At 40.8% G+C, this 270,478-nt stretch overlaps 17 protein-coding genes and 1 long non-coding RNA gene across 33 annotated transcripts; 8 read left to right on the top strand and 10 right to left on the bottom strand.

Annotated features, from left to right (window-relative positions):
* Positions 1-630: 630 nt before the first annotated feature.
* Positions 631-11,606, bottom strand: rinl (Ras and Rab interactor-like). Its single transcript, XM_042414768.1, has 11 exons — positions 11,280-11,606; positions 10,836-11,001; positions 7,217-7,328; positions 6,524-6,596; positions 6,060-6,148; positions 5,779-5,861; positions 4,914-5,145; positions 3,433-4,119; positions 2,939-3,256; positions 2,694-2,825; positions 631-1,930 (listed from the first exon to the last, which is right to left on the bottom strand). Coding segments are annotated over exons 1-11 (2,289 nt in total). The 5' UTR covers positions 11,282-11,606; the 3' UTR covers positions 631-1,535.
* A 1,167-nt stretch (positions 11,607-12,773) lies between these two features.
* On the bottom strand, positions 12,774-19,078 carry sirt2 (sirtuin 2 (silent mating type information regulation 2, homolog) 2 (S. cerevisiae)). Its single transcript, XM_042414769.1, has 16 exons — positions 18,764-19,078; positions 18,575-18,621; positions 18,354-18,396; positions 18,093-18,203; positions 17,908-17,949; positions 17,672-17,778; positions 17,237-17,293; positions 17,004-17,072; positions 16,787-16,916; positions 16,620-16,679; positions 16,431-16,486; positions 16,249-16,325; positions 16,088-16,139; positions 15,900-15,967; positions 14,943-15,009; positions 12,774-14,028 (listed from the first exon to the last, which is right to left on the bottom strand). The coding sequence occupies exons 1-16, from the start codon at positions 18,777-18,779 to the stop codon at positions 13,888-13,890; spliced, it is 1,143 nt and encodes a 380-aa protein (XP_042270703.1). The 5' UTR covers positions 18,780-19,078; the 3' UTR covers positions 12,774-13,887.
* A 613-nt stretch (positions 19,079-19,691) lies between these two features.
* dmac2 (distal membrane arm assembly component 2) lies at positions 19,692-23,659 on the bottom strand. 2 transcript variants are annotated; one of them, XM_042413157.1, is made up of 6 exons: positions 23,553-23,659; positions 22,777-22,967; positions 22,236-22,316; positions 21,023-21,162; positions 20,676-20,838; positions 19,692-20,572 (listed from the first exon to the last, which is right to left on the bottom strand). In XM_042413157.1, the coding sequence occupies exons 1-6, from the start codon at positions 23,568-23,570 to the stop codon at positions 20,398-20,400; spliced, it is 768 nt and encodes a 255-aa protein (XP_042269091.1). In that variant the 5' UTR covers positions 23,571-23,659; the 3' UTR covers positions 19,692-20,397. The 2 variants fall into 2 exon arrangements, with proteins under 2 accessions (XP_042269091.1, XP_042269092.1); XM_042413158.1 differs by lacking the exon at positions 23,553-23,659 and adding an exon at positions 23,373-23,504.
* A 17,220-nt stretch (positions 23,660-40,879) lies between these two features.
* On the top strand, positions 40,880-46,294 carry LOC121899039. Its single transcript, XR_006096589.1, has 3 exons — positions 40,880-40,947; positions 41,434-41,592; positions 46,161-46,294. It is a non-coding gene; the product is annotated as an uncharacterized LOC121899039 (long non-coding RNA).
* A 7,219-nt stretch (positions 46,295-53,513) lies between these two features.
* On the bottom strand, positions 53,514-76,289 carry LOC121899038 (gap junction delta-2 protein). Its single transcript, XM_042414593.1, has 2 exons — positions 76,219-76,289; positions 53,514-54,373 (listed from the first exon to the last, which is right to left on the bottom strand). The coding sequence occupies exons 1-2, from the start codon at positions 76,287-76,289 to the stop codon at positions 53,524-53,526; spliced, it is 921 nt and encodes a 306-aa protein (XP_042270527.1). The 3' UTR covers positions 53,514-53,523.
* Positions 76,290-81,484: 5,195 nt separating this feature from the next.
* Positions 81,485-89,363, bottom strand: nop53 (NOP53 ribosome biogenesis factor). 2 transcript variants are annotated; one of them, XM_042414989.1, is made up of 12 exons: positions 89,081-89,363; positions 87,930-88,006; positions 86,841-86,943; positions 85,800-86,002; positions 84,771-84,826; positions 84,482-84,577; positions 84,082-84,183; positions 83,805-83,975; positions 83,056-83,231; positions 82,566-82,632; positions 81,926-82,002; positions 81,485-81,797 (listed from the first exon to the last, which is right to left on the bottom strand). In XM_042414989.1, the coding sequence occupies exons 1-12, from the start codon at positions 89,284-89,286 to the stop codon at positions 81,737-81,739; spliced, it is 1,395 nt and encodes a 464-aa protein (XP_042270923.1). In that variant the 5' UTR covers positions 89,287-89,363; the 3' UTR covers positions 81,485-81,736. The 2 variants fall into 2 exon arrangements, with proteins under 2 accessions (XP_042270923.1, XP_042270922.1); XM_042414988.1 differs by having other exon boundaries at positions 86,841-86,949; positions 89,081-89,361.
* Positions 89,364-89,878: 515 nt separating this feature from the next.
* Positions 89,879-92,709, top strand: LOC121899276 (histone H3.3A). 2 transcript variants are annotated; one of them, XM_042414991.1, is made up of 4 exons: positions 89,879-89,992; positions 90,904-91,047; positions 91,539-91,692; positions 91,790-92,709. In XM_042414991.1, the coding sequence occupies exons 2-4, from the start codon at positions 90,920-90,922 to the stop codon at positions 91,916-91,918; spliced, it is 411 nt and encodes a 136-aa protein (XP_042270925.1). In that variant the 5' UTR covers positions 89,879-89,992; positions 90,904-90,919; the 3' UTR covers positions 91,919-92,709. The 2 variants fall into 2 exon arrangements, with proteins under 2 accessions (XP_042270925.1, XP_042270926.1); XM_042414992.1 differs by lacking the exon at positions 89,879-89,992 and adding an exon at positions 90,808-90,831.
* A 638-nt stretch (positions 92,710-93,347) lies between these two features.
* On the top strand, positions 93,348-97,347 carry LOC121899275 (histone H3.3A). The gene is made up of 4 exons (XM_042414990.1): positions 93,348-93,685; positions 94,583-94,726; positions 95,016-95,169; positions 95,830-97,347. The coding sequence occupies exons 2-4, from the start codon at positions 94,599-94,601 to the stop codon at positions 95,956-95,958; spliced, it is 411 nt and encodes a 136-aa protein (XP_042270924.1). The 5' UTR covers positions 93,348-93,685; positions 94,583-94,598; the 3' UTR covers positions 95,959-97,347.
* Positions 97,348-112,318: 14,971 nt separating this feature from the next.
* On the bottom strand, positions 112,319-116,848 carry LOC121898844 (homeobox protein otx5-like). The gene is made up of 3 exons (XM_042414304.1): positions 116,675-116,848; positions 115,182-115,333; positions 112,319-114,892 (listed from the first exon to the last, which is right to left on the bottom strand). Exons 1-3 carry the CDS (start codon positions 116,772-116,774, stop codon positions 114,254-114,256), a joined length of 891 nt encoding a protein of 296 aa, XP_042270238.1. The 5' UTR covers positions 116,775-116,848; the 3' UTR covers positions 112,319-114,253.
* Positions 116,849-130,135: 13,287 nt separating this feature from the next.
* LOC121899173 (proteasome subunit alpha type-6-like) lies at positions 130,136-137,500 on the bottom strand. 2 transcript variants are annotated; one of them, XM_042414821.1, is made up of 7 exons: positions 137,404-137,500; positions 134,695-134,789; positions 134,069-134,150; positions 133,535-133,690; positions 132,986-133,164; positions 131,227-131,321; positions 130,136-130,735 (listed from the first exon to the last, which is right to left on the bottom strand). In XM_042414821.1, exons 1-7 carry the CDS (start codon positions 137,498-137,500, stop codon positions 130,678-130,680), a joined length of 762 nt encoding a protein of 253 aa, XP_042270755.1. In that variant the 3' UTR covers positions 130,136-130,677. The 2 variants fall into 2 exon arrangements, with proteins under 2 accessions (XP_042270755.1, XP_042270756.1); XM_042414822.1 differs by lacking the exon at positions 137,404-137,500 and adding an exon at positions 137,066-137,397.
* On the top strand, positions 137,483-143,098 carry LOC121899172 (inositol-tetrakisphosphate 1-kinase-like). Its single transcript, XM_042414820.1, has 10 exons — positions 137,483-137,697; positions 138,076-138,100; positions 139,631-139,753; positions 140,029-140,146; positions 140,237-140,338; positions 140,590-140,630; positions 140,763-140,928; positions 141,156-141,223; positions 141,912-142,074; positions 142,155-143,098. Exons 1-10 carry the CDS (start codon positions 137,483-137,485, stop codon positions 142,304-142,306), a joined length of 1,173 nt encoding a protein of 390 aa, XP_042270754.1. The 3' UTR covers positions 142,307-143,098.
* Positions 143,099-143,185: 87 nt separating this feature from the next.
* LOC121899171 (cilia- and flagella-associated protein 251) lies at positions 143,186-149,927 on the bottom strand. The gene is made up of 6 exons (XM_042414819.1): positions 149,822-149,927; positions 147,664-147,704; positions 147,489-147,558; positions 146,865-146,930; positions 145,649-146,676; positions 143,186-144,446 (listed from the first exon to the last, which is right to left on the bottom strand). The coding sequence occupies exons 1-6, from the start codon at positions 149,865-149,867 to the stop codon at positions 144,378-144,380; spliced, it is 1,320 nt and encodes a 439-aa protein (XP_042270753.1). The 5' UTR covers positions 149,868-149,927; the 3' UTR covers positions 143,186-144,377.
* Positions 149,928-150,854: 927 nt separating this feature from the next.
* On the bottom strand, positions 150,855-159,960 carry sars2 (seryl-tRNA synthetase 2, mitochondrial). Its single transcript, XM_042414105.1, has 16 exons — positions 159,567-159,960; positions 157,282-157,377; positions 156,985-157,014; positions 156,722-156,862; positions 156,576-156,630; positions 156,392-156,455; positions 155,998-156,103; positions 155,857-155,904; positions 155,017-155,125; positions 154,155-154,200; positions 153,975-154,062; positions 153,607-153,719; positions 153,390-153,483; positions 152,641-152,733; positions 152,477-152,542; positions 150,855-151,360 (listed from the first exon to the last, which is right to left on the bottom strand). The coding sequence occupies exons 1-16, from the start codon at positions 159,840-159,842 to the stop codon at positions 151,220-151,222; spliced, it is 1,566 nt and encodes a 521-aa protein (XP_042270039.1). The 5' UTR covers positions 159,843-159,960; the 3' UTR covers positions 150,855-151,219.
* Positions 159,961-160,012: 52 nt separating this feature from the next.
* Positions 160,013-168,526, top strand: si:dkey-260j18.2 (uncharacterized protein LOC325231 homolog). 2 transcript variants are annotated; one of them, XM_042414104.1, is made up of 6 exons: positions 160,013-160,265; positions 160,373-160,775; positions 161,221-161,374; positions 161,559-161,637; positions 162,230-162,457; positions 162,651-168,526. In XM_042414104.1, exons 3-6 carry the CDS (start codon positions 161,221-161,223, stop codon positions 164,158-164,160), a joined length of 1,971 nt encoding a protein of 656 aa, XP_042270038.1. In that variant the 5' UTR covers positions 160,013-160,265; positions 160,373-160,775; the 3' UTR covers positions 164,161-168,526. The 2 variants fall into 2 exon arrangements, with proteins under 2 accessions (XP_042270038.1, XP_042270037.1); XM_042414103.1 differs by having other exon boundaries at positions 160,013-160,775.
* Positions 168,527-168,783: 257 nt separating this feature from the next.
* On the top strand, positions 168,784-175,765 carry slc5a2 (solute carrier family 5 member 2). Its single transcript, XM_042414028.1, has 15 exons — positions 168,784-169,036; positions 169,220-169,291; positions 169,979-170,083; positions 170,296-170,355; positions 170,434-170,538; positions 170,630-170,735; positions 171,306-171,386; positions 172,167-172,396; positions 172,604-172,739; positions 172,973-173,080; positions 173,243-173,393; positions 174,262-174,430; positions 174,525-174,740; positions 174,917-175,052; positions 175,123-175,765. The coding sequence occupies exons 1-15, from the start codon at positions 168,938-168,940 to the stop codon at positions 175,326-175,328; spliced, it is 1,980 nt and encodes a 659-aa protein (XP_042269962.1). The 5' UTR covers positions 168,784-168,937; the 3' UTR covers positions 175,329-175,765.
* Positions 175,766-176,167: 402 nt separating this feature from the next.
* On the bottom strand, positions 176,168-189,712 carry fbxo46 (F-box protein 46). The gene is made up of 3 exons (XM_042413564.1): positions 189,290-189,712; positions 179,983-180,609; positions 176,168-179,879 (listed from the first exon to the last, which is right to left on the bottom strand). Exons 2-3 carry the CDS (start codon positions 180,460-180,462, stop codon positions 178,038-178,040), a joined length of 2,322 nt encoding a protein of 773 aa, XP_042269498.1. The 5' UTR covers positions 180,463-180,609; positions 189,290-189,712; the 3' UTR covers positions 176,168-178,037.
* Positions 189,713-193,514: 3,802 nt separating this feature from the next.
* On the top strand, positions 193,515-203,225 carry coq8b (coenzyme Q8B). 2 transcript variants are annotated; one of them, XM_042413566.1, is made up of 16 exons: positions 193,515-193,692; positions 194,247-194,428; positions 194,721-194,862; positions 195,743-195,951; positions 196,654-196,720; positions 197,579-197,653; positions 198,085-198,204; positions 198,316-198,401; positions 198,539-198,679; positions 198,773-198,854; positions 199,736-199,829; positions 200,249-200,390; positions 200,973-201,080; positions 201,202-201,267; positions 201,591-201,677; positions 202,486-203,225. In XM_042413566.1, the coding sequence occupies exons 2-16, from the start codon at positions 194,249-194,251 to the stop codon at positions 202,789-202,791; spliced, it is 1,905 nt and encodes a 634-aa protein (XP_042269500.1). In that variant the 5' UTR covers positions 193,515-193,692; positions 194,247-194,248; the 3' UTR covers positions 202,792-203,225. The 2 variants fall into 2 exon arrangements, with proteins under 2 accessions (XP_042269500.1, XP_042269499.1); XM_042413565.1 differs by having other exon boundaries at positions 193,515-193,647.
* Positions 203,226-205,907: 2,682 nt separating this feature from the next.
* On the top strand, positions 205,908-265,036 carry numbl (NUMB like endocytic adaptor protein). 10 transcript variants are annotated; one of them, XM_042414728.1, is made up of 10 exons: positions 205,908-205,922; positions 206,102-206,272; positions 247,567-247,717; positions 250,960-251,034; positions 252,462-252,536; positions 255,719-255,859; positions 257,484-257,691; positions 257,840-258,109; positions 260,892-261,077; positions 261,166-265,036. In XM_042414728.1, exons 3-10 carry the CDS (start codon positions 247,592-247,594, stop codon positions 262,335-262,337), a joined length of 2,253 nt encoding a protein of 750 aa, XP_042270662.1. In that variant the 5' UTR covers positions 205,908-205,922; positions 206,102-206,272; positions 247,567-247,591; the 3' UTR covers positions 262,338-265,036. The 10 variants fall into 10 exon arrangements, with proteins under 10 accessions (XP_042270662.1, XP_042270661.1, XP_042270669.1 ...); XM_042414730.1 differs by lacking the exons at positions 205,908-205,922; positions 206,102-206,272; positions 247,567-247,717 and adding exons at positions 250,688-250,716; positions 250,849-250,858; XM_042414727.1 differs by lacking the exons at positions 205,908-205,922; positions 206,102-206,272 and having other exon boundaries at positions 260,898-261,077.
* The last annotated feature ends 5,442 nt before the right edge of the window (positions 265,037-270,478 follow it).

A 270,478-nucleotide genomic window follows, 5' to 3' on the forward strand; every position in this document is an offset into this window, starting at 1 on the left:
ACCGTATATATCAACCAGATTTTATTCTTGGCTCTGTGTCACATATTTCCCAGTACAAATATGGTGCTTCAATGAAAACATAACTTGTGTCTTTTATCCTACAGACTGTGAATGAAAACATTTTAAGAGGTTACAGGCTGTACTACTCACAAGAGGGTTTATACTGCTCTCTAGTGGTCAAAAGGGAAAACACATATTTGTGGATTACTTCTAGGTGAGCTTGTCTTGGTAAAACCTTTGATATGCACTTTTGTTTTTTAAATAAATTTACAAGGATGGAGCAGTACATATATATACATTTAGAAAAGGCCAAAGCTCAGGTGGTATTTCAACAGTATTAAATTTAATCTTGATTAATAAGAAAGACTTCACTAAGTGAGGGAGGAACGGAGTCGACACAAAGGGCATGCTCTTGCAATAAAAGGTTGTACAACATTTATACAAGCATACCTAATATCAAGTCGTTGTGGTGAAGATTATTTAAATTTTTTAATTTAGATACTAGATTTTCTAGGCGTCCTTGAGGCAGAAGAAAGAAAACAGAAAAAACATACCTTTCACATGAGGTATAATGGCTAACACAAACAGTTGCCTAATTATACATCCAGCAGACACGCAGACACTTTCACATTCATTTTGAAATTGTGTTTATTAGCTGTTGTTACTTTCATATTAATATATTAACAAGTCAAAAATTGCATTAGATTAAATTAATAAGCATATTAAAAAATCCCAAATGATTTTGCACCTTACAAAATGTAACCTAAATATGAGCGTTATCAGTATTCTGAATAAGGTTTGCCAAATCTCCTGCATCAAATAACATTTAAGCTTGCTTGCATATCTATGCATATCTGGGAAAAAGTGGATTGATGGCTGATGACTGGGAATATACTATTAATGGATCAATGTGATCAATTATTTGATGTACAAAAGTCACCAAATTATCAGCTAAAAAGGAACAATACATTTTTTTTATGTGGTTTCAACAACACACGAACACTTCTCTTCTTTACAGTTCAACTCACACACACCGCCCAACTTCTTTGGCTTGTGACCTCTCAAACTGATGCAGTATCTACTTGTGACCCCCCATTTCAGGTTATGGTCCTAAGTGTGGACATGAATTGGGTGATTTTTCCTACTCAGATTGTTGAATTTGAAAGGTTTTTAGAACCCTGAAGAGATGTAAATATCCAGTACCTGACAAGAAAAAGGTTTGAGAAAAATTAAGCAGATTTTTTTTCCTCTTTCTTTGTCCCTTTTAGATTTTGTGACCTCCCGACTGCCAGGTTGGGATCCTCAAACTAATACCACAGTATAATAAGTAACACACATTTTGATAATTCACTGACACCAGTGTGATAATGACACTGATCTTTAGCTTTCTTTGGCCTCTTTAGAAGAGGAATGATGGGCATGATGGGATATGCTGGGAGTTTATGTGGAAGCTTCAGGGAGGGTTCAACCCAGTGAGAAAATGCTGAGGTAATTTCACCATCTTCAAATGTGTGGTCCAAAGGTAATAATGTTTTTTATCTCAGGCCCTCCTTTGTCCTCATCTCCTGCTCCAGCAGAGTCTGCTGCTGCTGTCCTTTCGCTGTCTCCTCCCTCAGCGTCTGCAGAGCATTTGTGCTGCTTTCTGTCTGCTGCTGAGACTCAACATCAACACAATCTTTTTCTTTCTTACTCTCCTCTTTACTCCCAGTCTCTGTTTCAGAGTCCTGTGAGCCCCTGTCACGGCACACCTGCCTGCGAATGGTCCGTCGGTTCTTGCTGCGACGAGATTGGTTGCAGTGCAGGGTGCGCCTGCGATGCCATTGATTGAGAGAGTGTTGGGCTTCAACGCTGAGCTGACGGGCAGCCAAGCGTGGCCGGAAGCTGCTGATGTAGTAGAGAGAGGCGTATAGAGTTGTAAGGTAGTAGCCTCCTGTTGACATGGGGAATACAGAAAGAGGGATGGTCTGTGAGTTCTAATTGTAACTTAGCAGTAGCTAAATCTCTATAATCAGTGGGAAACCATCTACTAAATGAGCAATTTAGAAAGGATTGATTTGCACTGGCTATTCGTAAACACTTCACCAAGTTTGTATGTAAAGTCCTTTCTAATTTCTAAATGATTACTAGCTAGTTTTAATCTAGTGATTTACTTAAACTGGTTGGACCATTACATTTTAAGCAATGTATTAGCTTGGAGATGTTTTTATGTACACATTAAGTAGTATGTGAGTTAAGAAGTTAGTGATATTCAAGCGGTTTGAGTGAGAAATATCTGATTAGGCAAATCTAGCTGACATTATTTGGTTATTAGCAAACCATCATTGCCATATTTTGTCATTTGAGATATGTTGAGTTATTTTTGTTTTAAATGTCATTTAAAATCTTCCCACTTTACATCATTATTAAACTGCATTGCAAATGTCAGGTCAGATAAACTGGTCGTAGTTATGTTAGTTTTGTCAGCTGGTTCAGTCAGCTATGCAAAAGTTACAACTATGTAGCAGTTACTGGGTGTAAACATTTATTACCAGCTAATCTTTAGAACTAGTTTTGATTTGGTGATGCGTAAATCTCCACAACACTAGCACTTACAGTTAAGTTCAAGCCAGCTTATGAATCAACCAACCTATCCACTACAGTGTATTTTGGTGGTCATTTGTGTATAAGCAGCAGGATGAGTGCATCTGCCGTACCCTCTCCCTGTAGCTGTGTGGGGTCCAGCAGCTCCATCATGTAGTCTGTGTCTTGCTGTAAAGTGACCACTTCACTACGCAGCAGCACCCATGTCAGGCAGGGCAGGAAGTCATCTGCTCCAAACACCACACCTGTGTGAGAGGAGAGGACAGGATAGTTTAGGATAGAAAGAGAAGAGGAGACTTTGACTTTACTGTGATTTCCACATTTAGCATATAAAGAGAGGTTCTCTCTTCTGGGCTACCTGAGGTTACATTAGCATTCATGCTGTGGTAGATGCTCTTGCAGACTTTGAGCAGGATCTGGACCTTCTTGTTCGGGGAGTAGGCTTCATGCATACTAGCCCACCTCTGCTGGATCCGCTCCAGGGTCACAGAGTCAGGAACTCCGACTCCTGCTGACCCCCCTAGCTCCTTCACCCCGTTCTCCTCCAGCACACGCAGGTTGTTCTGGAGTCCCTCAAGACTGCCGTCATTGGTACGGGAGATGTAAATGCAGGAGTAGAGGTGTGTGGACACGGGCTTCAGAGCCACCTTGTGCAGGGAGAGCTCCACCAAGGAGTCTAAAGAAAAGGTACGTAAGTAAGTTAGAGGCCTCTTGATGAGAGCCAACAGTACTAACCAATGATCCACTGAGTTGCAAGATAACAACATATGTTCTGTCATTATATTAATGAACACTGTATTGAAACGTACATTTATATTAATGTATTGTCAAGGTGATTGTCAGCTCACTCACCAATCTCTGAGTCATTTAAGTCAGTTATGCCATCCAATATTGCCTGGATTTCTGGATAGTCCAACAGTGTCTCCCTCAATGATGTGAGCGATGACCTCACTTCCTGTAAGAACTCTGACCCCGTGACCCCCCCAGGATCAGCCCCTTTTTTCAGTGTCATCTCCGCAAATCCTTTTACAGCCTCTGCAAACGCCCCACCTCTCCGCTCGCTCAGCTCCTGCACACGATTGATTAGTCTTTTCTTCTGACATACCAGCCCACCAAGAGCCTGACCCACCGCTGAGAGGCGATGTATGACTTTGTCAGCCAACCGGTGCGCCGACGGGTGGTGGGGTGTGGGGCTTGGCGTCTGAATCTCCTGTTCCTCCTCTATGCTGCTGATTGACAATGAATCGAGCTCCAGCGATGGGGGCTGAAGAAAGGAGGAAGGCCTGGGTGGAGGCAGCCAGACTCCATCCTCGATCCAGGACACCCTGTGAGGAGACTGAGGAACTGGGCTGCCATGGTACTGCAGCTCAGATGCTGGGCTGTCAAAACTGACAGGCATGGAGGGCAAGCTCTCAGTGCTCTCTCTGTCGGAGAAGCTGGAGACAGAATCTCGGCTGGGTCTCCTGAGGACCACCCCTGCTGAGGCAGCTGATGTTGAGGAGAATGGTGGTGAATCTGCTGATTGGGCTCTGATTAGACCTGGACATAGCAAACAGAGATTATGAACACCACATGGGCAGTGACTTAACTGAACCCACATAAAAACCTGGACAGAGTAACTGATATATACATATATGACAGAATCAATAATGTTTTGGAGCACAGAAACACACTGTGGGACCAACTCTTACCCATTTTTTTCAAAATTTTCCACATAAAGTGAAACTGCACATGTGATTTACCATTGTATTTAAAGGTCAGTTCACCTAAATTATATAAAGACTGTTTCCGTTTTATCTGTTTTGAAATAGTGAAGAAATGATCCCCATTTCAGAGATTTTTGCTTATTTGTTTTCTTGCAGAATGCAACAACTCCTGTGTCTGTTTGCTAAAAATGAAGCTACAGCCACAAGACGATTAGCTTAGCACAAACACTGAAAGCAATCCACTACCAGCACTTCTATATTTTGTTAATGAATACATTATATCTAGTTTGTCTGATCCTTACACAAACAAAAATTGAAAATTTTACAGAATATACAGAAATTAGGTGCTGGTGGATTTTTAAAAATTTCAGACAGAACCAGGCAAGCTGTTGCTTCCAGTCTTTATGCTAAGCTAAGTTAATTGCTTTGTTTTGTTTAGCTTCATATTTAGTGTAAAGATTTATAAGTGGTATCATTCTCTCTATCAAAGGGTGCTGTTGCTGTTGAGTTTTTTCAAATTATTATTACTACGTGCATAGTCAAACATCACTACATGTAGGTGAGCAGCAGTAACAGCAGAGTTCTAAATAAATTCTACATTTATGCACAAAAGTAACACATCCTGACCTGAGCTCTCAATAATGGCAGCAGAAGGTTCCTGGTCCAATGAGATGGCTCGTTTACTCTGTATCCCTGCCCCTGCCCATGTACGGGTGGTGCTGAGGCGTCGCTCTCGCCTGTAATTTAATGGCTGTGTGGGGGACTGAATACCAGCTGTCCGGTTTGTCAGCCACTCATCTCCATGTTCACGAAGATAGAGAGGATTGATGACACACAGGGCTCCGTTGGTGGACGTCAACTACAGAAACACACAAACAGTAATGAATTAAGATGGTGTGACAACACTGTACTCCATCAATTTAAAGCTGTATTAATTTATTTTTTGGGCCACTTGGGGGCAGCTGGACAAGCTTTAAGCACAGCATTGACATATTATCCACCTTATAAAGCTGATATGGCAAAGTTGTTAGCAAATAGAAGCCTATTTACACATCCAGCAGACAGAGACCAACATTAGCTTTCATTTTGAGTCTTGTTTCTGGAGACCTGAATGTAGATGAATGTAGTTCTGTGTGGCTCTTTAACTGCTAAATGCTCCACTACATTTTCCAGCTAGCCATTAACTTTGTCTGGCTGCTGTTTATCGACTAGAAATTAGTTGATGAGAGTGGAATATGTGGGCCCAACAAAACTAAACAATGAACTTTAGAAATGCTTAAATGCTTCACAGAACTGAGTAAAACTGCAGAGACGAGTGATAATTCTCTGTGAGTTCAGCACTACAAATGACCCCTTCCACATTAAACATAGTCATTTGATCCATGATTAATACAAAAATATTGATAGATGCAGCTTTAAGGTATTGAGAAACAAGCTGCCTCACTTGCAAGCACAAAGAAATAAGGAAGTTGTTGCACCACTATACACAAACCTGTATGGAGCACATTACAGTGCTTGGCTCCCTTTGGGTCATTTCATCAGTCTGCAGGTCAGGTGGTGTACAAAGCCAGGTTTCTGCATTAAATAAGACAGCTTTCTATCAAACAACATGATTCCCAATGCACTTTAGCTATGTCGGTTGGTCAATGGCAACAAATCAAACGGTAAAAAAGGATCACTGATTCATAGAAAACTCAAATATACTTTTCAGATTTTTGAAATACTTCTCCTGGGAGAGGATCAAGAGTAAGACACAGATATGGAAGGACTCACGAGGTTCAAGCTGAGAGAGACGATCTTTGTTCCTCCCGGTTACACTGGAGATCCACTGAGGAAAGGATAGACAAAGAGCCAACACGTCCCTGACACAGAGGAAGAGATGAGGGAGATTAGATATATTAAATGGCTAATCTTACAAGTTTGCATAGACGTTGAAATGGTCACAGTTCTGTTGCAGTCCAAGCATTTGCTGATTAGCTTTTCAACTAACTTTAAAATATGAAAAAAATAATAATAAAAATTGGAGTTAGGATATTTTAGGGAGCTTTTATAATGTGGTTAGTCATAGTAAAAAAACAAACATATAATCATAGCAATATATCAGCAATTCAATATCACATGTTTACTAAAGGCTTGTTTGCTTGTTAGCTCTATGATATACTGTATCTAGGGTCAATGTGGACGTTTTAATTACACTCAACAAATAAAAAGGTATCAGTGATACAGCAGGTCCTTACCTGGTCAGAGAGTAGAAGATCACCAGCTGAGCCAAGTCCGAGAAAGACAGACGAGACTCAGACAACTGGAAGACTAAGAGAGAAACAGAGAGAGAGTGGGTAGCATTACTGTGCTCTCAGTCTAAAATGTTTAGTCGAAAAATTACATTCCTGGAAACATACTGACACTTGAACCAGGAAACCTAAAAGGGGACTTCTAAAAAATTAGCCAGTGTGACCAACCGTTGCATCAGTTTTATTTTCACACCAACAATTACATCTGTTATTTTCTGATACCTTGTGGTTTCTAAAGCTGAGCAGGTTGCTTCTGCAGAGAAGTAGGAGTAAATCTGGCTGTAGATCAGATAAGTAACAAAGATGGGAATAAACACTTTAAGAACCAGAATTTGCAGTTTGAAAGTTCCCTGGAGGCGTGTTTGGTTTAATTCATATCTGATTACCTGTAGAAACTTTGCCTGTTTCTGTGATCTGTGCTGTATTTACACTCACATTCAACAGCAGAAAGGAAAACTATGACATTGCTGGGTTACTGCAATTGTTTATCTGTCTTATCAGTCTGTCCGTTTTGGCAGAAGTAATGATTCATTAAATAACCACTAAATGTAAAATATAAGGAAGTTGGTAACTGAACCATGCCCACATGCACGCACGCACATACAGAAAGAAATATATTTGCATGTAGTCAGTCCATACCTGTTTCTGTGCATTTGATATCATAATCAAGAACTGCTTCATGCTCTCCTCCAGCAGACACGCACAGAAGGCTGGGCTGAGATGTCGCAGAGTCCCGCACAACCAGGAAACTCTGAAGGGAGACACAGTGACTCATTTCAGTATCAGAAGTGTTACGGAAGCTTGTTGAGCAGGAAGCCGTTTTCTCCTAAATGTTCATACTGGCAACTACACAGCAGGGTAGAGAGGTCTGATTTTGAAAGTTAGTCATAGCAGGTTGTTGATATGACCAACCTCAACGTCACATACACCACAAATTTCCAAGGGTTCATAAGTGCTGAGAAATAATAAGGGGCTTGAGAAATATGACTCTATAGTGGCTGGTTAATACTATCTGAGTTTGGACCCACAGTGGCTTTTGTTGTGTTATAGGTGTTTCTTTTGCAAATATATTAAAATAACTAAACTATTAATTATACAATTAAAACCTTTGTGAGTGGCAGTAATGACAGTTTCGAGTCCACTTGAGGATGCCCCTACCAACTTTTCACAGCAGGGTTTGATTGATTTGATCCATCTGTATGACAACTGCATCTATATTTATATCTCATGTGATATAATTGAAAACTAAGGTAAAAGCTAGCTAGTAAGTGGACCTTGAGTGGAAATTGTTATGTCAAACTGCTTTTTACAAGGTCAAGAATATACTTGATGTTTAGGATGTGATCAATTTCTTTAAGTCTTCATAGAGATGCCCTCAAACTATTTTTAACATCTCTTGTGTGGAGTTAAAGTGGAGTTAAAGTCTGAGTCTTTTTAGGGTTCCTCTGTTCAGCGTTACCAAATCTGTAACCGGTTGGCTGATACCTGCTGCTGAGAAGCATCCCCATTGCCACGTTGCCGGCATGCTTGCTAGGAATGGTTATAACTATGAAATCAGCAGTACCTGCTTTTAGCCATGCTAGCTCCAGGGGTGGCAATATCAGTCTGTCAGCCGGTCGCTCTGTCCGCTACTTTGGTCCAGGCTGAAATATCTCAGCAACTACTTAAATGGATTGTCATGAAATTTGGTTCAAACATTCATGGTCTCCAGTCAAAGAAGCCTACTGACTTTGGTGATTCCCCTGTCTTTCCTCTCATACCACCATGAGTTTGAAATTTGGGGTTCTGAGTGAAATGTCTCAACAATTATTGGATGGATTGCCATGAAATTTGCTACAGAAATGAACATTCCCCTCAGAATTAATAGTAATGATACCTTAAGTTTTCATCTAGTGCCATCATCAGGTCAACATTTTAATTTGTCCAATACTATGGTTTATGAACAAATACCATAAGCCTCTGTTAAGTGCTTGTTAGCAAATGTTAGCATGCTAACAAGCACTAAGATGGTGAAAATGCTAAACATCAAATTGTTTGTCACTGCGAGCATGTTAGCATGCTGACTTTAGTATTGAGCTCAAAGCACCACTGTATCTAAATACAGCCTCACAAAGCCACTGGCATGGTTGCATCTGTACTTCAATTTGTAATACATTTGCAAAGATTCTTGCAATAATGTTTTCACTGAATAATTAAGGGCTACTCCAAATAGATATTTTTAGATATCTGGATATAGATATAGGAAGAAACTTAATCTATTTTAAATAAAAGGCCCCTAAAATCTATTTTCTCAATCAGCATCTTACTATGAGTGATGGGGTTCTACAAGAAAACACAATAACACAATTTTCTGTCAAAGTTACAACACTTGGTTATTTCACATGAAAGATCTCTTTGGTTTTGTTTTCCTCTGTGCTCTTCACACAGGTTTGAGGTGGGCGGAGCTCACTTGGAAAAAAGTGAAAAAAAAAAGTCACATGTTTCCATGCACCAATCTCAATTTTGCAACATTTGAATTACAATCTAATGACAGTTGCGGGGTCGTTTGGGTGTGTTGCCCGACATCAATCAAATCTTATCTGAGTTTTTGAAGTCAAATGGTCTGAATATCTTCACACGATCATGATCTTATCAGATTGCCTTTTTGGAAACGGCGACTAAAACAGAATAAACTGTAAATTTAGACATAATTAACTTGGGTAAAACAAAGCACATGCAATCCAAAGTACAGCAAACCAACGGCTCACTCATAGAGTTACATCACCACAACTGAATTCAGAGTGTTCTCAAACACCAGCACGCATTTATACACAAACAGAGGAAGTGGCTTTTATGCTCAGCTTGCACAGAAATAGAGACAAGTTCACTGCAAGTCACCAAACTTTGAACACACACAGAAACACATCATGGCATCTGAACATGTTTATACGAACAAATATTTCTCCGTTGACTCATAGAGGCAACTTTTAGTCACTCATAGACTCGATTAATAGGAAGACGTGTCGGAAACCATTCAAGCAGAAATGAACAAATGAACTTTTTTGTTTAGCTTAGTATTTGAACTCAGAAAACTCAGCTGTACTAAAACAACTGTGATGTACATAAGGACATTGTTAAAACTCTTAGCTTCCCTTTGAGAGTATTTGCACTAAAAAACAGACTCTTTCCCATTCGCTGTGATCACATACTCACAAGTCAATGCGTTAACTCTGCCAGTTAGAGTTTTGCATTTCTGGCTAATTATTTGCGTGTCACGCTTTCAAATCAACAAAAAAAAAGCATCATCAATACAGTATATACACAATCTACCTTTGTCTTTCCTACTCACGTTCTCTCTTTGCGGGAGTTTTTCACACTTTGCAGTTCATTTTGTAATGTCATTTCCCTGATATGCACACGCTTTTATTCTAAACTACTTCTGCATTTAGCCCCAAAAGTAGTGTTTTTTTTTCATTGTCAGATGTCAAATAGAAAAAGGAACTAGTTTTGTTTCGCAGATATGTGCATGTCAGCACTCAGTCAGACTAAGGGCACATCTGCTGTTACAGAAAATTGAAGTGAAGCACACAGACATCCATACAATATGTTTGCTGATTGAAAAATAAGGATTGCAAATGTAACTGAGACTCTTAGTTTCATATAACAGCTGGATGGATGGATAAGTAGCAAACTGACCAAGCAATGACAGGATGATATAAGTTTAATGAATGAAGGGAACAGGGAGAGAAAGTAAAAGGGAGGAAAAAGAGGACACACAGAGAGATGGGAAAGTAGAAAGATTGGATGTGGACAGTGAGCCCTTAGCCCAAAGGCCAGTTCATTAGATTTTCATGATGATCTGAATTTGGAATTTTGGTCATAATACTTCGTGGTTCAGGCAAAACCCAAAATCTGCAACTTCACTGGATTGCGATAGAAAAACACCCAGCGTGTAGGCTGCACCTTTTTCTAAAAAACTGAGAATTATTCAGTGTTGGAGGAGGTTTGAACTCTACCAAATGCCCTCAAGTGTGTGAAAACTCAGACACTGAAGATCAATTTTTATATTCCACTCACCAGCTAATTTATCTTAAAAATTCTAAATTTAAAGGCAAAAGTTTGGAAAAGCCAAGAATTCACTTGAATATGTGGATCAAGTGATCTCACTCATTTCAATGAATTCCCTAAAGTAGTGAAACGGCATTAGACATAATTTATCATGTCAAGGGTAACACTCCTTGATTGATTGATCTTTGTATTGAGGAGGAGGACAGCTCACCCCAGCAGGTGTTCCACAGATAGCAGCGTGGGCCGCCTCTCTGTCCCAGGGTGGCCCAGGACACCAGGCCTCCTGACAGCCCTTCAGCTGCTCCAGGAGGGTCAGCCTCCTCCTGCTGCTCCTCCATGGGATGGCTGTTGTCCCATTAACTGCACTGTGAACCGCCCTGGACACAGACATATAGACACATTTACATTCATGTACAACCACATGTACTTAAAACAGTAGCCAATTAGCAACAAAACAGAATAAAACTGCTGATGCCCTCATGATTTGAGACAAAAAATCATGGGGTTAAAATGTTGATTTATCAGGTAGGTAGAAGTTTATAGATTCATTTAAGATTAGGCTTTTTTGGACATTCATTTTTAATAATAACAAAAAATAAATTAAAAAAACACTCAACACAAGCTAATGGATGGCATGACAATGGTTGATACTTACATGTGTTGGGCTGGTTCAGTTCATGTGAATCTCCTTCTCTCCTCTACACTATGTGAAAACTTCTCCACATGTTGCAATCTTGTCTGTCTTGAACTCCTGCTTTCTGCGCGGCACAAAAAGTTGCTTAAGAGCTCAAATGGGGCTTAAATAGGAAGCTCACATGTTCCTCAAAAACATCCCCAAGGCGTTCACTGTTATATGTTCTGTATTCTTTAAAATATTCAGTATTTCACATTTCAGGTCACTGCTGTACGGATGCCACGTTTGTCTCCTTCTATCTATCTCCCGCACATGCTGGCTTTTAATGCACTTTCAATTTTCATGTGAAACTGCTCAGCTGATCTTTGATCACTGCAGTCCTCGCCCTCCCCTCAAGTGTGCATGTGGTTAACCCAGCTCTGTGCACATTATGAACAATGGAAAGACAGAGCAGTGCCTATTTTTTCTCTCTGCAGCGCCGTCTGTCTTCTACTCTGAAATGATGAATGGTAAAGACTTCAAAGTTGAGATCAGACAGCGGTCCTGAAAATGCAACTCTGAGATTATCTGTGTTTCTCATGTGTTGCAGATTTTATCTTGCAGCTGTAGAAAAACACAAAGATGCAAATTTGAGTCCATCAGTTAGAGGTGTAAATACACAGAAAAATGAGTTGAGAGACAGAGAGACAGTTGGATGTCTTGTATTCACGAAGGGGGTTTCATGTCTTAATTTTATCGCATGCACTTGCAGGTTGGTTTGCTGACTGTCCAACAGTCCTGCCTATCACGGAAACCACAGTTAGAGGTGTTGATGATTGGTCAACATTTCCGTGGCAACAAGTGTCATGGTCTTCCTTTTACATGCAGCACTGTTCCACTTTCTGTTTGAACCACATTCTGCCAACAATGTTATCAACAGAGGGCAATAACCAATACAGCTGGTTCCAAGAAGCCAAACCAGAACCAACTATTAACCTTTGAAGTGTTGGACAGGAATGATCACTTTAAAATTAATAAAACCAGTGGAAAAACATGATATTAGTTGGAATCACAGGCCTTAATCCGTGAGCTGAAGAGGTGAACAACTTTGTTGCCATTTTTTTCTTTATGACATTTGTTGCAACCAGTTCGTTATTTTAAAAAAATGAGATTGAGATGTAAAATACACATTGACTTGAAAATACATTTTAAAACATGTAATAAAGACGTGTCACCAGGCAAACACTCTGTTAGCACATTTCAATGTGCAAAAAGTAGGTTATACAGCTGCAAAGTAGCACCAAAGTGGCCATTAACACTCAACTTCTCAATTGTGCAACCACTCTAAGAGGGAAAATATGGGGGATTAATTATGACAGCAATCACTTCAGATGGTGGTACTGTAGCTACCAGTCACAAGAAAAAAATTCAAAGGAATCAACTCATTAAATGTTGGTCTTACACGAAGATAAATGAACTCTCTGACACAGTTTCAACAAAAGTAAACATTATGAGCTTTACAAAGGTATAATTTATTGCAGGACTTTTGCATTAGTGTCCATTAGTATTATACAGATGTTAGTAATATTGTGTCCACCCCCAGTATTTTTTATTTGATGATGCCACAATTCATGCTCATTAAGTCTGCACAGTTTCCAGTGAAACTGTAGCGACTTTTACTAAGTTACCCCAAATTTCAGCATTCCGTGTTTGTTAGCTTTTTATGTATCTCCAAAGATTTAAACGGCAAAATTAACTAATGACCAATGTTTTCACCTGGTTATTTTTCGCATCATGTACAATTTGTTGTTCCATAAGATTAAGAAAACATCATTTGTTTCATAAACATCTGGGAACATTGTATTAAAGGAAATTACACAAATGAACTCAAACAGGAGTAGAAGGTCACATGAAAAGCAATTAATTAAAAATCAAGACATTTTAAAAGTTCTACATAACCCCTCGCATATTAACTTACTGTTATATTTACAACTACCTCTAGTTTACCAACCAGAAAGTTCATTTTTAGTACATATGTTAATGTAATTTGGTCACTGGCCAATCAGGCAAATCGATTTTTAAATGTAATACAGCCTGGTTATCTTTTAAAGAAGCTTGTTCATGAGTTAATCTGTACTCAACTGGTCTGGAGGTAATATGCCAGCTTGCCCACAACGCAGCAGATTCATGATCACGCTGCTGAGGTTTTAGACATTATAACCACCACCTCCGCTCAGCGAGATCTGCAAACTTTTGTTGATGACATTTTTTCTCTAAGGCTGAAATGTAGATATACTTAAAAAATGCCACAGTCTACTGCAGCAAAGTTTGCCCATGCACAGAGTTAACTGCCTCAGACAAAGATTGATGTGTGCTTGTGAAAAGAAACATCTAAGTATATTAAAGTCTGTAAAGTGCAAATAACTGATATAAACAAAATCATGGGATGTCAGATGTCATGTGCTTATTCAGAAGAATTAAATGTCCGCTGATGAATAATGAGCGTCTTTCTCTGTTTCGCAGACACCCAGCACCCGAAGCTTCAGCTGCAAACACAAACTCTGGTATCATATTCTCCCTTTCAGGGCCGTCTCCAAGCTGTGACATCACAATAGTGGCTTTTAATAAAAAGGGGAGCTTTCTAAATTAGTTACTCTTCCTTTTTGGGCTCTGGTGCCACCGATGAGGAGCTCGCCTTGGCTGCAGCTCCTTTGCTGTCGCCGGCCTTTTCCTCCTTGTCCTGACTGTCAATCCTGGCATGCTCCTGCTTCACCAGGTTTTCCAGCTCCGCCTGGAGAGACGAGACAGAGAGGAAAGAAGGCAAAACAAAGAACGTGACTAATGTGTGACAGATGGAGGACAGACTGGTGATAGCATGGCTATGGTTAAAAAAAAAAAAAAAAAAAAATTTAAAAAATTCAAGTAAAAAAGATCATGCTGTGCATTTAGAAGAAGCCCTTTCACGACCTCACATGCAATGACAATATCACACAGGAAAATCAAAAATAGGCTTCCTTCACATTTCATATCTCTCACCTTTTTGTTTCTGCTGCAGTTGTACAAACAAAACTTTCTGCATGCAGCAAAGGACACGTGTTAAACTGTCTCCTTCATATAAAGGTTTATGAGTGTGGTTTTGCACTGACGCCTTAGTGGAGTTCTATAGACAAAGCCAATAACCAATACTTAATACTGATATTCAATAAGTTAAAAATATTTTCAATTTTCATGCCAAATATAGTGTCCAATAAATCTACCAGCAGTAAAATACTAGTACAATACTACATTTTGGTTTACAGAAAAAATAATCCAACTTTTCATGGAAGAAATTCTTAAGATGTCCTGTTTGTATGTTAATTTGTACAACATATTTCATTTCAATCATACATACTTTATAAAGTATGTGCAGGATCAAATAAGAAAATATTAAATGATGTTTTAATGATGTGGTATCTGTAAGGAAATTCAAATTTAAGTGACTCCCATGAGGAAAACTGTGATATTCTATTGTGACTGAATTACTGCAATGGTTAACTTGGCCTCATTAACTCTTGACTGAGAAGTGACGACAGTATTAACTGCTCTACTGAACCGTGCGATGCGCCTGTAGTCGATATGGTCGATGTAGACTGTGCCCAAGCAACAAAGAGAGAAGTGTCAACCTAAATGTGCACAGGATTCACATAAGATGATTCTGTAACTTACCTTCCATCCCAGCAGGTCAGCAAGAGCAAAACAACCATCATCACATGCACTGATGTGAGCTACATCTCTGGAGACAGAAGTAAAGGCCACTGTGTTAGAATCTGGACAGGCTCCATACTGTACTACTACTTCATTTCTGATACCGATGCACATACCAATATCTCAACACTGACTGACCGCCAAAACTGATACAAATCCCATTTTTATTTTTTCCTCTTTAAAACCATTTAATGCACCAGTCATATGCACTTTGCTAAAGATAGCCTTATAAAAATATGATTCATATTTTTTTTGGACTGTAGTGACATGTTTACAGTTCAAAGCTACAGTTTATTTAGTGTGCTGTTATGTTTATCACATTAGACACATATTTGAGCACCAAAACTGCAGTGCTGCTGCATATTAACAGTTTCAACTTCCTGGTGGTTTTAAAGAATTTTACTGACATATATTTTCAGAAATGGCTGGACAGTTTGTCATTGCTACCATGAATTGGCAACAACTATTTTTGAATATCATGATGACTCTTGAGTGATTGGGTAATTATTGAGTAAGTTGAAGTAAGTTACTGAGCAACTACTTTAAGTATGAGTTAAGTTCAATGGTAAGTGTCGCAAGAATGCAGGATAGAATAAAAGTATTTTGCTCGATCAGCGTCATGGATAATGATTAGACGCCCTCTGGTGGTGCATATAAGCATGCACGTTTAATATCAAAATATCAAACAATATTGATCATTTTGATCCAATTTATCCATTTTAAAAACTTCTCATCATCACAGACCTAACCTTTTCTCCCCAATATGTGATCCAGTGTATTTGGCAAACATTATATTGTGTATATTGCACTGGCACATCTCTCATCATCTGAATACAGACCTGTTTTCACATAAGATATAAGCTGCAACGGGAGGATAAATATAACTGGAAATTAGAAGTAGCAGCATCACTGTATCACCTGTAAGCCTTGTCTGAGTCGAAGTCCATCCCTCCTCCAAAACCAAGCAACCCGAGCATAGGGTCAGCCTGCACAGACAAACACAGACACAATCCTGCACAGAGAATCCAAGAAACACACCTACACCAGAAAAAAAGGAGTGAACATAAATGAGAGATAAATTAGTTGATGGAGGCTTGGAAGCTTACCTGCCCGGCCTTCTCCATGTTGATGAGCAGCCTGGGGCAACTTTTTGAAACCCTGAATGCCACAAAAACAGAAACACACAATCATTTACACGATATTTTAGTAACTCAGTTGTCTGTGCTCAGCGGTAGATTTCAGGAACATGAAATTTAATCTGCAGTACCTGCTGACCAGACTTGCAAACGGTTGCACTTGCAGAGACGTCCCCATGATGATGAGAAGATCACAACGAGGAAAGTCCTGAAAGTTAAAAGCAGAGTGAACGGAGTTTATTACTGCAGAGACATTACATCACATCCCCTCCAAACACACATGTATACTTGCAAACTACCACAATCTGCTCACCATTTTCATTGAAGTGAAGAACCGGACGGGTAGATTCTCTCCAAAGAAGACGATATCTGGGTGAACGGAAGTGAGGGACACAGATGATGTTGATATGATGATGATTGTATAACACTGAGGTATATGGTAATACTGATATTATGCAGTTGGGTTTGTTAAGGAAGAAAGAGAATAAATGGTGTGACTGACCTGGCTTGACAAGACTGTTGCATTTGTCACATCTGGGAATGTCATCAGAAAAGATTTTTTCTAGAAGGCAGAAGGAGGATGTTAAAGTCCCAAATGGCAAGAAAAAACAGCTCAATAATCCCAGGCTGTTGTTGTTACATGTAAATGTTAACAAACGCAAAAGACACCTTTCATCCAGTCCAGGTTGTACTCCTTGCGGCAACAGAAGCTGACACAGTGGGATGTGTAAAATGTTCCGTGAGCTTCAATTAGATCCTCTCCTTCAAGCCCGGCCACACGCTCCAAGGTGTCAATATTCTGAATGATCACACACACAAACGTTAATGTCAAGTGACTCTATGTACAGTATGTGAAGCAGAGAGTCTGGCTGTGTGTTTTTCATACCTGTGTGTAGCAGCGTCTCAGGAGCCCCTTGTCCTTCAACAGCTTCATGAAGTAGTGACAGATTGTCGGCTAAACACCAATAAAAGTCAACCACATGAGAACAAACACATGTGAAGCAGTTCACTGTTTCATGAAGTTACATTTTACACAAAAATGTTGCGATATGCTTTTAATGCGAATACATTTTCAACATTTAATATGTGGCCTACTTGGCAGCAGGAAGTGTGTCATACCTTAAACTGTCCTGGGTAAAGCTCCTTGGCCAAGGCAAAGAACGGCTCTGGATGTTTCTGAGACAGAAGATGGAGAAAAACATTTTAGAGGTTGCAGTGAGGACTGGAAAAGTAATGCTGACAGGTCATAAAACCTTAGTTTCTTATGGCAGTAAGAGGTAGACTTGTACAAAATATTACAGTTGTCTGACTGAAATATGGGCTTTGATTTAATGTGGAGCTGACACTAACTGTTCATTTGTGACAATAAGCTGGTGAAAAGTATGAATCCAAAAGACCTTACTTCTTTATTAAACTTTTGATTGATTGGGATACAATTAATGTTCAAATATTAGCAATATAATTTAACTTCAAATAATTAAAAAACTGTCAAGGTTTTTTGAGGCCCCTGAAAGAACCTTTATATACCGTATCATCCTTTAATCTTTAACAAACCTTGAAGTAATCTATCTGGAAGATGGCCTCTGGGTAGGGCAGGTTATATTTCTGCAGGTTTGCATACAGGCCAGTTCCAGGTGAGCGGAAGTCAGGGATCCCAGCCGCTGTGGAGAGAGATGATGTTCAGAGTTACAGGTTTGAAAACAAATTTAGAAACATAAAAAGACAGTACAAGTTGTTTGATACTTTGAAACACTTTTTTTGTCCTGTGATATTAAGGCTGAGATACTCACATGTGGATATACCTGCTCCAACCATGCAGAGGATGTTTTTACCTGTGTGGAAGCAGAGCAACTTTTGACTCAATCAATATAACTGCACTATGACAGCAGGCTTGTAAGCAGTAAATCAATCCACCATAGTCAGCCCTGATAGATGAGCCGAATGGATGCAGCATGAGAAGCGGCCAAAGACTCACATTTGCCACTCTTGATGTATTGTGCCACTCCATCCAGAGTTAGTTCATCCAGAACTTTTTCTGCTGAGCCGAGGCCCAGGGTGCTGGAAAAGAGGTTGCGCAGGAAGTCCACTGGCAGGAACACAGAGGAGAATCAGATGAGGGTAGTGGAAGTGAATAATTCACTCATATGTGGACAGAAAATAATTCCAAACTCCATTCAGAATCATTATTATCATATATATATGATGTTACAGATGTGTTAGTACTGTTTTCACATACTCTCTCCCGCAGCCTCGTCCTCACTGCTGTCGTCGGATTGTTCCTACAAAAGGAAACAATACCGACATGTAATCAGTGTCTATATATTGAGCAGCAGTGCAAAGTCATTGTGCTGTGTCAAAGGGTGACAGATGTTGAGTTTGTTGTGTAATAACCAGGCTGACAGCCAGCATCTACCTGCTAAAATTAACTCGCTGCTCTATGTAAACACTTTTCCTTACCTCCGGTTCAGGAGTAACCTCGTCCTCTTCTTCTCTTTTAGGGAGTTCTATAAATGCAGAATTCAAACACATGTCTGCTTAAACAAATGTTTCTCCGTGTAAATGTCACATAGCTAGAGTGGTGAAGCATAGTCAGACCGTCAAATTGTGACACAGTTGTGACTCAGTGACATCAGACAGTCATCCTACCTGATGCATCAGACATTTATCCGTCTACTGACACCCTTCAACCACACGGGTCCAATTAGCACCGTATTTAATTTCGCTATTTTACTAAGTTGTGACAGGTATTCGCTACACAGCTAACACTCAACTGGCCCGTTTTGTTGTTGTCCGTCAAAAACACGGTCCGTGTTTGTTGTGACCCAGTTCCCGTAACATGATTGGTTCTTTTTCTTCTTCTCCTCTTCTTTGGTTTTACTCGAGCCCTCAGGAAGTGCGCCGGGCATTGAAGCCAATTTGACATAGTGGCCAAACCGGTTTTTTGAATGTCACAACCCCGCAAAATGACTCGTTTCACTATCAGAATTTGACCCATTGGGTCCGACAACATTTGGAAAGTCTATAGCCGCAAGATTGAACTGTTTTATCCCCATTCAAGTTAGCCGGAGGGCTAAACCGGAAGTTAGTCATCTCGGCCGGCGGAAGTCTCTAGTGAGCATGCTCCAGCGTCCATAGAGCATTGTAAATAAATACACATTGAAAATAAGTATGCGTAACATAAGAAATGTATGAATAACATTTATCCTACTACTAAAAGTTAGGCAATAATAATACTATCCAACGTGGGGTGTGGAAATAGCTCATAGATCTGTAAGTCCTGTTCTCATTAAAACAAACACCGAAGTCAATGTAGATGGTGTCATTACATACAAAAGCAGTGATTCCTTCATCCCCATTCACTTTCTTCTCTGAGTCCAACTGGTGTCTTCATCTACCCTCTGTGAAGTCTGACACTGCAGCAGTACAAGGCTCACACTGGATTATGGGCTTACGTTTCCCCATATAAGCTTCTACACTGAAGATTAGAAATATATACAGACACTATGATGTGTTTTCATTGTGTTAAACATGGCTTGAAGATTCACAGGTAAATGTCATAAATTTACAAGAACTGTGATTCTGAACAATAAAATCTTTATTCACAACATTTACAATTATATTTACATTTCGGCAACAAATAAAATTACTGCCACATAGGCAGACAATGTGCATTTTGCTTGAGACAGAGACATGATATTGCATTGTAAATATTTCAGAATGTGCATTTGATATTATAAATGTACGCACTCTTGACAGCAAGTTGATGGGAAAACAACACACTATACCAAGCAGACTGTGATAACAAACTGTATACTTTGAAGGATTATGCCAAATAATCCCACAAATTTAAGGTAGTACATTTGTTCTTCCACATTGCTGTATTTTTTCTTTTTCCCATGTTCATATCTGGTTAGATGTTTCCAGTGTCCAATTTGGGTATATAAAAGGCTCATTCTGGAGGAGTGTGCCAAGACTTGCAGATGCAGATGTAAAATTCTAAATGCTAGCTTGACTTTCTGTATGATAACCCTAAACTTGGCTTGGTACAGTACTGAAAAAAGATCCTTGATGGCTGAATTGCTGCAATAATCAGACTTGCAGAGGAGAATCGCCTCTCTTCTTTTCATGTCAGTTGTGTCCTCTGCACCTATCTTTGCTCCATCATCACCCTCTCTCTCTCAGACTAGTATATGATCAGGCAGCAGAGCTCTCTTAGAGGACTTTTACCTCTTTCTGCATTGTATCCCTTGATTCTTCTGATTCCTGTCTTGGTCCATGCCCTACCTCTGTGCTTGCATCTGCTCCTCCTTCTCCTCTCCCTCCTCCTGCCTCAGGCTGTGGTCGTAGCCAGTGGCAGTGATCTGGCATTGTGGTAACATCTCCTCCAGCAGGATGATGACCAATCCAGGACTGGAAATCCCTGGGAGGGACGATATGTCCAGACGCTGCAGTCCCCTACAGCACACACACATTACACAAAAAGGAAGAACTTAATACAACAGAGGCAATTGGTGACATCAACTAGACTACGCTGTGAAGGTTTGGATAATTGAATTACTTGAGATTTCTCAGGGCAGCCAGACCGCCTGTGGTGATGCGTGGACAATGTGATATGTCCAGTTCCTCCAGAGAGTCCTGGAACATGTGGAGCCTGGCCAGGAACCAGTCGTCCACTTCAGAACATCCTCGCAGGGACAGACTCCGTAAAGATCTCTGGTTCTCTGAGGGAGGACAAAGCAGATGAAAAACACTGGACTCCTGTGCTGAATATGATTGAAATGAATTAACAGTACATGTGTCTGACAGAGTAAGAAAATTAAGTTACAGCAGGAGAAAGTGATTTTGAGAGGAAAGAAAAAAAGAAACTGAAATAAAGACAAACAAGTCTGAGTTGGAGCTCAGTACCCAGGTTCCCCAGTCCAGTGTAGTTGATGACTGTGTAGCTCATGTCTATTTCCTCTAGAGGGGTATCTTTGTGATTCAAGAAGTCCCAATTGAACCTGCCCCTCTCGTCTGCGCGGAACCAGGCTGGCTGGCCAACAAACCTGAGGACATGACGCAGCATAGACAATCACAGGAAAACTGAATCACAGCAGCACATCTGGAACATGACCCTGAAAATGTCATCTTTACATCTAAAGTGCATCACAGCAGATTATATGAAAACATGTTACAAGACACTGATGCTGCATATGAAAAATATATGTATGTATGTATGTGTAATATGTTAATAACTGCCACAAAAAGTGAGGGGCAATAGAAACTTTTTCAATGTGTTCAATGCATTTGAACTCATTTAAAAACATCAAATACAAATGTGCTAAGAGTCTGACAACCAGATGAAAGTATACTGGAAGTCAGTCGGTTGGGGCTTTGGTTCTGAAAAGTTACAAAGAAAAAAGTAACGTATTATGTAGGAACTATTGCACAACTCTGCCACCTTGACCCTCGGAGCTCAGCTGCTGCTCTAAATCTTAGTTTGGTTGGTTTGTCACAACACATATGTCATCAAGTCCTGTGTAAGTTTATATATATGACACCAATCTGGTTTTCACATATCATGAATGTATACAGTTTTCCAATTAGTTGATCAACAGAAAATGTTCAAACTGATTAATCATTCAAGTCATTTTTTTAGGGAAAAACTCCAAAAATTAGTTTATTCAATCCGCAGCTTTGCTGTTATGTAAATTATAATTTGGGGGATTTTGGACGGTTCTTCAAAAAAAAAAAAAAAATTTCGAGATGCCACCATGTGCTCTGGGACCTATTTATGGATATTTTTCACATTTTTTGGACATTTTATAAACCACACAGCTATGTAATTAATGAATCAAAATTATCATCCGAAGATACTGAAAATAATCAGAATTTATACAGAAAAACAATACCAGACCCATAAACAACAGGTTCAGACAGCAGTACCTTTGTACTTGTCATGATATCTTTAAGACTTTAAGACTCGTAAAATAAGTTGGGTGAAACAAGTCACCCCATATTTCCAAGTGCAGCCTGACAGCTGACATGAACAATAATTTTAAGAAGAAGAAAAAATCATCTTAAATCTGCCGTGCTCCATTTGACAAAATATGTAGAGGCCAGTGAAGAGGGCACTTACCTAAATCCTCCCTTCAGACTCAAGATATAATATGCTGCTGCTATGTCTGCTCCATAAAACTTCTGAGTGTAGCCAAAGTAACTGTGAAAGACAGAAGGGAAGTCAGTGATGGTCCCTGACGGTTTCAGATATTGACAGTAACTTTGGGGATCAGCATTACAAGCATTAAATATTATATGATAACCCACACTAATCCATTTTGATTTACAATAGACCAGAAGTGAAGGACCCCTGAATGACAGAAATATATACAATTGTTTCCATTAGAGACTATACGTCTGCTAAATCAGAAAAATAGAATAATTTCAGTCTACTTTGCAAGCTTCTTCTATTATTAACATTATATTTTAAGAATCATAGATTTTTTGTAGTGCGATAGATGATGCTTATGGGAACCTTTTGTTTTAGTGCATTGGGGACCTGAGGACTGCAGCTATCCATTTCATTAATGCTGTTTCAACTAGAGTCTACCCTGCAACAGACACCAGCAGCAGTGATATGAGTTCATATCTTGAATCGAATCAGCCATAATGTTTCTTACATGTTCTTCTTCTGAAGCCCTCTACTCCTCAGCTTGGACCTCCAGCTCAGGAGCATCTCTACGTCATAGAAACGCTGGGTGAGGAACAGCAGGAGTCTGGTGTGTAGAGGAGGTGGGCTCACCGAGCTGGAGCTCCATGGTCGCCTAGCAACAAGGAGGAGAGCTGACCGCTCGCAGCACCTGCGTAGAGACTGGACAGAGACACAGAGGAGAGGACAGAGAAGAAAGGACAGAGACAAAGAGGAGAGGACAGAAACAGAGGGGACAGAGAAAGAAACAGAAACAGATAAAGGTGAATACTGTCTCCCAGCGCTTGTCAGGTAAAGTCCAGGTGGAAAATATAAGATACAGGAGTCACCAGCTATCTGTAAAAACATTCAAGCCCTCATGTCAACGGTGCTCCTGTCTGACCCTTTTATTCTCACAAATCCTGTCAGAGAAACAGATACTAGTCATTGCTAAAGCCTTGAGAGACTGATTTATACCAACGAATTCCTGAAAATAGAAGTTAATGATTTTCCACTTAAAAAATACACACTAAAACATTCAATAAAAATATGTCGTTAAACTTTAACTATTAACGAATAGCATGATACCTTCAGCATGCTGGATCTATACAGTCTTCAACCTAACACTAGTTAAGTTTTAGTAAACGCTGGAGCCTGTAAACACTGCCATGTAACAGACTATACACTGACATTTAATAAAGACACGTTAACTGTTATTAACTCCTCTGGTTACTCAAGTAATTTGTCAAAATTTGAAGGGTAACTTACCACCAAGGGTGCCGACATGATAGCGCCGTTCAACAGTAACCCGTAAGGGACAAACGTCCTCCTTGCGCATTTAGTACGTCAGTTGTTGTTCATCATTTTCACCACAAGGTGTCTCTCCACGCACGTCTCTGATCCTGACCAGGTGAACCTGATCTATCCTGATCTGGTTTGGTTATTATGATGAAGTGGAGTAGTGTTTGTGTACTGTAGTTTAAATAAGTCAGCATCAATATTCTCTTTTCATTTGCTCTCCTCCACAGGGAAAGGTCAGCAGTCATGAATACTGTACAAGCAGCTGGTAGGGATTAAGTGTCTTGCTCAAAGGCATTTCAGCAGGGTCAAGACTATAACCTGTATCATAAAGATGATCATCTGGCACCTATAGATTCAGAGTAAACACAACAACTAACATGCCACTACTGAAATCATTTTATTTCAGCTTTATTTGGGGTAGCACAACAAATATCATGCACTAACTGAATCAGTCAACTCTTATAAGGTTGTAGCCCTCGCCTGCTGCCTTTTTTTAAAATCTTATATTACATCTCTAGGCCCATATTGCTTGTTTGTTCAATTTTCCTTCAAGCATGATCTGGACCTTCTCTTCAATACCTTTGGGAGACAAGACAGGTTGAAACACCACTTATCTGACAGATGTGTCACTGAAAAACAAGCACACCAACACCACACCCATCCTGCTTCTATCTCTCTCTCTCTCACACACACACACACATGCATAGACCTCCCCAAGCTCCCACACTCACACCGAGTGTGATGTGACAGACGGCTCACACTTGCTAGTACAAACAATTAGCAAATGAGATCACGGCTCACACCTCTCATGTTTGTTTGCAGAGGAGTGGCAGAGAAAAGAAGCAGCAATTGGATGGTGAGCAAAACAGAGGCGTTTGGTATAGTGATCACGTATATGCACAATGTTAAACTCTGAATGTGTTCCCAGTGAGTAGGCCATATAATGCAACAGTAACCAACATAAAGTAAACACAGTCAGAAAAATGTTGATATTTTATTGAAAAACCATAAAGATTTGTATGACATTTAAAAGTAACATGGCAAATATAAAGTCAAGAAAACTTAACAATTCACTACTTCCCTGGTATTAGCTGGAGTTATTGACAATGTGATGGAAAGATTGAGGGAGAGGCAGTGAAAGAACCAAGGTCTGCGCGGTCTGTGTAGTCTGAGCAAATCACATTACTGAAGGGTTGGTTGAATGAACATATGGACCAATGAAGTAAAGAATAAGTGGCAGAGGGGATGAATGAATTGATTAGGGGATGGGTTGTGGTATAGATGGATTGCTTACTGGACTAGAATTTTAATGGTTTAACAGCAGCAGCAGATAGTACCTATAGTGTGTTTGTGTACGTGTGTGTGTGCCTGTGTGTGTGAGCACAGGTATGTTTCTGGGTGTTTTTGTGTGTCTTGACTGCTCTATACATTGAGATTGATGATCATCGATTCTGATCTGTTTGAGCTTGAAAAATTAAATTTTCCGTATGCAGTTCTGGTTGGGAACACCTCTAAACCGATCAGTCTTTGTCGGCACGAGATGACAATTTATTTTATTTTATCAACACTCAAGAATATTACTGCTGTTAGATCAAAAGTATTTCTCTTTGAAATTCAACTTCCTGTATTATTGATGGCATTTTTGTTCCTATCGTTTATATGTGGTTTGATGTGCTGTATTCATAGCCACATGTGTTTGTTTATGCTCATGAATTTTTGATTGCGCCTTAATGGACTTTTGAAAAGCAAGCCATGACCATGCAGTAGCATGAAGTTTGAAGTCAACAAAGCGGAGAGTCTACAAACATAGATTGCTATTCTGCAGAATAAAGAAAGTAGTCTGTCAAATGTTAAGCAAAAAGTTCTACTGCTGTAACTTTACTGTAACATCTTAAACATCACTAACAGTATTGTTAAAAAGCAAAGAATTGGGGAATAACATCAGATATGGCTTTCCTATCCTTTCCTAAGTAAACAACTAACACTGAGCCCAAAGCATTGAGAGGGTTAAATTCTTTCTTTAAAGGATTACCCACTTACATCCACATCCCATGCAAAAGCAGTGATCCAGTTCCTCAAAACCACCCAATTAGGGGTTTGTTAACACAGCAAAACCAGAGGATCGTGACTTGTTTCTAAAAATGGCTGTACATTTTGTGCTCTGCTGATCTTTCTCATTCTTCCCTCCACAGTGAGGTCAGGGGTGGCGGGGAACTATTCAGATTATTTATTTGGATAAAAGTACCAATTGCACACCGTAAAAATAGTCCATTACAAGTAAAAGTCCTGCATTTAAAATTGCTCTTAAGTGAAAATAGTTAGCAACAAACGTATGCCAGGTATAAAAAGTAAAAGTACTCATGTTAGCAGCACTTTCATGTTGAGGTGGAGTTTTAATAATATTTTCTATACTATTTTACAAACAGATCATAGGATTTTTTTAATGTAGAATCTTAATCTGAAAAGTAAAGTATTAACTATAGTTAAATATATAAATGTAGTGAAGTAAAAACTACAATATTTCATTGTAAAATGAGGTTAAGTGGAAATATAAAGTAGCATAGCATGGAAATATTCAAATAAAGCACAAATACCTAAAAATTGTACTTAAGTGTAGTACTGGAGTAAATGTATCTTGTTACTTGGTTAAATAGGAGCAGACCGAGAGCAGGTAGTTTTGCTTGGACATGAGGCTTTCAGGTGGTGATATTACAGCTGAAACGATTAGTTTAGGATCAGTTAATTGACCAGAAATTCATCAGTCAACATCAAACATCAATTTTTATGAGGATTTGCTGTTCTATTTGATAGTTTTTGGTTTAAACCACGTTCAAATGCTTGCTGAGCGTCAGTGGAGGCACATTGGCAGCATCACACCACGCTGAGCTTAACGCTTAAACAATTATGAACAGATGATTTTAGCCCGCTCTTGTTATATGCTCATCACTAAGACTATTTTATTTCTCTTAAGCAGAAAAAGCAGAGCTACTTCCACAGTCTTGTTAGCAGATGAAGTCTGATGTTTCCTAATAGCTGCTCCCCTGTGGCTCCCCACTTTTTACTGTGAGTTGCAGTAAGTGATGGCCCTGTGGGAAAGCCATTAGCCACTGGTTGTCTCTCTCATTCTTTCTCTCTGCTCCCACCTCTTCCCCCTGTTTCTGCAGAGACCTACTAAAGACACACACACACACGTATTCACATACACACATGCACAACTACTGCAGTATTCCCAAGACGGTTAGCGGCTGTCAGGGTTGTTTTGTTTTGACCAGTTCCCATAAGGCCAGTGGAGTCTGTAAATCTCTACAGTCTTGGCAGGAAAGCCATTAGTAGGCGGTCATACTGGGCCAGTTGCTTAATGCTCACATTGAGGGACAGGGACAGTCACTGGGAGGGCAACTGGAGGGCACTGAAGGGCATAACAAGCAAACTAAAAATGATTTTCTTGATTTGATTTGTGCAAACACTTTGTTGACCTGCTTGAAATTGAATTTCATGGAAAATGTGATGTCAAATTGATATGATTTAATAGGATTAATAGGTGCAGTGCTGTCATGAAGGAACTAATTTTCCTATGCTGAGGCTTAAGTTACTCACAGCATAGCCTAATTGCTTTATGCACACACACACACACACACACACACACACACACACACACACACACATGTCTTCTGTAGTTAAGTGTGTGTAGCCAGTCTGGCCTGACACTTCATTTTGCTACCAACTCTGCGTTGTGTTTGTGGATGATAAGGAATGAGACGGGGACAACTGCTGTCTTTCCAGCCGGAGGAGATTTATTCTCTAAGGGGCTCTATAAGACACAATAATATCAGTACAGCAACTTCACATGACATCTCCTCAGCAGGGCCTGTAGCCGGAAGACTGTATGACTTGTGTGCCACTACATTTACTGCATTCAGTTTTCCTTTAAATCAGTAAAACAATATCATCTCATTCTGATTGTATACTTAAAATGTCTCTTTAAAAGCTATTTTCCAACCCACCAGTGGCAATTTCTGTATTTTACACAGCACCTGAGAGAATAAACAGCAGTAGTCCTCATCTCATTCTTCATCATCTACAAACACAATGCAGTGTTTGTAGCATAACGAATTGTCAGGCCAGACCGGCTAAATGTGCATACCAATGCTGGACTATTAATGTGATGTGTGTCCTCTTATCTTTTGTACATTCACTCATTATTCAAACACCTTTGTATACCGGATGTGCTCGTGCAAGCATGTGCCTGCATGTGAGCTCATGATCATCATCTTGTTATCTCTCTTTTCCACACATCTGAGCTAATTTCCATTGACAGAATTAATTACCATGGTGACGAACAGCACGCTCACCCGGCCCATCCTTATACATGCCGCTCAATTATACAGCACCATTATCTTGTAGGGAGACGTCACTCAGAATAGCACTTCAGCCAAAAATAGCATAAGCTGGCAACGCATGTCAGAGCATAGAAACTGCATTTGACTGGAAAATGCTGATACACCTGAAATCACAGCTGTTCACTCAGATCATCAGGTGGTGTTGAGGACATACATACTGGACAGGCACAAAATTGATCTTGTGCACATGCGGACATTGGTGTAAACACCATTAAAGGTTGCTGTTTTGGAGATCAGCACTCTCCCATATGTGTGACCATTAAAAAAAAACCAGAGCAAGGTTAGGGTTGGATTTTCCTCTGAGACCTCATTCCAGAAATAAAAGTTATTGCCTGCTGCTCCAAATCCTTTGAAGATACTGATGTGTACACACACGCGCGCACACACACACACACACACACACACACACTGTAAATTGCACAGTCTGTGTTAAATTTATTGAAATAATTACAAAATAATGACTGTATATAAACCCTCACATAAAAAGAGGTCTCTGAATCTTTTTCCTTCCTCTCTTGTCTCTCTCTCTGTAAGACAGAGACTGTACACATGTACACACTGTATGAGTATTCCCATTAGGTTGGAGAGAGTTTTCAAAGTGTCAGCTACATAGCAGCAGATGAATAATGCAAAGGAAATAAAGGGCCTTTTTCTGCACAGCAGCTACATGAGCTATGATACATCATATGCAAGTTGTAAACTGACGCTAACCTCAAATCTTCTGCTTGACTTGCCATCTCTGTTCGACTTTTGAATGACACTTTGAATTCACATATAGGCATCTGTTGTGTGTGTGTTATGGGTCGTTTTGATGAGTAATTTCATTTAATTGGAAGTAAATATAAGTGTATTTATGAGAGATTACCAAGATGGTATAGGCCAATTTGAAAATCTATGAACCATTATATTACACATAATGTAGCAGTTTGTATGATACATTCATTCACTGTTGTAAGAAAATAATGAACGTCTAATACATCAAGGCTATAAATAGATGTAGCTAAAAAAGGGTTAATCTATTATACATTTCAGTAATTTTATATCCTGTCAGGATTTTCTTTTCCAGCTCATTCTTCTCCCATTTTCCCTCGCTTCCCACATCCTTTAAAACAAAAAAAACTTCCTCTCTTCCTTTGTTGTTCTTCACCTTCATACCCAGAGCGATCTGTTTCCTCCTTCATCTGTATTTTACAGCCTCCCTCTTTAACAGCACTTGCGAGTCAGGTTTTTTATGTATAAATTCAGCTCATTTGTTATCATTTCCGCTCACATTCTTCCCTAATCTTTCGCTCTCTCTGTCTTTGTCAGCAGAATATTCAGATGAGTCTGTGGTGCGTATAAGCACACATTCAGCTCAAAAGCACACACACACACACACACACACACACACACATACATACAAACACACATAGATATACATACATGAGTGCTTGAATGTCAAAAAGACAAGAGCAGGAAAGAGAAGAGACCGTTTAAAAACGACTCCAAGATTGAGCTGCAAATCATGAATAACTAATAACATGTTCATATTCTGGCTGTCGGTTCTTGCTGTCATCAATCACGGCCCTGTCTTCATTCTGCTAGCTATAGCTTCATTAAGCTGATAATGGACTCTGGGCTGCATGTCAACCAGGCAATATCTGCTTCCATTCAACCTATGATTAAATAACCTCTCTGAGCAGCCCAACTAACTCTGGCCTGTGTTTTCCTTCATATAATCTAGCTGATAAATGCCTTTTCATTGCTACAAGCAGGGGTGATATACTTCACACTGCTGCAGTTTCTCAAGCCTGACTTTAGAGGTATCCCAAATACTGACCAAGATCAGTGATTGTGAAGTAAAATCTTATAACTTTAACATCTTTTAAAAGATATGTGTAATACTGAATTGTGATGTGTAGTTTTTTTGGCTTTGAAAACTTTGTACTATATGTACTATATTGTTGTTATTGTATATGCACACTAAATGATACCACAAGCATTTAGGCCCAATATGTGCAGGTGGATTTAGACATGGCATAGCTGAAAATGCACATGTGTAATTAATAGTATTAATGAAGGCATTAGCTTTTCCTATTACAGGACCACACGTGCATTACGGCTCAGTGGCACTTTAATAGAACTGTGCCATCGTTAATTTTATTAATGCCACCTGTGCTTTTTCTGCTCTGACAAGTTAAAATGTAAATTGTGAATCTACAGTACTCAAGATTTCAAAATGAGAAAAGGATTGGTGAACACCAAAACTCAGCTCTAGACCCACAAGTCTCATGAAAAGGGGATAAGAGCCTACCACTGAATTTTATATTTTTTTTAATCTAATTTTACAATAAAACCTTTGAAGCGTAACTTTGGTGATAGTCAAGTCAAGATTTCTTTAAAGTTCCTTATCACACAAAACACACACAACAGAACACGAAAAGAAAAAAGTGATTTAAATCACAAATTGAAATAGATATAAAACAGACATAAGACATTGAAAACAATAAGAATAAAACCAACTGCCTGCCAAGAGATGGTTAAAATAAACCCATTTTTTGAACCAACCGGAAGGTTACAACACATTGTAGGACAGAGAAAACAGTTTTACGTCTGGCCTTCCAGAGAAGGATCTATATGAATGTTCAATAGGAAGAGACCACAATGTGAAAATGCCCTGAGACCAGCTGATTATTTGTGAGTACTGGGAACTGATAAGTAAGAGGAACCAGAAACAAGTAGGAGCTGTGCTGGTGTTTATGGTAAAATGTGATCAGAGTCATGAACATTGAAACTGTCATTGATAAATGCATTAAATCTCTTCTGGGGAGACTGTGAGCTGTTACATAATCTACCAATCTTTCTGTCTCCTCCCATAACCCCCCACCCCTCACCTAAATCGGGACCCTTTGCTCTCTCAGGTGATAAGCTGATTACAACTGAGTTGACAACCTCTTGTCACAGCGGGAGGTCTGTTGAAGCTGAGCCGAACCCCTGTCTGAAACACTGATTGATTCTGCTGTCTACTCCACACAAGTCTGAGAAAATCTGGTGGAGATTATCCAGCTGTAGTTTTCCAAAAAATCATTTTAATGATGACATCAAATAAATTCTTGGAGATGACTAGAATAAAGCAATTCTTTTTGCATCTGTTTTTATAGATTAAACTGGCATTTGTTGCCTGTGATAACATAAAATATTCATTATAATACTGTTGGTCTCATTAAGATATACGGCTTAAAGGTGACTTCACAAATATATTTACTGGTCACACAAAACTGTCTAGTTGTTGAACAAGTTGTATGCTGGGTAAATATCCAGACATAATGTAGCTGACTGCAACAGCTTAGCAGTGTTACTGGGTGTATCTCTAACCACAGTTCATATATACACACGACCAGCAGCAAAGCCATAGCTTAATAAATATTCATTCAGTTACAAAGGTTAATCTGGCATTCGCCATCTGGAGCAATCCAATGGCAAAAATGTTTGAGCTATAACTGTTTGAATGTTTCCCATCACTACCTTCCATCACTCATAATGTAAAAGCAACAAGATCTTTGCTCACTGACTGGAAGTGACGTCAGTAAACCCTCTGAGACAACCTTGTGATTTTGGGCTTTATAAATAACACTGACTCGACTTGTCAGTACACTTCTGCTTTTCCACACTAACAGACCCTTTTCACAGTGTCACAGAAGGGTAAACACAGCTGCAGCTGATGAGTAAGTTTGACTTGTACTACTTATGTACACTAACGATAAGAAAGACTTATCAGAATGTTTAGGTAATTAGATTAATTTATTGCAGTTGAATTTTCTACGCTATGACAATTCTGTGAAGAGTCCCCTGAGATATAAATGTAACTATTTTCACAGCAACAAAAAAACAGTTTGACAGTTAATTCTTTATTATTGTTATGTTTGTACTGTAGCCTGCCTAAATTTGGAATTAAATGTTGCTGATGTGATGACAGTATCATGGGCCATTAACTCATCACTGTCTCACTCCATTTTATTATGCCAGGTTCATGACATATCATGCGGACCAAGATTGCAAGCATCTGGTTCAGCTGTAATTCTGAGTAAGAGAGGTCAAGAATTTCTCAAAGCTAAGACATAAAAAAAACCTACTAAAAGTGTCAAATAACCTGAAGCAACATGGATGCAAAGCCACCTTTGCTGGCAGTTTCAGCTAAATAAAATCCCACTGATACAATTGATTCAGCTACTTAAAAATCAGCTATGTACTGTTTAAATTATAGACTGTGTATAAAGATAGACGTAGCGAGGTGTGACATCACCATCTGGTTTGCATTGGAGTTGATTTGAAGCCCAAAGTTGCTGCTTATGGTCGGTGTGGCCATCAGGGGCATTACACTTTCAGGTAATTCCACATTGACTTCAGCCTCATGCAGTAATAGTTGCTGCTTGGGTTTGAACCTGGCTTTACTTGTTAAACCTGCATGATTTTTTTTTTTTTTTTGGCTGCCATGGGGCCAGTGGAGCAAGCTATAAAAAGTACTGACATATAATCATCTTATAAAGTTTATATGGCGAACACGTTAGCAAACAGAGCATCAGAGCATCATTAGCATTCATTTTGGAGTCGTGCTTCTGGCCATTTAGGGAATGTAAGTCCAACATTCACTCTCCTTTTAGCTCAGTTTTGCTCTCCACCAACTCCTGAGGGAAAGCTCTGGCTCCTTAGATGCTAAATACTTCACTGCTAACTTTGCTAACTTTGTCTGTCATTTGGTGCTGGGCAGGTAGTTTTCTGTGGGTTTATCAGAACTGTTTTACTGATGAGAGTTGGGGTGAGACCATAGACTGCAAAAAATATGGACATAGTCACTGTGATGTCACCTATTGGTTTGTGGACTCCCATTTTGAGACCTCAAGTTTAGCGATTTGACTGTCGCCATCTTTGATTTTTGGAGCCAGAAGTGACCATATTTGGACAAGCAGGAAGAGCTGACTCTAGCGCTAGCTGCTAGCATGGTTAGCACAGTGCATTTAACATCTATGTTAAACTGTGATAATGCTAATGTGAATTTTCGCTAGCGAAAAACAGGCCTAAAACCATCAAAACATATAGCCTACTTACCAGAAAAACTGAATATCCGACTCCTTAGAGGGTCTTTTAGTACAACCAAACACTGAACAAGACTTTTTTAGGTGACCAAAATGTTACAATTAACTTTCATGAACTGAAAACTCACGGTGAAATAGTGGCAGCTATATGCTCTGGGAATCTGTGTGTTTGTCAGTACGTGTGAAGTGAACCCTTTCACATCACACATAATCATTTCATCCATTGTATATATATTGATTAGAGCAGCTTTAACAAATCACTACAACTTATAAAGATAATTTAGGCTAGAGCTCCATTTATCTGGTGTGACTGCATGGCTGATAATGTCTGCTGATATGAGCGGCTGATTTTTTATTTTCCAAAATCCACTTCACTCTGATGTGATTTTCTACTGAAATTGGATGTAATTTGAGACACAACCACTGACAGAGATGGAAACAGTTGATAGTCCTACACTGTGGGTAGAAAAGCTCCTTGTTTAAAAATAGTCTCTTTTGATGCAACTCACTTTCAAGAAGTCTAAACTAAGACTAGCCTAACTCTTTAGATCTGGCCTCAAGTGAATCCATTCACAGCCTGATGATATCTTGTCTATTTTCATTCAGAGCTTGATCTTCAGTTCATGGGATAAGAAATCAGTAGGGGATTTACAGTTCATATACTGCTGGGATACTGCTGTGTGTGTTTATTTTTTAATGCAGAAAGACAAACAGTGGGAAGGAGAGAAAATATTAGCCAGGAGGAGAGCAATTTGTTATTTTTACTCTTCAAGAAGTCATTTTGTGATTCACTGATTCTTGTGTGACTTCTGGGTGAACTCTCTCTGAAACATAATACATCAAATTAATGTTTCTAGATTATATAGACTATCTCATACTTATTCTTATTCTGACACTAAAAACAACTCTGCATCGCAACATTGCTCATTATGATGGTTGCAGGATACGACTGGACTTGTGCAAACAGATTGCAATGCAAACAAAGTCAATCCTTATCTATGGCGCAGACCCACTTCTCAATATCACTCTCTATCTGCCTCTCTTTGTCCTTCGTACCCCTACCTCACAGTTTTATCATCGTCCTTTTCTCCTCTTCCTCTCCTCATTTATTTCCTCTGACATATCCATAATGTCTCTTCAATTTACTCTTTCACCCTTCACCCACCCATGCACCCATCCATCCATGCAGTTCAACCTTACTAATCTGCTTCACCCTCTTCTTCATTACTCTCCCTGCTTCACTTCTTCATATTGAAATCAGATAGTAGTGCAAGCATGTCTAAAAAATCAGTTCAAGAGTTCAATTAAAGTCATAACACAGAAGTGAAGAAACAGCTTTGTGCTTGCAAATTCAGCATCACTGCACAGCATCTCTGTCTCTCTTTCCCCCTCACCACTGCTCTGCTTCTCTTATTCCCGTCTCTCCCATGCTCCGTCCATGCGTGCCATCAGAGCCTACTTCATCATGTTGAAGCACAGAGGTTGAAAGCTAATTAATGAGGCTCATACGTAATACATGCTCAGCGAGGATCATCATGTCATGCGAGCACCAGCTAGGAGTTGGACAGCAGAACGGAGGAAGCACATATTGCAGCCATCGGCCTTCCTACTCATCTTTGTCGTCCTTCGCTTTATCCCGATCTCCCGTCACCTCCATCTGTCCTTCCTGTCCTGCCTGTCTCTAGAAGTTACATTAGTTCTGTGCTCTGTACTTCTTTCCTCCACTCTTCCTGCTTTCCATAAACCTGAAAAGACATGAGCTGACTTTAACCACCTGTTTTATGTTGAGGGGTTTCTGCTGATTTTGTAGACAAATCTCTTTATAACAATGATTCATACGCACAATAGAAAATAGAATAGGTTTTATGATGATATGTTTTACAACGGAGAAATGCTTTTCCCAAAATATAATTAATTCCAACTGGTTTTCATTGGCCTTGGGATGATTTCTGATGGTCTGAGTTGATCCGCTTTTTGATTTTTGTGATTTTATCGTCCCTTTTTCTGCTTATCATCTATTTCTTCCCAGCTCCCTCATCTCATATCCCTCTCTCCTGCAGGGACGAGCACATGATGCTATCAGCTTGTCAAACACATATAGCAAACTGACTGATTCTCTATCCCTGTGCACTCTTTTAAACAAAGACCATACAATGACCTGCTTGGTTCTCATTAGGTGTGACTGGCCTTGTAAAAAAAAGTAAAAGGTCAATTGAATTATATACCACCTGGAGTCAAGGGGGAAAAACATCAAAAACAGCCGATCAGTGTTGGCTGTCTTTTACAGTTTGAACTCTCTCTGTGCACTTGGCTATTGATTTGGTTATTAATGTCAATCTGGGAGCTAAAATCTATTCAACCTTTTTTCACGGTAGCCATCAGAGTGTTCATACAGTAGAGAGAAATAAAATAAAAGGAGGAGCACACTCCCCTGCTGATTTAAATGGATGCTTGTCTCCTCTAAACATATGTGGCTTGATGTAAATTTACATAGAAGAGGAAATTGCTTTTCTCAGAGGCAGCCTATTTTCTCTGACCATGCAATAGGTGAAATTGTTTTGTAAGAATCACCGTTATCGGCTTTAACCGTTAAAACTGCATTATACAAGGGGTGGTATAGTGTAAGTCCCATCCTCTTCTCCTGTTTTTCACTGGTGTTTTCAAACAGGTTTTTACTGATTAATTCTTAGTGTTGTTGTTCTTTGATTTCTTATTGTTTTCCATAAGATGCTATTGTGACTTCCCTTCGGTTTCATCGTAGCCACCCTCATCTTGATAGCTGTAGCCCACCTCACCACTGGCCACAGCTGCAGCAAATAGTATATTTACCTTACAATTTCAAATATCACTGAAAAACAAATTTCATCCAGCACATATATGTATGTATGTACAGCAATAGAAACAGCCTGATATTGTACCACATATCATACATATGTATTGTCACAGTTTAAAATTGAAGTTTGCCAGAGCCTTGCATTTCCCTTATACTTGTCCCTGCAACTTTCACACAGTCTAAACAATTAGACGAACATAAGCCATGAGGGTATGGCTGCCCACTCACTCCACAGATGATGTAGTCTATCTAATATGTCAGTATATCTTTTCGTGTCAAACAAGAGTGCACTCAGTATATACAGTGACTTCAAAATGAACCGAGCTGAATCCTAAGAACATCACTTCTGTTAATAATACATGACGAGGGGAAATTCGAAGTCGAAATGTGATGTAAATGTATAAAATATTCATGAAAAAACAATATTATAAATGGTGAATGCAAAACCAAACCTTACTGAGTAAGAATAATCATGAGGCAACACACACACACACACACACACACAGATGACAGCACATGCTTGTGCGTGCATCCATGCATATACTCCCACATCTCCAGCTCTTTAACCTCACATACACACACAAACACAATCACACACACACACACACACACACACACACAAACACACACACACACACCATCTGCTGGACGAGCAGACACATGCTGAAGATGTGTACCACAGACCGACAGTAGAGTCAGACTGTGGTGCTGCATTGTCCTTGCTGGTGGCCTATAGTGTGCCCTGTGATTCAGAAGAGGATGGAAGGCCAGCATATGCTGGAGCAGACTGCAGTAGGAAGGTCAATCATTTCTTGCCGCTTCAAATTACCGTATCTGTTAAATACTGAATATATTTATATACCTTGCACACTGATATAATGTAATGCAACGTGTCCAGTGCGTTTACAGTGTCATTTTTGTTCAGTTGAAGTGACTCTTGAATCATCCTCAGGTCTGACAAGCATTTGGAGATGAATATGTATAAATGTATAACGTGTGTGGAATGTATGCTGACAGATTGAGTGTTGCATGAGTGATTTACATGGACTTGTTTCACCTTCATCATCTCAGAGTTCAGGTCAACCCCAGACATATATCATTAATAGCTCTCCCAGTTCTTCCTGATATTCAGCTTTTTCCTGTTGAAGAGGCAGCTGACTCATCTGACCATGTCTTCATATCCAGTCTTACTTATATCGCTCTAAAAGGGAAGAATTATTGATAGTGGTTTGGCTTATAGCTACATCCAAAGTCAGATGACTAACTGTGAAATTACAGAGAAAGAAAGACACCACTGGTGTCCTTACTTGAATTTTTCAGGAGAAAACATTGAGTTTCAGAGACAAATCATTATCAACAATCACAACCAACCACTTTAGGAACAAAATTATTTAAATAAATCAGGACAAGTCAATAGTTTCTTTGTGATTATACATAACTGCTAGGTATTTGCTGTGAAAGTTTGATCCATTTTGTTATGAATGTGGGGCTAATTCAAAAACTTGTGTTCATCACTCAAATGTAATACTTCAGGTGACACCACAGACAGCTATACTCTCATATTGATGACAGCATTAGATCTATATGTTGGCTCTGTGCTTTGATGTTAACAAGAATAAAGTTGAAATGATGCTTCTCTGAAGATGCACATAAACATCTCTGTGAACCTATGAAGAGAAGGGTGTTATGGGTAGCTGTGGGATGACGAAAACAAATGAAAACATATTAAATACAAGCATTAAATAAACAACCACGCGAACATCTCAGAACGATCCCTGTGCACATTCACCTACATAAGCATAATACCAGCATAAGAGTATGCTAACATGCTAACAATGCAATGTTAACATGCTGATGTTCAGCAGGTATAATGTTTACCATGTTCACCATCTTATATTGATCATGCTAACATTTGATAATTAGCATTCATCCTCATTCAGTTGAGGCTGATGGGAATGTCAGTATTTTTGCAAACATACCAACACCATATAACACCAAAGTTATTACAGTTCATCCTGAGAGGAACATGAAAGCCTAAACCAAATTCAAAGGCAACCCTTCAAACAGATGAGAAGTCAGGAGATCACCAAAGTCAGTGGGATTGATCCCCAGGGGAACATTAATGTTTCTACAAAATTTCATGGCAATCCATTAAATAATTATTGAGATATTTTAGTCTGGATCAAAATCCAACAGTCCAACTGACTAACTTCGCCAGCTAGCGCTGCTAAAAAACTTACCCTGATTGGTCTGATGGGATGCTGTAATTAAAATATGCAGTGATGAGAGATTACCCTTCAGGTATTCATCTCTTTGTTCTCACTCAGGGTTGTAATGCATTAAACTTCACTGTGTGCGTAATGTCATGAAAGCAACTTTTCCTGGCACAGTCAGTAGCACCAGCTTCCAAGATTTTTTGCCTGTGCCAGATCCCTCAGCTTACCCTAAACAAAGTGGCAGGGGCTCGAGATGCTGTTAAAGTGACGGATTGGAGGTTTAAAATCTCTGTAATGATCTCTAGTGGTGAGGATTATATAAGGAGAGTGTGTCGTGTAGATGGATGGTGGATCTCTCTGGTTTGTGTATGTGTGGAGAGGGAGGAGGGTACATTCAATGGGGACAGGGATGGGTGCATGCACGTGTACTTGTACATAGATATATATATATATATATGTACTGTATGTCTGTGTGTACGCTTGTATATGTGTGCTTGTCAGTGTAAATCACCCTGCTGCTGTCTCTCTGAAAGCACTTATAGACACAGTCCAGCAGCCCTGTAAAGAGCTCCTGTCTAATGTCCACTGTCCCTCTGTTCCTGGGCATTATGTAAGGAAACACTGGGGCCTCATTTATAAAACATGCTCTTTGACTTTATCCTGGATTTCATTGTGCAATCATTTCAACAACTGTGATGACAAAAAAGATATCAATTGTAAACATAATGTACTGCGAGCTTTTGGAAGTGCAAAGGCTCCCGGAAACAGTGTGGGAAGTAAAAAGATCAAAGGCGCTGCAAAAGTCTATTAAAAAGCCTTTTCTTAATTTGCCATTCATAGCTGTAAATTACATTAGCTCTCTCCTTTAAATCACCATCACATGATAAGTTTTTTTAAATTATTCTTATCCTGGGACTGATTGAGATTATAAGCATGAATTATAACATTTTATCAGTGAGGCCCATTGTGTAAAGTCCACAAAAGGAGAGAAATGGTAAATCTTAAGTCTGAGGAGTGGTGACATTACAGCCAATATGATAGACGCACTCCCTCGGACACGGTCAATAATTCACTGAAACACTTTTTTATAATGAATTGATTTGAAGACAGAGAGCAGGGCATCAGTTGAACAATCATAATTATGGCTATTGTCAAATATCTATTGTTTTTAAAAGCAGTGTAGAGTCAGTTCTCTAAATAAGACCAGAAAAAGCTCATAAATCACAGAAATGTATTCATGTTCATGACTTGAACAGTATGTATCATAAGGGCCTGTTGGAGACATTTAGAATCAGGCTGTTTCAAAGGGCATGTCAGGTTGAATATGCCATATTTGTGCAATGCATTACAACCTGCCATTTGAAGCCTATATAACACCCTGAAGGTTGCATAAGGGAGTTTAATGGGATAAGCAAGTTAAAGTACTTCTTTCATATCCAGTGTGAATATTATGGTATAGTTTTTAAGTCTGTATACAAATCAAAACTTTAGGCCAATAAGCATGAGTAAAAAAAAATGAAATCACAGTCACAATGCCTCCATGTGACAACAGAAGGTATTCCTGGTGGTTTACATAGTGTTTAGAAAGTGTGATGGGACCTGGCACGTTGTCTTGGATACATTTATGTTCCTGCTCCATGATGAACAGGTTGTATATTGCTGACCGATCTTTACGACTATTTGTGGAAGTGGAATTTCTGGTTATTTCGTCACAAATTATTAAATGTTGCCACTGTCAGCACAAACTTCCTTTAGTTTAGTCTTTGGTGTCCAACAGTTTTTTTTTTACTATCACATCCTCTGTACATAATAAAATGTTAGTCACTGCCTCACGTTTTCCTGTGCATGACATAGTCTCAACAATGTTCTGTATACATGATATGAAATACCACCGTGCATATGTTAACCTTTCTGATGTGGTGTTGGTCTGTGTCTCACAGTACTTATCCTCTTTCCTTCATTCTTTCTTTCTTTCCTTCCTTCCTTCCTTCCTTCTTTCTTTCTTTCTTACGTGAACTTTGGTCCCCTCAAATCCACCCAGTTTCAGTCTAATCAACCTCAGTAACTGAAAACATCCGTGCAGGACATTAAAAGTTAACTAACTTACAGGATAAAATAGGCCTATGTCACAGCAGACATTTTAAGAAAAGCACAGGTGTTACAAATAACATTGATGATGGCTATGGCAGTATCACAGTGAGTCAGTAAGCAGCTAAATTGAATTCAGTAATAATTCATTTTATTATTTACATCTATGCTTTTCTACCTGTGACATGTAAAATCCTTCCTTCCTCTGTGAAAAAGAGTGTTAGTGCTGAACAAGCATGTAGTGTCCTGTCAGGCAACATCAGTTAGCAGTTAGCAGGGAAAAAAGCTGCTGTTCAGACACTTTATTAATATTAAATCATATATATTGTAGTTGTAGAAATACAATGTGAGGCATGAGCACTTGTTAAATGTAAGTACAATATTCACTTTGGGTACTATTCCTCATTTCAATTTTTTAACTCCTAAAAATAAATATCTGCCTGCTGTGGCTTTGCTAACAAGCTCATGTGTTGAGAGTAGCTGTCCAGGGTTTTATACATACAGTAACGTGGTTTTGTTTGAACAGTTCAACTAGTTAAGTTTCATAAAGTATAGAGCGTGTTGGTTCTTAATATCAGCCTCACATTACAGGACATCATTTAATTCAACATTAACAGAAAATATTGCTTAAATCCTTCTCAGTCTCTTTACGTTAGTTCATCAATGTTAGCTTCTGTTGTTCTTTGAACAGCCGATCAGCAGCTAGCCGAGAGATTTCCAGTTCACTGTGGCTAACATTATGAATCACTGTTGGTGAGTAACTACTAATAATATACAATAATAATATTTTCTATGTTGCACCTTTCAAAGATGAGTTCTGTACCACCTTATGTATAAAAATGAATACATTGTTAAAATCCAAACTTCTCATCTGAAATGTTAGAAAGATTCAATTCAGCCTGGTCAACAGCAATGGAAACAAACTTACAAACGTACATTAAATGATGTTTTTTTAATGTGTGGAAACACACCGCTGACATAATATCACCTTTTAGGATTAAACTTGTTAGCAAACGTTTGCCTGTTCAGTCATTCAGCAGATATAGAGCAACATTAACATTCAGTGAGAGTTTTTGGCCATCTGAGGAATGTAAATACAATATTCACTCTCCTTCTGGCTCTAGTTTGGTCTCCATCAACTCCTGAGGGAAATGTCTGTCTCTCTAGCTTCTAAATATTCCACCATGTTCATCAACAAGTCGCTATAACTTTGTCTGTCTGCTGTTTGGTGCTGGGCAGGTATACAGCAGGTATTTTGCTGAAAACAGATGCCTGCTGTGACTGGAAACTATGGTATGAGAGCAATGGGAGTGACCCAAACAGTTCAAGTTGACCAGACAACCACAACAAATCAAACTCAAAGATGCCCTAAAGCACTGAGGAGAACTGCAGAGTAGGGTAATTATTCATCAACTCATCCATGATTCATTCTTATTATAAAAATATTGATTATTTCTGCTTTAAATTAACAATTTAAGAACAAGACATGTTCAAAAATGTAATACCTCCAATCCTCATACTATACTGTTAACTCTTTGCTATGTGTCGTGTGAAGCACATATCAGTTTCAGTCATAGTGTGTGATGTACACTTCACATGAAGCTCTTTACTATGTGATGTACACATCTCACTTAATATGTAATGTAGAGTGCGTGTGAGTCTGAAGCCTGTGGCTCAGTGGTGCTTGAGAAACAGGCCAGACATACCATTGAGGGCCTGCCAACTGACCTGTGTGTTGAGTGTGTGTGTGTTTGTGTGTATGTGTGTGTGTGAAGACTTCATATAAGGTCTCACGAAGCTCCTGCCAGTATGTGTATGTGGATGTCTGTGAAGTGTGTTTAAGTACAGTTGTGCCAGGATCCCCTTCAATGCTTCATAACTGTGTGCGTGTGTGTGCACGTGTGCTGGTATAATGTATGTGTGTTTGTGCTGGCGGTCAAGGAGGGCGCCTGGGAGGACTGGTGTTTGATTGGCGCGTGCCGTCGAGATCTGCTCCTTCCTGTTAGCGTACGCATCACTTCCTCTCACCCAGCCCAGAGCTACTGCCTCGCTGTCTCACAGTCACTCTGACACGATTCCCTCTCTTCTCCTTATTTTTCCTTCCTCTTCTCTCTCTGTTCCTCTCCATCCCAAACTTACTGTCCTTCTTACTTTGTCTTTCATTGTCTTACTGTTAAGCATTTCTTTAAACTGCCTCAGGCATCTCTGCTCCTATTTCATTATCCTCTCCCTCTATCCCCCTATTTTCTTTTACTTTTCCATATCTCCTTGTTTCTGTCTTTCCATTTTAGTGCCACTCTTAGGGTGCTTCTTCCCCCCCAGTCTTTCTCCATTTGTCTCTCTCTGCTCTCCCTCTTAACTCTCAGAAGGCCACTTTTGTTTTAACAACTTGACAGCCAGTTCATCATCCTCAATGAAGCATGTCTTCGCCTCTTGCTCCCTATTTCTCTCACCTTAATCCCTCCCCAATTGCTCCCACTCCTTCCCTAACCTCTTTGTCTTTCCATATCTGCTCTGTATTCAATCCTAGAGCAACCCCCACTCCTCTTCCCCTCTTCCTCACTCTCTTCCTCCCCTCCTCAGCTGCCCTCCCTGAAGACAGAGCAGAGGCAGCCAGGCAGAACAGCCAGCATGTTCCCATGTTCTCTTACTCCAGCTCTGTGGCTGCCGCAGCCCTCATAAGCCTCTCTATTTCTCTCTCTCCATCACCCCCTTTTCTTCTCCACACCCCCTTTCCTCTGCACACTTTCGGCTTTTCACCCTCTTCATTCTCTTTCTCACTTTTTCATTTCTTAATTAACCAACTTTCCTCTTTCTTCATTCATTTTTCTGGTTGTTATCGTTCCTTCCATGCGCTGTGCTACTCCTCCTCCTCTGCCTCCTTTCCTTTTCCTTGCCTCTGGGCTTTATCCTTGGTCTTTGCGTCTCTCCTCTATCTCCTCCCACCCTGCTAAACATTGCTCAAGGCCATCCTTGTCTCCTTTTTCCTCAAGCCTTCTTCTCTAGTCTCATCTTCAGCTGTTTTCACTGTTGACAGTATGGCTCCTACAGTATACGTCCTCTTTCTCATCTTCTTTGCTTCGTTTCCACATAGCATCACACCAACTCTCCACCACTCCTCCCCTTTGCTCTACTCAGTTTTTATTTACTCCCCGATTCTCCTCATCTCCTCCCTCCTTTCTTATGCACTTTTTATCAGTGTCGAATATGGGTTCATGTTTATGGTAATGACTTTCTTGCCTCCTTCCTTCGCCTACAGCTCTGTCACATCATGTAGAGCAGCAGATTGAGGGGCAGAGCCTCAGTTCAGAAAATAGAACATGTTAACTTAACCAAAAGATGCAGAGACAAAAACACTTACCGGAGTTAAAGTGTGTTGTAACTGCTTGACTGATACTTCAGTCATAATAATTCATCTGTTGGCTGGCTGCTGATTTGAAGCCAGTTTCCTTCAGTTGCCTCTCTCAGCTCTTTGTCTCTCCGCCTCTGTCACCTCTCTCTGAGGTCACAGTCACTGCAAACAACGTGCAACAAACTTCATTCAGGGAACAATTAGCATGCAACTTATCTTATCTTAGAAATATTAGTACAAAGTAGGGCTGGGAAATATCTCTATCTTATATCGATATCATGACATGAGACTAGCTAGATATTGGATATTGTAATGACATGATATGGCATAAGTGTTGTCTTTTCCTGGTTTTAAAGGCTGCATTACAATAAAGTGATGTAGTTTTCTGAACTTACCAGACTGTTCTAGCTGTTCTATTATTTGCCTTTACCCCCTTAGTCATTATATCAAAATTACTGATGATTATTTATCAAAAATATCATTGTGTAAATATTTTGTGAAAGCACCAATAGTCATCCCTACAGTAATGTCGCAATATTGATATCAAGGTATTTGGTCAAAAATATTGTGATATTTGATTTTGTCCATATTGCCCAGTCCGAGTACAGATGTGTCTAATGACACTTCATGAGGTCAGTAATGATGGTTTTTCATTGTATAGGCATTTATGCAAGAAATTATAGAGGAATTGAAAAAACACATTACAAGGATTTAAGTGTAAGTGGCCAATGTCTGAGAGGCATACAGCAAATTCATTTTTCAAAATCCCCACAAAAAAAGTGGCGCTGGAAGCTTGGTGGATCAAGCAGTAGTTGCTGTTGGTTGCAAAATGTTTATGAAGAGGAAAATTCTTTTGGTTTGGCTTTATATTTAACAGAGCAGGATTGTATGAAAATGGATGGTACAACAGAGCTATTACAATACCTTACTTCATTTTGGACTCCTCTTCTCCATTCCTTCAGTGTCCAGCACCATTTAATCAGTCTGAAGTTGCTAAGTGGTTTCAATTTGTGTTTTGTGTCAAATTAATTCGTCTCTGTGAGCGGATCTACTGATCGCTGCAAATTCAATGAATTGACTCGGAATGATGAGATCTGGAGGATCCCAGATGTTGTTGTTATAAATGCTGATGTTATGAACCCTAACAAGTACTAAATCCTGACCAGATACTGTAATCAAACTACTAATACAGTAGATTAACAGATTAACAGATTAACTGATTAATGAGTGCTAATTAAGAAACAGTTACGTTTATCTGTTGTTTCAGGCAAACATGCAAACTACTGAGTAAATCAACTACTTAATAATAAAAATCAACTGACAATGTTTGATAAAAGATCTTAACCTAAGGTCTACTTATAACTTCTTTCCAAAGCTTTCAGCTGCATCTCACAGTCTTCATCAATGGGTGCAGTTTTCTCAGATTTCACATCATTTCACATTCAACTGACAACATTCACACACAAAGAAAGAAAGGGGAGGAAAATGTGGTGTTCTTGGTCTCTTCTCCAGAAAAAAATGTCACTGCATAACACTATCAGATGACAGTAGCAACACCAATAATGCTTGTTGTAGTTATTATAATAATGATTTTTTATCATTTGGTCCAGGAGACATCTCAGCCAAACATGGTAGTGTAACCTCCACAGCAATTACACCTCTGTATGTCTCTGATGTTCAGCATGTTGATGCATGTTGCATTTTGTTGCATCAGACACTACAGTAGACTGTTAGAAAACACAGGACCAACCAACTGCCTGCTTTATGAATAAACCTGTTAACCTTCAGCAGAGGCCGGCATGGTCAAAGTGCAAAGATCTACATTTGTTGAACAATGAGCAGCAGAACTACACATATCCAGGCAACTAGAGATGCTGCCTGCTTTTTTAAAATCTGACTACAATCTGCACACAGGTTCAAGGTTCACAGTGATTATACACACACGTGTGTGTTTCAGCATTCACAATGTAGCGTTCTCACCTTTGAGCTTATGGAAATTCTCAAGAAAGTAAATCAAGAATTCTTTGGGCGGATGAGGTGCAGGCCCTGTGAACCATGAACTAAGGTCCTGCTTCTATTATCATGAGGCAGCGCTGATGAATGAGCACGCTGCGTGGCGAGGCACACAGTGTGATTGCTGTATTGATCCTCATGGGATGAAGGTGGTTTTAGGTAATGACTGTGGTGTTTGAGATGATAGTGGTGGTAATGGATATGATGATGAGGCAGAGAGGAGAGGTGGCTGTGGCGAGTGAGGATGAGGATGGTCATGATGAGGATGATGAGTAATGATGGTGATGATGAAGGCTGCTCCAGTAATGATGATAATGATATAGGTGATGCATACCGGGGGATGGCTTCTATAATAGCGCTGGTGTGAGGAAGATGATGATGAAGGCAGAATAATGGTCATACACAGATGCTGGCCTTATTCTTTGCATAAGTGTGTGTGTGTGTGTGTGTGTGTGTGTGTACACACGGGCACGCGCACATATGTATACCTTTGCATGCAATGGGATGTGATGGTAATATTTAAGGATAAGAGGACAATGATGATGAGGATGATGATGGTGAATATGAATCCCGTGTGTGTGTGTGTGTGTGTGTGTTTCAGGAAGTGACGCTGAGCAGCCAGCCATCTGTCGGCAGATTAATCCTGCCTGTGCTTAGAGATATTACCGGCTGGCTTATCGCCGTGGCAACAAGCCTTCAATCCCAGTCCAGCGTAGCCACCATGTGACCTTGCTGAAGAAGGTGGGTGGGGATTGAACACATGCACACTGGCGTGTGCACACACTCACACACACACACAAACACACACACATAATATGCACACACCATAACACAAAAAGGTTCAGTAAAATGATGCATGCATGCATATCAGTGTTTCAGGGACACACACATACTGCTGCATGCACATAAAGAGTGCACTGACTGTGAGGGGGGTTTAAGAGAAAATATTACTACACACACACACACACACACACACACACACACACACACACACACAAACACACACACACACACACACTTCCTATCCTCTCATCAGTGCCATGGTCTAAAGGTTTTAATCCTGCTGAAAGGTTTCAGTGTCACCTATTGAGTTCAGAAATGTCATTACACCAACCAGCTGGGCTGCATGCAGCTCTCTGCAAATATTGTTTTCAGACAGCTATATATAGATCTGTATCAATATAACTTGTAGCCACCTTTGTTCAGTTTCCTTCACACCACAGAATGATTTTTTATTTGATAAATTCCATTAATCCCACGTGCACAGATATCCACCTGTTCATGTTTGCCATACACACATTGCATGTACAGGAAACAATACACACAGATGCATGAACACACCCGCTTACCGGTCATAAATCAACAGCACAATACCAGTTCAGGCTTGATGTAACATTCAAGGTTTTATTCAGTCTTTACATACAGTACACCAGTCAGAAATATACAGTGAACCTTCAACAAAGGTTCATCAGGTACACCATAAAATCTGCATTCCGAAAGATTTTCAGATGAAGTTTACAAAGCGTGAGTGTGTTTGAGTGTGTGTTTCATTGTTCCTGTTTTCAGTCCATGTTTTTTCATCCATACAGATGTCACAGATAACTGCAGAAGCTATGCTGACACTACAACAAGTTTCTAGGGCTAAGATCGTTAATTATTGTCCCTTTCTGATCCCTTAAATATTGATCACCAACCAGGATGCCAAATATTGGCTAAAGTTGATGTTGCTCCCCCACTCCCCTGATGCATCACTATTCATCTCTCTCACTGTGACAAACAGCTTCTCACACAGTTTACAGACGCACGTCATGACGTAAAGGTGATTTGGTCTGAGCTCATGAGGTGCCTGTGGAAAGGTGAGAGGTGGACTCGAGGTTTGTGTTATGGCTAAAAGCCATTGTTTCCGCTGTCACACTTGTTCATAATCACCCTATTTCCAATTAAACCTGCCCAAATCAACCTTATACATTTGGAATTTACTGAATTTTAGAGACAGAGGCTAAAGCCAAGTCAGGTCATAATCTCACATCAACAAGCCCGCTGCCAGTAATGGTGGCGGTGCTGCTAAGAGAGAGAGATGCACAGGGCTGTTTGGTCAAATCCGGATGGTGGTTTAAATTCCTTTCTGCATGGATCTGCCACTCAATGTAATTAGATGAAGTAATCATGATTGATATCATGACAGCTTAGTGAGAGGTTGAGAGGTCCTTTCCTGAAACCTGAAATGGTTATAATCTGGCCCACAGAACAGCAGCACCAGTATCAGACAGGGCTGGAGGGGGGAGGAGGGAGCATTTTATTTCAGTTCACAGAATAAAATGAAAATGGAAGCTGAACATCTGGGAGAAGGAGCTTTAAAACTCCCATTTTTTTCTCATTCAATTAAACACAGTAAAAATCTTTTCATGCAAAACAAGTTGTCTAATTTTCAATTTAAATAGAAAATGGCCACCTAATTGATTATGTATAAATGAGGATCATCTTGGCCCATAAGTGCACAATGTACTCTTTCAAAGAAATGCACAAAGTCAAGTTTGAAATCTTTCTTTTTTTAAAACTATGGCTTTTTGTTTTGTAATAAGTATAAGCCCTTGAATGTATAAGAGGGGCGTTTCAAAACTTACGCAAGGGCCACCAGCCCTTTAGGATTGGCTACATAATGTCATTACTAAATTAATCTAAGGTCCTTGTGGCAGTGCTATAAAGAGTAATCTAGTAGTTCAGTGAGATCTATGTTAATGAATGGAACAGCTCAATTACAGGCTGCAATCCTGAGGAATCAAACTGTTTGCTACTGTACTTTAGTACAAAGTCATTGGAGCGTTTCATGAATATGATATCATTAACCGCTGTAGGCTTTTCCGGACATGCCCATTTGTTAGTAACAGTCAAGAATAACAGCTTGTTGTTAAGGAGACCTGCATTGCTACATGACCTGTGGTATGTGGGACAGTAGTGTGCTGGACAGAAGGGAATGTATCTGAATAAATGGTTTTGGTAAAGAGTCCAACCTCAATAGCACCAGTAGGTAAATAATCAGGCTCAAAGACTATTTTCTTGGGTGGGTTTTACAGTACAAGGTAAGATGGTGAATGGAAAGTATGCTGACATGTCTTAGTACCATTTCTATAAAAGCATTCTTGTGTGTTAACTTAGAAACAGCAGTTTCACTACAAAAGATTGTTGTAAAAGATCAGCGTTGTTTTCTTTCCTGAGTCTGTTGTCAGTGTACTGTACCCAAAAATAAGTTGTGTCTTAAAGGAGTCTCACTGAGGATTTAATTATATTTCACATACTAAAAGTTTGTAGATTGTAGGTTAATTAGTCATTGTGCTGGGGACTAAACCCTGGAATGTTGTGATGTCTGACATCTCATGTTGCCAGCCTCTAACCTGCATGCTTATATTCCTGTGTACCCTGTGTTTTACAGTAGATTGTTTGACTGATTGGCTTGTAAATCAGAATATCTTCTACAACAGCTTTTAAAGGTATATATTTATGTGCAAATTTCTTAAAGTAGAAGATTTACTGTATGCAGGGGTCTTCAAAATCTTTTGGGAGTTGAAACTGAGACTGATAAACCGTAATAGGTAGTTTGAACATTGAGTTGGTATTGTCTGCCTGGCTCTGTACCGTCTGAAGAACTTAATATACACACTTGGCATCAAGACGTAATAGCTTCGCTTGAAAGTTTGGGCTAAAAAAGTTTTTCTTTAAAAGTTTCTGTTGAAGAAAACAGCGAAACATGCTTATTCTATCAATTACACATGCAGTTAAAAAATCTTTGAAAATCAATTGGATTTTGCATATCACTTTGGCAAGGGAGGAAATATAACATATTTTCTGCTAGTCTTACATTTCAGCTCTCTACCCTTGATTTTACACATTGAAATAAAAACTTTTTGTTCCTTTACATAGAAAAAACATCTTTCTTTTTTGATATGTCACTGCACAGAAAGAGCAACAGACAACAAAATGAATCCACAAGTCAAAAAGATAAGAAAATGAAAAAAAAAAAAAAGTTGCATAATTAATTTCACATTGACAAATAGAAAAGTAGACTATGGAGAGTAGTGGACTGCTGGAAGAACTGGGGCCTGCTTTTACTTTGAGACGTTGTGCACCACGGACTGTATAACTGCAGCTCATGAGTCATTAATGAATGCTAGATAAATGTAAACCATAGAAAACTAGGACACATTTATGGCCCTCTACGTCCTCACACTATGTGTATGTGTGTGTGTGCGTGTGTGTGTTTCTGACCTGAATGAAACCAGACATAACGACAGGAAAACCAACTTGAACTGCTGTTCCCACGTTCAGATTTCCTTGTTTTTCTAGAATGAATATATGTTCAGCATGTGTGTGTCTACTATTCACCTCACACTGGCACTGACCTGTGCTCTGTGGAGATTAGATCAGTTCTGTACTGCGCAGTGACTCTCCAACAGGAGCTGTGTATAGTACAGGACATTGGCTTGGCCTTTAAGCTCAAGGTCAGTGTTTAAGCCTTTGTTAGAAGTACAGGTTCTCAGTAACTAAGGGGGAAGCCAAGACTCAGACTCTATTATTAGGCATTCTGGTGTGCCCCATCAGCGCCTTTGTCCTTGCTAGCATACTGCATACCGCACCGATCCCATTGAGCCCCATAGAGATCCACAGAGGAGTCTAAATCTGGGGATAATCACCTGTAAGAATCACAGAGATTATGACAGTGGGAGTGAATGGAGAAAGAAAGAGTTGGGGGGGGGGATTTCTTTGGCTTCACAATCTGTTGCTGTAGCTCCAAGACCTACTGCAGCTCTGCTTACAGATTGTAAGATGCTTATACAGTATTGTTTATTGTCATGACAATTCCATGTCCTATCAAGATGTTTTCCATGGAGCTACAATAGTATTTATGACACATTTTGAAACAAAGGCGATCAAATCAGCTCTAGATCCTTAGTGAATTTGTAGAAACTGCACTTTTGAGTGAATGTAAAGTAATCTAGTCTAATAAAAGTCTGCCCTTTACTTTTAGCTGTGCTAATGCAACACATTTTCTTTATAAATGCCCTTAATGACCTGGGAGTTGTCCAAAGGCATTGTGGGAAATGTAGGAAGTCACTGACTGAAGTACAACAGATAAGGCAAGTCGAAGGAAAGTGAATACAACAAAAGGTTCAATCACAAAGGTTATATCTAAGTTACTGTATATCTATACAGGCGTTTTTTCCTTCACATTTTGAAAAAATAATAATATACTTAAACTGCAATCTGATGTAAAATACTTGCCGTTTGGTTAATGTTTAGATATAAATATGTCAAGCTCTATGAGACAGGAGCATTTGTGCACGGGTGGTCTCCTAAGAATCAAACCCCCAAACATGGCAGTGATAAGCTATCGCTATGTTCCATGTGAGCTACATAAGGCAATTCAGTTTGCAATTGTGGATAAGATTCCCAATTGACACACCTAAATGTCCGGGCTAAAGCACAGAGCACTGATCTATTTTGTTCTCAGACTTCTGTGTACTTGGGGCAGCATTGGCTTCAGAGTTCAGTCTCGGCTATATTTAGAGCAGGTTAAAGAAGCATTTGTGGAGTTTTTCTCAGTTAGCTCATAACTGATACTGTCACTGTACCGAAACATCCTCATATCTCTGTCTCTGCACCAGAATGAATGAAAACAGTTTGAATTGATCTGAGTTTGGCGTTCTTCACTTTGCTTTCATTTACATGTCCCCGTCACACAAGCCTCCTCCACACAGATGAACAGGGCGACAGCATGCTGATCCAGTTAGTTTTTATGTGTGTGTCCATGTCAGATAAATAATTTAATTTTCTTTTACCACATGTAGTTCACTGAACTGTCCCTATATCTGGTTTCACAGGCTTACAGCACTCTGTTTTAAATTATGCATTTGTGTACTGTGTTTATGTGCCCAACAACACAGCCTTTATCCCAATAAGAGTTCCTTCAGTCTGCCACTCTCCCACTTGTCTGCGTTAATCAAGGTGCAACACTCTCTGTCATCTTTATCTTTTTCTATTTCTGTCATGTCATTCTTTTACTTTTCTCTTACAAGGCATGCATGCTGAAATCCAGTCAGGAAAGAAATGCAAAATAAAAACCACTGAGATTCAAAAACACAACTGTCCCTAGAGAGTTACTACTCATCGGTTATATAGCTTGATCATTCAAGAAACAGCGTCGTGTAAACATGCCTTTTTCAAATGGCTCACAGGCCTTAATTTGCCCGAAGCTGTGCAGCTGATTTTGAAGAAAACTAAGACTATCTGTAGAAAATACATATAGATGTTGAATCTAACTGCTGCATTTTGAATGCAAATTAGTTACAAACTTTAGTTACCTTTTCCTAAATTGTTGCAAATAAATAAATCTGTTGCACAGCCTCAAAGCGTGTCAAAAACAAAGCTCTCAAGCTTATCCCTTCCCTCCCCATACATGTCATTAATCAGTTCCATCAGTGAGAAATGCTTTAGATAAACAAAAATGAAAAAAGACAGACAGTTTATACATTTGAAAAAACAGCAACATGATTTCCCAACCAACCCACCCACAAAGATAAATAAATCTATTTGGATATATTCTAAATGGATAAATAATATTAGCGTGATATACTCTATATAACTTTTCAACATTAATTAAATATTTCAAGGATGGCACCATCGCTTTCTCAAAAAAAAAAAAGAAAAAGAAAATCATAACTCATGGTGATATATTTTATAAAATTTGTTTAAAGTGATCTGTTCCCCTCTCATTCCCTTTCCGTCTTCTCCTTTCTTTCTGTCTCTCCTTCGTCTCTCAGCGCACTGGAATGCTGGAAGGAGGGACGTTTGGTTTGTGCTTCAGAGGAGACTGACGTTTACACACTGTTTGTCCATTTGTTCATTAGTTCCTCTCCAAAGTTTACGCAGAAGGGGAGCAGCAATGGTCATTACTGTCATCCGAAGCCCCCGGGGTCTATGTAGCTGCCAACCGTGGAGCAGAGAGAGTGAGAGATAGGGGGGAGGAAAGAAAAAAAGTGTTTATGGTACTAGCTGTGTGTTTGTGTTAAAATCATCTTTTGCCAAGAGACAAAACATAAACATCGTCAGTCTTTTTCTCTTGGTTTTGGCTCGTGACGATGTTCCAGCAGCGGCTGACAATGATCAGAGGCAGCCCCTTCTCTCTTGGCTTCGGTCTCAAGTCTCCGGCAAGGAGAGGAAGCAAAAGAAAAACGTCCCCTCTCTTCCCTCCCTGCTCGGTTGTTTCATATGTTTTCCCAGAGTGTGAAGTCCTCCTCCTACTCTCTCTCACAAACTTGCCTTCGTTCTCTAGAGTCTGTCACGACTTTGACAGTTCTTCCGTTCCTCTTTTAATGATGTTGCTTCTCATCCTCCCTGTCCCATCCCCTATCCTGTCCTCCTTTTTACATTGAGGCTGACACAGTCCAGAGGAAAAGCACCATGGGATGCATCAAACACCGCCATCATCTTCCAATATCCCAAAAGAATACAGAACAGCCTCTCCTCTGTTGTCCTCTCCCTCCCCCTCTTCTTTCATCTCTAGTCCTTCGCTCTCCAGCCCCTTGAGGATTTATTCCTCCCATTAAAAGAAATGAGGGGCGGAGGATAGGGTAATTAGTAAAAAAAAGACAAAGTATAAAATGGCAGTTGGAATAACTCCCCATGAGACCAAAATATGTTCATCGTGTTAGTTTGCACAACAGAACTTTTTGTCCTTTTATGCTTTTTTAATGTTCTTCCTCCTCTACTCTCTTGACTCTCACAGTGGTAGAGCAGGAGGTTTGGTCTTTTTACATTCTGTTTCTTTCCATCATCACAGAGGAGAGGTCATCTTGTTTTATCTCCACACCATCTTCATTAAATTAAAATCATAATTAATTAATTTTCTCTCTTGCACATTCATCCCACTCATTCCTCCTCTTCTGCGGCGCAGCTCCTTCTCTTCATCATCAGACGTAGGCTGATTCGCTGGACTGTGTGCGTCCCAGGTTGGGTGGCTGGGACAGATGCGCCATGTCCTTCTTCCTGATCTCACAAATGGACTTCCTGCGGGCCTGGACGCCCCTGATGGCAGCCTTGATCTTGCGCCAGCCCAGATGGTTGAGCTCGGCCAGGTTGAGGACCACACAGATGCCACTCACCGCAAACATGAACACCAGGAAAACCGTTTTTTCTGTTGGGCGGGACACGTAGCACTCCACCTCCTTCAGACATGGGTAGCGGTCACACTCGAAAATCCCTGGCACGCTAAAGCCGTAAAGGAAGTATTGACCCGCCAAAAAGCCGATCTCCAGTGCGTTTCTGAACACTACCTGAATGATGTAAAAGCGGGAGATCCCTTCTTGCCGACGAACCTTGGAGCTCTTCCCATGGGTGAGGCCCCGCGGAGCGTTGGGGATCTCCTTCACCTCCAGGCAGTCAGGTTCCTCCTTCCCTCCTCCGCCATCACCACCATGCTGAACTAGAATTCCATTTATGTTGCGGAGCTTTCGTGTCCCGTCCCTTCCCCCGTAGTCCCTCTCCATGATGGGATAGAGAAATGAATAGCGCCGGTCTTTCTGCTTGGCTGACTGGTGGACTGAGTAGGTGATAAAGCAGAGGCTGGGCGTGCACACCAATATGATTTGGAAGACCCAGTAGCGGATGTGGGATATGGGGAAGGCCTTGTCGTAGCAGGCCTGGTTGCAGCCTGGCTGTAGGGTGTTACAGATGAACATGGTCTGCTCATCCTCGTACACTGTCTCCCCCACGATAGCGACGATCAGGATGCGGAAGATCACAACCACTGTCAGCAGAATCCTAAAGGAGAAAGAGAGAGATAAATGGGGTTCATACACTCAGAGACATTTAGTGATTTACTTTATTAGGATGAGATGTCCTGAGATATCCTTCCCAGCAAAGGTTCTAAAGATATGCTGAGTATGAGAGGACAGTGTGAGAAAGCAGGAAAGAAGAATAACGGAGATAAGGAAGCCTATGAAGGCTGAATGGAAATATATGGTTTGAAGATTTTTAATCCAGAATTTTGAAAGATCAGCTTTGAAAAGAGTAAAGATGCCCAATACGGCTGCAACTAACATTATTTTTTATTATCAATTAATAATTTTTTCAATTAGTTGTTTGGTCTATAAAATGTCAAAAAATAGTGAAAAGTAACCATCACAATTTCTGATGAGAAAGCTGTTTTTAAATTAAACCAATAGTCCAAAACCTGTGATAAGCGATTTACTATCACATAAGACATAGAAAATCAACATTTTTTTCCTTGAAAAAAAGCTTGAGTGATTAATCAATGACCAAAATACTTGGTGATTAATTTTCTGTCAATCAACTAATACAGCGATTGACTATCATTTAAGCTCTACTGCACAGTAAAACACTATACAGTGTCAAAAATGTCAGTGGTCACATCGGCATTTAAAGCTGCCAAATTTTACTATAAATCAATTCAATTAAATGGAATCTGTGGATTCTGTCTGTGGGACATCTGTGGGAAAAGTTAAATAAATGCATGAATGTTCTGTCTCGAGTTCAATTTTCGTGAACTTTGACATGCAAATTTGTGCTGTTGACCAATACCATCTATAACCATGTTTTCATCACTGAGCTTTGAGGAAACGGAGAGCAGGAGAGTCCAAAATGGAACAAGCAATTGAAGCTGTGTCACTCCATCTTTTATTTAACCCTCCTTTGTTGGAGTGTAAACTGCTCCACTAAAGAGGAATAATTTGCAGACAGTTACGAGACAGAAGTCGATGGTACAAAAACAAGTTTGTGTGAACATATTGGCCCATTAGTGACTGAGCTAACCAGCTTTTTTCCTCCTCAATAACTCGGCCAAGTACAGAGAAAATAGAAAGAAGGTTGAGGAGATATTGTGACTGACTAGAACCAGCATGTTTCCAGCTCTCGTTGTTCGTTCTTGTGTTAGCTGTTAGCTCACCAGCAGTTTTGTCCCTCAGTCACCAAGCCTATAGTCCTAAATATTTTTTATGAAAATGTATCAAACAATGGACTAACGCAACTACAGAAAGGACAACTGTACTGTGCTGAAATATAGATAACAGAGATTAAGAAGTGAACGAAAAAGGGAATTGCATATCACCTTCAACTGTACATAAAAGGGCAAGATAATTACGGAGGAAACACAGGAGAAATCTGATAGAGGATGCAACATATACATTTTTAAGAAGTCAGAATCAAGGTCAAGGAATGAAAGAGGGAAGTGAATTGTCAAATCACAGCAGGGGGCTTTGGGAAGGATTTTGAGCTCTATCAGAATGAGAAGTGAGGAGTCCCTTCAGCCAGCTGGTCCTGAGGCTCACCTCCTCTAACAGCACAAGGCCTCAGGACAGCCTGCACACAATCTGGCACAAGGAAAATTATAGCTAAAGAAAAAGACAATTACATTAACTGTTGGACATCTACCCACAAAAACTCAAAGCAAATGTCAATACTATTTGGCTCTAAACAGACAGTACACAGTAGCAGACTATCTGACCACTGTGACTGATCAGAAACTAAGAACGACATTAACTAGCTCGGTCATAGAGACTGGCTGACACAAGCAGACCTGGCTGCCTAGAGAAGACACATATATGAAGACATTAGAACAAAGTTCTTCACAAAAATTAAATGTAAATTCCAAGATGCAAAGGTTATGCACACACACAATCTTCGGTCATCAAACAATCTTTCACAAACACACACACACACACACACACACAAAAACCACACACGCACACAAAACACATTTACTGTTTTCTGCCATTTTATTGTTCTATTTATTTATTTTATGTAATGAATTTTTTTTTCATCTCATTATTGAATTGTATTATCACTTGGTACTATTGTTCATCAGACATTCATGCCAATAAAGCATACTGAACAGAACTGAAAAAAATGAGTCACAGAGGCAGAGAAAGGAGAAAAAATTGTACTAATGACAGAAAGGGACACTGTCAACGTTTAGTCACTGATCATCCTGATAAGAACCAGAGAAGAAGAGTGCTCCGAATCCTTTTTATCAGCCAGAGTAAACACAAATAACAAGAAGAAAAGCAGTTAGTATAAGTGGAGCCTCGATGTGTCATCAGTCCTCATAACTCACAGCCCTATTATCTGTGACTTAAGATACAGTTTGTGTGTGTGTGTTTTGTAGGAGTTTTACAGGTAAAAAAAAAGAGGTGAGATGACACATTTCATCTTATTTTAGTTTCTTCTGCATCATTAGGCCCAGTTAGCATGGCAACCTCAGTTTAGACTCATGCAAGTTCAAACTGTGATCTGTTCCTACACACGTCCAAACGCACATACGCAATCATACAGAGTAATCTCAGTTGTTGACTTTGTTTTGAACAATACCTGCACTCTCTGTCCTTTCACTGCCTTAGCAACAGGTGAAACTGAGTTGAACCCTGCAGATTAGGTGCTATTTCTGTGTGGGGTGTGGTAGGAGAGAGAGAGAGATTGTAGTTGTTGAAATTAGGTTCACTTCAATTCTCTCTGTGTGTTTTTGTGCATGTTAATGTGTGTCTACCCAAGTATATGCTGCTTACATGTGCTGACTTTGGTATATCTGTACATTTAGTATATCTGTGTGTTTCCATGATGTTAAACATAAACAGTAGATAGACGACAGGTTTCTATTCCTTCCCCCTGCTCTGCTCTCCTCTCTTGCAGACATCCTCCCCTTTGTTCTTATTCATCCCTCATTTATTTTTCAGATCTGAGAGCAAGCAAGCACTTTAGATAGCAGGCTTCTTGCTTTTCACAGTCTGAGTGAGCCTGCTGGCTGTCTCATATTGTAATCTATGACTAAACTAAGTCTGGAACAAGGCTGCAGACTGCAGACAGGACTGGACATTGCTGTTAATCTGTTGATTGATTGCTGACTTGAAGTTGAATCCCACAGATATGAGGGAGTTCAAGCCAAGTTCCACATAAGATCAACTCTCACTAATCACCACCATTTATATTAATGATAATCTCATAAATAACAGTATGATAAATCACTGTCATTACTTCATGTGAACCCAGAGTACATGCCATTACAGTGGCCCATCAAAACCTGACCTCATTACATTTATCATGGATTTATGGGTTTTGTGTGCATACAAGTCAATAGATTGTGACATATAAAAATGGCTTTGCAGGCAGTGCTGATGGGCAGTACGGCGTGCTGCAGAAAGAGCAATTTGTTCCTGAGAAAAGGTCAATGTGCATAACAGAGAACATTTAAATTTAAAGAGATAAAGCTTCACAACAAATACATTGTAAATGCCTTTCAGACTTTAACAGTAAACCATAAGTCAAGCAGTTTTACATGATGGTATCATGTTTGAGAGGTAAATGTTTTCCATAAAATTTGCTCTGGCAAACTGCCTACTTAACACCTAGTAATACTTCTGTAACATTTTCTACACAGCTGAAGTGTAGGTAAAAGCAGGTACATCGCCAGAAAAACATGCAAAAGAATAGAGCATTCTGAGGTTATTGCATATATTGCATATATTACATACTGCAAACCAATAACAAGAAGCAATGAAGGGACACTTTAAGGGCTGTCTGTTGATTACAGAATCATTTCAAAGGGGTAAATTGACTCTAAAGTGAGATTTTTGCGAGCTGAAAAAGCCATACTACTTTTGTAGGAATGGCTGGAAATTGATTTGGCATCAATAACCAATATTAGTGATTTGCTCTCACAGAAAGTCATGAATTTTAGATAAAGATAAGATTGTAATGTACAATACAGAGTTTACATGGTAAAAATGATTAAACTATCTTAAAAATTTTGCACATAAGGTTTAGTATCAGTCCCTCTCAAGACTGATCAACAGTCAAACCAGGACATTTCTCTTAACGCTTTTGCATCCTTGAGACAGTTTCCATTTAAAGTCCCACCATAACCTCCGTTTCACTCACAACTCTCCCTCTAGATAAATCTGAATTTATTAGATAAAATCAACAAGAGACTGTGTCAAATTGACCTCAGGCCAGTCCACTGTGTTTCATAGAAAGAGAAGATGATCATACACTATGTGTACAGTCAATACAGATTGATTAAATAAAACTGACTTGGAAAATCTGTTAAAAGTCCATCTGGACACCATTGTGACGGGACAGTGGCTCCAGGGGGAGGCCCATGCCACTGCACCTTAGACGTTGCCAGATAATCATTAGATGACATTTGGCTGTGTGAAGGGTAATCTACCAATCGCACAGTGGCTTTGCCAGTCTTGTGTGGCGCAGATGTGGAGTCGAAGGGCAGAGTTAATCCTTTCCAGAGTCTGACGGCGTGCGGTTCACATGTACCTTTCATCAAAACAGCAGGTCACCAATGATGAACTCCAAAATGAAAAATAAAAGACTTATTGCCAGTCCGCCCACCTGTGATCAGCCCACCATGTGGAAGTGGAGGGGAAAAATAAATGCAAAAAAATGAAAATGCTTTTGCCCTTGTAGTGACTCCATTAAGGAGCTTAGTGAGCAGAGAATTCACAATACCAGAGTGAGAGAGTGCTGCACTAAATGTGTGCACGTGTGCACATGTGCACATAGCCACACACACATATATATGTTTGGCCACACACATGCATGCTCGCTCACATATCCATGCAGCAAAACACCATCCAAACAGTGAGTGGAGACTGTTAAAAAGTGACTGCATGGCTACTGAAAAAGACATCAAATTACTGTTTAAGATGAATTAGTTCCAGACAGGGATAAAAAGATTATAAAGTCACTAAAAACCCCCAGCGTGGCTCGGACATCTTCTCCTTAAATTAAAAGAGGAACCTGCCAGTGCTGGGACAGAGTGCAAGAGATAGAGGGGGGTAGTGAGGAAAACCAGCAATGGAGGAAAATCTCATCATAGAGAATGAATTATATAATAGCTTCCACACGCAAACCCACTGCTGTAATCTGTGGCTGGGCCAAGGGAGGATTCTTGCATTAGGTTTTTTTTTTTGTTAATGCCATCGAATAGCTTTAGATTATCGTACCACACACAGCAACCCCCACCTGTTTTTTCTCTCCTCTCTAGTGTATCTTTCTTTCTTTTTTCCCCTTTCTTTCATTTGCCCTCCCTCTTTTCTCTGCGAACAGACAGAGCAGGCATTTAAAATGCCATGGTGGTTTCCCACTGAAATGGAAGACACCATCCCAAAGTCCACATAATGCACTTTTGTGTGGAAATTGTGCACACACTCTATACTCACCAGTTGTCTTCACTAAATTGTACAATTACACTACATTTGTGTTGCAGAAATCTAAATCACAATAACTTGATTGATCATCATTTATCAAGCAAAAATGGAAAATATTTGCTGACCTCACCTGGCAAATGTGAAGATTTGCAGCTTTATTCTGTGTCATATCATTGTAAATTTGATATCTTTAAAAATATTTAAGATTGGATTCTTAAACTTGTAACAGGTATTTGTCACTGTTTCCTCACATTTTATCGAATAAACAATCAGTACACTGGCAAAAAGAAAATAATCAAGAAAATCATTAGTCTCAGCCTTACGTTGTGCACATATGCTTCAGATATATACGGCAGATATATTAGCACATTTCAACACACTCACACCTTCTGTTCCCAGCAGACATTGTTTATTGTTCCCCTTGACTAATATGTTGCCAGTGTTACCACACAGGCGGTGGTGATTATGCAAAAACATTATGTCAACATAACTCAAAAAAAACGCCTCTTCTCCTCCAGCAATTTTGTGTCCCCGACCCGCTGTCTTTCTCTCTTTCTCTTCCATCATTATCTGACAGTGGATATCTTGCACTAAGGGGGCGTTTGTTATATTCAAAGCTCTCATTACGGATGTGCAGTTAATTGTCAAAAATTAAACATGTGCAGTAACGTGAAAACATATTCATAGATTCTGCCTCTGACAGGAGAAATCCAGTTCCATCTGCCCCCTCCATATGCATGCACATGTGTGTAGACACGCACATGCACACACACACACACACACACACACACACACAAACAAACAAAATGTTGCTGTTGCCCCTGCACCCTGCATATTCAACTTCAAGAGAAATTGAAATGCCATTCACAGAGCAGTTCCCTTAATATTATTGAAGATCCTTCTGTATGTTTAATGTCAGCCCCTTATAATGAAACCTTGAATGTTGTTTACGTGGCAAATGGAGAGGATGAGATGAATAAAAATAGAAGTAGAGGTAAGGTGGGAGTTGTTTGTGGCTCAATATGGCTAGAGCTGGAATTGAGTTTTAGGGGTTAGTGAGGAAAAGCATATGAAAAATGCCCACACTTGTGTTGCTGTAAGCATTTTGGAGTATACTGTTCACCAAAAATGCTCACAGTATGTTGTTCTCTGTGGAGATGTGGATAGAGACAGGGAAAAGCAGAAAATTTAGGAGCAGCAGAAGAAGACGATTTAACCAGGAAAAGGCAAAAATGTGGGAGAATAATGAGGAAGAGGAGGCAAAGGACAGGAAATGACTGGCCAGGGATCGATAAGGAGCGAGATGTTTTGGAGAGATAAGAAGATGTAACAGTGGAGATTAAAAAAAAAAAAAGAAAAAAAAAGCAGTGGCTCCTTTACCCAGAAACCCGACACAACCCCCCCCTGCCCCCCTTTCCTTTTCTCTCATCTCTCCTCCCTCCCTCTCTCCCTTCAATCTCCCCTCCACTCAGCTTCCCTCTGCTAGTTACCACGGCAACAGGCGAGGGGCAGAAGGGAGATGGAGAGAGAGAGAGAAGTGTGCCGACTAGCAGCTAAGTCAACTAAAGAACAGCGTATTTCTGATGAAGAGTGGAGCAGATTTGTTGCACCAGTTAGAGGATGGCTTGGGTGCCTTCAAAGAGCCTGTTAGTTTACTTTATGCAAAAGCCTGAAGAAGAGTTCACTGAAACAGCAAATTATGCCAAGAAGGCAAACTAAATTATGCTGCTGTGTGGAAGTTGCTTAGAAGATAATTCAGAGGGGAAAACAAGAACATGTTGGCCCTCTTTTAAGAGAAAAGAAAATCAGCTGCTACTCTTGTTCAAAAGCCACCTAAAAGAACGAATGTTGAAAATATGCTCTTGAAAATTAAATACAGTTTATTGTTATGTTGTTTTTAGGGATGATAGGTTCAGTGATAAAAAGTGCAGCTCTGAGCTCTGTCTTTGCAGGCTGAGGAGCCTGTTAGCTGCTCTTGACTGTGATGTAAACAAGCCCAGTGTTGTGGCTGACCTGCTAATCCTTTTCAGAGCCTCACCTTTAGCCTTTATCAATACCTGTTCCCTTACTGCTTAGCTCTGTCTTTTCTCTGCACCGCTCCCCTCCCCCACTTGTATCCCTGCTGCCTACCTCTGCCTCTACTGTTCATTACATCTCTTACCTGTATCTCTCTGTAATTTACCCCCCGGTCCATGTCTCTTAAATATTCCCCAATCAGCCTCCCATCTTAAATCTTTTGTTTACAGCCTGTGCTTCTCATTTATCCTAATAATAACACGAGCTGCAATTTCTCTGCAGTACAGTTTCTGAACATATCAGAGATGTGGGAAGTCAAAGGTCTGGAACTAGGTTAGCCTCTCACTGCAGTTTCACACCAAATTCAATTCCATGAAGCAAGCAGAAGTCAGAAGACCTATAACCATGTGCACACAGCATGATGGGTTTGGGATGAAGACATGAGCCAGATGTGCTACGTACAGATTTGAAGCTAATGCTAGCTAATTAGCTCTTCCAAATTGACTGTTACATGACACTTTTGACATGACTTTGAAAATGATTTGATCTACCACCACACAAAGACTGTTGTTTCTCTAGTGAGTAATATTACACGAAGTAGCCTATACTGTTTTAGCCGCTACTTTGGTTCTGATACGCTAAATACCAGCTAGCGGGCATAACTATTTTTAGTGTAAACACCTATCCAATTAGCAGGCCAGAGCAAGACAATGAAAAGGATTTCAAAAGGAATAAAACCATAAAATGGAAAACATGCTTACTACAACAATGTTAAATTACGTTAAAAAAAAAATTTCCTTCAAGCTTATGTTTTCTTGTTGCCATGCAAAACCTCCTACTAAAAGTCAGCACTGGTTTGTTTTAACCACAACATTTCCCTAACCTTAACCAAGAAATTTTAGTTGCCTAAACCTCAACAGACCTTTGTGGTGGCAAATCAGAAAATACTCATATGAATCATTTTATTGTTTAGGTATGAGGAGAAGTTAAACATACAATACCCATATATACAAACAAAAAAATCCAATGACTTCATGATGTGAAGCAGCATGAAATTTGCAGTAATGTTTAGCCATCAGTGTTCGCAGTAATTTATTTACTCCTACAGTACCCTATCCTGCCTTTCTTCTCCTTATTTCTTTTTCCCCCTCTTCACATTTTGATCTTCTGTCTGCCCTGTGTGTCTTAAGGGTGCCAGTTGGTCATCCAAACATACCAGCGGCTCTGACAAATCTAATCCTGTCACATCAAACATGGACACTTGTCATACTCTCTTTCTCTCTCAGTCTGTGTTCCCTTACTTAGGTTTATCAATAGCTCATAGTTCATGGCGGGTCACCTGGCACCAAACTGTATCCAACCTTACACAGGAGCCCTCACACACACACACACACACACACACACACACACACACACACACACACACACAAGCACAGACACACACAACCAGAAGGGATGTTCCGGTGCTTCAGGCCAGTGACATAAGGACTGAGGGGGCTGCACTCTCCCCTGCTGACAGACCTTTATCCTGCATGGCGCACACACACACACACACACACACACACACACACACACACACACACACACACACACACACACATACACACATACACATACACACTCACAATCACACTCAAATGCTAAGGCAAATGTGTGTGCTTGCATCGCACAAGAAGAGAAGGAATACTCTCGGCTCATGCAAGATAAGAACACCTCTCCATCCACATGTGCACATACACACACATTTTAATCAGAGACACACACACACACACACACACACACACTCTTCCAGCTGTTGCGGGGCGTCACAAAGCCGATTGTGTCTGACATTGCCTGGGTGTTAGTTCCATCCTCTTGGGAGAAGATGAAGATGAATTTCTGTCATACCGACCAGTAATAATGGTTTTACCCTCATTGTCTAGTCCAGGACCCTTTGATCTCCAATCAGGGGGCTTCAGAGCTTCTTGGGTTCAATTTGGTTCAGTTCAGGTAAATCACTAATGACATTTACCAGTGTAGCTTATTTAGATGAATATTCAAGAAGCAATATTTCCAAAGCAACCAAATACAAATAATCCCAGAAGCGTAAACATTAAGATATTTGAGGGCTCATACTGTAAACAGTATGTGGGTGGTGAAGAATTGGTAGGGAGGTATTTACTGTAGATAAATTAGTGAACAGAATCACTTTTGAACATTATTATTTGTATCATTTGCAAACAGTTATGCAGCTATCTATTCTTCCTCTGCATGCACTGCATTTGCACTGTATGTACACTATATGTATTTCTGCTGCATTGGTAAGGTTGTTGGTGACAGTGCTCTATTTATTATAGTATAGTCTCTGTGTGTAATCCTGCATCTGTAAGCTGCTAAAATGGAAATCTAATAATAATATATTCTAATACTGTTCACTTATCCATATCTCTCCCTGTCTCCCTCTGTCTCCCTCTCTCTCTCTCTCTCTCTCTCTCTCACACACACACACACACACACACACACACACACACACACAGGTATTTAAGTGCTGTTGATGAATGTGAACTGACTGGCTGGCTCTGGAGATAAATTGAAGAAGATCAGCCCTACTGAGGCAGACAGTAACTCACATCTAAGACAGTAGTAGCTCACATAAACACACACGCATGCACGCACACACAAGAACACACATGCAAACATTTTATTATTCTTATGTGTTAATTAAAATGATGTATACCCATTAGAAAACAATTTCCCATTGTATTTTTTAAACACTAATAAATAACAGATTGATCCTGAGAGAGGTTAAGTGTGTCCCATTTTCCTACCACTACACTGCTACATAAGTGTACTGTATGCAAGGATCTCCATGACGATAATAACTGTGGCAGTTACCTTGGCAACAGATTAGGCAATCAAGTGAGAGTTAAATAGGAACACAGGCATTAAAAATAGACTTTCTAAAATCTACTCTGAGTGATCATTCAGAAATGGATCAATGGCAGGAATGGAAAGAAGTGACACAAGCGAGCGGTCACCATGGCAACAGAACAGCCAGCAGGAGCTTTGTTTTTTTGGGTACGGTTGTAAGGTGTTGATGGAGGGGTGAAGCATGAGCAGGAGAAAGAGCAGCAGGAAAGAGGAAGAGAGCGAAATGCGTGGGCGGGAAAGGAGGAGAGGGGGGTCAATGGAGGGAAATACAGAAAGAGAGAGAAAGAGAGAGAGAAACGATGGGCATAATCCGGATTAAATCTGTGGGTTTTGGACAATCCCGAGTTAGGGCCATCACGTCCATGCCAACTCCCCACCCACAGCGGCTCTCCCGTGCCAAGCCCCAACCCAAATCAGCCGCTCTGGCACATGCAGGGAGCCTCCATGACACACAAGCAGACAGCACATGGCCGTGCAGGGAACATCCCAAACACACTCAAATATTTTTATAGTGTTTTTTTATCTACCACTGAGGCTACAATAGAAAAGAAATCAGAAATATGATTGAGAAAGGTCCTTGTTATATTTTGTATTAACACATCTCATTGATCTGTATATAGTTGGATTCAATTTACACACTAAAATCTTGCTGTATTTGTTTTTCTCTGATAAATATAGTATGTAAATGTAGAAAAGGTGATTATTTATTATTGTTTATCATATTATATATATTATACAGTTATTATTATATATTTTATTATTATTATTGATACATTAGCAGTTAAGCAACATTTTAATATATATGAATGAATATTATAGCTGTTTGAGGAGCCATCAAATTTTTATAGAGTTCGACTGTTTATATGATTCAACATTGCATCATATTTTATTGACTGATCGTATGTTTTGTATTCTAAATCTAATATACTATTCAGCTCATATGGGACAAAGAAACTTACTGTGACATTTAAGCTTACCTATATTTGAACATTTCTGCACTTTTATTGCTTTATATGCTCATTTTTACACTTTGTAAGTTATACATCTGAGTTCATTTGAGATCCAAGGTCCATCCTTGATCATGGAAATTCCCATTTGTCATGAAATTGTACTGTTTAATTGAACATGGATGTCCTTAAACAAGCTAAAAATGCATGATGAGGAAGATTGTGTGATTTGATCAAAAGCCTCAGAACAGCTACTCAGTGGACTTTGTGGTGAGATATATTTTATAATGTTATAATAATACTTTAATGTCATTCCCTATACTTCACTACCATGTCTGAATTCCAAATACTGTATCAAGTCCATCGAATACCGAGTTCACACATAATATTTACTGTCTGAAAGCTTAGTAAAGTGAATAGCATTTGAAGTGAAGCTCTATCTCTACTATCCACCATCTGATAGGACGTGAATGCTGCATCCTCATTTCATAATGTCACACAGATGCCTGTTGGGAGATACAGCTCCCTCCACTAAAATGGCATCCAACACTATGAGTCCTGCTGTTCTCATTCGACAGGTTTTGAAGGCTAAATTTATCTGCTTCACATTACAGCACTGTCTACCAAGAAGCCTTTTCATAATTGGCTAGGAGAGCGGTGTGAATGTAGCATATTGCCGAGAGACAAACACACTCCCTGCGGCTCCACTTCACTGCTTAATTGAAGAATCTGTGAATGAGATTGTGTGTGGAGCGTATGTGTGGCGAAGAATGAATGCATTGTCACACATTATCTGGTTGCTCATATGATCAGCTGCAAAGACGCAGACTGTGAATTTTGGCAACATGCACGTGTGTGTGTGTGTGTGTGTGTGTGTGTGTATGTTTCTACCCCTGAGTAATGAATAAATATAGTAACCACGCTGCAAGTTCGCTTACGTGCATGTTTGTATATTTGGATGACCATCTGGTTATGAGTGCATGTGCACACGTGTGAGGGAGCAGTGAATCAGATGTCTCCTTACAGTATGTTGGTGTTGATGTGTGTGTTTTATCAAGGTATAAGGTGCTTGACTGGTGTACTCTCATGTTTTTTTTATTCATGTTGAGTCAATAACGCTGTGCAGAAGCTGACACTACCTCTGAGGAACAGTCATTACTAACACACACTCAAAAGTGCTCAAAGAGACGAGCATGCCGTTCAGCAGTCTAAGTGACTCTTCACCCTCACCTTGTTCATTAGAGACCCCCAGTAAAGTGTGAAGATGCAGCCAATGATGGGAGCTCAGGCGGGTAGGGATAAGGAGAATAAATCAATGGCAGAAGACTGCGTCCTTTTCATCTTCAAAGAGTGAGATGGAGTGAGATAAAGTGCGGAGGCAGAGTGAGAGAGAACAAGACAGAGAGAGAGAGAGAGATGTGTAGAGGAACGGTTTTATCCTAACATAATGATCAATCAAACAAAACAAGAATGTCAGCTTTATGATACCCGCCTAGAAATGCTGTTAGTCATCTGTAATAAAAGCAGATTGTATAAATAAGACAAGTTCACAGCCACAAGCTCACACAAATAGAATCGACTGAGAAGACTTCAAAAGCCGCTGCATTTCTCTGTACCAAACAAAGATCAAAGTTGGCTATTTGTATTGGTTGCATTCCTCATATTTTATATAATTTTGTTTATTTCACTGCACAAGAGAGTCAGATATTCTGTATCAGTGAGCACAGCTGGTTCAGCATGAAACTGATTACCATCCAAACATTTCTTTACCAGCAAACCATATATGTACTGTGTGTTTTAGTAATCACACTTCTCAAAGATCATCTGCTAGGAATGTTTGCTTACATTTTGAGTTACCATAAGTCCTTTAAAGGGCACTCCACCTATTTTAGACATGAAGTTCAGTTTACTCCTTCTGAGGAGTCCTAAGCATGTGAAAACAGTTGTATAATCACTCCTGTAGCGCCGAAGGGAGCTTTCCAGTCTGAAAAAAATGACCCTGATGATGTCATAATGATGTCATCTGGGTTATCTTGGCTTGCTTGAGAGATTTTATCAGAGCCTGCATTGAAAACTGGAGGTGTGGGGTTTAAAAGAATTTGGCTTTAATGTGGCATGGGGGTCTAAGGAAAGGTAACCAATTGCATTATGGGAGTTGTAGGATCCAGTGATTTTGGAGCTTTCACCTCACTCATTTATGTTGTGTAATTATGCTATATGATATACTATACTGCATGTTTTACTTGAAATAACAACATTTTAATTAATATAACTCTACTAAATATTAAATCCCCTGTAATCCTTATTAGACCACGTTTAAAAGGACTGACAGCCTTGTAATAAAGATGGCATGTCATGTTTTTCATTACATCATTAACACATCCATGCGTTGTAACACCTCACTTTGACTCCACTAGAGACGGTCTCCATATTCTGTCATTGAGAAATCAGCTCTCTGTATGACAATGCCGATTCATGTTACAAGGTAAATTGCCCCTCTAAGATAAAGGTGATGCCAACATGGCAGAAAAATCTAGTTGCAGAGATGTGAAACGTGTCTGAGGTAGCTAAATCCTGACATCGCTCTTATCATCATGTGGTAATGCAGATGAGAGCAGGGACTGCTTGTCAGGTTGGTGTGTTCAAGTATTGATTTTTCTGACAACATACTGTAGATCTCAGCAGGTGATTCTCAGTCTTTAGGTGTCAGATCTGTCCTTGAAGGCACCATCAGGGATGAATACTCAAACTGTATCATGCTTTCAAACTGCATTACCACTTAAAAATAACTAAAAATATAAAGGCAACAGATTGATCACAGTGATTGATTAACAATTTCAAGTAAATGTGTGTAGTGCAAGTTGATTTTCACTGCCCTGTAGTCAAATGAACTGCAAAAATGGCTCGTTTATCAATCTAAAACACTAATGAGGACTAATAGCGCCGCTGGAGTAAAATATATAACTACATTTTTAAGGTCTGCTACAGTCGGCCATATTGAAGCTTTAAAAATAAAATATTCTTTACATATGAACATATGACTGGCGGCTAGTGTTGCAGGGTTGCTCTCCTGTGTTTTTTTGTGTGTATGTGTGTGTGTGAGATAATGTCCGGGTTAAACTAACCCCCCAGTATCATTCTAACACTGACCTGCTCTGTCCTCCAGCGAGGTGCTAACACTAAACCTATAAGCCTGCTGAGTCACCCTGCCAGAGACAGCTTCTCCCCAAGGCCCTGCAAGGTGAAATCTGTCTGAACTCTGACCCTTTCACCTGCTCATATCTCTCTGTCTTTATCCATTCATATCTTTCACTCTCTCCCCTCTCCCTTCAAATTCAAGTTATTGTATTTCAGCTGGGTCTTACCTGTCTCTCTCTTACTATTATCTCCACTCGTATCTTTGTCCTCTTCCCTCTTTACTATAGTTTTTGTATTTTTTTTTTAAAATCTAAATTACTAAAACACCTCTCTTTTTGCTCTTCTCCTGCACAGCCATGTATTAATTTCCATTCTCTCCTCCTTCCTATTCTTTATTGATGTGTCCTTCATTCATTTCTATATCTCTCACACACAAGATTCCCTGAGTTTTTCCATTGGCTAGTGTTTCCTCCTCAACGTATAATGTAATAAATGGTAATGTTGCACATTACCAACATTTATCGCAGATGTCAAATTGATGTAAGATTAGCAGTAACACAGCGTTTAAAGATGAGGATGTAGGGTTTATCTTCCAACATAATGTCTGATGAACACACACTTGCATTAGGAGCTTAATCGATTAATCCATGAGCCAAGTAAACAGCATGTCAACCCTGACCTTAGCATATGTGGATTGTGAGGATGAAGAGAGGGAGAATAAGGAGCCGAGACACATAGAGAACGAGGGGGGGGGCGAGTGGATGTGAGGTGTAAGCAGAAAGAAATGAGAACACAAGCTGCATAATTACATGCAGTTGCTCTCTCTTTCTCCTCTGGCTACAACTCGGCATCTCCAGCAGTCCCTATGGAGATTGGTTGTAGTATTCCAGTCGTGAGAGGCTGTGAGCAGCTACAGAGCTTCTCTCCTCTGCTCCCGGGGCTCATTTTCCAAGATGTTTGTAGTACAGCTAGAGTAGATCTGTTCCACTATCAGTGCTGATGTGAACAGTAATGCACACTCAGGGAGCATCTTCAATAATAAACGTATCTTTGACATTATGATTATTTTGCAGAGTGTTGTTCATTAATTTGAAGTTTTATCAGCAGATGGATGCTATATGTTTGATATGCATCTGCCTCCCACCAGTGATTCATAATCTCCCTATGGAGCATGTGAGGTCATTTTAATAACCACCTTCTTATGGCAGCACGGAGAAGGCACTGACATTACAGCTGACAGCATCCCGGAGGTCATTACATATAGATGGAGGAAGTGTGAAAGCAGGGACAAGGAGGGACAGGATGAATAAATGTCAGAGGTCTCACATGGCCTTCTGTAAGTGTTTCTTTTTAACAATCTCTCAGGGGACTCTGCTGCAAGCCAGGCGATATCACAGCCTCTTTCTCACTTTCTTTTTTTCATTTTCTCCCCTGTAGTATCGCGTACATTTGCTAGATAAGCCTCATACCGTACAGACAAAATCATCCATCACCTCCGTGCGGGTTGCAAGCACTCCATGGGGATTTGCTAAATAAAAGCCTAATGATCTAAAGGTCATGTGACGACAGAGCCGTACCTGTCAACAAACACAGGCACGCTGAGCCTCATGTAAACACTGCTCACTAATAAATATTGGTTTTGACTCGGTGGCTTGTGACTTGCGTTGGACTGTGCTGAAAATGTGGCGCACACACGTGCTTTCCTAGACGAATGAGCTGACAGCATCTGAGTGACAACACTCATTTGACTCAGGAGAGCCATGCTGAGAAGTCATGCTGAGCAGCTGGCCTACGTTGAGATTGAGTGTATGGCTCCTGATCACCTCCTGTAAGGTGTACACGTGCAAAGGCATGCTGTGATGCAAAGAAACCTTCAACTATTTCTTCTTCCTCATGGATTCCACCACCTATTCCATATCTATTGCTACTCCTGGGACTTTTGTGTGTAAGTGCAACACCGTAAATGCTTTAGAAGAGAGCCTATCCAAAAGTGTAAACTGTTATCCTTATTTGTACCATTAATCATGTCAAGACAACACAAGCTCTTGGAGAGAGATTGGGGAAGCAGTGTGATGCAGCCAGGACAAGACTATGATGACCAGCTTTTCACCCTGCCTTTGAGTATGGCCATTCGGAACACGTATAAACACTTTTGCCGTCAGACATGGTCAGCAACACATTGTGCAATCTAGTTGGTTTGACACATACAGATGCCTCTCTATTACCGTATTGACCCTATGTAAGACAATTTCTTGTCCAGGATATGTGACAGGAAATATGTTTGAAAAAGTGAAGGATGTATATTTGAGGACTAGACAATTGCATGTTTACAACATCAGATATTCTTTTTGAGGAGAGAGAGAGCAATATGGGTTGTTAGTTGCTAGGCTAGTGAGCTTCTTTAAGTCTGTTTATAGCAAGTCTTTTGGTGTTAAGTCAGCCCTAAAAGAGTTTCGGAAGCCCAGTTTCTGACAACTTGTGTAACATGTTCTTTTGCCACAGAGGACATAATTCCTGGCGAAGCATCTAACAATGTCTGTACTGAAGAAACAAAGAAAGCAGCCAAAAATCATAGATGCCAGAGAGTGACATGATAAGCGGCTCAAAAAGACAGTCTGAAATCTTCTAACAGCCAGTGAAACTTGCCAGAGCCTGACAGGAGAGTGTGTGTGTTCTGCTTTTTGTGTGTCACTTTAAGAAGAGAGTAAACATCAAGGATTCATCTTTAAGTGTTTTGTAACTTCAAAAACTTTTCTTCCAAAAGCAGGTTTTGGAAAGTGGTCTGCATCTTCTTTTCAGAGTTATCTTATGTTTGAGCCAATACGGTAGCAACACTGATTCAGAAGTGTCACTTTAACTTTTGTTACATGGTGCTCAAGGTGTTTAACCACTGGTTCTGTCATTGAGAAAGATATTGCAAAAATAAATATTTGGTCTGCTAATTACTGTGATGGTTTATTTTAATGGGCACAAAAGTCAATGAGGTACTTACAGCTTTAATCACTCACTTAACATTCCAGTCGCTGCGACCCATGAGTCCATTTGTATTGCAAATGGACAGGCGTAAAGACTGTTTCATTAAGTGCCCCGTCTTCTATCAAGCTCCACTTCCTATTCCATTATTGGAGATCAATATCAGGGTGGTGGGAGGATGGACTTGCATGTTTAGCAGTCCCACTCTGACCAATGGCAGCTCACAAATGGGACTAGAGCCTATGGGAGCAGCAACAGCATGAGTGATGTGTTGACAGTAGTTAGGTAGAGAGTGCTTCATCACGGTTCATCCTCAGAGGCTGTGTCCCAACGCGGTCCCACAGTCCATCAGATGGTCCCAGGGAAGTCGATTTACACCCGGCCCACTGCCAGTAATGGCAGGAATAAATCACAGGTAGCAGGTGAATACACAAAGACACACACACACACCTCACAGACAGGACCGAAACCCATCCAAGCAAATGTGATATGCCCACAAAGTACACCGAAGCTCACATTTTACACACAGTCTGAGTATCTGTGCAGATGCACACACACATACACACACACAAACCCTGACGGTGGAAGGGAATCTCTACAGCCGTCTGTAATCTTACACAAACAGCGAGTGTTATATTCCCACTAATGTGTGTGTGACTCATGTATGACGAATCGACTCGGGCCTGCAGGCTGTTGTCATGGTGGGCTCATGAGAACACATGCTGGCATGGCCTCAGGGACAGACGCGCACACCACAACCTATCCAATGCTTCCTCCTGCAGGACGGCACCTTCACTGGCCAATAGGATGCATGAAATTGCAGTGCAGGGACCAATAGGTTTTAGGATTGAGGGAGTATTAGTGTGCGTTTATAAAAATTCATGTCAGCAGTGATGGCCCAGATTAGATGGTTTTGAGCTGTAGAAAAGCCAGATGCAGGGAAGGCACTTTACTGTGGGAACATACAGACTGTCACACAGAAAATAAAGCTATAAATGGTTGACTGGCTCTTTTCATATTATCAGTAATCACACTAAGTAATTAAGAGTTTTAATAAATACTATTAATGACATCCTCAAACAATTTATCCCAACAAATATACAAGAAATAACTCATGTAACATGAAAAACAGTAAAGTAATTCTCTTTGTAGAGTTAGTAAGAATCTTCAGAAGGAGAGGACAACCTATACTCAATCAAGTAGTCAATTGGACAGTCAATCAATATGTCAGTCAATTCAGTTTACAGCTGTAAAATTGAGAGGGAATACCAGAGTTGCACTTGCAGCTTTGCGTTATACTGCACCTTACAAGTACTACGGGGTACATTGGGTCAAATCATACTTCACGATTAATTTCTTCAATCACTGTCTAGCTCACATCAGTGTCATATATGCTTTCTGTGTATTGACATTGATTAAGACAAGCGTCTACAGACATGCTAGGAGCTCTATGAGGCTGTACTGAGGTGCAGTGCTTTGAGCTTAGCACCAACCATAAAGTACAGTTATGGGTTGATGGTCATTAGTCATCATTATGTTTGTAGGTATTTGATCATAAACCCAGTATTGGACAAATTAAGATCTTGACCTGATGATGGTCGAGACAAAACCATAAATGTCAACCTCAAGGTGGCACTAGAAAAAAAGTCAGGATCTCCAAAATCAGTAGGATTCATGTCTCTTTCTGGGAACTATGAATGTAAATGCAAAATTTCATCTCAATATATATGAGATATGTGACACATCCTTTAACGTGTCAACCTTAGTTCAAGCCACTTGACAGCAAACGTTCACTCTGTTGAGGGTCCTTGTGAAAAACATTGAATAGCTTCTACTAGCTGAAGAGATGCTGTTGATCTAAACCTGACCTCTACACTAAAAAACCTTTATGTAGTTTTCAAAAATGCGCAACCTCAGTTTCCTCAGAGAGAGAGAGACTGTATATAATGGCTTACTGATATTTGAAAACATTTCAAAACCTATGACTCTTTGGTTGAAACAGTCTATATTATAAAATCTAAAATATTATTGTAAGTGGCTCTGGAAATGGAAACCAAATGTACTGAGGCTAAACAAATACAAGTGAAACTGTACAAGGCTGTTTATAAGACTGCGTGCAAATGTTGATATTTTGAAAAAGTTGTGGCCGCTTCCTCTTGTGGATTCCTGTCATCTGAACATTTCAACTGTCTGGACAACAGATATAATCTGTGAAAAGATGATCTGAGGCTTTTTGCGGCCGGGTGTCCTGGGTGCCCTGCTAAGGTCATGACATGCAGCACCATCTCGTGACGAGACAGTCCTCTTGGCTTCCTACCAACGCCCCGCAGGCTGAGGCCATGTGTCTGCTCGCTTGTCTGTGAATAACTGCTCCTCGCTCACTTTGCCTTCACTGTCTTTTTACTCTTTCTCCGTCATCTGCTTCGTGTCTCCCACATCTTGCACTCTTATCAGTCGATTTCTGCCATTAAACTTTCTTGCTTTTCCACTCTCTTTTCCTCGAGTGCCCTTGGATATTTAATTTTTCTTCGTGCTTTTCCTCCTTAGCAACGCTCCCTTTCTCTCTCTTTGCTTTATCGCTCTCGCTGAGACCCTGCAGCCAGTATGACTAGTCCAGTTGATGAGTGACACTGTGCTTCCAGTGTCTCATGAATGAGGGACAACAAACACTGACCAATCATTTATCATAATACCAAGGGAAAGTCTAACTCACTGGTTCCCAACCTGGGGGTCCCAACCCCAAGTGAGGGTCGCCAATGCTTCACGGTGGGTCGCAAAACCTTCTTGGTTTTAAGGGGTGTAAGAAAACTTAAAAATATATATATATAAATATATAAAAAAAGTATATCTCAGCATTTCATTAATATCTGTGAATAAAATAAAATGTGGTTGTTAATTTTAAAGTTTAGATGTTTTTTTAGGATATAAACGAGGATAAGGGCGTGGTGAAGACATGAACACAAGCTGTATCTCTGCTAAACAGCCTCGTCCTGCATTAGAAAAGCATGCAGTTAAAACAATAGAACAACGGCAGAGCGTCAGGGGATGGAAAATACTGAATTTGTCTGAAATAAGCATAATAAGTATGTATGATAGTTAAAAATAAATAATACAAAGAATTGTATAAAACGTTCCTAAAAATATCTGCTTGTTTTATACAAACTTCCTGTGATTATTGCGTTCACTATTTGGGTTAATTGTACACTTGACAGTTGTTCTGTGCTTGTTATTTTTATGCATTGAATATGAAATTGTATGGAATATCCATAAAATATGTCACTTCGTCAGGGGTCATCAGTTTACTCAGTGATAGAACAGGGGTCCCTTAAGGAAAAAGATTGGGAACCACTGGTCTAATTGACCATTCAACCGACAGACTGCTGAGAACAAAGCTCAAAATCACATCAGTTTCATAACTCGGCATGACAAAATTCACATTCACAGCTTTGTCAGGAGAGGAAGACTCATCTTCTGCCAAAAAAAAGAATATTCTACACATCATTTACTTCTTAATCTGGCTGACATTTATTCACTCAATAATTCAAGAGTTGCACTAGTCAGAGTGAGTCAGAATAGCTACAGGGGATTGGTTTAAACTGCTAATTCAGACAGTCTCTAATGAACCCATGCTGAACCTGTTTTCAAAGATGTCCTAAGAAAACCCCAAATCAGCAATATGTCTTTTACTAGATGTAAAATCATGTTTAATACTGTCTACAGTGCTGATGTACCTCTGTGGCTAAAACTCTCATGAATAATTTCCCATTCTGTGGCCTACGAGAATGAGTTATTCAAACTAAAATACACGACATCCTGGCATGTGGAAGAATACATAAATCATAACCGTCGTGACACTGCAGTAGTGACTTGTTTTTTTAGGTTGTGGTATGACTTCATACTTGACAGAGAAAAAAAGAGAAAGAGAGATCGGGGGGAGTGGGGAGTGGGGAGGGTAACTGTGGGCACACTTGTGTAACGTGATGGCTTCCAAAGCAGACTTGACGAGAGTGAGGGAGGAGGAGAGGGGGAGAGTGAAGTCATCAGCACTAAGAGGTACAGTAGGAAATAGTGAATGGAGGCAATGTGGACTTTTAAGGGGAGATGTCCTCACACTGCTCTGGCAGCTGTGATATCCAAAGCCTCTGTGTGGGCTAATAGTGTCCCTCCTGGTTCTCTAACCCTCCCATCATGTCACTCAGAGAGATTAAAGAAGCTAAAGCCCCCCTCGCCCTGCCATCAGCCACTTTGGACCAGGAATCACTGACTGGAAGCGGGGAAGGATTCATATTCAGCATTTTCAAATTCTGTACACAAATAATAGGAATATGCATCAGTGTAGATACATGTAAAGAACAGTTTGTTCTTATTTCTCTATTTCATTTTAAATTTCCACCATGCAACAATCATTCTGGAGACCACAATCGCACGCTGTGCTCTGACGAGAACTCACCTTCCAATCATAGTAGAGTGCTGCTGCACAGCGGCCTCCAGGAGGCGCTCCAGGATGGTCCACTCTCCCATGGTCGGAGTTTGGAGGCATCCACTGGGCACAGGAAATCAAGGCTGACCCCACTTCTGGTGGGCTTCCCAGTCAGCAGGACACCAGTGCTGGTGTTAAAGTCCCTTTTTCTGACTCTTCAAGTCAGGGTCAGGCGAGGTAGGGAGCGGCTTTGGGTGGTGTGCTGAAACTGGTGTAAGACGCAAGTTAAAAGGAACCTTGAGGAAGCTCAGAGACACCCCATTGTTGCTGCTGTGATCTCCCTTTCTTCTCTTTTTATGTCTGTTAGGTGCTATAACCGAACACACACCCCCAAATGCACCTGAGATGGTTGGACCGAAGCTTGTCTCTGTGCTGGCTTCGCACACACCCACTCTAACGTGTGTGTGTCTGTGTGTGTGATTCTTCGTCCATGCACGTGCTCACGTGAGCGTGTCTTCCCACTTTCCTCTGATTACACCTGACCCTGTTTACTTCCTGACACACACACATACACACACACACACTACACACAACTGGTCTAACGTGCACACACACCAGTGCTCATCTACTTCTAGTGAGTTTCGAGGAGCAGCCACAGCTTGTGCAAACAGACATCCATCACCTGCACACTAACACTCCGCCCTCACACACTCGTTCTTTGACAGCATCTTGTAGTACTCTGGCCGGGCTCAGGTCCATACACTCATGTGAGCCTGAGTAACCAGGGATCTGTGTCTCTGCTCTTTCTCTTCTCCTCCATCCTCTTCATTTCTTCCTCTTTCCTTCCTCCAGCTATTTTTTCAAGGGATTCCTTCCTCCTCCTCCTCCTCCTCCTCTCTGTTGCTCCTTCCCTCTGCCCTGGTTTGGCTCAGACAGCACTGGAGAGAAGCATTGCACTCCACCACCGTCTCCTCCTCTTCTGCTCCCTCCACTTGAAACCGTGCGAGAGCCGCTGGTTTCTCCACTCGTCCTCCACCTCACTGCCTCTCTCTCTCTCTCTCTCTGTTTCTCTCAGCGTGCTTTATGAGAGGCAGCTCTCCTTCCTTCTCTTCCCTTCATCTTGTTTTTCCTTCCCACTTGGTTTCTCTCCCTGTTTGCGCTCTCCACCTGCCTCTGTCTCTCTCTCTGAGCAAGTAGGCAGCCAGACCGAGCGTGTGTGTAGAGGATTAGAGAGAGGAATCATCTCTGCTCCTCCCCCCTCTCGCTCCCTCTCACTCACTCTCCATCACTGTGTTTATCCTTCCCTCCTCCCTCTCCTCTCCATCTCTTACTGCTCTACCACCAACAACGCTACCACCACACTCTTCCAAAACACACATCTCATGATTTTTGTCGTCCATCTATGTTTTTTTATCACCTTCTCTCATGCTGTGTCGTGTGCATTCATAGGCCCACTTCACTGCAAGGAGGATCTGTGCTGTTTACACACACACACACACACACACACACAGAAGAGACATGAGAGACAGTGCCATGCCCAGGCTATGCAAGGATATTGAGTCGACACAGAGGAAGTGTGTGACAGAGGGAAAACGTGATGGAATGACTGTGTGTGTGTGATGGAATTAGCGACAGTCATCAAGATTTAGTGTAATTACTGGGAGGATGCTCTTTCCCTCTTTCACATACACTTTGTAATTTTGCCTCTTTTTTTGTTAAAGGACCGAACATCACATGGTACCACTGAGAGCAGGTTCCCACATAACAATAATCATTTTCATTCTCTACTAATCTTTTTTTTTTTTTTTTTTTTTTTTGGATTTATCAATTAATTGTTTAGTCTATAAAATGTCAGAAAATAGTGAGAAAAGCCCCTCAGAGCTTGCTTGTTTTGCTTAAAATATAGTCTAAACAACAAAGAGATTCATGTTGTGATGATATAAACCTGAGAAAATCTGCAAATACTTACATTAGAGGAGCTGGAACCTACAAATGTTTGATATTTTTGCTTAATAACTGACCTAACTCGCTATAATCGATATTTTTATCGTAGTGGTGAACCCACCGAGAATTATCACCCAACTCTGTAGTCAGTTTCTCTTAGGTCTACTGAGTGTTTTAACGTCTTTTAGCTCATTGTTTTGGTTTACGGCCTAAATGTTTCAGTTCCCTCTTACTGCTCTCATGTCGTATTCTGCTGGAGCAGCTAGCAGCTGTTTTCAGTGAAGAATCTACAAAACCCCACGGTACGCTACCTACACAGTACCTAACAGTAAAGTTAGCAACTAGCTGGTGAACATAGTGGAGCGTTTCACAGCCAAAGAGCCAAACAAAAACAGAGCTAAAAGAAGAGTGATTATTGGACTTACATTCATCAAGTGCCCAGAGACACAACTCAAAAATAACCAAAACCAGCCAAAATTGCTTCGTCTCTGCTAAATGTTTTAAAAGGCAACTGTTTGCTAACAAGTCATAGCACCTTTATAATGTCATGTTATTTTCACCGCCCCCAACAGGCCAAACAATCAGTTATTGCAAGTTTAAACAATCGATTTTCAAATGATATCGACCTTTACTTGTTTCATCTTCTGCTGATAGACTATTCTATTAATCTTTTAAGCTTTATTTCCTTGTATGAATTTTACCTTTGAGGAGTGTGTTGCTGTTTGTGACCTCAGCTAACTGCAGCACAAATCTCATCTCGAATCCACGTGCCTCTCTGTGAGCCCAACACAGTCAAGAGGTGAGACAGGCAGGGGGACACTGGGCCGCCACGCAAAAACCTGTCACTTTGCAGCAGACAAGTTTGGGATTAGTGGCTTCCTCTGTCGCTCCCCAACTCCCCAGAACAGAGGAGTGAACTGTTCTGAAGGAGGTAATGAGCGACTGCACACACACACATAATCTGTCCCACCCCATGCCAAGACAATCTGGCAGCACTGTCTCACACGTGAAGAGTGTAAGGCACAAGGGGAGGAAGACAAACAAACAACTTGGCTGCAATCTGTCTCTGTCTGGCACGAGTGAACAAGAAAACACTTTCTCTAACCTTCACATATATTTGTAGTTGAATGGTAGCTCATATATTTTGAAGGTGCACAAGAGGTGCATAAAATGGACTTCTTAGCCAAATGACTATTACTTCTATATTACTCCTGAATGTTCTTACAGAATGTACATTTTTAGCTGTGCTAGCTATGTGGCTCTAGGGATGGCCACCACTTTAGTCCAGACTGAAATATCTCAACAACTGTTGGATGGATTGATGAAAATGCGTACAGGCACTCATCCCCAGAGGATGAATCCTTGTGACTTTGGTGATCCCCTGACTTTTCCTCTAGAGCCACCATGGGGTTGACATTCATGTTACCTCAGGATTAATTTAGATAACGTTTGGGATTCCCTTGACTTTTAAATTGGCACCATTGTCAGGTTTAAGACAAAATATCTGAAAGCTAATGACATTTTCATCAGTCTCAGTTGCACTTTGTGCTTAGTGCTTATTAGCAAATACTAGGATGCTAACAGGCTAAGGTAAACAGGTGAACATTACACATGCTAAACATCAGTGTGTTGGTAGCGTTAGACATTGTGAGCATGTTGACAGCCTCACAGAGCTGTTAGTGTGGCTGTAGATTTCAGTCTTCCCACTGTACCTTATTGCAGTTCTCCATATTTTTTCATCCTCTATGATATCCTGTAGATTTGCTGTTGTATGTCTCTAAATCTTAAAGGTGCAGTGTGTAGAATTTAATGGCATTTAGTGCAACAGACTTGGCAGAAATGGAATATAATATTCACAAGTTTTAATTGTTTTAATTAGCGTATAATCCCATGAAAATAAGAATCATTGTGCTTTCATTAACTTAGACTGAGCCTTTTATATCTACAGAGGGATCGGGCCCTCTTACATGAAGGCTGCCATGTTGTGGCTCTAGAGAGGGCCTTTCGCATTTTTCGTGACCACCATAGGTTCTCCTACATGCTTGGAATGGGAGGGGGAGGGAGAGGGGTATTCAGTTGGTTGCAATCTGCACCCTCACTGCTAGATGCCACTAAATCCTCCACACTGGACCTTTAAGGGTTATTACTTATTTTTGCATAAGGCTGTGCACAGTTAAAAAAGTGGAAAGGCAGATATCCAGAAAAGTCAGCTTCGTTAGTCAAACACAAATTAAATTGGTATTGGGTTTTACAGATCAGTATGATCAACATTAATAGTTTAATATCACTACTACATTCACTATAGAATAGCATGACTACTGATGTAGAGGACAGTAAAGTCGTGTGTTTTAGTGTACTCTGTTCTAAATCCTTTAAGTACAAACGTAATGGATTTGGTTCCTTGGAGACAAACTGTGGCTTTACGAGTCTGCGGGTTAATTCATCTGCAGGTGGTTGGCATAAAGACGTTGATAAGCAGCTGAAATGGGAGGTGGTCCACATCTTGTGAGGGAGGAGATCAACCAATTTAGACAGATAGGTGGGTGAGGGGTCTTCTGTGGACTCCGAAGGTAAAAGATTACATTTTCACACTGATTAAGGGATAAGAAGCTTTGGTGTAGCTCCAGGCACCATGGGACGTCAGGAGTGTGTGTGTGCGTGCTTGTTCACACCAGCAGGACACTGAAGGCAATTATGGTTTTAAACCAGCAGGTTGGAATCAATTATCACATGCCAACTTCCTTAATCCCATCTGGTTTTTTTTCTCCATCTCAAATAAAAAAGTAATCTACTTCAATTAAACTCCACTTAACCAACTAATCCAATACAGAGAGCATATATTTTTTGTATCAGCTGCCTCGTCCCCACACTTTTTAATAATTGTCTGGTACTTTTTATTAACTAATTGAGCTGGGTGTCTTGGCATCCAATGCAGAGACATAGAAAGTCTAGAGAAATGAGAAATACTAAATGAATGAATTCAGCGCCTGTAGTCTCGCTGACTTACTGATGAAATTTCTTTACAAAACTGAATGTTCTATTAAACATTTCCTCTCGATATATTTTCATGTAAACCCTTCAAAGATTTCATCCAGAAATTTTGGACACATATAAAGTTTACATATTTAGTGTTGCAGTAATCTGTAGAAATATCAGGCGGATATAAATCTGACCAATATTCCTGTAGTTAATAGTGACACTTCATGTGACTGACCCTGTTATTAACCTAATCTGTAAATCTTTACTCATATATGACCAGAGTAGTGACACACTGACACTTGGCCTCAGCAGCTGTATACTATAAACCCTGACAGCCTTTTCTTGATAAAGACTCATTACATAATACACAGAGAAACATTACCTTAATTTAATTGTGAAATATGATATAAAAATGCAAGGTAGACACCAGTACAGAAATACACCACACTGATAACCAGCACTTCTCATTTCAGTTTATATCACTGATGTGACATCATTTCTTAGCAGTTGTAACCATCTTTGAGGGTCAAGCAGGCCATCAGAAGTCATGAGGTTGTATATACACAGTTCCATTATGTTGTATTTGTGGCTTTAAATGTTTCCCAGCTTCTTGTGGTCTGTGGCACTAAGTGATCTCTCTAAAAGCCCTCTTCTCCACATACTTCACCTTGTGCCTCCTCTTGAACCTAAGAGAGCGGGGGAGGGTGGAAACAGAGAGGATATATACATTTTAATCAATGAACACCTTATGAAGCTGTATATTACTGTTGCCCTTTGATGACATGTTACATAACAGTGAAGCAGAGGTTCTTACTTGGCTCTTTCTCTGGGTTCGATCAGGTTCCTCTTTTGCAGACTCTTGAAGCGGTCCTTGAGGATGCTGCCCTCTGGCTGCAGAGTCACGGCATTGCAGGAATTGACAGGGGAGAGACAAGTCCAGACAAATCCATATGAGATGAGTGTCACTGTGCTGTGAGTAATATTCTATTCCCACCCAAATTATAAAATCCCATTCACACCACAAAGGCTGATTTAAGTATTATTCAGAGACATAATAGCTGGAGATAAGAGAGAAGAGCTAAAGATTTTCCACTGGCAATTAGATCAAACGAAGCTGTAATGATCCCTGTGGGAAAAGTGGGTTGTTGTATTATTAAGCCTCTTTCACATATATTTCCCCGTAAATTACTGGGATAACCTTTCAGGCATCGCTAGCAATTTTCACTATTCACACATGACCTCATGCAGGAAATGCTCCTGAACAATTCAGGGATAGACTGCATGTATGAAAGGGGCCGTAGAGAATAGAGTAAAGCTTAGAATAAAGACAATACAGAGTGTTGAAGATAATACACCCACTAAATGAGCCAAAACTCATTATAGATAAAGACAATGCCCTCATTGGCAAAGGTCAAAGTGGATGAGCAAGCACACATTACAAGTTATTCATGTACCTTGAGTTGTCGTAGGGAGCCGGCCAGTTCATCACTTAACTGAACCTCCATGTCCTGAGCTTGAAACCTGCAGATAAGGACAGAAAGCAAACATTTACCCATGTGCACATAAACAGGAGCATCTGCATACTGCCCCCTGCTGATATAACCAGAGAAGAGCTTTACGTTCTTGTCCACATCTATGTATTTTGGAATTTAGTCACTGGAAACACAGTAGGTTATTCCAATTAGTCAAATTAATTTAGTGAAAAAAAAACAAATAAAAAGAAAACTCTTGACAGAAATGAGCGCCAGAGAAAACACAAAGATGACTACTGTCGACAGAAAACTGATTTGTAATCTGTAGAACAGTCATTGATGGACAGATTATGAGAAACATTGTTTGCCAATTAAACTTTTCTCACTTATAGAAGCTAGGTTTTGTTTCCCCAGCAGATCAAATATAATACTGGGAATATAAATTTGTGGGAGGAGAGCGTTAAGTTCGTACTTGAGTCTGCCGAGGCGTCTGGGCTGAGCTTTCTGCGCCTCCTTCTTGTCGTTGCGTTGTTTCTGTTTTGCCTTGGTTGTCTGTTCCTGCTGTTTGATGGACGCCTTAATGGAGCGAAGCTGGAAAAGCTGCTGCCGCTGGTTAGTGTGGTGTCTGTCGGCCTGCCGTCGCTGCTCCTGAGATGGGAAAAAAAGAAGAAGAAGGGGGGGGGGTTAATACTTGCTAGAAGGCTTTAGTACAACTAGCCATTTCATACGGTCTTATTTTGAGTCCCCTAGTTTTGGAATCAATCTGGAAATGCAAAGCACAGTTTTTTGCTACAAGTGTGCAGTTAAAGGTTATTTGATTTCTAAGAAATTCATCCAGGATCTACAGTCTCAAACTTGTCAGTGAAAAGTTAACAGTCTTTTCCTCAGCTTTAGCAGTCAAACAACACCTCTTGAGCTCTTGGCTGATATTAATAAATGTGACATGAATAAATTTTGCACTGTTAGGTTTGAAGAGTCATATAATCAAAACACTGCAGTACATTCTTAGAAATGTGAGGTTTTCAAGGGAGGAATAATTTCTATTAATAGAAACTCAACTTGCGTTGGCATTCACAGCTGCTATCACGCCATTGCTCTTCATCATCAGTGTAACAGCCCAAACTTGTCCATGAATGATCACTTCAGTGTTGAAAATCTCTGAACTAAAACATTTCCGAAGTTAAACTCTATAAAAAGTGCATGTCTCTATAGTCTATGTACCTTGATTTTGTCTGCCCTCTCTCTTTTCCTCTGTCTCTCAGTCTTCTTCTCAGCCAGCGTGATGGCTCCCACCACCACACTCTCCCCTTCCTCATTAGGAGCCGCTTCTTCTTCATTCTCCTCCTCCTCCTCCTCTACCAGGCCTTCCACCTGCTCCTGGAAGACTGTTTCCTGCAGAACACACAAACACACATTACAAAAAAATCAGAGATGGTAGTTTCCACTGCATTGAGAATAGACCAAAAGATGATGGAAGAGCTGGAATGATCATCTGTACCTCTGTAGCTGTGTCTTCTTTGTTGACAGCCAGCTGTCTCTCTATTCTGTCTTCCGCCTTTTGTTTCTTTACCTCCACATCATGGGCCTCCTGCAGCAAAGCCTGGGTTCACCGGGTGAGTGAGGGAGTAAGAGAGAGGTTTAAGAAGTTGCACACAGCAGCAAGACGATACACAGACTACTTAACAACTGACATTTTTGTTATGGTTGGCTCCAGTCTTCTGGGACCAAATGATTTTAAACAGCATAATCTAAGTCTTTAGTTAGTTTGCTAACATAAAAAAAAAAGTTAACTTGTACTGGATATAGCTCGTACAACCTGACCTCATCCTGAGAGGTCAGGTTGTATGACCCTACTACTTGCAGCCATCACGTCTGTAGGGTGTAGGCATGTGCGTTACCTGGTGGGAGAGGAAGTCTGGGTTGTAGGAACCTCCAGGAGCAATCACCTCCACAGCAGGGAGCACAGACGGCTTCTCATTCAACTTCTCTGGTCGCTGACAAAACAATGATACAGTTAAGTCATTAGTCATACTCAAACCACCACACACAGACACAAACACACCATCAAATATTAGTCAAACTACCACTGCTGGCAGCTCATTTGATTAAATCAAACTGTATAAAAAGGATTTTTAAGTTAAAGCTGTCACTTAAATGTCTTGAAAACACATTAACACTTTTTCTTACCTTGACAAGCTTCTTGCCAGTCTGTTGAAGGTACCATGGGTCTGCTGATTCTTTGGCTGTTTTAGAAAGAAAAATATATGAGAATTTACATGTGTTCATTGTCAGCTGGTCCAGACTCACATATCTCCACCACTATTAGAAGGATTGCCATGGAATTTGGTACAGACATTCATGGTGTCTAGAGGATGAATCCCAATGATTATGGTGATCCCGTCTTTTCCTCTAGCGTCATCATGAGTGCCTAAAGTGCAGCCTCACAGAGCTGCTAGAAAGGCTGTAGACTCTTAGTCTTGTTTAATCTGAACTTTGGCCCACTCCATTACTACAGCACACTACTGCATGGATTTGTTGAAATGTTTGTTGTTACATTTTTCTGTAAAACCTTCTCATTTGATTTGATTTGAGCTAAACAAGACTGGAGAACAAACACTGGTGCATAAGTCCATTTTCAAAACTATGACTTCAAAATTAAGATGAATCTCAGATTCTTGTTGTAATCTTCCATGTTTTAAGGTTTCCCGTCATTATTCTCCCTTTCCACATTTGGTTGGGGTGGCCTACATTGGGACCACATATGGATACATCAAGCCATGTGGATTGCAATGAACTCTCCAAACAGGCTAGCATCCATCAATGCAGAAAATAAAATAAAGCCAGAACACTTTGAGGTTTAGTTTAGTTGAAGAAATCTTAAAAAGTGCATCCATTTGCACTAGAGCTGCACTATTAATCATAATATGATCTTGATTCAGACATGGCTCTGCTCACCACTGTAAACAATGCCTTAATGCTTTGCTATACAAATGTTTGTCACTGCCTTCCCACAACTGGTCTTCATGTTGTGCTGCCTCTTGCAATGTTATACTACAACATCCTGTTTAAGTTCCACATGTATCCTCAGATCCCAGATGGCCGTTCACACAACAGTCATCTGAGCTCCATGTTGGTCTTCACATTGCCATAATGGAAATACTGGGAGCGCAAGGATGGGATCATCACTGGACAGACACACAAACCAACACAACTCACACTCTTGCCCCCATATGTCGTAATACTCTCTGTCTGGGTTGTTGTTGGCCTCCGTCACTGCCTTCTTGGTCGTCCTGTCGACCGGCCGTCTGTTCAGCAGCTGTTTCTGCCTCCGTGGCACCACGCCTTTAGCTGCTAGCTGCTCGGCCTTCTGGGCAATACGACGGAGTTTCTTGGCATTTGGTTGCTGGTAGGACAGCACACTGGGGAGGAAGCAGAAAAAAGATGATGAGCTGATCATTATGTGGGGCAGGAGGAGGTAAAGGAAACAGGTTAACTTGACATAAGATGGAGAGAAGTTGACACAAGAAGTCAAGAGGAAGTGATGAAGTCCAAACACCAGAAACTAGGCTACTGTATGTTTAGACCCGTTTGATTTGACACTGTCTACACTGTGGTGTGTGTTTGCAAATCCTCAGATCCCAGGACACCGTTCACACAACAGTCTCCTGAGCTCCTCTGTGTTGGTCTTCACATTCCCATGAAGGAAATACTGGGAGCGCAAGGATGAGATCATCACTGGACACACACAGTCCTCGAACATTAAAGTAAGTTAGTTCAAGGCTGATATTTCAATATTAAAAAAACAAACAAAAAAAAGAGATACACAGATAAATCACATAGAAATTTGCTCCAAAAATAGGGAGCCTCTCACCCTGTTCCTTCAATACATTCAGCACTTAAATTAATTACCGTCATTTAGAGCCATTATTGAGTTACGTAGTCTTGACTTTTAATAAATCACATAATATAGGACTGTGTTAAAGAATGACCTGAAAGTTTGTTAACATGATAAATTATGGTAAAAGATAATGAAACAAATTCCATCATCAGCATCTATCGATTCATCTGTCAATCATTTTCTTGATTAATCAATTAGTTGTTGTTTTTTTTGTTTTTGTTTTTGTTTTTTTAGTCATACCCCCAAAAGACTTCTGAGAGGAAATTGGGCTCTGTATTTTCTGACAATGTCTTTACAGTTAAGAGTGAGTCTAGTTATTGAGGATGGGCAAAGCACAAAGGGCGATGACGGATACTTACTCTTTAGGCGGTGGGACGAGGGAGTCGTGCTGCAGGATCAAGTCTATCCTCAGAGGACGTGATGCTTTCCCTTTCCTCCTCCTGCCCTCAATGGGTTCCTCTACTTCATCTAGAAAAACAGATCATTCAGATCTATCACCAAACTCAAATTTACACACATATCTCTTTACATAAGGATGTAACAAAACTAATAAGTAGTATCTAATATGTACATGTGTATCTCTGAAGAAATGCAGGGGCTACGTATTTGTACTAATCAACAGTTTCTTTCAACTATAGCTAGATACTTTATTATCCAAAAGGGAAATTAAAGTGTTACAGTAGCTAACAATGGGGTAAAAAACAATGAGTTAAAAAGGTAAAAGAAACAAATGTAATTAAAAGGTCAAATTATATAGAGACAGAGCACAACTAAGTCCCACCCACCCCGGAGGGGAAAACAATTCATCGCTCTCCATTGAGTTTGTATTGCATGAAAGTGCCTCATTGTCACTTCTGTCTGCTAGCAAACAACAGACAAATGCCTAAAAGCTGCTGTGTGGTGGGATGCACTACTAACACGGTAGAACTAAGAAGTAGAACAACCACAACTAAGTTTTTATAAGCTGCTGAACAAAAAACTGAAACTTTAAGAAGACAAAAGTGGATACACACAATAAGACGCGAATATGCAACTTGTGTTATAGTGGAATATGGATGAATTAGACAGCTATGCAGTATTATGTTTGCAGGCAAGGTAAGGAGCAGGGACACTGAGATAGACCGACAATATTGAGTTTGTCAATGTACCTTTTCCTCTCTGGTAGAGACAGGGTGCTAAAATAATCCTTTAACGTGTTGAAATCTAAAGGTATTGTGTCAGCGTTTCAGCCCTTGGTTGCATGGCGGCGACTGTTTTCATCTATGGTAAGAGTGGTTTTCAGAGTATGATGTGTTGCACTCTGTCTCTATACAATAACTAGATAAAATAACTCAAATATAAACAAAAATACTTGAGTTGTTTTATTTAGTTTAGTGTATAAAATTAGCTACAATGGGTCTCAGGAAGTGTCTACTTGGTGTTTAACAGTTGTGTAGCAACATATTCACCTTTCTGTTCAGCTTTCTGTGGTTGTCCAACATCCAAAAAGAACAAACTGTCATCTGGTTTCTCAGACAGGAGACCCCTGAAATGCACAAATAAAAATTATGTCACATTTTAGATTTAAAGCACAATTTGGGGAATTCATGTGATACACTACATACACACAACAACATGATGTAGAGTATTTCATTTATTTTATGTTAATTTGTATGGGGACAAGTGTATCCCTACATCGGCTTCTTAAAATACATAAAACTCAACAGTAAAATACATTTGAAACTGCACAAGGCTCAATACACAATCATACAAAGCAGCACAAAACACAAACAACTCACAAACAAAAATATGATAACGGTTTCATGAAACAACAAGCAGCAGATCACTCATGACTGATCCATCTTTAAAAGCTGATTCAGTTTGAGTTTAAAAAGTTGCCAGTCAGTATCCATGTTGACTTCTGTGTGTAAATAGTTAGACATGTTGATCCCCCATACAGAAAAAGCTGTCTGTCCAAGTGAGGATTTATCAAAGGGCTCCTTACAATTCTCAGCAGATGCACCTCATGTTACTGAAACCCTGAGAGGAAGCACCAGGTCACTGAGCACCTGAGGAGCCTGCTTATTTAGGCATTTACAGATGAGTTAAAGGTTAGCAAAAAAATAATCAAAACTTAATATATTAAATTTCTTAAGAACGTGTCATGGTTTCCTGTCCAGAATTTTAATTGTTTGATTATAAATCATAATAAGAGGCTTGATTGTTGTAGATGCTGCCTGTGACCAAGAAGTAACACAATAACTTAAAACGTGAGAAGATCATGGGGTGTATGATTTACAGCATGATATGGTGAACAGTCTCTAATGAGTATAAGTTTGCTTTTGCAACCTTTTAACAACATGCTTCTTAAGTGTTTAAAGTTAAGTTTTACAGACAGGAAAAACAGAAAATAGAGAAGGCCCTCAAGCTACACCAGCTGACCAGCCTGCACTGAACACAAGCAAAGCCACTATATCTACCTTTGGATACAAGACCAAAGATGCGGGAGACATCCACAAATGTTCCGCACAGAGCTGACCTTATGGCAGACAATTTTCTGACTTAGTTTAACTTTCAGCCAGTATCACGCTGTTCTTCCTCCCACATGAGGCTAACTCACCCCGTGGTCCTCTCCTGGTGTCTGACGTCTTCTAAAAAGTCCTCGACGTCATTAATGTCACTGTGTTTGTTCCAGTTTTTTTTCTTATTCTTGTTCACACGTTTTCTCCGACCGCCGAGCAGGTCTTCAGAGTTTGAAGAGCCCTTTAAACTTAAAAACCCTGGCTGAGAAGCCGCCACGCGTTTCAGCCTCTTTGCAGCCGCCATGTTGGAGGCTTAGGTGGGGGAAAACACACGTCTTTTCTTCTTCTTCTTCTTCTTGATGAGGAACAGCTGGTGGCGCCGCCTGCAGGTCTGACTCTGTAACTCCTGTTTAAAAGATGAACATATAAATAAAAGTTTAAACTTGTTTTCTGTCAGTTAATCATATTTATCATTTTTATTTTCAACAGAGTGACTATATTTACACAGTTCTGCATGATAGAGACGACAACGAGAGGTCTTATTATAGTGGTTTAAATTATATATCATTTTTAAAATATTTATTACATAATAAAATAAAAGAAAAAAGGTGAATACAGTATTAAAAGTCTGACAGGCTGAATGTCACTCATTATATAGTCTCAGTCCAGTGTTGGCAGTGCCTTAGCTGCCTTTTTTCTTTCCAGGTAAAATACCTTTTTTTTTTTAACTCAACAAAACCTTAACTAACAAATCGTTCAATAATCAAGATTAAGACAAACTTGTTGCACCCGGATTGCACAGTGAGGGTGCTCATGCAATTGTTTATCATGTTGCAGCATGTGTGTAATATGTTTGTCCCAAATGCATCATGGGAAACGTGTCTCCTATTGCTTTCCTATGTTCTTTCCTTTTTTTTCCTCCCTTCGTTTTATTGCGAGAACAACGCTTTAGAGAGACTCAAGAATAAAATCCTAATTTAAACCTGCAATCTTTCACTAACTTTTCAAAGGTAAGTATCACCATTTCTGTAAAACTCCAGTCTATCATTTCGTGTTATGTAAGTTGTCGGATGGACGTGTTGTTTCGTTTATTTTCGATGAAAAAGAAAACGCAGAGCTATTATCTGCCTGCTCGGGGAGTCAGGGACCTAAAAAGCACTTGTGATCTGGTCGAATTTGACTCGGAAATGCGCCTAAAGTGAGGGGTCATCTGACAAAATATTGTTCACCAATTGATCCCCTGACATGTCTAGTGTCGTCTCCAAAAAGTATATTCCACTTTCATGCCGCGGTTTTTATACTCTTCGGTCGTTTTTATCATCACCTTCTTCGTTTGCTACAACGATTTTTTCCTTCCCGTTTACATTCTTCTAGCCAGCAGCCAGCCATCATCTTTGGGTGTGTTAGTTTGCGGACACGAGGCAGCCGGTGGGGGCGGTGTCGCTTGGTTTTCCTGTAAAATAGCTCATTCTGAATAAAAAAGCAAGGCTTGTGTGGAACCGGGGCGTGCACTGTGAAGAAACGAGCGAACCCACGTTCAGTGCGCAAGGGGCGGGGTTTGTCGGACGGATCATCATACTGTGATTGGTTGAAAGGTCCATAACATCGTTCCCCTGTGGGTCGTATACAGAAGGCGATTGGCTTACGCGATAAAAAGCTCTTTGATGATTGGATGCCTTCGCTGTCTTTCATGCTACAGTCATTGCATAAGCTGCCTAGGATACAGTTTGAAAATATTTTAGACTCCTGATACAGATTTATTTTCCAGCCGGCTAGGAGTAGTGTTCGTCATGTTGTAAAGTTTTAAATAACTAAATACACCTCTTTTCATCCTTAACATCCTTTATTTGTGAGTTATTTTACTTCACATTAGACGTAAAAATGTACTTTTACTGAAGCAAACTTTGTTATCTGCCCTCAGGTGATCTGTACTAGCGATGGCCCGTACCAAGCAGACTGCCCGTAAGTCCACTGGAGGCAAAGCCCCACGTAAGCAGCTGGCCACAAAGGCTGCCCGCAAGAGTGCCCCTTCCACCGGTGGTGTGAAGAAGCCTCATCGTTACAGGTGAGAGCCCAGGTTGCCCTTCTTTTAGCTTTTGGAATAATATATAAGCCCCTTGTTGCACATGTAAATTCAGCAGACTTACAGATTGATTCATTAGTTTTCCCTCAACCTCAAAGCCCCCAGTGTGGATATTTTGTTGTTTACTTGTTAATGTACTTGTACATCTGTGTAGTCAGTGTCTATTGTGTAGTTGGACTGTAATATGGAGAACATCCCTGGTGGAGCTGATAACCTATTCTGTGATTTCAAACCCTAAATAGTGAAAAAAAAGACTGAAACTTCAGTTCATGTTGTCTTAAACAAACACTTGTCCTACCAACAGTAAGCATATACTGAAGGTGCAAGGTCAAGGTCATGTTCAAACGGCTGAGAGTAATTCTGAAATCTACAAAGATGAACATACATCCATGTTTAAGCATATCCCTTGTAATAGTTTGTAAATTTTCCCCATATCCTCCCCACATGACACAATTTTTTAATGTATTGTAAAGGCCTGGTACTGTGGCTCTGCGTGAGATCCGTCGTTATCAGAAGTCCACTGAGCTGCTGATCCGCAAGCTGCCCTTCCAGCGCCTGGTGAGAGAAATCGCCCAGGACTTCAAGACTGATCTGCGTTTCCAGAGTGCAGCCATTGGAGCTCTGCAGGTCAGTATACCTCACAATATAAAAATTCTTAATCTTTTACTGTGTTTGTATTATTCCACCTGAACATGCTCTAAATGTTTTACTCTGCCATCTGCAGGAGGCCAGCGAGGCCTACCTGGTGGGTCTGTTTGAGGACACCAACCTGTGCGCCATCCACGCCAAGCGTGTCACCATCATGCCCAAAGACATCCAGCTGGCACGTCGTATCCGCGGGGAGCGTGCTTAAAATGTTTTCTGATTTATTATATGCTGTTCTCTTGTCCTTTCACCTCTCTTTCCATCCCTTTCCTTCCTCTATACTTAGTTAGTAGTTTGGTTTGAGGTTCTATATATATCATATGATTGTGATAACCGTAAATGTGTGATCATGTCTTCTTTGGTGCTACTAGTAGCAGAGTTTCCTTCTTAGAGGTATCTTCATGTATGTTTGAAACTTTGAATCACAATTACACTCCTCACTTCTAACTAGCTAGCTCACAGGAATGCCTTGTTATCTCTATGAATAAGGTGTTTTTGCAAGCCAGGAATAATGTGTGATCTGGAATAAGCATAGGAAATCGCATTAAGGCTGAGACATTTTCATCTTCAGATGGACATATACATTGATATAATGGGTCTTCTGATTATTTTTTTAAATAGAAATTTGTTGTAAAACTAGTGGTTTTTCTTTTATTTTTTACAATAATGGTGTATTTCTACTGTTTAATGTATCAAAATCCAAACGTTTGATTCTGGTTGTCAATTACAAATGTCATTGTGCTATAATGACACTGCATGGTTTGACAGACTACAGGCGGCATATATGTAGCAGACCTATGCTGATCATATTTTTGATTTTCAGCCACGTTATTATGTCCAGGTAATGTTATGACTTTTTGTTCCTCTCTCAGGTTGGTATGATAACCTATTTTTTTTCTACTGTGTTTTTGATTTATGTTTTTCGGTCATTTTTAAAAGCAAAATATTTGTACTCCGAAATTCACATACAAACATAATAAACAGATTCTTGTGGTTAAATTATTTGAGTTAATATATGTATGTTAAGATTTATATTAAAGCCAACTCAACTAGTTAATTGACAGAAAAATAATCTACATATGTGAGGATCAAGAGTGTCAATCATCTCTTCACTCAAGTTTATTCTCTTTGCTGTGATCCTAAAATGAATATTTTGGACTGTCGCAATCAGCATTTTAATTTCCCTTTTGGATTAATAAAGTATCTATCTATATGTCACGTTGGGCTTTAGGCAATTGTGATGGGCATTTATCACAATTTTCTAAAATTGTATAGATCAAACAATTCAATTAATTCAATTAGTGATTAGCATAATAGTAAAATAATCAGTTGCTGCTTATTAAAATTCTTAGACATTTCGTCAAATTTGATAAGGACATTTTAATAAAATCCAGGGGCACAAAAATTAAATGAAACTATTTTTATTGTAAATTAAATCCAAAACATTTCTGTAAAAACAAAATTACCGGTAAAAAAAAATTGTTCTAAAATGGTCACAAAACAACCAGCTTGAAAGAAACATTTAATCCTTTAAAAAATATGCCAAAACAGACTCCTAGCATTAGTTTGTTTATTCGTTACAGCGCATATAAAACTATGTCGGAAACAACCACTAATAGAAACTTGTTTAACACTTTCTGTGTCGTCACATTCACGTCGAGCGTTTAAAAACAAGACAAAACACTCTAAACAGCAGCAGCACACTTTACGGTAACACTCAAAACTGCAAGAAACAACTTATTAAACAAGACGGACAAAACACGGTGAAAACTACAGACTTGTGTCGATCAGAAAAAGTGTCAAAGTGACAAAAGTAACCATAGAAATGTTGTGCACGCTGTTGCATTGTGGGGACAGATGATTGACGCGGCGGCCATTTTCCCGCTGGACGCTGCTTCCCATTGTGGATACGAAGAAGAAAATAAAGAGACTAGCGGAACATTTCTCACGACTTCTACTCACTTTTCCCCCCTAGGTAAGCCTCTTAAAAGCCGCCATTCTGTTTGTGAATCAACTTTGTATTTTTCAGTTGTAAACTGTTCCATTTCTGGGCTCATTTAACAGAGAAAAAGCTGTTATTTTTCGTCGTGTGTGAAGATAACAAACACGGCTGAAGCGACGGTGAAATGCAGTCTTTCCTGCAGCCGTTCAGATGACGAGAAATTCGGTTTCAAATTATGCGCCGGTTCAGCTCGGTGCTACGCAGCCGTTAGGGGCCGTTCAGCTTCCCGAAGCCTATCTATGAGTTCCTTGAAATGTCTGCTTTGTTGTTCTCTCATTTTCCGATACACTGGAACAGCGGTTATTCGTAAAATTTAAGTTGTTTAGGTGCTACTCCTTAGCTCTTCTGCCCTGGGTCTTTATCCCGTTTGCGCATCAAACCGCCGCCATCATCAGAGCGGGGTAGGCGGACCTAGCAACAGTGGAAGGCAGCTGTAGAGCCCGCCCACTTTGAGCATTCGGCATACTGATTGGCTAATATGTTGTATTTATAGGAACATATTGGTCTAGCAGCCAATAGCATCGTCGTTCTTCTTTGATTGATGGTTGTCGGATAGGGAAGGTCTTGTATGTTTACTAACCCAAAAGTTCACTTAGTTCAAGCTGTGTTAAAATTTAGAAACATTTTGTATAGTATGTATCCCCCTGTGTCTGCCACAACAGCAATGTCACCTCAAGGTGTAGGTATCAGAACTTTAAAAGTATTGTAATGAACACAATATTTTGCTTTCTGTATGTTACCCATATTTGCATATTTAGTGTTAAGTAGACAGTCAAAACGTCTTTGAACATGTTGTGCACATATTAATCCAACCAAAACCACTGATTTTTTTTTTGTCCCCCCCTTTTTTTTTTCTCCCATCTCCTTCAGGTGATCTGTAGTAGCGATGGCCCGTACCAAGCAGACTGCCCGTAAGTCCACTGGAGGCAAAGCCCCACGTAAGCAGCTGGCAACAAAGGCTGCCCGCAAGAGCGCCCCTTCCACTGGTGGTGTAAAGAAGCCCCATCGCTACAGGTGAGAGGGGCAAAAACAGCTCCCAGACAAGTGTTTTCACTCTGACTCTGGCCAAATGAAGACTGTATCTCAAATCATGAGTTCTTAATGACATTACAGTTGTACTGACAAAAATCAGAAGGAAAAAAATCTGTATTAAAATGATTAATTTATTAAGGGAGTACAGAGAAAAACTGTCACACAACCAGCTGTAGGTGCCCTGCTTTTTGTAGTGTGGCTTAAATGCAAAGACCAGGTTCTGTTTCCCATATCCTCCCCACATGACACAATTCTTTAATGTATTGTAAAGGCCCGGTACTGTGGCTCTGCGTGAGATCCGTCGTTATCAGAAGTCCACTGAGCTGCTGATCCGCAAGCTGCCCTTCCAGCGCCTGGTGAGAGAAATCGCCCAGGACTTCAAGACTGATCTGCGTTTCCAGAGTGCAGCCATCGGAGCTCTGCAGGTCAGTATTAAGTTCAGATTCACACTACGGACTCATTGTTTATGAATTGTTAATACTGTGAATCCCAAGTTTACTTTATATTTTACACGGGAACGATACTGTAAAAGCTGGTCAAAAAGTAAAGAGATTAGAGCAGGACCACATATTAACACTAAGATAAAACTGAGTAAAAGATACTGTATTTATAATGTGAAAATATTTTTAAAAAAAACCCAACCTCTGCAGTATGATAAGTGAGGTAAAAAAGAAATTATGAAAGTTAAACAGTAACAGTAATCAAGGTGACTGCATGTATACAACAAATATAACCATATGAATGTAGGGAAATAAATAAGCATATATACAGTATACATGGAAAGTGCAAAATGCATGTCGTATCCATATAAGCAGGTCTGCTGAAGGCTTTACTGTACATACAATGTTCATAAAATTCTGCAGATGTAGGGACTGACAGCTAGGGCTTCACATAAGGGTTACTTTAACCATCAGTGAATCTGTTATTTTTGTTGCGGAATCATTTAATCATTTAGTCTAATACATAAAGACAAAATAATAAGTTATAAATTGGCTTTTAAAAGCCAAAAGTGATTGATCAATTAATCAGCTAATCATTTCAGCTCTACTGACAAATGTTGTATATTCTATGTCCCTCTTCCACAGGAGGCCAGCGAGGCCTACCTGGTGGGTCTGTTTGAGGACACCAACCTGTGCGCCATCCACGCCAAACGTGTCACCATCATGCCCAAAGACATCCAGCTGGCACGTCGTATCCGTGGGGAGCGTGCTTAAACACTCTCTCCTCCTCTTGATCCTTTTCACCTCCTCCTGCCCTTCCTTCACCAGTCTGTCTCTCCATCCCTCTGCCCCTCACCTGCTCCCCACCTCCCTCTCTCCCTGTGTTAGTAGTGTGTAGAGGAAAACTGATTATATTATGAATAAAGTGTATAGTCGTGTTTTTCTTAGTGCTCTCGGCAGCAGACTTCTAGGATACTCTCTTTCTGTGCATGTACCAACTCTTTGGTGATGAGATCTCCTCAAGTACACACATCTCCTGGTTTGCACTGTTTCTGTTCTGACTCAGACACGCAGATGAGGGGGAGAGGATGATCGGTGGATAGAACGAGTAAAACAGACTAGAACAATGCAAACTGTGGAGGGACAGACAGGAGGAGAGGATGGGTATTTGTCTGCTGGGGGACTCTTGTCCCTTCTCTACAGCAGGGTGCTACAAGAACTTACTTGTTCCTCTTCTCCTGCTTGCTATCCTCTACCAGCCTCCGCTGTCAAACATGCAGAGATGACAGCGTTAGTCTCTGCTCACGAGGGCCGGGGCTGGATTTTCTGTCCCTGAATATGTCTGCATGAGTGTTTGCTCTCATCACCACAGCAAATTGTATACAATCCATCAGCATCTTTGGAGAAGTTGATTTAAGATTACCATATTGATCATCGCTGTCATTCATCATGTTAGTTTTTTTTTCCTTCCAAATAAGACTTACACATGGGATTTATTTTTCACTGCAATCTATTTGTGGATGAGATGGAGATGGGGGGATGAATCAGATTAAAACACAGAGAACAAAAACACAAAAAAAACAGATTTGAAATATTTTTTTCTACTGAAATGTGAAGCTACTGAATCGTTCTGGCACCAAAGTTTAAATCCTCTTGTAGATGCTCTTTTCCTAACTGACAGAAAAATTTCACCTCACCTGTTTTTGTGGTGTTCTAATTGGTTTATTTTAGCCAAAGCTTGAGCGCTCAAGTATGGTGTCAGAGATACTTTTTTAACAGTGGCTCATTTTCTAATAAAGGACCTTTTTATAATAAAGGTTCATCGAGGTTTGTAATGTTCTCCAAAACCAAAAGATCTCAAGATTTTTTAAAACAAAGCAACTGATTAAAATGTGAAAATGTATTGTAAATCAGTGTTACATGACAGGTAATAATGGTCATGTTTTCTGTAAACGTCCCCCCTTTGTCTCTATTTTTTTCTCCAGATCAGTTGATCATCCGTGTACCGTTTCTCAGGTTGGCTCGTCACCCTTTTAACTTAATTTTTATTTTTGCTCAATTTGATTTTCTTTTTTGAAATGTTGAGGATGATGTTTCAATTAAACAATGTTTGTAATTTCCAGATTTGTCATATAAGGTGGTAATAAATGGATGTTACACACACTCCCTTGTTTCAGTGGTAGATGCACTCACTTTATTTTGTCTTACTAAAGTAAGAGATTGTTTTATAATAATAATCTGTTTGTTACAGTTAAATAAGACAAAGGCTTAAACAGGGTGATGGTCTTGATTGAGTTGGCTTTGAGAAAGACGATAATCTAGTAATAAACCACATTTTGACCCACATTGTGCGTGTATATACTGTACGTAGTACCACAAATACAAACGATTCACAGTAAACGATTTGAGTTTCAGATATACTAGAGTTCATTGCTGTGGCAGCAACAACCCAGGAAATGCAGAATCAGTGCTGTAAAATCATTGAACCTGCAGTTTATTGCCACTAGATAGTTATTTTTATTATCAGACTGAACCAATAAACATGTCGAAACTATTTCCTGCTTTGGAAGAAATGCTACAAGCTTATACATGTCCACACATCAGGAACAACCACTCTTACATCATCAAAACACAAGATGCTTTATGCTACAGTCAAAGGACCTAAGGGGAAGATGACCCATACTTCTAGAAAAAGTATTCTAAAAAACTCAAGTCTATCTTCTGTGGCCTCCATAATGCCCTCATTTCACACTGCCAGCAGTTGTACCACTAGATGGCAGTAAGACTCCTTGTTTGTGTTGGTAAAATCAACTCAGAGTGGACTTCCTGCTGACATTACAGTGTGTTTAAAGCTTGGAGTGAAGCAGGACATTACTTATGTGTATTAGATAAATAATATATGAATAATATTTTGGTTTAATTTGAATGTATGCAACTATGTAGTCAGTCCTATAATATGTTTAGGTCTGAAATATGCATATTTGTGGCCTCACTTTTCTCCTTAGACAGCCAAACACACTAACATACACATGTATTATTCACATCCCTCTGACCTCAGTCTTTAAATTATTTTAAGTCAAATTCTAAGAGGCATCGTAGCCTTTACACATTTTTGTTTGATGTTAAAATACGGCCTAGAAGTGACTTCTTTTAATTCCCACTTTCCTGTTTTTGCTGGATGATTTCACACACGCACATAAGAGACTCTGGCATTACAATTAATATCCCTTTCTGGGTTGACATCATTCCCCTCATTAGTGTTTCATTTCATCCTTCTACTTCCTTGATTAAAAGGGATAAAGCCATGCCCTCAGCCATATTCATTACAATGAAAAAAAACACAAACACACACATTCACCCATGTCACTGTGGCCTCAGTCATACTCATTACAGTGAAACACACATAGACAAACAAACATCTAATCAAACACCAGCCTTTAATCCTGTTGTTTTGAATGGGCATCACAGCTACGGAGGTATGTTCACACACACACACACACACATACACACATACTGTACATACACACACACACACACACACACACACACACACACACACACACAGACGCAATCAAACAACAGTCAGGGTGAAGGCCATCCAGAAAAGTGATTTTAAAATTGATATCACTTTGCATGCATGGTTCAAATCATCAATACAATAATATCCATCATATATGTGTTACAATGGTAAATTATAATGGCGTTCTAATATGAAAAGTATTGAATTATTAGCAAATATTCTTCTCTCCAAGTCCTGTCTCAAATGCCTTAAATTATATTATTTCATTCTTTGGATTAAAAGAAGAAAGAACAGCTAACCATTAGCTAATCTAACTTCAGGATTACATGGCAGGATATCAAAGAACTGTTTCTTTGGATCAAGAGTCAGGTCTTTGTTGTTTTAAAGAGGTCTGAAAAATTATGAATTATGATGATTGCATTTTCTTACATTGTTAGGACAAAATGAAAATATCTTTTCCACCAAGTTTTGAGTAAGATAACATTACAACCTGGAGATCAAAACTTACTTTTTTATTTGCCACTATACTTCTAATTACAACATGAACCTCTCGTCTTTTCTGATCTGTACATCTGGAGCTTATTTCATCAGAAACATGGCATACAGTGTGATTTTACAGTGGAGGAGCATCATGTGGCAGTATGATGATGTGACCAGTCAGAAGCAGCACAGTGCTCTAACTGCTGAGCATATAATGGACTATACATATCCCTGCATCTAAAGGAGTATGTGCATAGTTTTTTTTTCTAATTGTATATCTATGTCCGTGTGTGTGCGCGTGTGTGCGCACGCGCACAACTGTGCATTCACCTTCCCCAAGGTCTGCGTAGTGGCGCTCCATCTGTGGCACTCAGGGGATTACAGCCAATCTGTCTGTCTGCCGCTCAAAGTGCTGACCGTCAGACCAGCACCAGATTAACACAGTGCTGGGATTGGTGGAGGGGGTGGGGGGGACAGCGGGTGGAGCATGCCTGAGGGTGAGGAGAGATGGAGAGATTGGGTGGAGGGGAGAGGTGGATGGATGTTGAGGAAGAGAGATATGTGTGTATGTGTGTGTGTGTGTGTGTGTGTTGGGAGAAGGTGGGGGGATTGCGGGGGGGCAGGTTGAGAGGCCGACCCTCAGATTAGTACACAACTGGTACAGTGTGTGTGTGTGTGTGTGTGTGTGTGTGGGAAGGAGGGAGTAGGGCTTACAGAAATAAAGTAGAGAGGGACAGAAGGGGAAGAAAGAAGAGGGACAGATGTATAGGGTGGGTGCATTGATGGGGGGTTGTATATTTAACAGGAAACTCCAGAGGAATGAGGAGTTCCAGAAAGACTTCATGAGTACAGTTGGGTGGAGAAACAGAGATAGACACTTACAGACAGGTGGATTGTAGAGCCACTGCCCTAAATGCACCTTAACCTGTAAATCTTCCAGCAATTGTTGATTTCATGTGGGAAAAGAAGCTGGAACTATATTCCATATACAGTTAAGTTGCCAGTATCCTTCATTTGAACTGCTTGGCGTATAGTCGTACAACTTCAGAAACTTCTTCCCCCAACACATTCCCAACGTTGGAATATAGGGGGGCTGTGTCTGACAATTTCAGTAGCTTTCTGACACTAGCAATGCGACATTCATGCCCACTTTGTGCAGTAATTGACCAACTGTGTGTGGGTGTGAGAGTAAGCAGAGTTTGACCCTGTCAAGCTCTCTTTCTCCATTCTTTACACCACTATCTGTGTCACTTTTCATGTGAACTACTGAGTACAACACTAGGGATGCTGTCAAGGAGAGACCGTCTGAAAGTGTGCATCACTATCCCAAATATCAGAACAACTTCCTTAAGACACAGTGAAAACCTTCCACTACAGAGTTAGTATGGTCAGAAACATTCCCTCAAGTATAGGCAACTGGAAAATAAAGGCCCCACTATGCTTGGAACAAATGAGTTCAGTCAAAAGTGTTTATAGTTGTTCTAAAAAGGCCACACACAAAGGCAAAGTGAAAAACTTGAATAAAGAAAGGGAGAAGTTGAGGGATGGGTGAATTGGGCATGATTGTTGAATCTTCTGTTTCAGAAAGTTACAAAAATTGGCAAACTCAAGGCTGGGGTACGATTGAAACAAACAAGGTCATATGAAGTGTTGTGTTGTACCTGAATGGGTTCAAAGGTGGAGCATAGAGAGACGAAATAAATCATACAAATAAGGATTTCTCCTCAAAAGAATTCATGGTGTTGCACTTGATTGTACATACAATGTAACAGAGGCAGTTCTGTGAAGGCTTTAAAACTAAGGGCTTGATAGAAAAGTTCAAACTCTGCCTTACTTTTACACATCTGCAAACATGACCAGTCACTGCATGACGTGATCTTGACAGTCAGATCGTCTTTTTCAAAAAGTTACAAAATGGGGTCCAGGTAGGATGATCGGAGGGAGATGGAGATTGTGGTAGTGATAGGCGGGAACAGGGAGGGGGCAGGGGGTGAGTGGGTTCAGACTAGATGAGCACACCACCACTGAGATTATTGTAGTGTACTAGTGCACAAAGGGACAGAGCGGGTGGGGGGTCTGGGGAACCTGAGGGTGGGGGTGTGGAGGGAGTCGGGAATTGCTCCCAGGGATTAACCGTGTCCAGCCATTAGCACAGCCTGGTAGACAACTAGCAACACAGCAGGGTTCAGTACAGCTACACACACTGTTTAACAAGGCCTGTAGCTGTTAATGAAACATGGTTCTACATGCTGTTTTGTAAGAAGAAAAATACGGGTTGGAAATACAGTGAGTTTAGTAACAGAATATCATATAAAGTTTTACTTCCCTAGATTAAGATGGCAAATTCTGCAACAAGTGTATTTTGACTATTATGATGCAGAATGACTCAGAAGAACACTCACAGAAACAGTCGATACTATCAGCTTTTCAGGTTCTTATGCGTTATTATGGATCCCACTGCTTTTCTTGGCAACCCAACCAATCTCACTCCTCATGCCTAAACCTAACCAACCCAACCAACAAAGGCAATGAGTGCGAGCCAATCAGTGGTAGAGTAGACCGTGTCTTGCCAAGAAAAGTAGTGGGATCTATAAATATACGGTTCTTATGGCTAACATGTTAGGCTTAGGCTACGCATTCTGCAGACATAGAGCTTGTGCTTCTGATGAATATAAATCCGATATTCGCTCCTTTTAGCCCTGTTTTTGTCTGGGTGGTTAGTGGCCTGCCAGAGCTTGTCTGCTTGAAACTTTCAGTTTTTCATGCGGGGTTGGTGAGAGCAGAAAGACTCAACCATACTGGCTATATGATGCTGGTAAACCTAAACAGTGACCCAAAAAAATGGTGAAAGCAGCAAAGTGCTGCATAGTTGGCTGTTATTTAGTGGGTTCAGCAATATAAGCAACCCTCTCACCCTTTTACGCAGAATAATTTGTTTGTCAAATACTTTGTCTCAGTGTTTGGAGCAGGGCATAAGGGTGAGTTTCTAGTTTTCCACAAGGGTGGCTAGCCAGAGAGAGAAATAAGAAGTATCTGAGACTTATGGTTAGGCTAGGCCGCACCACCAAGACTGTTTATAGGATGTGTTTCCTCTAGTTGACTCAGGTCTTCTATTAGTGGCCGGTGAACACACTGCAAAATTTTCCAGATTTTTCTTTTTCAGGCCACTATGAACCTTTTTCACCTGTTTTTGTGAGAATCTTGTTATATTCTTGGAATTCAACAAAAGACCCTCAACAAAGGCCACAAAATGGCTCATGGTGTCAGGGCCCTAAGGCAACATCAAAACGGTCAAAACCTTAACATATGCTTTTCCAGAAATGCTTTGAATAAAATGTCAAATTCTCATGTTTATATAAATATAGTGTTTGCATTTGTGTGACATCACTGGATTTACTTTCATTTCACTTGACTCCAAAGCTCAGTCTTTTTTGCTGTTTGTGGCTGTGAGTTGTGTTATTGGGTTGTACTAGCGTGTGTGTGTGTGTGTGTGTGTGTGTGTGTGTGTGTGTGTGTGTGTGTGTGTGTGTGTGTGTGTGTGTGTGTGTGTGTTCCAGCCTGTGTCTCGCAGGCCATGTGCTTCCCTAGTCACACTGCTACCAGAAGCAAGAGGGGAGGGAGAGGAGGACATACACGAGTCTCCGCGGACACACACACTGTCTGTCCCTATGCTGGGTTATTTTTCTCTACAGTTCCCCCTAATGACCATTACTGGCATTACATGACACACACAGTACTGGCAAAAACACAGGTAAATACACTAAACAAATACATTTCAGTATGCAAAAAAGTGTTTCCCCCCTTTGTTCACAAAATATAATTCATATCAAAATGACACACTACAACAAACATTTATTTAAATGGTGAGTCTAAGATCTAAGCAGTGATGGTGGCAGAAAAGGCCCTGAAACAGGAAAAAACAAGTACAGTGGGAAAAAAAGCAAAAATATTAAAGTGATGACATTTTTATCTTATTGTTTGTGTTTTACAGAGCAAAATACATTTCAGATGGTTACATTTGTAAAAAAGCACATTATAGGTATAGACTGAAAGAAAGTAAAACATTTTCTGTTATATATGACAAACTAGGAATGTATGTGAATTCATACTTTTTGTTGTTTTTGTTAACTTGTTTTTTTTTGTTTTTTTTTAAACTTCAAGTTCATTTCTGACACTTGGAAAAAAATCCACCAGTTAAGATTTATTTTTTATTATTAAGTCTTTTTTAAACACTATGCCATAATTATGAGATATTTGTTTTTAAGTGGCAGAAATGGGCTTCCATACAATTTAGTCACATTTTAGAATATACAGTATATTACGTAGTCTTATATCAAGTGTTACGATATTTTGACAAAAAGCCATATGGCCACTCTGTTATAAATAATGTAAATCTGTAGAGTTAGATTAGCAAATTATGTGAGATATAAAATAGATTTTAACTTTGATACCTATGGTATGGTACATAGATCTGTGGTTTGTGTACAAAAAAATAGAAATGCATATATTCATATAGTCACACACAGTAAATATTTGTGAGTGTGAGGCTGTGTATCAGTCATAAACAGACTGGTTGTGTTTGTTGTTGGCAGTATGAAGACAAACTGGCATGTAAATAGCCACTGAGTCACAGAGATGAAACAAACATGTTGACTTGTTGTTTCCAGAAGGGGCGTGTGTGTTTGTGCTCATATGTGGCCGTGTGTGTGTGTGTTTCTGTGCGTTTGTGTGTGTATGTGTGTGACTAATATTTTGTAACTTAATGGAGACACCCCCTGACCCCCACCCCACCCCATCAGTTTGTGATTGGTCTGTGGCTCCAGCATTGAGGATTAGACCATGTTTCCCCACTTTACGTTCCTCTCTCTCTCCTCTCTTCTCTTTTCTGTTTCTCCCTCTCTTTCTCCCCGCATCACATGATCCGTTACATCACGGGATTGAGGTCAGAGCTGGATTAGGGTGAGCGAGCAATCGAGAGAGGCAACGCTGGAATTACTGAAAGTGAGGGAGGAGAAGTGGGAAGGGGGGCGTTCAGATGGCTCACAGATGAAGAGAGGAAGAGAATGAGAGAGAAGAAAAAGAGAGATGGGAGATGGGGAGAGATTGAAACAAAGAAAGAGGAGGAAGCGCAGGAAGGCAGAGCAGGGGGATGGAGATATGCAGGGGTTTACACTAAAAGGGGGATTGAACAATGCAAAGGTCTTGGTGTCATGTCTGATGCTCTAAATGAAGTACAGTGTGTTTGTTGACACAGTAAAGCTCTGTAAGAATAATACATTTGGAAAAATCATTTTCCAGAAGATCAAGATGTATTCACCATGGAGTAAGTCAGATAAAAAAAACAGCAGGGGACATAAATGTAGTGGAGAGATGGGCAAAGTTGAAAAGTTCAGGCAGGAACTCACAGGCTGTACTGTAGGTCTGTTTGTTGCCAATAACAGAGCGAGAATACAAAATACTCCATATAGTTTTCTATTTAGTTTCAGTATCCTGCAATGTAAATGTTTTTTAAAATATTATAACATACTGTATATTTGCCTAAAATCTTCAACTGCGTTCTTTATCCATAAATGTTGTGCTAGTAAGTAAAAGATGCCCATTCATATTTCTGTAAAAACAAAAACGTTAATTTGGCTGTCTGACTATGTTGAAAGGCTAATGAAGTCAACAGCTAAACTTTAAAACAATATGTCTTATAGGCTCATGTTTTCCAAGTTCATGTCATGGATGAATTTGAGAACTTAATACTGCAGTTCACCTTTTCAGAACTGCTTTTAATTTGTAATTAATGTTGTGTGTTATATATATTTTAGTGTGTTGTTTTCTATCATCACATTAACTTAAAGTGTCTTTGAGTACCCTGAAAGGCACTCTATAAATAAAAATGTATTATTATTATTATTATTATTATTATTATTATTATTATTATTATTATTATTATTATTATTATTATTATTATTATTATTATTATTATTATTATTATTTAATTACATTAAAGTTACTGCCACAGTATTCCATATGTTAAATGCACAGCTGGAAAATGCAAAGTGTCTCTGCTTTAAAGTATCAGTAATGGTAGCAATTTAAATTTTGAATGGCAACATTTGTCAATACATACTAAAGTACAATCAATGACATAAACAAAGATTCCAAGTGCAATTACACACAAAATGTGAAAAAAAAGTAATTTGTTAGTTTGTTCTGTTGGAATTAGGAAACAAAAAAACTGAGTGATGTAAGGTAATAACAGTGGATGGTGTGAATTAATTCCAGGTGGTATTTCAAAGTTAGCATGGAAAAATAATGCACGGATAACAAATAGTATCTAAATCAATGTTTTCTAACCAGCTTGTTAATGTCTACAGTACCAAGCAAAAGTTTGGACACACCTTCCTAGTCCCTTCAATGAGAAAGTGTGTCCAGACTTTTGATTGGTACTGCACTTGTGACCCCTCTACTTTTAGATACCCACAGAGGTAAATTATTCAGTAGTTCAGTAGAAAAATGGAAAAGATCAGAGAAAAGTCCAACAAAATTATTTTCATGTGGTGGAAATATGTTTTCTTCTATCCTGTCATCATCTCGGGAATCTTGTGAATCACTGATCTAAATAGACTAAATAGATCTGATCAATGAATGAACATGTGCCAACACATATCTACTTCTAGATCCCTCTTCTCTGTATATATTAACAAACCCTTTCATCTACTTTCATTTACTCTTGTCTTTTACTATTTCACCTCGTCTAATCTCATGCATAGTTTTCTGTCTCCATATTTTACTTTTTCTCCCTCAGAGGGTTACATCTGGTGTTCTTGTATTGCTATTTATTTTTAAAAAAGGGGGATAACAGAAAGAAAGAGTTTTGTGGTCAGTATAACAGTTACTACTCGACAATACTCTATGTTTATATATCCTTGATAGCAACAGACCATCCTGAACAGATTTCTATAAGAAAGAAACAAACAAGAAAAGAAAATCAGACACAATTAAATTACATCACAGTGTTTCAGTCCTGGTAGACACTAGGGATCTCACATTGACCCTGTAGAGGCACGGCAGAGTTCAGGGTGAACCAGTGAGAGCCAGACTACAGATTATTCTACATCACACTGGCAGGGAACTGGATGGCCTGACTGGGCCCGGGGTTCCTGCGGCCTGCTGTCACACCAAGGACAGATACAGTCACACAAGCAAAGGAAACATGTTTTTGGCATTGCTCCTTTTGGTGGAAAGTGGTTAGCACTCACCTTTGGTATTTTTGTTTAATGTGAAAGTAGAAAGTAGTAAAAAAAAGAAGTGAATGTATGAAACTCTGGCTGGATCAAAGGACAGAAAGATGGCATAAATGAAACTTGTGTTACACAAGAAATATCACTGAAACTATTCATCTCTCTGCACTGGTTGTACATGCTGATGTTGAGTGGACTTCATCTGTGTTATCTGCAAGAGGTCAAAGTTTAATTAACGATACTTTATGTCCCATGATGCACTGGGCCTCCGAGAGCATCTGTCACCAGGGAACATTGGAACCAATTTGTCATCTGGAAAGGCTTTAATCCTGCCGATGAAAAGAGAAATGTCCAGAGAAAGATGGACATAGAAGTGGAGAGATAGGGGAAGTGGGATGATGAGGAGAGAGTGACAGCACAGAGAAGAAGAAGAAATAGTGGAGGAAGAGGAGGACGACGAGAAGGAGGAGGAGGAGGAGGAGGAAGAGGGAGACAGTAATCCTGTCTAATTCACTTAGTGTTGCGCTGAGGGAGCAGGACACTAAGAGGATTTGGGACATTCTCTAAATTAGATCAGCAAGAATAACAAACTGCAAGGAGAGGTGGAGCGGAGGGAACGAGGGGGCACTCTGGGAGAGGTGGCACGAAGGAAGGGGCGGATGAGGGAAGGTGGCATGAAGGAGGGAACACGTGAAGTGACGGCGGAAACAGGAGGATACAGAGGAGACAGAAAAGAGTTTAGATGCAGAAGAAAAAATGGAACGGAGCCTATGATTGGAGGTCTAGGGTGATAAAGGTTCATTGCCAGTTTAAATCATTTTGACAAGTTTTCCTTGCAGATGATGTTTGTAGCAACTACTAATGAGCAAGGCCCCAGGAAGTAGGAAAAACTGGCAGAGGTATTCAAAGTGGTCAATCAAAGAGAAGTATAACCCACTGATGTACACACACTAAAACATTCCCACCTGTTGCCTCAGATATCAGCAAATTCAGTCAGCAACACTCCAATTAGCACCCAACACCAAGCACTCCCATAATCTAACTGTTTCAGTCCAACATATCATTAATCTGTGGCTCTAAACTCTGACTTTTACTATTAGAGATATTAACTAGGTGTTAAGTTGTAATCTGCAGTAAAGCCCTTAGCAGAAGTGTATGCTGAGGTTGACAGTAGCTGGTTGATCCATTCATACTGTAATACTGATCCTGTTACAGCCACTAGCTGCAGATCACTCACACCTACTTACACTGCAGCACTGTGTGATTTAGCAGCATTAATGCATGATTACAAATCTTATTTAATGACTTAACGCAAATTATTATTGTTTTTATAATTTATCAATTTTGTGACAATTCGATGATAGCTGTATATTACAGACTTATATATGACACAGATTTAAAGGTAGACAGATTGCTTGGTTTGCTGTGGTTTAGTCTGCTCCAGCTGCCACCCAGGAGAGAGGCACTGCTGTGCACGGGATACCTTCAGTTTTTGATTTTTTTTTGTTTGGTTTTTTTTTTTACAGATTTTAAAAGTGGTTTTAATGTTGGGGAACAGTTAGTGTTTTAACAGCTGGTGTGGATAAAAGACCACTTAAACGTACTTATTCTAACAAAAATTAGAATCATTTTGTTGCAAAAAGTTTATTCTTATTAACCTAGAAATATTGAAAGCGGTATTATAACTGAGAATCCCTACTACATGTAGCTCTGTAACTGTGCAACCTTGTAGTTTCATGTTGTATATTGTAATTCTGTGTCTCTATATTGTAATTTTAATACTGCGACTTTTTTTTAGTTTAACTTTCTCAGGTTTTTTAGTGGCACAAGAAAATGTCAATGTCTTGTCTATAACTCAGTTGTTCGGCCCAACACTTTGGTCTAGACTGAAATATTTCTAAAACTATTGGACGTGCTGCCATACAGGTATCCATGCTGCTGATAGGATGAATCCTACTGACTCTGGTGATCTTCTGACATTTCTTCTACTGCTACCAGCACGTCAAAGGTTTCACTTCATCCAGTGAAATATCTCAACATCTACAGGAAGGGTTTGGGACAAAATGTTATTTTCATGGTTCCTGGACAAGAATGCTAACGCTTTTGGAAATTCCATGACTTTTCCTCTAGTGTCACCATGAGATTAGTTTTCAGTGAGATGTCTCAACAACGGATGGATTAGAATACAATTGGAATACAATTTGGTCCCTTTTAGGATTAATAATAACAGTTTTGGTGCTCCTTTGACTTCCCCTCTAGTGCCATTATCATGTCAAGATTTTCATTTTTCCAATACTTTGGTTTATGACCATAGATTTGGGGACATTCCCATCAGCCTCAGCTACAGCTGCACTTTGTGTTTTAACACTAGTTATCATGTTAGCATGCTAACACACAAACCTCTGATGGTGAACATGTTAAACATTATACCTGCTTATCGCAGCATGTTAACATTGTCATTGTGAGCATGTTAGCATACTGATGATAGTGTTTATCTTGAAGCATTGTTAGGCCTAAGAGCAGCCTTACAGAGCTGCTAGCATGGCTTCAGACTCTTACTTACTGCAACAAGGTCTAAGGACAGAGGATGTTGTGCAGATGATAAAACTCTCTGGCACTCGCTTGCAATTTGGACATACGTACATAACCCTGGTTTGACTCAATAAAAGCCTCACCCGGACTGTGCTTTGTGTACTATAACCACAATCCATTCCCAATACTAAGTAGACTGCAAAATTATTAATGCAAAAAGCATAACTATTAACACTTTCCTCTAATGAACTTTTAAACCTCGCAGTACTCAGTACTGGGCTGGGCAGCCATTTGGGAGTATAGTGGCCTCTAACAGTAACTGTAAAACCATGAAGAAATTTAAAAACATTTTTGGGGTTATAGAAAATTTATTAGGTCCAATAACAGACAGAGAGCTCTTGGAGCATTGTATTAGGTTCTAATACATCTGTGATCTTGCTGCTAATTAAACAAAACCAGGCTATAAATTGTATTTTTAACTGCTGCTGTAACCTGGTCTGTCTTTGTCTTGGTCCCACACAACAGGACGAAATGTTCCTCCTGTACGCCGACATGATACTAATTTATCTCTGCAAAACACACATCCTGGATTTCTTTTTAATTTTATATTATTCTAACGGAAGCAAAAAATAAGTTTTTGTTAAGCACATGTGTGTATCTGTGCCATTGTCTGTGTAAATGACTTTTGTCTGTAGCTGTGTTTGGTCATGACTGTCTGTTTGGGTGTGTATGTTTGCTTGTGTGTGTGTGTGTGTGTGTGTGTGTGTTTAATGATGACTGTGAATGTGTTCCTGTACATATACTGTGTGTGTGTGTGTGTGTGTGTGTGTGTGTGCGTGTGTGTGTGTGTGTGTGTGTTTGGGAGTGTGCTTGGCGCGTGTATGCTTGGCGGCGTTGGGATTAGGAATCGATTAAGAGGAAATTGGACTGCAGGCAGGCAGGAGGGAGGAAGAAGGGAGGAAGGGATGAGGGGAGGGAAGGGGGGAGGGAGGGATGATGGAGAGGCTGGTCAGCTCTGGCAGCCTGTGGCATGATTACAGTGTGCCTCCAGAGCAGGCCGGCCACCAGCTTGTTTGTAGGGGATTAGAGAGAGGAAAGAAATGAATCATATTTCAAAGTCCTGAGTGTATCTGTGTCTGTGTCTCTGTGCTTCAGAGTCCATATGCTGCTGCTGGGGGATTACAGGGCCACACTGCCTGCAAAGCACAGGAGGGGGTCTATCTATCTATCTATCTATCTATCTATCTATCTATCTATCTTTCTATCTATCTATCTATCTGTCTATCTATCTGGCTGTTATGAACTTCCAATATATTCAGTTTTTATGAATACGAGTCTCTTTGAATTGAAGCTCCACTCACAATATCAGTGACACTATGAAATTGTAAAGTGTAAAATTTTGTTTGATGCATATCACATAACCTGTGTAAAGGGACAACCATTAGAGCCTGAGCCCGTCAGTGACCATAGTCTACTGCACTTTGTTAATGAGCTTTTGGGCTGGCCAGTGTTGCTGTGTCACCATGAGCTTGAACCCAGCTCTGTGTTCTCAGTCTAAATCCTAGTCAGAAGGTGAGTCTCGCTGTTACTGAGCAGCCTAAGGTGTAAGGTGCAACAAAGCCAAGTTATTCTCATTTTGCCACAGTGTAAGAACATTCAGCGTTGAAAATCTGTCTGATTTAAATGTGTAACTATTGCCATTCAGCATTTTGTAGAGTGCAATGTGCAACACGCTTAGACATGCAAGATGTGCAGGTTCAACATCAAGTCAAATGTGTGTATTTTTTCTTCAAAGTTAACAATAAAATATCTTTAGAAGCTGTTTTGAAAGTGCTTATTTAGGATATTTAGGTCCTGATTCATATATGGAAGATTGTAGCAATGATGATCATGATCCAGACCAGTTGTGCCTTTTGCATGCTAGAGAGAAAAAAGACAGAAAATGGGCTACGATAACTTTGAGGAACATGAATATCAAAGTGACATATTAAGGAGTTGATGAACTTAGAAAAGAGCTGCAGGAACTGCGAGCGAGCCTCCTATTAAAAAAAGTGAATAATGTTACATTGTACCATGACCACACACAGAGAGAGGGGGAGGAATACACTGTAGGTAAGAAAACATAGCATTTGTTTTATTTTGCGGACTTCTCTAATTTTGCACTGATGGTTCCAACTCTTTGGCAATTTATTAAGTTAAGATTTATGTTGACTTAAAGCCAAATCAAGTCAGTTCAGTTCATTTCAGTTTGTTTTGTTATTGTACATTTTCTACCAGGGACAATTTTGCTACTAACTGCATATTACAAAGTCACATAATTTAAAGACTTTAATTAACAAGAGTCTAGCACCTCTGTGAAGATGTAATGAGGCACTGCACTGCTTTGAGCTAAATGTTAATGTCAGCATGCTAATATGCATGCTGATGTTTCTCATGTTTTTTTTTTTTTTAAACATTTACTAAACAAAAAGTACAGCTGAGGATAAAGAGACATTAGTTTATCAATCTGTCCAAAAGTTGTTGAGACATTTCACTAAAAACTACAAATCACAACCTCATAGTGGTAGGAGTAGGATTCATCTTCTGGGGATCATGAATATACATATTTCATAGCAATCTATCCAGCAGTTGGTGAAATATTTCAGTCTGGACAAAAACGCTAGCATGGCTAAAAACAACAGCACCAGTTGACAACAGGGTAATACACGTTGGGCTGGACTTATCACTGAGAGCAAAACATGTTTTTTCTCTTGAGTGTATCGTGTCATTGTGATTCAAGGCCCTTGTTTCAAGGTATCACGGATCTCAACACACTGTGAGCAAATATCATCCCTAAAACCTTTCATCCAGAGCACTTCACAACCCCCGTGGAGCTGACCCTCTGACCTATCAGTGACAGCAACACACAGTAACATTCAGCAATCCAAAAAAATCTGCCCATCTCTCGTACTTGAGTTTGGTGCTGGCGGAGCGTTGGGACTCAGTGTTATGGTTAGTTCTAATCTCTTTTCTGTCCTCTGCCCTGCTCCCTCTCATCTCTGCCCTATACCCACTCAACCTCTTGTATGGATTAGTGGAACGATCCCAGAAACTGATTCCCAATCTCCCCTCTGTGGATGTCCGACATTCCCTTTTTCTCCTCTTGCTGCCCTAAGGGCACAGATATAGAGGGATAACACATGTCAGAGGAATACAGTAACCCTGCCTTGATGCTCTTTGCTGACATTTAAATCAGCGGAGTCAGGCCGGAAAGAAAACAACAAAGAACATTCAATGCCAATGATTTACAGAACACAATGACACCAGAGTTTTAATGAAGTCATTTAATGTCTCAGAAACATCATAGCTATCTAGCATGGTAGTGGTGAGACTGGTCAAACACAGGAGACAAATGAAATATACAAAATAAGAAGATTCATTCATGTCAGAAAAAAAGCAGAGAAGATTATAATAATGCAAAAGATAAAAGTACAGTAAATGATTAAGAAGCATAAACAGCATTGTATCCTATTACTGCTACTTTTATTGGATAAACCCCTGAGTTTGAAAAAAAAAGAAGCAGAAACCAGAAAAATACAAACAGAAAAAAAATAAAAAGTTGGCAGTTTTCTAGAAATTAAGAAAGAGAGAGATTCTGTTGGGTGGAGCGTCTGTGTAACAACACATTGCTGATACCAGACATGATTGCATTTTTGCGTTTTAATATTTACAAAAGAACGACAAAAAAGTATATTAGCAATATCCATGTCAGCTGAAGACATAATATTAATGATGATAGTAATAATACTGATAATAATATCAACTTCAAAACAAATTACCACAATTTTTACTTTAACGAATCCACAATTTTTTAAAGAAACATAGTAATGTTTAAGTCTAATACAAAAAAAGAAATCAAACGATACATCAAACACATATAGTGGTACCCATCACATCTTTACAGGTTGGAATTGAGAGAGGCACCGAACTCTCTGTGCAAAGGGGGGCTGCGTGGCGGCCCAGTCCCTTCCCTTTCTCTGGTGCAGTCTTCTCTCCCATCAAATACCTTACTGGAGCAGTTTATCAGCAAAAAAAAAAAAAAAAGTTTATTATAAAGTCATTTGTAGATTCAAGAACTGCTTCAACAATCAGTCAACCGCTAACCTCATGCAAACACTGTGAGATGGAGTGGGGGGAAAAGTACTCGGCTGCCAATAGCCACAATGCGACCATTGTTGCCCAAATTGTCTGGAGTTGATCCTATTAAACTAACAATGTATGAGCCATTCTGCTAATGATTTCAACCATGCTCAAAGGCAACAGGTTTGTACTGCAGTCACTTCAGTGACTAACTCTACCCCCTCCGCTTGTATCACACACAGGCTGCAGAGGGTCAGTATCACACAAGGCTACTGGGAATCATCAGCTTGTCTGCTATACAGTTTTTACGTGAACTAGTGGCCACCCTGTAAAGACATCTCTTAGGTGTCTTATTTAGGGGAATTGAAATGTTTGGCTCAAAGCTTTTTGAGTCAGTTCGCTGATGAAAAGCAGCTTTATAAAAGAAACACATGACATCAAATACAAGACATGTCTAGAAGGAAGAAATTAAACTTGGGCTCTCGTCAGTTATTCTACACTTTAATCAATTTAAAGGCTGTCTATATTAGTGATGCAAATAACTTATAGGTTACAGAAAGTACAACTGTTGTTGTGCTGTGGCAATAAAAAAAAAGAAGCACTGTTTCAAATTTGATACAAGTAAAGGCCAGTTAAAAAGTTTCTGAATTATGCTCTATCAATCGAACCAAATGTACAAAATGCGTATTAATTAACTATTGAGTCAGCAATTGATTTAATGCATTCAACATGTGCCAAGTGGCCTCCTTTGTTTTCTCTTGTACTGTATTTAAATCACAACTATTTCAATCTTCTGATCCACTGAGCTGCAGCATTAAAGCTGCTGTTCTTTCTCACTCATGTGATCTTATTGCACAGATATTGCCATATTGTTTTCCTCGGCCATTTCTCGATTTCAAGCCTGATTTTTAGAAATACTATACTTTCATCTCTTTGTTACAATCACCAAGCCAAGCATCAACAGATCAGTTTACTTCCACACATATTTTTTCTGAAACAACAAATATGAAGAGATTATTTCATGTCATTAGTTCTTAAACTGATATGATTAATTTATTTGTGTGTCCCAAGTTCTCTTCCTTCTTCTAAAACACACCAAAAATAATTTGGGTTATTCAACCCACTTTGATTCGATTCCTCACATCCTCCCCAACCCCTTCCCTCCCGACCCCCCACTTCTTGATATTTACAAGACCTGGAACTTCCAGGAGTTCTGGTCTTTGTAGTCCAGACAGTCAGTGGCATTGAAATTGAGCTTCCAGGCAGCTTGGTCCTTGTAGTCTAGACAGTCGACAGCTCCGAAGCCCAGCGAGGCAGCTGTGTAGCCTTGGGAGGAGAGCGAGGCAGGGGACTGGCTGAGGGGTCCACCCATCGAGGAGGCTGTGATGGGGCTCAGGGCGCCTCCAGTTCCTGACAGCTGCGGGTGCATGGGTGACAGGTAGGAGCTACAGTCCAGGCCAGTGAAGTAGGACGAGGAGCCTGCATAGCTCTGGCTGTAGGCTGGGGCCTGGGTGTAGGTCATGGGGTAGGTGGTGGTGCGCTGCATGCAGGGGGTGGTGGAGGCAGACAGGGGGTCTGGCAGAGGAGAGATGGAGGCTGGGCTCCAGATGGACACCGTGGCGCTAGCAGAGCTGGAACTGGGGGTGATGGCGGTGCCTGGAGGAGGGGGTGGAGGGCTGTAGGGTCCGTTGGTGGGGTTGGCACTGGCCTCAGCGTTGGCCTCACGAGCAGGAGATGCCTTCTTTTTAGGGGGCCGTGGTTTGGACTGGCCTGTGCTCTGCTGCTGCTGCTGGCGGCACTTGGCACGGCGATTCTTGAACCAGACCTGGAGGATGGCAGGGTTGCATCAAAGAGGTGTGAGGTTAATTATAAAGTCAGTACTTCATTATTAAATCAACTGGTGTAAAGTAAATGATCTAACTGGTAAAGGAAAACAATATTTTGAACTATTTCCCTTTCCCTATCTCTCTTCTTTTCCCCTTTGCTCTCTCTCTCTGTCTCTCTCTTTCACATGCACAGACATTTCTTTCTAAAATCACAGCTATACAATAGAATTAAATAAAAATAGTAATATACTAACACAATAATCTGTATAATAGTTTGCAATCTGTTACCTGGACTCGGGACTCGGGCAGGTTGATCTTGAGGGCCACCTCCTCTCTCATGAAGATGTCTGGGTAGCGAGTTTTGGCAAACAGAGCTTCCAGGATATCCAGCTGTGCACGCGTGAAGGTGGTGCGCTCCCGACGCTGCTTACGCGGGGTATCTACAAAGAAAAAAAACATTATTATAATAATTATTATTATTATGCTTGCATTGTTTTTTATGTTGGTATTAAAAAGATTCTTCATCAAAACTTCATTACCAAAAGGCCTACAGCTGTAAAGATCATTTATCTGTTGGTACAAACATTTAACACATATAAAAACCTTGCAAATTATTATATAATTTAACAGGCTGATAGATTGGAAATAGTACAATATTAAAATGTATAATACACTGTATTTACAGTAAAAGGTATTTTAATAAATAGCACCTCAAAATTAAATAAATGTAAATCTCAATGATTGCTTGTGAATCAAGTAAATTATTTAGTTATTTCTCTTGAGTTTGCAGCACACAAACAGGCCTTTTGTTATTTCTTCACTTCACCTCAGTTCTACTTTTTATTAATTACAACTACAACATATTTTTTTATAGATATTACTCTTTAGAACAGGTCTTTCAAAATAAGATGAAGTTAAATAAATTTTAGTGGATAATTTTCATCAGCCCTTGCTGATGTCTAGTGTAATATACAAGAGGACATGTGATGCTGAGTTAAATAATGTCTGTAAATGATTGATGTATTTTTATTGATTCGATTAAAATTAAAATAAAAGGTCTTATAATTTTCATATTTTATAATAAAATCTGTTTGAAACTAAACATACAAAGTGAAGAAACGAAAGTGACTTCATATCATAGATTTTGAATTTTAAAAGTGGCCTTAAAACATCAATTTAATGTGAGACAAAAAGGCCAAACAGGCCTTCTGTCATCACTGCCACACTTCGGCATCATCATTCAAACTCTCCTCTCAAGGATGACAGATGCTGATCAGGCCATGTAACCCAACCAAACAATATAAGAAGTGTTCATTCATGAAAAGAAACATTATGGCATAAAATAAAACACAATGAGCATCCCTTTGTAAATAGGTTACATGTTAAGAGCAACAGATTGGAGTCTGTTTTGATGTTAAGTCTGTGTGAGAACAGGCTGCGTCTGCATTCACACACATTTTTTATTGTTTTTTGACTCTATAATCCGCTGAATTTATAGGTCAAGTGAACACATGTTCTGATGACTGAAGAATCACAGACATCTATTCATACAGTACTCATGAAGCAGAAATTAACTGATGAATTTAAAGAGAAGAGATACAATTAAATTCGTTCCCTTTTCAATGACCAGTTTAAGCAAATAAAAATAATTTCATTTTCTGTGAATTCTTCCAAGTCCTGAATTTCAAAATTAACTTTTTTTAACGTGAAACAACAATGACAGTACATGTATGACTTTATATAAAACCCACACAGTCAGGAGTCAGAAAGCTATTACTTACTGGGATATCCAACGGCGGCGGAGTGGAGCAGATCCATGCCCGGGCCGGACAGCGTTAACCCGTTCACGGCGTAATGGGGTTGCTTAATGTAGGACATCATGCCTCCTGCCGGCTTTAAAACACTCCCTCACTCCCTCACTCTCTCTCTTCTTCTCTCAGACCGGGGGCCGGGTCTCCTAGCTAGTCTCCAGGGGGTGTCTCTCTCTCTCTCTCTCTCTCTCTCTCTCTCTCTTTCTCTCTCTCTCTCTCTCTCTCTCTCTCTCTCTCTCTCTATCCGGTTTTTTTTTCTGTCACTCCCTCCCTCTCAGTTTTTCTTATACCCTGAGTTGTTTGTCACAAAGTTGTTGTTTTTTATTTTTCCTTGTTGTCTCTTTCCTTCACGATCTTTGTCGGCTGTTCTGACTATCGAGCCAGACACCTGCGGTTCTATTAACTGCACAAGTGACGGCAGTGCGCCTACACACCTGTTTTAACCTGACGCGTAAAACCACAGCAGCCTTAGAGCCCGGGAGTGTATTTTACGCTTCCTCTGTACAGTTAAGAAAGACAACAACAACTTGACATAAGTCTATGAATTAAGACACTAGATGAAAAGACGATAAAAGCTAATTAAACGACACCCTGCGATGTTGTTTCTCCATCCAAGTCGTGCGTAATTGCGGTGCGCACCGACGTCGCCAGGCGAAAAGTGCCAAAAGCAGCAGTTCCACAAGAGTTCGGTCGTCTGCGGTCTGATGGGTTCTGAGAAGTGTAAGGGCCCCTGGTGGTCCCTGGTTCCTCAGGAGAGGATGTGGATATGCAGGATGGACAAATGAGGCGAGCAAGAAGAGGCTGGCTAATTAGAAGTAACTTCTTACCCAAGTAGACACCCAGAGCCCTCCCTCTCTCTCTCTCTCTCTCTCTCTCTCTCTCTCTCTCTCTCTCTCTCTCTCTCTCTCTCTCTTTTCCTCTCTCTCTCTTTCTCGGACGCGCTCACGCAAACGCGCGCGCACACATACACATATTATCTTTATATGTTCATGTTGGGTCTGTGGTGCCAAATATATGTTTACGATGAGTATCGTAAAATTGTGCATTTTTGTTGAGTTTCACAGTTTATTTTATGTCTTATTTGTTAAAACGTCTGTAATGCAACTTTTTGTCATTGCAGCAGCAGAAACTTATTCATATGTAGCCACTATGAAATGATTACAGATTTATTTAATATTTAAGACGAAATCATCAAAAAAAAATATGCACAAATTTATGAAACAGTATAAAACTTTGTTCGGTTCATATTGGAAAGGCACTTGACGACCATAAACAGGACGGTGAATAAGAGATAAATTGCACCCAAATGAACCTGATGACCGTCTTATGCTTTTCATATTGTCCTGATTGTTATGAGCCATTTTCAAAATTGGCCTCCTACAATAATCGGGCGACTCTGCCGGAGTGTGGAGGCAGAGGTAGAGCAACCGAGAGGCGGAGAAGGCCGTACAGGCCGGATTAAAAGCAGCACAAAGACCGCGTTGTTCTGCTATTAAATCCCCTTCTGATCCCCAACATGCTCCCTCCGGCCCATTCATCCATTCATCCACCGGTCAATAATAATAATAATAATAATAAATAGCCTAATAGTAATAGGAGATATATCTTATGTTTATTGTTATTATCAAGTGGGTTTCGTTTTCCATCTTATTTACATTTACATGTTTTTATGTTCATTTTATCTTTTTTGAAGCACTTGGTGCGTGTAATTTGTTTTGTTGTAAAGCACTTTGAGCTGCATTTTTTGTATGAAAGGTGTGATACAAATAAAGTAATAATAATAATAATAATAATAATAATAATAATAATAATAACATAACATAACATAACATAACATAACATAACAATAATAAAATATTGCTCGTCTGCTGATTTATGTAATTTCTTGGTACAGCCTACATTCATAATGCATTAATACGCTATTTGATATCAAACTTATGTAGCTAACAAGTTATTTAGGGGTAAATCATTTATTATGTTACGTTTTGAAAATCTACCTGAAATGAAACAGGCAACAAGTCAGCCAATACACACCAAAAATAAAATGTAAAATAAGCGGTGAACTTATTTTAGGAAAGAACATTAGGTTATATTTGTTAGGCTATCTATAGTTTATTATAGGCTTTAGCCCATAAATATAGCCTCGTTTGCAACGTAGACTACAGCTCTATAGGACAGTTGAGGAGAGGTGTAACTGCGAGTGATTTAGTTTTGCCGTCTTGTTATTTCTGCAAAGTATTATCTCAGAGGCCTCGAGGTTTTTTGTCAGACAGCGTGTGTTTTCAGACTCTTCTCTCTCGGCTGGTTTGGTCTGTGCCATCCTCTGCGGCGAGACAATTTCACAGTGTCCAAAGCCGATTCTCTGCGCTTGTTAATTGAATCGGATTTCTTATAGTTTAAAATCCACACACACACACACACGCGCGCACGCATACACACACACACATAGACCCATGTAGCTACAGCCCAAACTGTATAAGGGGTTTATCTAGCTCTGTAAAGCCAAAGCGGAGATATAAAGACACACACAGAGCGACAGAGAGACTTTACCGGCGTGTTTGAACGTTTCTGATTCTCAAATAAAATGTCTTCACCTGCTGAGGTGAGTGTGTGTAGCTGTTTCAGTGTAGGAGGCCTGTGTGTGTGTGTGTGTGTGTGTTGCTGTAGACGTTTGGATACACTCTGTCTCCAGTGGACGCCTCACCTGCTTCACATCCAGGTACGCTTTGTTTGTTTGTTGTCTTTTGCGGTTTTGTTGTTGTTGTTGTTGTTGCGTTAAACTAGTGCCAGCAGGACAGGTAGCAGAGTCCAGCGACAATAATGTCTGCAAACCTCCGAGTGACAGAAAGAAAAAAAAACGGCGGGAATAGAAAGAGACCTCAGATATGCCTCAGAGCGCGCGCAACACTGTTGTGCACGCGCACTCTTCACGCTCCTGCTCCCCGCTTCTTCTGTTGAGTTGAAGATGTTTCCTCTACAGGCTATTTAAACGTACATGTTCATGAAATTTGCAATTGTAATTGACCGTTTTATACAATTTTAATTCAGTGGATCAAAAACTACAACTAATCAACTGTGTTTTTAACTTTTATAATAAACGGCTTTTAAGTTGTTTTTTGTTAGCATTAGCTTCTGTGGAAGACACGAAGACACAATAAGATAATGATAGGGACAAGCTGTAATCAGTGAAGTTAGCTTAATCAATAACCAATCAATTAAAATAGCATGGGAAAATTCCACTAAATTAATTTTGGATAGACATGAGGCCTTCATGGTGTTTGTTTATGCCAGTTAACAATTTTCCATTTATTTCAATATGTGTGTCTTGCTACACTTGCTCAGTTGTTACATTGTAGGATAAGAATAAGACCCTGTAGATTTTCAGTAGGACTAATTGCCCAATCACTTGTAATTAAAGTGATTAATAATGGATTTTGGGATAGGCCCACTGTGCAAATATCATAGTAAATTACACTCTAAATTCCTATATTAATAGTGTAGTCACACTCCATGTACAATAAGCACATAACACACACACACTGTAAGTTTCTATGGGGATGATATAAAACAGAGATTTTCTCATAACATCTGTGGTTTGTATCACCTGCAGTAGATGATCAAAATATTACCAGCAACTCTGCAAATATGTTTTTTTTTCATGGGTTAAGGAAGTAGTTTGTTTACCATGAAATGAGCAAATTAGTTGTCTTGTTTATTCAGTTTTTGGTAATTTAGTTTGAAATTTCTAATCTTGTTGTTTCTTTTTAATATAGGTATACACATGATTACATAGGCAATACATGCCTGATAAGTACTATATATTAATGCTCTTTAAGATGAAGACAATGTATTTTATTGTTGCATGACATGTGATGTTGTCTGGGTTGTTTGTGTTGAAATCACTCTGTGATGAAGGACTGCTGGTAGTTTGGACGCACTAGGACCCAGAGCTGAAGCAAATTAAGGACAACCAGCACATAAGAGGCTTAGTACATCTAATCTATACTCCTACACACACACGGACACACACAGACACACACACAGCATTTCATAAACATCCCATTTTGAAACAAGCACGCATACACGTCCCAAAGGCAAACACAGCCATTGTATTTTCATTTAGTTTTCATTTTCTCCAAACTCTTTTATTCCCCTTGCTGACCTTAACTTCCATCCCACTTTGTTGGGGAACATTTGCCCATATGCTCTGTTATTTCTCTCATGCAATTTCATTAGCAAACATGTATCCACGCATCCTGCAATGAACTAAGAGGCCAAGAGCAAACTCATTCATTCTAGACAATTACAGTAAAAAAGGAAGAAAAAAAAACCCTCTTTGTGATCAGTGCAAGCCTGCATATCTGTGTGATACTGGATGTTTCATCTGTTTCTTTTAATAAATTGTCCAACCACTGCAAAAGAACAAATAATGAAAAAGGATTTAAATTTAGAATTGAAAGTAAATTTGAGTGACTCATGGCCTCCACAGTCATCATTCTCCTGAGTATTTCCAGCCTTCTCACAAAATGAAATGGGCCTTGTTTTTTCTTTTTCTATTGTGTTTTACAGAAATTTAAGAACAATGAAAACAATTTTTATAGCATCTTTTCATGCTGGTAGATCAGCCTTTGTTGTCTGTATCTGATGCAACTTCTTTGTGTGTGTGTGTGTGTGTGTGATGTTTGTGACAGTGAAAACATGTAAAGAGGAAAGATTACGAATCATTTACATCCATATGTCCATTACTGAGCAATTTATGGCATGGCATAGACCATAAACCATCACGTCCCAAAAGACCCAAAACATACACACACACACACAAACCCTGCACAAAAACACACACACACACTTTTCCAGCTGTTAAGTACCTCTGACATCATGTTGTTCGATACACACAGCGTATTTTTTGTATGTCTATGTGCACACTGTGTGCTTATAGTGTTTTGTGTGTGTGACAGTTACACACTCACACATACACATACACACACACACACACACACACGCACAGAGTTCAGCCGATTTATCATAATATGCTTTATCTGAAAAGTAAGTATCTTACCTCGGGATAAAGGGAGGAAAGAGGGGTTTGTGGCCAGATTGACAGAGGAAGGGTGGATGGAGAGAGCCTAGCGCTCGCTGCACAGGGACAGAGAGCAGGACCTTCAGTTCTGTGGCTGGATCGATCACTATTGATAAGGTAATTGAGCATTATGGGACGGGGAAGGAGTGGCGTTGATAGAGAGGGCCGCAGTGGCGTGTGTGTGTGTGTGTGTGTGATGGAGGGCTGAGAGACAGATAGACCAGGAGGAAGACGTGTGGCGTTTGTTGTGAGGCATTGGTGGTGGAGGTTGAAATTCTTACTGGTGGAAACTGGGCGGAAAGTTACAGGCAGGGTGGGGTAGAAGGAAGGAAGAGTAGAGGAGCATGATGATAAAACAGGGCAGAAATAAGTGGAAGAAGAGAGAGAGAGAGAGAGAGGCAGATGGGGAAGGGGGGGTATGGGAGGGGCGTTGGGGCAGACCTATAGTCTGAGTCTTCTGAGGGTCTTGCTGTCACTGTTCTGTTGCTTCTGTTTTAGAATATTTTTTAAGATAAAATATTCAGCTGCTGTCATTTTGCAATTGAATTTGGTTTTATTCTGTGATTTTAAAATATATTTTTTTATATTACTGCTGCTGCCTGTGTATACATATATATGGAAATACTGGCATGTGTGTGTGTGTCAATGTGTGATATTGAGGTCAGTGTGTGTTAACTCCTCATTAAAGTGATGTGAGGATTACTCTGCGTGAGTCCGGGCCAGACCATGTGTCTCTCTGCACAGCACTCCTCTTCCATCCAACAATGGGCCATATGAAATGAAGGCCCCATTCTGCTCACAGGTTACATTAAATGGACCTGCTGTTAGAGCACCATTACATGCCATTAGTCTATCTAAAGGGAATATATGTGCAAGAGCACGTGTGTGTGTCCATTTAGTAGGATTTGGGTTGACAGCAGTCTGTCATGGGTCTAGGCTAAAGATAAACTCAGGCTGTGGATGCTTACATCATGATGAACTACATAAGCATACAGTATACATGTATATAACCTACAGGGTTATATATAGTTATATTTATTGCTTCTGTAGACACAGAAACTAGATTGTCTATTTAGTTTACTGGCACTTAACTCCACCATTAAAGCCTTAATTACATTTTAATGTCATTCACCAATGTTAAACATTAGCTGTGTGCAATTTCACATCAACTAAATATTGTTATATATCACTTCTATTATTATATATGTTAAATATACACAGAAACTAAAAAGCATTGATCAGTAGAGAGAGATGCACTGCCAGGTTTTGCACAAATAACTCAATGTGTTGTAAGATCCACCATCCTACAGAGGGGAAAGTTACATAGTTTTGATGATATTTTTTTAGTTGTGTGTTTTTATAGTTCTAAAATTAATCCTCCTTGATGACAACATAAGAAATCAACCATTTGAAGTTCACACAGAGAAAAATCATCCTTCTTAAATTATATCTAGGGAACAAAACCCCAATCTAAAATGCAATCGTGTTAACTTTTTCATAGATGTTTGTTCTGCACACTTTAATATCCATAAGTGGTGACTTTCTAACTTTTATCAACTCAAAGTAAAGATTTAACTTCAAGTTTGCAGCAGGAGTGTGCAGCTTTTATGGGTTGCCAGAAGGATGAACAATTATTTTAGTGATCATCTTAAGAATAGCCTGTAATCATTAGTTATTTCCAAGGCTGAGGGGTTTGAAAGATGTGTTGAGAAAACAAATTTGTCCTTACTTATCTTGCTTAAAGTCTCTATTTTTAGTCATAAAGCCACAGCGTCTGTAAACGTTATGCTGGTTGTGTGTGTTCATTCTCCAGCCTCTGCATGGTCCTGGTTGCAGACATAGTGTGTGTGTGACAGAAGAGCGTGTGTCAGTGTCATCATGGTGTATCTGTAAATAATGTCTGTCCAGCATCTTGATCAATTTCCCAGACTGCAGACCCCCTGCGGCATACATGTGTGTGTCCTGCTGTCTTCTGAGGGTAGACAGATCTCTAATCCACTGCAGACAGCAGCAGGTGGGGTCTGTACATTCTGTGTGTGTATGTGTAAGAGTGTGCGCGCCCATGTGTGTGTGTGTTAACTGTCATCATTTAGCCCCCTCCTTGACCAGTGTCTGGGGTTTTAGCAAGTTAACACCTGTTCTCATACTCATACACTTGTAATAAGATGAGTAATTTCAGTTGCATTTGCATACGCAGACGATTATCAAACCACTTAAAAATGTTTCATTTCCATAACTGAAAACCAGAAGGTGTTTTGCAATTAATACTTCTATGAAAAGCAACCACTGACTGTAATAAAAAGCAGGTTCATGGCCATTTTGAGTTGCACACACATTATGTAGAGCAGCAGTTTTACACAAATATGGATTATTAATGAAGCAATTTTTCTTTCTAGTGATGTGAGCTTCTTATTAACTCAACATTCATGTTATTGTAATTCATTAAAATTCATTGTTTTTTAAAATGACTGTGTTTCATTAAAACAAATTAAAATATATTTTCGCTTATGTGCTTCACAACAGTTTGTGTATTTGTGTATTACATTAATAATTAATTCTGTTTTAAAATAATGTAATTTATTGAACAGATCAGATGATACATCACTCAGCAGAGAAAGAAGTTATTCTTCATTTAGGCAGATGGTTTTATGGCCAACATGCAACACACACACACACACACACACACACACACACACACACACATACACACACACATAGTCTTCAACTTGATAAAACAAAGCTCATATGTGCATTCATGCGTAGTTTCATATGCACTGCCTTATGAAGGACTGTGTGTGTGTGTGTGTGTGTGTGTGTGTGTGTGTGTGTGTGTGTGTGTAAAACCCCTCTGGGCATGTGTTCTGGGAGCATGTGTGTGGTGGTGTGCTGGTGTGGTGGAGAAGGGGGACATTATTGTTGCGGGTGGAGGTGGGTGGGGTAAGTTTAAGTGCATGTGTGTGTGTGTGTGTGTGTGTGTAGCGTGGTACAGTAGCTTGCAACCAACCCCCCCACCCAACCCCAACCTGCACCCCCACCACCCCATATGGCAGTAGACAGCAGTAGTAATCATGGAAGTGGAGCAACAGGCCCTGAGCTTCACTAATCCTCAGCCACACTCCGACACGTGCCACACTGATGCATATACCCACCCTACACACACACACACACACACACACACACACATTCTGTGCAGACACACAACAAGCAAAGCAGCACACAAATGCATACACAATTGGATAGAATACAATAGAATACAATGTACATTATATTGTTTGCATCACTATGTAAATGTATAAAGGCCAGGTGGACCCACCACTGGTGCCTCCACAAACCCAGGATTAACATGCATCATTAAGAACACTGTGTCAAACATACACACACACACACACACACACACACACACAGACACACACACACACACACACATCTTGTAATTTGCAGACACTATCTAGCATGCAGGAGCCATAGTGCACCATCTCTCACTCTCAACTCTGCATGAGTCTTTTACATTGCATACAATTCATGTTTAATCTCTTTTCACAAAGCTATAGCGTGCTTGTTCATTTAAAACCTGAGCTATGCTGATAGAAAATCAGTGTTTTTTTAAATGACAAAAAGTACTTTACACACACAAACGCACATGTACTCGCACACACAAATAGAGTCACACACGCACTTGCTGCAACACGTACACACACAAAACCCTTTAAGTGTGACGCACAAGGAGACAGAGCTACAATGGTTCTCTTATTGTTAATTGGCCGTTTAATCCTGAGGAATGCGTCTGATTAGTACCCACCGGTGGGTCAGGATCTTGCTCAACACTCTCCTTCACAATGGACAGGCTGTAACAGAGATCTGGAAGCAAGCACACGCGCACACACTGCTCCACACACACACACACACACACACACACACACACACACGGGCAAAGGTGCGCACACACGCCATGAAACACACAATTGAGCATCGATGCATGTGTGTGCAAACATGCTGGGCCAAGGTGGCCTCACTTACCCCCTGCAGTGAAAAAAGTGACCACACATATACAGCAGTACACGCAGCATGCAACCCTGCTGTAGACAAGCTAAAGATGTAGAAAATGTGATTTGAAGGTTTGGATGGATTTTCAGGAGCCTACAATCACACTAAACATTTCTTTCTCTTGTGCATATGTCGTATCCATTGTTTGTCCTCCAGAGTCTTGTCAATCACTCCTTTGAGCGGCCGAAAGTCTCACCAGAAAGAAGCAAAGAATAATGTTTTTTGCATATCAGTATGAGAATCTAGTTAGCTTGCTAGCTCACTAACTAAAAGCAAAGAACATTTACAGTAAGAACACAGTCACACCATCTATTTGACTATGGTCATAACTGACTACAAGCTACATCACAGAGCTTTCCTACTTTGACAATAAAGTATTTCATATAGCTCTCTCAATTTTGGACTCTTCAAAGGCCTTCAATGTTAAGACCTTTTGCAATCAGTCAACGGTGCAAATTCATGACAAATTACACCAAAGTAAGTTACACTTATTTCTGTTGATTATAGTGATAACATATAAATGAGTTGTTTTCTGTGCAAAGTTTTGCGGTCATAGGTGCCACTGTGACTGGGCCTATTAGGGCTCAAATGTTTGTTTTGGGGTTGGGTGTGTGTTGAGACTTTGTGCATGCTACAGTGGTCTACATGCACCACAGAGTCCATTGTGCTTTAGTATATTTACAGTAGTGTGAAAAGGTTGAAACAAACTGAAGAGAATAGGAAGATTTTATGTTAAGGAGATGTTTCTGACCAGTAAGGGATGAGTAGAAGAAATAGACTAAGAGACAGAGATGGCCAGACTTGTAACAAGTATAGGTAGGGTCAGATGTGACAAGAGTCTACATGTGTGCACTTGAGTGTGTGTGTGTGTGTGTGTGTGTTCTGTAGGAGGTCCAGGCAGGCTGCATCACTGCTGACACACTGCTGCTGGTAAATCCAGCTTAGTGTGTCTAAAACAGGCCTACGAAATCTGCCACAGGGCCCCTAATGCTAGGGCCGCTGTCACCCTCAATCACTCACACACACCTAATCCCCACGCCGTGACCCAACACACACACACACACACACACACACATACAGCCTGACTACCCGATGCTCTGGGCCCATTCAGCTCGGCAGGCAGTCCCAGTACCAGGAGACACCAGCCACAGGGTCAACATTTCAGATTGGAGGAGGAAGAAAGGAGGGGGTGGGGGCGAGTTAGGAAAATGTTGTGTGCAGTACTACAAGGAGTTTTGGCAAGGAGGTAGTGAACAGGTGGAACAGGTGGTCAGATGGGGCAACAGCAGATAGAGGAGCAGAATAGTGGAAGAGGAGGAGGAAAGCTGAGGTGCATGGAGGTTGTGATGTGGGAAGGATAACAGGAGTGGTAAAGGAGAAGTGGTATCAATGGAGGGGTGATGAAGAACGTAGCCATGGGGGAGATAAAGGTGAGGGCTGTGAGGAGGGAAAGAAGTGCAAAAGAACCTAGAAATGCATACAGGTCTGGTAGTAGAGTAGGTATGATAAAGAGAAGAAGAGTAAGGGTTTTAACAGACAGTGTGTGAGACAAGTTAAACTGTGATAAAAGAGATAAAGTAACACATAAAGGCTGCAACTAATTCTCAATTGTTTGGTCTATAAATAGCGGAAAGATTGCCTCCACAATTTCCTAAAGTCCAAGGTGTCTTCTTAAAATAACTTGTTTTGTCTGTTCAATATTCCAAAACCTAAAGATATTCAATTTACTATTACTTAAGACAAGCAGCAAATCCTCACACTGGACAGGCTGGAATCAGGGAATCTTTGGCATTTTATTACTAAATGGTTGGCAGTATTACACAGCAAAATTATGTATATTGGAACACCATTCTTAGAGTGATCTACTACAGATACTCTATAATAAATTATCAGATAATCTGACCAATGTTAAAATCTCTAAAATCTGTTTTCCTCTGATGTTTGAGGAAGCCTGACAGTAAGGTCAAGGTCAAGAGTGTGGAAAGGCCTTTTTCATGAGAGATATTTTAACATGTCACAGTAGGAAAAGCACAATAAGTAGTCAAACTTAATTTAGCTGCTTCAGTTTCAGGTTCCTGGTACACTGTTGTGGTTTACTGGGACATTTGAGTAGAACTGAGCCATCGTCAATGTTACTAGTAACCCCTGTGGTTTTCCGACTACGACAAAAGTACTCCAGTGACATACCCAGTAAGGAAAAGGATAATTTAGCAGAGTATGGACAACATGCAGAACATACAACTTCATGACAGCATGCTGACATGGTGCACTAATTGCTGTGATGACAACAACACTGGATGATAGAGTTTGACCTGTCTGGCTCTTTAATTTCTGGGTGCATCTTTCATGTCTTTCTGTATTCATGCAAAGTGGATGTCTTTTGGTCCTAACAAAGGATCTCTTTTTTGTGTTCTCCCAGGTTATCATACACCTGCAGTGCCAGACATGAGGATGAAGATGAAGATGAAGCTTCAAGTCACTAGTTTGAGCACCAGCCTTCTTTCCAAATATTTCGCTTTGTATTAAAATGACTAGTTTACTTTAGCAAAACCTGCAAGCAAAGATACTAAGTACAAAGTAAATGTATGTTAACTCATGGTTATGCATCCATTATTGGCTTTACTGTATGTTGCAGTGCAACACTGTCATGGGATTGAAGTAGGCCAAAAGATTTCATATACTAGGATTTGTACCTTTACACACACACAGTTTTTATCTACAAGGACATGAGATGCTCTGGCCCGTAAGGTAAAAGTGGATGCAGAGAAGAATTAAGTTAAGAGGCCTATCAATGTAACTTAGGACGGTCTTGAACTAGTAGCTTTAAGGAGACTAGCGGGGCTTTTTGCTGCTCTCACTGAGAGTCAGCAATATAGGCCTCTCAGCCTAAATCCTAATTGTGTCTGCAAACAAACTGAGGATCCACTATCACACTATCCTTCTTCTCAGTCACAGAAGTATGGTATTGTGACTAGTCAAACGAGTCCATTTTTTTAATCTTAATGAGCCTACAATATTATTTTTATCTTTTATATTTGATATCTTACATTCTACCATGTCATGGATCACATACACATACTGTAAGTAATTGTTTAAGTCAAAACTAACTCTGCTCCCAGGTTGTTAATTCCAGATTCACCTCCACTGTCACAAATAGACAGAAAACTCGTATTCACTTAATGCTTCACACAATAGTGTTTGCATTTCAGGTAAGTAAGGATGGAAATGTGTTGGTTGATGTTGAACAGAGAATAATTTTGTAATGTTTTTACGTGTAATAAAGATCATTTTTGATGTAGTGTCAGTCCTATAGAACTAATAAAAGTCTATTAATCAACATAATTTTCCTAAAAAGTGTTACTTTGAAGAATAAAGTAAAAACAGACTCACATGGCTGCTGTCTGTCATTGTATATATTCATGTTTAAGTGTGAATATGTGTGTTTGTGTGCAGAAATGCCACATTCATGCAGACTGGCTGGTGACATTCAGTAATTGAATGGGTCACTGAGTGTGTCGCACACACACACACACACACACACACACACCCATACACACACACACACACACACACACTCACACACACACACACACACGACGCACACATAACAAGATGTCGTGCCAGGATTGGCTGTCTGATATACACATGCAATCTCCGAAGACTCGGAAGTGCAATTGTTTACAAGAGTCAAAATAGATTTCCCCAGAATAGAAAAGTACAAACAGAAACACTGAATTCTGTTATGAAATACTCAGAGGAAGTTAGAACCAGACACAACATTGCCATCTAGTGGTCATATGAAGTAGTTCAGTATAACCTGCAGTACTGTGGACAGTTTGGATGGACCTGAGGAGCCAGTAATGAAGATTTGCTACATGACTTTCTGCATGATATAGATTGATGCATTATTAAAAAAAAAACAAATTATAAATACTACTATTATTACTGCTAAAAAAGTGAACACATTGGCATTAGTGATACTGACTTCTCATGAAAATACTCTTCACTTAGTTGATGGCTCATGGATACATCTCCATATCAACAAAGATCTGATTTGTCGGAATAAGTTGTAGATTTTATTCAGGCCCTTCAAATCAGAAAACTGACCTACAAACAGCCAATAACAAGGACGTTGACCTCAGGTAATGTGATTACCTCACTGATGCCATCTGCTGTTCAACAAGGGGAATGTTGTTCAACCAGGACATTTGGCAAAATTTGGGAAATAAACACAATATCTATCCGTTTTAGTTACAAAAGTTGATACTCTTTACTCCTTGACTTAAAGCAAAACAGTCATTTTTAAATTGGTTGACAATGAGTCCAATGGACAATTTTTATTGCAATTTTTGAAGTGTGGCAGTGACTACAAGAGTGGTGTTATAAACTTACAGTATTAAATAAGATATGTGACAAATATTCTGTACACATCCTAACAAATGGAGAGGCTGTCATGACAAATACCTGAAACACTTCATTTTAAACATTGAAGAATGTTTTGAAGAATTATGGAGGCAAGATGTCACAGCTTGTCTTGTCCACTCAAGTTGATCAATATGCCAAATCAGATATTTAAACCTAGTTACACAATGTCTGTCCATGTTACTATATTGAATAAAAAAGCCCACCAGAAATGTCTTGTAAAATACTATGAATCAAACCTACAGCAATCCTTTATAACAGAGTTTCTTCTTCAGGTGTGCATGATTAAGCTTCCTGCGTACACCAAGTGTAAGCTAGTGTACTTCTGGATTTCAGATTGTAGGTAGCAGTGTTTTTAAATTGGGCTAAATCAAGCACACCGAAAATGAAATACTACGATGAATCTTGGATGTTTGTTGGGGCACCTTTACTCCCGTTCTGCAATGGCAACCAGGTGGGTTTCTATCTCTGCCTCCGACAGTGTCCTAATGGAGGAAAAGGGGAGGAAATGAGAAGAGAAAATGAAAATGGGAATAAAAGTCAGAGGTAAAAAGGAAAAAAGCAAGGAGTGAACAGGGAGTCATGTGAGACAGATAGCATGACTACTGCATCAACCACATCAACTTTTTGATCTATTCTCAAAGGTTAGTTTAACAGAGATTAAGATATATATTAGACATACAAGCATGAACATTGTGACAAAGTATTAGACTAATAATATGAGAGCAAAAAGTCAGACGACACTTACGCTTAAGAATGCAAAGCAAAACTACAATCAAAACCACATAAAGACATAACAAAGTAACATTTCTGTGTGTGTCAGGCAAAAAGATAATAAACCAGAACAGTAGTAGTCCCTTGTTGCATCTGGGCCATAACAGCCTTCATCAGTTTAAATTCCTCATACACCTTTTGACTGAGAAAAAGTGAGAAAAATACTCTCCTATGTTGAGTACAAAGGTCTGAGAAAAGTTACCTGAACTTAGGTTTTTCTTTGGTGACCACACCGATCTCCAGCTCACTGGCCTTGAAATCCATGGACAGCACAGAGGCCAGACAGGATATAGCCAACTGAAAGACACAGATGTGTAAGGTGAGTGTGCTGATAAGCTTAAATACATGGTAATAAATTCCTCTCCCAGACATGATTTTCAGGAAATGGTTGCAATGGGACGACACCCTGTGTACCAAAACAGAGTTTAAACAGAGTTTACGTCTGCTTGACCTACGTGTCTGGACAAGAGCAACATTAACTACAGACATTTGTATAACATGCAGGATGTTGAAAGGAGTCTTGAACTCCTTCCTTTACCTGTACTTATTACACGGCTTTGTTGAATATTCGATTCTGATTGGTCAATTATGGCATTGTATGGCCTTTTATTTCTCATTAGCAAACCGCTGCTGTGAATAACAGACCGTTGCTATGGAATGTCAGCATCATTCGCAACACCATGTGGCAAAAAAAAAGTTAGCTTTCCGTTACTCCATCTCAGCTACAGATATCCGGCTATGTTTAGAGTGGTGTCTCAGAAGAACCACAAAGATGGTTCTTCTGAGACACAAGAACCACAAAGACCAAGAACCAAGACCAAGAACCAAGAACCACAAAGATGCCAAAGATCCATGTAAAAATTACGGGGTGCATCTTCACTGAGCCTGACAATCCAAACTGCCCGTTGCCAATTTTAAAAAGTATTTATCCCTTTACCCTCCTTACACTAAAGCTGTCTACTTTCACCCACTAAAAAAAGTCCAACAGCTACTGAACAGACAAGCAGCGTGGTACTCCCCTTTGAGCCCTTGGGGCACAATTTCCTCAAGCAAATGTTACCCCAAATCAGCTAGGCAGCCGGGCTTTCAAGGAGGTACACCAATCACAGCTTGAGGAGCACAGCTGTCCAACTCCTCTCAGGCTGGTCTTTAGAGTAGGGAGATAATGTCTGTGATTGGCCACAGATGTGAGAGCAGCCTGAGGAGCTATTGGACTCAAACCATTACGGAAAGTGAAAAGTGGAGCAAGATCCTGTCCTCCAGTTCAGGCAACGGCAGCAGATCTGGTGAGCGCCTCTCCTAGTGGCTTATCGCTACATATTAACTCAAGCAATAAGCGATAGTGATAATACTAATAGTTACCAGGTCTAACATTAGTAACAACTGTGTTTCCAGATGTGTCAACTGCAAAGCCCAAACAGGAAAGAAACATAGAGATCAATGAAGACAGAAACATCAACATCAATATTCCCAAAGAAGTCCCATTCACCTTGTCTCACTTCACCATCAATGAAAATGTTCAGTTTAACATGAATTATAACACTAAGTAGGTTAATCTTAGGAAGGCTACAGAGTTTATGTTGCTATGCACGCAGTTCCAACCGGAGGATCTGATGTACTACTGTTTTAGCAGAAGTAATAAAATCATTTTTAAATCAATATTTTGTGTAAAATTATTCATTTCTTTAGTTAAGTTGTCGTGTAATAAGCAAGGTAATGTACAGGGAGTGCATCAAGAAGTAAACCACTTCAGTGTGTTTCAAGACCCCTCCGCTTTCCATCGGGGTCCTGCATCACCCTGTCCAGGTTTATTTTGCAATGGTATTTCTGTTACAGGAAGGCTCCCCAGCAGCCTTTACCAGGACTAGTCTACTCTTCCTTCCCTGGACTAAAAATTAATCAGTGCCACACTCAGTAGATCATCATGTTTATTCAGCTCGATTAATTAGATTTCACTCTACCTGCACCGTCCTGTCATGAGTCAGCTCAGGCTTTTTCTTCAGTTTCTTCTCCAGGTAGCTGTTGGCCTCTGTCTGTTTGGCGCCAACTGCTGTGGCTCTGAAGCCACAGTAGTAGCCTGCAGGGTCACATTTGTACAGGACGGGACCCTGCTGAGGGTCCATAGCCATCATGATCATACCTGGGATGAAACCAGAGGAGAAGGAAGAGGAGGATGAAGGATAATATAAGAGAAAATAAGGCATGAAAACGTTCTTTGAGTCATTATAAGGAAGATGTTTTTAATATTCTGTACACTCAGTGTATGTGAAGTCATTCTATAATAATTCCCTGAGAGCTTTTACACTTTAGTGTCTTTTTAACTAAAATTGAACATTCAGAATGCAATAAAAGGAAAATACATGCGTTGGAATGAGATAATTTATGGAAAGGTAAATCAGAGAAAAAAAAAAGACAAAGCCAAGGAGACAATGTTCTGATTTAACAATAATAATTATTTTGCTAAATAGGATGAAATATTTATTGATGCATAAATCAAGACTCTCACTCACAGCAGCCAAGAGGCCTCATTTCAGCATTTTGCGTGTAGACCTGGGAGATATCAGCCAACCTACGACACAACATGTCTGCATTGATGTCGTAACCAAACTTATATTTCCATTCTCCTGCTTCCACTCGCGCCCGGTGAACCTGGGAACGACTGTCCGCTGCACAGGACAGAAAAGGAGGGGATGTAGCTTTTTAACACCATTTAATCAATATTATCTTTGAAACAAGATAAAAGTGTAATTACAGTAACCGCAAAATACTAGGAGCAGTTATTACTACTGTACATATTGCACTGTTGTCCAGACTGTCTCAAATGAAAATCTCATGAAGGAAAAGGAAAAGAAAAAGTCTTTAAGAAAAGTCTTTATGAAGTGAAAGAGCAAATGCAAAAGTGACAACATCCACTTTGCAAACGAAAGCAACAGGGTTTTTATTTCTTACAATATTACTGGTGTGAGTTTAAAAACTCATCACATTACAGTACTGTATTACAACTTCTTGGACAATGACTTGTTGTCTGTGTGCTGAATACTTGCCATTGTGTCCAGTCATCACACAGCCGACGCGAGGGGTCAGTTTGAACATGTTGGTCACAGTGGAGGAATCCAGCAGCTTGTCCTGCAGTTGAGAAAGGTCCCAGTGTCACATGCAACTTACAAAATTGTTTATATATAATATATTTCACTGTGCATGTGAAATATCAACACCATATTTACAACAAATACATGACTGCGTAATGTGTTAGCGTGCAGTTCAACCAAACTTTAACAGAGAGGTTTTATTTGGTAAAAAAGATTAATGATGTACAACAGATGCATGTGGAGGCAACATGTTTCATTTCCCATAATGTGAATCTCATTAAAGATGAGGTTTCTAAATGAAAAGATTCTGCAAAATCTTGCTTGATCTTTGCTGTCCATTATCATTTTAAGTCTTCAGGATAAAACTTCAGCACTTTCTGAATGCACTTAAAGCTTGTCAAAATTAAAGTAGCCTCTGGCTTGGAAATGTGAGAAGTGGCATCATTATTGCAGCGTCTTATTCATGCATTTGACTGTCAAGTCAGCGGAACACTATAGTCACGACTCTGAGGTGTTTCGCTTCAACTCACATCATCCCACTGAGAAAGTGTGTATGTTAGTGTGTGTGTTAAATGTCTTACAGGTATTTTCTTTTGTGTGATCACCACAACGCTGTCTGTCCCCCGGATTCCCACTGAAGTCAACCCGCTCTGGGAGATGGCTTTGAAAGCATACTCTGCATGACAGCACATGTGACAAGAGAAAAGGATAGAAAGTTTTTTTAATGAAACAGTGTCAATTCTTGTTCATCTGTGGAGAACATCATATTGCATCCTTCACTTCATCAGTGTTATGATGAACTTTGAGGAACAATTTATTGTAGGACTAATGTTACACTAAAATAATGTACATAAATATTACCAACAGAGAATGCAACATTGTTTAACCACTGAAATTACACTCCCCGGCCACTTTATTGGGTACACCTGTTCAACTACTCTTTAACGCAAATATCTAATCAAACAATCATAAGGCAGCAACTAAATGCATTTAGGCATGTAGACATGGTCAAGTTCAACCCAAGCATCAGAATGGGGAAGAAAGGTGATTTAAGTGACTTTGAATGTGGGATGGTTGTTAGTGCCAGACAGGCTGGTCTGAGTATTTCAGAAACTGCTGATCTGGGATTTTCATGCACAACCATCTCTGGGGTTTACAGAGAAAGGTCCGAAAAAGAGAAAATATCCAGTGAGCAGCAGTTCTATGGGCAAAAATGCCCTGTCAGGTCCATCCCTCCATGGTGGATCTTATGCCCCCCCACCTGTACCCACCAATCTATGCCATGTTGCACCCTCCATGTGACAAAATTAATTTTCTAATAAAAAGAAAAAATATGTGTTTGCATTTGTGCTTACATTTGAGATTATGTAGATAAAACCTGTTGTGGTGCATAATTTAATTGTGATTTAGCAGCCTACATAAAACACTGAATTATCGCTTTTATTATTTGTCAAAAGTGTCAAAAAATAACACAGTGGTTCCTTGATGGATTACCAAACCCCTGACCAAACCCCAAACCGAGTGACGGCTTGTTGTAAAGAGTGAAAGGCATGCGAAGTCGCTACATACATCCGTAACAGAGATATTATTAAAAGTATTAAGTGAGTGCTTTTGCGATCGTAGGTGACCGATGCAATGCCTGAGGGTTGATATGAGGGGTTCTCTTGTCACATGGTGGTATTGGTATTATAGTGTTGTAAAAATATACGTTTCCAACCATGTTTAAAGTCCGGTCCCCCTGTGAAAACTGAATGCACCCCGTTTAATTTGTCCTAGTTACTTGGCTGTGCCTTGATGATGGCAGAGATCAGAGGACGATGGCCAGACTGGTTCAAGCTGACAGAAAGGCAACAGTAATTCAAATAACCACTCGTTACTACCGAGGTATGCAGAAGAGAATCTCTGAACACACAACACGTCTAATCTTGAAGCAGATGGGCTACAGCAGCAGAAGACTGGGTGCCACTTCTGTCAGCTAAGAACAGGAAACTGAGGCTAGAAGACTGGAAAAATGTTGCCTGGTCTGATGAGTCTTGATTTCTGCTGCTTCCAGCAGGATAACGCACCATGTCACAAAGCTCAAATCATCTCAAACTGGTTTCTGGAACATGACAATGAATTCACTGTACTCAAATGGCCTCAACAGTCACCAGATCTCAATCCAATAGAGCACATTTGGGATGCGGTTGAACAAGAGATTCTCATCATGGATGTACAGCCGACAAATCTGCAGCAACTGCATGATGCTATCATGTCAATATAGACCAAAATCTCTGAGGAATGTTTCCAACACCTTGTTGAATCTGTGCCATAAAGAATTAAGGCAGTTCTGAAGGCAAAAGGGGGTCCAACCCGGTGTTACACAGAATTTGGCGACCCATCAGATTCTGTGGCCTGCAGTGTTGGAAATATTCAGATCCTTTACTTAGGTAAAAGTATCAATACCACAATGTAAAAATACTTCATTACAAGTAAAAATCCTGCATTTAAAACCATACTTAAGTAACATTAAAAGTATAGAAGTATAACCGGCTAAATTTACTTAAAGTACTGAAAAAGTACTGCATTGACTCATCAGTATTAGTGCAAGTCACTGATGGGTCACCAAATACGGTGTAACACCAGCAGGTCACATAGCAATGTGTACCAAAGTGGCTGGTGAGTGTATATACTTTTTTAAACTTGACTTTAAAACTGTGCAGTGTATTAAACAGTATATTACTTAAAAAAGAGACATGTGGTGTCCATCTTTGTTGCCAATTGCACCGCACCACCTGACAAGCTAACCATTTTAGCTAACATTAGCTACATAACAAGATGTTTTGTTGTACTGTTTGTATATATACAGTAATTGTGCATAATAGTAACTGTGCGTAGTTATAATGGCAATAGCCTTCTGCTGTGTAGTAATTGGCTATGTTCCAGCGCTAAATACAGGAGAAAACGTCTCACCGACTTGGTAGAGGCGGCCCTCCGGTGAAAAGATGGTGATGTGTCGGTCGAAACCTGCGTTGGACCCGCGCGACATGTTTTCTTCCTCGTGACCTCAGATGAACTTCACAGCACTTGATCTGTCTTTCTGTCTTCCTAAACAATCGATAACTACTAACTTTTGAGGGTCAGTTTATATGACACAGCATGCCCGTGCTGCTGCTGAACGGTAAGCAGGATAATGGAGTAACTTCCCTCAGAGAGTTTTACTTTCTCTTTCAGTTGAGTGAGGTGCGCTCCATGGCCAGCCTCATTCAATATCATTGGGTGACGGCAATAAGGAAGTTAAGTGACTTTACCAGTTAGACTGGCCCTCCTGTGGACGAAGGTGATCATGAATCTGGAGACAATACTTCTTAAAAGACAGACGTATTTTTCATGACTTGTAAGCAGCATTTAAGGGGGAGGGCTGAGTGGATAAGAGCGGGGCATCGCCTCAGACATCCTCCCTCTCTCTCTCCTTCTCTGGCTGTCTCTGTCTCTGCTGGTGGACCCCAGACAGGCAGCCAAATGTCAGGCCGCCGGGTTGGCTTCTGTCTCAGCGATAAGAAGCGCAAGAGGATGAACCTGGACGCTTTTGCAGAGTTCTGTGCGTAAGTTGATACCGACTTCTGTTTTTTCTAATTCATTCACAGCTCATGATTATTGTAATAGTCTCTCTACTGAGGTGAATGGGTCCGCTTCATGTTCATTATTGTGGGATAGAGATTCTAGGGGTTCCAAACCAAAAGAATTAGGATGAGAAATGTATTGATTTCAGTGTATTCTAACTTGGCGTGCGTAACTATGTGTAATATGACACACTCACTATGATTTTGTATTACATATTGTGCATTTTAATTTAAAAAAAATGAAAATCCAGTATGACACTTCATTGTCACATGAAGAGCATTGCTCACTGTCTGTCACCCCTGTATGACATCAGAGGACTGCTGTGCAATCGTCACCAATAATTTTTTTTTTCCCTGCAGGGGTCATGGAGTGGAAGTGGTTGAGGTGAGTGGTTTTTTGTTAGATACATTGAAATAATTATTTCTGAATGTCAGACAATATAGATTTACAAAGAATAAATTGTGAAATATAGGGTGTGTGGTGGAAAGGGAGGAAGAAGATTTGCAAGTTTCTTAAGATTGTAGCTGTTAAACCTGTTTCTATGTATGTTCGCCTTTGGGAATGTGCTTGTCTTTACATCTCTGTGTGAGTGCATAAAGATAGGTGGATGTCTGCTTCCACACACATGCCATAACACCCATGCACACAAATGCACACATCGCATGATGTGATTTTATTCTAGGGATTAAACAGTTAAAGTTTGACAGTGTTGACAGTAGTTGGAAACAGCGTGCACCAACAGACACACACGTGTGTCATGTACAGATGTCCACGGCACAACTTTAGTAATACATGTCACGGCCACCTGCAGCCACCCACTACAATCTGCTTGCAGCAAAACTGTAAACAATGACAGCCTGATTGTAACTGCTCAAACATTTCACTGCACATGAATATCTGTACAGCAGCATGAGAAACAGGTTTACACAGAGCAGCAAGGATTTCACCTCACCCCACATTTTACTTGAGTTTATAATAAGTAGGCAAAAAATAATACGAGCAAATAGCAAAGAAAATAGGCAGCAATACTGCATTTAACGCAGTCTGATTCTGGGTTTTATAGAAACATGCTGCTATATACAGAATATTGGTGTCTAGCAGCACCTGACAATAACTCAGTTGAAGTAGAGAGTCTGTGGGGGAAGAAACAACCAAAACTTTACATATGTCGGCTACTGTGGCCTTTTTCTTGCCCCAAATAGCATCATGTAGGTGACACCTTTTTCTAAATGTTTTCTTGTGAACCAAATGTGAAAACACTATCTTTTCAGGTAAAAATGCTGAATTTTTTGTCAAAATAATCTTATAAATAGGGTCTTAACATTTCCATAACTCTATGCAGAAATATTTTGATGACATAGAGTAGACCTAGCTCCTAGGAAGTTCGTTAAACACAGGGGTGTCTAATTAACATTATTTATGCTGCAGTCCATTAATTGTATGTGTGCCGGTGACAGGGCTGGTTGTTGTACATAAATGGAGCATTAGTTTTATTAGTTACACCTGTGCTTTTATTGCTGTGACTGATCACAATGTCTATCATCAGAGGTCAATTAAACATTTGACTTACTGTTGAAAATCCTTCAAACAAAAGATTTTTACTCTAAACCAAAATTGAATTGGTGAGCAAAACATCTAATTTATTGCCAAAACATTACTTACAGATTAGCAACTATTATGCTACTGTATTTTGTAGGGATGCATCGGTATTGGCCCCAATACTGACCTTCTTAATTGGACTGTTTCTTTGTCAATGTCATTATAAAATTGAATGTTTCTGCTATCGATTATATCAATTTAGTCACAGAAGGCATATAAATGATTTGAATGAGTTTCAGGCAGTGAAATATAATAAGAGATAAGGAGCGGTTGATCTACTACATAGGGGTGTACTGAGTGTTTTTCTTCTGTCAGATTGACCTTTCTCAGCCGCTGGTACCCCAGGGACCCTTCAATGTTATCATTCACAAGCTGTCTGATGTCATCGTTGAGGCTGAACATGACAGCCAATTGCAGCAGCTCCTCGCCAACTTCCAGGTAAGGCTTTAACTGCATCCTTTCAACCGCATCTTTTGCAGCTGCTCAGGGAGTATTATATCATCTGGTGCTGCCGATGTGGTAGAATACAGTTGCCCACTTCTTTGAAATGTATGTGAATATATCAGTGTGTCGTAACATGAGGAAGGTTAATTATGTATGCGGTATGAGTAAGCCATATATGTTTTCTTGTGATAAGCAATTCAGTGCTTCAAGCAGTCATACTGTAAGTGATAAGTGAAACTGAACATCTTCCTCTTTCTGTTATATTACAGAGCTATGTGTCAGCTCATCCCACTACAGCTCTTCTGGATCCCCTCCCTGCCATGACCCAGCTACTAGACCGCTTTGCCTCTTATCGGATCATGAGTAAACTGCACAATTCACTCCGAGGTCTCCGATACCCTAAAAATAGCATGAATACTGTATGTCTACTGCTTGATTGTGGATATCAACACCTGCTTATTCTACTATATTTGACAGACTGGCGTATTTGCAGTCCTCCCTACCTAGAGATCCACAGTGCCAGTGACCTGTCGTCCATTCAACAGGCCGTGATGACCCAGGGCCTGAGCTTCCCTCTCAGTCAGTTCATTGTCTGTCTTTAGCCTGTCAGTTACTTACTTATTTAATTCTTATATTTTAGATCATGTAAGTTGAGAATTTTCAAACATTTAACACTTTTCTGCTTCTTTATGTGTGTAAATGAAGCCTGAAATCTAATCCGCTGCATTTTAAAAGGTGTTAGTCAGATTACTTGGGAGTAGGGTGTGGTTAGTGGTGTCTCAGTTTGATAAAACCCACAAATACTTCCTGATCTTCTCTTTTGACCCCAGTTTGTAAAACCAGAGTGGCACATGGCTCACTTTCCCATGAGGTATGTGGATTTTGCTTTTCCTTGTTCATAAAGTGTCAGTTGTGCGGTCATGTTTGCTTTGTGTATTCGCTATTGTTTATTTGCTCTTCCTTCTTACAGTGTCCGTTCTTCTCTCTGTGTGCTTCTATATAGATGTCTCTGATCTTTAGTGCGGGGAGTCTGGCTGATATCCATCCTCCCTGTGTGCTCCAGAGCTTTGTCAACCACGGAGCTGTTCTGCACAAGGTGTTTGTGGTAGGAGACAGACACTTCTGTGTAGAAAGGCCCTCACTCAAGAACTTCCCCTCCGGTCCCTGTGGTTAGTCTGCTCCTCACCAACACCGCTTATCCTCTTTTTTTCCTTCCCTTACCTGCCATGTCCTTCCTTTTCCTTTCCTTCCCTACCTTGTTCTCTCCTTATTTCCCGTTTCTATCTTGGCCTTTTCTTGCTTTTGTTTTGCTCTGTCCTATCTTATGCCACCTTGTCTTTCTTTGGTCTATTTGTTCTCTGTATCCACTGCAGCTGTGGTTTTTGTCTACCTCCAGACAGGAAGACCATCTTCTTCAACAGCCATCAGGTCTCAAAACCAGAGTCCAGCTCTGATCTCACCGCTGTGAGTATTAGCAACGACATAACACGTGTAATCAAATGCGCTGTGCCGTGCCATATTTTACATCTCGTGGCACTGTAAGTGTGAAAAGTGACATAATTTTCTTTTTTTTAAACATGAGTTACTGCATGAGAGTGGCCACTCTTAGTAGAAACATCCTGTTTACGAAGGCTAAGAGCACCAGATGAGTATAGTGTCATCATCATGGTGTCAGTCAGAGAAAAGCCAATTCAATGGCTTGTATGTGGTCATAAAAGGAAAGGTAGATAGATAGATAGATAGATACTCTATTAATTTTTTTTTTTACATTTGAGAGCAGTAAAAACACCTTAAACACATTTCTTTTAGCCTGAAATTTTATGATCTTTCCTTAAGTGACCCAGAATATACAATCATTGAAATATTTCAACTTTTTCAAATTTTTCTGCAGCTGATATATATTTTTGTACAAAGTTCTGGGGGAAAAAAATCAAAAATGTTGCTGCATTCTTCACATTCATTGAAATGTATTGAAATCATTGTGGCTATTTTACCTAATAAAGACTATAATATATTGTAATTGTAAAAGTTTTTTCTCATCGACAAATAGTGTAAAACCTAAAGAATACAATTTAGGTTACGGACCCAGCCGTGCAGCACCTTTGTGGGCTGAATTCCATCCTAAAAATGTTCTTTCCTCCTGTTCTCCAAGCTGGACGAGCAGATGCCGTGCCTGCCTCCTCCCAGCTCTGAGGCTGTTGCCGCCCTGGTCCGAGAGCTCCGAGCCCAGCTGGGCATGGCTCTGTTTGGAGTGGACGTCATCATCAACATACACACACACACCCTCACCGTCATCGACATCAACATCTTCCCAGGTACTGCAGGTGCACACAATTGAAAACACACACACACACACACACAAAGTGATATTCTGATACACTTTTCTCTCTGTCAGGCTACGAGGGAGTGCCCCAGTTTTTCTCCTCTCTGCTCAGCCACATTGAGTCAGTGCTGGACAAACAGACCTCTGCTGGCCCCCGGGCTACTGGCTCTCTTGAGTCAACAGACACTACGGGTGGTCCATCTGCTGCAACAACTGGTCTGTAAGAAGTCGCCTCAGGAGCAAATCACAGATCGTGTGTGTTTCGTCAGCTTCACAGGACAAACAAAAGTCATTTGTTGAAGTTTTCCTGTTTGGTTGGGACCAAAATTTGCCTCAGCTGCTTTCAAGACTTTGCCTCAATTGTAGGAAGTTATTTATTTATAACTGTAAGAACATCTAAAATGACTCCATCTTAAACTGTATCCCCTGTAATAATTTTGTGTTGTTAAGGGATTCTGCTCTACAACGTCTGCGAGTCGAACAAAACATCCAACACATAAAAGGTTTAATACACCTTCCGTTTATTGATTGACAGGTAGCATAGAAGAAGATACAGCAGGCACAAAATACAGCACTCTGATTGGCCAGTAATATTACAAATGGTGTTTTTGTCATCTTTTTTTTTTCTCCTGACGTTTGAAACGTCCTCTATGCCCTTACGTACCCCCCCACCCCCCACCCTGTCCCACCCAGACATTTCCTACATCTTTCTTGCTGGTTTGTAAGATACATTTTGTGGAAACATTTTGCACTGCTATAGAAAAAGAAAACTACAGTACATTCATTTTTCATTTAAGTGAACAAACATCTCATCTTTGGAATAGACAGTAATGATCTCATCAGTTTTAACTGATTATGTGTGTTATTACGATGTGTTTACACAAGTTGACCGGCTACTTTCACCTGTATTCAAATAAAATTGTAAATCTTGGCTGTGTAGAAAAAGAGATTATATTTGCTATATGAGTAATATATGATGCACTTTGATTACATATTAAAATACATGTATTAATTCATTACTTGGCTAATTATTGCATTTACATGTGCTGTAGTCTATATTGTGTTATTGCAGTAAATTGGCCTCCAGTGGTAACCCTGTTAATCCTGAACCATGTGCATGTCTACCCAGTGTCCTGTTGGGAGCGCTGTTGCTTCATATTTCCTATGACCTTGGCTTAAAGACGGTGATATCTGATATTTACACGGATGACATTAGAACAACAGCCATGACAAATGTGATGTAACACTACTGAGCAGTTATCAATGCTATTGTCAATGTTACCAAAAGACAACAAATGGCTTTAGTGTCCCCTCTTCCCTCGACTCCTCCTTGGCTTGATAAGATAAGAGTGCAAAGCTGGCTGAGAACCTGAAGTGACACTTTTAGACCTTGTAAGCTCTAAGTACATCACGTCCTGTCTCCACACACTGACCACGTGCAAGACAAATTTAACATCTGACATACGTATTGGTGTGAAGAATTTCAACAGTAACCAAAGACTTCCTCCGTGTTTTGCTCGTGTCACCCCGGTTCGTCACAAACAGTCTGGTTTTAACAGTGCATGAGCCAAATGAAAGACAATCCTTGTTACTACTAGAAATAATGACTACTACTGTGTAGAAATATCAGTAATACATATCGTTAACAGTCAGAACAGCAGGAACATCTTACACACAGTTATCAATTATTGCACAAAATATATATATTGAAATACAGATATTACTTATATTAGGGAAACTGTTTTTCCCACCAAGAACACACCATCGAGCATGACACCTCCAGAGGCAAGAAGCACTGATTGCTGTGTTCATGACTCAGATTTCAAAGATGAGGGTGTATGTGTGGTTGGCAATCTTCAGTCAAAAATAACATTTGAATAAAAGTGCTGAATGCTTTGCATCTATGGCGGTTTACGACTGAAGTGAAGTCACCTGTCTACCTTACAAACAGCATTTACTGGTGCAGTGACAGGGACACGAGTGATGGACACAAAAGCTAGAAAATGCATCTATTTCCCCTTGTACACTAAAATGAGCATGGAGGAAAGTGTGACAACACATTTCAGGCGAACTAAACGCCAAAATGAAACAACAGTATGTACAGTTTCTACTAATGTCCATTTACATCTGAAGATCTCTGAGTGCTGACAGGATTCGAAGGCTGTTAATGGAAAACGTGAGCTGAGTGTGTGAACATGGATGCAACAAAGGGTTATGTCAGTCTGTGTGTGTGTGTGTGTGTGTGTGTGTGTGTGTGTGTGTGTGTGTGTGTCTGTGTGTGTGCATGTGTGTGTCTTATCCTCTGCGAAGCTCCCTAAGCTCTGCAGCGACTTTGCGCAATTCTGCTTCAATCTCCAGCAGCTCCTGTAGATGAAGAACATGAGAAAACATGGCTCAGGAATACAGAACACATGGTAATGCTTTAGATAACAGCACACAGATGAGGTATTAACAGCATCAAAAAGGGAAAAAGTAGAAGGGATGTGGAAATAAATTACACCAATTATTTTTAAACTACCTGCTACATATCAAATATTAACTGAAAGAAGGAAAACTATTAACTGATATCATTCAGCTTTATCCAGACAATTCCAAGTTCAGTTCAGAGCCACTGCTTATTCTGCTCACTGAATACGCAGAATAAGCAAATACCTACATTTTCAATTTATCTATAAATTTGTAATCCAGTAATTTTGTTATCTTAGTCTATTCTGAACACACAACATCTATTGCATGTCTGTCCGTCCTGGAAGAGGGCTCTCTCTTTGTTCTTCCTGAGATTTCATCCATTTTTAACCTGTTAAAGGCTTTTTAAGGAGGGAAGCTTTTCCTTGTTTGAATTGAGGATCTAAGTATAGAGGAAGTTGTATTGCTGTACAGATTGTAAAACCTCCTGAGGCAAATTTGTGATTTTGGCTTTATAAATAAAACATGATTTGACTGTTTACATTATCTCTTTTCACAGTAATAATGAAATAGACACATTTTGTTTACTGTTCAATAGTATTTATTGTGGTGAAAGACTGTACTGTGTAAATATATATATCAGTAATGCTACATATTACAGCCTGCATATCAAATATTTACTTTGTATTTACCTTGTAAATGAGGTGAACAAGGGTCTGCTTTATTTTACAGCTCACATATTTTTAAACTGTAATAAATGTTCCGTGTTTCAGTAAGTAACGATCATCACCTCAGCTTAAATTACTGATGCATGCTTTTCAAAAAAAGTCAGTAAAAACAAACAGAAAATTTATGTCCTCTGTTGAGTTGATAAATCACTTGTCACACTATTTTTTATAGTGTAAATTGTCCAAAAAATGTTGATAAAGTTTGTTTGTGAGTGAAGGTATGTGTATCAGAGAACAGAAATGCTGGTCTGATGATTAAAAACTGATTTTTGAAACACTAATAATTTATTTCAAAGCTTTGACTCCTTTATTCCCTAAACTCTCATCTTCTTCCTGGTTTAAGCACCCAGTGAGTATTTTATTGGTAACATGTAGTCCTGCTGTATATATTAGTATAAAGTCTAAAGTCACGTATTATTAGCACCAACTTACCTCCCCTTCATCCTCTTCTGCGTCACCTTCATCATCATCTTCCTCCTCCTGCCCCTCCTCATCCTCTCTGACATACTCGTCTTCATCGTCCTCATCTTCCCCATCTTCCCCATCCTCCTCGTTTTCATCCTCCTCTTCCTCATCCTTGTACCTCTCCCGCTCGAACTGCCGTGTGGCCTCATCGCTGGCTTTCTCCATCACTCTCTTCTGCTGTGGCTCTTTCACCTCCACCGCCTCCTCCTTCGCCTTGACTTCGTTCTCCGCTTTCTCGTCAGACTCCTTTTCTCCATCGCCCTCCTTCTTCTCGCTCTTCTCCTCCTCCTTTGCCGGCCTTTGATCCATGCTATCCTCTTTCTTCTTGCCCTGCGCCTCCTGCTCCTCCTCCTCCTGCACCCGCTTCATCTTCCTGACCAGTTCGTCCAGCTCCTCCTGCTTCTCCTTCCTCTCCCTCTCCTGTTCTGGCTTGCTCTTGCTGTCCTGCCCCTCAAGCAGCTGCTTCAGCTCCTTCTCCACTTTCTCCTTCTCCACCATCAGCTCCACCTCATTCTTCCTCCTCTCTTCAATCCTCTGCTGCTCCACATCCTCTGCTTTTTCTCCTTTCTTTTCTTTGTCCTCCTTTGGCATCTTTTCCTTCGCCTCCTCCTTCTGTTCGCTTCCAGAGCCCTTCTGGATCTCCCTCTCCTTTACCGACTCATAGCGCTTCTTCTTCAACTCTTTCAGGAGTTCTTTGAGCTCCTCATCATTCCTCTCCTCCTTCCCTTTCTTGGTTATCTCCTCAGCCAGAAGCTCCTCAAGCTCCTTAGCTCTCTCCTCTTCTTCATCCCTCCCTCTGTCCTCGATCCGTGGCTCCTCCATCATCTTCTCCTTGGTGTCATCTTCCTCTGGTCTGTCTTCCTTTTTTTCCTCTGTCTTGTTGGTCACTTCTCTCTCCTCCTTCACCTCCTCATCCCCCTGCTCAAAGTCGCTCTCGTCATCGGCCAGATTGTACTCATATCTCTCCTCCTCGTCCTCTCTCTCGCTTTCTCTCTCTGCAGCAGTCAGATTTTAATGGTCAGTTTCGTGCTCATTGTGGCGTGACAGTGCATGAGCATACGTGAGTAATTAGGGATGAAGACATTACTTTTACATCATTTAAGTTCCAAGCAAAAGAAATGAAACACCAATTCAGTGTTTCAGCCTGATATATAAATGTGTGTGAATGTGAATTTCGGCGTACCATCATCAGCCAGCCTCTGCAGCTCCCTGAGCAGACCCTGGTGTCTTTGCACTTCATCGAGTTCCTCTGCGAACGAAAAATAATGACACAGCAACACTTTAGAACAACTGTGCAGCAGAAACACAGTGTAGAATAACAACAGCGTTATTGAAAAAGAAAAGGAAACTCTGCAAATCTTTGCACAACAACAGAAATGTGACAAAACACCCCTCACTGATTAAGAGTAAGTGTAAATTACAGCAAATAAAGCTGCATCCTGTGATGAATTTCAGTGATTCAGCATCTTCTATTCTCCTTCTGTTAAATTGAAAGCCAATCAATGAATTATTTGGTCTATAAAATACTGTATCAGAAATTCTTGGAAAATTGCTGTAACAATTTCCCAGAGAACAACTTGACATTCTCAAATGTCATGTTTTGTCCAACCAAAAGCCCAAACCCCCAAATTTTTAATTTACGATGATACAAAACAGAGAAAAGCAGCATATTAATGTTGAATTTTGGGCATTTTTGCTTAACAAATTACTTAAAAGATTCATCAAATATGAAAAATTGTTAATTTTCTGTCTCAGACACTACGTGATATTATTTTAGTACTGATGAACAGATTATTAGAGGTGTCACCTGCCAGCTGAGGGCCACACTCATGTTGTGACCCGTCTCCATTCAGCGTCTCCTGAATAATACATTCAACCTTGAGGCACAACACAAAAAAGCATACATACTGTAAATAATGGGCGAGATATTAAATTATATATATGCTGAGTGATAGAGGATGGAAAAAGGATTTGCTTCTGACCTTTGCATCATTAAGGGGTGAGGTTACTGGCCGGCATCCCACTGAGGCACAAAAGAAGGGGGGAAATGCAGAGAGAGTAAAGAGAGAGAGAGAAAGGGAGAATGGCAATTAAAATCAATATATTTAGCATTTCTACAGCAGCAACAACTGCACCAAACTACCTCACAGAGCACCGCAGATGAACTAGTTTATTTACTTAGTGGTTTGTCCTGCATGGGTGTGGGTAGAGCTGTTCCCTCATTAAGGTAAGCACAGTTACCTTGGTAAAGCGACACAGCAAAGAAGCTTATCCCTCTCTCTCCCTTGCCCTTTCCAGGATGCAGATATTCCCAAAGGCTTAAGCTCACAGGTAGTTTCCCACCAGGGCTAAATCAGTCACCAATCCCTGCCTGCCAGTAGATCATTAAAGGCACACTAAGCAGTACCTTCAGTGTCTCTTTCTCACGGAGATACATTGAATCCAACAAGGGCCGAAATGTCAATATAGATCACAATCCATGTTCAACCTGCAGCAACCTTTGTTTTGTATTGGTTGAGGCACAAGATAAGGTGCTGTCCAATTACTGCACTGTCATTTATTCATGAATCTAAATGTCAATCCATAGACTTTGGGTCAATTGATAAAGGTTTTTCTGTTTTCTGTCAAATTGCCACCATCATAATGATACAAAACTGCAAAATACAAATTTACAATTACAATGTAATATCTGACATCAGTTAGAGTCTAAATTATTACAACCATCAACCATTCACTTGAAGCTATTTCACTAAATTTGATTGTATGTCTGATATAAACTGTACACACTGGTGTTGCTTTGGTTTACTTGGAAAACTGTATTTATATGGACTCAAACTGTACATATATTGCAGACACAGACTCAACACTGTCTCTAACTCAGGTGCATATACTTCTTTCACTGACGTGACACATGCGGCAGCTGTTCATCTGAACTCTGATGTCTGTGGCAGCTCACAGTCAGATCAGTACAGATAAGGATCAATAGGACTAATTGATACCATGGTCAGTGATGAGCCCACAAAGACACGTGAGTGAGCTGCCTACAGTTTGGCCCTGTAATGCTCAGCATGTCCATGTGATGAACTGGTGTGTGTGTGTTCTTCAAACTCTCTCTAGGCTGGGACACAGCAGGCCCATAATTAACACTGTGACTTGGCCCTGATTGTATTCTTGTCCTGCTGCTGCATGGTCAACCAAACTGCATGTTGGAAATGAAGAAATCAAAAGCAAGCCAAGGGGCCAAACGATTTGACAGATTCCGCTCCAAAATTCACAATGATGAGTTAATAAAATGACTCTTCCTCTCGTTTAATTGACGTTGGACTGTAGTTGCATTTCAGAGGTATAGTAGTCCAAAACCCCTTATAGGATATAACATATTCCTTGCAGTTTATGTGGTGATGTGTATCTTCCTAAAACCAGCTAAAAAGCCTTAGTTTGATTATTGCTGGCCTATAACACACTGCGACAGACATTAAATAAAACTTAAACCAACAAACAGTATGTAGGTTATCGCCTGTGTTACTGCATAACACTGTTATGCAGTAACACCGCTGCAATATTATTCTGTTTTCACCCGCATGTCTCCGTGGGAAGCAGACCTTCCTGTCATTCTCACCCTCTATAGGCAGTCTGCACTTATTTTAATTAACATGATGTTCACAGCAGCTGGCTGGCGCATGTCATAGTGCACATGTGCGCTGTTCCGCTCACCTGCGCCTTAATTCGCATTATGCGGTTCATGAGCACAGGTTGATAGTAAAAATATGCGTCTGTGTAAAATATATCCAGAATCCTGTCTCAGCATCGTCCGTCCAGCAGACATAAACATAAAGGTGGGCGCATAACAAATTATGTAACAACGCTTTTGTTTAGCCTATTAGTCTAAACCCCTGAGGCTTTCATTAGGTTACCATACACACAGTCTATATTCAATATGACGCGTTGCATTTCGTCTGTTGTCACTGTAAGGCTGTTTGAAGCCAGTAGGAATAATAACACAGCAGTGTGTGTGAAAGATGCGGCTTTGCCTGCGATGAGAGCTCCTCGCATTTTGTAGCATTTATTCTCACACTGAGCGCCCTGTAGCTAAACACACTGAATCTATCTGTCTGTTAAATGAATGTGATGGATTCTTACCTCCGACAGCAGCCCAGAGAAAAACTGCGGTTATCAAAATTCCCATAGGATCCGAAAAGTGAGGCTCCTGCAGGAGATAACCTTGAAATAACGGGCTGGATCCTCTTCACACACCCGCCGAGCGAGGTGGAGCCGAGCATGTGTGTGTGTATGTGTGTGTGTGTGTGTGTGTGTGTGTGTGTGTGTGTGTGTGTGTGTGTGTGTTTGGTCTGACTTAGCCTACATACGGGGACACATTTCAGACTAAAGACCAATTAATTGGGGACAGCTTGTCCAATTGGGGATAAAAGACGTGTCCCTATTTGGGAAAAGGCAGATTTTGGGGTCAATGGTTAAGGTTAGGAAAGTAGTGGTTAGGGTTAGGGTACATCTCGAGGAAATGAATGCAATTCTTTGTAATGTCCCCAAACGTGACCTAAGTAAACGTGTGTGTGTGTGTGTGTGTGTGTGTGTGTGTGTGTGTGTGTGTGTGTGTGTGTGTGTGTGTGTTTGTGTGGAGTCTCTGTACTTTGTGTGTGAACAAAATGTGGATCCTCAACATTTAATCTGACACTGTTTATCTCAGGAAACATTATTAGTTCTTGGCAAAGCAACATCATCTGAAGAGCTTAAAGTGCCCAAATGGGTCCATGTTAAAATGAAGAACATTATATTTCACTTTTAATTCCACTCTATTCAAATCCTGATGAAGTATCATCATCCGGCGAGGATACTATTATCAGCTTTCACTTTATTTGCACGGTCCATGCAGACATCCTCACCTCCTCCACTAGCTGCTGGTTAATTACATTTGCACATCAATTATTGATAATTTGTTACAGCTGCTAATGTAACACACACACGAACACGCCTGTATGTCACCTTTGGGAGCCATTAAATATTCTGCTATAATTCACCTGCAGGCCTCCCTCAAGGTCACAGTGTCATTCAGTGTGTTGGAGAGTTTGCGTGCCAGACTTTCTGCACGCAACACTCTGCATAAGACATGAGAAATAAATATGAAGCAGAAAGCAACACAAAGACAGACATTAAACACTTTTAACTTATTTTAATTGGTTATCCACTATTATGGTTCGCCTCGTTATCTGGAAAACACATATTCAGGCTTACATTCACACTTCTCATTGCATTTCACAAAAGATGAGACATAAATATATTTACATCGACAGTTAACAGCTGGGTTGAGCTTGGATCCAGTGCCTCAAAACAGAGATGCACTCAATTCACTCTCAACTCAAAAAGTTTCAAGCATAATGGAGATTTACAGCTTTTAAACAGACGTACAACATGTATGAAGAACTTCTTGCATTAGTTAAATATCTACTTTCTTTCTGGCTTGAATGTGTTGAGGTGTTTGTGGCCGATGGCTGGCGTGAGAGCGCTACACTTGTAAGTGTGTCATCTGGTTTTGGGAGCGGGTCTGGGTGGCCGGGTGTGCTGGTTTGGTCCGATGTATTTCAGCGGAGTACACTTTGGCTTCTCAATCACTTCGAGACCAAAATAAGGCTGCAGGGCTCGGGGGACACGTACTGATCCTTCCTGCAGAGATGAAGAGAAAAGAAGAAACAACAATCAAATTTGTATTATTGATATCATTCTGATGTCAAAAACATTGAAAATGTCTTAAATAAATCTAAATAAAATGGAATTGTTTTGGTTTCCTCCAGGCAGATTGATGTATGTCTGTAAGGAGAAATTTAATAATTGTAGTTTTGGAAATAAAAGACATACTAATGCAACATATATTTTTATTTCTGTGGTTCTAATGAAATACTTTATAATTTGTATAACTGACCACAGTCACAAGAGGGAGCCACTTCAACACCAAACATTACACACAGGGGCATGCAAAGTAATCCAGATGTATTATTGTGGAAGATGAACAAAGCGATACTTTGTTGGAAGAGACAAAAAGAAAATATGAAACCCCACATTTACTGTTCAGAAGAAGATTCACATTTTTCACATTTTCTTTCAAAGGGTGTCTTTGAAAGAAAAGAAAAAAGTTCTGTGTTTTAGTCGTTAACATGTTTTTTAAACTGTCTGCAGATTGATATTTTTTTCTCCGCCAGGTGTAAGTTTGCAGGAGATTATGTGTTTGGTCATGTGTTTTTGTGTGTCCATGTGTGTATCTGGCAGCTAATCTCACATACTACTGGACCCATCAGTCTAATATTTTTTGTGCACATTTATGACTGTATGCTCAAGGACCTCTTATGGTTGCAGTGATTCACGATTGTTGAAAAACCTATTTTATAACACGTTTTACACCACCGCTGACTGCTGACTCCTCACTCCTCGTAACCAGCTGGTACGAGGAGTGAGGAGCAAGTGATCAACAACTGCAGCAAAAGGCATTTCTCTGCAATCAGCTTGGGTAAAAACAAGTCTGTTGCAGGCCACATTTTGGCCTTTGTCGTGGTTCAAAAACTGACATCCATAGAAATGTTTGGTCTCATCTTGAACTGCAGCATCTGCAGATTCATTCCATACCTAATATGTTATGATCCACTAAAGTTAAGCATGATGTGAGATGAATAAATCCCCATCTGAGATTTTGATGTATTTTCTAGGACCTTTCCATGACTGGAGATCTGAATTAAAGAATTCTAGGTTTTTGGGAACCCTCATGCGTGATTTACGTTGGTGTCTTACTTTTGTCTGGTGAGTCTCCAGGATAGCGATAATCGTTCGAGGGATGGCACACGCTGTAGCGTTCACCTAAAGAAAAAAAAATACACACACACACACATCACATATATTGCAGTAAGCTAAAGCAGCAGGAATGTGCACCAGAGCTGTCTTGTCTGCAGTCTTACTGTGTGGGCGTACTGCAGGCTGCCATCCTCTCTCTCATACAGGATGTTGAGGCGTCTGCTCTGGTAGTCTGTACAGTTGGACCCACTGGAAATCTGATGTATAGAGAGATGAACTGCGGTCAGAATCAACAGCAAAATACAACTGGCCCAATGAAGACTGATGGGTACAGCAACAGGAATAGTTCAGTTGGAAAAAAAGAGTTTTTATATTTTTACTTAATTACACAGGAAGGACGCCCTGCAAATCCATCTCCATTAAAATGTGGAAGGTGTTAAAAAATGAAAGAGATAGAACCGATGGGCCTCCCAAAAAATTTCAATTTTTTCGCCTGTTTGTGCAGCATTTTGTAATCAAATAGTGTCCAAACGTTCAACATTTACATCTTTTTTACATAATATTGCACATAAAAATTGGACTTTTGAACCAAACAGGGCAACTGTTTGGTTACAACTCATTTAAGTTATTATACATGTGCTGTATGGAACATTTAAATAAACATTTCTGTCTTCTTGTTGCAAATGTTGATTTCAACTTTAGAGTTTTGGAGGAAGGATGAGACGAGACTATTGCTCGTATGTTTGGACATCCAACAGTTTTGACTGACAAAGGAAGTGTGTCACTAATGAGACTAAAGGCAGGTTGAGGTTGAGTTATTTGGCATATATCTGACATATAAAATGGAAATAAGATAAGTAATTAAGCAGGTGAGCAGGTTAAGACCAGATAACAGTGATATGATGGGGCTGACCTCTCCATAGCTGTTCCTCCCAGGCATCCAGGCTTCAATGTCATACTTCCTGTACGCTGGAGGACCCAATTCCTGAGTTGGCATGTCCAGCACTCTAAAGAAAAATACACACAAATGCAGCAATCCATAACTGGTGCATTTATTCTAAATATTATTTAAAAATGAACATGTGTATATGAAAGAATATGGCCAGATTGTGATGTGTGTCTGCACTGACCTGTAGTGTAGCTCCAGTGCAGAAAACATCTCTTTTTGCAAAGAGACAAACTCCTCCAGCAGCTGAGAGCTTTCCTCTCCTGTCTCATCTGCTGTCACTCCAAACATCTCTACCTGGACATTTATACACACACAGTTATTCAAAGCTCATTAGGATATTTATTGAGTTGGTACTTGCTTATAAACTTTCCAGAATGAAAATGAAAATTGAAAATTTCCACTTGGTAGCAGTTAATTAAGAGCTGGTAGCACACATCTGCAAATCTTAAAGCCCTGTATGTGTCATTTATAAAAATCTAATCTACTTGAGAAAGTGGACAGAGTGTGGTTTGCATTCAGGTGAATACTGCTGTGTCTCTAACTTTAGACCTTGTTGAAGTGATGAACTCTGTAGAGGCCCCAGGTCTCTCTGCCGGTGTCTGTCTCTGCTCTGTAGCAGGTGCTGCTGCACACCGTCCTGCAGCGGGAAAACGACAGATCACGTCAGATGTAATTACTCCAATTTAACACTCAATCTGTAGCAAACCAGGAGAGAAGGGTGCTGCTAACCTGACAGGCAGGTCCTTCCAGTTTACTGCATGATCCATGAAATAACCTGGAGAGAAGAGACGTTACATAATTATTTACTGCACATGTAAAATACATTCTTCCGGTTCTTATCTCCGAGTAACATTCAAAGCTGTTGTGAAACATCTAATCAAAACATGATTGTTTAAACATCTCATTAAACTGGTTCTTAATACTAATCAAACATCACCTAATCACATCTAATAACTGGTCTCACTTAAAGCGCCTGTTCTACCTCCTACATGTTGCCTACAAGTTGCATTTTGCATTGTAAAATGATTGAAATGTGACTGAAAGTAAAGAAACGTTTGATGTGAATTCAGGATGGTTGGATTCAAGATTTATGATAAATTATACAAATTTAGAATTCAGGTTTGCCAACAACAATCCTGACACAAAATTAATATATAACAATTCTGAAGGTGTCAAGTATGAAAGTTCATTACAGAATTACAGAACAGTAATCCAGCTGATCAGTAAAATCTGGGAGGTTTGTGGTGAACCTGATCGCAACTATGGGCTTAAAAAAGCATCAGAACCAATTAATAACACAGATTAAGATTGACAACATGTACTTGTCAGCTACTACACGCTCTACAGCTGCAGCTGTATAAAATATACAGTACAGTATGTAGTGTCTGTTAGTTCAGTATTCATTCTTGTGTCATTTATCAGGATGCACTGTGATTAACATCTCTGAACCTATTCAATGAAACATGAAAGCCATTAAGATCAGCACCTGTTCTGTACAGTCACTGGTACTGACAAACAATCCTACTGGTCATTTAGTACTACAAAGAAATGGAGACATGTTGAAACAATGTGGTGAAGAATTGGGTTTCACCTGCTACTCCCACCTCTCCGGTCCCTGCCAGGTTGAGGTCTGGGAAACGAGCCGGGTCCAGTGAATAGACCTGAGAGCGATGGGCGTTGGGTTGCATACCACAACCCTCCTGGAGGTGGAAGAGAAATAGAATGACAATGAAGGGAGGAGAGGTGAAGGACAGCGGGACATTGTGTGGTTCAAAGATGCTTTGGAAAAGTTTGGGAAATTTGTTTTCCTGCCAAGAGCTAGATAAGACAATTTATACCACTGCCATGTCTGTACAATAAATATGAAGCTACAGTCAGAACCCGGCTAACTAAACTCCCAACCAAGAAATAGCAGCACATAACCCCCCTAAAATGGTGAATTGTCTGTTTTAAACTAAACAAATGACACATAACTTGTTAATTAGTGAGTTTTAGAATTGCTGTTTGGTGGATTTTGATAACTTTGGGTAGAGCCAAGCTAGTTGTTTCCCCATGTTTAAAGTCTTTGAGCTAACCTAGGTTAGCCATCTGCAGCTTTATATTTACCGTACAGACATTATAATGATATCAGTCTTCTCACCTAACCATGAAAGCGAATGAGCGCATTTCCCAAAAGGTTGAACTTTTCCTTTAACCTATTAACTCTTGAATGTTTTGCACCATAACTACAGAATATCAACAGAAATCTCAATAGTACTTTGTGAATGTTGCAAAATACTTTGATATTTAATTTATGAGCAATAAAATCCGTTTTTTTGATATAAGGTTCTGTATCTTCCATTAAATCACGTTCTGTTATCATGACAACCACTAATGCAAAGTCAGATATGTTCCAAACAAATGGCACAGAGTCACTGTGGAATAAACTCACAAACACTGCCCCCTTCAGGATGTCAGGTACAACCATGGGAATGAAGCCCTGCAAGAGTCAAAAGGAAAACACAGGCTTAGCTCTCCAACAAAATTATACCACACATTCATTTTATTTACAGCCAATATTTCACAGGCTTACCCGACGCTGCAGTGTGTCGAGGGCGAAGTTTTGGAGTGCAATCTGAAGTCTGGCCCCTGCTCCCCTCAGATAGTAGGACCTGTGGCCTGAGACATGAGCTAGATGCCTGTGGGAGAGGACAGAGGAACAAAATATAATGATACCCATTCATATCAATGAGGGCAGGCTAAATATTGGACAATATATTGAATATTATGGTATTACCATATTCATACAAAACTGCATAAAACTTTTTCTAAGGTCTTCATATTTTTGCTCTCAACCTGCATTGGAATAAACTGAAATACTAACATCTTCTCGTCTTCTGTTTTCATATGAGCACAATGTTCAAGGAATAGTGCACAGACAGTTCAGAAAGTGGAATGTCAAGTGGAAAAACCAGAGTCATCCTCACCTCTGCCTGATGAGACCCAACTCCTCCCCCAGTTCTACATGGCCTCTGGGCTTGAAGTCAAACTCTACAGCAAAGACAGAACACATTTTCAGATCATTGTTAAACTCATGAGGATAAAGCATGTCTATTCAAAGTCAATTCCTCCAGAGTTCAGATCAATAACGGTATAGATCACATCAATCACCTGGTTTCTGTCCAACCAGCTCCACCACCCTCGCCTGGCTCTCATCTCCAACTGGCTGAAAAAGGGAAAAGGGGAAATTTTAGGAAGTTTCAAATGTAGTAAATGTCTCCCCAGATACTCCAGTGTGTGTGTGTGTTTATACTCACCACATCAGGGTGTGTGGTGTTGGGAAGTCGGAGCGCTCGTCCGTAGTGTTCCTGATCCAGCTCAGTCTCTTTGTCGTAGAGCTGATTCAGTCTGTTGCGGATGTCTCGACCCTTCTGCAGAGCCTGCTTGTACTCTGGAAGCTGCATGATGAACAACAAGCATTCAGAACTGGGCCCAAATTAAGTTTACTAGTGCAATGCTGCCAAGATTGATGATTGAATCAACTAAGTAATAAAAGATGATGTGGCAAAGTTTAACTTACATTGGCGAGGGCTTTCTTGTCATTCTTGGTCTGTGAGGAAAACATTATGTCAAATGTTTGGATCATCTTTATACTCTTACAACATATGACCCACATGTGAGTCAAGAGTCATATAAGGTGAGTGAGTAATAGAGTGAAAAGTCTTTAGAGATATTATTTTAGTTTAGTTTTTTGCATCTATAAGTTCTGTAATACTCAAAACAATCAACACAAATAACTATAAAAGGTTTGACTAATCATATTATGGAAAACTGGTCATAGTGACCAGTGCAGTAATGACCTTTAACCTTTACTGACCACGAGTGCTTTGACTGTTTCACTGATGTGTTTCTTCTGCATCTCCAGCTCAGAGATTTCTGTCCTCACAGCCTGGAGCTGCTGCCACACACACACCTGAAATGTGCAGGAAAAAAACACACACAATCAATATATCAGTTGAAAAGCTGGTAAAACAGCGGGTGCGAAACTGAAAAAGTAATTCAATTTAAACTCTTAACTTTCAGTGTTCTCCTTTGTGACAATGTTAGCTTTGCTGTCTTTATTTAGCTGTATGTTAACTGTTCACAATGTAAATCCTGGTACGTTTTGTTTAAATTTATTGAGTATACTGCTGCGTATAATGATAGCTTTCAACAACCAGAGTCAAATTTCTCGTGTCTGTTTCAACTTACTGGACCAATAAAGTTGAGTTTGATTCGATATATTCTTAATCTTACAATGTTTCTTTGAAGAAAAATTGTGCTTAGAGTAAATATTCTCGCTTAAGTTACCATTTTTTACGGCTTTATAACATCAATTTGACAAATGTAAAATGTCTTGTCCATATTTACCATGTCTGTTAGCAGGAAATAGTTTGATGTGATCTGGACACAATTTAAAGATCCCCACCAGACATGTTTTAATACAGTATACAAAAACTCTGAATAAAAAAAATGAATAATAATTTGTATCTAATATGGTTTTTCCACAAAAAAGGTGACATAGTTAGTAGTTAAAATTACATCTACTACATCTCCCTCATATACAGAATCTATGAATATGCAAATATCATTGTTGTTACAACTGATTCAAAACTCTGCTGCCTGACTGCTGACCAGGACCAGAGGAGAACACGTGACACCTGCTTTAAAGTCCTTATACTGATGGCCTCAGTTTCTGTATTCATTTTAAAATTCTTTTACTTGTTTTTAAAGTACTTCATGGTCTTGCACCAGCCTACTTTTCTGACATGCTTGCAATTTATGAACCAGTACGACCCCTCAGGTCCTCTGGTCTTTTAGTTGCTCCAAAGTGTAGGAGTAAAACTTTTGGTGAGGCAGCTTTTAGTTTTTATGCTGTGAGCTGCTGGAACAGTCTGGCTGAGGATCTGAGAGCAGCTTGAAGTGATGATATCTTTCAACCGACCTCTTCAGCCAGGCTTTAGATATCTGTTAACTGTCAAACACTTTGAATTGCGCCAACCCGCATGAAAGGTGCTATAAAAATTAAGTTTGTTTGATTGATTAAGTATGTCCACTGAAGGCTTGAAGTTCCCCATCACACTTGTGTAAGTTGCATACTGGCAATGGTGGAAGGTAACTAAGTGCATCTACACAAGTACTGTACTTATATTAAGTGCAATTCTGAGGTACTTGTACTTTACTTGAGTATTTCCATTTCATGCTACTTTATACTTCCACTGCACTATATTTAAGTGGGAAATATTGTGTTGAAAATTGAAAAAAGTGTTTTAATGAGTGTCTAATGTGGTCTGGATGGGGGGGAAAGCAGTAAAATCACCCTTTTTTCAGTTTTCCCAAATAGAATAAAGATTTCGAAAATCTGAAACTATGTTTTAATGACTCTCTGAAGTCTCCTTGTTAATCTAGCCCAGATTTGACAAGTCTAAGTATAGTGCTTTTGATCTGGAAGAAGAAAAACAAAACAAAAAAACAGTGAAATCACCCTTTTTTTCTGTTTTTATATGCAAAATAAAGGTTTTGCAAATCTGTAAGTGGGTTTAAACAGCCTTAAGGCTTCTGCTACGATGTCTAACACTCTTTCATAAGTGTTAACTCATAGGCCAAGATTTTTTCTTTTTCATTTCAGTTCTTTTAACAATATAATAATACAAATAATCACTAACAATTTAATTTCAACAAGCACATAAGTAAATGAAGAGACAAACAAATAAAAAAACAACACAAACGTTTTAGTTAAGGTGTGCTCTAACACTGACGTCATGACCTGTGATTGATGTATAAGTGAGCTTGTGCAAATCAAGATATTCTATTTCCGGTTCAAGCAACACCGATGATGAGTACGTACCGATGCGTACGAGTATTCCTCAATGAATTATGTGTAATTAAACCGGTTTCCCCACCTTTATGATGCCAGCGCCAACAGTGTGAGTGCTGTCAATACAGAGAAATATTATTATGTATGTTCCCCTTAACTTTACCCTTAACTTTTCCCTTAACCCCGAATAGGAAGCTAACTTCAGCGTCTTCTGTGTGTGCAGGTTGCTCTAGCATTAATGGGAGACAGTTCCATTTGATGTACGTGGGCTATAAATTATTTTAGAAAGACTTCTGAACACTCACAATGTTCCTGACATCCTCCCCCCGCAGGTCTCCCTTCCTGCTCTCCACATTAGCGATGACCGAGTCAGTGTGCTCGCACACTGCTGTCATGTCCAGCTCTGGTTTGTCACTGTAGCCTTCACGGACATGCTCGTACAAACTGCTGTGGGCTTTGTGAGAGAAGCGGTGCGGGATAACTACGCTGCTCCTCTGCCTTGAATAATGTCTAGCGACCGGCTTCAGCACAGTCAGTGCAGCGCGTCCAACTCTAGCTGCCATGCTGAAGGCAGTCGCCATGTTTGTCTTGTGTCTGATGTTACATTCACGGAGCGTGGGAATAATTGAACTCTATGTAGGGCTTATGGTCACCCTTTGTGCATGCACTTCGAAATATTTGCACATGAATCCGTGTTTCGATAATATATCACCTAAATTAAGTGATATTATGACATTGATGGAATTCACAGTTCTTTTTTTACAGCCGTCTTCAAGGAACCAGGGAGCATTATTTATGTTTCTACACGGTCGTATCTACCTAAAATGCAGCATGAATGCGGAAATGAGTAAAATAAAGCATTACCAATCTGCTGTTTGTTTTTAGTTTAAACACATAGTAGCGGCTTAAAACGCATAATTTCAAAGAGGGTGAGCGGGGGAAGGTTTTAATTTTTCGAGTGGCAGAAAACGAGACTGCTCCAAAACAATCGTCACGAGCTAAAGGTCAGCCAATCAGATGGGCGGAAGTTTAACGTTGCGGTAATCCGGTTCAGACATGACAAGTGCGGCCGACTGAACCTGACCTCACTCCTGATTTTTCTGCCCTGCAGGCTCTGAAAACTACACTTTGCACCGTTTCCCCGCTGAGCCGGACGCGTGTGCTACATGCCACGGTGGACTGATGTGTGTTACGACCAGACGCTTTTGTGCAGGAGGAGATTTTTTCCCCTTTGTGAGCTAGTTTGGTCCGTCAGTCAGCGGGGATGTTGTGCGTGGGGGAGCTGGATGAGCAGCGAGTAGCCTGACGCGTCCTCTCACCGCAGGCCGGACGGAGTGTTTCAGCTGAGCCCGGAGGACCCAGACACTCAGATGGGAGCCAGGAAAGCCTCGGGAAGCTTGTGCTAATAAACGGGGTGCTTGGATACAGATAGCCTGCTCCAAACTGCCTCACCAATTCCTGCTGAAAGTGAGACCCGACCAGCCTTCACGGTGGAAACGAGAAGAAGAGCAAAGGTAGTGTCAGCTCCAAATGTAACATCTTACCGGTGAACTGCAACAACAGGATTTTGCTTTGTATGTGCCATTTATCATAACCAGTCTTTTATGAAGACATCCCTCTAGCAATGGATATGAAAGCATACTGTAACATACTGTAAATCTGTAGCAAATCATTTTCACTCTGCTTTAAATTAAGTTGCACAATACTCATAAGCTATGAGGAACTTCATCTCAAAAAGCAACAATTTTTCACAGAGATTGGTGTTATCTGGGTCATATCTGCACCAGGCCTCTGTCTATAACACACAGGCCTGTGTCTGTGTTGCAGATAAGGCCTTTGCATGCATTAAGGTTAAAGTGTTAAACCCGTTTGCTCACTTTGTATGCATAATGCATGTGTGTAATTCTGTGTGTGTGTGTGTGTGTGTGTGTGTGTGTGTGTATGGGTACTGTACCTCAGATGAATGCTGTGCGGGGGGGCACAGTCACCTGGCGTCCCCAGCCGTGGCAGGATGGGGACGGGGGAGGAGGGGAGCCTCTGTCAGACAGCGACTCGGAGGAGGAGGACTTCCCCGATGACAGCACCACACCGTTGGGAGACTACATCACACATGGTGAGACAGAAAGAAAGAGGCTAAAGAGTGGGGGGATTGTCCCCTCAAGGACAGTAATTAGTCCCTTTTACTCATTTCCTGTTTTCCCCCTCCTGTCACCTGTGCTCTATACCTTCCCCTTCTGCTCTAATTTGTCCCCTCTTCCGTCCTCACTCTCTTCTGTGTTTCTCTTGTGTGTTTTAAGGATTGAAGCAGCTCCTGGATGCTCAGCAGCTGTGTGATGTTACTCTGCTTGTTGAGGGGAAAAAGTTCATGTGTCACAGGTATGCCTGCCTTATCTTACAGAGCAGTGTGGTGATGGACTCACTTTACTTACGTGCACTACTGATGGGTGGGATACTACTGAGGGGAGCATGTCAGCCAGGGCTGCAGCTAACAAATATTTTTGCACTGTTAGTTATTTAGAGATGCTTTTGTGATAATCAGTTATGTCCTCTATCAAATGTACAAATAATGACATGCCAATTGCAAGTTGGCAGAGCTGTCATGTCTCAGAAGGATGCTATGTCTTATCACCAGTCAGTTTAATATTTCAGTATCAAGTATTTAGTATTATTACTTGATAAGTGGTTATCAGAGTTGCAAGTATGGGTGAGACTGTCAGACTTTTGAAGACAGGGAAATGTTTCTTGCAGTGAAAATTCTTCCCGTGAAAGTCACTTGTAGCTTTTGTTTGACATCAAAGAGGTGAAATGACAAGGAGGGCCTGCCAGGTGCAGAGTTAAATTTTGGTTCGACAGTAAGTTACTTCTTGTGAATACATAGAGAAACTAACAGTATTGTGCAGAAATGTGAACTGACTTTCCGTCCACAGAAGCAGTTATCTTCTATACTCCTCATCCTCTCCCTCTTTAGAGTCCTCTTGGCAGCTGTGAGCCCGTACTTCCGGGCCATGTTCACCAGTCCTCTCGTGGAGTCTCGCCTCACTGAGATCCGACTGGAGGAAGTGACGCCGTCTGTCATGGAGACTGTCATTCAGTTTGTGTACACCGGTGAGGCGGGGCTCTCTCTGGACACAGCTGAGGATCTGTTTGTGGCCGCCAACCGGCTTCAGGTCATGCCCCTGCAAGACCTGTGCTCCAGGTAAATCTGCTGAGTGACAGATAATCATACAGTCTAATTTAGTTATGATATGATATGATATGATATTTGGCTTCAGTTAATATACACCAGTTCCTGTCGTTTGGATCTGGTCTCCTTTCTTCTCTCCTTTTTTCTCTATATCGCTCTTCTCTTCCTCTCCCCCTGCTGTTTTCCTCCACTCTTATCTCTCCAGGTTTCTATTTGAGCACCTCTCAGTGGATAACTGCCTGGGGATGTACTCTCTGGCTCGCTCTCACCACGATCAGCTGCTTCTGCGTGCCTCCCTGAGGCTGGTAGCTCAGCACTTCCCCCGGGTGGCCCGGCAGAAAGACTTCCTCCTGCTAGACCACGGCACCTTAGGCAGCCTGCTGAGCTCCGACCGCCTTGGGGTGGACTCTGAGGCGGAGGTCTACGATGCAGCACGCCGCTGGGCAGAGCACCAGCCCCTGGATCGCTACGCTCACATGCCAGCACTTCTTCACCACCTGCGGCCAGGACTGCTGTCACAGGAAGAGAGCCGAAGACTCAGCCAGGAGTTGGGCCCCGCTGCAGCTGGTGAGGGCCTTGGGGGGCCACTAAGACCACGGGAGGGCATGTTTGAGAAAAAAATAGTGTGTGTGGACCTGACACCTCGGGAAGATGAGAATTTAGCTGCAAGAGACTACACAGTGGACTGCTTTGATCCCCGGACAGGGAAGTGGGAGAAGTTAGCAGCGCTGGGTTCACTGGTGAGTCCTGGCTGCACGGCTGTGGGTGACAGGCTGTTTGTAGCTGGAGGGATTCTACGGACAGGCTCTGTGTCTGCAGCGGTGCATGAATATGATGCTGTATTGGACCGCTGGATAGAGCGGCCTTCGATGGTCCAGCCCCGGGCTATGCTAGGCCTCCTGGGCTGTGGAGAGTCACTCTATGCCTTGGGTGGCAGTAACCGCTCAGCCCTACTTGACTCCAGTGAGATCCTGGATCTGGCTACACTTCAGTGGGTTCCCGGGCCGCGGTTACCGCTCCCTCTGCGCGCTTTCGCCTGTGCAGCACTGCGTGGACGACTCTATCTTCTAGGTGGAACCACACTTGAACAGAACCGGGCTGTGGTTCACTCTGTGGTTCACTCAGGGGTGCTTATTTATCACACCTTGACAGACTGCTGGACACGTGTGGCACTTGACTCTGGCGCAACCTGCCTCGCTGGAGGTGTGGCGGTGCGAGGAGGAGTCTGTGCAATCGGGGGATACATGAGGGATACCACCAAGTTCCTGGATGGAAACTACACCAATCTGGAGACTTTAGACGCCACTGGGCGTGTGCTGTTTTTCAGAGAGGGCCGGGGGTCTGGAGTAGAGAGGGAGGTGACCGGCGGAGGAGTGATGGTCACTGCGGAGCAGCGAGGGGGTGCAGGTGGTGGAAGCGACCGAGCCCCAAGCCCTGTGGTTTTTCCTGGTCTGCCACGGCGGATTGCAGCTGGGGGGGTGGCCAGGTGGAAACGGAGGATTTATGTGTTGGGTGGGGAAAACGGCTCGCGGTTCTATGACAGTGTCTACTGTTGGAAGCCCGGCTGGCGGAGCTGGGTCCAGAGACGTGAGAAACTCCCTGGAGACACTGGAGGGGTGAGCCAGTTTGGGTGCACCACTCTAAAATTCCCCAAGAAACACATCCTGTCCAGACTGAGACTAGCCAAAGAAAACTGCAAGAAGGCCGCTGACTAGCTTGACAGGGAGACGAGTCGAGGCAGCCGTTCATGTGACACAGAGATGAGCTCCAGGCTGAGTTTGAATGAGCTCCTCCTTGACCTCAAGATATGTTGGTGTTGAGTTGAAGTCACAAGGAAAAGACCATTTTATACATTCTGAGAGCAACAATGGACTCAATGCAGACAGATCTTGTTAATTTTATTATAGTAGATCGTCAAATGTACAGGCAGAGAGCAGGTGGGGCCAGAAACAGGGTCAAAGTCAGGCAACACGCACCTGAATGTAACCTAATTTCTATATCTCAGAACAACAAAGTCCTTAAGTGAGAGAAAAGGGCCTTTTTAATTGTTTTCTCAAAGTGTAACATTATTTTCAGCTTTTTGCCAGTGTAATATTTTTTCATGGCTGTCAGGAAATCATTCCAAAGCAGCGGACTCTAGTTTAGTCAAAAAGATATGCACATTCTTACAGACTGCTATGTTCCACTTTCAAACAACTTTTATTAGAGACTGAAATGCAGATATTTGTGATGTAGGATAAATGGCTTGGGTTGTGTTCTTTACTTCTGAAATGTAGTAAGTCAGTTTTTAAAAATTTAAATGCATTTTCTGTTGCAAAGAGTGTGATAATTGTGATAATTATAAGTTTCATCTGTTTTTCACGTTAGATGTTTTTGAGAGTAAGCATGTCCTTGTTTCCTGCATAATGTAGGCCGTTGTTAGTGCAATTAAAGGCTATACCGATAACTTGACATGAGAGGAAACACAGCCCAGCAAACACATCATAACATCAACATATTTTTTTCACTGGGCCAAGAAATGTTTTTCTTGATGAATTTTTATTATAAAAGCAGTGCAGGGTTACATTTTCTGTTCTGTCTGTCTTTGTCATAATACTTGAAGCCCGTCATAGGAAAGACTGAGCAGTTTCTCATCCCAGGAAAAGTCAGTCCCTGTACTGATATCTCAGTTCATACTCTTATTTAAATGAAGGACATCAGTCTTGTGTTTTATGTGACAACTCGTACGTTTCAGTGGCTCACTCGTTCAATGTTCATCCTTCACATCAGGACAGTCTGATCTACCTGTCCCAAGATGCTCCTTGGTGATGGTGCAGGGACTAGATTGAACTATTGCAAGCCTTACCGGCCTCACTACACATACAGTCAAACCCTTCCTGTGGATCCAGAATGGCAGCTTATGTGTTTAACACGGGCCAGAAAGCATCTTTTAACCTGGTAGAAACTGTTCTTATGTTTGGTGTTTTGAATGCTCTTAAGGTGCTGTCTAGTCAAAGAAGTGGAACATAGCAGTGGAAGAAATGTGCAGATAGGGCTGGATGAAATGGAAAAAATGACATATGATAGTCAGATCACCTCCCAGTCATTCTGGGTGAAATCTTACAAAGGAACAGTGTTTTGTTAGTTTCCACAACAAAATGTATCTATTTATGGTATTTAAAAGATCCCACTGTAAAATTACAGTGATACATTCATAGGGGTGTCGTGCAGCCCAATGTGAGGATGACCTTCATTATCTTCGTGTCTGGACTGTCGCTCTAACCAGCAACCTTACAAAACCTTCAAGCCAGTTGTCTTTACTTGATTCAGCAGCTGTGTCAATTTTTTTTGTTTCAGTTGCTCCAGCCATAGGACTTTTTTGAATGTAGTTTGCACGGAGGTTATGAATTATCTGAACACATTAGCATTGCACCTTATTTATTAAAGTGTTTTTTTTGTTTTTTTTTAAAGGTTTTAGTTTTTTTGAAATGGTAACTTACTCTGACTGCAGTGCTCAGACATTATGTAGGATGGCAAGCTTAGACAGGCCTGTCGAATAGAATCTGATGTATTTAGATCTGAAAGATGCTGAGGTTGGTAAAGTAACTCAATTCCAAAATTCCAGCTTAATGAAAGGTAGAAAGCTTGCCCAGAAATGTAAGCACATTGTTTTGTTGCAAGCCGCTATGTTTTCTTTGCTCTGTTCTCTTGTTTTCCTTTTTATTTATTCAAATTGATCAAATCCAGATACTCCTGCTGGAGATACAAGCATATGAGAAATGCCACCAGCTGTGTCTGAAAATGGAAAACTTTTTACCAATGTCGTCATTACTTCATTGCCAAGATTGCAAATTATCAATCAGGGCCATAAAATATAAACTATGAACTTTTTGCCATTACAGGAATTGAAGACACTTAATGCTTCATGTCAGGAATATATACATTGCACCACTGCATGCCAGACATTAACTTTATTCCTAAATGTGACTTCATGATTAGTGAACAAGATTCACTATCAATTTAAAATCAGATATTAAGATGTATACAGGATGTGTTTCTGTAATTGCAAAATTAGATTTTTTCACCCCCAATTCTGACTGAGAGCAACAAAGCAGATTTATTTATTTTATTTTATTTATTTATGTTTACTGAAACAGTAAATCAATGTCAGTCAGAAAACTAACAGTTTAGACCCGTTACAAAGTATTAATTAATTTTCTCGCATAAACTAACCGTATCGCAGACCATTCATGAGCCAGGAGCACTGAAGCCAAATTCATGCATCTTCCTTAAGAAGAGTCAAGTTAATCTCAAAACTCAGCTTTCCACCGCTTCACTCTATATCATACAGGATCAACACACTGTCTCTCAACCAATAAAATCAATAGTACATTTCATCATTTTCAGTCAAACCATAGTCCCAAGTAGAACTTTCCAAAGTGTTACAATGAGTTAATCTCCCTCGAGGACAGAAGTGGAACTTCCCTAACTTTCCCAGCTAACAGCAGATGTTTAACACGTTAACTGACATTTGAACTGCTTTCATTTATTTGCTCTTCAAACTGACATTTCAGCTGTTTTCATCTCTTGCTCTTATCCAAAAGCGGTGAGTCAAGAGCAACTGGACCTGTTGTAGATTCTTGGAAGTTTCACCTCTCATCCAAAGGGCTTGTCATGTGACTTTAACAGCTGTCACATGATGGATAAGAGGACTAATGAACCACATGTGACCTCAACGACCTTGAAGGTGTAAACGACCCTACAGAGGTTAAATACCTGGGACATCCCACCCGTCAGTCATAACTGGAGAAGCTTTTTGGATGGGAAATGTCTTCAGGAAGTCCAGTTGCTCTCGACTTCACGACATCTGACAACACGTCAACTGCTTTCAATGGTTACACATCAATTTACATTTCAATTTTTCTTCAAAATCACGCTTCAACTGCTTTCAGTGGTTACACATCAACTTTCAGCGATTCAGCTTTTTTTTTAGCTTCTTTTAGTAGTTTTTTAGTATTTTGATTGCAACTTTAACTGTTGCAGTATTTCATCTGTTTTCAGTGTTTCAATGACAAAATTTCAGCAGTGAGCACATGTACATTTTCTTTAGAAATTTTAACCATTTCTAGTGGATGCATAAAATCAGTCAGTCAGTATTTTTTAAGTGTCTTCCATGATATCTTTTCATTTTCTTGTTCAGTGTACTCAGGCGGGCTTTGATATGTGAAGATGTAGTGGTGTATCGATACATAAAAACGTCACTTGTGCTTCTTTCTGCCTTTCAATCTGCCAGTGCCATTAGCAGATATAGCAGGGGTGACTCTGTGTTAGATGGGGGGGCTCTTTTTTTGCCCCCACTGGTGGCTCAGAGAAGGTCATTGGGGCAAGTCATTGATTTAAAAAGGACATGCTTATCTTTAACTCCTGGTGATAGAGTGTTACCCAGCAGTAGCAGAGTTATGGATTCATGCTCCATCTCTGTAGTGGTGCTGCCCTCCTGTACAGAGAAGCCTGAAGCCCTGTTCATGAAAAGTTAGAGGGCAGCTGGGATGTTTGGGCTCGTGACATTTGATATTCAAGGATTGATACCTGCTGAGTATGATGCAATCTGTACTGTGTGGATCACCAAAATGCATTTAAAGGATGAGAAGGAAAATAGTTAGTAAGGTTCCTGAAGTTTATTTCAGTAGGAAGTTCACTAGTTGAGCACACAATGAAGACAGTTTTTTGTCATTTTGGTTAAGAGGTGTGAGTTTAAGTTTGTGTTTATAGGAAATAAATATCACGCTGTCTGTGTTAAATACCACGACATGCTCTGAATTTCCCCCCTGAAATGTCAAATGAATTGAATTTCTTTTACTTTGTGTGCTTACAGCTTGTATGAAATGTGAAAAGTGACTGTGTACGCATGCACGTTTTCTATGCTGAGGCGTAAATCTGTTCAACACAAGCTCTTTGCACACATACTGTACACAGCCACATTCTGTATGTCCATTCAGAGAACTAAAGCTGCCCTCATTTGTACAATCTAATGAAATTTGTGAACTGAAAGGCAAATGGATGTTTTGATGAGATAAACGATTAAAGGACTATTTGCTTACATGTTTTTATTGGTGACTTTATTACAGCAGCACTACAATCAGTGATCACATTGGGAATCAAATGTCTACATTCCTGCATGTAAAATGGTGAAAAAGCAGTGAAACTACATGAGTGAAAGCATTCTGGTAGAAAACATTTCTCGTGGTTTGATGTTAATAATTACTCAAATTAATAAACTGCTGAATCTGCCCATTGTTGCTGCTGGCCAAAGTTCTCACTTGGACTGACCACTGCAGTCCTGCTGCCCATACATCAGTCAGCCAGAGATACAGTATTTGTTCTCTTGTAAGTATTCGGTTCTATTACTATATAAGTTTGGGTGTTTTTGCAGATGATAGTCGTTATTTTAAGGCTCTAATCTCCATTGGAAGCAAAGCTAGTGTATACAGTATACAGTTATTGAGTAGAACAATGGAGGAACTCTCATCAGACAAGGTGATCATCAACAACCCAGCAGACATCATTATCATTGTTGGATATTTCATCACGGTCATTGGTGTCGGCATTTGGGTGAGTGCACCTGTGTTAGTCTGTGTGTGTAATTGAGTGTAATAATCAGTAGGTTTTGATAACTAATTAAAATATAAACAGTATATCACCATAAGACATGTATGTCATATTCTTGTATGTATAAGCAGGAACAAATAACATTGCATTTGTGATAATATCAGATTTTTCCTCATTGTGTTTCAGTCCATGTTTCGAACCAATCGTGGGACAGTTGGAGGATATTTCCTGGCAGGGCGGACCATGACCTGGTGGCCGGTGAGTTCAATGTAAAGTTACACTGACAAACATATAGGCTGATATTACCTTATTAGTATCAGCATATGTGTATAATATAATAGGAAGTTGCTAATTTAGAGTGTTGCCGTTACATTGTCCACCAGAGGGTGCTGACAAGTTTATTTTTCAACTAAATCTCACTCAGTATGCTACATATCTTTAAAAAATAAAAAAATCCCCACTCAGGAGGCCTACTATGACCCCAGCATGCCTCCCGTCACAAAAGGCCTCGTCCTCCACTGCAAGCCAATCACTGAACGCATTCACAAAGCCTTCAGAGACCAGAACAAGTATAAGGAAATCTTATCTTAATTAAAACTGCTTATTGAAGTTTTTAGATTTTGTAAACTCTCAAATATCAATATCTGTATCTGCTTCAGAAATCCAGTATAGGCCAGGCTCTAGTTCAGTAAAATCAGTCTGCTTGAACTTTGAGATGACAGGATTATCTTTAGGTTCAATTCTTCCTGTGATGGAAGAAAGGATGTAGACCTAAAGTCATCTCCTTTTGGATCTTCTTAAGTAAAAAAGAAAAGAGACAATACATAGCTCAATTTTGAAGATTTTGTGGGGTTCACTATGCACTCATTTCTCAGTTTTGTGCATTTCTGTTACCCACATATGTGATTTTTCTTCTGTGCTATTTTGTGTTCTTTTTTTATTCAGGTTGGTGCATCTTTGTTTGCCAGCAACATTGGTAGTGGTCATTTTGTCGGCTTGGCAGGCACTGGAGCAGCCAGCGGCATCGCTGTGGGAGGGTTTGAATGGAATGTAAGTCACACTGTATACTTCCATCCTGTTGAACTCTGCAGTTTAGTTACACATTAATCACCACCTTGAAACATCAAATCAATACATAAATGACCTTCATAACAAGGAGATACTGAATCTAATTTATGGTGCCACAAATTAAATGTCATTGAGAGTGAACTACAGTAGGAGAAGGAATAGTCTAACATGTCATATGTTGTATGTTGTGTCAGGCTCTGTTCATTGTGCTGCTGCTCGGCTGGCTGTTTGTACCCGTCTACCTCACAGCTGGGGTAAGTAGCTCAGGCTGTATGATAATTTCAGTTCACATTCACTGATTTCCTATATTAATATACAGTGTGCTGTGTTAGGTGATCACGATGCCCCAGTACCTAAAGAAGAGGTTTGGAGGGACCAGAATCAGCCTCTACCTCTCTGTTATCTCCTTGTTCCTCTACATTTTCACCAAGATATCAGTGAGCCATAACGTCTGAGAAAACACAATCAGAGGAATATACTGTTTGTATTTCTTTTCCTCATTGCTGATTACTCTGTCCATCTCTCCAGGTGGACATGTTTTCAGGAGCCGTGTTTATCCAGCAGGCATTAGGGTGGAACATCTATGTGGCCGTCATCGCCCTCCTGTTAATCACAGCCTTGTACACTGTTACAGGTATGTGAGTGAATGTGTGTTTATGTATTGAACCTGGTCCATGAAGTTATTTTTCTTAAAGGGCAGTCCACCAATTTTACACGTGGAGTACAACCCTGAAAATAATCAGTTTACTTTACTGTACGTACAGAAACTGATTATTTTCAGCTTGCAAAAATAGTTGTATAATGTCTCGTGTGGCTCTGAAGGTAGCACTGAAGTTGAGAAAATAACAATGATCATGTCATAGTGATGTCATCACGGTTACCTTGGCATGGGATTCACATTCCTGCGTCACAAACTGGAAATGTGTAGAGTTTGAAAGATGTGGACATTTAGGCACAGAGGGTTTAATGAAAATATGCTATTGGTTGCATTGTGGGAAATGTAGGATCCAGTGTTTATGTGGCTAAAAGTCTGGATATCTCAGCATCTGCTGCTTCAATTTTGATCATTCTTTTTTTTTTAGTCTGTCTCTTGCAAACCCCTCAACTTTATGGAAGTGCAATACCAAATCACTGGAGTACATTTCAAGATTTCTGTTGGTATGTGTATTTTAAGGTGTTTGTGTGCGTGTGTGTGTATCACCAGGTGGCCTAGCTGCTCTGATGTTCACTGACACAGTTCAGACCTTTGTCATCATTGCTGGAGCCTTTGTCCTAACCGGCTTTTGTAAGTCCAGACTGTATCATCATACTCATAAACCTTTTGTAGACACATGATATTAAATCTTCCAATAAATGCTGTATTTTAATTTTTTTTATCTTACAAAAAAACTGCACATTGTTCATGTTCTTGGCTTCTGTCAGTCTCTGCAGACCTGCGTCTATCAGGGAACAGGGAAGAGATTAACTAGGGTCACTAATCATTAATTTCACTGCAGCAGCATACAGTGTGCTGACACTGCAGAGTCAAAACTTCACTGTCCACCTTCAGCCGACAAAACAGCAACCCCCCCCCGACAACCTTATTGATTTTTTTCACAAAAGGTCAAAACACAGTATGTCAGTCTAATCCTGGTGTAGATTAAAGAAGGAAGCAGACCAGATAAAAGCGGGAGAGGAACCAGCGGAGGAGGAAGAACGGCAAATCCCTTTTGTGAATTGGTGATGCGTTAAAGAGATAGTGCTGACTCAGCAGCTGACTCATATCTCCAGTCAGGACTGTATTAGACAAGGGAACTCTGGACTGTGGAACTGGATGGGAAAAACAAATGCAGTACACTTTTACATTTAACAGTGATGTATTACACCTAAATGCAGAACAGGAATATCCATACCATAATGACTCTTGTAAGAATCATCATACGAAACACCCCATACTGCCACCTAAATTAAAGGGAGTTGAATTGAGTTCCATCAAAGCTATGCATGGAAAGATACAACTTGCCTTTTCTATGATTTGCTTGGACAGACCCTTTAAATGACCCACATCTCTCCCTTTTCCCTCTAGCTTTTGCTGAAGTAGGAGGCTACAGCGCTCTGCTGGAAAGATACAGCTCTGCCTTGCCACGTAACTTCTCCTCCCAGGATCCCCAGCGCTACAACATCTCCTCTCACTGCTACACCCCCAGACAGGACGCCTTCAGTCTGCTTAGGGACCCGACCACAGGGGACCTGCCCTGGCCTGGGGTGCTGCTTGGGATCGCTATAGTTGGAGGCTGGTACTGGTGCACGGATCAAGTGAGCATCCCACATTCTTTAACACTTGTCAGCTGAAGCGCTTGGGCTTTGTTTCAGGTTAACCAGCTACTTTCAGGCTGTAGCTGACTTCACTAGAGCTACTGCAAGTCACTACACTGTAATTTACTTAACCAGTAATGCATAATGTCCTGCACCGTAGACGTGAGAAAATGTGTTTCCATGTATGTGTCCTGTGTGTTTCTCTAGGTGATAGTCCAGCGGTGCCTTGCAGCTCGTAGTCTGACCCATGTGAAGGCCGGCTGCATCTTGTGTGGCTACCTCAAACTGCTGCCGATGTTCCTCATGGTGTTCCCCGGCATGATCAGCAGGGTCCTCTACCCAGGTCTGTGGCTCACACTGGTCCCTCTCATTCCCATTGAAGGGAAGTTGACAAAAACAGAAGAAACAATAGTTCTGCTGTAGATACATTCTGCTGAGGAAGTGTTGACTCAACTTAGCTGTCATGTATAAACCCAGAGGTTGTAATTTTGTTAAAAAATATCTTGTCAAGTGTCTGACTTGACTTTTGTCTTGAAATCTGTATATTTACAGTGTGTGTGTTTCTTTCACCTGTAGATGAGGTTGGCTGCGTGGTCCCTGAAGAGTGTAAGAGGGTGTGTGGGACTGAGGTGGGCTGCTCCAATATTGCTTACCCTAAACTGGTGGTTTCAATTATGCCGAACGGTAAGAACACAAAACAATGACTGACTCAAGACTGCGTCAACATTTCTGCTGAGAGATTTTATCTTACACCTCTCATCCCTTTCCACCGTCCCACTCACTCCAACCTTTTTTCCCCATATCCCACCTCCGTCCCACCTTCCTCGCTGCCGTCTGTCTGCGCAGGTTTGCGAGGTCTGATGCTGGCTGTGATGCTGGCTGCACTCATGTCCTCTTTGGCCTCCATCTTTAACAGCAGCAGCACCCTCTTCACCATGGACATCTGGACTCGTATCAGACCGCAGGCCACTGAGAGTGAGCTCATTATCGTAGGCAGGTAAAGAGGCGCTGTTGCAGTAAACAAATGGTACATTAGACTTCTAAGCATTTCAAATTGTTGCAGTTCTCTAACTTTCTTTCTCTTATACTACCCTATTACATGTTATTATGTTATTGGACTGATGTAGCTACAGTGTGAACGCAGGCTAAATCAACAGCATCTGTTGGGGCTTAAAGTGACGGCTTCTGACTGCTCCCTAATACGTGTTGAAATCTTTTTTTCATGAAGCAATGATGTTGCTCCATGCATAGACAACGGCATTAACGCAGCTTGGGTTTAGGGTTTGAGTCTCTTTTTGAAGGCCTTTTTTTTTTTAAACCTTTTGCATAGAACTTGCAAAATTGCTGCAGCAGATATTTTGTACCATTAAATATCTCAAAATGTGAGCATTTAATAACAAACTAATTTCTACTCTAGACTAGAGCTGCAATGATTAGTTAATTAATCGATTAGTCAGTTAATCTGTGACTATTTTTAATATTTGATTAATCATTTCAGTCATTTTTCAAGAAAAAATGCCAAACATTCTGTTGTTCCAGTTTCTCAGATATGAGGATTTGCTGATTTTCTCTGTTCAAATCATTGTAAACTGAATATTTTTGGGGGAGATGTTGTTATTTGGACAAAACAAGCTATTTTGAGACCATCTTGGACTCTGAAAAATTGTCATTTTATTCACAATGTTTTGACATTTAGTAGACTAAATGATTGTTTATTTGAGAGACTAATGGACAGATTTGTTAGTTGCAGCTCTGTTCTAAACATCCCATAGGCCAACGAAAACTTATAGATGAAGTGTTTGCCACTTTGGACTCATCCCATATATTTCCTTTTCCTCTTCACATCCTTCTTCTCTCCTTCTCAGAGTTTGGGTGCTGTGCATTGTAGCCATCAGTATCTGCTGGATCCCAGTTGTCCAGGCAGCCCAGAGTGGTCAGCTGTTTGATTACATCCAGTCAATCTCAAGCTACCTGGCTCCCCCCATCGCCTCGGTCTTCCTACTGGCTGTGTTTGTCAAGCGGGTGAATGAGATGGTGAGATAGCATATGCATATTATTATTATCTTGTCACATTCATGCATTGGATATATGTGTGAAACACCAGGTGAAATCCTATCCATACCTTCAGGGTGCATTCTGGGGCCTGATAGGCGGCCTGGTGATGGGTCTGTGTCGGATGTTGCCAGAGTTCTGGTACGGTACTGGAAGCTGTATTTTCCCTTCTCACTGTCCTTTCTTGGTGTGCGGGGTCCACTATCTACACTTTGCAATCATACTCTTCTTCTGTACGTCAGTGCTGGTGCTGCTGGTCAGCTACTGCACCAAGCCCATAGAGGACCAACATGTAAGTTATTTTTTAGACAAAGACACAACACCCAATATATAAAGGTCTCTTATTCCTCAAGACTCCATGACATGAAAAAAGTGAAGAATCTGCTGCATTGACATTTACTAGGAAATTTCAGATGAAATCAGTTTCTTGTCTAATGAAGTTCTGAGCTCGGTCTCTTTCCTTTGCAGCTCCATCGTCTGGTGTTTAGCCTGCGTCATTCCAAAGAGGAGAGGCAGGATTTGGACTGGGAGCAAGAGGAGAGAGGGAGGAGAGCCCGGAGAGAGGCTGCTGAGAGGATGAGGGAGAACAACAGTAATGATGCCGGTAAGAAAGCCAGACAAATGGAACAAACATACATTAACAGAAAGTACTGACACATTTCTCTCCCTCTCAGTGGCTGAGGAAGAAAAGTCTGGTATCTGCCATCTGGTTGGCCGGCTCTGTGGCGGGGGCAGCTCCCAGGCCCTCGAGGAAGAAGCACCTGAGGCGTCAGAGCAGCTACCTGACATCAGCGAGAAGCCTGTGTGGAAGTACACTGTGGATGCCAATGCTCTCATCATGATGGCTGTAGCAGTTTTTATGTGGGGTTACTATGCTTAACAGTCTCACTTGAAAGTGGATTTGTTTAAACTTGAGTTGTAAAATGTGATTAGATTTAATCACTTTGTGTGATGGAAAAAATACACCAGTGCTGTCATCTGTTGGCAATGACTCATCACTACACTGCAAGTAATGTAGTTGTTTTCAGTCACAAAAGGTTCAAAATGAGCAATATTTCATACTACCAAGTCTCACTTTTTCTGCAGAGCACATCAGGTTGTGCTCAGTTGCAGCCAATTGTGCAGTTTTGAAGCGCATGTGTAATGCAGTGTGAGAATGTGGTTTTATCAAGTTACAATGCCATTACTGTATACTGTTACACATTGATTAAATCACAAGTCAATCTTTCCCTGCTTCCAGCACTGACATAGGTGTGAGAAGAAATTTGAATCTGAGATATCCATCCTGATAAATGTAAACTCAATAAAGCCTCACGTAGCCCGAAGATTTGTTTTTCTCAAAGTTTTTGGACTTCTTTTAAAACTTTGGCTCAAGAACTCAATGAAAAATTGAAAAGGACTTTACATAACTTACCTTCACTCACAATTCATCACTTTATCTAAAGAAAAGTAAAGAACAATGTATGTCACTGTACATTACATGTACATTAATAATAATAATCAAAAGTATGTCAAAAACTAATACTCGATTCACAAGTGTTGCCTGTCCCATATTGTATGTTGGGCAGATTTAAATCAGCTCTGATAAGATGTGACAAGTTTTAATCACTGACATTGTGTAGAACAATAATTTAATCATTTTTAAATGAACAGATTTGAAGCCATTATTAGTTCCAGGCCTATATTTACTGATCACACACCACACAAACCAGGTAGGGATTCAGATTTCCAGTTTTAATCATCACTTCTTTTTATTTAAGCAGATATTTCCCATTAGCATTGTACATGTCTGGAACCTACAGAGTTCTCCCGTGACTACCCAACCATCTTCCCACCTCCATGCAGAGTTTCAGCATCATTCATAACATCAGTTCTTTAACGTCCAGTCTGTCAGCTTGCAGGGGTGGGGGAGTGTAAAAGCAAGGGAGGGGGGGAGAGGAGAGAGAAAAGAGGTTTTTCCAAGACTGAAGAGTCAGAGCCGTCACCAGGCACTGTTCATCTTACACTCCCACACAGAGTTATGGGTGGATCCAGTAAAGCTGGATGAAGTCTGTCAAGCATTTTAAAATCTAGCCACTTACAGGGTCCTGTGCAACTCCCAATACTCTTGACCATTTGTGAGGTATCTGACGCCTCAATCTCCTGCAGGGGGTGGGGGTGGGGGGGGGTAAGAGGTAGGGGGCTTTTAAGGCTGGAAGCTGGTGTAGAGAGTTTCTGCAGTCTGTGGTAGTTGGTTTCACCCGCTTCAAAGCATGAATAACGGCTTTGGCAAACACTGCCCTCTGCCGAATCGGAGGACGGAGGGGAGAGGAGGAAAGAAGAGAGCTGGGGCTTTAAACAAAGATGAAGTTTTAAAAAAATGCATCTTTGCAAGTTGAGTAGGGGGACAGACTGATACAGGGAGAGCACAGTCCTCAAGAATAAAAGCAAATACAACAGCAAACATTCTCTGACACACACTCCAATAAAACAGCCAAACCAAAAACAAAAAACAAACAAAATGGCAAACAAGCAAGTCAATCAAACCATACAAAGTGACATCAGGCCTTTTCCAAAGTGACATCAAGTTTCTCTTTTTAATCCCAATCAATCCCACTGGTCTTAATTAATAGTCCATCTCCCATAATTCTCTGTAAACCAGAAAGTACTCAGTGGCTCCTCTTTATGGCTGGTCAGCAAGGTTAGGGTCCACTCTGAAACAATGACAAGAACAGGTCTCAGTGGCCAGTAAGACTGGCTAGTATGGTGAGACTGTGCCTGTCATTAACCAATAGTATGGCTATTTCAGAATTAACATCAGTGACACAGGCAATGATTTCAGCAGCATTATCAGGGAACTGATCAACATGGTACAACGTTACAGCACATTCAGAGAAATAGAAACGCATGGTGCAGGACAGGTACATATGGCAGTCTTCTACAACGGAAAATCAAGTTTGCTTTATACAATCACATTTCTTTAGCAACGCTGAACATTCCACCACTGAAAAATTTTACATCTGTTGGACTCAGTACAGCTCATTCCATGAAGCACCATTGTACAGCTAACATGGAAGTTTGTGATATAACACAGAACATAGAACAAGTATTGGGAACAATAAGCAGGCTCTAGGGCATTACATTTCTATGCGTCACTTTATGAATGCTAATCTCAATCAAATACACTGCAAAGTTTTCACATGTATTACCTAACAACCATGTACGGAGTTAGACAGAAACCCGAATGAGTAAGAGGCAGAAAGAGGGCTGACTGACAGCAGCAGGAGGGGACCCCAACCCTGGTATGCAAACTTTTAAAAGGTGCCACTCTGGAGCACAGTAGGGGGAAAGAGGGATTCTGGAGGGCTTGAAAAAAAAGGCAAGGAGAGTGACACACCTCTCTTCCTTCTTTACCTCTCAACCTCCCTCCACCGAGGGCAACTATGAGAAAGGAGTGCTGGAACAAAGAAAAAAAACACAGTCCTGGAGTGCTGATTCCTCCTCATACTCCATACTCTTTGTTATGTTCATCCTCTGAGTAGAGATGAGAGGGAGTAAGAAGTACGCAGGAGGAGATGAGAGTTGGTACGTGAGGTGTACCCTTTCCTCTCTACCTGGCCTCCTCCCTCCTGTCCTCCCTCTTGGTGCGGATGGGCTGAGAGCCATCAGCAGGCTGTTGGACCCAGTTATTATCATGGAGCCCAACACGGCAGCCTGGTGTGTCCTTGTCTGTACGCCGGCAACACATCCAGTAGGAACGTCCATAAGGCAAGTCATGGTGGTAAGGTTTGGGGTGCCAACGGCACAGGGAAACATCCCCACGCTCATATTGCCGCTTACACTGCTTGCAGGGGTCATCCCTGTAGAGAGGGTCTTGATTCCAGCGAGAATCCACTGCCCGCACCCCGTATGTCTCAATCAGCACCTTGAAGTAGTGGCAGGTGCACTTGAGGGCTGCCAGGGAGCGTGTGGGCAGGTAACTGAAGATATTGACCATGATGTGGTCCGGGAGCAGCAGCATGTACTGGCGCGGTTCAAGGAGGCGCTGAATCTGAAAGCGGATCTCCAGGAAGTCATGGGACACGTGGCGATAGAGGCGACACAATGAAGGGTCTGAACAGTCCTCCCCAACGCTGGCCAGGGGAGAGTCTGGTCGAGTTGTCCGCTCCCCTGAGCCCACTGCCACTCCTGCCCCAGGGCCGTTGTTGTTGGCACAGTCCAAAGAGCACATTCCTGACCCACTGCCAGTGCCTGTTCCTTTTACATCCTCCTCTGCACCCCGAGGGGGCTGAAGGAAGAAGAGCTGTCCAGGAGGAGGATCATCTGATGAAGGGTCAGTGGAGCTGCCTACACCTCCACCACCTCCTCCCCCACTAGGCATAGCAAAACACACCGTCTCTTCTTGCACATTCTCTGTACTGTCCTTGCCATAAAACACACATTGGTCCACAGCACCTGTCACCACCACCTCCACATGAAAGCCGGTGACTCGCTCCCTCCCTACACCCACCGCTTTCTTCTCCCCAGAGGAGAGCTCCTGGGTTGGGTCCGGGCTGCCACAAGCCTGCCTGTCCGGGTGATGGAGGTCCCCTTCCGGTTTGGGGGCAGCAGTTGTGGCAGCGAGCAGCAAACTACTGGGATCCCTTGAGGAGGGACTGACAAGCTGGTAGAGGTCACAGGTGATTTTTTCTTTGGACCTGGCTGCTGCCTGGTTACCACCACCACCACAGCTCATAAACATACAGCGGGACCTGCCAGCTGGCTCCAACTGAGACCGTGGGTCCAGATTTGACACTCGGAAAGCTATCCTCACCTCACCGTGACTGTGGCTGGGGGGTGGAGGAGGTGTTACAATGCCAGACTCCCCTCCTTTCCTGCGCTCCCTTTCTGCGTCTCGATTAGAAAAGTCTATTCCAGAACTAGCGCCCAGATGAAGCCGATTCTCCAGGTTCTGGGACTCAAAGTGTGCAATGGCCTGGGCTACCCTGCATGACTCCTGCTGCTCCTCCAGCTCCTGGTCTGTCTGGATGGGAGATGATGATTCTTTGGCCTCTTTAGAGGGTTGGCCATTTGAACTGTCAGAAACAAACACGATAGGAGTGGGGTCTGATACTGTGCCTCGGAGTAGAGTGTGCTGGTGGGGGGTAAGGCCCTGGCCATGAGTGGTAGTTGGAGGCTGGTGGTGTTGGTTCCCATGAACAGCCACAATCCCCTGGAGGGCCATGGCTGTCCTCTGCTCAACCAAGGCAACCATCTCTGCCACGGACAGCAGGTCTGTCTCATTCACCCCTCCTAGTGGTGGCTCATCAGGGCTAGGAGGTGCATTGGGTGCCAGGGAGGACTCATGGCCGAGGTGTGGCTCTGAGGATTGGGAGCGAGTTGGAGGATCGTAGGATGAGCATCGCCTTCGTCTTTTGGCTTTACTGCAGTCAGTTGCCCAGTTTCCTTTAACCTGCAGAAAAAAAAAATCATATTCAATTGAAAAACAACTAACTGGAACTGATGTGTCCAACAAAAAGCAAATCCCTGCGGCACATTTTGTTGTAGCCCCTTACCTTCATGGCACTGGGTCTGGGCTGGCCTGCTCCACTGAACTGGTGTGCCACAAAGAAGGCAATCTTCTCCTTGGTGTTTCCTGGCTTAATGACATACCAGGTGTCTAACAGCACGCGGCCGTCTTCCATCTGGGACCCAGAAGAGGGTGGTGATGGAGGGGCTGAAGAGGGTGGAGGGGCCTGGCTCTGTGTCAGGGAGCTGGAGACAAGCTCAGGTTCAGGTGGAGTGTTCTCCGAGCCCACATCCTCCTCCTCTCCATTCTGTTCCTGCACCCCCACTATCATCCCTCCATCTTCAGTCCCATCCACCGTCCTTCTGGCACCTGGAGAGGGTTCAGCCTTGCAGAGGGATGGGGACCCTGCCCCACCGCCACCTCCGCCACTGCCCCCTGAGCCTGGGCTCCTAGCTTTGTTCTGGGAGTAGGTGCCAAAGGGGCGTGGGCACCACAGACGGATGTGGGAGAAGGTGTCTCGGTCCATCAGGATGCGGACCACCGGGGCATATCGGCACCTATGCTGGCCAGCAAGCACCCAGAGCCAGAGCTCTCATTGTCGGCACCCTGTCCCAGTGCCAACTTGATGGGCACTGTCTGCCACCAAGGTCACCAGCAACACTGGGCATACAACCTGCATCAAGAGGAAAGTGGGAGATAAGAAGAAAGTGCAGAGGGAGAGAATTAGAGAAGAGAGAGCAACAGCACAGTCATTCAAGTGCTCAGTCACTAACAACAGAGTTCATATCTCAGGAGCAACAATGCTCGTCAGTGCTGGAATCAACTCAGTTAATCAATGACCAATTGAGGTTGTACTGAATATTTGCCTCGAGGTACAATTCAAACTGGGTGTTAGCATTTTACAGCAGCAGCACAGTCACTGGTATAGAGATAACACAACTATCCTCACAAAACTATCTGAAATAATCACAACTGGCCTGCCTCCAACTTTGGCCAAACTCCATTTGCAATTACATTTGCTACTGTGTAGTAAGATCATCTCCCTCGCCTCGAAGCCTCTAAATCAAATTAAAGGGATTCCATTTCAGGTTTGGTGTCTGTGGCGTGCAGATGAAAGGGATGAAAAGATGGAACACAAAAGCTCCAAATGGACTCTGCTCTGTCTCCCTCCCTCCGCTCCTCTCCTGCATCTCAGTGCTTCAAAGAGGACTTGCTTAATAGGAGGCAACACAGGGAGGAGCATGCAGGCATATGCTGGACCTATTTTTAGCACACAGCATGAGGGGGTGGGGTAGTAGTGAAACTGCTGTAGCTGTCCTCACCCCTTTCTCCATGCCAAAGAGCCTATGCTACAGGCTAGGGGGGGGAAGCCTTTAGTCCACCCAGCGTACTTTGCTTCTGCGGCTATGCCAGCTGTAGGGGCTGCCAGGAACGTGCTGGCACGCTTAAGGAGAGAAACAAGTGGCGACGGAGCAACACGTTTGGCTCACTGCTGATGCTCAAGGCCTCCTCTGCAGCAGAGAACAGCTTGAACTCAGAGTTACGGCTCATCTGTCAGTCCTGAGCTGCTCCCTTCGAGGTTACACTTCATATATTACATGTTTAAACTGTATTATAGGGTTAAGCTAGCTAGAAGTTTTTTTTTTTTTTTTTAAATCATATTAACTTGTGATTTGAAACTGTGCAATTTCCAACTTTAAGATCCTCCAGACATGTTTTAAAACATAAAAATAATACTAATACTTGATTAATAATTTTTGTCCAATATGGTTTTTCCACAAAAAAGTTCAATTACCTTGTTAAAAACTCAAATGTTTAACTGCTAGACATATGTACATTGGAGGCTTCATGTTTCTACATTGCACTTGTTAAAGTTGCATATTGGACCACGACTGGCTTCCAAACTAGTCGTCATGTCACAAATCCTGGTGCTCTCTCCTGCTTTGACACTCCCCCGGCGCTGCAAGCTGACAGACTGCACGTTAGAGAACAAATGCTGATACAGCCGCATCTTAAACTGAGATTTCAGGTGAGCAAAGAGAAACTTTCCTCTGTCAACCAATGAATGTGAAAACAGTCTTCTAGTGTCAAACTCATTCAGTGAAGCTCAAACCAATCAATCCAAATGAAGTAACAATAAGCAAATAATTTTAGTAGAGGGGGACTTTAAGATAACTTGCAACAGGCTAAGACCAGGTCCCGACAAAAGCCAAAACCACATCACTGACTATACCGTGGTATATATGGGATGAATGATGATATACTTATCTTCACTCACCAGCTAATATACAAAGTCCTGATTGTACCAGTTGTAACTACATAGATGCAAACACCAGGACCAACCAGCCACTCCAGCCTTTGAGTAGTTCAATAAAAATTATGTTCAACTCTCTCGCATGCTATCAATCGTTATCTAGAGGTGCAACATTTCACAAGTGATTGGCTGGTCAGAAAATTAATCATCAAGCATTTTGATAAATGATTAATCATTTATGTCATTTTTAAGCAAAAACCCCAATCATTCTCTGGTTCCAACTTCTCAAATGTGAGGATTTTCTGCTTTTCTCTGTTTTATATCCTTGTAAACTCAACTTATTGGTAACTTATTGGTTGGACAAAACACGACATAAGACATCACCTTTGACTCTGGGAAACTATAATGAACATACTCAGTATTTTCTGACGTTTTATAGACCTAATGATTAATCGATTAACCAGCAGATAAAATAGTAATGAAAATAATAGTTAGCTGCAGTGCCAATATCAACATGAGCATCAGACCAGATGAACCACAACATCCAGAGGAAACATATCAAATGATAAAAGTGAGGACTCTGACAAATTTCAATCAATACCGATAAAATAGTTGAAACTATGTGTACTGAGCCCATGGCAAATTGTGCCTCACACCAGTGTATACTAACAACAACCTCATAATGTGTGAAACATATTGTTGACAAGCCCTTTTTATATTTACTATAAATGACAACAACTCACTCCCACTTCGTGTCTGTGCAGTGTCCTTTCACCTCTACAGGTCTAGACATGCAGTTAGCTCCTGTGTGAGTATCTTTGATTAGCTTGTTGTCTGATCTGAACAGTAGTAAATTTACAAATTGCATGGTAGATTTTAGAGTGTGGCAGCAACTTGACAGGTCAACAACCTGTCATGGACTTTTCATAAACTTTTCAAATAAATGCATTTGAAATGTTTATTTAGAAACCAATTATTTTATGACATCTGAGGTTTACATTATTATTACTTATTTTTTTAAACCGCACCAGTTTGAATGGCTTCGGTAATTTGTGCGGTAAGGGGAAAAAAAAATCAATACCGCAGCAGCCCTAGTGGTGCTTTGTATATTTGGACTAATGGAAACGCTCAGAGAGGTGCAAAAAGCAAACACCGCCCACACAGCGTGGTGGACCAATTCAAATGCTTCCTCTATAATCACACAGCAACAACTCGGCTAAGAGCAAGCAGATTATACTGTTATGAGGGGGGGGGGGGGGAAAGCTAGTGAACCCATTTTACTACCCTTTCTCTCCATGACCCCTCATGACTCTGTCTCTTTAAACACTTTTATTCTCAACCTCCTTTCCATCAACCCCTCTTTTCCCTCCCTCTCACTGCATCATGCAATCTACCGCTCAAACAGATTGGATGGAATCATAAGAGGGGCCAGAAGAGAGACAATGTGTCACTGCAGCGCTCAAGTACAAGACTCACACACACACGAGTATCAGCCACCTTATCATGCTATCGAACACAATCATTAGCTCTCAGTTTCTTGTGAACTAAAAATTGTTGAGAAAAGAGAGTCTACATATAATAATTCTTAAGCAATGTTCACACTCACTGTTTACATGTAAACATGACGTGTCCACATTAGCGTTTTTGATTGTCCTCCATCTACACTGAAACAAAACAAAAGATGAAAAACATTCAAATCTCTTCTTCTTCCTCCTTTTGGGTTGGCAAACAAAATTATGCTGTGCAGCCAACATTTGGCACAGAGTGGTACAGACACAGCCTGGTTACTCCTGTTGGTCGCGGCAGGTTAAAACTCCATTTGATCACTTATACTGTGTTTCAATGTAGTTTAACACACAATTTAATATTTGTCGTTTCCTATGTTTTTGTTTCTGTTGTCAGATGACTGAACCAAGTATAAAATTGTTTATAAATGCCTCTAGTTAACCAAGTGAAACAGTAATTTCTGGGTTGTTGCGACTACGGCCAACAATCAAATCACTATTTAATGCTTGAGATGTCATCTTACAACATAAACATATATAAAGATCAATGACAGTATTGTGTGATCAGCTTAACTGCCATTCAAAATGAGCGATCACAGAATGTCTTAAAATGACTGCTACACAGCACCCAAGCTTGTGTGTCCATGTATCATCGTTTTGGAGGAGCTTTGTTCTTTCTGTCCACATCACACTCTGGAGAGCTTCTCCCACAAGATTAACTTTTTTGGTGTGAAAGAGGCTGAGTGGTTGGTGGGTCAGCTCAACACTATTGAAAAGTGTCACTCAACCGAATTTAAAGAGTCTCACAACGTTTTCAATTTATGCTTTGGTGAAGGGTTCGGTTGTCTCCATGGTAACCAGATGCTATCCTCCAGCCAGCTTGTTTAGTTACATTATATCATCTCAACCGGGACTAATTAAACAAGGATGTTACAAATTATGCAAAGTTAGTGAAAACTACAATCTCCATGGTGACATTAGTAACACTACCCAATCACATTGCGTGACGAAATATGACTGTGTCCACGACATAACAAAATTCTCCAGGTGCGTAACATGAAAGAAAGTGTCAAACGACACTTTTTCCTGTTGAAAATACATCATTTCTGTTGAGCAACACTTATTAAAAGTGTTGAGCGACCTGACATAAATCAGCCTTGACTGTGGCTTTAAAGGCCAATTAAATAAAATACTTAACCTCAGGTCAGACAGCTGCGGTAAATGTTGGAGAGACTTATTTTGAGTTGAACTTGTTATTAAAATTAGGCCTATAAAAACTGAACCACTTAACAGATACTGGTTGTCTTTCTCATAGACTTATCACACATTGTCCTATCCAATATCTCACATTTAGACATAGTTGGAGAGTCATCACTCATTCAGTTTTCCGTATACCACATTACTCCCTAACAGTCGGTTTAAGCCAGTACTGAGCTATTAGGGCTGGGCGATAAAATGATAACAATAATTATCTCAATATAATTTTCCTAGATAGAAATATAACAAATATTCAATAAATGCTAGATATAACTCAACTGAGAGGCTGAGTCGGCTCGCACCAGCTACTGGGGCCTGGCTAACTGCTGATAACTGCTACGGAGTTGCGCTTCTAATTCACGGCAAATGAACTACATTTATTACATGTACCATTATCACTAAAGCAGGCAGAGGAATAGCTAAACATAGGACACACCGAGTAAGAGAGAGCAGGAGAGTGAGAGGGAGAGAGTGAAGCCATCACTACCTGCTAAGCTAAAGTAACTAGCAGATCTGAATAGTGTGTAAACAACTGTGGGATTAATGAGAAAGTCACTAAAAGAAAGAGAGAGCTATGAGTGCTTAAGAAGAACAAGTGTTCGTTTAAATGTACAGCAGGTAATGAATGCAGTAATGAAGAATACAGCTAAATTAACAGGGTTGAGAGCAGCAGAAATGCTATCAGTTACACAGAAACACTGACAACGGGGAAATGAGACAATATGCTTACTGCAGCACATCAGGTCACAACTTCATCTGGGCAGAGGTGATTTCTGTAGGCTATGTATTGCGGGTGTTTTCATTTGTATAAATTTAGTTGGAATTTAAACACTTACTGGACATGTAACTAACTTTGCAGTCTGAGCCATCTTACATATGTGCTGTATCACACTGCAGTACTTCATTTTTCTATTAACATATTTATTCTGTTGAGGAACAGGGATTTTACTTTTTTTTACTCTTGCATATTTTGATGTTGATAAAAGATTTTATCATAATAATTGTTTTGAATGTTCCATGTAAGATTTGTGAAATGTTCTGCTGTTTGGTGTTTGTCATGTTCTGACCATGAAGACTAGCCGTCTATTTTCTTCAACTTTCACTCAGGAGCAAAGATGAGCCTTTACACTGGAAAGAAATAATGATTTGACATTTGTCATGATAATTATCGATATCAGCTGATATGAACATTTTTATCATGGTAACATTTTTGGCCATATCGCCCAGCCATATGAGCTACTTTAACTTTTTTTCCCTCTTCATTTGTGGCAGTTCAGGAAAATGAAGGCTTGCGTTTGGTTTTAAGCTTTCTACATCAACCTAATCCTTCAAATCCTGTCCAAGCACAGAAGCAGCCAGGAACATCACAGCAACACTTCAGTGCTGGAGACTGCATCGTTAGGTACCCAAGCTGTCTGACAAATTACTTGTCAAACCGTAATGATGACTTTCTGTATGCCTTACTTAACTGCTTGCACAAATACACAACTATGCAGTTCCACATGTAGACTGCAGGAAGGAGATCAACCTGCTAGTGTCAACCTGGATGACACAACTGTACCACAGTATGCAGGGATGTAGCTCCGTTTGGGACTCTCTCATCTACATGGAGACAATCCTAGATGTTTCCCATTAAAAAGCTTAGTGAAGTGGCTTTGAGCTGCTCTTTATCAGGAGGCGGGCAAGTTAACAAGACATACATTTTACACTTGAGGAAAAAAAAAAAACAGTCAGTCATCATCCTTCACATATTCTCTCTTGTAAAACTGAAAAAATCTGTTTAAAAACACTTCTGATGAAATATAAAATCTCTCCTTCTCAGAGCAGCATGTTCTTCAGTACATTCTGGTGCACCAAGCTGCCTCGGAGGGCAGAAAACATCCACTGGTACTTGATGGTCTATGAGAATCACAGTCATAGTGGGTCTTTTTCCCCCCGGTCACAAGGGGCAACAATGAGCCCATTCCACGTGTGGAAAAACTTGCTTGATTGATTGATTGACTGATGCAGAATCAGAAGTGTTTTCAAACTATATTTACAAGAGAGGAGACTTCAAGGATGGAGCTTAAATGGTTAGTTTGGCAAATGTTCATCTGGTTAACTTCTCTACCTTTGATAAAAAGCAGTTCTTCTATGGGAACCATCCAGGGTGGTCTCCATGCAGTGGGTGAGACAGTCCCTAACAGAGCTAGCAGGGATGGTGTGACTGAAGCATTTACAACAGAAGGTATACTGAATAGGCCAAATCGTACAATAGATTAGTCTGTCTGAAATGAAAGGACAACAATGTGAACTGGACCAGACCACACACAGCAGTTCTGCTATCTGGACCATTCTGATTAAGTTTTTTCCAACATTGCGAAACATGTTGTTTTAAATACACAAATGCCTGTGAATTACTGCTGCAGTCAAAGTGTGGAAATCCACACAGTCTTGACTACACAGCTACACACAAACACTAAATGTTGACAAGGTACTGATCTGTTTACAAATTACTATCTTGGTGTTTTTCGTGGTGTGAGATTGGCAGGTTTGTCTCATTGCATTAAACTGAGTTTCTGCTCCCCTGTTCGAATTGAGGGCAGTTTGACATGCACTCTGACCAGGATAATAGTTTTATTATGGCAGGTGTCTGCAGTTTAGAACACATAGTGTACCACATCCCATATTAAATGCTAGTTTGAAATTTAACAAGTCAGATTAGCAAATGGTGCACAAATTTTAAAGCTTGTGACTTAAAGCTTTGTGTTTTCCTTTATGACTATCAGCTCGTGAGTCTAAAGCTGCCTTCAGATGATAAGAAATTTGCTCTTCACTCACTGCAAGGTAAGGTGCAGAGCATAGTGCAGACACATGGTGCAGATGCTCTCTACCTCCCCTGCTTGCATGCGCCGCTTCTGGCTACATCACTACGTCATTGGTTGCGCTTTCAAAGGTCAGTGGCAACCAAGGTCAAAGTTGAAATAATTTGAACTTTGCGCGCAGCACTTGGTGGCAATGTTGAGTGGTGCACCATGCCAAGGGTAGCGCTTCCGCCTAGTTGGGCGCCACCGCTCTCCCCACAAGAAAACAATGGCACAGCCAGTGCAGAGCGGTTTTACCGCTGATCATGTGTGGGCACCTTAAGGCTGTCCTTACAAAAAAGTCAGCCTGATAAATGCAGAACAGTGTCACTCCAGCTCAGCCTCCTCATCCTATACTCCAGCTCTCCCGCAATCTTTTTCACAGCATTTCAGCCTGCCAGCCAAAAGCTGACGAATGATAATACTGAAGCTTGCCAAAAAGTCTTAGCTCAATCTCACCCTCTCCATGTGTGCCTGTGAAGACAATGCAACAGAAGCCCAGCCAGCAGGCCAGCTTTGCTGCAAACTGTCAACAGAACAATAGGGCTGAGTGCATCACTCCAGCAGTCTGCCCAGGAACATTACACCCACAGCAGCCCTTCTGTTGGGACACCTAGGGAGAGTGGCTGACTGGCCTGCAGGACAAGGTAGACTTTGATGCAAGCTTTGACACCACAGTCACAAAGGCCACTGTTTCAAAATGTTGTGTTGTCCTACTCAAACATCTGAGAGGAGGAGGGCGAATCATGTGCTGTCTAACAATATCATATCAGACAGTACTCCTTGTGAGTTTTGTTAAATTTTAGAGCAATGACAACGTGAGATTGTAATATGCTACAGTAGCAAAAACAGATTCACTCTAGACTTGTTTATCTTAGCTCATGTATTTGTACATATCTCCTTATAGCAAACTGAGTTATGCCATGCGACATGTCAGTTTATTCGTGGCATATGTAATATCAAAACAACCAATACAGTACTGTAATAAGCTTCACTTTATACAGGGTCCTTACTGCAATTCAAAAGTGTTGGAGGAAAACGGAGGCCTGCAGGTCACATAACCATTAGTTTTCCTGGTCCTGTTTTGGAAACCATTTAACCCTACAAAACTAGCTGCAATTGAGTTATGCCAACTTCTCCACTGACAACCAGCAAGTGTGGTATCACCAAAACGCACATCAATAACAACGACAATATTTATCCGATTGTTAATTTTAAGTGTAGCAAATCACCTTTGAACCAGTAACGTTAGCTGGTTTTACCCAACTAGCAAACAGTTGCTTACACACCGTCGTAATCAAAGCTCAGTACCTAGAAAGACCTAGCATGTTTTTCAGTGTATTTGGTTGATATTTAACATTAACTACGCTTAAAGGAACTTTAATAGTCTATTTAACTAATAGGTAGTTAACACAGGGTAAATAGACCCGTCATTAGCTAAAGCTAAGAAGGTAAAAAAAACACCTCAATGTTATATTTTGCTAGCCTACTTACCTCAGCAGTGTTAATCTCCACAGACAACCTTCTTGACTTGCAAAACGGTCGATGACAAGTGTTTTCCTCGTTGTATTTCGCTTGTTTGTCTGGTGAAATGCAGGTGACACGAGTTAACTATCCGTGTCCACGTAGCTAAGCTAAGCTCGCTCGCTGGCTACCGTCGACATTAGCCAGCAGCTCCTTGTATCATCAGCCTTGTTTAGTGGCGGCTGCTTTCGAGGCTTGTGTGTGTCTGTCAGTTGTCTGAACACAGTCTAGCTGACCGTACGCCTTGTTAGGACTCTCCGCGGCCCATGTAACACAAGCTTTTACGGTATGTTCTCGGGGATACCAAAATAATCAGTGTCAAAACGGCAGTAGGAGGAAGGCCATCTTGTTGACAAGCAGCTGCATAAAGGCCCGCAGCCAATAGCGATGCAGAGTCGGTGGTGTGCCCATATATGGCGTCTGCACGGCTCCCTCCCTCTGCTGCCCCCCTGCTCCCCCTCACTCACTACACTGGACCACTGCACAGTCACAACATCATAAGGTCACTGTGTCAAAGACAGGTGGACATTCATATACACCTAAAGTAAGGCGCATTTACACTCATAAGGTAGATTTAGTATGTGTTGTATATGTATGTTTATATTACATTTATATTGTGTGTTTATGTTATGTATCTTATTACATGTTTACATTTTCTTAAATTTTGCATTGTTTACATTTTAAAGATTCCCCCCCAGACTTGTTTTAAGATTTATATAAAATATTCTACTTTGTATGTAATAATTAGTGTCTGATATGGTTTTTCCACAAAAAGAGGTTCAATTATCTTGTTAAAATTCTTAAAAATTACACCTTCTCCTTCTTCCTCATTAAAAAATCGAGAGTCTATAAATATACAAATATATTACATCTCTGAAGTTTAACTGCTGGACACAAGATGTCTCCTACTTCACTGTAAAGTCCATTCTCAGTGTTTGTGCACTGGAGGCTTCCAGTTTGCACATCACATTTGTGTAAGTTGAATATTGGACCAGAACTGGCTTCAAAACTATTTGTGATGTAAATGTGAAAACCTTCCAATGTTAAACTCTGCACATAAATCATTCTGTACAGTGAAGCTCAAACATACAACTGTAGGAACAAGAAGTAAAAACGTATTTTTGAGTGGAGGGTCACCAACATTTCACTGCCATTGTCCTGATAATGTGTATGTGATAAATAAAACTTGAAATGAGTCATAGTGCGCTAATAGTAGGCACGTTTTGCTGTATATTACCATTCTCCATCTATTTCAATCTATTTCACACACTATATATTGATGTTTTAATTTTTTTAATCAGCAAAATTTTTTCAATGTGCATTTTCCATATTTGTGGCCACATAGCAGCACATAATGATCTTATGAGAAATGTTTTATTTAATCGTGAGCTCTAATTTTTCTTTCTCCCTGTTGTTATTTTGCACATCTTAATATGACTTATTGTTGACATGAACAGTGTTTTGCCAAATTTACACACTTGTTTCAATTATCTTATGTTTACATTAATTTTTTGACATTCTATTTAGCTACAATGACCCAGTTTGCCAACAGGGATCATTAAAGGAATTTTAATATTTTAAATCAGTCTTTCAAGTCTGTCTTAAAGCAATAGTCAGGTGCCCACCAAATGAGCACTAAAATAGGTTTTTCTTGCCATAATCATTCCTCCTGTTCATACTGACCATTAAAAGATCCCTTCATGATGCACTTACAATGTAAGTGATGGGGTCCTCCTTCTGTGCAAAAATGTATTGAAAAGTTTAATTGAAGCTAATATGAAGCTTCAGCCGTCCAAATGATTCAAATCAAGTTACAACGTTACAGTCTTTTTAAAGTCCCTCTGGTTGTTACTATACTTCCACCACAGCTCAACAGGGAAACACTGTCTGAGGAAACACAAAGAGGGAATTTGATGCTAAAAAGACTGTAAATGTGTCAGATATCCACTTGATATGACTAACTCAGACTGCTGAAGCCTCATATAAGCTTCAGATCAACTTTTAAATGCATATTTGCACAAAATGACTGTGTGGACACACTGTGGATTTTGGCCCCCATCACTTACTGTACACTGTAAGTGCATTTAAAGAGGATCTTTTAATAGCCAGTATGAACAGGAAGAATGATTACAGTGAGGAAAAACCTCTTTCAATGTTATATGGGCACCTGACTGTTGTTTTAAGACAGATTTTAAAAATTGAACCTGTACTTATAAGTTTCATCTTGCTCTCGTTAGAAAAGAAACACAAGAATATTTCAGTATCACTTGACTTCACTTGTATCTTTACACTACATGTGCTGTAGCACATGTAAGAAGTAGTTAGGTTACACAGATAGTGGTGGAGAAATACAATATGTGTGTCATAGTGGTAAGTATGTTTTGCACATATTTACATTTCAGATAGGCTGCAGAGAAGCAAAAGCTTAGAGCAACACCTGCTCAGTCCAGCAGAGGGCCAGATACCACTGAATTGTGTGTAAATGTGTCTGTCCTGCATACAGTATTTCTGTATTGTACACCTTACTGAATGTCAGTACCCAAATCACCATTAATATTTACTTTATTGTCATAGTCAGATGTATTTTCTCTGTATGTAATTACATTACACTGTAAAAGATGACCATGTGAATTATCAGCAAAACAGACAAATGCAATCATAACAGTCATGATGCTCTGGGGTCAGTGATGTAGCCTTAAAGAAAAACCAACACAATCTCTACATAATTAAGAAAAATCTGTTCTATCGTATTATCAGTCAATTATCAATTTTCTGTGGACTCATATTGTGATTATATGTGTGTTCCATATGTTCCTGAAATGTCTGTTGTCCAAATTAATGACTCAAGGCAGACTGTAATTAAAAACTAACAAGCTACTATTCTTCCAGTGAAAGGAAGATAATAGATATCCTAGGATGGCACAATAAATTATTGTCTGTTATTTGCAGTCCAATAATGGATTGTAATTTAAAAAATCCTTTGTGTGTTTACATGTGACTGAACCTCACAGTTGGTAATTAATTACAATTAATTACTCTGGAATTGCGACTGTATTTTCTCAACAATTTTCTAGCAAGTCATGAGTTTCTTATGTATCTCAGTGACAAATTGTTTAGTGAAACGAAGATATACCAATATAACTTACACAAAATATCAAAACGACATGCCCTCCAGACAGTCAATTACAGTTTTATGAGTTTTATGCAATGAATAGCAGATCTGTATGATAACATTTGCTCAATAGGCCAGTTGTAAAATTAATTGGACATAGACCGTCTTTGCACTCCTTTCTTGTGTATCATACACAAAAGCTGCAGATGCATAAAATATACACATTATGGTAGAGGATGGTCTGATGGTCAACAGAAGAAGTCATCAACATCATGAACATAATGTCTGAAATGCAGCAGAAATTTGTGATTGCATATTACAGCTTAGAAAATATCTATACGCTGCTCTTCTTCTTTAGTTTGGTAACTGTACCTTGCTGCACGTGCATGCAGGCATCCTCCAAAAAGGCAACACCCCCTTAATTCTCATTGGACGTTGTTCAGGTTTAGTCCCGCCTTATCTTGACTCTGATTGGACTGACACTGGTGATTCGTGGTTGTGATAACAAAAAACTACCATAACTGCTGGGTGAAATACAGCAATGTGCAAACACAGCAGCGACATATGTGAGTCGCTGTCATCGGAAAAGTGCGAATAACCACAATGAAGACTGTCAATCATCTGTGTTTTCCTGCAATGACCATTTGCACTGTGCCGATCTCTGTAAATAGACATACTTACTGTCCACACATACAGAACAAATATCTTTAAATACATTCATTTAAAAATAGTTACAGTGTTTACACAGTTCTCATTTATCTTTATTTGTATTTTTTACTGCAAGTCTACATTTTTCTATTTTATTTTAAGTTTTTTTCACTTATCTGTATATAGGTGTGTGTATGTAAATATATATATATATATTTCTACCAGCAAAAAAACCATATTTTTATTTCACACTTGCTTTGACAATGTTAATATCTATTTCCCATTACAATAAAACCCCTTTTAAATGAATTAAATTGGATTAATTGAGTCAGACGTCCATCATCTGCTGTTCTGCACTGCCATTGGTCAAATAAACACGCCTCTTCTCCCTTGTTACTAGGGTCCCGCCCACTCACTAAGTTTCGCACTGTGGTTGGATGACGGTCAAGTCAGTCAAATTTGAACTTCCGGGTGCTGAAAGCGTTGCAAAACAGACTCCCATCCAGCGAGACAGTGGTGGAAGAGGACAGTCACCGAGAAAACACTGGATAACACAGCTTTAGGAAAAGTGAGTAACTTCACTTGTTAACAGCAGAAGGTGTCATTTAATAAGGTATTTATTTATTACTTAAAATAAACCCCGGATATATCTGTGTGCATGTGGCTAACGTTACCGTTCAAGCCTATGTCATGTCTGCTGACGTTACACAACATGGTTAACTAGAGAAGCTATTGAGCTACTTAACCCAGCTGAGAATTTGTAATTCTGTTATCTGTTACTGTGAAATATTTTGTAAGTTTACATTGCTAGTACAATACAGTAGGTTGGTGTTGTACTGTTACTGCAGGCGACACGTGTTTCATGACACATTAGCATGTATAGAAACATGGGCAGCCAATCACATCCAAGGTTAAACCATCAAGCGGGGTGAAGAACTTAGTACATGGTGTCCCAGCAGTCTTTATAATGATCTGACACTCAGCGAATTATCTTCGTAGATGTATTATCTTGCAAAAAATGCCTCTTATGGCTTTCTGTAAAAGTTACATAAAAGTGTGTAAAAGTCTGGTGGGTGTGTCTGTTTTTTGTTTGCCCATTGTTGTCACTCTTACATCTCACACAACATAACTTAACTCCCTCCTCTCTCTCCACCTCCCTGCATGAAGTGATGATGTCTGAGGTCCTGCAGGTGCTGCGTGGGGCAGGTAAAGTGGGTTCTGCCCTGATCACCACCCAGGGAGAACAGCTCCGCTTAATGGCCTGCAACTCCACACTGGGAGCAGGGGTTAAAGTTGCTCAGGATGTGGTGGAAGGGCTGGCGGGCACCTTCATGGGCGGCAGCAATGCGGTGAGAATTTTTATGCTATCTACCATCTGATGGATATATCAATAAGATATTGGTAATCTGACATGAGATTAATATCCAGTCTCAGCCTTTTTAGGTTTTGGACTTTTGGTCAAATGCAATAAATAGATCGAATCTATCATTATGGGCTCTCTGAACTTGTGAAGGGCATTTGACAAAGCGATTATCAAGAATAATAATAATTTATATTGTGAATAACTATTAAGTAATGTAAGTTATATGCAAATATATAGTATTTCTTTTGGCTAAATTACTGGTCCAACTCTGTCTGTAGCAACAGTCAGTAAAGGAGGATGTGTTTCCGGATGCTGAGGGCTGGGAGAACATGGACGCTGATGAAGCAGCCAAATGGGCCATGGGTGCAGAGTTCCACTCTGATGCAGTGGACCAAACCCAGACAGAAGCTGGAGCTGCAGGTATTATCAAGATATGAATTTTGCAGTGTCGCACTGATAGAAGATTGTGATGTTTTGAAAAATAAATGTATGAAAAGAAACATTTATTTGAAGACAAGTTGTTAAGTTAAAAAAGTTCTTTTCAGATAAAGCTTTTCACTATATCAGCACACCTGCAGACCTTAAAGGACTAGTTTGTAGGATTTAGAGGCATCTAGTGGTGAGGTTGCAGATTGCAACCAACTGAATACATCCCACCCCCACCCCTCCCTCCCTTTCAAGGGTGTAGGAGAACCCATAGTGGCTGCAAAAAATGCGAAAGGCCCTCTCTAGAGCCAGTGTTTGGTTTGTCCGTTCTGGGTGCTGTTGAAACATGGTGGTGCAACATGGCTGAAGAGGACCTGCTCTCTATGTAGATATAAAGTGCTCATTCTAAGGTAATGAAAACACAATGATTTTTATTTTCAGGTTTGAATTAAAACATACTTATGAATATTATAGTCCATTTCTGCCAAGTCTGTTCAACTAAATTCTAGACACTGCACCTTTAAAAAAGTAATCTTAGTGAAAATAAGAATCTAATATAATATGTACACAGTTTCAAAACGATGACTTATTTGTGAGACTTTAAGCGCCAACTTTTGTCAGTATTTTGCCTTCAGGTCTTCCAATGTGTGAACACTGTATAGTTCTGTCCTAACACAGGATGGTAAAAATAAAACTCAAATCTTGCCTTCTTTTAGACAATATGTTTTTTGTTGGGTTTTTTTCTTGTGCGACATTAACACAGTCACACAAGTTAAACATGATTAGACTTCAAAGAATCACATCAGGTTTAGGACTTACTCTGGTGTTCAAGTCCCGTGTTCACTAATACATTCATCTCCTCTCCATATCAAAGGAGTGCACTCTTCTCCAGGGGCAGGTCCGGCAGGGGCGGGATGGCCAGGGCAGAGCGCTCGTTTCCTCCACACGACCCCCGGCCTCCACCGTTACTACTACTACCAAACCAGATCTGTCCACGACACAGTGGTGGCCAGACTCACACCAGAAGACATCAAGAAGGCCAGAGATGCTAAGCAGGCCCTGGCCAAACCTGTCAGACAGAAGGTTGGTGGAATGATCGAATTACAGAGTAATTACGATTCAATATGGGCTGCATATGTTGCAGATTATGTCTATGTATTTTATTGATAATGGAGTTAAAACAATACCTGTGAAGTACACCATGGCTAATTGGGATTTTTATTGGTTATATTTTTGATCATACTGAAGAAGCCAAGAGATCTCAAAAAAGAGGATATAAAGGAGGATGCTAGAGTCAGCAAATGTGTTCATGTCCCAGGTAGAGGCAATATTTATAATAGATATTTCTGAATATGAAATGCTTTTTATTACAGTTAAAATAATTATTCTTTTTGCTTTTTTCATGTAATGGGTAAGTCATGTGGCTGTGCTGAAATAAGTGAAGTTTTTCATAAAGTAGCCATGTCAGATAAGATCAGTTTATTCACCAAGTGATCAAATTAATTTAAATGCTTTTTTTTATCTGAGGCAGATAATGGGGTATATTTTTCTCTCTGTGGTCTAGTTCTGTCTCTGGTGCCAGGACCATATTTTGAGTATACTCACGTTATGTAATATGTGTCATGTTTGTTTCTGATGTAATGCAAGGTTACTGTCAAGAGTTTTGTCTTTTGTCTCTCTTTAAGCAAAAGTCATGAGTTAATCACCAATGATTTAAAACATGATTCAAAATAATTCTAAATACATTTACAAAGTATTTTTATTATCTTGTTTGTCTTCCTTCAGCTGAGTGACCGTGCCAGAGAGAGGAAGGTGCCTGCCACGAGAATCAGCAGGCTGGTTAATTTTGGGGGTAAGATCAAATGAGTTTCTTTATTTTATATGAGTGCATAATCAAACTTGGCAACCCGCATTGTTCATACCAGAGTGAATCCTTCTCATTCCTCTTCAGGTTGTCACATGGCTCCAAGCACAGCAGGAGAAATGTGACCCTGCACAATAACACACCTAGCTTATGAAACACACAAGCACACAGGCTGTTGGTTATACAACGCATAGAGAGCAGTAATTACACACATACCTGTATAGTGTAGCTGTGATACCAAAGTTCAACTGACTTCCCATGTTAGTCATTCATCATCAAATCTACAAAACACTTTTTTTCCTTACAATACTAGCACTGCACATTAGAAAGTGTTGCAATAATTATTAGATGACTTGAATAAAACTCAGTGTTTTCACAACTGTAAATGTAACCCATGTATGAAAACCTTTGTATTATAAGCTGGACTATCATTATGCTTCAACATTAGTCTGTCATATATTGAAGCATAATGATTTTTAAAGCATTAATGTTGCTTCATGGCTAAAGCTATCCTTACAAAGCTTTATAAATACAAACATATGGGAAAGTCTTTTCCTAACAGGAACATACATTTTGGAGATTGTTTTCTTAAAATTGAAATTCTTTATAGATATTCTCACATTCATACAATGTTTGTCCAAGGGCCTTTCATTAATAGAAAAGAATGGGACTGTTTTTGTATTTTCTCAACAGCTTAAAAACACTTAAGTGTTAAGTAAACGATGGCAGAGTGAAATGTGATTTCACTCTTGAACTAGCAGCAGCAGCAGCAGCAGCAGAAGCCTCAAGCATCTGTTAAGTGGCCCTAAATTTAAAATCATTCGTGTCTCCCTCTCTCCGCCGCAGGACTGGCAGTAGGGCTGGGGATCGGTGCCATTGCAGAGGTGGCAAAACAGTCACTGGGAGGCAAACAAAAAGGAGGTAAGGATAATCTCTCCTCGCTCCTCCTCTCCTGTTCTATCCTCCCATCCTGTGAAGTAGCTTTTGGTCCAGCGCTCGCCGGGCAGATCCGGCAGACGGATGGACAGCTGGTCAGCCCTGGAGAAGTTTCTAATGTGTCAACACCTGCCAGGCACTGGACTGGCATTAAATCAAACCTGTTAACAAGAATTTAAACAGAGGCTTTAATATGTGTTAAATGAACAGTGTTTAATGATGTACCACTGCCCCAGTTTCTACTCACTGCTTTCTAAAAGTGACTTGTTAAGGCCCTGAGCTTAGTTATTTACATGCTGGTGTTTAAAGATAATTGCCAGTACAAATTACTTTTGTTTATGCTGTTGTACTTCTAATATGTTGTGCCTAACATCACTGCTGACAATCGTCTGTGTGTTTGCTGTCTTTTTTTGTAGACATGAATGCCCTGCTAGACTCTCCTCTCCTCTCAGAGGCCAATGCTGAGAGAATAGTCAACACACTGTGTAAAGTCCGCGGGGCTGCACTCAAGATAGGACAGATGCTCAGCATACAAGGTACACGCTGCATGAATGATACTGCTGCAGAATTCTGCTTGATACTGTTCAGAGTATTTATAGTCAGTGAAAATATTTATCTAATATCTCTGACTTTTTTTTTCTCCTCAGACAACACCTTCATCAACCCCCAGCTGCAGAAGATCTTTGAGAGGGTCCGGCAGAGTGCAGACTTCATGCCGACCTGGCAGATGAATGTAAGCAGGGCTGATCGTTTTATATATGTAGTTATATAAATAAGTTGATCAGAACTGAATGTTTCATATCAACAAAACAAATCACAAGCTGTTCCTTCTCTAACTGACACTTAATGTCTGTGTGTATGTACATGTAGAAAGTATTAGAGCAGGAGCTGGGGCCAGGCTGGCGGGAGAAGCTATCGTCCTTTGAAGACAAACCGTTTGCGGCAGCTTCCATCGGCCAGGTGCATCATGGGGTTTTAAAAGATGGTAGAGAAATCGCCATGAAGATCCAGGTAGGAGGGTATTGATACACACTCTGAAGTCTGTCTCCTTTGTCTCACTCACTGCATTGATTTGACCGTATGTTATTCCCATAATCATCCCAGTACCCCGGAGTGGCAGAGAGCATCCACAGTGACATCAACAACCTGATGTCAGTACTGAAAATGAGCGTGGCCTTGCCGGGAGGTAAGAACTTCATTAGTATTTGTTTAAGTGTTTGTTCACCCAAACAACAATCCTGTTAATAAGGCTTTTTTTTTTAAGTCTAAGGATGTGTTAACTTATGACTCATGCTTTATTGTTGCACTCAAAGTTGTTTTGTCAAAGACTAAAGATGACCTCATCACTTCATGCCACACATCATCTCAACCATCTAATTATAGACTTTAAATTCATCAACAAAAGTGGGCCTGTGAAGTCTTTGCAGGTTTTGTCATAACAATATTTACTGAGGATAATAAATCCACAGCCAGATTTTTTAGTTTGGAATATTTGGATGATTCAAGCTGCGATTGCTGTTGTTTTATTTTAACTGTCCTCTGTCAGTCGTCATTGTGGGAGTTGACCACAGATTGTTCTTTCAGTCATTTGTCCATCACATGTGTTTGCAAACCTGTGTTCTGTTTCATTCTGACATTTCAGTATTACAGTTTAGACCATGGGGTGGTGCTATAGTTACAAAAGTGGATAACAATTGTTAATGACTGAGGGGCAATGAGGATTTGTGGGAGATACTTGTTTCCTTGTTTTTCCTAATCCTATGCAAATTTAAAACAGTCTAAAGCATGAGACAATTTATTTTAGCAAGTGATAGCACAGTTGTATTGGTATTCAACGGTGTACTTCCTCGGAGAGCTGCCCTCACAAATTGTACAAACATGCTAATGAAGAAGAGACAAGCCCTCTCATGCATAACCAGAGGCCTGTTCGATTAAGTAACTTTACTGGGTGACCTTATTTGTGTAGATTGTGTAGTAGGCACCACACCGTTGTGTTGGAACATGACAGAGTCCGTACGTTTTCTCGGGTTTTCCATGCTGAGATTTGCACAATTTATTTTTCCATAGGTCTGTTTGCAGACAGCAGCTTAGAGGTTCTTCAGAGAGAGCTGGCATGGGAGTGCGACTATAAGAGGGAAGCCGAGTGCGCCAAGAAGTTCAGGTGGGTTTATGTGGTGTATTGAACCATAAATGCTGCTCCACTGAAGCCCACTTGTGAGCTATGCACACCATTTATCTGCAGTGAGCGGAAAGCACACCGGGTCAGCTATAAAGAAGGTTTCACTGAATGGCTGCTGCTGCTGCTACAAACTGTACATATACTGTACGTTGCTCCTCCTGAGTCCTAAATCTTCAAATGTTTGACTTTATTCTAGAGTTCATTAAAATAAAAACACTGTTTCTTTGATATATTGGGTGCTTATAGAAATTCTAATCTTTGTACTTGTTTTATTTTTTATAATTCATTTTTATTCATTGGTATAGTCTTGAAAAGTACACTACTATTATTAACTATACTGATAGGAAGTATTATTGTTGTCATAATTACAATATTACAATATTTGTGTGTCTGGCCTGCAGGTCCCTGCTGGAGGGAGATGAGTATTTCCAAGTCCCAGAGGTGATTGATGAGCTGTCAGGGCGCAGGGTGCTGGCCATGGAGCTGGTACAGGGAGTCCCACTGGATGGCTGTGTAGACCTGGACCAGGAGACTAGGAACCAGGTATGGGTTGACTCAACAACCAATTAGCTAAAAGCCTGTGACAGTAGAGGGAGCAAACTGGATAATTGTCCCCCTATAGCAGGCTTTTATTGACCTGTAATGTACTCCATATCTGTATTTCATTACTCCAGTTCAATAATGTTATATGGAGGTTTTGTAGGAAATCCACTGCCTGTTGGTAATCAGGAATGTAATGTAAATCACTTTAATTTGTCATTTTTGACAAGTGCAGGCAAATGAGGGCTCAGGACCTCAAATACAGTGTGAAAAGGACAGCAGCTGTAAACATGAGTCAGTGTGTCACTGTAAAAACAGGCATTTAATAGCGGTGATTGATGCACTTGAAGCATGACGTACAGTAAGGCAGCATCTTTAGACACGGTGAGTGCTTTACAGTGCACTGGGTGAGAGTACCATGAGATAGCCACACTGAATAGAATAAGATGTACGAAACAGGATATATTCATCAGACCAGAGCAGATCATGACTCCTGAGGGGGAAAGGAGCTGTACCATGAAAATAAGAATGACATTAATAGTAACAGCATCGCAGTAAACATGAACCTCTCTTTTCCTTCTCCAGATTGGTTTCAACATCCTCCAGTTGTGTCTCAGAGAGCTATTTGAATTCAGGTTTATGCAGACAGATCCAAACTGGTCCAACTTCTTCTACAACGCAGACACAAACAAGGTGAGGGATATAAGAATCCATATAGCGAACACAGAAGACATGATACGTTGACCAAACCTTTAATAGTAGTAGTATGCAGAACATGCATAATACAAACATAATCCTCTCATCTTGTCTTCAGGTGATTCTGTTGGATTTCGGAGCGTGCAGAGGCTACCCAGAATCCTTCACAGATGACTACATACAGGTATGATGAATCTGAAATTATGTGAAACTCAGCACAACATGATTTATGCAAAAAGATTTCTGTAAATAATTAAGCACTTTGGAGAAATTTTGCAGCAGCTGTGGAAAAATGATCATACACAATCACATGCATGTGCAATATGAGAGAGATTTAAATAGTGGTTATTAGTGCCCGCATTCGCCTAATTGCAGCTACTTCAGTTCGCTGGTGCCTCGAAGGGGAAGTCTTAAAATACACATGATAACCACGTCCATATCATTGATTTGTGTGTGTGTGTGTGTGTGTGTGTGTGTGTGTGTGTGTGTGTGTGTGTGTGTGTTCAGGTGGTGCACGCAGCCTCCGTGGGTGATCGAGCCACCGTTCTTTCCAAATCAAAAGACCTGAAGTTCCTGACAGGCTTCGAGGCCAAGGTAAGATATTTTAGGCTCTGCTGCTGTGCTCATTTATTTTTGATATGATTTATCCTCCTCCGTCTCCTCCGTTTATTACCGTCTCTCCCTGCCTCAGTCTCACTCCCCGCGCTTGATGTCGTTTCCCCACAGTCAGATTACATCATCCCCTCCTGCTTCTATTCCCACATTTATTCTGTACATTTCATAAAGAGGATATGTCCTCAGCCTTGTTTGACATACAGAAGGATGTCTCAGTGTTTTATAAATGGATTTTTATGAAATCTGATGAACCCAGAGAGTGACTGAGGTCAGGAATTTCCATCAATCAGGCATTTTTACTTTTTTAAACTGACCTGTGATGCTCTTAATAGATACTAATCCAAATAAATTAATATTTACTTTGTAAATGTAACAAGTAACATCTAAAAACAAGTGTGTGCTGTGTTAAGGTGTTCAGTATTGGCCAAATATTGTGTGCTTCAGTCACATTTTCATGTTTTCTATAGAATTAAACTATGAATAGAAGCAAAATCACCCAGAAAAAGAAAAGAGAACAATTGTTACTCAAAAGGAACACTATTTATTCAAAGCTACTTTGGAAAGATGAAGATGTTTTCATATACCATAGAACTGTATATATGGCTACATAGTACATTTTGGGTCATACATTTCAAGTAACACACTTGATCAAGCTGCTTCAAAATGTACACACCCAAAACATGTAACTTAAAGTCTGCTTGTGTTGTGCATTAGTTTCAATATTGTTCTTTATATACCTCTGTACCCTTCTTTTAACACCATAACACCTCTCCTTGCTCCCCTCCAGGCCTTCGAGGATGCTCACGTGGAGGCGGTAATGATTCTCGGTGAAGCCTTCGCATCCGCCGAGCCCTTTGACTTCGGCACCCAGAGCACCACCCAGCGCATCCAGAGCCTCATCCCCGTCATGCTGCGCCACCGCCTCACCCCTCCACCCGAGGAGACCTACTCCCTCCACCGCAAGATGGCCGGCTCCTTCCTCATCTGCTCCAAACTGAAGGCGCACATATCGTGTAAGGACATGTTCCTAGACGTGTACAATGCCTACAACCAGAGGAGGCAGGCGGAGCAGGCAGCACAGACCAGTGCTTAGACGCTCAGGGAGAAGCTCACTGCAGAAATATCTCCTCATTAAGAACTAAGAAGTAAGAGAGGGCTCCTAAGTAATGGGGCAGAAAAGATGGAGTGTTGAATCCACAGATGGAGACAAATGATCAGAATCACCTTGAACTCTACATCGAGATGTAACTGACTACGCCAGCGTGCTCTAATGATCACTATGAGTGTGCTTGACTTTCTCTCGTCTTTTCAGTACTGTAGATCACTGACATCAGTCTGAGGGTGTAATTACACGTCATTCAGTGACTCATCAAGGCCCGACTTTGCTGTCTCATGTATAGACAGACATACTGTAAATAGTTAATGGAATTGAATTATTATGAAAATAATGGTGATAATTTTGTCATAAATGACTATATTATGGATGCAGTGTTTATGTTAATTGAAAAAGAAGATAATTTAAATCATTCTGAGGGTCGGTTTGTGTGTCTCATCATATTGGCTCAATGGTTACATTTTTCTGTCACAGCAGACACTTCACACAAGGTTGCTGTACATTTTAAGCCAGCTTCTGTGCAAGTTTTTTTAAAGGCAGGTAATATATTTTCCATGTTCTCCTGTGGCTAAAATCAATTGAGGCTGGCTCCTACTCTCTCTGACAGCAAGGTCCACTATATTTCTAAAGAGAATAGGTATCTTATGTCTTAAGGGCAGATAATAAGCCCTGCATCGCCTAGTTGATGCCGCCAAGTGCTCTATTTTGCTAGAAGAACTGTGTGCCCTGCCTGATGAGTGGGCGAATAAAGCTTTCTCCTAAATGTAACGACTGGCAGAGTAGATGAGCAGATTAGCAGAGGAATTAGTCAAGACAAGCTAATGGAACCTCAGTGAATAATGGCCTTGCATTATAAAGTAGACTGTATTTGACACAAAACTCCTCATAATGTGTCGGTTTTGTTACAGCAAAGAATTTTGTACATTTTAACACTATGGCAGAGATATGTTCTGTAACCTATAAGGCAGTGTGCTGTGTGTGCGTTTTTTTTTTTTTAATGAAATATGAAATAAAATGTGAGACCGATTTATATATCATGAATCGAGCTTTACTGGCAGGTGTCAAGAGAAGGACATAAGGACAAAGATGTCTTCCAATCCGTATTGAATTTTCCATTTCAGTTTTAGATCTCTTTGGGAAATGTCATTGACTGGAGGCCATGTTTGACCTCATTCTCTCCTGATGCTGTTCTTGTATTGACCGCTGAGCATTATAGTACAATAATTTTGGCTCACACAATGTTAAGACTTGAGGTAATGGTGGCATTAATGGCTTTGTTTTTTTGCAGGTGCTATTTTAGTCTCAAGGCAGTGCAGTCTTTTTTTGTTTTCAATCAAGCCATTACAGCACTACAGGACTGTCTGGAGGCTGCTCACACAGTGTTATTGTTATTGTTCACAGCACAGAAGTTGGGATGTGAGGCTTTCACTGACATCATATCCTGATGGAGAAAGATGCAGCCTTTTACTGTATCTCCATTAGTACTTGCTGTTAGTGTCCCTCAATTGAGTTGTATTACATCCTGTACAGTACAGCTGCTGAGCTGGTTCTGCAGCGAGGTTGGCCCTGACACACTACATCAAATCACTACATCACAGCTTATTTTTCTGAGTTTTGGGAATCGGCCACGGTTAATGACTGCAGCACATGTTGGGAGAAGAAAAAGCACATTCTTCTCTTGTAGTTTCACGCAATGGAAAGTTGGAGCATTGCTGTGCATGTAAGAAGCAGCAGCTGGCTTCAGTTTTTGGAGGAGAACTGACTCTTCTTGGCCCCGGTCTCAGACTTTTCATTAGGACTCACACCGGATTGGTGAGGACCAATTACCAGGACCAGTTCATTTATTAAGAGAAAACATGGTGCATGTTAGGAGACGGAAGTTTCAGTGTTTACATTATGTTAGTGCATGGAAAAATCTCAGTACATTCAACATATGGTGTGCTGTAGGTTTTTATTGTTGTTGGTGTTCCTGAAGGAAAAATAATGTGATGTTGTTACAGCTAAGGTTACTGAGGATCACAGTGTGACGGCTGGCAGCTGCTCTGCCCTCTAGACTTTTACCATTTATATTGTAAAAACTGAACTGGCTACATCGCTGGAACTTTACTGTTAGTTTTCTGTCCGCACCCTTTATGACCATTAGGATTCCCTGTGGTGGCTTACTGCACCTTATTGTGTTTGATTGTATTTTTTATTTCATTTTAAGCTCCTATAACACCACTACAACATTTATCAGCAGGGCTGTAGCTACTGACCACACCGTCAAGGCCTTCATATGTTTTTTTCTCTGGGAATGTGGGGTTTTCTGCAGCCTGGGAGGAGTTTCTACAATTAAAAATGAGCACTTTCTGAATATTTTATCCAATAATGTTAGACTCAGTATATTATATGTAACTAGTTTTAGGCCAAGAGTAAATAAATAATGGATTCAGCATTTCCCCACCAGAATTTTGTTCCTAACAACGTGTAGAGGGCTTTGAAACAAACTCTCTAAATTAAATGCTTTAGATCCTTGTGTTGGGAATTAAAATTTACAGAGAATATAACCTTTCTGTCTGGACAAAATGGAAATACTAATAGGGAAGGGGGGCAGGGGGACTCAGGCCCATGATCTCTTGCTACAGCTCTGTTTATCAGGAATAGTTTTTTCCATCATTTTTATATACCTTCAATGTAAGGTCATATCAAGGCTGGACATTGACTCAAGATTGAAACAGCTTGGCACCATTCATTAGAGTGCATTTAACAAGACAATGTTGCAGAGTGGCTTGCAAATTTTCAAGCCTCCGTGCAACCCTGCAAAAGCACCTTTGAGCAAAGCACTTTCTATCTACAAGCCCCCTGCTGTTGTGACGTGTATAGCTGCAACTCCTCTTTGATCAGAACAGGAGCATTTCCCTACAGGCATGACTGGAGTAACACTATTACAGTAGGATGCCGCACGGTGGCGCAGTGGAGAGACTGAAGCAGCGCCCTGCGTTTCTTTCTTTTTTTTTTTTTCTTTTCTGGAAAACATCAATGGGAAGAGTGGATTTGCATGTCCGGCCGTCTGTGCCAATGGGCGCACTGGGAAGGCTGGGTTAGCGGGTGGAGCCGGGGGAAGCAGCCCAGTAAGTGCACAGTCAACAACCAAAGCATCAGAGATTACTACAGATACTGCAATTTCACCCAAATCTGACTTGAAACCCCGTGTCTTTGCTGGGTTTTTTTTGTTTTGCTTCCACTGCATGAGTGAGGTTGAATCGCTGTTGTAAACCTTTTTTATTTTTTTGGTGTGTGCGCCGACCAGGTTGATTTGCGGCTCCACATCGCCTCCATACATCGCTTCCACAGTGCGGATGAAGAAGATTTTGTGAAATTAACCAACTACATCTTATTCTCTCTTATAATACATTCTCGTCCGGGGTCCTGGATTTACACAGAGGAGGTGCGGGGAGCCGATCATCCGTCGTTCTCTTGGGTGAGTTCACTGGATTCCCGGCCAATCTGGCATCCCTATTTACTGACACTTCCAGGGTTATTTGGAGACCCGGTTACGTCTCAATAATGAATGAATCTACAGTTAGGAAGTGCACGATCCGCTCAAAATGGCATTGGATCTTTATTTGGGAGTTACACGATTGTTATAATGTTTGGATACAACTGCGGCGCTTTTGGACATGAATCTCGCCAGTGGGCCCATATGTGTGAAATGAATGAAATGTGGCAGCTCCAGCCTTTGATAAGGGTTCACATCCGTAATCCTTAAAGAAAGAGATATAACTATATCCTAGTAGGAGTTTAATCGACTCTTACACGAAACTACAGGCAGACAGACTGTCTTAAAATGGATATTATCTTGTAGAAATATTGCAATGATGCCACAGAAAATTTTTAGAAAAGCTTCATTGTGCTATTTACAGCCCCCTAATATGATCCTATTACACCCATTATTGTCAGAAATTGAGATTTATTACTCATTATTGGCATGGGAATGAAACAGTGTGATATATAGATTGAGCTTGCACAGAGTCACATTGACTATTGGGTAATTATTGGTTTATAGGTTGGCTTTAGTTGTGGTGTTTCCAGGTATTTCCTCCAGGACAGCATGGCCACTCAAACACGCGCCTTGGGTTTGAATATGCAGGTCCATAATTCTACCTGTCTGCAGGTTTCCTCTCTCTCTCTCTCTCTCTCCTTTGCTCTCCCTTCATTGCATCAGTCTGTGTGGTGAACTTGTGTCTTTAGGGTATATTGCATCATCTCCAAATTTCTGCAGGGCTTAATCTTTGTTGAAAGAAAAAAAAAAAAAAGTACTGCAGCATATTTTGATCTCAAACACTTCTTGTTCTCTGACATGCATGGGGGGATTCCTAGAACATGAGAGCAAAAGTGCCAAAGTATGGCATTCAAATGACTAAGAGTGTGCAGCTGTAATGCACTCACACACACACACACACACACACACACACACACACATACACTTACACACTTGGCACATGCCTTCGTATATAGGCGTAGCAAATGCACGCGGTTCTATTGTCTGTGGAGCTCCATCTGTTCCATGACATGGCATTCCTCAGACAGCCTGTAATGCTGTTAGGGGGTGGTCTACCCTGACCCACTGCCTCAGAGAGAGAAAGACAGAGAGAGAGAGTCACATGGGGTGTATTAAGAGAGTAGGTGCAGGGCTCAGGGTGTCTCAGCCTACAAGCCTTAGACCACCTGCATAGAGAGCTTCTGGGCCGGGCTGGAGGGTTTTTGAAGGTTGGGGGTAGTGAAGCACTAAATTTGACCTGAAAGTAGGGCTAGAAAAGGGTTAGGTATAGTCTGGAGCCTGGACTAGATCGAGGCTAGGTTTGGTCTACTGCTGGGGCTAGAGGAAGGCTAGATTTGGTCTGGAGCTGGCATTAGAGAAAGGTTAGGTTTGGTCCAGGACTGGGGATAGAGGAAGGTTAGATATGATGTAGAACTTGGGCTAGAGGAGGACTAGGTTTGGTCTGGAGCTGGGGCTAGAGGAAGGCTAGATTTGGCTCTGTTCTGGGGCCAAAAGGGACAATGTGTGGTCCAAAACATGGACAAAAGGGGCTAGAGAAAGGCTAGGTTTTGTCTAGCTTGCAGCCAGAGGAAGGCTACAATAGGTCCAGAACTTGGGATTGAGGAAGGTTAGGTTTGATGGGGAACTGGGGCTAGAGCAGGACTAAGTTTGGTCTAGAGCTGGGGCAAGAGGAAGGCAAGGTTTAGTCTAGAGCAAGAGCCAGAAGAAGGCCAGGTTTGGTCCGGCTCTGGTGCTCGACGGGACATGGCCTACTCCGAAGCTTGGGCAAATGGCACCACAGAGAAGCTAGGATTGTGAATTTTGGTCCTGTTCCGAGGCTAAAAGGGTAACAGTTTGATCCAAAGGTCAGGTGAAAGAGGCAGGAAAAAAGACTAGGTTTGGTCCTTGGAGGGACGGGTATTGGCCTGCTGCTGGATATAAATTGGGTGTGATGTAGCTTATGACTGCTGCAACTCAGTCATCACAACCAACCAACACACACACACACACACACACACACACACACACACACACACACACACACACTCTCTCTCTCTCTCTCTCTATCTCTCTGTCTCTCTCCATTTCCCCTTAAACCATTTCCCCTCTTCCACTGCTCTGATTGCTGCATTAGGCTGTCTTTTGTTGTCCACACACGCACACACACACATACATACACACACACACACATATATACACACACACACACAAGGGGGAGGGTTAGCCCAGCTGAGACCACAATACAACGGGGATCAAAGGTCATCCAGCTGGCCAATCAGGGTGCTGTCTGAGCTGGCTGGTAGCGGAGGAGGGCGTTGCCCCCCCTTTGTGCCGGTCAGGGTGGGTCTACTAAACAAGCGGCTCCACTTCCAGCCCCGGTCCTGCTACTGCCGGCAGCCACATTGTGCTTCCTCAGAGCCAGTCACACCAGCCTCTGGACATTTTGTTAGTCTGCAGGTCAGGGGCCTGTCTGCTTTAGAGTCTTTTATTGATTTGTACTTGAATTAGTTTGTGATGTTTTTAAATCAGATCGTTTTTGAAAGCTTGATTTGTTGAACTCTCACTGAGGAAAACTGCAAGCATAAAAAGTTATGACTGAAACTATAAAATACGTATACAACTGTACTGAGATATATTCTGAGTTGGCTGCTATGTCAATAGATGATCATTGTTACTGCGCTTGCGTGCACTGTACACTTCGGTAATAATTGTGTGTACATGTGTGTGTTCAGGTGTTAATGAATGAAACAAACACTGCAACCAAAACCCTTAAATTGATAAACGAATTACAATCCTGCTGATGGGATTAATTAAATAAACAGAGTGAGATAATGAGATTTGAGGTACTAGAAAGATGGTAAAGAGAGGAAAGACGAGAGTGATGGGTGGACAGGAGTTAGAAAGAGGAAGTGGTTTATAGGAGGCGCAGGGTGGTGAGGAGGAGAAGGAAAGACCGGATAACGAGGCAGAGAGAACGATTGAGGCTGCTGGAGAACAGAGAAAAGGAGCGAATGACAATGTAAAAGAACAAGAGGGAGAGAGAGAGATGGACTGAACATAAGGGAGAGCAAAAAGTGAATATTAGATAAAAGGGACCCTGGAAACCATTTGTTCCCTGGTTTCTGTCTTCAATTTGTGGCAGAAACACATCTACTCATTGGATGTGATCATATCAATCTGCGCAGAACCCTAACACAGAAGACTGTCCTCTAACATTTATATTTCCCTCTCACTTTCACTCTTTTACTTGCACACATACACACTCTCACACACTCACACACACTTCAGTCACGGCTGTCTGATGCCTGAGTGCCTCCAGTATGTGCTGAGTGCAGTTATCTGATTTCTGCAGGCTAGTTAAATGCAACCACTCCTTTCCCCCCATATAGTTCCATTACTGCACACACTAATGGCATGCTCACAGTACAAAGACATAGGCTCATTGTTGCATCTATGTGTCTGTTTGTGTGCATTTGCCACACTATTAGTATTGCGTATCATGTTGATATGGATTGATAAATGATCGGAGCAATGGATTTGAATGCCTGTCCAGTGGACGCTCATGTGTGAAGGCACTGGATTGTGTTTTCTGAGTGTTTGACCATGCGTGTGTGTGTGTGCAGAGGGACGATTGAATCGTGTTGTGTGCACACGCCTGTTTCCCAGGCGATCAGCAGTTTATTTCTTTGCCTCAGTGGCGTTTTTCTCTGCAGATAACAAGGAAAGTGGAAATGGGTCTTTCTCAGGGCAGCAACCACAACTCCGAATGGAGCGCTCATCTCAACTAATAACTGTCACTTTGAGTCGCGAGGGTTGTATTTTTTTTATCTCATTGGTCGCTGATATATTTTTGTTGTGGTGACCCATTTCAGCCTGTTACGCTGTTGAAGCTCTGATTCAAAGCTCGACAAGGGACTTGCTTCTAAAGAACCCCAAAATGCTAAACCCCCCCCTGCTCCCCAAGCTTCTGAAACACCACATCCCTCCCTCTGGGTCTGATTTGATCTATATCCTTTTCCAAGCTTTTAGCAGCTGCTTTACTTGCTGCTTTTCGATTGTTTTCACATGGTTTGCCCCAAATTACACCTAGCACCTACTGTGAAAGTCCAATACAGAATGCTTTTAACCCCATACCTCCCTCTGCAGTGTGACCACACATGTGCTGCCAATGCAAGGTTTCCAGTATCTAGTGTTGGCTTCCTACTGAGGAGGCTTAACACAATCCCAGTGTGAGATTCATGGCAGAATGACAGAATTACCAAATAATTAATCATCTCCTCCCCTCCGTTACTGCACTAGTAAAATGTGTAAGGAAAAACATGGACTATGATAGACACAGTGTTAAAGAAGTGTGAGCATCGTTAACAACTGGGTTTCAACTTTTTCTGGATTCAAATAAATCAGGATTGCATAACCAGGATTCTCCATTTGATCTATACAGCGAGGTAAATGAGCCTAGAAGGCCTGTCTGGACTGTAATACATCAAAGGAACTCTGGCATTGTTAGTTTCTTATCTTGTGTTATTTACAGTACCTACAGCCCACATACAGTGACTTCCTCCCGTACTCTTCTGTTTTAATTCAAAGCCTGTATAGTGTGTGTGTGTGTGTGTAACTGAGCTTTGGTTTCACAGCGTGGAAAAAAAAACACACTATTTAATATGACGCTGGCTTCTCCGCTGCACTATTTCAGAGTGATGCTGAGGGAGAGAGATTGTTAGCGACAGACAGAACCCAAGTTAAATCTTCCAGGGCACAGAGGGGCCTATTCACTGTGCTGAGTGAGGAGTGGAGAGGGAGGTTGGGGGGGAGGCAGTGAGTGGGGGTGGGGGTGGAGGTGGAGGAGTGGGGTGACAACACTTAAAGCGTTTTTTACGGTCGATGGCATGCATCTGTGTGGTGTGTGTTGTGCCTGTCTGAAGCAGTCAGAGAGGCAGGGACGGGGTGAAGGATGGAGGACAGCTGATTGCAGTCATCTGCTGATAGAGGACACGTATAGGAATCAAGCTCTGGACATGGATTGGTGTGTGTGTCTGTGTGTGTGTGTGTGTGTGTGTGTGTGTGAGAGAGAGAGAGAGACAGATGGAGAAAGGGGGCAAGTTTCAGTTTATGTAGGAAAGCAGCTACAAGTTACCTCCAGCTGAAAAAGAGTGAGTCACTGCAGGAAATGGGAACATGTCGGCACTTTGTTTTGGTGCACTGTATGTAAGTAGCGTACAAGTGAATGTGTGACTGCTTACTCACTGGTGTGTATGTGACAAAAACGGGACAAGGCCCTGTCAAAAGACAGGTGAAGGAACGCTATCGTAGTTTAAAACTAAGAAAGTCCACATAGTGTGTAGAAAAGACACACTGGAGGTGATAGTTGTCTGTATGGCTCTCTAACTAAACACTTATAAAATTGAAATGGAAACGTTCATTAGACAAATAAATTGTCCAGGCCAATATATCGGCTGATGTCAGCTTATTGTAGATATATTGGGTCAGTGTTGGCTGAAAAGTAAGGAGGAATTGCAGCACAGAAATGCCAAAGATTGATTTGAGGTACATTAGAAGCACTTTCTTCATCACATAATGTATCCACCAAAAGATCCCTATTTTTAAATTGTAAAATGGCTCGCTCAGTAGGTTTCAGTTTTTTAATAACCTAATTAAAGAGCTCCATTTCAAATAACTGAAAAATATCTCTCCACACCTGGATATGTGACAGGTGTAGGAGTTTTTCTTATCAAAATGGTTATTTAGTAATTTTTGTGTTGTAGCAACTATGCTCAGTTGTTGTTCAAGAGCTATAAATCACCATTAGTGGGTAATAAAAAGAACTGCAATACACAAAACATTAGTGCTCTTGTTTTGTTATTGTAAGAGTGAGATACCACATTTTTATAAGTAGAATAACTTTCTAGTGATTTTTTTAGTTCAGCTGGAGTTCAGTTGGTCTTTTATTTCTTTTTGTGTAAAGTTCACAACCATCAATCAGGTGTTTCAGCTTGTGGTCTAGTCTGAACGAGTAGTCTGTGTCATTGAGAGCAGAGATCAAGCAAAAATATTGAGAAAACCATTTTGAAGCGACATCTTTTAAAAAAAAAAAAAAAAAAAAAGCTAGATCACATCAGGGGAGCACACTGACCAAATAAAACCATATTGCTGGACATCAGTCATTGTTTTGCTTTGTCCCAAGAACTTTTTGGCGCACTCATGCCAGTGAAAAACAAAAGACTCTTTTGTTTTTTGGATCACACACTCCTACAGGCTACTCTTGTAAAGTTAAATGTAATCTCAGTAATAAATCCACCTGTAAAAAACATGTCAAGCTGAAGGAAAGAATACCTCTTGGAAGCAGCACGTGTTCTTTTCTGCACAGACCAGTTTGTGGCTCGCCTCATGCTATGCTTGTAAAAGGTAGAGTGATGCCATGGTGAATGTGCCAGCGAGGCTTCAGTTTATAAAACTCTCTCTCTGTTTACCGGTGCTATGACTCATGGTTGCTATAGCGAGGAGCTCTGACAGCAACACAGCTGATTAGGAGCATCTGACTCCACATGACTGTACTCCCTTCATCTCTCTCTCCCCACCTCTGTCAGTCGCTCTTGATTTCGACCTCCATCAATCCTTTCTCACTCTTTTCTTTTCTCTCTTTCTCTTAGCTGCTTTCTTTGAATTTAATCTACTTTTCTGTCAGAGTGGCAGCCGTCGCCAACTTTCATTTTGTCCCCCTATTCTTTTCTGTTCTTTCATTCCTTCCTTCTCCTTTCTTGTCACCCCTCACTTCAGTTCTGCAGCACTCACCAACCTTTAATATACCTCATATAGATTTTCTTATCACACCATCATCCTCTCCTCTCCTTTCCTCTCCTCACCTCTCCTCTCCTCTTCTGTCCTCTCCTCTCGTCTCGTATCCTCTCCTCTCCTCTCCTCTCCTCTCCTCTCCTCTCCTCTCCTCTCCTCTCCTCTCCTTTCCTCTCCTTTCCTTTCCTCTCCTCTCCATCTGCCTGTATTTCTATGGTGGCCAGCTGCGCGCCAGATGTGGCCCACTCTCCCAGCTGTTGGCATCATGATCATGAAGAAGACAGGAATGAGATGGAAATGATCCCTCACAAAAAAATAAGTACAGGCGTAGTAATCCTCACGGTACATGTGAGAATGATAAATATATAAAAGAAGGAAGGAAGAATAAAAACCCCTATTAACCAGAGTCTGGTACAGGAATGTTACAGTAATATCCTGCCATAATGAGATTAAGAAGAAGAAGCACTGTACTGTACTGAGTACCACAGACACACTGTAAGTCCATATAGGAGCATTATAGTGATGCCACAGCAGATAAGAAAGCCATTAAGTAGAATAAGGTCACTGTTGAGTAGCACGGAGTGACTTTACGGCAAATCAGTATTAGACGTATACATTCATTAGAAGCTATCACAGAGCTATAACAACCCTGCAAGAGAATGTTTTCAGTCAAATTGAATACATTGATTGATCTGGTGGATTTGTTTAGTACAGACAGAGGATTATGAGGAAGCAGACAAGAAACCAAGGAAAACAACAGGCTGCATCATAAACAATGACACAGCAGATGCAAAAATAGAAGAGCGAAAAAGAGGAAAAGGAATGTTGCTGCTGTGTGAAAGCACATCACCCATATGTCAACTTTCAGGAACTTACAATGAGACCAAGTCTTGTAGAAAAAAAAATCACCTCACAGCTTATTCTGTGATTCTGTTGTTTGTTTAATCTGCACAAAAACCTCCATGTAAAACTGGCAGTTTGTGGACAGAGGCAGGCTAACTGTTTCCCTCAATTTCCAGTCTTTGTGCTAAGCTAAGCTAACAGTTTCCTGGTCAAAGCTTCGTATCCAACCGACAGACATAAAAGTGGTATCAATCTTTGCTTCTAAGTCCTGACAAGAGAGCAAATCATTTAACTTCCCAAAATGTCTAACTGTTGCTTCAAGACGTTTCTAGGAATCTTTGCATTCAACTGTTTGACATTATTAACACAATTTACACTTCAGAAATGTGTAGCAGCATTGGATCACAGATGTAAGCATCAAATATTAGTATGAAATTATGCATAATTTTATTTGTGGGTGAAAAATAGCTCCTGCCTGATGAAGGGGCCTGCTATTACCCATTACTTTTTAAACTTTGAATGGATATATTGGGCACTCTGACACCACAAAATGTCCTCTACATGGTTCTCACCATCCCCAAACATCTCACATGATCACCCCAAGCTGTTCATTTTCTGAAAGTGTTTATCTGCCTGAAATTATGTAGAACATTGTGTTTGCCGCAAAAACTGTTTTTCAGAATGAAATGTAAGACATTTCAAAAATGGAGAAACCTAGAAATTGAGACCGGGAGAATCCATATCATCCAAACAGATTTTTTTTGCATGAAAGCAGCTATTTGCCTTGGCAGAAGGATGAGGGTGGAGGCCAAGAGGGAAGAGGTGAGGAGCCATTGTACTGTGGGCGCTGGAGAGATGCACAGGGCAGAGAGAGATATGAAAGGAGGGAGGAAAGATGGAGGAAGGAGAGGTGTCTTGTTTTGCAGGCGCACACAGCGAGCTGCAGCAAAATGCCACAGGGACCATGACCAAAAAAAATAAATAAAAAAGAAACAGCCATTCGGGAGATGGAGATTGTTGATAGTGTTAGCATTTAGAGTGGGTCGTTCCTGTCATGACTGCTTAGGGGCTGTGAGGCAAATACTTTGTGAAAAGGGCAATAGAAAGCGACATTTTGATTGATTGTAGGTTATTACACAAGAACCATATTGGACTATATACAGCTAATAGTCAGTTCCTGACCTTCAGACCTTTTTTTTATACATTCTACTTCTCCTTTTACCTCCCCTAATTTTTTATAATCCTTCCTGTCCTTTTCCAATTTCCTCTCAACTCTCAGTTGTTAAAAAGCTCCCTTTGTCCTGCCCCTTCTGCTCCTTATCTTTCTCAGTTCTCCCCCTTTCCTCTCAAAACATCAGTTTCTTCATCTATCTCTCTTTCCCCTCTTTCTCTCTGTCTGCCTCTTTCGGTCAGGGGAAGTGGCAATCGCTGCCTGCTGGCTCCCGGAGGAACAGACCTTCCTTTGTCTGTCTGCACTGTAGGAAGATGAGTAGTCGGTCCACCCAGCAAGCCCAGTATAGGGATTCAGAGTTTGTCTGTGCTGAGCCAGCCACCCAGAAAGACTGTAAATCAGCCAGCCACTCAAGCCAGCTAGTGCAGGGCCTTCCCCGGTCTTCACAGTCAGCCAGTCAGGTTTTATGTTAGGCACTCCAGACTATTAGGAAGAATGGATGGGAAAGCATGGCGGAGACAGAGACAGAAAGACCTTGGTGGAATGTTTTCCAAGCATAACCAAAATGTATGATGACTTTGAAACCAGAACAGAGGCACTGTCATTCAAAAACGCCCTTCCTTACTTGGAGGAATTACAAAATGTGAAATTACTGCAGCCCAATTTATTACCTCATGCCATGGACTGAGGGCAACCAGTGGGAAGTTTTCTGATGATTTACAATGCTACATGACATTATAGCAGTCAAGTACTGTCCTGGTTCTGTTTTTATTTCACTTGTTAAATACCTTCTTGACTGCTAGCTTAATTCCACAATCTATTGATACTATCTGTGTGATGGAGAGAAAAACAGTAACACCTAAGATTTTCCATTCAGGAGCCTTTAAAGCTGAAACACACTGATATGAGGGGCAAGCGTGTTAATGAGTATTTTAGTTCACTGGAAGAGATATTACTTTGACGAAGACTTGCCTTGAGTCAGTATCAGCCAGTGTGTAATTTAAGCTGCAGAAGTTGATTAAAGAAATAGTTTGACATTTTGGGAAATACACTTATCTGCTTTCTTGCCCAGAGTTAGATGACAAGGTTGATACCACTCTCATATCTGTATGCTAAATATGAAGCTGACTCCATGCAGCCAATTATAGTGGAAGATTAGCTTAGCTTAGCATACAGACTAGAAGCAGGGAGTACAGCTAGCTTGTTTTTTGACATAAGTGACAAAATATATCTACCAACACATCAAAAGCTCACTAAAATATGTTAGATCTTGTTTAATCTGTAAAAAAAAAAAAGTGTAAAAACATCAATTTATGGTTTGGGGGTTACATGTCGCACCAAGGCGAAAAGTAGGCTAGCTAGCCAGGCTTCTTCTTTATTAAGTTAATCTAATTAACCACTGGCTGTAACTTAATATTTAACCGACAGATATGAGAGTGGTATCAAAATTCTCACCTAACTTTCGGCAAGAAAGCGAATAAGCGTATTTCACAAAATGTCAAACTATTATAAGAAAGAGAAGATCACAGTCTGTGGAGTGAAAAGTTTGTCCATGTCTTCTAATTTTAAGCTGCTCAAACATGACATTTTGGTGATATGTTTTCAATCATAATCATGTTATTTACTCAGTGTCACTGAAATAATAAATCAGTAGTCTACTCCTGCTTTGGTTCCCACTGTTATTCCAAGTAAACTAAATAAATAAACTTCATAAAAGGAAGAGAGAGAGAGCTGAGATATTTAGAGGCACAGGAAACGAAGGAAACAAGCAGCTTATTGGCGGCAAGTTAGCGCGTTATCTGTCTGTACAAGCTCATATGAGCACACTCCTCTTTTTAGAAAACGTTCCTAACTTCACCCAACCACATCAAGGCCCTTTTGGGATAGGAAACCAAAAACTACTTTACATCATTACACACAACATGATCCTTCTGATATCATTTTCACAGCTACACTCTGAAATGACTCTACAAGCATGATGAGTACTCTCTCTCTCTTTTTTTCCCAAAATTTTGTTTTAATGGATGAGGCTCCAGGCACCCCAGGCCTCGACAAACTTCAACAAGGAGATCAATAGAAAGTATATAGACTGTTTTCCCACAGGCTGTGTTTGCTCTCACCTCGGATCGCAGAGGAATATTGTGGAGATGCCAAGGCGACACCCAGCCAGCGCGGAAATGATTTGATGTAATGGGAACACTATGGTGTAATTAGTGGAGCCTGTCTCCCTTCATGTCTCACCCCGTACCACCACTTTACTCTCTGAAGTCAATATGTCAGGGGAGGTGAGCGTGCATTTACCATTCTCTTTAAGCCTCCCACCCCCTATGTCATCCCTTGTCTCTCTGTTTTCAAAGGAAGGCGAGAGGGTAACAGTACGGGTTTACAGGAAGAGGAGAGGGTGTAGTCCGTTCGAAGTGAGGAGAGGAGGATGGGGGAGACAGAGACGATGAGAGGTTGTGAGGAGAATAAAAATAAATGGCTGCAGGGTTGGACAACTGTCTGACTCAGTCATGTCCTGGATGGTCCAGTTTTACCAGATGGCTGCTTGATATGTGCAGGGAGAACAGAAGAAGACAGTCCAGGCTCTCTATGCCCATGTGTGTGCGTGTTTACATGCGATGCGTCCTGTGTTGCTCACTGTGCTCCACATGAGAATGTGTTATTGCTCTTGCGCTGCATTCCTACGAGCCAGAGGAAAATCTCAACCCCTTTTAACCCCTCTTCTCAGCTGTAGACCAGCTTTGAAGTCTTTTTTTTTTTCTCTTTCTCTTCACGCACTCACACCCTGTACATCTTTTTTCTCACATGGATTTTGTTTACATCCTGGCAGCCAACTCCCCACAATACATTGCTCAGACGAGGACTGTATGGAGGATAGGTGTTGCTCAGTCAAGCTGTATTTGCATGGGATGATGATTTGCACAAAAAAAAGGCACAATTGTTCTGACACAAACGCATTTTGAAGGGTTTCTGAGACTGGCTGGTTGTTAGCATAGTGAAGGAAAACAAGCTAACATGCTCTCCTCCCTTCTTTCCCCTGGAGACTTGATTTGATGGACAGATCCACAGCCCACAGAGTGGTTGCATGTACCCACTGCTTATGAAATGTAGGATTGTTTATGCATGCTTTCTGTGTCTATGTATGATGTCTGCTGCTCCACAACAACTCCTGCACATTGTTTCTACTGACAGTGAGGAGGATTTCCAATCTGCTGTTCTCTAGCAACGCTTTAATTGATTCCTATATTACCTTTATGATAATGTAACTCCTTACATGACAACCAGTGCGTATGTGTGCCTGTGAGATAAGATGTTCAGAGATCTGATGAGGCGCATACAGAAGCCATCCTATACATGTATTATATATACATGTTCATATTCCCATTATGCTGCGGCATGCAGCTCTCAACTCTATTTCCTTTCACTCAGAGTTTTCGACTCCTCTCTTAAAATCCCCCAGCGCGCCAAAAAATCTTCTAATCTAAGTGTTCGCCTGAGGTCTCAGCTTTACAAAGTAAAGTTAGAGAGATGTGGTTAGGCCCCTCCAGTGTGTTGTGTGGGCTCCTCCGTCCCATGTGTATCAGTAGACTGCTGCCTGTGTTTGTCTTACAAGATGTGAAAAAGAAATATGCGTTGTAAGAAGAACAAGGATGAGAAACAGCAGTGTTCAGTTGGTGTTATACTGCAGATGATTTAGTTTCTTACTAATTACTTACTAAATACTTAAAATGTATTTTTTCCAATGAGGTTCTTTCAATGCTGTTCCCCCTTTTTAAAAAGATATTAAAAGATACAGATATTAAATTATTAAAGTAGGACAGTGTCAAGGAAATTATGCCTGGTTTGCCTTAAAACTAACAGTAGTTAAACCTGCAATAATCTTGGCCACTTTGGAGCAGCTAAAACAAGCTTTGAAGCCATCACTGACATATTATCACCTTACAAAATTAATATGCTGGATGTGTGAGCAAACAGTCACCTTTTTACACATCATATAGCAGACAGAGCAACAAAAGCATTCATAGAGTTTTGTATCTATCCACCTGATGAATGTAAGTCCAATATTCACTCTCCTTTTAGCTGTCGTTTAACTTTAAAGTGATAATGAGTAAAATATCTGTCTCTTTAGTTGCTAAATGCTCCACTGTGTTCAGTAGCGAGTTGCTAACTTTGTGTGCCTGCTGTTTGGTGCTGAGTGAGTAGTGTGCGGTGGGTTTTTAGGTTTCTGAAAACAGCTGCCTGCTGTGGCTGAAAATGACGCTGATGACAGCAGTGAGAGTGAACCGAAACAGTACACTTACAGGCTGTAAAACCAAAACAACAAGCTGAAAGGTGCTAAAATTCTTAGTAGAGCTGAGGGAAACTACAGAGTCAGGACACTTTTCATATTACATTCAGTCATACAGTCATTTGGTCACTTGTTAATATTAAAAAAAAGATTGTAGCTGCCTTAAAGGACAAGATTTAACAAGACACACACACAAAAAGTTTACTATACTTTTTGCAAAAATCTTTGTTAAACAAGTATTTCACCAAGCTGTCGTAAAGTGTCCTTTAAGTACAATCTTCAGACCATCTGTGTATATGTAAGTCATACAACTATCTCCCTGTGTGTGTGAATCTGTGCATGGCTCTACGTACTGTATGTAGGTCTGTGTTATCTAATACAATCTGTCTCTATCTAATATTCACACTGCTAACCCTTGGGGGTAAAGAGGCTGAGAGGAGAGGAGAGGAGGGGAGGAGAGGAGAGGAGAGGAGAGGAGAGGAGAGGAGAGGAGAGGAGAGGAGAGGAGAGAAGTGGAGAGGAGAGGAGAGGAGAGGAGAGGAGAGGAGAGGAGAGGAGAGGAGAGGAGAGAAGTGGAGAGGAGAGGAGAGGAGAGGAGAGAAGTGGAGAGAAGTGGAGAGGAGAGGAGAGGAGAGGAGAGGAGAGGAGAGGAGAGGAGAGGAGAGGAGAGGAGAGGAGGCCTCACATTTGGAGAATGAGAGTAGTAGGATGGAGGAGAAACATGTAAAAGAGGGTAGAGGACTTTGTTTGGCACATATATATGTTATACAGAACTCTTGTTGGAAGTCTCCTGAATTTAAAAGGGAATCCTACACAAAACAGATTTAAGTTGCACACACAGATATACAATACTCTGTAAACCAGGACCCAGTACATCTGTATTGTGCTATAGACATTCCAGTAGTAGATGGATTAAAACGAACATTACGAGCAGAAAACCACTGCCTTCCCTGTAATAGATTCCAGTTGTCCTGCGCTGTGCTATAGTGCAGGCCAGTCGTATTTCATTTGCATCCAGGTATATTGTTTGCATGTGTTGTTGAGGGTGTAAACATGTGGATATATAACCAGTCAGTGTGTGTTATTAAAGACAGGTCGGCAAGGCGAGTGACACGAAATCGAAAATGGATTAAATGTTTTCTGAGCTGTTTTTAATTAAAACAGTGACATAAACTTCAGGAGAATTTCATTCCAGCTCTGAAGTGACTCTCTGTTGACATTTCCAATGTTTTGCACAACTCCTCCACTGCCTGAACCTGGACCTAATATAGCTTTTTAAATTTTCTCTTTCTCTCAAGCAATCAGTATTTTAGCCATGGTCCTCTCTCTCTCTCTCATCTCTCCGCTTTCTCCTATTTCGTTTTGTTCTCCTCCGACACAGCAGATTCACCCCGCCAGCTACACATGACGGAGTGAAAAACAAGAACAGAGCTTGAATCAATTACTCTGTGGATGCACTTGATTTAGTGGTGCTCTGAATAAGCACTTCTGGAGTGATGCTGGTTGCATCAAGCAAGGCAACTTTTCTTTCTTTTCTTTTTTTAAATAAATCAGAGCTGATGGGCGCTGATTCGCTGTCAGCCTGGATGCAGATCATAATGAAAGAGGCGGCAAACAGGGGGGTGGTGAGATCCATGAGTCAGCCTCTTTCTTTCAAGTGGCTTGATTTGAGAAATATGAGATGCACTTTTGGAATAACAGCTTGCTTTTTAGAAGATCACTCAAACATATGATGAATCTTACACTAAATCTTCATATTTATTTATGTTAATGTGGCATAAATGGTTTATTTTTTTCTCACAGACATAATAAAATGCATCAACTCCAGTCAACTGATCATTGTAAGACATCATATTATCTAAAAATGTATTAATTCCTAACTATTAAAGCCATTATAAAGTGATACTGCCTTGTAAACATGTGAAAAACAGCCTGTTTGTGTCCCTGTTTTTTTCCAGCACTGCTGAAGGCAATTGTTCTTCTCTTCATTGCTTCACAATCGTGTATAAGTCATAGCTTTTGAGCCGTAGTGATCTATCCAGGAAACCTGTCTCCGGGCTTGAGACGTCAGAGGAGGCTTGTTGGAAGATGTCTGGTTAAGAATAGCTCCGTATCTCCGGGGCTTTTGTTTGGGGCGTGGTGCTGGATTTTAGTAAGACTTTCTCAACACCGTTATGGAGCAATCATGAGAGACAACTCTCCTCCTACTGACAGATGGTCATGTGTGGTGTGGTGTGTGTGTGTGTTTCTGCCCACATTTGGGTGATGATTCTGGTTAGCGGGGGAGGGGAAGTGGAGTTTGGGGAGGAAGAGGAGGTGGAGAAGTGTGGGGAGAGGTCAGCGGAGACACAGCTGGTGAGACCCCCACTCCAACCAGCTGCTGCCTCAAAAGAGCCCGTCAGCAGCCTGCCTGCCTGCCTGCCTGCCTGCCTGCCTGGCTTTACGTGCATGCCCCTCTCCTTCTCTTTCTCTTTCTGTCCTCTCATCCCCCCATGCTCTCCCTCTGTTGTGTCCCCCTGCAGACTCAGCCCAGCTGTTCCAAGCTTTCTGCTCCCCTCCCCTGCCACCATGCACCCTGACCCCCGCATAAAAAAGAGAAAAAAAACCCCTTCCTGCATTTTCAAACAAGTGTGCATGTTCCTGAGTGCGCACATACACACACATAAGTACCTATAAATTTCGTCCAGCCCAGGCAGTAATCCAGTAAGTCACATCAAAGGTGTCCCAGGAGTGGAGGTGTATCTAAGGCCTCTGAACCAAGTAGAGGCCTGAGGCTGGAGTAAATCCACCAGCTGGGTCTGGTTCCTCCAGGGTGGACTTGGTTTCTGTCTCTGCATTTGACATCAAATACCTCTTAAAGAGTCATACTGATGGCTTTGCACATTTTGTGCTTATTAACTACAAATTGTGAATACTTAACGTCACTGCTGGCCATTTTCCTGGAAGCCATTAGTTTCATTTTATGCTGCTACGGTGTATAAATCAACTTGCTAAGACTTGAAACATGCTTGAGATAGGTAAGTGATTCACAGGAAACAATCCACCATGTACATATCATCACTGTGTTGACAACAGTTACCAGAAAACTAGCTGTTGCTGATATCTGATATTTGGATGTTGTCTGATGAAAAGCAGTGGTGGTATGTAGTGAATACTTTTGTTCTAGTGTCAGGCATGTGGGCTTACAGTACAAGAAGCTCTTACGCTACATTACATACAGAACTGAGAGAAAACAAACATCTGGGAGTATACACATACATTATGTATCAAACGCAGTATATCATATATAAACTCAAATGTAGAATGCTTTCATATGATTATTGTAAGACTTAAACAAACACTGAAATCAAATGCTTTTTATGTAAACATGTTAAACATGGACTGAAACATAATGAAAAGCTATGTTATCAGAAGATATAAGCTAGAAGGCAAAAAGGATATGGTTTCTTACATTAATTAATAAGCTAGCAGCCAAGCTAGCAGCTATGTGAGACTGTACTAATGCCTAGTGGTGCTCTGAGCTAAATGCTAATGTTAGGATGCTAACATGCTCATGTTTAGCAGGTATAATGTTTACCATGGTAACCATAGTTGAGTGAGTCAGCATGCTAACGTTTCATAATTAGCACTAAACACAAAGTACAGCTGTTAGTTTCACCAAAGTTATTCAAATTCAATGAATCTAAAGATGGTTGACATATTTTAGTCCGGATCAAACAACATTGCTGTGCTGATAGCCTGGATATAAGGTTTGCTGTTTCACAACTAACTGTAAGTCTCAAATCCTGAATATCAGAATAGAGTTTTAGGTAATTTTTAAGTCCTTATTTTAACTGCATTTCCACATAACGACAAGAAACTATAGTGCTCTAAATTTTGATGGATGACGGATCTCAAGCAGATCGAATGTCTCTGCAAGTCGATTATCACACTGCTCTGAAATGAAAAGAATACAGTGACTGCCTGCAAGGTAGGAAGGCAGTCTGAAAGCATGCTTTGATAACAGCCGGCAGTCATGTAACATAATACATAATTTGTAGTTAATGGGCTGAAACATGCAAAACCACCAGTATTATCTTTCAAACCAGACAAAGTGAAGGAGTGACTGCTGACTGAAAACATATAATTTGCTGATTTTTTTTTTGATGAATTAATATAAATAAATAAATTATCACCACACAGCTCAGAAGCAGAACTGATGAATGTTCCTGTGATGTGAATGACTTCTGGCTATTTTGCTCGATATTTTCCCTCCATTGAAAAAAAAACAAACCTACAAGTTCAAATCTAAACTCGGGGGGCCACCCATGCTGCACCTTACCATCCCCAGTTGCAGTGGGTGCTGGGGTGCCACACCCTCTCTCTCCCTCTCTCCCCGGTGCTATTGTTCCCTCGATGACAAGGCCCACGTGCCCCCCTATTCAGCATCCTGGTGGGGGGTAGGCGGGCTCTTTGTCTGGCTGCCATTGTCCCAGACACACGCTCCCATTTGACGGACACACGTGCTGACAAAAGAGAAAGGGAGCGGAGGAGGAGGAGGAGGGGCCACCGCTGGCCATTATTCTCGGCGGTGGTGGCGGTGAAAAGACGAGACGCGCTGGCCATCTGTGGTGCGTGTCTGTAATCTGTAGTGACTGAGGGGGGGGGGGGTGTGGACTGCACACACACTCACAAACACGCACACACTTCTCTGTTTCTAAAAGAATCCCTCTCTTTTGTCTCGCCACGCTTTTCTAAGGGCATGACGCCAATTGAGGTGGCTTCCCTTTGCTTTTGATGGGGTTTTGTTTTGCTCTGAAGTGGGGTGTGGAAAAAAAGAGGCCGATATGGTTGGAGTGAACCTACTTTCTCTGGATAGAAAGTGACCACGAGTATCTTCCTTTCCTTTTCTCTTCTCCTCTATATGTCAAAGTGACTATTGTTTAGTGCTGTCTCACTGTTTTCTAGCAACAGGCCTAAACACTAGTGCACCTGTCTTTCTTCTCCGTTTCTCTCTCTGGCCTTGGATGACCCGGTCTGCTTGAGGGTCTTCACCTCAGCAGTGTTTACTTTGCTTCTTCACAATATCCCACCACTTCCCTTTTTCTGGAGGCACGCTGATGTTCGTGGGAAACTGGAGGCTCTAAGACAGGCGAGTTTCTCGTAGTCACTGCAGGATGTTTTCATGTTGTGAAACGCGAGATAACTGTCCCAACTTGTTTCCCTCTTTCCCTCTTTATTTGTTCCTTCCCTTTTTTTTCCTTTCTTCCATCCCTTATTCCTGCGTTCATTCATTCAGTCCTAACCTTGCCATTGACTATTCCTTTCTCTCTCATTAATTACTTCAATTTCTCCATCCATCTTTCTATCCTTCTGTCATTCCCTCCTTTCATTTCCCACTCCCTTTTCTGTTCCTATGACTATCCCCTCATTTCTTTCCTCCCCATTCTCTCTTTTCTGCTTCCTCTCCTCCAGTCCTCTCACACATTAATAAAGGAGATATATTTGGCAAATCCCACAAGACAGGGCATGTCCTTTCCTGAAAAGATAGCAAATTTTCTTAAATAATGATGTGAGTCTCAGATAGAAAAAAACACCAGTACAGCTGAGCAAAAGCTGTAAAATCTGGTATTTCTTTTTTTTCTTTTTTTGGATGATCCAGTATTTTCACTATTTCAATTTTCTATTTTCTTCTTCTTCTTCTATTTTCACCTACAAGACTCATACTATACAATGTTTGCTTAGGTTGTTAAAACACGTAAGACATTTTTGGATTATCATCTCATATTTTCTATCGCATGCCTTTTCAAATGTTTTGGTATCAAGTTGTATATTGGCCTTGAGAAGCCCATATGAGCAGTGTGATGCAGCACCGCCACAGTGCCTGAATTTCTAAATCCATTTCCCCTGCCTGTGTTTCTGCGTGAGCTTTGGCTTTTAGTGCCGGTCGATAGGACACGACCACCCTGTGAAGGTCATTGAGTCTCACTTCTCCACAACAACCAAAACTCCCAAACCACTGTAAATTGTCTATTGCCACAATGATAACACAGACTGACTGTCATTTCTTCTCATGTTTCTCTCTATGTAAATAAAAAAAAAACCCTACTCTGCCTCAGAGATATTTCCCTTTTTTTCCCTGTGTAGTAAGTTTCTGTGTCACCAGATGTTGCTGTAAGGAGGTTTGTTATGATGTAGGCAAACAGAAAAGGACAGGGCTGCTTCCTTGTGGCCCAGAAAACGCCGCAAGATTTGTTCTCCGAGGACAGTTTGAGGGCAAGCAGACAGATGGCTGATGTCACACAGGCAAACAGATAGATTGACAGACAGATGGATAAACAGACAAATAGATAGTAGATGCATATATACACAGAGCAAGATTTTGACTGTCTGCAATGTGTAAGAGGATATTATAAGCAAAAAAAAATGTAGGAGCAACATATATCATTTAATTTTAAAGCTATATTATCAAGGCAGGCTGTTATATTAACATCTAGTCAACTTCCAAATGCTTTCTGTTTAGGAATGCAAAGGCAAAGACAGACACAATCTTGTCAGATAGACACAGACAGAGAGTGATGGTGATGTTAAAAGCTTTAAAAGCTTTATTGATTTTAGAGTTTGGGGCTTGTATCTGGTTGCTTTACATGCATAAACATGCATTATGCATGAATGCATTGTATCGACAGTCAACACTTGAAATCTGAAGAAAAGGGACTTTTACACGGTGCTCACATTGAGACAGCACACGTTTTGCATTCAGCGCACACATCCGTGTGAGTGTCAGCAAGCTGGATCTGAAGCTCTTCCTGTCTGGACAGATCTGACACGAGGTCAGAGGTGAGAGGTCAGAGAATGTGACCTGGAAAGTGACACACACAGACACACACAAATACACAACATGAACACAAGCAGCTGGCCTGTTACCATGACAGTGTGCTCTAACTTTTCTGTCCAGCAGGGGCGCTGTTACACAGGCAACAGACTTGTCTCCTCTCTGCTTCTCTTTCCTCCTCTCCTCTCTCCATGCCATTCAAATTACTCTAGCAGCACAAATACCGCACATCATTGTGCGTGCTAGTAAAGTCTGCCGTTCTTACTTTGTACATGTAAATGATTGGGAGGAAGACTCTCTCCATGTTTCTTTCTGTTCCTCTGTGTTACTCACTCCTTCCTCTCTGCTCCTCACCGGGAAGATGTCGCTGTGATCAGCGCAGAGGGAGGTCTCCTTTCACCCACAATGTTGTCACTGTCTGTCTCTCTCCCCTCACGCTCATCTGATCTCAGCACAGTGAAAGAAATGTGTGTGTGTGTGCGCGTATTCATGCTGCTCCACTGCTTCCTCTGCCTTTCTATTTTTGTGCTTTTCCAGAGTTGCTGTTTCTCTCCCAAATATCTGTCACCCCCCCCACCCCACCACTCCCCCTTCCGCTTCCCCTTCTCTTTCACTCTCACTCCCCTCTTGAAAAAAAAAAAAAAAAAGCCCATACCACTGGTTGCCATGGGATCCGGTTGCCAAGCAGCAGCGAGTTTTTCACATGGTCCTCGCGTGTGTGTCGTAGTGTGACGGAGTGTGGATGACATGTTGATTGGGAAGACGGAGAGGTTTAAAAACTAGCTGCTGGTCGGCCCCGAACACCTGACCCATATATACACACACACACACCCTAGAGGACGGAAAGCTATTGATCATGTAATCTAGTGCCAAACTTGATCAGTTGACATACACACAGCCTGTTTGTGTGTGTGTTTGTCCAGAAGCCACTTGAAGGTACATTCACACACTCCATCTTCTTACAGTTGGTCAGGCTTTGTCTGTAACTAGCTACAGGCTTTACATTGGTCTGTAGAAAACGATACGTCGTGGATAATGGAGACATACTATGATGATGAGGGGAGAGAGAGAAAGAAGAAAAAGAGAGTGGTATTGACCAGAGGCAGAAATCGATGAGCAGCCTGTCAGGATAAGGCAGTGGATTTGGCTGTCACGCCTCGCTATTGGACGGCTCGTCCATCTGGATGCAGTTTTGCAGATTGGGACTGGATGAGAAAGAAGGTGGTTGGTGGATTCTTTGGCAGAACTGAGTGGATGATCAAAATGTATCAGACTTTCTTATCAGCAGATGATTGGATGGCCTGTGTTTGGTTTAGCAGAAGTCACTGAGGCGGCGAGATAACATGATGAAGAGCTGGAGCAGCTCAAATCTCCTTTGTTAGAGCAGAGTAACCAAGCATGAAGATTAAACCCACTTAAAGAGTACTCACCTGTTTTAGTGCAGAATATCACTGGGCTCTTATTTACTTATCTTACATTAAAGCTGCAGTTATCAATATTTTTATATTAACAATGGATTTATGACTACCTGTGATGTGAATGGGTCACTCAAAGTGACAAACCCACAGTTCCCCTATGCTTTATGGAGTTTTTTAGCATCCATTAATGTTTTGGTTTTAAGACCCACAACTGTTTTGATCTGCCCTCTTATCAACCTCATTTCCTGCTGCAACAGGAAGCTTTTTTCAGTGAAGAAATTTTCACTATAGGCTACCTGCCCAGTCTCAAATGGCAGCAGACAAAGTTAGGTGAACACAGTGGAGCATTTAGCAGCTAAAGAGCCAGATATTTCCCTCAAAACAGAGCTAAAAGGAGAGTATCGACAGGTTGCCAGACACACGACTCCAAATGAATGCTAATGTTGCTCTGTGTCTGGTGGATGTGTAAGTATGCATCTTTTTGCTAACATGTTCAGCACAACTTTATAAAGTGATAATCTATCAGTGTTGATATTTACAACATGATGCACTGCCCTTAAATTGCTAAAAAAAAAAAAAAAAGAATGAATGCAGGTTTAAGAAGCGTTTGTCCTCCTCTACATGTGTAATATGGTACGTTTTTCTTTAAAATGTGTTTTTTTTCATTTCCTTCATCCTTGCTGTAACTGATGTGTTTGATAGTGCTGAATTACAGACCATCATTACATGTTTTGCGGACACACACACACATTTACTATTGAGGTTTTGGGTGTATGCCTGAAGCATGTGGTATGTTAAAGGAAATTATGTCATAGTAAGTGGTTAGATTTTAATTTCCTCCGCTCGGCGTAGTCACAGTAAAGAAAACAAGAAAACACAACATTTTTGTGGATCGTGTGAACACGATTCTGTTTTGACTTGTGATTTCCATATTGTTTTTTTAGTTAAATGATACTTATATAATGTAGGAAAAACAAAGCAATTGATTTAAACAGCTAGAGTTGGAGCCTTATACAAACATAATCCTGTTTTGAAAAATCCTAACTTGTTTATGTAAATGTTGCACACAGCATCTCTCAGTTTGGCCTGAGAACAGCCTTCTTACAGCTGTCGTCTGATAAACAGTTTGTCCATGAAAATCCAAACTTCCACGTCAATTTGAAAAGCAGTAACAAGGCTTTGCGTGTCCAGTAGAGTAGTCAAGTATAATGCTGTAAAATTCACCTTCCTATACATCATTGTACTGGTTCAAATCTTTTTGAGGATTCATATAATTTTCTCCTGACATTGAAAGTTCAAATTGGGCTAATTTCAAGCCAGAATTACTTGATTAGTATAATGAAATAAGAAAAACAGCAACTCTAATCACAGTAATCACACTTAATTTTTAAAATTAGTGTCATTAGCTGCATTGCTTCAAGCAAGGATACAATAAGTAGGTTATTGCTTGTTACTGTATACAAGTCTCTGCTTGAGGCCCTGCATGCTGGCCACTGATGCATTGGAGGACTGCTTATTTACATGTAGAGTTAGATTATTGAGTATTTGTAACCTTACAGATCATTAATTGTGGTTGTGTGTGTTTCTTGTGTAATTGTTGTGTGTTCCTGTGTGTGTGTGTGTGTGTGTGTGTGTGTGTGTTAGAAGAAGCGTAATTTACATTCAGACAGTGTTGGTTAAAATAACAGGCTGTTAGGGAGTCACTGAGGCATAGCAGTTGTAAAACCACAGAGTCTCCGATTTAACATGCTCACACACACACACACACACACACACACACACACACACACACACACACACACACACACACACACATACGCAGACAGCATGATTATATTTCTCTGTTTCTGCTCTAACTGGTGGAAAGGCTCACTTGCAACACGTGCCAGAGGGCTTATTTGTTGCGAGCAGGAAGTGTGTCTGCTACCACCTGGCTGGTGAGATCATCATGTTTCATAACTACACAGCAGCTATAATAGGCTTATGTTAGCCTCTGCCCAGTAGACAGATATACACAGTCACACAGATGAATATGCATGCACAAGCAGATGCCTGCACACACAAACACAGACACACAGTCATATTCACACAGCTACTCTACTAGTATGCACAGCACTGTAGAGATAATATCTGCCGTACCTTCCTCTGATTTGTTTAAAACTCTCTCTTTTGTCTTCTTCTGTGGCTTTGTCTTCTCCTCTCCGCTTATTTTTAGATCCCTCTATTTCTCACCCACCTCTTCTTTCTGTCTATGCGTCTCGCTTCTTGAGAAGTGCAAAAGAAAGGAGGAGGAGGACAAGTTAATGACGATCAAGATAAAAGGTCTATAGACCACAGAGCAAATGATAGAACTTAAGTGGAGTTCAAAATGAGGGAAAGTAATAGTTCTTACCTTTAAGATCTATATTTTTCTCACCTACTCATGATAATAACGATCACCCTCACCTTTGTCAGTTATTACTAATTTCTCTGAAACAAATAACATATTGTAATACAGATGTAACTTTAGTAATTACTAAGTTGTTTTTGTTGTCAAATAACTGCCAATTTAGTTGATACAGACAATGATTGCATGGAATTATGTTGAGGACATCAGATTTAAAGAAAACAAACAAACAAAGACAATAGACCATCATTACCATCCTGATGGCATTTGTGTGGGGTTTTGTTTTTTGAAAATGTCCCAAAGATACTGTGCACCCTTCAACAATAGAAAATAACCTAACCATCTGAAAATAATGTGGCGAGTGCGTGCCGTTATTATAATGGGAGACCATCTTTTGTTAGTCAAAAGTTAGCCTGTTATGACAAGTGAATGTCAGGGGTCAGTGTCGTGACCAACCAGGAAAAGATATTTCCCAGACGTTCATCAAACCTATATAATTGTGTTTTTGTTAGCATGTCATGTTACTTAACACCAAAAAGTAACATGTTGCTGACCGCAGGGGTTGTGGAATATGTCTTCAATGCCACATGTGTTTTGGATGACTGGATTAGATAAAAGAGAATACTGTGTTGTGCAGATGTGTATGTGAGTTGCATCAGACTATGCAGTGGTTTGTTTGTGGTGCATATTTATTCACATCTTGTTGTAATTGGGGCAAGTCTACAGATGAAGTCTAAGACAAGTTTTCCAGCGGGGACATTGAGGTACATCACAGTCACAACCAGAAAGATGCTGGACCTGTCAGCTTTTCATGTCACCACTGTCAACACACTGGCAATAAGCATAAAGAGACATGGTGTCAAATGGAGGCAGTTCGCTACAAATACTCTGTGTATTGTGAAAGCTGTGTGTGTGTGAGAGACTTGAATGAAGTCAGCGCACTACAAGGGTGTTTTGATCCCTCTCAGTCTCATCTATTGTTGAGTGAGGTGTTGGAGGTAAACAGCTTAGGGGATGAACTGGCACCATGAAAGGTTATGAATGTGTGAGAAGAGAGTGATAGCATTAACAGATGACACACCACTGAATTATAGTGTCTACAGGCTGCCAACCCTGTCTCCTAGATATTACATTCATATACGACTAAATTGCAACCGTAAGTATGTTTAATTAGAAATGTAATGCTGGCATTACAGAATTGAGGATGGTTGTTGTCTGGTACCAGCTTATGCACAAACTTTAAAAGTGAGTAGTTCTGAGGAGGCAATTTAAATGTGACTGTCCAGGACTTCAATGAGATCAGGGACAAATTTGCATTCAATCTAAGCTACACACCTTCCCTGACTTGGATCCCAGTGCGTTTTCAGTACATTCACACCTTTACTTGAGTTGTAAGATGTGCGAGGTGTGAACAAGGTGTAAGGTGTGGTTTTAGCCTGCTTAAAATTGTCCCTAAATCCCCCCGCCTATAAACCCCCAACTGCCAATAAACCTTTAAACCTCCCTCCCCAACCATCTCTACAAGTCAACTAATGCTATTTTCTTCAAGCTCCAGGCAAAAGCCTCCTAGACTCTCAAGGTCAATTTCTCCTTCCTGCCTGTTGTTGTGTTAGCCTTTAATCCCCAAACAACTCACCTTGAGAAACGGCCCTCCACCTCTCTTGTTCAAGTTCAATTACCAGTCCTGTTACCTGCTGTCCTGTATGTCTAACCTTCCTCCCTTCTTGCCTCAGCAACAGCACTGTCTGTTCAGTTACCCATCACTTTTCCCAAGGCCCCAACCACCAATTTCCTCTCCAAGTAATTGGCCTTAAACCTAACTGTACTTTCAGTTTCAACTCTCATCCAGCCCTTGCTCTTCTTTATACCAGTCTCACCGGGAGTGAAAATAGCCCTGGGTTAAAAAATTGTAAGGGTCTGCATAGGTGGGAATATGTTGCTTCAGGTATGATGATGAAATATGATCCAGTGAGTCCAGTTTGAGTTGTTGATCCATGAATGTGAAGACTTTCAGTCTTCAGTGTAATCTTGCATTTGGTTAAGATAAAGGAAAGATCATAGTTTCAGTTAATCAGTCAGTGCTTCAAATCGCTACAATGCCATAATCTTTCCCTAACCTCAACCAAGTGCTGTCCCTAAACAAAACCGCCTTGCTGGATGATGTTGCATCGCATTGCATCAACAGTTGTGCCAGGTTCGACTCTTCTGTTGGACTACGTGACATCGGCATTCTCTCTGCATGAATGCAGTGGTCCCATTCAACTAAATCTGGAGCTGAGTTTTCACACACAGTGCTTTTGTATGCTTAACTCAGCCCCAGTTCTTCTAGTCCTAGCTTTAATCCTCACTTGATCTTTGCTTCTGTCCCTGGACCAGCCCTCCAATCAAGGCATAGCACCACTTTCCTGCTTAAGCTTTGACTCAACTCTTGCCCAAGTATCAGCTATCTTGCTGCTCTTGCTCCTCTATTAAATTAGATTAGTTTTTTATCTGGAGTAAGATTTCCATGTTTCTCAGTCACATAATTTGTAAATGGTGATGTAATGCGGAGGCAGTTTGATACATTGACTGCTCCACATTTGATATACAACAGAAGAGTCGACCTAAACAGTATGTAAATCAGGTCTTTGCAGCATGACCCACAAACCTCTCGAAACTCCCAACTCCTGCAAACAAACTTTCAAACTAGATTTACTGTAACTGCTCTGAAATAAATTACAGTAGAGCAACTGATAGGCCAGTTCTCACCTCATTTACCACTTAACTACTGAAAAGAAAGTAACTTAACGCTCTCCCCCAGTGCACCAGAGTTCGCCCATAGCAGATGGAGAGCAAAGAAAACTGTGTCACCACCCGCCATGACTCGCTTAATCACCCCTCCACTTTCTCTTTCTCTTTACCAAACCTCAACACCAGCACTGGGATGTTTTCAGAGACGGATTTCCCCGAAATGTTTGGATGAAGTAGCTTTTCCTGCGAATGTTTTCCCAGCTTGAAAATATGGTAGAGAAACCAATGCATACCCAAAACATGGAACGCTCATACTACCAAGTGCTTGAGCGGGTGTGGTTTCTAGGTTTCATCAGTTTGAAAAGGAAGTAACTTAACTACTACTTAATCATCTGTTGGGCTATATTTCTGTGCCCTGCCCTTCCAGTACTGGGGAGCAACCCTCTTCCTCACGTCCAGTAATGCCCCAGTGGAAACATACTACCAGGCTGAGTTCCAGTCCTCACTTTAAACACATCCTCCAGTCCTGGCCCTATTCCCCAGTTCCAGCTCCAGTGCCTGTCCCCAGACTCCAGCCCCAGTTGTCGCCCTCTCCCCCAGTGCACTCTTGACCAGTGCACCCATAGCAGATGGAGAGCAAAGAAAACTGTGTCACCACCCGCCATGACTCGCTTAATCACCCCTCCCCTTTCTCTTTCTCTATCTTTCTATCCTCCCACTCCCTTCTTTCCTTACTCCCAGGATTTGGAGCATCAAACATTGATTTGTCTTTATTTTTAGAGCAGCTGTGAGTGTGCGTGCTTGTACAGTATTTGTCTGGGTGTATCTGTCTACCAGACACTCTACCACGCTGGGTTGTGGGCAGTTTTGATTGTGTTTGGGTGCATCACTGTGCGTGTATTTTCTAGTGCATCAGGACTCCTTTTCCAAGTTAATCCCTTAAGAAGAGGTGTGGTTCTCTCTCACTCCGCGCTCCCTCTCCTCTCTGTCCCTCACTCCGAGCGTAATATCATCACACGCTCTCTCGCTCCTCTCCTCCTCTCATCTTTTTCTTGTGCTGTTGTTATCGCTGTGGCCACTAGTCTGAGGGAGTTCTTTCTCTCAGCCTGTCATCTCTGCATCTCCTCTCATCTGCTGCCGTTTCTGTGTGAGATGAGTTCTTGTGGCGAGATGGCGGAGGCCATTGAACTCAGGTGAGTGAAAGAATGAGCAGTGGGTGTGAACAGTGTGTTTGTGTGTGCACAGGAACTGGCAGGTGACACTCAACTTATGTATGTGCATTCACTTTATTTGTGTCTGTGCATACATCTATATGTTTTTCTGCATGTGTGTCTGTCTGATTTTGCACCTGCATGTATTTTGGTTTTAAACTGGGTCGACTGTTTCCGTAGCAATCAGCACCTTGGGCTATTTTTCCCGGCCTCACCTCTTTTTCTGTTCATCAAGTTGACCCTGTTTCAACAAGGCAGAAATCTGCAAGCTCTATGGAGGTCAACAGGAAATCTGCAGTGTTTGTAACAGTGATAGTTGTGGTTTGTTGTTGCTGTTGTTGTTGGGTTATTGGCTTCGGTGGTATTTTCAGTCACTGCCAAACTGGTAATAGGTCTAGTCTAGCCTGTATCCACAGGGCTCATAGCGGCTAATAGCCTTAGCAGATGCATTAGCCCCCATGCCCATATGGAAGGGATTAAACCCGCTAAATTGATACAAACACCCAACATCTTTTTTTTTTCCTGCACAGTGTTCATGCATTCATGTGTTTTTGTGTGCGTGTAGAGACATGAGTCTCTTCATATGTGTGTGTGGACACTTGTGCAGAGAAGATGTAAGTTTCCAAGCCCTGTCAGGCTGAAGGGAGGGACCGTTTTGTTTAAATTTCCTCCTGAATGCAACATTTCCTCTCTCTCTCTCTCATGCCGCCCTCATGATGAGACAGTCGAGAAGGACAGCTCTCATGTGTTTTGGAAAACAGAATAAGAACAAGGCGAAGAGTGAGAGTACTGTGGACCACAGAGACCTGTGTAATGAGTGAAACGAGGACAAATGAAGAATAGCAAGACAGAGACTCAACAGGAGGGAGAAGATGAGAGGAGGGTGTGAAGGTTGAGTTTGAAAAGCGGAGGGTGAAAATTAAGAGGGAGGAAAGGATATGAGAAGAAGAAGTCATGGTATAGTTGATCTTTAATGGAGAAAAATGAATTCCCTGCTTTTTTTCAGCAGAGGAAGCAAAAGATAGAAATAGACTGAAGATCTTGTTACTTGGTTTGTCTGTCATCTTATGGCTTGTAGAAATAACAAAAGCATGCCACAGATTTATGTTACCATTAGAGAGAATTATTTAACACTTTCAAAATGCGAAGAGAAACTTTCGACACACACTGGAGACAGGATAAGAGAAAACAGAAAGATGTAGAAGGAGATGAGAAAAGAATAGATCTGAAAAATGTGAATGTTTCATGAAAGCGGCAGTTTTCGATAGACGCAGAACCTCTCAAAAACCAAGAGACGGTTAGAGAAGGTTAAATTCAACTTCTTTTGACTGAGAGTTCTGTTTGTGTGAATGCAAGCTGCAGAGCCACACCGGGGTCACTTGGCATTCTTCGCTGACACAAAAGTCTGACGTACAATCTGCACAATTCAAGCTCAAGGGTGGGGTTGACAAGACATTGAGATATTGCCGCAGCAACAATGGATTCTTCAGTTCGGGAACATTTGAGTTCAGTGTTTAAATTTGTGAAGTGTTTGCGTTTGAGTTCAGTGAAATAAACTTTTTCACAATCTTTCTGTATGTAATTTAGTCCCCTGAAGTTCATCTATGTTTTAAAGCAATACCAGTAAAGTGACGATTGGTGTTGAGTATGAGGTTCACGGCTAGGTGTGAATTGCCCTCTTCATGGAGTACTCTCAAGTTATTCAATAATTTCCCTGTTTTGTGAGTTAAAAAGACCCCGGAGATGAAAGTGTACCACACACTTTAATGTAATATCAGAGACTTAGTGCTGATGATAAGCTGGCCTGCGGCAGTGGTCTAGTCTAGTAGGAGAGAATACAAAGTGGGAACATAGCACCACAATATGATACTGGAGCATATCGACTAGACTGCTCCACTTCACGCCTGGCTGCACTGTGTTTAGATTAGTTCCCACCACGCACACACTTTTCCCGTCACAGTTACAGACACACGCTGGCATACAGACTTATGACACATATACAGGCACATGCCATACACATATGAGTGCATGTAGAGGTGGAGGTACACAGCTACACTTACAAACACACATTAAAGCTAGCATGGTCTGTGCCCTCTTAGCCTGCTGTTCCAAGGGCAAAGAGGGATTTGGATATTGTTATGTTAATCTGCCTCTCTTTTGTACACAAGCATGTGCACGCAGGTATGAACACACGCAAGCATGCACGGACTCTTGTGCACAAATGCATGTATACGTTTTGATGTACACAAAAAAAGACAAAAACTTTATCTTACAAAAAACTAAACAACAGAAAGAGACAAGTTACCCTGCAGAAACACAAGCTATAACACACACACACACACACACACACACACACACACACACACACACACACACACACACACACACATACACACACACACAAACAATCTCCTCTCAGCTTAACTTGGATGGGTGGGAATTTAAACAGTGGCAGGAGGGGCAGTGACACAGCACCATGATAAGCTGTGGAGGAAGAGGATAATAGGTGTGGGAGCTGTGTGTGTGTGTGTGTGTGTGTGTGTGTGTGTGTGTGTGTGTGTGTGTGTGTGTGTGTGTGTGTGTGTCTCCTGGGGGGGTGTTGAGGTGACAGAGCATGTGTATCTACATGTGTGAATGTGTGTGTGTGTCTCCTAGGCTTCACACGCACTCTCTCTCTGCAATAGCTAATATAATTGTAATTTGAACTTTCCCAGCTAAATCCTATTTGCAGAAAAGGCTGGGGAGCGAATAATCTTAATTGCAGGATGTTTTCCCAAACCCCCAGTCCTGTAGACTGACCTCCTCAAGCAGCCGCTGGACCCACTGCATTGATTGTTCCTCTCTTACTTCTGGTGCTTTATCGTAGCTGTGATTTGAATTTTCTTGTTTTCTTTTAAGGGGGGATTTATTGAATTTAACTGATCTCAAGGTTATTTAGTTTGTGTACTGAATAAGTTGTATGCATGTGTGGAAACTTAGGAGTGTGTGCCGGTGTGTTTAAGCTGATATTACTGTATGTTTGTCTGTTTATGTCAGAATGCCAGTAAATCTTATTTAGCTGTAGTCAAACCATGGCAGAATCGACTCTGGAAACCTGTTCTGCTTCCTGGATCCATCCATCTTCATAGTGTTAGTGACACCTAATTTCATTCCAACCTTTCCCAGAGTTTACCCATCTTGTCTAAAAGTTGTCTAACTTATCGTGCTGTAAATCTAACTGTTTGACTCTGAGGTGTCAAGATTAACTAGAAAGTGTCCATCTCTCTCTGTTTGCTTTAGATTTCAGTTTAACTTGATGCAGAATGAACTTAAAGGATAATTTCAGTTTCTTTTCATTTTGGCCATCACACTTTTCAGTAATAATATTGTACTTGTCAAGTTAATTGCTGAGATTGCAGTAAACTTGGCGAACTGATTTTCTGAGGGAATGCGGTGGCATTGCTAAAAAGAAATGAAGTGGGACGAGAAACACGAGCGTTTAGATAATTATACAGGTTTTAAAGGTTATTTGGATGAGAAAACGAAGAGAAAACAAAGGCGAACAGTAAAATTAGTACGCAACTTAAACGTCCACCACAGATTACAAACTGGCTTCCCGGCTCAGCTGGGATATGGTATGATATGGTACTTAATGTAGTTGTGAGCATGCACAGTTTCCTGTGCAATGAGGAATTATTGCTGACATTTTGGGTGCACTCACTTTCATTTTACCTCTAAATGAAGTTGTTTAGACGTTCTCTGACTAAACTGTTGGCTTGTTTAATACTTGCTTGCGTTTCTTGCCTTGTTTGCTGTTCCCAGACTTCAGCAATTACTTTTTTATAAATTACAAATGAACAAAAATAAAACCAAAGTTGGATGAAACTGCAATTTTACATGTTAAAACTAATGTCAAGTAAAAGATACAAAGTCTTGAAGTGTTCAAAAATGCTTCAACACACCAATAGTTAAGTTTTCTGAAGACTTTTGTGGCTCCTTATCAGCTTTTTCACACAAACTGTAACACTTACAGCAAACCAAATGTTGCAACTTGCTGGTTACAAACAGACTTGAAATGCATTTTTAAATGAGATTCTGCATCTTTTCCATATCATGCACATTCAGTATAAATACCTCCACCCTATCACAGAACTGATCCTGGATCAGCAGATTGAGTCACCTCCTCATCCAGTCCTGTGATCATCATCACGATTACAACATCTTACTCACTCACCATTCACCTGTTACTGTAATCATGCACCGAATTCCCACACTGCACTGCAACCTGAGTCACAGAGGACGATTCAACCTCATTATGCAAGATACCCACCAGCTAATACACTTAGCACAGCTTTCTGTAATGCTTCCCTCTGCCCAGAAACCCCTCTGAAAGATCATAATGCATTAGAGGCTCAGAGGAAGGACGGGACATGTTTGCATCCGTGTCTATCAGTCAATGTCAAGCTAATTAGTAACTATGTTGACATTCTGACACACACACTCTCTCTCTCTTCTTCTGTCTAATTCATCTAACTTATTCTCCTCAGGCACTGTTAAGAAGTCATGGCTCATAGACTTCAATGACAAATACAACATAATCAATATGACCAACAGCAGGACAGAACAAATAGCAGTAAAAGAAAATATTAGTCATATGTGTTAGTTGCTACCTGAACATATTACCAATCTGTCATTAGAAATCGATTCAGTTCAGTTGGGACTGAATTCACAAAGTAAAAATGTCAACAGCTCTTTTAAAAATTGCAGCTACATTGTAAATAAAACATTTTTATTATGGTTTGCAAAATAATCATTCATTTTCTCAGGTTCTTAGTGTCTTTGCCTCAGTTGTGGGCAATTTCTGTCATGTTTGCGCCTTCTTGCTAAGTCAAATGTACCAAGAAATGACTTTGCATTTCCATTTCCTCACATAAAAATCTAAATAAATCAAGTTTTCTATGTGCTGGTGTGCAGCTGGAGACGGCGATTGTGTCTCTAGATTTCCTTTGCTTTCTACTTTGAATATGAAAATATGAACCCTACACAGGAAACACTGGAAAATCTAATAGCAAACAAATAAAACTGACTTCATAAATCATGCAATTTACAGTGTGGAAAATCATTCAGGGACGTACCACTGTTCTATATTTTATGCTGTTATGAACAGTATTGACCAATACTGCATAGAAACTACTATGGATTGTGGATTGGTCCTGAATTTCAATGAAAGAGAGATACATGAACCCACTGACCCCTTTTTATAGAGTGGTGGATCTGGTTTATGAAGCTAGTTGAAGTGTGTGCATATGTGCGTGTGCGTGTGCGCGTGTGTAAAGGAGAGAGAGAGAGTGACAGAGACAATAGTCACAGTGGGTGCCAGGCTGATGGTTAAGCACATGGCTCTGCTTCAGCTGTCGCTGTACATCACTCTTTACACACACACACACACACGCTTCTAAAAGGCCATTACTGATGCAGTATGTTCGCTTTTTTGCCTCCTCACTTACAGTAAAGTCTGCTACATAAGCCACCCACATACTGTACTGTATACAGCACTCAGCTGAACTGTATGTGCTGTTGTGAGAGAGGTTCTGCCTCTTTATATTTGCTCACTGTAACTGCTGCACCCAAGGGCGTTTATGTTTCATCTGAGCACAGAAGAGGCAGCATAAGTACAGTCCATACATGGCTTTTTACATCTTTATTCCAACTGTCTTGTTTCCACTGTTTCTGTGGAATTGACTTATTGATACTGTGATTGAATGACTTGTAGGATTGTGTTGTTTTCCAGCAGTAATATTGACCTGGAAAATTTCAGCTCACCACCAGCCTGTTGTGACTTGGTCATCCGGTTGTTTCACAGTGACTGATGATCAGCAGCAGAATTACAGACCACTTTTTATTCTGTTGTTTTGATGTTTTTTTTTTGAGGACACAACTACACTGACATTGATTTTAGAATTTTGACCAAATTTTTAAAAATACATATATATATTTCAGGGAAATATGCTTGTTTGCAGTCTTACTAGAGGTTGGATGAGAAAACTGATATCAGTTTCATCTCTGTGAGTTCTTGGCCCAGGATGTTTTTTGCCTAACTTCACACATTAGCGACTTCCAGCGGGAGAAAACTGCTAGCTAGAAAGAGAAAAATACACCAAAATGATCTATTGAACATGTTGTATCTAGTTAACTTATTTTGTTATCAACGTGGCAACTTTACATTGACAGGACATCTGAGCTGCTGCATGCAGCCACTGCAGTTATTGTTGCTCAGTGAATAGTTACACATAAAATGTCACAACATACATAAAATACAACATGTAAGTGTGAGACCTATTTCCATCTGTTTCTAGTTATTGTGCTATACTAGGCTAAAAACTGCTGTTTTTAAGACTTTTGGAGCAGGTCCAAATCAATTCTCAAGTCATTTGAGACAACAGGCAAATTGCAAATCATATACAAGTCTTTCACATTTTTGAATGCTGACCATTAAAATGACAAAAAGACTGATTAATTTACATTCAAAGCTAATAATTTAGCTAATAACTAAGTATTCAGCACTATAAGACATGTCTGACACTGTGTTATTCATTTTTTAGCCTACTAGGATTATAGCGGTTCAGAACGTAAGATGTGCAAATGTTTTGGCTTTTAAATCAAGTCAAGTCTTTATGGAGTCAAGTCTCACAGCAGTGAAGTCCAGGTCAAGTCTCATGTTCTTATTTTTGAGACTGAAGGTTGACTTGAGTCCAAGTCTCAAGTCTACAGCTCTGCTAAAGGCACAGAGTTGAAACTGAAACTGATCTTCTCCTGTTACTACCAAGAAGGTAAACACATGTATTTCCCAAAATGAGTGTGATGAGATTTTGGCCTTGTTGTATCATGAAGATGGTCTCACTCCAATATAAAACCAGGAAGGACCACTGAGCTTACAGGAGCACTTTGTAGCCTGAACTCTGTCTGTTTCTGTCGTTCACATGCATAGACACACTCCCACACAGACTCATAAACCACTGCAATGAATAAGGCCATCCCGTCCTGGGTCAGGCTTCAGTGTAAACACAAGTGCCCTGGTTTATCTCTGCTACGTCACACTTCTTTATTTTTTTAATCACACACACAATCACAGACCACCTGTCACTTTCTGTGTGTGTGAGACAGAGAGTTTTGGATGACAGTAAGCGTCAGTGTCCTTATCCGGGTTACTCAGTGTCAGCTAAAGTCTGCAGGGCCCAGAAACTGGGTCAGGTTTCTGTGTGTGTGTGTGTGTGTGTGTGTGTGTGTGTGTGTGTGTGTGTGTGCGTGTGTCAGCATAATGTGCCTGTGTCTAATGTGTTTTTAATTGAATTCTACCAACTCTATGACTCGATGTATTGTTGATGTATTGTCTCATTAGCCCGGAGATGAGTCACCACTGAAGTGACATTTAACGGTTGTGAAGAAAGCTTCCTTTATAACAGAAAAGCTAAATGACTTATTAACATCAATCAAACCTTTAATTTCAACTGTGTCTCATTAGAAAGTGCTTCTCATGGGATGTGCAAACTTCCTACTTGCTGAGTTTTGTTAGTTTAAGTTACTGATCTGACCATTGTGTGGAGAAAGTAGGCATCACTAATCCAGATCCAGAACGACGACATAAAAATGCATAAAATGACAGTGTGTAATGTGAGAGGCATCACTTGTAGTGGTGAACCTGCAGAGAATTATCAACAATTTTTTCAATTTTAGCATCTTTCGGCTCATTGTTTCGGTTTTAAAGCCTGAGACTTTACTGTTTTGATTCACTGACACTGCTCATGAGTCACAGCAAGCAGATGTCTTCAGCAAAAAAACAGATAAAGAACCCACTGTACAATACCTACTCAGCACCAAACTACAGGCAGACACAGTTAGCGACTAGCTGGTGAACATAGTGGAGCATTTAGCAGCTAAAGAGCCAGTTGAGCTATATACATATACATATATTTATATATACATTCATCATGTGGACAGAAACACAACTCCAGATGAATGATAATGTTGTTCCGTAACTGCTGGATGTGTAAATAAGCAACTTTTTGCTAAGTTCACCATATTAACTTAAAAAGCAATGAATTGTCAGTGTTGTGTTTATAGCTTGTTGCGCTGCTCTAAAGTGGCCAAAAAAATCATTTATTGTGGGTTTAAATATGATAAAATTGGGAGAAAAAATCTGAATTGTACATAACAAGTAAACTGTGTTTGCAGCTTAATGTGTTTACACTTGTGCGATGGTTATATAACACTGTTTTAAATGACTAGAACTACTATTGAGCTACACTGTGATTTACTTTGCTGTATTGGAAATGTATAGCATATGGCTTGTGCATATGGATTTTATGTACCCTGAAACAATTCAACAATTGATTTATACTGTATGTAGCTCTTGTAATGCTGACCTTTGATGCTTGTTCTTCTGCTGTGACTTTAGATTCGCTCTCTGAGTCACACTGAAGGCTTTAGCAAAACACATCAGCCTCTCAGTTGTTCAGCAAGTGAGACACAACTTGAATTCAACTGAAGAGAGAGTCAGAGGTACATCGTGTCCATATAAAGTGGTCAGCTCAGTGATGACTAAGCCAAGACAATCCCCTGCTGCTGCAACACAAACACACTCTCACACACACACACACACACACACACACACACTTGGACACTTGCTCCACCTCTCCCTGTCCCCACCTCGTCTCTTGTCTCTCTGGAGCTTCACACATATGGCTAGCTTACCGTAATGTGAGGTGGCAGTGACTCATGGGGTGTGTGTTTGTGTGCGTGTGTGTGTGTTTGTGGCAACATCTCCCCCTCTCCCAGACTCCTCCATCTCCCTCCTTGTATGAGGTGTGATTAGCGAGCATCTGGTTGAGAAGAAGTGTGAGGGAGGAGTGTGTCCCGTTTTGCCAAAATCTCTGAGCCGCCGTTCAACACAGAACATCTGGATCAGGGAGGAACACTGTGTGTGTGCGTATGCGTATGTGTGTGTATGAGAGAGAGAGAGGGAGAGAGAGAGTGCCAAAGATATCAATCAAACTCACATCTGGCAACCACAAAACACAGCTGGACACACATGAGTTCATGCAGACTTAACACAGATTATATGGAGGGAACACAGAGGTGACACACACACATATATACAAATACATAATGACATTAAATGATGTTGTTATGTTACTCTTTAAATACAGACTGTGTGTGCATTTATCAAGCCAGAGAGCATCAACAAGTACTTTACTGAAATTAAAAACACACACACACACATTATTAATGACAGTCCTCCCAACCTACTAACAGTTAAAATACCAACTTAACAAGCTGGACCAAATTGTTGGAAATTTTCCCCCCGTATTTTATTAGTCTGTACGCGTAGGCGATGTTTTCATGCTAAATTCAATCCTGTGAAACCCATTTCCTCACATTCATGTCTCTAGAGCTGGAGACATTCTGCTTGAAGCCTTTTTTTGCATCCTTCATCACATCTTTTGGACAAGAGCAGAGCAAAAAGGACATGTGGAGTATAAACACTAGGGAAGAAGAATAGGGAGGAGCAGGGAAGGAAGCAGCGATGAAGGGAGGTCAGCCTGGGTGAACAGACTTGAAAGTCAACGACATAACATCGTATGATCGTAAGTCGTCCTTCTTGCCATCTCGTCTGTAACAATACATTCCAGATGGCTGCTAACTCAAACACTGGATAGGGAACAACTATGTTTTTTGGCACCAGGCCTCCTGTTTGTGTAGTCTACGCTGAAGTGCTTGGGAGTTTTGCGTGGGTTCGTGACGAGAGTGGGAATTCATTTACGCCATTGATTTACAGATTTATTTTAATGTTTTGCATCCTTGCCTGCCAGCCCACCCCCCTCCGTCTGCCTCTCTCATGTCTTGTTTTCCTCATGCAGATGGTTCTTGTTGTGCAGGGTGAGGTCACAGCTATGCAAGGCCTTTGGATGTTGCATGCTGGGTAATGTCTCCACCCTAATGTCTCTGACTTCATCAAAGAGTGTTTACTACAAGATTTCTATTTATTTCACACTGTGGTGCTCAGTAAGAGGAGGGCTTGTTTAACTTCTGTGTCCCCGCTGCAGTCTGGTTTAGCTCATATTTTACATGATAAACATGTTGGCTTTGTGTTTGTGTGTCTGCGTGTAGACAGACAGACTCTTACGAGCACAATAATTCAATACAAGAACTGAAAGAAACACAGGTATCCTCTATGTCAAGCTGTTTTTTTTTTTTACAACTTCTTCAAAATAGAGAAGATACAGAGTTCATGTTAAGGAACTGCACAGATTTCACACATCAAAGTATGTCCAGAAGGAGCTGAGCAAGGTCTGATAAATCGCCTCAAGTGATATCACTGCAGTCTACATCTGAACTGTTGGTAGTTGAGTTGCAGTATGGGTAATGTAGGTGGCAAGTGTTTCACTAGGAAGACGAATATGTGGAATAAAAAAAAAAAAAAAACATCTCTGGTTCTGCTGCATCAATTTTTAAATTTCCATCGTGGGTCCCACAACCCTGAACTTGTAGAAGTTCAATGCTAAATCGGTGCAGTACTCTTCACAGTGTGGTTGCTTTTGTGTGTGTTGATCTATCTGTCTGTTTTTTTCTGTCCTCATCCTGTTTTCGTCCTTCTGGTGTGGTGGCCTTTAAAACTCTGCGTCAAACCACTCAAACCCCCATTTATCAGAAGTGGATGAATGAATGATGAGCAGGATATTGGGCGTATTACAACACTAATTTTCTCATTTATTCATTCCTCCGTTTCTCCCCTTTTGTATCCACTTGTTTACTTCGTTGACACCACAATATATGATGTTTGCACAGAGCAAAATCTTTGTGTGAGTGTGTGTGTTGTGGTGCTGAACTGGTGGGTGTTGGTGGTGAAGTTAGGCTCACTTTTTATGGGTTAGTCGGCAGTTGTGAAGCATCTTGGGGTTTACATCCTACAGACAAAGAATGTAATGCATGTGTGTTGACATTTCTTCAACAGACAACAAACTCACAATTACAGTATAATATATATTTACAGTAATCTGAATCATTAAATCATGAAACCTCTGTTGTCTTTACAGTAAGTATGATGAGAGAGTGTGTAGGAGCAGCTTTTTTAAACAGACTCCTGATCTCAGTGTCAACCAAAGGTACAGACAGATATGTTATTTCTCTTGTGAAAATACATCTTTGCTCTAAGTGGATACATTTAATCCTGAAAGTTCATTCATTAAATATAGATGTAAACACTTTATCTGAGTTTAAAGAGAAGGTTCTCTTCTCTTCTCCGTCTCTTTTTGCTGTTACAGTATGCTGTCAACATGAAGTGGATTTTTCTGGTTTTTAGTCTGTGTTTTGCTGGTTTGTTGGTCTGAGTCTTTATTTTTCTATCCTCAGCTGTCTACTGTAGTTTATTGGCATGTTTAACTTTGTTGTCAGTGACTCAACCGCCTCACATTTCTATTTATTAGTACTAAGTGACTGATTGATGATGAACAGGATAATTACAACACCACTAATTTTCTTACATAATTTCTTCATTCCTCCACTTCTTCTCTCTCCACCCCTCGTATCTGTCCCTCCGGTCCAGTCATTTTTCACTTGTTCCAGTACCCTGGGTTCACATCATTTCACTTCTATGACTTCCCCTGTGAATTGGCATCAGATGCCAGTCCTATTCGCTCACTCCTCCTCCTTCTCTCCTGCTGTCCCAAACCATATGAGGGCAGTTACAGGGCATCCTGTATTCCCTAACTAGCACCTCATTTCCCCCAACCTGCCTCCATAATTCTCCCCTCGATGTCCCTTGTGGGGAATTACACACCAGCCAGCTTTCATACACTCACGCACCCACATTCACACCTGCTGCAGCAGTTCTGGTGCCAACCAGGTGCCAGTAAGTTGGCGCTTTGCCCAGAAATGACTGGCAGAACCTTTGACATGTGTGTGCATCGAGCTGCAGAGGGGCTTGTGTGTGTTTTTTGTGTTTGTGTGTGTGTGTATATGTGTGTGTGTGTGTGTGTGTCTGCACTTGGCAGAGGACGCATGCCTCTCATGCCAGGAATGAGTAAAGCCACTCGAGCTGTTTTGCAGCAGTTGCATTTGAATACTCCGCATTACACACACGTCTCAGTGTGTGTGTGTTTGTGTAAAGCGAGCAAGAACATTTAATTTCCAGCACACCAGTCTTTGGTTACCATTACCAGTAAGGTCGCTGTGATTATGAGAAGTGATGTGTGTGTATATATATTTGAATGAACGCTGACCTGCGTGACAGAGCAGGAGGAAGTTTTCTGTCCTTCAGTATACAGATGAGTGCTTTACATATGGACATTGCACGTCTTCAGTGTAAGATTTGTTTAATTTCACACGCTGTTATAGCCAGGATGCCGATTTATGGGGTAACCAGACGGTAAGAAAATACAGTTTTGCTCTTTACTCAGATTAACATGAAACCTTTTTTATATCTCTCCACAGTTATTATTTTATTTCTTTGCTCTTGATTGTACTTTATTTACTTTGCAAAAGTTCAGAGGTTCTTGGTGGGCTTACTACTTGGATCTAATGATCTATGAGTTTGCCAGGCTTGCTGATTCTTCCCGCGTCAGATCAGATCAGTGTCATGATGTACCTTGAATGTGAAGAACATGTAGAGAGAGAAAATGGACTATAGTTTGTACAGAGATTGAGAATAGAGGAAAAACAGGGGAAGAAGGGGCTGTGAAGTCAAATTCAAAGCTTTTGATATAGACAACAGAGGAGCTGGTGATGTGGAATTCAGTCCTGATAAAGGAAAAGGACGCACACAGGGAGAGATGTTTTTTATTGTACTCCAGATCTTCTGTTGAGGGAGGATGTGACTGTGGAGGAATGAAAACAGTAATTATCATTTTTTAAGCAGGTCATGTTTTGATGGCGTCATGTCTCATTATGCTGAAAAATTAGCATCGCTAAACAGGCCAGCAGGCTGAATGGTCTAATTAAGCAGCCGAGGGAGGATTGTGTGTGTTCAGGGAAGGATTGAGGTGTGTGTGTGTGTGCGCTGATCAGAACTCGCTCAGCTTTCTTGATGTTTCTTGAGAAATGAAAGCGTGCGCTATGCTTTGTGTTCATTAGCGTTACATTCTACCTGTGTGATTTGTACAGCCTGTCTCTGAATGAAAATCAATGGGGCATCATGGCGGGAAGTGTTTATGACACTAATGTACTGACTGCCTTGTTAGGCATGATTACTACATAACAAGCTTGAGTTAATCAATGAAATCCATCCCACTTCACTCATAATCCTGAATGAAACACAAGGCTGCAGTGTCTGAGCAAAGCTATAAAGTGGCATTTTTTAAAATGATAGTTTGGCGCTGTGACATTTAATTAGCTTTTAATGAGCCTCACCGCTAAACTGAGAGTAACTGAAAGCTGTTTTCATTGTTTTATGTGTGTTTGTGTTTTGTAGGGAGTTAGTTTTTTGTGATGATGCTATCATTTCAGTGTTGTTTTTTTAATCTCTTGAGCGAATTGCAAAGCTCAAATCCAACCTTTGAACCTCTATGTTTTAGAGAACTAAACCATCATCCCTCTCTGTGTCCACAGTACCAGGGAGCACGTGACCCCGGAGATGAACAAGCTTCGTCAAAGCCTGAGGAGGAAGAAGCCTACCTATGTGCCAGAGGCCAGCAGACCGCATCAGTGGCAGGCTGACGAGGAGGCTGTACGCAAGGGCAAATGTAACTTCGCTGTGCGGGTACGTATCCAAGTATCTGGAGGCCAGCGATGACTAGTATAATTAAAAAGAATGATATTTTATTTAGATTCTGCCCCAGAGGCCCTGAATTTTCATTTAAACATGAAAGGTTAATATTACCATCAGGAATCTTTATCATTATCTTTATTCATCAGTATAAAAAACGGACCAGAGTCAAACACAATCATAATGTCTGGCAGTTATTAATATATGGTATGTTGACAAAAGTAATCTCCCCACTCTGAGTGAGTAGTTTAACTTTACTGTGTGTGTATATATTAACATGAACCTCAGTACACCAGAGGGCCACACAAAAGGGCAAATGAAGGTTTTCTGGGTTGAGGCTGAGACCACAGTACACTCACACCATAACTCATGTCGGGGCTGAGAGAGGACGCTCTACAATAAAAGGTGCACTGGATCCTCATTTATTCAGCACACTATCCTTGAAGATCACAGAGGAAGGCTAAAGCCAGAAGCTGCTTCTGGGCAAGGCCATGTAAGATGCTCTATTTACGCCTCATACATGTAGGTCTGTTATATAACAGCATTGTAGCACCACACTGTTGTAATTTACATATGATGTAACATTCAAAACGTTTTTTTTGAATGATTGTCTCAGATTGGTTTATATATGTTAATTGTATTTGGTTATTTTTGCTCTTCTTAAAGGAATAGTTTGACATTTTGGTGGAATACACTTATACTATACGTCTTCTTGCGGAGAGTTAGATGAGTACGGGAGAGGGGTGTTAGTTTTCTCATCTATAGGCAAGAAAGCGAATAAGCATATTTCCCAAAATGTTAAGAGATACTTTTTATTTGAATGTCAACATACTGTATGAATATGCACAAAACCGACATGATCACATAAACTGCACGTGGACTGCTTCATATAAGCAGATTATGTCTTTTATACGTATTCTAACTCTAAGTACTATAAGCTTCCGGTAAAAAAAAGGACATTTTTTTTGTCAGGGCACCGCTGTATGCAATATTGGCAACCTGGGAATTTTCGCTTGTGCTGTTGTTACATGAAAAATGATGAAGAATGGGGACAGGGAGGACATTTGATCCTCACAGTAACCATGTTGTACTTCAAGTGCTTTCAAACAAAGCACAGATTTATATTTCAGCTCTCCGCTGAATGCCTCACATGCAATAAATGCAAAAGAATTATTAATGGCCCCATGTACGGATAACCAGCTCCAGTCTGAATGTGTACATTATGTCTGTTGCTGTGAGCTGAAGTGATTTGTTGAAGAACTAGAGAGACAATGACAGTAAGAGATGGAGGGCAAAGATGGGGGAATGACGACAAAGTGGAGTTATAGATTAAGGAGAGCAGCGGAAATGACAGGGTGAGGGATGAGGGCACACAGAGGGGACGGAGAGACACTGGAAGATATTCAGTGAGATTGTGTGCGAGATATAGAATTGGATGAGAGGCGAAAAACAAAAAAGCCTGGAGACTGAAAGGAGAAACCAGAAGAAAAAGACAAATACAAGGCAGAAAGAGACAGAGAACTAAGGAAGACAGTGTGAGGCAGGCTAATGGTAATGCTCCACAGAGTTAGCAATGAGATGGGTAGTGAAGAGGACTTGTGAGCTTTACAGCGAGAGATGTTAGCAAAAAACTTCTCAGCCTCTTTATCGTTGCTTTCCTTCTTGTTCCCTTGTTCATCTTTTCTTTCTCACTTCTCTGTCCTTCACGCCAAATATATTCACAAGTCATATACTATTATTAATGCCTCTTCAAGAGCTGCTGAACTGTATCGGAGAACAAAAAAATAAAAAGAACCCAAAATGGCGTCCTTAAGCTTAATACTGAGAGAAAAGTTGAGTCTTTGAACAGCAGTAACTTTGGGGAGGAAAATGGAAAAGTTTTCCAAGAGAAAAAAACAGACACAAAATTTACTCATGTGTCCTCAGTAGAGCTTGTTAACTTAAGTTACAGGGATTTTGATGAAGGGTTGATATCAGTATGGACTCTGCGTCTCTGATGAATAGGCCTGTCTGGTACGCGTTAGCTTGGCGCAGGGGCCGGGGGAAGGTGGTTAGTATCTACCAAAAGGGAAGAAATGTGACTCCCAGCAACTCCAAAGTTGTCATATTTACATCTCTCTGTCTATAGCTAGCTTGCTAACGTTATCAAAAGTAAGCTTTGAGGTTCAAACAAGGTACAAAGAGAGGAGTGCTTTTTGCTAACGTTAGCAACTGGTAAGCCTACATTCAGGAGTTTTGTGTGAACCCTGTGGCTTTACTGTGAGGACAGGACCTCTGGAGTCCTCTGTGCAGTCGTTGTTGCTGACGTTAAACTAGCTGTTCATGGTCAGTAAAAATCTTGTAAATGTAAACTGGCAGCTTATTAAACCATAATGTCTTGTTCTCTATTTCTACATGTGCTAAACACAGATTATGAGGGTATGGAGGATTTGGAGTTGTTTAAAGGCACCTTTGACGCAGCTGTGCTGACTAACAAAAGTAAATTAACAAGCAGTGCAAGTACTTACTACTAATTACTGAACTTTTGGTGTTCAGTAATTAGTAGTAATGGAATCACTTTTTCAATTAGTAATGGGTAATTTATTACATTTTTCAAGTAACTTTCCCAACACTGCCCATTACCTTCACTTCCTCTGGCAACCAAAAGTAGTATTTTCCTTCTTCTAGCTCAAAATGTAAAATTCTCGTTCACAAAACTGTCACACTTTGCCCACAGTTTGTTTACAATGAGTATTTCAGTTCAGGGACCAATCTACCCAAAACTCAGAGCACTCCTTAAAACTCTGAAAACTCATCTTCCTCTATCCTAGTCACTTGTCTTCTGACTTTAGCAGAACTGCGGGAGCTTTAATTGTGTCCCTGTGGGCTCTCCGTACACCACAGAGCTGAACACCGGAGAGACAACAGAAGGGGATGTGAGGCTATAAATTACTCCAGTCCTCCTCTCTCTCTCCTGTCCTCATTATCTGCAGCAGCATGCGGCTGTAAATCCAGTATGGGTGCTTATTAGCTACTTGCCTGTCAATTTCATAGCACTTATAGAAATACTGATAGGGACTAATGAGACTTTGGTTGTTTTTATGTCACTTCTCTGTCTCTTTCTTTTGTTTTGACTTTCTCTTTAGTGGTATGAAGGTTAGATGAACAGTATTGTTAACACATAAAAACAGCGAAATGCAACAAACACCTGTTTTGATTTGGCTAATAAGATTTCTGCCTTCTTTCTTTCTCTGCAGTACCTGGGGTTGGTAGAGGTGGAGGAGTCGAGAGGGATGCATGTATGCGAGGAGGCGGTAAAGAAGCTAAAAGTTGTGAGTATCCCACACACACACACACACACACACACACACACACACACACACACATTCAATACTCTCTGCAGTTACCTTTCTCTTTACCTCTTTCATGTCTCACATCGCCCTCCCTGATGGGCCGTATTCCTGTCTGTGTCTGTGCATCTGTCAGTCTGTCTGCTCATCTGTCTTTCTGTCTGTCTGATCCTTCTACACCCAAGAGAGCAGAAAATGAGATCAGGGCTACCAAACACACATACAAACACACACTGATACACACACACACAGTTTGCACCCCTGGGAAGCTGGATTTGGACAAGGAGCGTGTGAACAGAGTGACACAGGCCGGCCAGTGTCAGACAGCCTTACACACATGCAGAGACACACACTCTGTGGTGTAGAAAACAGCAGTCTGTGCAACTTTCTTCATCACCTTCCCAAGCTTTGCTATTGCTGTTTTTTTTTTGGGGGGGGGGTAATGGGGATTAAACTGGCCAACATTTTTCTGTATTCAGTGTAGAAAAATGTGCACTCATCCTCACATTGATTCCCCAAGTTGGAATGTAACTTTATATAACGCTTTCAGAGGATCTGAGAGAGAAATGCTGTTAAATGAATCACAGCCAGTTTAATGCATACGGGAGAAAATGTTTAATGCATTCTCTCTTTCTACTCTTGCAACAATTTCCTTTCATTTGTTTTTCTCTTTTCGGTGCTCCCTGCTGGATCAAGCATCTTTCTTAAGCCGCGCTCTGTCTTCTTTGCAGTTGCTCGTGCTGAAAACTTTCTTCCACAGTTATTTTTTTTCTCTTAATTCCCTGCTCCACCTCCTCATTTAGCCTCCCTCTCCCTCTCCCCTCTCTTCCTTCCATCATCCTCAGTTTCTTCACCTCCATTCTCACTCCCTCTCTCTTCCTCTAAATGGGATTATGCAAAAATTGAGGCTCCTTATCGGCTCGCTGTGGGTTTCAAAGCCATTTTCTGCAGTGCACCGGCTTTCTGTTTCCCTTACTCACACCCGCATATGCCGACTCATATGCACACACACGCACACACACACTTCCACTCACATGGAGTGGAATGTTGCTTTTTTAGCCTGTGTATTTTTAGCCCGGCCCATGCTGAGTGTGTTATTAACTCTGCCTGGTGCCCTCCTCTGGAGAAATGACTGTTAATGCCAGCTGGCACAGTTTTTCCTTCTGCCCGCCTCTCCACTCTTAACCCACCACAACCTCATCTGCTCTAAAGATGCAATGAAACACTTAACACAACCGTGAACAGCAGGATAAGTGCCTTTATATGCTAATAGCTTGTGAATCACACCACTATAAGAACGGAGTTTGCTTAGGAACACCTGGTGAAATTAAATACGCTCGGTATACGACTTGGTCAGTCTCCCGTTATGCTATAAATGTTTCACTCTCTCTTGTTTTTTCTCCTTCCAGAGTGGGAAAAAGACAGTGAAGGCAGTGTTGTGGGTTTCAGCTGATGGACTCAGGGTGGTGGATGATAAAACTAAGGTAAGCAAAAGTTTTGCTGCATGTGTGTTGCCTTCGTCTCCTTGTTTTGTCCTCCTTTCTGTCTTTCCTGTCTCTTTCTTTTCTACCTACCTCATCACTCACTTCTGGCAACAAGGACATGGAAGTGTGTGTCCTACAGTCATATACAGTACACAGCACTCAGGTAATTTATCTCTGTCTCCAGTCTTGTTCTTTTACAACAACCAGAAAGCAAAACATAGAGTTTTTGATCAATAAGACAGAAACAGAGTAGTGGCAAAAGAAATCCAACTTTTCTCTTATATACGTATTCCAGTCAGACACGTGGACAGTTTCCCTCCTGAGACCAGCAACAAATTCTCATTCTGCCCTAGTTTGATGATGCCGAGGCTGACAACAGAAGGACCCAGTATGCATCTATTGTTTTGATGCTCCCAGGCTAGTTTGGGCCTGTGTCTGTGTGTGTGTAGTTTCAGAGCTGACATATGTGACTCATGGTTGCTTGCTGAAGGTGCTTAGTGGGGGAGGGAAGATCAAGTAAACACAGACACACACATGCACTTGAGGAGTGTCTGGCGGCTAGGGAGGCCTCCTACAGTGAGTGCAGCTAGCTGTGGCTCTATTGAAAGCAGAGCAGAATAAAGAGCAGCAGAGAATGGAGGAGAGAGCGAGCCCAAAGGACAAGCCTCTCTCCCTCTTTCGCTTTCCCCTTCTTTTTGTTTGGAGGCCATACACATGACCTCATACCTCTTCCAGTCCTTCGGTCTCTCTCCTCTCCTCCTCCACTTTAATCTCCCTCCTCTTTTTTCCTCCTCGGTGATGTATCTAATCTAAACATTTTTAAGGAAAAGGCTGGCAATATTCTATGTTTGTCTTATTTTCATTAAAAGACTAAAACCAACAATGAATCGATCCTGCTAACAAAACACATCAGTGAGCCACACTGTTGAAACAGTCATTACAATAAATGTTTACTTTGAGTCAATCTCACACTGTCCTGCTGCAGTAAATACTCATTTAATCCGCCACTGAAAATAGTCCCACAAATGCACAAATACAATATCCAACTGTTTTAGGAAAATACTCAGGATTCTTTTAATTAAGCTGCATATTTTAACCCACTTTAATAGATTTATGTCTTCAGGAGGAACAAATGCACTTGGAGCTGTTTGCCACAGGCAGGGTATGAAGTTCATGAAGTATTGAGAGATGAACTAATGCATTGATGGTTTTGGTCTTTTCATTGGATTTTGCTGACAATAAGAAAAAGATTGACATAATAATGGCAGCTTTACATTGAAGGTGAACAACCATCAATCAGTCAAACACAAGAATAAAATGAGTTAAGTGTGTTTGCTTTCTTGTCTAAATCACATTTCTCTCCAGCCCAACTGCCTCTATAAGTGCATTTTAAACAAAAACTGAAATATTATAATGATGTTAAATGAGATTCACAGGAATTTCCAGCCCCTGGTTCTAATTAACAAGGGGTGCAACTAATGATTTTCACTTTCGATCAATCTGCAAATTTTCTTGGTTGACGTCTTCACATTTCTGTTTTGTTAAACAAACAGTCCAAAATCCAAAGATATTCAATTTACTATCACAGATGAAGAAAAGCAGCAAATCTTCCTAAATGACCAGCTGGAACTGGAGAATATTTTGACATTTTTGCTTTAAAAATTACTTAAATGATTAATTGCTCATCAAAATAGTTGCCAGTTTGTTTTTTTTGTTGATCGACTAATCAATTAATTGACTAATACTTTCAGCTCTACAATTAACTTAACTCGTTGAATGTAGACAGTAGAAAGGACTCGCCATCAAAACATGGTCTTACAGTACTGATGTGTGAATCTTTACCCCCCACTGTTGTTATTTTCAATACATCTCATTAGCATTTCTAATTAAGCACATTACGGTCAACTTAATCAAATTTGATTAGAAAGCCAACAATTATAATGCATAAAGTCTCCTCCTTCCTTCTTTGTTTCTTTCAGTGCCACCTCATCACCTTTCTTCATCAGCCCAGCGTCCATCTCTGAATCATCAAGCCCATCTTTAATAACACCCACACAGCCATTATTCAAACCCACTTCCACAGACTCAGAATGTGTACAGGACATGTGGGTTCATTAGAACCACAGCTCCACATGACCTTCATAATGAATCAGTAGAAAGAAAGAGTAAAGTCTTTCTCTGTTCAGCAGTCTTTCCTTTGGGCTCGAGGCACAGAGACTCTCTGAGTCACATGCTGCTGTGCTGTATTCTTCTTTTCAGTGATGTAGTGACATGATCTGAGTCACCTTTACCCACACATGCAAAGCACACACTTTCAAAAGCACACCTCACATGAGCATACAGAATCATAAACCTCTGAAACACACACACACACACGCACACACGCACACACACACACACATTGCTCTCTGCTCAGCCTTTCACCTCGGTACCAGCGTCCCCCTTCATTCCCTAATTGGCTCACAATGAATGGACTGTTATTCTTCCACCTCTTTATCCCCACATCCCTCCTTCTTTTCTTCTCCTTTCCCGTCCTCGTCCGCCCTCTTCCTTTCTCCTCATCCTCCCCTCTCTTTGTTTTCTGCAACGCTGGAGGAGAGGAAGGACGTGTGTGGATGAGTGTGTGAGCCCTCTGTCTCTTTCGTCCCTTTCTTCTCCCTCTCGGCTCTTGTTTTCCTTCTCTTTCTGCTTTTTCCAGAGAGTCCAAGAGGTGAGCTTGGGGGCCCCTTAATGTACACCGAGAAAGAGAAAGGCCCCTCTTAGCTTCCTCTATAGTCACTATAGACACTGAGACGGGCTGAATAACCCTTTTGTAGAAAGAAGGGCAAGTGGTGGAAACATCCCAGAGATTAAAAGAGGGTTCAGTGTCGTTAGTCTGTAGTCGCTCTCTTTTCTGTCACTGGTAGATGTGTAAATAGGTTGGAGCGAGAAGGGTTTTTTAGCTGAGGTTGAAAGCCATGTGTCAAGTATTGGATCAGTCTATGAGCTGGTGTGCTCAGTATTGTAGTTATATCTCCTGTCTGTCATCGGTTAAGCTGCAGTTAGAAAGACAAAACCATGTCAAATGTGATTTGATGAAATCTTCCTGCTGGAGCAACTCGATATACTCAGTTGTACTGTGTGAGCTGTCAAATCTGATTCTCTCTGACCTCTCTGTCTCTTTTCCATTGTGTCTCTATCAGGACCTCATTGTGGACCAGACCATAGAGAAGGTTTCATTCTGCGCTCCTGATCGAAACTATGACAAGGCCTTCTCCTACATCTGCCGGGACGGGACCACCAGACGGTGGATGTGCCACTGCTTCATGGCTCTCAAAGACTCGGTGAGGAGACAATTAACCTTCCATATCTCCTCCTGGGTCTTTCCATACTTTGTTATTTAACTTTCTAAGTTTAGAAGCCAATGGGGTGTTTCAGTCTCGTAGCTTAGCCATTTTTCATGCTTATCAATGGAAGGAGCTAAAACAATTAGTCTAGTAATCAATAAGTTAGTGAGCAAAAAAGTAATCAACAACAATTTTGTTTGTCATTTAACAATCAAACATGTGAAACCATTGCTGGTTCAAGCTTCTAAAATGTGAAGATTTGCTGATTTCCTCAGTTTTATATGTATGTGAATGGAATAGTGGCAGAAGAACTACTCAGATCCTTTATTTTCATGTATAAGTAAAGAAATATTATCAGCACAATGTACTTTTAGTATCAAATGAATGGAACTAATTATGCAGAAAAATGGCCACTGTAACTGATATATTATTATATATGACATTATTAGATTAACATGTTAAACATGTGACAAGAGGCCCCAACTAGACACTGCTGTTTTGAAAGGGGTCACAATGCATTTTATTATATGAGCTTATCATATGTTTGTTTAAGGTAAAATGTGAAAAGTAACTAGTAACTACAGCTGTCAGATAAATGTAGTGGAGTAAAAAGTACAATATATACCTCCAAAATGTAGTGGAATAGAAATATAAAGTAGCATAAAATTCAAACACTCTTTAATTATCTACCTTAAAGTTGTACTTCAGTACCATTCTTTTAGTAAATGTACTTAGTTTCATTCCACCACTGCAGTTGAACGTCTGTGGGTGCTGTTGGTCAGACAAAACAAGCCATCAGCTTAGACTCTAACATTTTATATTCTAAACAATTAATAGGTAAATGGAGAAAAATCACCAGATTAATCAGTGAAAACTATGGTTAGCTGCATCCCTTTTTCAAGTGTTGAACTCATACTAGAATGTTGTACATATTATATTTATTTGATTTCTAACCTCTGGTGTTTCTGTTTCACTGACCTTGATGATGAGGAACATTGAAATGTAAAGACAACTGCAACAGAATCTGAGCCCATGCCGTCACGGTGCATTGTGGTTTCAACCCTGCAGTGGTTTCATCAGCTTAGACCGTGAGTTGGATTATTAATGTGGATGGAGGAGAGCGCAGCACAGACCTGCGGGATTAGGAGAGGGGATTAGACAGAAGCCTGCGGAGTTATCTATCCATCTCTGTTTCTATTTCCACTACACATTCTCCACATCTCTATCTGCACATCCTAAACTGAACCGTCTCCTATTCCTCCTCCTCATTGTGACGGCTGTATAGTATGTGGATGGTTGAACTTGATTTGAAGGTTGACATGAACACCAATCATGTCGTCTGTAGAAAACCTCTGTAGAAAAAAACACAGTCAGCACAGTTTACACTGAAGACTGTAGAAGTGCGCTAGCCCTAGTCATGCTTTCAGTTGTTCAGTTTGTTTTCTGTCTGCAAAGTCTCAATACACCTCAAACTGCTTTCAAAATTCTGATTAATTATAATCTTGTAGATTTATAGCTCATTGATCAATCCAGGTTAAGTGTAGGTCATACTTTAAAGCTGTAAAGTGTTTTAATCACAGTTTTTTTCTTCTTCTTTGTTCTTTTTTTTTTGTTCCACCAGGGAGAGAGACTGAGCCATGCAGTTGGCTGTGCCTTTGCCGCCTGTCTGGAGAGGAAGCAGCGCAGGGAGAAGGAGTGTGGCGTGACGGCGTCCTTTGATGCCAGTCGCACTTCATTTGTTCGTGAGGGCTCCTTCCGCGCCAACTCCTCCTGCAGCCAGCAGGGCAGCAGCAGCGAGCGAGATGACAAACTGCAGGATAAGAAGAAAGGTGGGATGATATTTCAAAGTGTCACAGACATGTAACTTGATCCCAAAAAAGTTCAAAGTCAAGCACGTACACAGGAAACTCACAGCCTGACGACACTGATAGTATATCATATTTATAGATTATGTATTCTCCACTCTTCCTCCTCCAGACCAGCCCTCTGCCATCCCAGCCCTGCCACCTGGCACCGCCTCCCCACCCGAGGGTGCGGCGTCCCCTATGGAGCGCCCAGAACCTGGCGGGCCTCACGCCATCCCTCGCCGCCACGCGCCTATTGAGCAGCTGGTGCGTCAAGGATCCTTCAGGGGATTCCCTGCCCTCAGCCAGAAAAACTCTCCCTTCAAAAGGCAGCTGTCGCTCCGCCTCAATGACCTGCCATCCACGCTGCAACGCAAGACCGACTTCCAGGCCAAGAACCCTGGTGAGTTGACGAGTTCTTGAAGTTATAGTCACAAGTGTTCACCAAGGGACCTTCTTCTGCTGTGTGCTTCTTCTTATCTTCTGTTTATTAGGGTCAGAGGGTCCCAACCTTCTGCTGCTGTCACCCCTTTGTACTACATTCATTTGTCAATAAGGGTGATTTGGTTGTTAAAATTACAATATGTAAAAGAGCTGGGGTTAGGTACAAAAATTATAAGGCGGGTGGGGGTTGTTATGTATTTTTTCTTTTAACTTCAGCCCTCCTCATCCCAGTAATTTTTGTACAGTCCCATAGAGGGACTAGTCGTAATTTGTTTGGATTTATTTCAAGCGGAAAAGACATTGAAACATCATTTAGACCATAGACACAATAAAATAAACACAGTTATAATACTGCTGGGTCTGAAGTAGGAACATTTAAAGTAGTTTTTTTAGATTGACACCATTAAAGCTGACATCTGGGAAAAACCATTATAAAAGCATGTTTACTATCTGCTGTCAGAGAGGAACCTAACTCACCACCATTAGAGGTGGATGATTGTGCAACGGATGCAAAAGGCTAAAACTGTGCTGAAACATCAACAAACCTCATAGGTCTTGTATCTAGAAGTGATTCATCTTCATCTCATTTATACTCGATATCAAAATTCCTAGAATGAAATCACATCAGACCTCTCTCTTGCAAATACAAAAACAAAAGATTTTTTCAAAGGATTTGACAGACTTAAATCCCCAAATTGATTTTCAAAGAAGTCAAGCAACATTGTTCCTGCTTGTACACTCCAATAGAAACTACACATGGGGACTGTGCGCTCCACTTGCGTCACTGCTGTTGCAGATTGGAGCGATATTACATTTTCCATTTGGCTTCAGTGTGACATCACTGACCCTTGTCTGAAAAGGTCTGAACAATCATATTACAGAATAAACCTTCAGCACATCTCAGATGCATTTGTATTCATGTTTTGGTAGTGCAGACAAGGTGTAATTCTCCAGTTTAATCCTGACGCTTCCACTGAATGAGGGCCGAGATAAAAAGCAGTTATGTGAAGTGCTGTTATTATTGCTATTAGCGACAGCGCTGATTGCTGGGACTGTGCGACTTTGAGGGCTCTTAGCTTTCGACTAAAGACAATTAATAATACCTGACTTATCCCTACTACAGGTTTGTGTATTCACATACACAGGAACACACACATACATATACACATCCTCTCTGTGTGGTTCCACAGGATCAGAGCGCTTAGTAGCAAGGCTGATTATAGTCATTAGGAGAGATGAGAGAGTTGACTCGTGGACTCCTCTGACTGGAATACTAAACCACAATATTCAACTCCCACTCTCACTCCATATACGTATCGCCTCCTCCCAGGATGGGTAGTGTGTATGTATCCAGTGGTGGTGGATTTGATGCAATTTGAATCCTTCATACACAGTGGTCTGCCTGTCTTCCTCTCTTGCTCTCTCACACTTTCTCTCACAAACACACATACACAGATGCAAGCGCTAAGCAGTAGCAGCCAATTCCACTGCCTCTCTGCTCCCTTGTGACTCTCTGAACAATGTGTGTATTGATTTGTGCGGTCAATCAGCTGTCCTGGTTAGCCTTCAGCAAGCCTTCTACCGGCCCTTAAATCTGCTACTGCATTGACAGAAACACTCGCACACACACACACACACACACACACACACACACACACACACACACACACACATATAGAGACACACATATGAAGTGCTTTGAGTGCATCTGAACTCTGTGGGACATTGACAAGAATAGGGAAAGAGAAAGATCACAGGGTTGCCGGTTGTTGCCAAACAAAGCAGCGAGAAATCTTTAATGGGAGACCTTACACATGCCTCCAGCGCCCTCTGCACCCTCCACTTCAATTCAAGCCATAGAGTGCACACAGATGATGGAGAGAAACTGTTAAGGAGTGGGCTTGAATGGCATGTTGGGCAGAGAACCACACTGTGGCCATCTGTGCTAAAAAATTAATTAATTAACTTCACTTTAATACCACTTTTGTGTCAAAAAAAGCAACAACCAGTTCTCTTTCAAGTGTTTTGGACACTTTACTGTCTCCATCTCTGTCCAGCAGAGATGGAGACAGCAAATCCGGAGAAGAAGCAGGAAAGATGATAGAGATGCCGGTGAAAACGAGGGAGGTGGTCCAAGGAACAGGGAATTAGATATTATATCTATTTATATCTGTGGTCCGTGTATGAGAGGTTTTAAAGCTGTAGTCCACACCAAAGTCAGACAGGAACATTACGCTGTCTAATCCCCCTGCTGGTTGGATCAGTTACAGATGGTTTAAAAACGTGGATAAACTAAGCCAAATTCACCTCTGTCTGAGTCGTCCCATTGCATAAGACACACAAGACAATGACATAAAATCTACATGGAGAACATAACGCTACATATATAGTGAAGGGGACTGTAAGCCTTCTTGACTAATTACGAACCTTTTTACATGTAGTAAGAAGTTCCTGATTAACACAATGCCACGTTTGTGTTGAGAACCTTATGTTTTAGATGCTTTGTAGGTCAACAGTGGCCTCCATCAAAGTCTTCATGTGCTCCAGTTTCTATGCTTTTCATGATAATTTGGTCTGTTACATAAGTGAATGAATATTTTTTTCCCCACTTTCTGTTTGTTTGTCCCTCTACTCCATTTTCCTCATCTCCCATTTCACTTCTCCTTCTCACTCTTTTCCTTATTTCCATGACCCGCTCCTTTTTCCTCCTTGCCTCCCTCTGTGTGTCCCCTTCTTGCTAGTACTAGAGATGGATATGGGGATGCCGGGTGAAGGAGACAGTAGTATCAATGCCCTGTGTAGCCAGATCAACACCTCTTTCACCAAGCCGTCAGAGGAGCTCTTCTCCAACCCCTCTTCATCTGCCAATGGCCCGCCAACCTGCACTGTGCCCCCTGTCCTGCCTCCACCACCTGCACCAATGCAGGGTAAGAACTAATGCATCAGATCAAAAACAATAGTTAATTTTATTCAACAGTGCAAACTTGTTCCTAATCTTTCACTTTATCCCTCTAGCCACCTCTTCCTGGGTGCAGCCGGATCCTCCGCTCCACTCTCCTCCTCCAGTCTCAGTGGCAATGCAGATCCAGATGCAGATGCATATGCAGAGCGGACACAAGCGCACGCCCTCTGAGGCAGAGAGATGGCTGGAGGAGGTCTCCAAGGCTGTCAAGGCTCAACAATCCCCTCCTCCAGGCCCCACCATCCCCACCATCCCTGGACCACCCTCTGTGTCGAGTCACCAAGTGTCCAGTCAGGCAGCCATATCAGCTGCCCCAGTGTCCACCATCTCCATGCCGCTTGGCACCATGTCCAAACCCCTCATCACAGGCCCCTCTGCTCTCTCAGGTCAGGCCCCAATGCCCCTCCCACCCATGTCGATATCATCAGTCCCTCTAATACCAGGCCCTCCAGTGTCAGGCCCCCCGATGTCTCTACCTTCCATGTCTATCCCTACCATGTCAGGTCCAAGCATGTCAGGGGCCTCCATGATCCAGCCCTCCCTCCCTGGGCCCCCAGGCTCCCTCCCAAGCTCCATGCAACCCTTCCCCCTGGCCTTTGATTCTACTCCGGCTCCTGTGGGGATGTTCGCCAGCCCGCCTGTCCAACCGGCTTTTGTGCCCATGCAGACCTACATGCCAGGCCTGGCTAGCAGTATGACCTACCCCAACGCCAGTGTGCCTGTGGTAGGAATCACACCATCACAAATGGTGGCCAACGTCTTTTGCACCGCCACTGGCTCGTCCGGAGCTGGAGTTGCCATTGGCTCCGCTGTCGGAGGACCCAAAGTGGGACCACTTGGAACAGCCGGTCAGCACCATTCTTACCCAGCAGCTGCTGGTGCAGTTGGGCACACCGGAGGGTTTTCCACGCCGCCATTCTCTTCCACCCCACCACTATCAACAGCCATTAATGGCCTCCCATCACTCAGCAGCGCCACGATGGCCCTTCAGAACGGGACCTCCAACAGTGGCGGGAATGGTGGCAGCAGTAGTAGCTGGCCACCAGAGGGCAGCCAGCTAACAGCACCGATGGCCAACGATTCCCAAGATGATGATCGTTTTGAGGCCAAGTGGGCGGCACTGGAGACCAAACCAGCGCCTCAGCAGCCAGGGAATAAGGTGCCAGCTGCAGCAGCCAACCCATTTTCCAACAATCTGCAAAAGACTTTTGAGATTGAGCTCTAAGCCAGAGTCGGTCTCCCAAAGCTGTAGTGCTAGCCCTGGAGTTAATGCCTGGGAAAGCCAGATACTGATTCCAGCATCTGTGCTTAGAACGGGATGCAGGTCCTGAAAGTTAGCCTAGCATCCGCTCTGTGGCAGCCTAGCAACCTGCTAAAAGCTCTCATAGGAGTCAATACTATAATGATCTTAATTGCTTTCTTTTCACTCCCTTGAGAGCTAGTGAGTAGTTGGCAGATTGCTGGGCTGCCATTGGAGGATCAGGTCTCTAGCTCACTAGACTTGATGAACTCAATCCTGCTACTTCACCTTATTTCCACCTCTCCCCTGCTTTCACTTCTCCACTCTGGCTTTACTTTACCTGCTGCAAGTCCGTGGATGTACTGTATGTGCCACCCTGAGGACGTTATGGGGGGACACAGTTCTGTGGTTTCTTTCTTTAAAAGCAGACTCCACTCAGATGCATTCCAATCCCATGAGATGTTTTTGGCAGTTTTGTTTCTGGTGGAGATTTTGGTGGAGAACTTAGCAGACAGTCTTGCTACATCACAAGACATGCAGAGAGGCAGAGAAGCGATTAGTTGACTGATGAACAGATTGATGCTGATCTTAGCCAAGCACAGCAGAAGTTTGGATACGTGAAAGGACTAGCCAATTACGTGAGACCTGACCCTACCAACCCAAAAGGACTTACTGACCAATAGTAGAGATTTATGGCCAAAATGATTTTATTTATTGTACTTTATTTTTTATTTTAACAAGTTATATATACTTAAAAATCAAAAATTTAAAGCAGTGTTTCAGGAGCGTGTTGTTTTTATCCCCTATATTTATTTTTGTTGATCTGTAAAGAGGAGGGAAACAACAGTAACAGACAGGTAACCAAGGTGATTGGGCAGCAGTAAAGGGAGAAAGCTTGGTGGGAAACTGAGTCATGTAACAGGAACCAAATAACCAGGGCTGACAGCACAGCAGCATGTTGCCCGACACGTACAAGAGAATAAGTGTATATAGTGGCATGTTTCTTCCACCCGTCAGCCCTCACGTATATACGCTTCACTGCTGCCAGACGAGTCAGTATAGCTTCACTTTGGCTCTGTAGCCCATTTCTGTTGCTAAAGCCTACCTTTAAGGGCACTGGGACATGAGAAATCACTTCAGGATATCCAGCAAACAGACACTCTGGACAATACAACACAACACAGCAGTCCTTTGGACCTCATCTTCTCCAGGAAAACCCACAGAACTTTTACAACTCAGTGGAATTATAAAACACTATAACACTGTGCAACTGGTTGGAAAAAAATGATGCACCACATTCCAACATTCATAAATCTTTTAAAGTGTTCAAATATAAGGTATAGTCTCATCATATACAGTGTGATTGTGTGTTCACTACTGTTGCAGTGGTTCTGCATTCATAAAGAGAAGAGGAACATGAGCAGACATAAACCGAGGCGTGGCAAATGGAAGAAATAAAGGATCTCTGATGCAGAATTACAGCAGAGTGAACAAGATTGGATTGACAGATTAACATAGAGAAAATGTAATGGCAGCAGAATAGATAGCTAGCAGAAAGCAAAGAGGAAGGATAAGCTGTATGTGGAAGACTGAAGGAGAGAATGGAGCTACACCTTTAAGGAATGAGAAGGAGGAAGTCTGAAGACAGGAAAAAGAGACAAGATGTGATGAAAAAGAGATGAGAGTGAGAGACAGAGTGTGTGAAAAACATTCAGAACAAAGACACATTCATTCACGTTTTTTTTTTTTTTTCTTTTTGCCTACCCAAGAGTCAAGGCTGAGCCACTTCCATTACAGCATCATGTTCCTCAACTCTTTAAACCTGCATCGCAAACAATGCTTTTGATTATATTTTTTTAAAAATGTGGCTTACTACATAATTGCAATCTCATAAACAAGATTTTATAAGTACTGTATGTGCAACTCCCTATATAAGTATCTGCAACTCAAACAATGTCATGAAAGCTGTCTGTGTTTTGACTTGCAGTTTGTGGCATGAGCCATAAAAGTTTGGATCTATTGAAGAAGAAATGTTCTTTATGGAAGAGCTTTTCCATGTGAGCTGTAGCAAACAGGTGCTGTGTGTTATATAAAGTGGACCAGAGATGCTCCTGCCCAACAGGACCGTTATGTTCCTTGGGAATTCAATTGTATGGATACGGACTGCCAGTGATTAGGTTTCCTGCTCATTAAATCCCCACAGTTCAATTAGCTTACTGGGTCTCTTCCTGTGGCAGCGATCCCTTCTGATAGGCTGCCTTTTCAAAGAACCTAAATTTATGTGCCACAGGCTTCCAGGGTCCCTCCCAGGGTCTTTGTCTGTCTTTGTTTTCTGACAAATCAATATTTCTTCCCCACCAAACAAATCCAAATTGCTCTCTCTACCCTCCTCTCGTTAAAGAACAAGACTCATGAAATTGATGCTATTATTTTATATTAATTGAAAATATATTTTAGCCCTTGACTCTTGTTTGCACGCCCTCCAAATTATAAATGTAGGTTAATTGTGTTCTGCGTTAAAGCAAACTTAATGACCTCATAAACTTGATTGTAAAACCATAGTTTAGTGATGGTAACAAAGCAAACCAGTTTATTTTTAATCTTTATTTACAGAATTTTTGTATTTAAACCTACATATTTGTATTGTAATTACATTGTACAAAAGATAAATAAAGTAATATAATATTACAACTGCTCATGTCTTGTGGTTGGTGGCTTCTTGCCTTTTTCTTTTTCTTTTGTCCTTTCCATCCTCTTCTTTCTATCCATATTCCTCTTATGACCTTTTCATTATTTCAGTTTTTCTCTCACCTTCATGGTTTTTTTTAAATTTCTATCTCCGAGCACCCAACTACTGTCTCTCCTTATCAATCTGACTATCCTTACTTTCCATCTTTGTTCTATTCTTGGGCAAACCTCTAAAACATTGCAAAAGTTGTAAAATTTAACTATACTTGAGTAATAAAAAGTTTCCTGAATTTCTTTAAAACCCAGTGGAAGCCATTAAAAGCTGATCAGTTATTGGAAAAGTTCAGGAAATTCGCTTGCTTTCTTGCCAAGAGTTAGATGAGGAAATTGATACCACTTACTTCTCCCAGCAAGAAAGCAAACAAGTGTTTTTTTCCCAAAATGTTGAACCTTTCCTTAGTTATTATTGCTCTTTAGTGTCAGCTACATCATGGCCACATACCATACTTTCATCTGAAGACAGAAACAAAGAGATGACTGTGGTGAAAGATTGAAACAGTTGACACCTCATAACCTTATTGACTTGGATGCCACCTTCTTCTTCTTCTTTTGTCTGTACTTTGTCTCTTTTCTTTCTTCTAATCTCCTCCACCCCCCTGCTCCTGGATGTAACTGCTGTCTAACCAGTGCTGTCCTCCAGTCAGCCGGGCTGAGCAGTGCTGCTGCTGCAGCTCAGGTCACTAATGGAACCAGACAAGGCCTCTTTTCTTCTTAAGGGCCGTGAGAAACGGAGCGAGTGCACACACACATACTGAGCTCTTGAGCTGTGGTAGCAGTAACTCTCACCCGGCCATTGTCCTCTAATCTGACGACAGAGTCAGTGAGTGTGTGTTGCCGAGGAGTCAAAGAGGGAATATCAGCAGAGCTCTTTAAGTGCTTTAAAACTGCGGTGGACACACATTTGCTTTCTAGTGATGCTGGATGCATCATTGTTTGAACATTGCCTTTGCTACTTATGTCAAAGTTAATCAAAAGACAATAAGACTTTGTAACTGTTGTGTTTGTAAAAATATATCACTTAAATATAACTAATAAATGTATGAGTTAGTTATATTTAGTTATACTTACAATAATATGATAAACTATTTTACTCCCATCTTTTTGAAAGCATCAAATCGAACAGACACACCTTGTTAAATTCAACCACATTGCCCCCCCACCTACCTGGGCACTGCTGTGCATCGTACTGTGTAGGAAAGTTGGTCACGACAGCCTACATAGGAGATGGAGATGCTTGGTTGCTATGGCTACACAGCAAGACTAATTTATAACATCTGAAAAGTGCCATAGTCGGCAAAAATGCCTCCTATATGTATAAATTACAGTCCCAGAAGAATAGTGATAGTAGCTGAAAATACAGTATCATCCTAATGGATTCTCAAGGTAGGTCAGACAAATGTGAGTGTGTGTGTGTGTGTGTGTGTGTGTGTGTGTGTTGGGGGCCGAGGGGTATCCACTGATCTCTGCTTGTGTGTCTTGGGCTCAAATTTTATGTGTTCTGATGATTCAGAACAGATTAAGCTAAAGATGCAAGAGGGTGAGTTTGATTTTTGCTGAAACTAATCCTAGTTGCCCCTTAATACTCGTCGCAACTAATACTAGCGGACAGGCAGAGATCTTTAAGTGTGTGGTTGGAAAACATTACTGTGGGCCATGTTGTTTCACTTCCAATTATGCTCTCTCTCTCTCTCTTCACTGGTTTTAGTGGATGTCTGCAAAATGAAGGTTGTTGCTGCTATATATATATATATATATATCTATATCTATATCTATATATCTATATATCTATATATCTATATATCTATATATATATATATATACACATATATATATACGTATATCTATGTAATTATATAGAGATGGAAAGGAAAGATGTGATGAGTGTGTGTATGCGTCTGCCTGTGTGATGGCAACATCTGATAGCAATATAAGCGTAGACACAGTAATGGTGTTTGGCTAATGGGCCATGCCTAGATTGTCAGATCAGCACTGGATAATGCATCCATGCTACACACACACACACACAGACTCATTTATCCTTCTTATCGCTACTTCATCACACAAAGGTACAAGCACACATACACACAAACACACACAAGCACACACACACACACACTGCATTGTATATATAAGCTTTTATGCTGAAATTCGCTCATATTTCCTGCATTTTAGGTGTAACATCAGAAATCCTTTCAAGACTTGTTGTACTCCAGCACTCTCTCTCTTTGTGTCACATACACCAGTCTAATGCTGCTAATTGCAGTGGATATAGTGTTGGCAAAGTGACCTTGCAGTCCTTAAAGCTATAGGTGGAAGTAATTACATTGATTAATTGCATGTGTTTGATATTGATTAGTGCAGCAGCTTGTTTATTGTTTAGTGCGCAGCTGGTGCCAACAGCATGACACAACTGCAATGTAAATGTTAAGGATAACGCTTGAGAGGAGTGACGCAGTGATCCATATTAATACTTGTGTACTGAGCAAACAGGCCATGACAAGATTCCACGCAGGGTTTGCATGCTCTGTGTGCGTGTATGTATGTGTAAGTGTGTGCAGAAATATGCACATGTCAAGAAATACTGACTTTGGCCCTCAGGGTCTGAGGCAACCTCAAATGCCAAGGCAAGGGTACACACACACACACACACACACACACACACACACACACACACACACACACACACACAGAGTCATGTTTCCATCACTTCAGAGGACATTACATCGACTTACATTCATTTCCTAGAGACTTATCCTAACCTTAATCTTAATATAACCATAAACTTACTCTTCTTCAGTGTGTAAACAGATTTATGTCCCCACAACATGAGGAATACCTGGACTGCACGCGCGCACGCACATAAACTGTACACACAGTACAGCCCAGTACAGCAACTGTTTCTGGCATTTCTGGCCAGCAAAATTCTGGCACCATTTACTGGCCTTTGTTGCATTGTAAAGCTTATGCAGAATGATGAAGAAGTGCTCTGAAGGTTGGGTTTAGGCAGAGATTCAAGTGTGTAGTTCAGGTTTAAGGTTTAAGTTCAGGTTTAAAGAGAAAATGGTTATATTTAGAATGAGATGACAGATTGTTTGGGTTTCAACAAAGGTTATGTTTGGTTAAGATCTGGGGTAGAATATCCATTTATACTCAGAAGTGATGTTTGATCCATAAGACTGCAGCCTCTCCACAGTCACTCACACACACGTACACACATACACTGTGTCAGCTTCTACCACCCCCCTGCCAGCAGCTGTCACTCTTCAGCGCTGGGTGCCAGAGAAGACCAGAGCCAGTCTGCTCTTACTCACCCATTGTTTGCTTTCCTCACATCATCCAAGCAGTGATGTAAACCCTCTATTTAGTATGAGTGGGCTTTCCCGAACGCTACGTTATATCTAACGAGCCTGAAGGAGACGGAGATGACAGGTCTTGAAAATGGAGTCATTGGAGTTCTTAGTCACAAGCTTAATCACTTATTTATTTACTGTTGGGCATCACAAGAATGACAGATTGTCAATAATATGAGTAAATCCTCAAATATTTATGTCTTTCATTTAAATGGCATTTCTATCATCATGCAATAAACAGTATGACTCTGATTGCACTGTAACTATTACTACTGTTCAAATCTTATGTAATCATATAAACCTCTTCTGTGTTTATGATGGTGATGATGCAGTATGATTATGACATCATCACTGTCACATGTACATACTCGTTATCATATACACATGTATATATGTATCTATGACAGAGTCACAATCATCTCTCCTGGCTTCACATGTGATTCATGCTCTAAACCGTTGTGGATTACAAACAAACCTTGTTGTAGCACAACAAGGTTTGTTGAACCATCTAGTTCTGCTTATAAAAACGGGTTTTAGCTTCTTTTTAAATATGAATAACTCACTGGCAGAGCAGATGCAAATTTCTGACTTGCAAATAGAGAGGCTTCGTAGTAAAAACCCTGCAGGGACTCACCTAGGACATTTAACAGTAGGTGGTCTCATGTAAAATTCACTGTGGTGCAGCTACAATATTTCTGTTCATCTAGCGCCCCCCTGTGTAGATACCAGACATCACCACAATGACCCAACGACCAATTTTATTCTACGACTGTAACTGTGGATCCCACTAAATCTGCTCAAGTCAACACTCCAGGGTTTTTGTAAGCTCCTTGTTAAAATGCACATATCTGAAGGCTTGCAGTAGTACCAGTTCCTTTATACACATCTCAGAATATGACTTAAGATATAATATTATATGACAAACACTGTAACATAATGATGGACACTGAGGCTGAGTACATTAGATAAAAAACAATGTTATAAACGTTGTAATTACCACTGCAATGTCTAAACTTCAATAATATTGGCAACCACTGTATTTCATAGTCAATACTAATCTTGTCAACTGGCCAACATCAACATGACTCAAACCCTGCAGTATTTATAATAATTAACTTCAGGTGTACAGTATATACATAAACCACTGATGGACCTATTCAAATTAATAACCTCTACAGCGCTGCCAGTCCATCAATTGCAATGCTGTAAAAGAAAATAAACTGCCGCTCAGAGACTGACATATTGGACTTTTACCAATCTTTCAGTTAGCATGAAGGGAAATTACTTGATGCAACATGACACTGTAATGTAATTGTCATTATGAAAGCCTTGAAGGTTTGGGGGAAAGTGGCGTGCTCATACAGTGGCTGTTACAATGAGATATAAATCATGCAGCAGCCCCAAAATGAAATCTAATAAAATATTATTAACATATTACAATATCCTATTCAAGAACACCTACGACTATTATTTATATCTTCTCACTCTGTAGCTGTGATATTACTGTACCTACAACTGGAAACAAATGGCTTTCAGCATCTCTCTACTCCTAATCATTTGTTGTGAGTGACATAAATAAAAGGAAGCTGACAGTGTTGCCTCATCTTGTCCTCTTCACTGACATTATTTAATGTGATATGTGCTATATCATAAAGGTTTATATCATTTAAATAGTATAATATTATCATTTAACATTATCATTTAGATAGTATAGTATAATAATAGGCCTCCCTCCTTCTGATGCCTCTATACTAATGTATAATGTATCTTTGAATTACGTAACGCACAACCGTGAAAGCTAAAATCAATTTGAGCTTGCATAATTGGTTTGTGAAGGAAATGAGCTCTGCTTCATGGATATTAGCCAGCGAGCCATTAGTGCACTGGACATCAGGGACCGTGAACTTCAGATAACCTTGAACTGGAGGTTGACAGGAGAGGAAAAATGATCTGGAGACACATCTTTGCATGCCGGTCACCAAATCAACAGAAACCAGACTGTGTCAAAGTCTAGACTGTATATCATAA

Source organism: Thunnus maccoyii, chromosome 6 (assembly GCF_910596095.1).
Source record: "Thunnus maccoyii chromosome 6, fThuMac1.1, whole genome shotgun sequence".
Taxonomy (NCBI): domain Eukaryota; kingdom Metazoa; phylum Chordata; class Actinopteri; order Scombriformes; family Scombridae; genus Thunnus; species Thunnus maccoyii.

Bases quoted from the DNA above. Each gene is read 5' to 3' on its own strand.
- fbxo46 (XM_042413564.1), bottom strand. From the start codon at position 180,462: ATGGACCGAGACACCTTCTCCCACATCCGTCTGTGGTGCCCACGCCCC. The intron at 179,880-179,982 runs GTAAGGGGCTAC...TTTTTTCTGCAG, and splicing joins CCAGACCCAGTGCCATGAAG to GTTAAAGGAAACTGGGCAAC.
- numbl (XM_042414728.1), top strand. From the start codon at position 247,592: ATGAACAAGCTTCGTCAAAGCCTGAGGAGGAAGAAGCCTACCTATGTG. The intron at 251,035-252,461 runs GTGAGTATCCCA...TTCTCCTTCCAG, and splicing joins CGGTAAAGAAGCTAAAAGTT to AGTGGGAAAAAGACAGTGAA. The intron at 252,537-255,718 runs GTAAGCAAAAGT...TGTCTCTATCAG, and splicing joins TGGTGGATGATAAAACTAAG to GACCTCATTGTGGACCAGAC.
- LOC121899173 (XM_042414821.1), bottom strand. From the start codon at position 137,500: ATGCTGCTTACAAGTCATGAAAAATACGTCTGTCTTTTAAGAAGTATT. The intron at 133,691-134,068 runs GCAAGTATTCAG...TGTCCTGTGCAG, and splicing joins TGTGATGACTGGACACAATG to CGGACAGTCGTTCCCAGGTT. The intron at 133,165-133,534 runs GTGAGTGAGAGT...GTTTCATCCCAG, and splicing joins AATGAGGCCTCTTGGCTGCT to GTATGATCATGATGGCTATG.
- si:dkey-260j18.2 (XM_042414103.1), top strand. From the start codon at position 161,221: ATGAATGCTGTGCGGGGGGGCACAGTCACCTGGCGTCCCCAGCCGTGG. The intron at 161,375-161,558 runs GTGAGACAGAAA...GTGTGTTTTAAG, and splicing joins GGGAGACTACATCACACATG to GATTGAAGCAGCTCCTGGAT. The intron at 162,458-162,650 runs GTAAATCTGCTG...TTATCTCTCCAG, and splicing joins CTGCAAGACCTGTGCTCCAG to GTTTCTATTTGAGCACCTCT.
- sars2 (XM_042414105.1), bottom strand. From the start codon at position 159,842: ATGGCGACTGCCTTCAGCATGGCAGCTAGAGTTGGACGCGCTGCACTG. The intron at 156,456-156,575 runs GTGATTGATGTG...TCTTTGCTGTAG, and splicing joins GCTGGTTGGACAGAAACCAG to AGTTTGACTTCAAGCCCAGA. The intron at 151,361-152,476 runs GTAAGACACCAA...TCATCTCTGCAG, and splicing joins TGGAGACTCACCAGACAAAA to GAAGGATCAGTACGTGTCCC.
- nop53 (XM_042414988.1), bottom strand. From the start codon at position 89,286: ATGGCGGCTGCAAAGAGGCTGAAACGCGTGGCGGCTTCTCAGCCAGGG. The intron at 84,578-84,770 runs GTAAGAAAAAGT...TTGTTTTGTCAG, and splicing joins CTGGCAAGAAGCTTGTCAAG to CGACCAGAGAAGTTGAATGA. The intron at 82,003-82,565 runs GTACATGAATAA...GTGACTCTGCAG, and splicing joins GCTCCCTACGACAACTCAAG to CCAGAGGGCAGCATCCTCAA.
- LOC121899171 (XM_042414819.1), bottom strand. From the start codon at position 149,867: ATGGGAATTTTGATAACCGCAGTTTTTCTCTGGGCTGCTGTCGGAG. The intron at 147,705-149,821 runs GTAAGAATCCAT...TTTGTGCCTCAG, and splicing joins TCTCTGGGCTGCTGTCGGAG to TGGGATGCCGGCCAGTAACC. The intron at 144,447-145,648 runs GTAAGTTGGTGC...CTTCATCTACAG, and splicing joins CAGAAGAGGATGAAGGGGAG to GAGCTGCTGGAGATTGAAGC.
- sirt2 (XM_042414769.1), bottom strand. The intron at 18,204-18,353 runs GTATGTGAAAAC...TGTTCCTGCCAG, and splicing joins GGACGAGGCTGCGGGAGAGA to TGGACTTCCTGCGCAACCTC. The intron at 15,968-16,087 runs GTAAGCTTCCAA...TTGTCTGTGCAG, and splicing joins ACATGGAGAAGGCCGGGCAG to GCTGACCCTATGCTCGGGTT.
- LOC121899276 (XM_042414991.1), top strand. From the start codon at position 90,920: ATGGCCCGTACCAAGCAGACTGCCCGTAAGTCCACTGGAGGCAAAGCC. The intron at 91,048-91,538 runs GTGAGAGCCCAG...TGTATTGTAAAG, and splicing joins AAGAAGCCTCATCGTTACAG to GCCTGGTACTGTGGCTCTGC. The intron at 91,693-91,789 runs GTCAGTATACCT...TGCCATCTGCAG, and splicing joins CAGCCATTGGAGCTCTGCAG to GAGGCCAGCGAGGCCTACCT.
- coq8b (XM_042413565.1), top strand. The intron at 196,721-197,578 runs GTAAGATCAAAT...TCTCCGCCGCAG, and splicing joins CAGGCTGGTTAATTTTGGGG to GACTGGCAGTAGGGCTGGGG. The intron at 199,830-200,248 runs GTGGGTTTATGT...TCTGGCCTGCAG, and splicing joins GAGTGCGCCAAGAAGTTCAG to GTCCCTGCTGGAGGGAGATG.
- LOC121899038 (XM_042414593.1), bottom strand. From the start codon at position 76,289: ATGGGAGAGTGGACCATCCTGGAGCGCCTCCTGGAGGCCGCTGTGCAG. The intron at 54,374-76,218 runs GTGAGTTCTCGT...TTTCTCCTTTAG, and splicing joins CACTCTACTATGATTGGAAG to GATTCTGCTGACAGTGGTTG.
- LOC121899275 (XM_042414990.1), top strand. From the start codon at position 94,599: ATGGCCCGTACCAAGCAGACTGCCCGTAAGTCCACTGGAGGCAAAGCC. The intron at 94,727-95,015 runs GTGAGAGGGGCA...TGTATTGTAAAG, and splicing joins AAGAAGCCCCATCGCTACAG to GCCCGGTACTGTGGCTCTGC. The intron at 95,170-95,829 runs GTCAGTATTAAG...CCTCTTCCACAG, and splicing joins CAGCCATCGGAGCTCTGCAG to GAGGCCAGCGAGGCCTACCT.
- LOC121899172 (XM_042414820.1), top strand. From the start codon at position 137,483: ATGACTTGTAAGCAGCATTTAAGGGGGAGGGCTGAGTGGATAAGAGCG. The intron at 138,101-139,630 runs GTGAGTGGTTTT...TTCTTCTGTCAG, and splicing joins ATGGAGTGGAAGTGGTTGAG to ATTGACCTTTCTCAGCCGCT. The intron at 140,929-141,155 runs GTTAGTCTGCTC...GTCTACCTCCAG, and splicing joins CTTCCCCTCCGGTCCCTGTG to ACAGGAAGACCATCTTCTTC.
- slc5a2 (XM_042414028.1), top strand. From the start codon at position 168,938: ATGGAGGAACTCTCATCAGACAAGGTGATCATCAACAACCCAGCAGAC. The intron at 170,736-171,305 runs GTATGTGAGTGA...GTGTATCACCAG, and splicing joins AGCCTTGTACACTGTTACAG to GTGGCCTAGCTGCTCTGATG. The intron at 172,397-172,603 runs GTGAGCATCCCA...GTGTTTCTCTAG, and splicing joins GGTACTGGTGCACGGATCAA to GTGATAGTCCAGCGGTGCCT.
- rinl (XM_042414768.1), bottom strand. The intron at 2,826-2,938 runs GTAGCCCAGAAG...CCTCTCACACAG, and splicing joins GAATGCTAATGTAACCTCAG to GTGTGGTGTTTGGAGCAGAT. The intron at 1,931-2,693 runs GTACGGCAGATG...CCATGTCAACAG, and splicing joins CACACAGCTACAGGGAGAGG to GAGGCTACTACCTTACAACT.
- dmac2 (XM_042413157.1), bottom strand. The intron at 20,839-21,022 runs GTACTGAGCTCC...GTCCTCCCTCAG, and splicing joins CACTGGACTGGGGAACCTGG to AGAACCAGAGATCTTTACGG. The intron at 20,573-20,675 runs GTAATTCAATTA...TGTGTGCTGTAG, and splicing joins GCTGCCCTGAGAAATCTCAA to GGGACTGCAGCGTCTGGACA.
- LOC121898844 (XM_042414304.1), bottom strand. From the start codon at position 116,774: ATGATGTCCTACATTAAGCAACCCCATTACGCCGTGAACGGGTTAACG. The intron at 115,334-116,674 runs GTAAGTAATAGC...TTTTCTTTGTAG, and splicing joins CGCCGCCGTTGGATATCCCA to ATACCCCGCGTAAGCAGCGT. The intron at 114,893-115,181 runs GTAACAGATTGC...GCCATCCTCCAG, and splicing joins TGCCCGAGTCCCGAGTCCAG to GTCTGGTTCAAGAATCGCCG.